A 277266-nucleotide genomic window follows, 5' to 3' on the forward strand; every position below is an offset into this window, starting at 1 on the left:
TCTATCCCTCCTCCCTCCACAGGGACTCTGACCCCTCCAGGTGAACTCAGGCCTGAGCCAAGATTCCCTCCCTCTTCTCCCCCTGCCATGGGCTGACAGGCTGAGCAGCTGGACTGTGACTGCCCTGCTGGGGCCTTCTTTTCTGTTTCCGTGGTGGAGGTCCCTCCCCCAGTTTGGTACCCTTCCCACCACCCCCTGACCCCACTCCCGCCCCCACCCTGGCCTTGAGGCTGTCCAGCGCCTGGAGCAGGAGAGTTCGATCTGGAGCTGGTTTACATTTGGAAAAAACCACCATGTAGAAATACCACCCACCCACTTCCCAAAGTTGAGCAGAATGAACAGTTAGTGGGAGGCTGGGCCTCTCCCATCCCCCTCCCCCACCCACCCAGGGCTCTCCACTCTGCCTAAAACCACTGTGGTGGTCTCTCTGATTGTAACAGCAATTTTGGAAGCTCAAAAAAATTGTTTAAATTATATTCCACCCAGCCGGGTGCAGTGGCTCACGCCTGTAATCCCAGCACTTTGGGAGGCCGAGGCGGGCAGATCACAAGGTCAGGAGATTGAGACCATCCTGGCTAACACGGCGAAACCCCATCTCTACTAAAAAATATAAAAAATTAGCCGGGTGTGGTGGCAGGCGCCTGTAGGCCCAGCTACTCGGGAGGCTGAGGCAGGAGAATGGCGTGAACCCGGGAGGCGGAGCTTGCAGTGAGCCGAGATTGTGCCACTGCACTCCAGCCTGGGTGACAGAGCGAGACTCCGTCTCAAAAAAATAAAATAAAATAAAAAATAAAAAAAAATAAATAAATAATATTCCACTCAGAACAGCCCCTGCTAACATTTGGTGAACAACTTGTTCACCAGTTGGTAGGCACTTACTCAGCGCCAGGCCTGGTGCCAAGCTGTTTATCAGCTGCGAAGCATTCATCTTATTTATTGCTCACAGGGGATCCTTCTGCTAGCCCCAAATTACAGACTGGGAAAGTAAGGCCTGAACATCTGGGACGCAAACACAGTCTGCTTCACTGAGTCTCTACTACAAGCCTTCTGTGGAGGCTCCCAGGGGAATGGCTGGCCCAGTCCGAGGGGACCTCAGTGTTCTTGGCACATGGTAGGCATCTGTCTTTGTTGGGCAGTTGCATCAGAAGGGTTGAGGACAGCTGGGAACACATCCTGCCTCTAGTGAACCTCGTGGTTCTGTCGTCTGCCTGCCCCTCACCCAGCCTAACCCCTCTGAACCAGGAGCCTGAGCTGCACTTACTGCTCCCCCCTGCCCCCCGGACGGCCTGGACCAAGCAGCAGCTCCCAGAGCAGTGGCCCAGCAAACACGACTTGACTCGAGGCCAAGGCTCTTGAGGGCTGAGCAGTGTCCCCATGCACACTCCTGAAACACTTTGTCCCTTCGCCATTCAGAAGGCATCATTTTGGGGAAGGCAGCGGCCGGTTTTTCAGAGCCAGCGAGTGGCCCTGCCAGCTGCTGAGTGGGGCAAGCTGAGAAGGGTGGTGGTGTGCAAGTGTTATTCTCTCTTTTTGTTTTTGTTTTTGTTTTTTTGAAATGGAGTCTCACTCTGTCGCCCAGGCTGGAGTGAGTGCAGTGGCATGATCTCGGCTCACTGCAACCTCTGCCTCCTGGGTTCAAGCGATTCTCCTGCCTCAGCCTCCCGAGTAGCTGGGACTACGGGCACCTGCCACCATGCTCGGCTAGTTTTTGGTATTTTTATTTATTATTTATTTATTTATTTTGAGACGGAGTCTCACTCTGTCGCCCAGGCTCTAGTGCAGTGGCCCAATCTTGGCTCACTGCAAGCTCCGCCTCCCGCGTTCACACCATTCTTCTGCCTCAGCCTCGCGAGCAGCTGGGACTACAGGAGCTCGCCACCACGCCCGGCTAATTTTTTGTATTTTTAGTAGAGACGGGGTTTCACCGTGTTAGCCAGGATGGTCTCGATTTCCTGACCTCGTGATCCGCCCGCCTCTGCCTCCAAAGTGCTGGGATTACAGGCCCGAGCCGCCGCACCAGGCCTGCAGGTGTTGTTCAGACCCCAGCTCCACTGTGCCAGCCCGACTTGAGATGCCAAGTATCTTGGGCCTGAGGGTGGGTAACAGGAAGCATCTCTCCTCAGCCCCTTCCTCATACTAAGATACCCCATGTCTCCTACTTTCCTCTGAGCTGCAGACGGATGCGTTAATTCCCTTCCATAATCCTCGTAAGACCGAGAGGGTTTCAGATCGGTGCTGGGAGGGGCCCAGATAGTTCTCCCCAGGACCTCTTCCACCTTTGGAATGCCCATTACCTGGGGAAGGGGGGTGCCGCACATCAGCCAGACCAACCCTGCATCCCATTCTATCCAGATTGAGGCCTAGAGAGAGGCAGGCGTTCCTCAGAGTCACAGGGAATGGCGGCGCCTGGACTGGGACTCAGCCCAGCTGCTTGGCCTGACCCTCTCAGAGCATAATTTCCCGGCACCTGGTAAGCAGTGGTGGGGGGTGGCTTCCAGAAGAAACACAAAGGAAGCAGATAAAATCCTTGGAGATGGGAAAGGGCAAATCCTGGATTAGTTGTGGGGGTGGGGGAGATTAGCCTGGAGGTCACAGGCTGATTTGGCTGTGTCTAGGGAAGGAGGGTTGGGTGGTGGGACCGGGTTTTCTCCGGGTAGGGAAGGGTTAAGTCCTCCCAGGCTCCTAAACTTTCTCCTCCCCACCAGGAGGCCGCGCTTAGAAGCCGCCCAGTGCCCCGAGCGTCTCCATGGCCTGCCTGAGCCCCTCGCAGCTCCAGAAGGTAGGAGCCTGCAAGTCGGGGCCGGGAGGGTCATGGCGGGGGGGTACCTGCCGGACCTTCAGTAGTCCCAGTGCCCAACCCACTCCCTGCCCCATTTTACCGAGGACGAAACTGAAGCCCAAAGGAGCGGGTTCCCAACCGCAACCCCTCCTGACTTCTTCACACATAGCCCTGGGTGTCTAGATCACAGGACCCAGGGTGGGGTGGGGTGGGGTGGGGACGTGTGTGTTTGACCAAAAACGAGAATAAGGCCTCGGAACCCACCAGTTCAGCCCTGGGCGGGAGTCGGCAACGCTGTTGGGGGGCGCAGCGCCCAGGAGGGGGCGGGGCCTGCGAGGGGCCCAGGAGGGCCCATGTTCGTCCAATCACAAAAGGCTACCTCGTGGGAATTAGTGTGCAACAGCCTTTTAAAAAATCACTCATACATTCCTACGCTGAGACTTAATATTTTCGTATACAGCTCTAGAAGCTTTGTTTCAAAGTCTGTTACAACAGCTACCACGAATCAAGTGCTGGACAGGTTTTTTTGGGAGGGTAGGGAGGAGACCGGGTCTTGCCACAGGCACACGCCCCCATGCCCAGCTCTTTTTTTTTTTTTTTTTTTTTTTTTTTTGAGACGGAGTTTTGCTCTTGTTGCCCAGGCTGGAGTGCAATGGCACAATCTTGGCTCACCACAACCTCTGCCTCCCAGGTTCAAACGACTCTCCTACCTTAGCCTCCCGAATAGCTGGGATTACAGGCATGCGCCACCACACCTGGCTAATTTTGTATTTTTAGTAGAGACAGGATTTCACCATGTTGGCCAGACTGGTCTTGAACTCTTGACCTCAAGTGATCTGCCTGCCTTGGCCTCCCAAAGTGCTGGGATTACAGGCGTGAGCCACCGTGCCCGGTCCTATTTTTATTTTTGCAGAGATGGGGTCTCACTTTGTTGCCCAGGCTGGTCCAGAGCTCCTGGGCTAAAGCGATCCTCCTGCCTTGGCCTTCCAAAGTGCTGGGACAACAAGGCATGAGCCACCGCGCCCAGCCTGCCAGCTTCAATAAAGGAGGCTGTACTGCTATCCCCGTTTGGTAGCCCGAGGGCCATAGAAAGGAGGGCACTTACTTGGTCAAGTTCTCACAATGGCCAGATAATCATGTATAGCCAATCTTTGAGAGGAAATATGTTTCTACATGATTTTTATCAGCTATACTGTGTTCCAGATAGATAAACTATACTTTGTTAAACTAATCCCCTTGCGCTGAGCATTCAGATTACTCCCCACTTGGTTCTGTCATGAAACAAGGCTCAGTGAATATCCCCATATGTGTATGTATATCTTTGATCCCCTATTGCGTAATCCTCCTAAAACAATTCCTAGCTGTGGCTCACGTCTGTAATCCCAATCCACTTTGTGATGCCAAGGTGGGAGGATCGCTTGTGCCCAGGAGTTCAAGACCAGCTTGGGCAATATAGCAAGACTCCTTCTCTAAAAAAAAATAAAACTGGCCAGGCACGGTGGCTCACCTCTGTAATCCCAGCACTTTGGGAGGCCGAGGCAGGTGGATCACCTGAGGTCAGGAGTTGGAGACTAGCCTGCCCAACATGGCGGAACCCTGTCTCTACTAAAAATACAAAAATTTAGTTGGGCGTGGTGGCGCACACCTGTAATCCTAGCTACTCAGAAGGCTGAGGCTGGAGAATCACTTGAACCCGGAAGGCAGAGTTTGCAGTGAGCTGAGATCGTGCCACTGCACTCCAGCCTGGTCAACAGAACAAGACTGCGTCTCAAAAATAAAATAAACAGGCCGGGCGCAGTGGCTCATGCCTGTAATCCTATCACTTTGGGAGGCCGAAGTGGGCGGATCACGAGGTCAGGAGATCAAGACCATCCTGGCTAACATGGTGAAACCCTGTTTCTACTAAAAAACACAAAAAAATTAGCTGGGCATGGTGGCGGGCGCCTGTAGTCCAAGCTACTTGGGAGGCTGAGGCAGGAAAATGGTGTGAACCCGGGAGGCGGAGCTTGCAGTGAGCTGAGATCGCGCCACTGCACTCCAGCCTGGGCCATAGAGTGAGACTCTGTCTCAGAATAAAGTAAAATAAAATAAAATAAACAATAAAATAAATAAAATTAGCCAGGCGTGGTGGTGTGCACCTGTAGTCCCAGCTACTCGGGAGACTGAGGCAGGAGGATTGATTGAGCCCAGAAGTTCAAGGCTGCAATGAGCTATGATCACATCATTACTCTCCAGCCTGGGTGACAGAGAGAGACCCTGTCTCTTAAAAAAAAAAAAAAGAAGGAAAGAAAAGAGAAAAGGGCTGGGTGCGGTGGCCTGTAATCCCAGCATTTTGGGAGTCCGAAGTGAGTGGATCACCTGAGGTCAGGAGTTCGAGACCAGCCTGGCCAACATAGTGAAACCCCATCTCTACTAAAAATACAAAAATTAGCCAGGCATGGTGATGCATTCCTGTAATTCCAACTACTCGGGAGGCTGAGGCAGGAGAATCACTTAACTCTGAGAGGTAGAGGTTGCAATGAGCTGAGATCATGCCATTGCACTCCAGCCTGGGCAACAAGAGTGAGACTCTGTCTCAAAAAGAAAAAAAGGAAAAAAAGAATTCCTAGCTGTATTTGTGTATTTACTGGATCAAGGGTATGCTGCACAGGTTGCTGTGGTTGGCCCAATTCCCAAGGAGGCAATTTTCAGCTTGATACCGATGTGATTAATTCCTAACATGCAGAGCTGAGGGGCCCATGGTGGGTGGTCATGAGTGGTGTGTGGAAGCCAGAACTGAGCATCCCATGGTGGGGGAAGGGGTGTCCTTAACTGGAAACTAGGCTCTTTGTGGGTGTGTGCAGTAAGTGATTTTCTTTTCTTTTTCTTTCTTTTTTTTTTTTTTTTTTTTTTTTGAGATGAAGTCTTGCTTGGTCTTCCAGGCTAGAGCGCAGTGGCGTGATCTCAGCTCACTGCAACTTCTGCTTGCTGAGTTCAAATGATTCTCCTGCCTCAGCCTCCCGAGTAGCTGGGATTACAGGTGCCCGCCACCACACCTGGCTAATTTTTGTATTTTTAGTAGAGAGAGGGTTTCACCATGCTGGCCAGGCTAGTCTCCAACTCCTGACCTCAAGCAATCCACCCAGCTTGACTTCCCAAACTGTTGGGATTATAGGCGTGAGCCACCATGCCCAGCAGTAGGTGACTTTCAGTGTCCCTGTTGGGGCTAAAACTTGGTAACGCTCTGCAGGCAAATGTGCAGATATTCGTTCCCTCCCTATCTCTCTCAAGAGCCTCAGAATAAGAGGACCAGAGGCAAATCAGAAGAAGCCATCCACTTCCCCTCCCTGGCTGCCACTGCGCTCAGGATAGAATACAGCTCCCAGCCTGGCCCAGCCCCTGCCACCCTCCTGCCTCCCCTTCCACCCCTCCCCTCACTCTGCCCTATCCATTCCCAATTCCTTATGTTCCTCCCAAATTCAGGGGCTTCCCATATCCTGCTCCCTCTGTCTGGAATGCCCTTCCCTTATCCCGCTGGTCCCCTCTTGAAATGTCACTCCCTCAGCGCTGCTGCTCCCAGACCCTTTTCCTTCCCAGCCAGCTTCCGCTAGCTGCTTCTGCCTTCAGCACTCACACTCATCCTCTCTCTCCGGCACGAAGTTTGTGACACTAAATTTACCTGTGTAGTTAGTGTAATGCTGGTCTCTTTCACTAGACTGTAGGCACCATGAGGGCAGGCATCATGGCTGGCTTGCTTATAGCCATACTTTTAGCTCCTAAAACCGTGTCTCAGACACAGTAGATGCTCAATCAATATTGGTTGAATACATGAATAAGGTTGTGTTTCCAGGTGACCCAAGCCTGGAGGGGAAGGGCAGGGACAACTTCCCCTTGCCGCTCCTTTTGGAGTTTCGCTTTTGTTGCCCAGGCTGGAATGCAATGGCATGATCTCGGCTCACTGCAACCTCCACCTCCTGGGTTCAAGCTATTCTCCTGCCTCAGCCTCCCGAGGAGCTGGGATTACACAGGCATGCGCCACCACACCTGGCCAAGTTTTTGTATTTTTAGTAGAGATGGGGTTTCACCATGTTGGTCAGGCTGGTCTGGAACTCCCGACCTTAGGTGATCCTCCCAAAGTGCTGGGATTACAGGCGTGAGCCACTGTGCCCAGCTTCCTTTTTCTTTTTCTTTCTTTCTTTCTTTCTTTTTTTTTTTTTTCGAGGTGGAGTCTCATCTGTTGCTCAGGCTGGAGTGCAGTGGTGAGATCTCGGCTCACTGCAACCTCCGCCTCCTGGGTTCAAGTGATTCTCCTGCCTCAGCCTCCCAAGTAGCTGGGACTACAGGCATGCACCACCATGCCCAGCTAACCATGCCCTGGCTGGTTTGAGACCAGCCAGGATGGTCTCAAACTCATGACCTCAAGTTATTGCCCGCCTCAGCCTCTCAAAGTGCTGGGATTAGAGGCATGAGCCACTGCACCCGGCCTCACTACTTGTTCTTTCATTCAAGCAGCCAATATTGATTGCTCTTTGCTGGGTGCCAGACTCCATGCCTGGGGTTGGGGACAGGGCAGCAAACAAGATACCTGGTCCCACCTTCACACAGCTGCAGGGTTGAGGGAAGGGTCAGACAGGAGCATTTGCAGACTGGGGAAGCCTGAGTCTCAATCCTGCCTGCAGTTCCAACAGGATGGATTCCTGGTGCTGGAAGGATTCTTGTCTGCAGAAGAGTGTGTGGCCATGCAACAAAGGATTGGCGAGATAGTGGCTGAAATGGATGTTCCTCTCCACTGCCGCACAGAATTCTCCACCCAGGAAGAGGAGCAGCTTCGAGCCCAGGTAGGTGTCTGGGGCACATGAGGATGCGATGTGGCCTTTGAGGGAGGGCTTGGTCCCCGGCCAGAGCAGCATCATGGAAGGGAGGATCCCAAGGCTCCAGGGTGTCAGGCCAAGCCCCTTACACACCTTTCCCTCGCTCCTCACTGGGAAGTTATCAAGTAGGCTTTATTGTCCTTTTTTTTTTTTTCTTTTTTCTTTTAAAACAGAATCTCACTCTGTTGCTCAGGCTGGAATTCAGCGGCGTGATCTCAGCTCACTGCAACCTCCGCCTCCCAGGTTCAAGTGATTCTCCTGCCTCAGCCTCCTGAGTAGCTGCACTTACAGGCATGTGCCACCAGGCCCGGCTAATTTTTGTATTTTTAGTAGAGACAGGGTTTCATCATGTTGGTCAGGCTGGTCTTGAACTCCCGATCTCAGGTGATCCACCAGCCTCAGTCTCCCAAAGTGCTGAGATTACAGGCTATTATTATCCCCCCATTAGACAGTTGGGGAAAATTAGGTTCAGATCACTTGCCCCAAGCCACACAGTTAGTAGTGGACAGTCAGGATTTCAACCCAGATCTGTCTGATACCAAGTCCCTGCTGTTCCCAGTTTGGCTTTACTTTCTGTTTTCCGGCTGTTCTCTGGCCACCGAAGGCCACTTTGTGGCCAGCCACCTGGAATGAGCCCAGTGGTCTGGATGACCCCCACCTGTGTAACTATCCCCCATGAGACTAGGAACTCAGATTTTCTCCCCCCAGTGACCGAATAGGACCCAGTACAGTTTGCAATGGGTAAATTGAAGACTCTGGGGTCTCCCACACTGTTCTCTTGACCCTTCCTAGTCGGAGTTTATTATGAGCCTGCTTGCACCTGGGCCAGGCGAGATCCTGGCACTCACGCCGAGGAGCACCTGCCATCTGGTGGGCATTAGCAGAAATACAACAGCCGGAAGCCATCCCAGGGAATGGGGAGAATGGGGTCTTGAGAAGGAAAAAGAACCAGTTAAGGAATGACAGTTTCTTCCAAAAAGCTGGTCTCATTTGCTGCACAGCTGCCTTCCGTTCGGGGCGATACTGGGGGAAGCAGAGACAGCTCCTGCAGCCAGAGACAGGCAGGCCACTCAAGGGTTCCTAGGAGTAAGAAGGGCCAAATCCTGTGCCCTCCAAGCTGCCTTCAGAGACTAATGGGTTGTGGGGTGGGAAGAAAGTGAGAATAAAGCCAATATATTGGCCGGGCGCAGTGACTCACGCCTGTAATCCCAGCACTTTGGGAGGCCGAGGTGGGTAAATCATCTGAGGTCAGGAGTTTGAGACTAGCCTGGCCAACATGGTGAAACCCTGTTTCTACTAAAAATACAAAAATTAGCTGGGCCAGGTGATGCATACCTGTAATCCCAGCTACTTGGGAGGCTGAGACAGGAGAATCGCTGGAACCCAGGAAGTGGAGGTTGCAGTGGGCCAAGATCATGCCACTGCACTCCAGCCTGGGCAACAGAGCAAGAATCCTGTCTCAAAAACAAAACAAAACAAAAAAAAAACTGATATATCTTGGTTTATAATGCATGCAAAGAAAAGAGCTTGGCATGGTGCCCAGCACTCAGTAACATCCTCAATATTCACTCTTGATACTGTGAGAAAAAAAAAGATCAGTGGGCGTCCTGTTTCATTTTCTTGGGTTACCTCCAGCTTTCCTTGTTTGAGTTATTTTACAACACTGTAAGTTGGATAAAACTGATAATAATGCACATAATACTTGTCCAAGTAGGGGGTCAGTACCACTCTGTTCCAATCACGTTACCATGAACTGGGTCCTGGGGAATGCAATTATTGCCCTGTGGATAGAACAGTTGGGCAGCTGGGTGTGGTGGCTCATGCCTGTAATCCCAGCAGTTTGGGAGGCCAAGCAGGGAGGATCGCTTGAGCCCAGGAGTTCGCAAACAGCCTGGTCAACAAAGTGAGACCGGTCTCTACAAAAAAATTTTTTTAAATTAGCTGGGCATGGTGGTATATGCCTGTGGTCCAAGCTACATGGGAGGCTGAGGCAGAAGGATCACTTGGGGCCAGGAGGTTGAGGCTGCAGTGAGCTATGATCATGCCACTGCACTCCAGTCTGGGTGGGTGATAAAGAAAGACCCTGTCTCAAAAAAACAAAAAAAAAACAAAAAACAGTTTGCATCTATCTCTAAATTCATTTCAAGGGCCGGGAGTGGTGGCTTATACCTGTAATCCCCGCACTTTGGGAGGCTGAAACAGCCAGATCGCTGGAGGTCAAGGGTTCAAGACTAGCCTAGGGAACATGGTGAAACCCGGTCTCTACCAAAAATACAAAAATTAGCTGGGCATGGTGGCAGGCGCCGGTGGTCCCAGCTACTTGGGTGGCTGAGGCAGGAGAATCGCCTGAACCCTGAAGGGAAAGGTTGCAGTGAGCTGAGATTGTGCCACTGCACTCCAGCCTGGGTGACAGAGTGAGATTCTATCTCAAAAAAAAAAAAAAAATTCATTTCAGTATTCCTTAGTGTCTACATACATGGGTGTGTAATTCTTGGAATTCTCCTTTGAACCAGTTGTAACATCTTACTGGTTCCCTCATGAAATAACGAATTCAGTAAAATATTTGACATATGCTTAGCATCATTACCTTTAATATTTTTACCATCCAGGCATGGTGGCTCAAGCCTATAATCCTAGCACTTTGCAAGGCCAAGGCAGTGGACAAATCGCTTGAGCTCAGGAGTTCAAGACCAGCCTGGGCAACATGGTGAAACCCTGTCTCTACAAAAAATACAAAAAAAAAAAAAAATTAGTCGTGGCCGGGCATGGTGGCTCATACCCGTAATCCCAGCACTTTGGGAGGCCAAGGCAGGCAGATCATTTGAGCCCAGGAGTTCAACACCAGCCTGAGCAACATGGTGAAACCCCATCTCTACCAAAAATCCAAGAAAATTAGTTGAGAGTGGTGGTACACGTGTGTAATCCTGGCTACTTGGGAGGCTGAGACAGGAGGATAGCTTGAACCCAGGAGATGGAGGTTGCAGTGAGCCAAGATTGCACCACTGGACTCCAGCCTGGGGGACAGAGTGAAACCCTGTCTCAAAAAAAAAAAAAAAAAAAATTAGGCATGGTGGTGTGAACTTGTAGTTCTAGCTACTTGGGAAGCTGAGGTGGAAGGATCACCTGAGCTCAGGAAGTCAAGGCTACAGTGAGCCGTGATCCCATTGCACCATTCACTCCAGCCTGGCCAACAAAATGAGACACTGTCTCTCTTTAAAAAAAAAAAAAACAAACCTGGCATGGTGGCTCATGCCTGTAATCCCAGCACTTTGGGAGGCTGAGGTGGGCAGATCACCTGAGGTCGGGAGTTCAAGACCAGCCTAACCAACATGGAGGTTGCGGTGAGCCAATATCGCGCTAATGCACTCCAGCCTGGGCAAGAGTGAACCTCCGTCTCAAAAAAAAAAGAAAAAAACAAACAAAAAAAGCACCTCGGCCGGGTGCAGTGGCTTACGCCTGTAACCCCAGCACTTTGGGAGGCCGAGGCGGGGGGATCACAGGGTCAGGAGATCGAGACCATCCTGGCTAACACAGTGAAACCCCATCTCTACTAAAAATACAAAAAATTAGCTGGGTGTGGTGGCAGGCGCCTGTAGTCCCAGCTACTCGGGAGGCTGAGGCAGGAGAATGGCGTGAACCTGGGAGGCGGAGCTTGCAGTGAGCCGAGATCGGGCCACTGCACTCCAGCCTGGGCGACAGAGCGAGACTCCGTCTCAAAAAAAAAAAAAAAAGGCACCTCAATTTCTTCTTCTATAAAATGGAGATTATAGTAGACCCTACCTCTTTGGGTTTTGGGAGGCTGAGTAAGATAACACATGTACAGGCATGTCTCAGAGATATTTCAGGTTTGGTTCCAGACCACTGCAATAGAGCCAGGATTTTTTTGTTTTGTTTGAGATAGATTTTCGCTCCTGTCATGCAGGCTGGAGTGCAGTGGCATGATCTCAGCTCACTGCAATCTCCACCTCCTGGATTCAAGCGATTCTCCTTCCTCAGCCTCCAGAGTAGCTGGGATTACAGGCGTGCGCCACCACGTCCTGCTAATTTTTGGATTTTTATTAGAGACGTGGTTTCACCATGTTGGCCAGGCTGTCTCGAACTCCTGACCTTAGGTGATCCACCCACCTTGGCCTCCCAAAGTGCTAGGATTACAAGCGTGAGCTACAGCACCCATCCTAGAGCCAGGATTTAAACCCAAGGATTTCAGCTCCAGAATCTGTGTCCTAACTGCTATAAGATTCAGCCTCTGGCTGAAGCCTCCAAGAATTGAGGAGGTCAGTTTTTTGTTTTTCTTTTTTTTTTTGAGACGGAGTCTTGCTCTGTCACCCAAGCTGGAGTGCAGTGGCGCGATCTCAGCTCACTGCAAGCTCCGCCTCCTGGGCTCGTGCCATTCTCCTGCCTCAGCCTCCGGAGTAGCTGAGACTACAGGCGCCCGCCACCACACCCGGCTAAATTTTTGTATTTTGTTTAGTAGAGACAGGGTTTCACCGTGTTAGCCAAGATGGTCTCGATCTCCTGACCTCGTGATCCATCCGCCTCAGCCTCCCAAAGTGCTGGGATTACAGGCGTGAGCCACCTCGCCCGGCCTTTCTTTCTTTCTTTCTTTTTTTTTTTTGAGATGGAGTTTTGCTCTTGTTGCCCAGACTGGAGTGCAATGGTGCGATCTTGGCTCATTGCAACCTCCACCTCCTGGGTTCAAGCAATTCTCCCATCTCAGCCTCCCAAGTAGCTGGGATTACAGGTGCATGCTACCATGCCCGGCTAATTTTTGCATTTTTAGTAGAGATGGGGTCTCATCATATTGGTCAGACTGGTCTCAAACTCCTGACCTCGGGTGATCTGCCCACCTCAGCCTCCCAGAGTGCTGAGATTAAAGGCATGAGCCACCGCACCCGGCCTGGGGAAGTCGGTTCTATTATTATTATTATTATTTCTTTTTTTTTTTTTTTTTTGAGATGGAGTCTCGCACTGTCACCCGGGTTGGAGTGCAATGGCACAATCTCAGCTCACTGCAACCTCCACCTCCTGGGTTCAAGCGATTCTCCTGCCTCAGCCTCCTGAGTAGTTGGGATTACAACAGGTGCCCACCACCACACTCGGCTAATTTTTTGTACTTTTGTTTTTATTTTTATTTTTTCTTGAGATGGAATTTCGCTCTTGTTGCCCAGGGTGGAGTGCAATGGCACGATCTCGGCTCACCGCAACCTCCGCCTCCCAGGTTCAAGCAATTCTCCTACCTCAGCCTCCCAAGTAACTGGGATTACAGGCATGCGCCACCATGCCCGGCTAATTTTGTAATTTTAGTAGAAATGGGGTTTCTCCACGTAGGTCAGGCTGGTCTTGAACTCCTGACCTCAGGTGGTCTGCCCTCCTTGGCCTCCCAAAGTGCTGGGATTACAGGCGTGAGCCATTGCACCCAGCAATTTTTTGTATTTTTAGTAGAGACGGGGTTTCACTATGTTTGCCAGGTTGGTCTTGAACTCCTGATCTCGTGATCCGCCTGCCTCAGCCTCCCAAAGTGCTGGGATTACAGGTGTGAGCCACAGTGCCTGGTTGGTCAGTTCTATTATTATTCCTTATTTATTTATTTATTTATTTTTTTATTTTTTGAGACAGAGTCTTGCTCTGTTGCCCAGGCCAGAGTGCAGTGGCCCAATCTTGGCTCACTGCAAGCTCTGCCTCCTGGGTTCACGCCATTCTCCTGTCTCAGCCTCTGGAGTAGCTGGGACTACAGGTGCCTGCCACCATGCCCGGCTAATTTTTTGTATTTTTTTTAGTAGAGACGGGGATTTCACCGTGTTAGCCAGGATGGTCTCGATCTCCTGACCTTGTGATCCGCCCACCTCGGCCTCCCAAAGTGCTGGGATTACAGGCATGAGCCACTGCACCCAGCCTTCTTTTTTTTTTTTTTTTTTTTGAGACAGAGTCTCACTCTGTCGCCCAGGCTGGAGTGCATAGTGCAATCTCGGCTCACTGCAACCTCCGCCTCCCATGTTCAAGTTATTCTCCTGCCTCAGCCTCCCAAGTACCTGGGACTACAGCTGCCCACCACGCCCAGCTGATTTTTGTATTTTTAGTAGAGACGAAGTTTCACCATGTTGGCCAGGCTGGTCTCGAACTCCTGGCCTCAAGTGATCTGCCTCAATATGCTGGGATTACAGGTGTGAGTCGTTACTCCCAGCCATTATTATTCCTTTTTTTACAGATGAGAAAATCAAGTCTTGGTGACATAAAACCAGGGGCCCAAGGCTGCTAGGGAACCAGCCCTATTCGACTCTAGCATCCATGTTCTGAATCACAGTATAGTGAGGTGTCCAAGAAATTCCATGTTTGCATCTTTGGGGTGTGCTTCCAGGCACTTGAAGTTCTGGCTCACTGTCTGTGCCTCAGTGGACAAGTCTGAGAAGCCCCCAGGGTGTCTGTAACCCTGTGAGGGTGGGAAGTTTCTGAATCCGCCTCCCTCTTTGCCAGGCCCAGCTCTGACCCCAGGATGCTGTCTCAGTCCTCTGATGTCCCCTTTCCACAGGGCAGCACAGACTATTTCTTGAGCAGTGGTGACAAGATTCGATTCTTCTTTGAGAAAGGCGTTTTTGATGAGAAAGGTTTGGAGCTGGGGCCCTAGAGCTGGGGAGGAGCCATGGCGAGGGTAGGCTGGACTCGGGAATCTGCCCCCTGGGCTGGAAGCATGCTGAAGCCAGCTGCCCATGGAAGGCTGGACACCAGTTCTCTGCCTTTATCTGTTCTTTGTGCCACAGGAAATTTCCTGGTCCCTCCGGAGAAATCCATCAACAAAATTGGCCACGGTGAGCAGGGGCTTGGGGGTACAGGAAAGAAGATCGGGGAACGGGCTGGGAGTGGTGGCTTACACTTGTAATCCTAACTAACACTTTGAGAAGTCAAGGCGGGCGGATCACTTGAAGTCAGGAGTTCAAGACCAGTCTGGCCAACATGGTGAAACCCCATCTCTACTAAAAATAGAAAAAATTAGGTGAGTATAGTGGTGCACACCTGTAGTCCCAGCTACTCAGGAGGCTGAGGCAGGAGAATTGCTTGAACCTGGGAGGCGGATGTTGCAGTGAGCTGAGATCGTGCCATTGCACTCCAGCCTGCCTGGGTGACAGAGACAGAGTGAAACCCTGTTAAAAAAAAAAAAAAAAAAAAAAAAAGAAAAGGAAAAAGAATGGGGAAACTGGGGAAACTGAAGCCTGAAGAGTTTAGGAGCTTTAATGAAAGCCCATAGTGGCTGGGCGTGGTGGTTCACGTCTGTAATCCCAGGACTTTGGGAGGCCAAGGTGGGTGGATCACCTGAGGTCGGGAGTTCAAGACCAGTCTGACCAATGTGGAGAAACCCTGTCTCTACTAAAAATACAAAATTAGCTGAATATGTTTGCACATGCCTGTAATCCCAGCTACTTGGGAGGCTGAAGCGGGAGAATAGCTTGAACCCGAGAGGCTGAGGCTGCAGTGAGCCGATATCATGCCATTGCACTCCAGCCTGGGCAACAAGAGTGAAACTCCATCTCAAAAAAAAAAAAGAAAGAAAGAAAGAAAGAAAGCCCATCGTAAATTAGTGGTCAGGTAAATTAGTGGCATTTGTGGCTTCAGGCTCCCCTCTGGTCTTGGGCCCCTCTGCTAATCATGACACTGCTGCCACAGCACTGGGGATAGGGAGTCCACCTGATCCCCCCTAACAGGTGGGCATGTGCAGGCTCTCTACTGCCTGGCCTGGGGGAGCTCCTGGGTCCAGTGCTCCCTAGAGCCACCCTAAGGGGCACCTGACCTGCTGACAGGGTCCCTATTCTGACACCCCAAAGTCAAGTAAGAAAACCCTCACTTTTTTTCTTTAGGATCATACATTATAATTTGTTTTATAGGCTGTTTATTTATTTTTTTTAAATAAAATTGAGAGGAGGTCTCGTTATGTTGCCTAGGCTGATCTTCAACTACTGGGCTCAAGTGATCCTCCTGCCTTGGCCTCTCAAAATGCTGGGATTATAGGCATAAGCCACTGCACTTGGCCTAGAATGCTTATTGTTAAGCCTGAAGTTATATCATGGTAAGCTTGTAGACAAGTTGTGGTAAAATACACGTAAGATTTACCATATCATTGCCGGGCGCGGTGGCTCACGCCTGTAATCCCAGCACTTTGGGAGGCTGAGGCGGGCGGATCACGAGGTCAGGAGATCGAGACCATCCTGGCTAACACAGTGAAACCCCGTCTCTACTAAAAACACAAAAAATTAGCCGGACCTTGTTGTGGGCACCTGTAGTCCCAGCTACTGCCAGTGCACTCCAGCCTGGGCAACAGAGCGAAACTCTGTCTCAAAAAAAAAAAAAAAGAAAAGATTTACCATATCATCATAACCCTTTTAAAGTACGTAGCTTGGCCGGGCGCGGTGGTTCACGCCTGTAATCCCAGCACTTTGGGAGGCCGAGGCGGGTGGATCACGAGGTCAGGAGTTCAAGACCAGCCTGGCCAATATGGTGAAAAACCATCTCTACTAAAAATACAATAATTAGCTGGGCATGGTGGCACATGCCTGTAGTCCCAGCTGCTCAGGAGGCTGAGGCAGGAGAATCGCTTGAACCCGGGAGGTGGAGGTTGCAGTGAGCCGAGATCGTGCCACTGCACTCCAGCCTGGGCGACAGAGCGAGACTCCATCTCAAAAATAAATAAAGAAATAAAAATAAAAAGTACGTAGCTCAGTGGTATTAAATGCATTCAATCTTATGTTTATGACAATGAGGGACTATCCCATGCCAGGCCCTGGGCTGTCCCTGCACATTCATTAGCCGATCGAGTCCCACACCAGTCCTGCCTCCCAGGTTCTTCTAATCCTCATTTGACAGAAGAGGAAACTGAGGCTCACAGGAGAGAAATGGTTACCCGAGGCCACACAGAGCAAATGGTGGTACCGAGATTGCTCCACATGATTGGTGCCTTGGAGCCCTTAGTCGTCTGTGAGGGGTGGGGAGTCGGGGCTGGACTGAGCTTCCCAGAAGGTCAAGAATAAGGGCATGGGTGGCATAGGGCCTGGGGTGGGGGCAAGGCTCCTGTGGAGCCCATTACTCAGTTGTAAACAAGCAGAAGGGTTAATGCATACAAAATAGGTGAGAATGTCAAAGTAAGCCTGAGTGTGGGTGCCCAGAGCTGGGTGTGGAGGGACACGTGGGCCTGAGATGGGGCCGACAGCTTCCTTCTGTCCCATAGCTCTGCACGCCCACGACCCCGTCTTCAAGAGCATCACACACTCCTTCAAGGTGCAGGTGAGCAGAGGTGGGGGTGAGGGCCAGGAGGGTGGGCCATGTGTGGCAGGCTGGCAGCATGACCTTTGCCCCCCTCCAGACCTTGGCCAGAAGTCTGGGCCTCCAGATGCCCGTGGTGGTGCAGAGCATGTACATCTTTAAGGTGAGCTCCTTGTCCTTGCCTCAGTTTACCATCTGTAAAATGGGCAGACTGCTCATACCAAGCCCTTCCTTACAATGGGCCAAAAGTTGCTGGAATTATTATGTTGGTGGGAGAACATGGAAAATCGGTCTCCTCTGGCTAAAGCACCTGGAACTTAGTTGATCCTCAGTTAAAATTTGGTGGTAGGGGCCAGGCGTGGTGGCTCATGCCTATAATCCCAGCACTTTGGGAGGCGAAGCGGGCAGATCACCTGAAGTCAGGAGTTCAAGATCAGCCTGGCCAACATGGAGAAACCCCATCTCTACTAAAAATACAAAAATTAGCCGGGCGTGATGGCACACACCTGTAGTCCCAGCTACTCGGGAGGCTGAGGCAGGATAATTGCTTGAACCCAGGAGGTGGAGGTTACAGTGAGTGAAGATCACACCAATGGACTCTAGCCTGGGGGATAGAGCAAGGCTCCGTCTCAAAAAAAAGAAAAAGTTGGCCAGGCGCAGTGGCTCACGCTTGTAATCCCAGCTCTCAGGGAGGCAGAGGTGGGAGGGTAGCTTGAACCCAGGAGTTTGAGACCTGCCTGGGCAATATAGCGAGACCCCGTTCTCCACAAAAAGGAAGAAAAAAAAAAAGGAAAAAAAAATTTGGTGGTAGGAGGGAGGGTCATCCCCAGGCCTCCCTCGGCCTTCCTCCTCCCTTCTTTGGCAATTGAAATGCTGTGCTCCCAGCTTTCAAGGGCCAGCTCAGTGCCACCTCTTCTAAGAAGCCTTCCAGAACCCCTGAGGAAAGAAGGACCCATCTGACTCTGGGGCTGGAAGGCTCAACTGCTGGCCTGTGTCCTAGCCTCTCCCTCCAGTCCTTGCCCTGCTCTGCTCTGTGATCTTGTTAGGCATGTGTGTGCTTGCACATGCTAGGAGCTTGTTGGGCAGGGGTGGGGGTTTTCTCTTTGCATCCCTCCTGGGGCTGGCATATGGTAGGTGCTCAGTAGCTGGGTGTTGACGTGGAATCCTGAGAGGAAAATGCCTGTGGCCAGAGCAATAGCATCCTGCGAGTCTCAGCAAGCCCAGCTCCTCTCTGCTCTCCTCTGTCCTCACCAGGCTTTTCCTCTCTCTTGCAGCAACCTCACTTTGGCGGTGAAGGTGAGCTGAGAGCTGTGGGCCCCTGAAAAGGCCATGGGTGGCACATCTAAGACAGCAATGGTTCTCAGATCTTCAGAAGGAGGGAAAGCGCTTGCTCCTGTCTGTTGTAGGAGCCTGGCCAGGAGAGGAAGAGCCACCTTCCATTCCTTCCCCTGATAGTGGATTGGTAGGGAAACCTTGCATCCTTGGCATAGTGGGTCCTGAGCCTGCCAGCAACCCCAGCTGGTTAAAAATATAGATTTCCTAGGACAGACATGGTGGCTTATGCCTGTAATCCCAGCAATTTGGAAGGCAGAGGTGGGCGGATCACCTGAGGTCAGGAATTCGAGACCAGCCTGGCCAACATGCTGAAGCCCCATCTCTACTAAAAATACAAAAATTTTGGTGGGTGTAGTATCGCACACCTGTAGTCCTAGCTACTCAGGTGGCTGAGGCAGGAGAATCGCTTGAACCCAGGAGGCAGAGGTTGCAGTGAGCCAAGATCACACCACTGCACTCCAGCCTGGGTGACAGAGTGAGACTCTGTCTCAAAACCAAACAAACAAAAAAACCAAACCAAAGCAAACAAACAAAAAAACAGATTCCTGGGCCCTAGTCCCTGAGATCTTGAGCCAGTAGGGCTGCATGGGCCTGGGAATCTGTTTTTTGTTTTTTTTTTTTGAGACAGAGTTTCATTCTTGTCACCCAAGCTGGAGTGCAATGGCACAATTTCGGCTCACTACAACTTCCGCCTCTCCGGTCCAAGTGATTCTCCTGCCTCAGCTTCCCGAGTAGCTGGGATTACAGGTGCCTGCCACCACGCCCAGCTAATTTTTTGTATTTTTAGTAGAGACGGGGTTCCACCATGTTGGCCAGGCTGGTCTCAAACTCCTGACCTCAGGTGATCCACCCGCCTCAGCCTCCCAAAGTGCTGGGATTACAGGGATGAGCCACCGCGCCCGGTCCTGGAATCTGTATTTTTAACAAGTTTCCTGGAGGACAAATTCAGCATAGAAATTGCTGATCTAGTTCCACACCCTACACCATGCAGCCACCCTTTACAGCCTCCCTAGTAGGTGATTATCTACTTCTGCTCAAATACATCTGGTGACAGGGAGCTCATCCCCTCCCAGGAAGCCCTTTCCTTCCTTGCATGAGCCCAAGTCAGCCTCCTTGTGCCCACCTTCTTCCACCATTCAGCCTGTACGAAGTTCCCCAAAGGGATGACCATCCCCACCCTTAGCCTGAGTCCAGTTCTCCCAGTTCCTTCCACCATTCCTCTCCCAAATGTTTCAAAGCCCCTTCCATTTCAAATGTTCCTTTGGAGGTCTGTCTTAAAGTTCGGTATTCAGAAAACACGTAGTTGCCCGGGAAGGAAGGAGGTGAGACAGCAGCCTGTTTATTCTGTTGCTGAGGACCATGTTCCTTTGTTCGGTGGTTCCGCATCCTAACTGTGCCCCAGCATCGTGTGGGGAGGTTTTTAAAAATGTGGATGCTGGCCGGGAGCGGTGGCTCACGCTTGTAATCCCAGCACTTTGGGAGGCCGACGGGGGCAGATCACCTAAGGTCAGGAGTTTGAGACCAGCCTGGCTAACATGGTGAAACTCCATCTCTACTAAAAATACAATAATTAGCTGGGCGTGGTGTCGGGCACCTGTAATCCCAGCTACTCGGGAGGCTGAGGCAGGAGAATCACTTGAATCCGGGAGGCGGAGGTTGCAGTGAACCAAGATCGTGCCACTGCACTCCAGCCTGGGCGACAGAGCCAGACTCCGTCTCAAAAAAAAAAAAAAAAAAAAAATAATAATAATAAAGAAATGTGGATGCCTGATCATAGCATCTCCTCGCTGCGCACCCAACTTCCCAATTTTTTTTTTTTTTTTTGAGAGGGAGTCTTGCTCTGTCACCCAGACTGGAGTGAGATGGCACAGTCTCGGCTCACTGCAAGTTCTGCCTCCCGAGTTCAAGCAATTCTTCTGTCTCAGCCTCCCAAGTAGCTGGGATTACAGGCGCCTGCCACCACACATGGCTAATTTTTGTGTTTCACCATGTTGGCCAGGCTGGTCTCAAATTCCTGACCTCAGGTGATCCACCCGCCTCGGCCTCCCAAAGTGCTGAGATTATAGGTGTGAGCCACCGCGCCAAGCCCCAACCTCCCAAACTTAGGCCACTGGGTGAACCATCTGGTGGCTGGGGGCCGCTTGTCCCTGGTTAAGAAGGGTGGCTTGAGTTATCTCACTGGAATTAAACAGTAGCGCTACTTTCTATCAAGCAGTTACATTGTTGGGCCCTAAGCACTTTTCATACATCATCTCATAGAATCCTCCAGCACCCTGTGAGGTAGGTTGTTGTTGGAGCCACTTCATGGTTTAGGAAATTGAGGCTTTGAGAGGTGAAATCACTTGCCTTAGAGTCCTGGGCCAGGAAGTGATGAGATTCTAACTGATCATGGGAAGGCTGGCCCTGGGGAGCACCCAGAGGACTGAGGAATAGGTAATGAGGCCAGGGTGAGGTGGGAACAGGCAAAAGGATGAGCTCCTCACCCCCCGTGGGCCTGCTTAGTCTCCCCTCATCAGGACACCTCCTTCCTGTACACGGAGCCCCTGGGCCGGGTGCTGGGCGTGTGGATCGCAGTGGAGGATGCCACGCTGGAGAACGGCTGTCTCTGGTTCATCCCTGGCTCCCACACCAGTGAGGAACCCTGTCTCTTCTGCCCACTTGGGACTCCCCACCCCCTAGGGAGAGGGACCTTGCGAAAGGAGGAGTTTAAGGCTCTCCATCTTGGCCTGCAGGTGGCGTGTCAAGAAGGATGGTCCGGGCCCCTGTTGGCTCAGCGCCTGGTACCAGCTTCCTTGGGTCAGAGCCAGCCCGGGATAACAGCCTCTTTGTGCCCACCCCAGTGCAGAGAGGTAGGCAGATGCAGAGGGCAGAGAGGCAGGGGGCTGAGTCCGTCAGTCTGTGCTTGCTCGACTACCCAGCGTCCAAGAGGTTGCCCTCACGGTCATCTGAGGGCAGTGAAGTCACAGAAAGAGAAGGAGGGGCTGGATGGGCGCTGGGAAGTCAGGAAGCAGCATGTTTTCCTGCAGGCTGACCCAGATCACCCTGGAATCCACACTCTGCTACTTATGGGCTGCTTCTCTGGGCAAATAACTGACTCCCTGAGCCTTAATTTCCCCAAACGTAAAGTGGAAAGTCAGTAAGATGATAAATATGTTGATATAGAGTCTGCCTAGTGCATAGCCACTGCTCAACAAATGTTGGCTGTTGGGCGGGCCCTTTTTCTTATGAAAAGGGAAAACCAATGTCTAACTCAGCATCACCGGAGAGGTCCCAGTGGACTGGCACAGGACAGAGGGCTTCTGCCTGATCCTGCAAAGACCTCAGGAGGGGAGGCCCTTCCTAAGGCTTGCCAAGGCCACAGTCCACCGCAGAGGGGACTTGATCCCAGAGGAACATGCATCTCAATAGCTTAGCTTCTGACCCTGCGGGAGGCTGCAGGTGCCTGAGCTTTCAGGAAAGGGAATGGGGATGGATGGGGGCCACAGAACCACTGGAGGGAGGAGGGCCCATGTCCCTTCCTGCTCTGGGGAGGGGGGATGTGGGGCTGGTAGGTTCCTGACCTGCTTGTGTCTCTGCCAGGGGCCCTGGTCCTCATCCATGGAGAAGTGGTACACAAGAGCAAGCAGAACCTCTCTGACCGCTCGCGCCAGGCCTACACTTTCCACCTCATGGAGGCCTCTGGCACCACCTGGAGCCCGGAGAACTGGTAGGTGACAGGGTGGGTGTGTGCGCCCGACAGTCCCCTGGAGGCTGGGAGCAGTGACCCTGCACCTCAAGGTTGTTTCTCCTCTATCCTCTGCAGGCTCCAGCCAACAGCTGAACTGCCCTTTCCCCAACTGTATACCTAAAGGCTCTCGCAGGGCAGGAGCCCTCGCCCCTCCCGGGTGAAGCTGTGGGCTGTAAACACCAGTGCCTTGCTCAGCCTCCTGGTTGCAACAGGGAGGTCTTGTCTCCCCTCCTGGGCTTTCCTCCTGCCCTGTGGGCAGCAGCCTAGGCTGGGTCAGGTGCTTCCCTAAGATCTTCACCTCTCTGCCTCCCTACTGCCCCAACATAGCCTTGAGGAGGCTTCTCAGCCACCAAAGGGTTCTGGCCCCTTCTCACTCTCCTCTCCTCTCAGATGGAACTCTGGTTATTATGGTGTTAGTTATCGAATAAAAACAATTTCAGAATGCAGCTTCCCTACTGAGCCTTCTTTCCCAAGCAGCATTGCTTTCCAGAGAAGAAAATTGCTTTCCAGGCCGGGTGCAGTGGCTCACGCCTGTAATCCTAGCACTTTGGGAGGCTGAGGCGGGCGGATGACCTGAGGTCGGCAGTTCTAGACCAGTTCGACCAACATAGAGAAACCCCGTCTCTACTAAAAATACAAAAAATTAGCCGGGCGTGGTGGTGCATGCCTGTAATCCCAGCTACTTGGGAGGCTGAGGCAGGAGAATAGCTTGAACCCGGGAGGTGGAGACTGCGGTGAGTCGAGATCACGCCATTGCACTCCAGCCTGGGCAACACAAGCAAAACTCCATCTCAAAAAAAAAAAAAAAATTGCTTTCCAGACAAGATGCTAAAATGCATCCCAGGTACCCCAGCCCTGCTTGGCGTGGCTTGCATGATTTTAATAAGTAACATTTAGTGGGCAGTGACCGTGTGCCCTGCTCTGTGCTGAGACCTTCACAGGCTTTATCTCATGGAATCCTCACTCGGAGAGGTAAGTGCCGTTATTATCTGTACTTACAGAAGAAGACGCTGAGCCAAGGAGGGGGTAAATGACCTGCCCAAGTCACGTGGCTGCTCGGTTGTTCAGCAGGGTCAGCCTCATGCAGAGCCCGTGCTCCTAACCTTGACACTGCCTCGTCTTCTCTTCTTGGGGAGCAGAGATGCCCAGAGCTAGGAATCCAGAGTTCCAGGTTCTGGTCCTGGCTCTGTGAGCAACTTGCTCTCTGGTCTCAGGCCAGGGCCTTTCCTTCCTCTGGGCCTGTTTCCTCGCATGTCCAGTAAGGGGGCCAGACTAGGGCCTCCAGGGGCCCTTCCTGTTTGGGCATGCTTGGCAGGCACTCAGACCTTCAGAACAACTGCCAAATCTAAAACCTTAGCTGAGGTTTGGCCCAGAGGCTACAAACTGGGGAACACAGGCTGATTCTAGCCCACAGACGCATTTTGTCTGGGCCTCGGCATTTTTTTTTTTTTTTTTTTTGAGACAGAGTCTCGCTCTGTCACCCAGGCTGGAGTGCAGTGGCAAGATCTCAGCTCATTGCGACCTCCGCCTCCCGGGTTCAAGCAATTCTCTCCCTCAGTATCCAGAGTAGCTGGGATTACAGGCGCCTGCCACCACACCTGGCTAATTTTTGTATTTTTAGTAGAGACAGGGTTTCACCATCTTTGCCAGGCTGGTCTTGAACTCCTGACCTAGTGATCCACCCGCCTCAGCCTCCCATAGTGCTGGGATTACAGGCGTGAGCCACCGCGCCTGGCCAGGCCTCAGCATTTAAGAAAAAACTTGAAGATTCCACATAACAATCCAGGTTCCTAAGCTTCCTCGAATGAGCATGCAATTGACAACACGGGGCCTACACTCTAGCATGGTGGCTACTGGCTGGAGCTCCCTTAGAGGCTCAGTGTGGTCCCCTGTTGTCGTTCACTGCGTTACCTGATTGGCCTTGGCAGTCATTTGAGTTTGTGACCCTGATGTAGCCTATCCCCCAACCATATACATGGACAACCCAAGGCCCAGAGGATAGAGCCCTTTCCCAAGGCCACCCTGGGAGTCCGTGGGGCAAAGCTGGTGCTCTTTCACCAACATTTTGCTGCTTCCTTTTGCAAGCAATAGGAGGGAGCCTAAGAGAAGGGAAGCGTCTCCGTTGAGTCCCAAAGAAATGTCTCAATACTCTCCTCTGAGGGAAAGGACATGGCAGTAATTCTCAAGCAGAAGCTTCGCTCCCTGGAGCTCTGCTCCCGGCTTCTGGCCTTGGTGGACCAAAGCTCTCACCTCCTCTGACGTCCTCCCAAGCTTGGGGAGAAAGGGAGAACCTTGTCCGGCCTCAGGAATCTTGCTGTGCTATCTTCCTAGTGACGGAAAATGTTTATCCATTCACTATCTCTGTAGTGTACAATTCTGGGAGGGACACAGTGCAGATGGACTCCCAAATCTACTGATTTCCTGCTCCTTGTCAGTGCCCTGTGCTAGCCATGGGGGATGGGGTGGGGAATGAGACAGTGCCGGAGCCTGTCTTTCCAGAAAGCAAGGCTGCAGCGTGGGCCCCTCATACAGTCATTTTACCTCTCAGGAAACTCCCCCAGCCCCTGTGGATCTTTCCTACCTTGGGAAAAGACAAACACAGGTTTGGATAGGATTAGAACGTGGAAAGGTCTTAAGAAGGGCCCCTTGATGAGGTCCTGGTGCTGTTCAGCCCATCTTTCTCTATGGACACCACTCAGTGGGACACCAGAGGCGGGGTGGGGTTGGCTAAAACAAGATCCAGCCCAAGCAGGATCTGATCCTCCCTCAACCCCGCCAAAGTTGACCCACCTCTCCCTTCAGTAATTCCTAGCCCTCTGCTCTTTCCCTCAGGAGTTCTCCACCTCCAAGTGAAGCCAGGAGAGCAAAGGTCACTCTGGTTTCCAAGTGGTTTGCCCAACTTTTCGGCTTTTCACTAAGATGAGGACTGGTCTTTGGTAAAAATGACTCCCTTTCTGACTGCTTATCAAGGGTGGGCTCTAGGCTGGACCCTCACAACACCCCGCGAGGCGTGGGTTGTCATTACTCCCATCTGCAAGAGAATTGAGGTTCAGCCTGGCTAAGTGATTCACCCAAGGTCACAAAGTTGTTTTTTTTTTTTTTTTTTTTTTTTTTGAGACGGAGTTTCGCTCTTGTTGCCCAGACTGGAGTGCAATGGCGCGATCTCGGCTCATTTCAACCTCCGCCTCCCAGGTTCAAGTGATTCTCCTGCCTCAGCCTCTCTAGTAGGTGGGATTACAGGCATATGCCACCACGCCTGGCTAATTTTGTATTTTTAGTAGAGACAGTGTTTCTCCATGTTGGTCAGGCTGGTCTCGATCTCCCGACCTCAGGTGATCCACCTGCCTCGGCCTCCCAAAGTGCTGGGATTACAGGCATGAGCCACCACGCCTGGCCATTCAAGGTCACAAAGTTAGTAATAAGCTGTGCAGCCAAGGATTCTGACCAGATTAGTTTGACCCAGAGACTAAAGTGTTAACCATTATGCTTTACTCCCTCCAGTGTCCACTCTGGCCTCCTCTGAGGCTGCAGGGCGAAAGAGGGGGCTCTATAGCACACTCAGGTTCTTTGAGTTGCTGGACTATCCCTTAAGACTCTTTTCTTTTTAAATATCAGCAAGGCTGGGACGGTGGCTCACGCCTGTAATCTCAACACTTTGGGAGGCCAAGGTGGGCAGATCACCTGAGGTCGGGAGATCGAGACCAGCCTGACCAACATGGAGAAACCCTGTCTCTACTCAAAATACAAAATTAGCTGGGCATGGTGGCGCATGCCTGTAATCCCAGCTACTCAGGAGGCTGGGACAGGAGAATCGCTTGAACCTGGGAGGTGGAGGTTGCGGTGAGCCGAGATCGCGCCATTGCACTCCAACCTGGGCAACAAGAGCAAAACTGTCTCAAAAAAAAAAAAAAAAAAAATCAGCAAAACTAGAACTAGGAGAGCTTTGCTTTTTATTTTAAATCTGAATCAACTGAAAAATCAAATCTGCTTTTCACACCTTGGCTCTTCATGCCCAAGTAGCTGTCTGCTGTGGGGACTGTTCGCCCTCCCCATGTCTGTTTCCTCCGTCACTGCTGCTGCACTGTAACAGCTAGGCCATCAGCAATATCAGGAGGTAGAGAGGCAGAAGGAGATTGTCTATCTGTGTAGTGTATGCTTCCAGGAGGGACACAGTGCTGATGGACCCCAAAGTCCAAGCATAACTGTAGTTTAGGTCCACTCCACTGTCAAAGATTAAGATCAGAGCTACAGAAATGATCTGCGCAAATATAGATGTCATGGTCCCCTCAAAAGTCTTTTTGGTTCCAGGCCAGCGGATCTCCCCCATGGTGCTACCGAAGATGGAGGCCACAGTATCACCCACACCCACAGCCAGGACACCGGCATAGGGGACGAGGGCCCTGGCTCCTCCCAGGCTACCCTTCTGTGTGCAGGGTCTGGGGATCAGCCAGATGGGAAGAGACATGCCCAGGAGCAGGTAGATGTGTGTCAGAATGAGTGGTCCACTGTCTCGTTCATCCAGAAAAAGGGACAGGAAGCTCCGTAGAGTGTGACCCAAGGGCTTGATGCGGAAGTAGCGCACATACTCCAGGAAGATGAAGACCGCCAGGCATACAGTGGCGGCTACATAGAGCAGTGGCCGGTCAAAGATGATACCTGGGATGTAGGTGGCTACCACAATGAGGTGGAAATACTTTCGGGCGATGGTGGGGGCCTGGTGCTTCTTGGACTCGGAAGATGACCGCTTGGCATTCTGGTACAGCACCACCAGGCAGGCCAAGGTGGCCAGCAGAGACCAATAGGCTAGGAGGTAGATGCGGGTGTCTGTCTGGAAGAGAAACTGAAGAAGCCAGAGCAAGGGATTCCTGCGGATGAGCCGGTGCAGCCAGGGTAGGACCACACCAAGGCTCAGCACACAGGTCATGAGGTGGAAGAAGATGGAGGAGGCCCAGGTGCCTGAGTCCATGAAGACAAACAGAGTGCTGAAGAAGATGCCCATGAGTACCATCCCTACTACCACCACCAGCAGGAAGAAGTCCACTGGGTCCCCCTGACTTTCCACCAGTGTCAGAGAGCGCTTGATGAGCTGGTTGAGGACAAAGCTAATGCCACCCAATACCAGCAGTGCCTCACCAGGGGTGAAGCAGCGGGGCAGCAGGTACAGCAGGATCATGTTGAGATAAACGAAGATCAGAAGGACTTCCAGGACTTCGATCACCTCCCCCACGCTCAGCGAGTGCTTCATGATATAAATGATAACACCTCCAGCCAAGCCCAAGATGACACAAGTGTTGGTTGGCACTGGGCGAGTGATGCCGAGCGCCAACACTGATGAGAAGAGGGCCACTGCCATGCCAGTGGCTGCCACCACAATGCCAAAACGCTCAAAGAACGGGTTCCCAGCAGTCTGGCACCGCTCCTTCATGACTAGTCCAAGCAAAGGCATGACCATGGAGGCGGGCAACAGGCCACTGTTTGCGGACATTCGGAACTGGAAGACGGCGCTTCCCTGCTGTAGCAGCCGGTCCCACTTGTATTGGACGTAGAAGGCCTGCACTGCGAGGGCCACGGCGCACCACGAGTATCGGTCCCATACGGTTGCGTGGATGCTCAGCACCACTGCAAACACTACTGCCGCCTCTGCCAGCACCGATCCACTCAGCGGAGCCCCAGGCCCCGGGGCCGGAGATGGGCACTCTCGGGTCATATCTCTAGACCTGGGGCTTCACGGAGGCCGGGGCGACTACGGACGCCCTAGACTTCGGGCCCCTCAGCCCCGTCAAGCAGAGGGAGGCACTTTCACCCGGCCAGCAACCTTCTCCCTCCGTTCTCCAGCAGCGAGGAGGGAACTCCACCGCAGGTCACTTCTGCGGCCTGGGAGCTGGCGCCCGGCCACCCCCCACAGCCTCCAACCTACGGCGTAGACGTCGCCACTCTGCAGCCTTCCTCACAGTTACAGCCGCCCCCGCTGCCGGCTCCTCACCTCTTTGGGCCTCGCCATCTTGGCACCGCCCCGCGGCAACGTCACGTGACGAAATCCCCGCCCACGCTCCGGATCCGGGGGCGAGCGGTCACGTGGGCATGGCGTCTGGGGGCGGGGTTAGGGCGCGCGGGCGCGCGAAGATGGCGGCGGCCGCCGGCGAGCCGTGTGTGAGGTGCGGAGAGGGTCGAATGGACCGGGGTGGCTGTGAAGCGCGGTGTCAAAGCCGAGCGGAAGCGGGGCGGGAATTGGAGGCGGGATGTGGCGACGGTGGCAGGGCCAACCCCGGCTGGGTGGACGGGCACCGAGACGGGAGGCGGTTACGTCCAAACGGTCCCCGCGCGCGGGGATCTGAAGAGTCTTCTTCAGGAGGGGGGCCGGCTCTTCACCCCTTCCCTCCGCGCTCGGCCTCCCATCTCCTCACCCAGAGCCCTTTGCCTTCCTCCTCTCTCACCTCCGGCGCGTCTCTTGGCGCCCCACCCGCGCTTCCTTCTCCGGCCGTGACGCTCCCTCGAGCCACGGGGAGCTTTGCGGTCGCCTGGGGTACCCCCCACCCACGTCCCTGCTGCAGGCTCCCAGTGTCCTGCCCCGGCGTCGAGTGCGCCCTGCTGGCTCCCCGACCTCTCCCGCGATCTGTTCTTGTTAGGATTTTGTTTCGCGTTGAGCGGAGCCACGCTTGCGGCTTCTGTCCTCTCCGCGCCTCGTATCGTTCTTTTCTTGCACTGAATCAGTCAGCCAGCATGTCCAAATCCTCCAAGAGATTTCAGGGATTGAAGTAGGCTTTAGGGACAAGAAGATGAAATATTATATACGAAAGCTACAATTCTGACAAAGTGCTTTCTAGCGTCAGACCCTGGTGGAGCGCTTCCCATGAGTTACCTCATTCAATTCTCGCAACTCCGAGAGGCGCCTTCTATTTCACAGATGACTCAGAAGTCCGGCTCAGAGCTAGCCAAGTGATAAAGAGAGCATTCAGGCTGAAGTCTGCGTGCCTCCAGTGCTATAACCAGACCACCACGCCTCCCTCTGTCTTCCACATTGCAGCTCGAAGGTCTTCGTTCTTCCCACCACCCTCCCTCAAAGTTAAACATCCCCGTCTCTTATCCTTCCCTGTGCCAGCAGTGTTTTCCACACTTTTTTTTTGAGACGGAGTCTCGCTCTGTCGCCCAGGCTGGAGTGCAGTGGCACGATCTCGGCTCACTGCAACCTCCGCCTCCCGGGTTCAAGCGATTCTCCTGTCTCGGCCTCCCAAGTAGCTGGGACTACAGGCGCCCGCCACCACGCCCAGCTAATTTTTGTATTTTTAGTAGAGATGGGGTTTCACCATGTTGGTCAGGATGGTCTCAGTCTCTCGACCTCGTGATCCGCCCGCCTTGGCCTCCCAAAGTGCTGGGATTACAGGTGTGAGCCACTGCGCCCAACCGTTTTCCCCACTTTTTTGTTATGTTGTTCATCGCTGTATTCTTCCTCTCTCTCTTTTTTTTTTTTTTTTTGAGACAGAGTTTCGCTCTGTTGCCCAGGCTGGAGTGCAGTGGCGCGATCTCGGTTCACTGCAAGCTCCGCCTCCCGGGTTCACGCCATCCTCCTGCCTCAGCCTCCTGAGTAGCTGGGACTACAGGCGCACGCCCCCACGCCTGGCTAATTTTTTTTAGATGCTTTCTGGAGATGTGGGTCTAGCTATGGTGCCCAGGCTGGTTTCGAACACCTGAGCTCAAGTGATCCTGCTGGCTTCCCAAAGTGCTGATATTATAGGTGTAAGCCACTGCGCCCAGCCACCACTGTATTCTCAGCACCCAGAAGAGCATGCATGATAGGCTCTCAGTAAATACTTATTACACATATTGCCCATGCTCTCTGATACCACTTCCTTCACCTCTCAGCTGGAATTGAGACGTCTTTGCAATTTCTACCGGACAAGGAATGAACCTTGTGAGGAACAGTTTGCTTTTTCCTCCCCTGCCGTTTTGTGCCAGCAGTGTTGGGGCAGTGTTGTCACTACTGTTCCTTCTTTTTTTTTTTTTTTTTTTTTTTTTGTGCTCCTGTTGCCCAGGCTGGAGTGCAGTGGCGCGATCTCGGCTCACTGCAACCTCTGCCTCCCGGGTTCAAGAAGTGATTCTCCTGCCTCAGCCTCCCCATTAGATAAGACTACAGGTGCACACCACCATACCTGGCTAATTTTTGTATTTTAAGTGGAGACAGGGTTTCACCATTTTGGCCAGGCTGGTCTGGAACTCCTGACCAAGTGATCTGCCCTCTTCGGCCTCTTGAAGTGCTGAAGTGCTGGATTACAGGCATGAACCACCATGCCTGGCCTGAATACTGTCTTGTTATCAGAAAAATGATTAGTGATTCCAGTGTGCCATGTGGGAGTTGGTGGCTGTTCATTGAGCAGAATTGAAGTTATTTTTAAAGCATTAACGAATAGGAAAGAGATGTATAAATTTTAGGTGTGTTTAAACCTCTTTTGATGAGAAAATCCTGAAAGACTAGTTATTTATTTGAGACAGAGTCTTGCTGTTGTCGCCCAGACTGGAGTGCACTGGCCCGATTTTCGCTCAGTGCAACCTCTGCCTCCTGGATTCAAAGGATTCTCCTGCCTCAGTCTCCTGAGTAGCTGGGATTACAGGCACCCGCCACCACGCCCAGCTAATTTCTTGTATTTTTAGTAGAGACAGGGTTTCACCATGTTGGCCAGGCTGGTCTCCAACTCCTGACCCCAAGGTGATCCGCTGGCCTCGGCCTCCCAAAGTGCTGGGATTACAGGCTGACAGTTTTAAAACAGAGCTAGTGCTTTGTGTTACAGTTAGTCTTTTTTTTTTTTTTTTTTTTTTTTTGGAGAAGGGGTCTTGTTCTGTCACACAGGCTGGAGTGCAGTGGCAGGATCTTGGCTCATTGCAACCTCTGCTTCCCTGACTCAATTGATTCTCCCACCTCAGTCTCCAAAGTAGCAAGGACTATAGGCACACGCCACCATGCCTGGCTGATTTTTGTATTTTTTTTTGTAGAGACAAAGTCTCACTGTGTTGCCCAGGCTAATCTCGAACTCCTGGGCTCAGGTGATCCTCCTTGATCACTCATGATTATGACTCACTGCAGCCTCGCCCTCTGGGGCTCAGTGGAGCCTCCTACATCATCAGCCCCTCCAGGAGCTGGGAACACAAGTGCACACCACCACACTTGCTAATTTTTTTTTTTTTTTTTTTTTGAGATAGAGTCTTGCTCTGTCGCCCAGGCTGGATGCAGTGGCCCGATCTCAGCTCACTGCAACCTCCGCCTCCTGGGTGCAAGTGATTATTGTGCCTCAGCCTCCCGAGTAGCTGGGACTACGGGTGTGTGCCACCATGCCTGACTAATTTTTGTATTTTTAGTAGAGATGGGGTTTCACCGTGTTGTCCAGGCTGGTCTCAAACTCCTGACTTCAAGTGATCTGCCTGCCTCCGCCTCCCAAAGTGCTGGGATTACAGGTGTGAGCTGTTGTGCCTAGCCCATGTTAGCTAATTTTGTATTTTTTTGTACAGACAGGGATTCGCCATGTTGCCTAGGCTGGTCTCAAATTCCAGGGCTCAAGTACTCCTCCTGCCTTGGCCTTCCAAAGTGCTGAGATTACAGGTGTGAGCCACCATGCCCAGCCTGTTTTTCAGTTTTACAAAACTTGTAGTTAACATAGCTTGCATTTTTTTTTTTTTTTTTTTTGAGAAGGAGTGTCGCTCTGTCACAAGGCTATAATGCAGTGATGTGATCTTGGCTCACTGCAACCTTTGCCTCCCAGGTTCAAGCGATTATCCTGCCTCAGCCTCCCCGAGGAGGCTGGGACTACAAGCACGCACCACCATGCCCAGCTAATTTTTGTATTTTTAGTAGAGACAAGGTTTCACCTTGTTGGCCAGGATGGTCTCGATCTCTTGACCTCGTGATCCGCCCACCTCGGCCTCTCAAAGTGCTGGGATTACAGGCGTGAGCCACCACGTCCAGCCATAGCTTGCATTCTTTTTGCAAAATGTTAAGGATATTTTAGGGCCTTTTCATCCCTTCTGTCTCTGCAGATAGGCTTTCTAAGCAGTGTTGATTATTACAGATTACTATTCTAGGTGATGGTTTAGGATCCGACAAAATACAATCTCTGTCCCTTTAATAACTTTTTTTTTTTAATAACTATTTATTGAGAGAATTTCCTTTTTTGTTTGTTTGTTTGCGACAGAGACACATCATCACCCAGGCTGGAGTGCAGTGGTGTGATCTTGGCTTACTGCAACCTCCGCCTCCTGGGTTCAAGCGATTTTTGTGTCTCAGCCTCCCAAGTAGCTGGGAATACAGGAACCCGCCACCATGCCCAACTAATTTTTGTATTTTTACTAGAGATGAGGTTTTTGTTAAGTAGAGATGGGGCCATGTTGGCCACACTGGTCTCAAACTCCTGACCTCAGGTGATCCACCCACCTTAGCCTCCCAAAGTGCTGGGATTACAGGCATGAGCTACCGCGCCTGACCAGGTTAAAATCTCATGTTTTAGTTTCCTAATTTTTATTTTGAACATTAAACTTCTGAAAATTTTTTTTTATTTTATTTTTTTGAGGTAGAGTCTTGCTCTGTCGCCCAGGCTGGAGTGCAGTGGCACGATCTCGGCTCACTGCAAGCTCTGTCTCCCGGGTTCATGCCATTCTCCTGCCTCAGCCTCCCAAGTAGCTGGGGATACAGGCACCTGCCACAACGCCTGGCTAATTTTTTGTATTTTCAGTAGAGACAGGGTTTCACTGTGTTAGCCAGGATGGTCTCGATCTCCTGACCTCATGATCCGCCCGCCTCGACCTCCCAAAGTGCTGGGATTACAGGCATGAGCCACCGTGCCTGGCCCTAACAATATTATTATATAACAAGATTACTTTCCAAAAATTTAACAAATCGTTTTGTATATTGAGATTTTTTGCTTTTAGAGAGTAGACAAAATGGCTATGAGGCAGTGTACAAGTTTGTATGATCAGAAAGAGCAAAATTACCTCTGTTCTCTCATTTTGCAGGAGCAGTAGAGAACTGTGGACTATTCTGCTTGGAAGGTCAGCTCTGAGAGAGCTGGTAAGTGGTGGTGTTCTTGAGTGGGTTCTCTGGGTTCTTTGTGTAGCTTTTGTTACCAAAAAAAAACTTTTTTTTTAAATGTAGGAAGTAAACACATTTATTTATTTATTTATTTAGAGACAGAGTTTCACTCTTGTTTCCCAGGCTGGAGTGCAATGGCGTGATCTCGGCTCACCGCAACCTCCGCCTCCCAGGTTCAAGCGATTCTCCTCCCTCAGCTTCTCGAGTAGCTGGGATTACAGGCATGCACCACCACGCCAGACTAATTTTGTATTTTTAGTAGAGATGGGGTTTTTCCATTTTGGTCAGGCTGGTCTCAAACTCCCGACCTTAGGTGATCTGCCTTCCTTGGCCTCCCAAATTGCTGTGATTATAGGTGTGAGCCACCACACCTGGCCTATTTATTTATTTTGAGATGGAGTTTCACTCTTGTTACCCAGGCTGGAGTGTAATAGCATGATCCCAGCTCACTGCAACCTCCGCCTCCCGAGTTCAAGCGATTTTCCTGCCACAGCCTCCCGAGTAGCTGAGATTACAGGTGCATGCCACCACACCTGGCTAATTTTTGTATTTTTAGTGGAGACAGGGTTTCACCATGTTGGCCAGGCTGGTGTTGAACTCCTGACCTCAGGTAATCTGCTTGCCTTGGCATCTCAAAGTCCTGGGATAACAGGTGTGACGGCCACTTTTTTTTTTTTTTGAGGGGGGAGTCTTGCTCCCAGGCTGGAGTGTAAGTAGCTCGATCTTGGCTCACTTCAACCTCTGCCACCTGGGTTCAAGTGATTCTCCTGCCTCAGCCTCCCCAGTAGCTGGGATTAGAGGTGCCCACCACCACGCCCTGCTGATTTTTATATTTTTAGTAGAGACAGGGTTTTGCCATGTTGGCCAGGTCGGTCTCGAACTCCTGACCTCAGGTGATCTGCCTGCCTCAGCCTCCCAAAGTGCTGGGATTACAGGCGTGAGCCACCACACCCGGCTACGTTTTTTTGTTGTTGTTGTTGAGACAGAGTCTGGCTCTCGCCCAGGTTGGAGTGCAGTGGCACAATCTTGGCTCACCGCAACCTCTGTCTCCTGGGTTCAAGTGATTCCTGCCTTAGCCTCTCAAGGAGCTGGGGATTACAGATGCATGCCACCACGCCCGACTAATTTTTGTATTTTTAGTAGAGATGGGGTTTCATCATGTTGTCCAGGCTGGTCTTGAATTCCTGGCCTCAGGTGATCTGCCCACCTCAGTCTCCCAAAGTGCTGGGATTGCAGGCATGAGCCACTGTGCCTGGTATAAACACTTTTTTTTGTTCCTAAAACTTTAACGTGGTCAGATGCAGTGGCTCATGCCTGTAATCCCAGCACTTTGGAAGGCCAAGGCAGAAGGATCAATTGAGTGCACAAGCTCAAGGCCAGCCCTGGCAGCATAGCAAGACCCCGTCTCTACAAAAAATTTTTTAAAAAATTAGCCAGGCATGGTGGTGCATGTCTGTAATCCCAGCTACTTAGGAGTCCGAGGTGGGAGGATTGCTTGATCCTGGGAGGTTGAGGCTGCAGTGAACTCTAGCCTGGGAGACACATCGAGACCCCAGCTCAAAAAAGCAAAAAGCTTTATAAACATTACGCATTCCCTACTTCTTTGCTGAAATGAGACTTCCTAGCCTAGCTGCTGAAGTCTTTTAAATCTACCTTTGTATTTCATTGATTCCTTTTATGAAAAGATACCTGTGTTCATTGCTTGGCTGCTGAGAGTAGGGGTACAAATATCATTCTTCTACCTCAACCTAAGAAAGATTCTTGGCCAGGCATGGTTGCTCACGCCTGTAATCCCAGCACTTTGGGAGGCCGAGGCGGGCAGATCACGTGAGGTCAGGAGTTCGTGACCAGCCTCAACATGGAGAAACCCCGTCTCTACTAAAAATACAAAATTAGCCTGGTGTGGTGGTGCATGCCTGTAATCCCAGCTACTCGGGAGGCTGAGGCAGGAGATTCGCTTGAACCCAGAAGTGGAGGTTGCAGTGAGTCGAGATCGCACAACTGTACTCCAGCCTGGGTGACAAAGCGAGACTCCATCTCAAAAAAAAAAAAAGTCAGGCCTGGTGGCATATGCTTGTATTAGTAGTTCCAGCTACTCAGGAGGCTGTGGTGGAAAGATCGCTTAAGCTCAGGATATCAAGGCTGCAGTGAGCCATGATTGCATCACTGCACTCCAGCCTGGGTGACAGAACAGGACCCTGTCTCAAAAAACAACAAAGAAAACTTCACCACCACATCATTTATATTATTAAATAATTACAGTCAGCTTAAGTATATCAAACATTAGAGGAATGGTAAATGAATTATGATCTACCAACTTGATACAAGTATTATGCAGCAACTTGAAAGTATGTTTATCAAGACTTTCATAATAAGGTTAAGTCATTATGTTATAATGTTAAGCAAAGAAAAGAAGGTTACAGAATTCTGTATTCAAAATGATTTCAACTGTGGGGAAAAATGCATATTAAAAACACTCAAGGAATGTGTAATACTTAGTGTGATTCTGGAATCTGATTTTTTTTTTTTGAGACGGAGTTTTGTTCTTGTTGTCCTGGCTGGAGTGCATTGGTGCAATCTCGGCTCACCACAACCTCTGCCTCCCAGGTTCAAGTGATTCTCCTACCTCAGCCTCCCGAGTAGCTGGGATTACAGGCATACACCACCACGCCCAGCTAATTTTGTATTTTTTAGTAGAGACAGGGTTTCTCCATGTTGGTCAGGCTGGTCTCCAACTCCCAACCCTAGGGGATCCACCCGCTTCGGCCTCCCAAAGTGCTAGGATTACAGGCGTGAGCCACCATGCCTGGCCGAGTCTGATTATTAATAAAACTGCATTTGGGCCGGGTGCAGTGGCTCGCACCTGTAATCCCTGCACTTTGCTGACATGGGCAGATCAAGAGGTCAGGAGTTCAAGACCAGCTTGGCCAATATGGTGAAACCCCATCTCTAAATTTTTGTAAAAATACAAAAAAACTGACTGGCATGGTGGCGTGCGCCTGTAGTCCCATCTACTCGGAAGGCTGAGGTAGGAGAATTGCTTGAACCCAGGAGGCGGAGGTTGCAGTGAGCCAAGATTGCGCCACTGCACTCCATCCTGGGTAACAGTGAGACTCCGTCTCAAAAAAAAAAAGAAAGCACAAAAAACTGCATTTGCGGTCGGGTGCCTTGGCTCACGCCTGTAATCCCAGCACTTTGGGAGGCCAAGGCAGGCAGATCACTTGAGGTGGGGAGTTCGAGATCAGCCTAGCCAACATGGTGAAACTCCATCTCTACTAAAAATACAATAATTAGCTGAGTGTGGTGGCTGGCACCTGTAATTCCAGCTACTCGGGAGGCTGAGGCTCGAGAATCACTTGAACCTGGGAGGCGGAGGTTGCAGTCAGCCAAGTTGGTGCCACTGCACTCCAGCCTGGGTGATAGAGTGAGACTCCGTCTCAAAAAAAAAAAAAAAAAAAAAGAAAAAATACTGCATTTGTATAATTACCTTGTTCTTTTCCAGAGTCAGATTGAGGCAGAACTGAATAAACATTGGCGGCGATTGTTAGAGGGGCTTTCTTACTACAAACCTCCCAGGTATGGCAGTTCCGGGTGTCTGGTTAAAGTAATTCTCCTAAGGAAGCTGACATGGATTATACCATCCTTCTATGTGCGTTGATGATATTGTAGGGTTATGTATACCAGAGATAATACAATTTAGTTTACCAGTGGAAAACAGTAGGGTACATTTGTTTTTTTGTTGACTGAAAGAAAAGGAAATTCCTTCTAGAAATACAGTATTGTAGAATATAATTATGACCTATGTATGGGGATGAGAATTTATTAAACATTCAACGAATTTTCTAATATTTATTCAGAGTCCACAGTGTCTGTGTGAGTACTAATTGGTGGGAGATAGCAGTGAAGGATGATACTAACAACTGACACTTGTGTAGTGTTAACTATGTAACAATTAATACTCTAAGCACCTGACTTATCAAAAGTTATTTAATCCCCACAACACTCCTTTGAGATAGTTACTACTTTTATTCTTTGGGTGAATATATAGATCTTTTTATTGGGTAGTGGAAAACATAGTAATAAAATATAAAGTAGTTGCAAATAAAGAGAATGCAGCTTGTAGGGGTGGGCTTACTTGATCTTGATTCCTAGTCCAGATCTCATTCTATGATGCGTTATAGTCTAAGTCACCCTCATTTCCCTTCTACTTTTGTACTGCTTTTGAATGTATTACATCTTTACCTTCCATTTTCATTCTCTTAGGTTAACGATGAACTTTTCCTTGTTATTCATCTGTCTGTTAATACTTCCCCTGTAATTACCTTGAAGTAAATCCCAGATACCTTGTAATTTTATCTGCAAATACTTGACTATGTATCTAAAATACATGGACTTTTTAAAAAGATAATCTCTATATTATCACATTTAGGTACTCTTATCATTGTTTCCATTTTACCAATGGGGAAACTGAGGCACAAAGAGGTTAAGTAACTTGTCATGGTCACACAGCTAGTAAGTGATAGAACCAGGATTTGACCCTGGTGGTCTCATTCCAGTGTCTGTTCTTTTTTTTTTTTTGAGATGGGGTTTTGCTCTGTCGCCCAGGCTGGAGTGCAGTGTCACATCTCAGCTTACTGCAACCTCAACCTCCCGGGTTCAAGTGATTCGCTTGCCTCAGCCTCCCGAGTGGCTGGGATTACAGGTGCCCGCCACCACGCCCAGCTAATTTTTCTTTTTTTTTTTTTTAGTTTTATTTTTTATTTATTTATTTATTTTTTTAATTGATCATTCTTGGGTGTTTCTCGCAGAGGGGGATTTGGCAGGGTCATAGGACAATAGTGGAGGGAAGGTCAGCAGATAAACAAGTGAACAAAGGTCTCTGGTTTTCCTAGGCAGAGGACCCTGCGGCCTTCCGCAGTGTTTGTGTCCCTGAGTACTTGAGATTAGGGAGTGGTGATTCTTAACGAGCATGCTGCCTTCAAGCATCTGTTTAACAAAGCACATCTTGCACCGCCCTTAATCCATTTAACCCTGAGTGGACACAGCACATGTTTCAGAGAGCACAGGGTTGGGGGTAAGGTCACCGATCAACAGGATCCCAAGGCAGAAGAATTTTTCTTAGTATAGAACAAAATGAAAAGTCTCCCATGTCTACCTCTTTCTACACAGACACGGCAACCATCCAATTTCTCAATCTTTTCCCCACCTTTTCCCCCTTTCTATTCCACAAAACCGCCATTGTCATCCCGGCCCGTTCTCAATGAGCTGTTGGGTACACCTCCCAGACGGGGTGGCGGCCAGGCAGAGGGGCTCCTCACATCCCAGTAGGGGCGGCCGGGCAGAGGCGCCCCCCACCTCCCGGACGGGGCAGCTGGCTGGGCAGGGGGCTGACCCCCCCACCTCCCTCCCGGACGGGGCGGCTGGCCGGGCGGGGGGGCTGACCCCCACCTCCCTCCCGGACGAGGTGGCTGCAGGGCGGAGGCGCTCCTCACTTCCCAGGTGGGGTGGCTGCCGGGTGGAAGGGCTCCTCACTTCTCCGATGGGGCAGCCGGGCAGAGACGCTCCTCACTTCCTAGATGGGATGGCGGCCGGGAAGAGGCGCTCCTCACTTCCTAGATGGGATGGCGGCTGGGCAGAGACGCTCCTCACTTTCCAGACTGGGCAGCCAGGCAGAGGGGCTCCTCACGTCCCAGACGATGGGCGGCCAGGCAGAGACGCTCCTCACTTCCCAGACGGGGTGGCGGCCGGGCAGAGGCTGCACTCTCGGCACTTTGGGAGGCCAAGGCAGGCGGCTGGGAGGTGGAGGTTGTAGCGAGCCGAGATCACACCACTGCACTCCAGCCTGGGCACCATTGAGCACTGAGTGAACCAGACTCCGTCTGCAATCCCGGCACCTCGGGAGGCCGAGGCTGGCGGATCACTCGCGGTTAGGAGCTGGAGACCAGCCTGGCCAACACAGCGAAACCCCGTCTCCACCAAAAAAATACGAAAACCAGTTAGGCGTGGCGGCGCGCGCCTGCAATCGCAGGTACTCGGCAGGCTGAGGCAGGAGAATCAGGCAGGGAGGTTGCAGTGAGCCGAGATGGCAGCAGTACAGTCCAGCCTCGGCTCGGCATCAGAGGGAGACCGTGGAGAGGGAGACCGTGGGGAGAAGGAGAGGGAGACAGGGAGAGGGAGAGGGAGACGGGAGAGGGAGAGAATTTTTGTATTTTTAGTAGAGATGGGGTTTCACCATGTTGGCCTGGCTGGCCTTGAACTCCTGATCTCAAGTGATCTGCTCACCTTGGCCTCCCAAAGTGCTGAGATTACAGGCGTGAGCCGCCGTACCCAGCCTATTGTTTTCTTTACTATCTTTTTTCTGTTTCAGGGTCCAACCTAGTTGTCAAGTGCCTGTAGTCTCCTCTTAGCTGTGACAATGTCTTAGTCTTTTTTTTTTTTTTTTTTGAGATGGAGTCTCGCTCTGTGGCCCAGGCTGGAGTGCAGTGGCACGATCTCGGCTCACTGCAAGCTCTGCCTCCCCGGTTCACGCCATTCTCCTGCCTCAGCCTCCCGAGTAGCTGGGACTACAGGCACCCGCCACCACGCCCTGCTAATTTTTTGTATTTTTAGTAGAGACAGGGTTTCACTGTGTTCGCCAGGATGGTCTCAATCTCCTGACCTCGTGATCCGCCCACCTCGGCCTCCCAAAGTGCTGGGATTACAGGCGTGAGCCACCGCGGCCGGTGACAATGTCAACAATGTCTTAGTCTTACCTTGATTTTCATGACCTTGAACAAGTTTGAGGACTGGTCAGTTATTTTGTAGTATGCCCCCAATTTGGGTTTGTCTGATGTTTTCCTTATTATTAGACTGGGGTTGTGAGTTTTTGGGAAAAATACACAGAGGTGAGGTGCTCTTCTTTTTTTTTTTGAGATGGAGTTTTGCTCTTGTTGCCCATGCTCGCGTGCAGTGGCGTGATTTCAGCTCACCGCAACCTCTGCCTCCTGGGTTCAAGCAATTCTGTCTCAGCCTCCCGAGTAGCTGGGACTACAGGTGCATGCCACCATGCCTGGCTAATTTTTGTATTTTTAATAGAGACAGGGTTTCACCATATTGGTCAGGCTGGTCTTGAACTCCTGACCTCAGGTGATCCGCCCGCCTCAGCCTCCCAAAGTGCTGGGATTACAGGCGTGAGCCACCACGCCTGGCCAAGCTACCCTTCTTACCACATCATAGCAGAGAGTACATGCTGTCCACATGAAATCACTGGTAATGTTAATCTTGGTCACTCAGTTAAGGAGGCATTTGCCAAGTTTCTCCTCTGTAAAGTTACTTGTTTCTCTTTTCCTATTTTATTTTTTGGAAGTGAGTACTAAATATAGCCATGTCCAGCTAATTTTTTTCATTTTTGGTGGAGATGAGGGTCTCACTTTGTTGTCTAGGCTGGTCTCAAACTCCTGGCCTCAAGCTACACTCCTGCCTTGGCCTCCCAAAGTGCTGGGATTACAGGCATGAGCCATTGTTCTGGCCCCTCCCTATCCTATTTATTTATTCATTAGTTTATATCAGTATAGACTCAAATATATTTATTTTGTTTATCTTATACTTTGTTTATACCTTGCTTCAGCTTTGGCTATTGGGCATTCTTTTAGGTTGGCCTCTGTCCTTTGGGCGTGTCCTTCCTTTTTTCTTTTTTTCTTTTCTTTTTTTTCTATTACGTCATCTCCTACTGAAAGGACTTTGGTTTCTTAAGCGCTTTTGTACTTCGTTTCACTATAAGATGCTTCAAGATTTTCTTGTATTTTCCTTGTCCTGACTCTAAAATCAACCAATTCTCCAAGGAATCCTGTTATTAGAGAATGGTATTATAAAGCAGGATCTGGGTGCTGTATGTGCCTCCTGCTATTGGAGTGTTATAAATTCTAGGCCTTCTCAGTGGACAGAGCTATTACAGATAATATATTAATATATGTATGTATGCCACAGACCTGGTTTTAAATTTTAGCAACTGTTTATGAGCTGTGGGATTTTTGGTAAGTTATTTACCCTTTCTAAGTGCTGGCAATTCCATTTGTAAAAGGAGAATAGTAATATTTGCCCTTTAGGGTAGTAGTAAGGATCAAAAATAATGTAACTTAATGTGTTTACAAATAACATTGTTATAACTGTAATTTAACCACTTTTTTTTTGTTTTGTTTTGTTACTTAGGCATAACCAGTTCTGTGTTATGAAGTTTGTAGAGGTGAATGGGTGTGTGTGTGTGTGTGCGTGTGTGTGTTTGTGTGTGTGTGTATTTTATAGGCATCTGAAGGGCAGAAAATAGTCTGTAGGAAAAATATTTTAAAATATTTTTATTTTAAACTCAGTGGGCTATTGAGAATTAAGAAATGATTCACTGTTCTTTTCGTAGTCCAAGTTCAGCTGAAAAAGTGAAAGCTAATAAAGATGTAGCTTCACCATTGAAGGAACTGGGTTTAAGAATCAGCAAGTTTTTGGTGAGTAAAAATTAGCACTCGCTCAATTTATTACTTGCAGTGTGGATGTGCGTGGTTATATTGCTAGTGATAGTGAAAATTCAGTTTCTTTTTGTTTTGGGGATTAAATTGTTTTATAAATACCCAGGTTGCAACTCTTCTCCCTAAAAGTTACAAGTCAAAGTTGCCTGATCCATTCACTGCATATCATGGGGTTTTCTTCACCAGACATGTGGTGGTCTTTAAGGTGACTAAGTTTGTCATTTCGGAAGCTCACATCATGCCTACTGCTGTATTAATGTGCTTAGTGAATAAGCATCGTTGTTTCTGGCATGTACATTTAATTGTAATAAAAATTGTATGTCAGTGACTGGCTCTTGTCTTCTATTAGAGTCAGAATTGTTATGTTTTATGAATCTTTGAGAAGCATTTTTGTTTATTCAAGTCCTGTGTTCATTGTAGAAGATAAATCTTTAAATTCTCTGCATCCTGTGCGTGATTTCTGAGCTGTTCCTTACTTAAAATCTCTGTGTTTCAGGGTCTTGATGAAGAACAGAGTGTGCAGTTACTCCAGTGTTACCTGCAAGAGGACTACAGGGGTACTCGGGACTCAGTAAAGGTTTGTGGTTTATGTCAGCTCCTTTCTTCTGCCTTTATCCTTTTTCCCTGTTGGTTTTAGATAATGTAGGATTTTGGCACCAATTCTTTTATCGGTGGTAGGTGATCAGGTACCGTCATCTTCAGGAAAGACCTACTAAAGGCTTTAAAAAAAACATGACCTGAGTGCAATGGCTTGTGCCTGTACTCCCAGCTTCTTGGGAGGCTGAGGCAGGAGGATCACTTGAGTCCAGGAGTTTGAGGCTGCAGTGAACTGTGATCACACTACTGCACTCCAGCCTAGGCAAAAGAGTGAGACCCTATCTCTTTAAAAAGTAAAGAATATATATGCATATAAGCTGAGATCTGTCTTCATACTTGGAGGAGTGGAGAGGTCAAAGACTGACATGTTAATCATAGAATCTTGGGCCATTAGAGGTGATAAGGATTTGGTAGAGTTTCTTTTTTTTTTGAGATGGAGTCTCGCTCTGTCGCCCAGGCTGGAGTGCAATGGCGCGATCTTGGCTCACTGCAAGCTCTGTCTCCCGGGTTCACGCCATTCTCCTGCCTCAGCCTCCCAAGTAGCTGGGACTATAGGCGCCTGCCACCACGCCCTGCTAATTTTTTGTATTTTTAGTAGAGACAGGATTTCACCGTGTTAGCCAGGATGGTCTCGATCTCCTGACCTCGTGATCCCCCCGCCTCGGCCTCCCAAAGTACTTGGATTACAGGCGTGAGCCACCGTGCCCGGCCAGGATTTGGTAGAATTTCTAGCCTGCCCAGCCCCTCATTTTACATAAGAGGATTGAGGCCAGAGGAGAAGGGGAGGGATTTGAGCACAGGTTTGGGTACATTTGGGTAAAAAGTAAGGTGGAAAGTATATGTAGAAACAAATGTGCAATTATAATCTTGAAGGATGAAGTGAAGGTATCTATCTTTTTTTATTACTTGAGTTTTGCCTAAAAGATGTCCTCTTAACTGCTCTGTTTTTCTTTTCAGACAGTACTGCAAGATGAGAGGCAGAGCCAGGCCTTAATCCTGAAGGTCAGTAGTAGTCACCATTTCTATTCTTTGATGTAAAATTGAGTGACAGCTTCTTGACCTCATTTTCCTGAGCATTGCTGGCTTTTGACTCTTTGTTGGGTAAGCATGGAGGTCTTTATGAAGAAGCATATTAACTCATTTGTGAAAAGATGCTTTTATCCACTGGACCCAGTAGAGAAGTTTCTCCCAAGGAGATTCTTCAGCTACTGGTGGTGAGAACAAGTTCATGGATATTTTTTCTTTAGGTGTAAGTCCAACAGGATTAATTTGTATTTCTTTATTTCTTTATTCTTCAGTCCCTTTCCAGCAACCTTCTCACTTAGGATCTCGTGTTAAAATGTAATTTGTGACTTCTGAAGAAGTTTCCTATTTTATATTTAGTGAGAATAAGTACATTAGTTACAAGCAATTAGGACCTATATCAGTGGAATTTGTTTTTATGTGTTTGGCCTGCCAGTTGATAGCATTGTGTGTGACATGAATGCTCTGAGAAATCATGCTAGAAAACATTTTTGGAAACTTGTGTATATTGTTAAACAATTCCTTTCATCCTGTATATTCTGGTTTATGAATGTCTTTTGCTTTATTTTGGCCTAATTCAGTATGTTTGCATTTCTGTGATTCCTTATTTATATAAATTGAACTTTTCCATCCACATCTTTAAGTGAAATTGTCACTAAATTTAAACTTGAGTTTCCTGTGTGCAAAGGTGAGTAACTGATTTTGAATTTTGGGTTCCTCAGATTGCAGATTATTATTATGAAGAAAGAACCTGTATTCTTCGCTGTGTCTTACACCTTCTCACTTACTTCCAAGATGAAAGACACCCCTATAGGGTAAGCTTGTTTAGTCCTCTTGCTTCTCTTTATACTGTATCATCTTAATAATTTTATTAATATTTATTTGAATATTTACCTTTTATTCTAGGTATAATTTACTCTTTTGATTTTTTAAAGGTTGAATATGCAGACTGTATTGATAAATTGGAGAAGGAACTAGTTTCAAAATACAGACAGCAGTTCGAAGAGCTTTATAAAACTGAAGCACCAACTTGGGAGACACATGGAAATCTCATGGTATGTGGTTACTGTGCTCTCCTGTAACTTTTTATTTTTTAAGATGGAGTTTCCCTCTGTCACCCAGGCTGGAGTGCAGTGGCGTGATCTTGGCTCACTGCAACCTCCATCTCCTGGTTTTAAGCAATTCTCCTACCTCAGCGGATTACAGGCACCCGTCACCACGCCCAGCCAATTTTTGCATTTTTAGTAGAGACAGGGTTTCACCATGTTGGCCAGGCTGGTCTCGAACTCCTGACCTCAGGTGATCCGCCCACCTCAGCCTCCCAAAGTGCTGGGATTAAAAGTGTGAGCGACTACACCTGGCCTATAACTCTTAGGAGAATTGTATACCCTTGCTTATAGAGCTGCAAGTTAAATTATTTATTCATTCATTTAAAACATACAGATTATCTTTTTTTTTTTTTTTTTTTTTTTTTTTTTGGTGAGATGGAGTTTCCCTGTGTTGCTCAAGCTGGAGTGCAATGGCACAATCTCAGCTCACTGCAACCTCCGCCTCCCGGGTTCAAGCGATTCTACTGCCCCAGCCTTCCAAGTAGCTGGGATTACAGGCACCTGCTACCACGCCCAGCTAATTTTTTGTATTTTTAGTAGAGATAGAGATAGGGTTTCACCATGTTGGCCAGGCTGGTCTTGAACTCTCGACCTCAGGTGATCCACCTGCCTTGACCTCCTAGTGTTGGGGTTACGGGCATGAGCCACTGTGCCTGACCTAGGTTATCATTCTTGAGAAAAGTTTAAACATGTCATATAAATCAAAATATTGATGACATTAATTAATAGTACTTAATTCTGACTTTGACTTTTTTTCAATCCCATTAGTTTACTTTCATTTCTTACCTAAAATTTGTTTAGTGGTTAATAGAATTCTGAACCTAATATATTTTATTCTATTTTTTTTTTTTTTTTGAGACAGAGTCTCACTCTGTCGCCCAGGCTGGAATGCAGTGGTGAGATCCGGTCACTGCAAGCTCCACCTCCCGGGTTCACGCCATTCTCCTGCCTCAGCCTCCCGAGTAGCTGGGACTACAGGTGCCCGCCACCTCGCCCAGCTAATTTTTTGTTTTTGTTTTTGTTTTTTTTGTTTTTTGTTTTTTTTTTAGTAGAGACAGGGTTTCACCGTGTTAGCCAGGATGGTCTCGATCTCCCCACCTCAGCCTCCCAAAGTGCTGGGATTACAGGCGTGAGCCACCGCGCCTGGCTATTTTATCCTAATTTCTGAACCAATTTGCATCTATCGATTATAGCATGACCTTGTTTGTTTTAAAAATAATACATTCTTATTAAAACACATCAAAAACACAGCTACTTAAAAAATATTTAGTAGATGAAAAGGGCCTATTTATACATATGACATTTCTGTCTCAGAAAGTTTGCAGTCAGAAGCATGAAATAGCAATAAAAGCATAAAATTCCCAGGAATAAGTTTAGGACAATATAAAATTTAAATGAAGAGAACTTTAAAAATGCTATGAAAGGTGTAAAAGAAGACATAACTGAGGCTGGGCACAGTGGCTCATGCCTGTAATCCTAGCACGGTGGGAGGCCAAGGCAGGCAGATTACTTTAGGTCAGGAGTTCGAGACAAGCCTGGCCAATATGGTAAAACCCTGTTTCTACTAAAAATACAAAAATTGGTGGGGCACGGTGGCTCAGGCCTATAATCCCAGCACTTTGGGAGGCCAAGGTGGGCGGATCACTTGAGGTCAGGAGTTCAAAACCAGCCTGGCCAACATGGTGAAACCCCGTCTCTACTAAAAATACAAAAATTAGGCGAGTGTGGTGGCACCCATCTGTAGTCTCAGCTACTCAGGAGGCTGGAGTGGGAGGTTCACTTGAGCCTAGGAGGCAGAGGTTGCAGTGAGCCAAGATTGCGCCACTGTACTCCAGCCTGGGTGACACAGCAAGACTCCGTCTCAAAAAAAAAAAAAAAAACCGTAAAAAATGAAAATGCAAGTCTGGCCAATATGGTGAAGCCCTGTCTCTAGTAAAAATACAAAAACAAAATTAGCTGAGCATGGTGGTGCGTGCCTGTAATCCCAGCTACTCGGGAGGCTAAGGCAGGAGAACTGCTTGAATCCAGGAGGCAGAGGTTGCAGTGAGCCGAGATTGCACCACTGCATTCCAGCCTAGGCGACAGAGCAAGACTCAGTCTCAGAAAAATAAAAATAAAAATAAAAATACAAAAGTTAGCTGAGCGTGGTGGCACGTGCCTGTACTCCCAGCTACTCAGGAGGCTGAGGCAGGAGAATTGCTTGAATCCAGGTGGTGGAGGTTGCAGTGAGCCGAGATGATGCCAGTGCACTCTGGCCTGTGCAACAGAGCAATCTCTGTCTCAAAAATAAATAAATAAATAAATAAATAACCAAAGGGAAAGACACACACACTATATATCTATATCTATATCTATCTATCTATCTATCTATCTATCTATCTATCTATATATATATATATATATTTTTTTTTTTTTTTTTTTTTTGAGACGGAGTTTCGCTCTTGTTGCCCAGGCTGGAGTTCGATGGCGTGATCTTGGCTCACCACAACCTCCGCCTCCCAGGTTCAAGTGATTCTCCTGCCTCAGCTTCCTGAGTAGCTGGGATTACAGGCATGTGCTACCACGCCCGGCTAATTTTGTATTTTTAGTAGATACAGGGTTTCTCCATGTTGGTCAGGCTGGTCTAGAACTCCCGACCTCAGGTGATCTGCCTGCCTTGGCCTCCCAAAGTGCTGGGATTACAGGCGTGAGCCACCATGCCCGGCCTAGGACATACCATACTCTTTTTTTTTTTTTTTTTTTTTTTGGATGGAGTTTTACTCTTGTTGCCTGGGCTGGAGTGCAATGGCATGATCTTGGCTCACCACAATCTCCACCTCGTGGGTTCAAGCAATTTTCCTGCCTCAGCCTCCCGAGTAGGTGGGATTAAAGGCATGCGCCACCACGCCCGGCTAATTTTATATTTTGAGTAGAGATGGGGTTTCTCCATGTTGGTCAGGCTGGTCTCGAACTCCTGACCTCAGGTGATCTGCCTGCCTCAACCCATCAAAGTGCTGGGATTACGGTGGTGAGCCATTGCACCCGACCGACACACCATACTCTTTTTTTTTTTTTTTTGAGACGGAGTCTCGCTCTGTCGCCCAGGCTGGAGTGCAGTGGCACGATCTCGGCTCTCTGCAAGCTCCACCTCTTGGGTTCACGCCATTCTCCTGCCTCAGTCTCCCAAGTAGCTGGGACTACAGGCGCCCACGACCACGCCCAATTAATTTTTTTGTATTTTTAGTAGAGACGGGGTTTCACCGTGTTAGCCAGGATGGTCTTGATCTCCTGACCTCGTGAGCCACCCACCTCTGCCTCCCAAAGTGCTGGGATTACAGGCGTGAGCCACTGTGCCCGGCACACCATATTCTTGAGTATAAAAACTTACACCGGCCTGGGCACGGAGGTTGTGGTGAGCCAAGATCACACCACTTGCACCCCAGCCTGGGCCACAGAGCGAGACTCTGTCTCAAAAAAAATTCATATGCAAAATAAGAATAGCCGGCTGGGCTCAAGCGGTCCTCCCGCCTCAGCCTCTCAAAGTGCTGGGATGATAGGTGTGAGCCATTATTCGCAACTAAATTGATATACTTTTTAATGGGAAGCATTTTGACAATATCTAAAAATTTACAAAGTACATATTTCTTGATTCAGCAGTTTTTTGTTTAATTATGATTTTTAAAATTGTGATAAAATAGACATAGCATAAAATTTACCATTTTAACTATTTTTAAGTAACTGTGACTATACTTTTACTTTTTCTGGAATTACATATAAATAGAACCACACAATATGTAGAATTTTCTGTTTGGCTTCTTTCAGTTAATGTCATGTTTTTGAGATTCATCCATGTTATATCATGTACTAGTACTTCATTCTTATTTATGGTTGAGTAGTAAACATTCCATTGTGTGGATATACCATATTTTGTTTATCCATTTCTCAGTTGATAGCCAGCCATTTGTCATTTTTGTTTTTTGACTATTAGGAATAATGTGCTATGAACATTAGCATACGGGTTTTTTGACATAAGTTTTCATTTATCCTCGGTAAATAAATACCTGAGAGTGAGATTGCTGAGTTGTAAATGTAAATTTTTTTTTTTTTTTTTTTTTTTGAGACGGAGTCTCGCTCTGTCGCCCAGGCTGGAGTTCAGTGGCGCGATTTCGACTCACTGCAACCTCTGCCTCCTGAGTTCAAGCGATTGTCCTGCCTCAGCCTCCTGAGTAGCTGGGATTACAGGCACGCATCACCACACCTGGCTAATTTTTGTATTTTTAATACTGGGATTACAGGCATGAGCCACCATGCCCAGCCGTAAATGGAAATTTTTATAAAGAATTGATAAATTGTTTATCCATAGTGGCTATGCCATTTTGCATTCCCACCAGAAATGTATGAGAATTCTTTTTGTTTGACATTGTCACCAACACTTGGTATGGCTGTTAATTTTAAACATCCTAAATAAGTATATAGTAATATCTCATTGTGGTTTGTTTGTTTTGGGATAGGGTCTTGCTATTTTGCCCAAACTGGCCTTGAACTCCTGGATTCAAGTGATCCTTCTGCTTGGCCTCTTGAGTAGGCTGGGATTACAGGCATATGCCACCATGCCTGTCTTATTGTGGGTTTTTTTTTTTATTTTTGAGACGGAGTCTCACACTGTCGCCCAGGGTGGAGTGCAGTGGCACGATCTTGGCTCATTGCAACCTCTGCCTCCTGAGTTCAAGCGATTCTCCTGCTTCAGCCTCCCGAGTAGCTGGGACTACAGGCATGCCACCACGTCCGGCTAATTTTTTGTATTTTTAGTAGAGACAGGGTTTCACCGTGTTAGCCAGGTTGGTCTCAATCTCCTGACCTTGTGATCCACCCGCCTAGGCCTCCCAAAGTGCTGGGATTACTGGTGTGAGCCACCGCACCTGGTCTCACCGTGGTTTTAATTTGCATTTCCCTGATGACTAGTGATGTTGAACATCTTTTCACGTGCTTATTTACTTACACCTTCTTCAGTCAAGTGTCTGTTCACATTTTTATCCCATTGTTTTTTGTGGATGTTTGTCTTATCAAATTGTCAGAGTTCTGTATATACAGTATTGTAAATATAAGCTATTTACCAGATAGATGTTTTACAACTTTTTTCTTCCACCTAGTGGCTTGTCTTTTCCCCCCTTAATTCTTTTTTTTTTTTTTTTTTTTTGAGACAAGGTCTCGGTTCGTCACTCAGACTGGAATCCAGTGGTGGGAACATGGTTCACTGCAGCCTCGACCTCCCTGACTCAAGTGACCCTCCTGTCACAGCCCCACAAGTAGCTGGGACTACAAGCGGGTACCACCATACCTGGCTAATTTTTGTATTTTTTTTTTTTTTTTTTTTTTGTAGAGATGATTTTGCCATGTTGCCCAGGCTAGTCTTAAGCTCCTGAGCTCAAATGATTTATCTGCCTTGGCGCCTCCCAAAGTGCTGGGATGACAGGCATGAGCCACTGCTCCTAGACTGTATCTTTCCAAGAGCCAACATTTTAATTTTAATTTTTTTTTTTTTTTGGGGGGACGCTCTCACTCTGTCACCCAGGCTGGAGTGCAGTGGCACGATCTTGGCTAAGTGTAATCTCTGCCTCCCGGGTTCAAGGGATTCTCCTGCCTCCAGCCTCCCGAGTAGCTGGGATTACAGGCATGTGCCACCACGCCTTCCTAATTTGTGTTATTTTTAGTAGAGATGGGGTTTCGCCATGTTGGCCAGGCTAGTCTCACTCCTGACCTCAGGTCATCCACCCGTCTCGGCCTCCCAGAGTGCTAGGATTACAGGCATGAGCCTCCTCACCCGGCCAAAATTTTAAGTTTTGATAAATGTTTTTGTCAGTTTTGTCTATTATGGCTCCTGCCTTTTGGAGCTTGTCCTTAAATGTTTGATAGAATTTACCAGTGAAGCCATCTGGGTCTGGAGTTTTCTTTGTGGGAAGGTTTTCAATTCTTTTATTTATTGATTAAAATTTTTTTATCTCTTTTTAAAATTTTCATCAAGTTTCTAACAAAGTTTTAAATACTGAATTGTTTTCCTTGATTGATACAGAGCTATCCAAGTTTCCTGTTTCTATTTGGGACAGTTTTGGTAATTTGTATCTTTTAAGGAATTTGTTCATTTCATTTCACTGGTGAAATGTATTTACGTAAGGCTGTTCATATTATTTTCTTATGCTTTTACTCTCTTTAGAGTCTAGTGCTGTGCTCTTACTCATTTCTGATAATGGTAGTTTTTGTCTTCAATTTCCTTTATTAAAAAAAATTTATTTTTGAGACAGAGTCTCACTCTATAGCCCAAACTGGAGTGCAGTGGCACATTCTTGGCTCACTGCAACATCCACCTCTAGGGCTCAAGTGATTCTTGTGCCTCAGCATCCCAAGTAGATGGGAGTACAGGTGTGCACTATTAATCTCAGCTAATTTTTTGTATTTTAGTAGAGACAGGGTTTCACCATGTTGCTCAGGGTGGTCTCGAACTCCTGAGCTCAGGTGATCCGGCCCCCTCAGCCTCCCAAAGTGCTGGGATTATAGAGGTGAGCCACCACGTCTGGCCAGTTTTCTTTATTGTAATGTCTGTTTTATATTTAATTGATTTCTGTTGTGTATTTTTTTTTTTTTTTTTAATTTTCACTCTTGTTGCCCAGGCTGGAGTGCAATGGTGTGATCTTGGCTCACTGCAACCTCTGCCTCCTGGGTTCAAATGATTCTCCTGCCTCAGCCTCCCAAGTAGCTGGGATTACAGGCGCCCACCACCACGCCCAGCTTTTTTTGTATTTTTAGTAGAGATGGGGGTCTCACCATGTTGGCCAGGCTGGTCTCGAACTCCTGACCTCATGATCTGCCTGCCTCGGCCTCCTAAAGTGCTGGGATTACAGGCGTGAGCCACCGCGCCTGGACTCTCTCTCTTTTTTTAAAATTGATTTCTGCCTCCGTGTGTGTGTGTGTGTGTGTGTGTGTGTCTGTGTGTGCGCGCGTGTGTGCGTGTGTGTGTGCGCGTGCCCAGCCTTGTTCTTTATTTTTTATATATGTATATATTTTTTCTCCCTTTTTAAATGGATTTCTGTCTCTGTCTGTCTCTGTGTCTGTGTGTGTGTGTGTGTGTGTGTGTGTGTGTGCGCGTGCCCAGCGTTGTTCTTTATTTTTTATATATGTATATATTTTTTCTCCCTTTTTAAATGGATTTCTGTCTCTGTCTCTGTGTGTGTGTGTGTATGTGTTAGAAGTCTCACTGTCACGCAGAGTGAGACTCTCTGGATTTAATGTCCAAATATTGGATGTCTTTCGTAAATATCTGGGTTTTTTTTTTTTGAGACAGGTTCTTTCTCTGTTGCCCAGGCTGGAGTTTAGTGGCACAATCACGGCTCACTGCAGCCTTGACCTCCTGGGCTCAGGTAATCCTCCTACCTCAGCCTCCCAACTAGCTAGGACTACAAGATGCTGCAGGTTTTGCCATGTTGCCCAGGCTAGTCTTGGACTCCCAGGCTGAAGGGATCTGACCACCTTGGCCTCCCAAAGTGCTGGGATTACAGGTGTGAAGTACTATAGCAGACGAAACATCTTATTGTTCTCAATGTTTTTATTTGATTCTGTTATCAGAGAACACATTCTTTGTCATTTTAGTCTTCTAAAATTTACTGTCTCATGTTTTATGGCCTACCTTATGATCTTTCTTGGTGATTGTACCTGTACACCTGGAAAGAATGTCTAGTTGTTTTTTCAGTTGAATAGTATGAGTTTATTAGCAAGGGATTGGTAGTAACCTAAATGCTCATCCATCCAAGTGAGCAGGTAAAATCAATGATGGCATTTATGTGCAGTGGAATACTATGTAGTGTTAAAAATATTGAGTGTATTGGTTGAATAATCTATGGCATATCCACATAATGAATTATTATGTAAATAAAAGGATTAAAAATAAGGAGGGTTTTTTTGTGTGTGTGTGACAGAGTCTCACTGTGTCACCCAGGCTGGGGTACAGGGGCATGATCGTAGCCTACTGCAGCCTCAACCTCCCCAGCTCAAGTGACTCTCCTGCCTTAGGCTCCAGTGTAGCTGGGACTACAGGCATGCACCTCTATGCCTGGCTCATTTTTAAAAACTTTTTCTAGAGATGGAGTCTCACTGTGTTTCCCAGACTAGTCTTGAACTCCAGGCCTCAAACAGTCCTCCCACTTTGGCCTCCCAAAGTATTCAAGTATTAGGCTTATAGACGTGAGCCACCCTGCTAGTCCAGAAAATTTTTACTATACCTTTATAGGAGATAATTTTTAAGATACATTGTTGCAGCTGAGTGTATGGTGGCTCAGGCCTGTAATCCCACCACTTTGTGAGGTGAAGGTGGGAAGATTGGTTGAGCCCAGGAATTCAAGACCAGCCCTGGCAACATAGCAAGACCTTGCTTCTACAAAAAATTTAAAAAATTGGCTGGGCGCGGTGGCTCACGCCTGTAATCCCAGCACTTCGGGAGGCCAAGGTGGGCGGATCACCTGAGGTCAGGAGTTCGAAACCAGTCTGGCCAACATGGTGAAACCCTGTCTCTACTAAAAAGAAAAAAATCAGCCAGGCGTGGTGGCAGGCGCCTGTAATCCCAGCTACTCGGGAGGCTGAGGCAGGAGAATTGCTTGAACCTGGGAGGCGGAGGTTGCAGTGAGCCAAGATTGCACCATTGCACTCCAGCCTGGGGGATAAGAGTGAGACTTCGTCTCAAAAAAAAATTAAAAGAATTAGCTAGACATGGTGCTAACCTGTAGTTCCAGCTACTTGGGTGGCTGAGGCAGGAGGATTGCTTGAGCCCGGTGGGTCAAAGCTGCAGTGAGCTGTGGGTGTACTCTGGGTGACAGAGCGAGACCCTCTCTCAAAAGAAAAGATACATTGGTTGGCTGGGCACAGTGGCTTACGCCTTTAATCCCAGTGCTTTGGCCTCCCAGGAGGATCGATTGAGGCTAGGGATTCAAAACCAGCCTGTGCAACATAGCAAGACCTGTTCTCTTCCAAAAATTTAAAAAAAGAAAAAATGAGCTGGGCATGTTTGTGCTCACTTTTAGTCCTAACTACTCGAGAGGCTCAGGTGAGAGGGCAGCTGCCATAAACTATAATTGTACTGCTGCACTCCAGCCTGGGTGATAGAGTCAGACCCTGTCTCTTAAAAAAAAAGCAAAAAATCTGTCTCTTAAAAAAAAAAAATTAAATACGGACCAGGTGCAGTGGCTTGCGCCTGTAGTCTCAGCTATTTAGGAGGCTGAGGTAGGAGGATCAGTTGTGTGTAGCAGTTTGAGCAGCCATAATCTGCCACTGCACTGTATCCTGGGTGACAGATTGAGACCCTTTCTTTAAAAAATGTTTTTTAAGTACTGTTTTTAATCTCATGTTATTTCTCTCCCATTTTGTTTTTGTTGGTTGTACAGACAGAGCGCCAAGTGTCTCGCTGGTTTGTTCAGTGCCTTCGGGAACAGTCCATGCTGCTAGAAATTATTTTCCTTTATTATGCATACTTTGAGATGGCACCCAGTGACTTACTTGTGTTAACCAAGATGTTTAAAGAGCAAGGATTTGGTAGTAGGCAGACCAATAGGCACCTGGTGGATGAGACTATGGATCCTTTTGTAGATCGGATTGGGTAAGTCAGTGAATTGAACATCATGGAACTTGCAGTGTTTAGAGCATTGATACTATAGTGGTATGTAAGCAGGTGGGGGGTAGGTGTACTTTTCACTTAATGGGTGGGGAAATAGGTCTACTGCCACATTCCCTTTCATGTAGGGAGTAAAGACTGGGATTGAGAGAGGACTCTCAAAATGAGTATTGTAATCTGCTCTTTTACTTACTGTCTTCATTTAAGGGGTTCATCCATTCATTGAACAAAAATTCGTTGAACAACTATTGTAGGCCAAGCACTATGCAAATGCTAACAAGATAGTGATAAATAAGGCATATATGCTCACTCTTCTCTTTCAGGTTATAGTCTATGGACTTTAAATTTCTTGTTTTTTCTCTATTTATGACCATGGATATATCCATAACTGGGGGCCTGGTCACTCTGTGAGCAAAGATATATACCAGTTAATTTTGTGTGTGTGTGGTATAGATGGGGTGTCACTTTGTTGTCCAAGATAGTCTTGAACTCCTAGCCTCAAGTGATCCTCCCACCTCTGCCTCTCAAAGTGTTAGGATTATAGGCGTTAGCCACTATGCCTGGCCCAATAGGTTTTTTTGATATCGCAGTGTCTTATATCTCACCTTTGTCTCTAGTGAGTTTCAGAACGGGATATATAACATGGTGATACTATTTTTCTTTCTAGCTACTTCAGTGCCCTCATCCTGGTGGAGGGCATGGATATTGAGTCCTTGCATAAGTGTGCTTTGGATGACAGAAGAGAACTGCATCAGTTTGCGCAGGATGGGCTTATTTGTCAGGTGAACTTGGAATAGCCTCTTTTTTTTCAGAGGGTTTATAAGTTAGTAGTAGCTTTCAATTATTGAACTGCTGCATAAAATTTTCAGTGTTGTGGAACTCTACATTGTTCAGTGATGCAGAGGTTCTACAATGTTTTCGTTTTGTTTTGTTTTGGTTTTTTGAGACGAAGTCTAGCTCTGTCACCATGCTGGAATGCAGTGGCGCGGTCTTGGCTCATTGCAACTTCCACCTCCTGGGTTCAAGTGATTCTTCTGCCTCAGCCTCCCAAGTAGCTGGGATCACAGCTAATTTTTGTATTTTTAGTAGAGACTGGGTTTCACCATTTTGGCCAAGAGGTCTCGATCTCCTGACTTCGTGATCCTCCCGCCTAAGCCTCCCAAAGTGCTGGGACTACAGGCGTGAGCCACCATGCCCAGTCTGTTTTGTTTTTTTTGAGACAGAGTCTTGCTCTATCACCCAGGCTGGAGTGCAGTGGTGCCATCTCGGCTCACTGCAACCTCCATCCACTTCCTGGGTTCAAGCGATTCTTGTGCCTCAGCCTCTGGAATAGCTGGGATTACAGGCACACGCCACCACGCCCAGTTAATTTTTATATTTTTAATAGAGATGGGGTTTCACTATGTTGGCCAGGCTAGTCTTGAACCCCTGACCTCAAGTGATCCACCTGCCTCAGCCTCCCAAAGTGCTGGAATTACAGGCTTGAGCCACCGTGCCCGGCCTCTACAATGTTAAACAGTTGATTAGACCTGGAGGAAATCTCAGATTCGTCAGTCATCTATACCAAGGTGATAATTGAGTCTGTGAGAGTGATTCATTCATGGAGATGGTACAAGGACAAAAGAGGCCCAAGGAGAAAACCCTGGGGATTGACTGCATTTAAGGAGCCTGTGAAAGAAGAGGAAAGGGGAAAAACATTGAGATGAGATGGTTAGGAAGATAGAAAATGAAGATAGAGCGTAGAAAGTTTGAGAAGGATCAGGATAAAATTTCTAAGGAATGTCTATTTTAACATGCATTTTATAATCTTAAGACTACATAAAATTAGTAGACAAATTTTGTGGGTAAAGGAAGAGTAATTGTAATTGAGGGGTTTATTAGTGAGGTGACTGGGGGTTTGAGAAGAGTGAAATATCAGAATGAGAGAGTGAGGCCACTCTTTATGGCTTGCTTATTGAGCGTGATGAAGAATCTGGTCGAGGGATATTGACACTTTCTGTTCGGAGATGTAGATGTGTTTTCTTCTCTCACTAGGATATGGACTGTTTAATGTTGACCTTTGGGGACATTCCACATCATGCCCCAGTGCTTTTGGCCTGGGCTCTCCTCCGTCACACTCTGAACCCAGAAGAGACAAACAGTGTGGTCCGGAAGATAGGTGGCACAGCCATCCAGCTGAATGTGTTTCAGTACTTGACCCGATTGCTCCAGTCCCTTGCCAGTGGGGGAAATGATGTGAGTTTAAGGCTCTGGGTGGTGAGCATGGGAGTGAGCCGGCAGAAGCATTATAATAATGTAATAGTTATAATGGTGGTGTGGATAATGGGATCATGTTGTAACTAACTTTTTGAGAGCATTTAGACATCATCAGACATTATTTATAATGTTTATGAACATTATCTTTTTGAATCCTTGTAACACTTCTTCGTGTTAAAGATTATCATTCTGTTTTATACATTAGGAAATTGAGACTCAGAGAGATGTAATTTGCCCAAAGCAACAAAAATGCCAGTAAATGGTAGATAACGGTTTGAACTCTTTGCCAGTAAAGTATGTCTTAAGAAGATAGCTTTGGCCATATTGACTGGAGAAGTCACTTTCAGGGGACTTAATCAACTGTAACAAGATGCATTAGAAATTCTCTTGAGTCTTATGTTGGGGTTTGAGTGGCATGGTTTAGAGAGCTTGTTTGTTTGTTTGTTTGTTTTTGAGACAGAGTCTTGCTCTGTCACCCAGGCTGGAGTGCAGTGGTGCGATCTTGGCTTACTGCAACCTCTGCCTCCCAAGTTCAAGCGATTCTCCTGCCTCAGCCTCCCAAGTAGCTGGGACTATGGGTGCCTGCCACAACGCCTAGCTAATTTTTTGTATTTTTAGTAGAGACGGGGTTTTACCATCTTGGCCAAGCTAGTCTTGAACTCCTGATCTCGTGATCCACCCGCCTTGGCCTCCCAAAGTGCTGGGATTACAGGCGTGAGCCACCGTGGCCAGCTAGTGAGCTCGTTTTGACGTGGTGAAATGAAACCTCAGGTTCAGCAATTATTTTTTCTTTTCCTTTTTCTTTTTTTTGAGACTGAGTCTTGCTCTATTGCCCAGGCTGGAGTCCAGTGGATCTCAGCTCACTGCAACCTCTGCCTCCCGGGTTCAAGTGATTCTCGTGCCTCAGCCTCCCAAGTAGCTGGGATTACAAGCACCTGCCACCATGCCTGGCTATTTTTTGTATTTGTAGTAGGGACGGGGTTTCACCATGTTGGCAAGGCTGGTCTCAAACTACTGATCTCAAGTGATCTGCCCACCTCAGCCTCCCAAAGTTCTGGGATTACAGGTGTGAGCCATCATGCCCGGCCAAATCAGCAATTATACTCCTTGGTTGGTATGCATTTGCCCAAAGGAGTTGAAAACATATCCACACAAAAACATACACACAGACCTTTATAGCAGCTTTATTCGTAATTACTAAAACTCAAAAGCAACTAAAAGGTCCTTCAGTAAGTATAACTAAACTGTTGTACATCTAGATGATGGAATATTTATATACTGCTAAATGAGCCATCAAACCATGAAAAGACATGGAGAAAACATTAAATGCATATTAGTAAATGAAGCCAATCTAAAAAGGCTTCATAGTATATGATTCCAACTACGTGACATTCTGGAGAAGGCAAAACCTTGGAGACATTAAAGAGAATAGTGGGTTGCCAACGGTCTAGTGGAGCAGGAGGTCTGAATTAGGTAGAACACAGAGGATTTTTAGGGCAGTGAAGCTATTCCATATGATACTACAATGGTGGATACATGTCATACTTGTCCAAAAATCCATACAATGTACAACACAAGAGTGACCCTTAGTGTAAACTGTGGACTTTGGGTGATAATAATAATGCCAATTGAAGTTATTCAGTTGTAACAATTGTACTGTTTTGGTGGGATGCTATTTATGTGTGGAGGCAGAGGATATATGGGAAATCTTTGTACTTTTCTGCTCAGTTTTGCTATGAACCTAAAACTGCTCTACAAAACAAAGCCTATTTAAAAGGAAGAAAACTCAGCCAGCAGGCCCTACTTGTTGTCACTGGTTGGCTTATCTTGGTGGCCATTCAGGTGCTGTATCAATTCCCATTACCACATGCAGACTGTTTACTGTAGGCTGGATATGGTTTTCTTCTTCCCCACACAAACTTTGATGATTTTGGCAATAATTCCCTTCTGATTTTATTCTTGACTTTGTTGTAATATTTGTGGTTACTGCTTTCTCTTTTCTCCCTTTGTCTTCCTGATCTTGTAACTAAATTAGGAAAATTATGAAGCTTCAGATTTCCTTCCCATTTGTTTACAAAGGATATATGAATGCGATAGGATTATGCCGAACCTGGGGAAGAGTTGTATTACTCAGAATGATTCACTGACTCCTTTGTCATTCCAGTGCACCACCAGCACTGCATGCATGTGTGTCTATGGACTGCTCTCTTTCGTTCTGACCTCGTTGGAGCTGCACACACTGGGCAATCAGCAGGTCAGTGTCTGGCTTTCATGAAGCTGTCTCTACTGCCCAGCTTTGCAATCAAGTCCCAAAAATATACCCCCATTGGATCTGATATTATTTACCTCGTGTTAATTTGTTTACTGCGCTCATTTTTTTATTTACTTTTTTCTTTTTTTTTTTGAGATGGAGTCCTGCTCTGTCCCCCAGGCTGGAGTGTGGTGGCACGATCTTGGCTCACTGCAGCGTCCGCCTCCTGGGTTCAAGCGATTCTTCTGTCTCAGTCTCCTAAGTAGCTGGAATTACAGGCATCCGCCACCTCACCCAGTTAATTTCTGTATTTTTGGTAGAGACGGGCTTTCGCCATGTCGACCAGGCTGGTCTTAAACTCCTGACATCAGGCGATCCGCCTGCCTCGGCCTCCCAAAGTGCTGGGATAACAGGTGTGAGCCACTGCACCCGGCCTTGTCTTCATTTACTGTTATATAGGTGATAAATGTTAATTGTAGAAAAAACAGAAAATGCTGTAAAAAGAAAAAAGTATAGTCCTATCACATAGATAACTTGATAACATTTTGATGTATTCCCTTCCATTTTCCAAATACGTATATACATGAAATATAGTAATTCTTCTCTAGAAATGGAACAACAATAGATATACTATTTTTAAAATTTCTGTTTATTTATTTATTTATGCATTTATATTTTTTGAGGCGGAGTCTTGCTCTGTTGCCCAGGCTAGAGTGCAGTGACGCGATCTCGGCTCACTGCAACCTCTGCCTCCTGGGTTCAAGCGATTCTTCTGCCTCAGCCTCTTAAATAGCTGGGATTGGAGGTGCCTGCCACCGCGCCCGGCTAATTTTTTTATTTTTGGTAGAGACGGGGTTTCACCATCTTGGCCAGCTGGTCTCAAACTCCTGACCTCGTGATCCGCCTGCCTTGGCTTCCCAAAATGCTGGGATTACAGGTGTGAGCCACTGCGCCCGGCCCTGTTTGTTTATTTTTTAAGAGACCGGGTCTCAGTATGTTGCCCAGGCTAGTCTCAAACTCCAGGACTTCTCACCTCGGCTTCCCAAATATATACCGTTTTGTAACCTCATTTTTTTTTACTCTGTAGTACATGTGTCCCAGACATTTGTTGGTGCTAGTAAGTCTTCTGCAGCAGGTTTTTTTTTTTTTTTTTTTGAGACAAGGTCTCACTCTGTTGCCCAGGCTGGTCTTGAACTTCTGGGCTTAAGCTGTCCATCCCTGTCAGCCTCCCACAGTGCTGGGATTACAGGTGTGAGCTATAGCACCTAGCCTAAAATGTTTTTTAAGATGAAACATTTCAAACTTATACCAGAGAAGACAAAATTACATAATGAACCCCATGAGCCTATCACCAGCTTCTACCAGTTGTCATCTCATGGATAATCCTTTTTCTGCCCCTTCCCTCCTTGATTATTTCAAAGCCAATGTCAGATATTATTTAACTTAATCTACAGACATTTCAACAAAACTTAACATTACAACCGTTATCACACAAAAGCCCCCCAGAAAACATTGTCTCTTTTTTTTTTTTTGGAGACAGGCTGGAGTGCAGAATACAGTGGCACGATCTCGTCCCACTTCAACCTGCACCCCCTGGGCTTAGATGATCCATTCACCTTAGCCTCCTGAGTAGCTGGGACTACAGGCGTGTGCCACCATGCTCAGCTAATTTTTGTGTTTTTCTTGTAGAGATGGAGTTTTTCCATGTTGGCCAGGCTGGTCCCGAACTCCTGACCTCAGGTGATCCCACCACCTCCGCCTCCCAGAGTGCTGGGATTATAGGTGTGAGCCACCATGCCTGGCCGAAGTTATTTTTTTTATGCTCAGTCCCATATTTGGCCTGTAACAGCCTTCTAAATCTGTTTGACACTACCCTTATATATTTTGATAGCTCTGTTGCTTTCTTTTCTTTTTTATTTTCTCCGTTGCTTACTTTTTAAATTTAATTAATTAATTTCTTTTTCTTTTCCTTTTTTTTTTTTTTTTTTTTTTTTTTGAGACGGAGTCTCGCCCTTGTCCACGCTGGAGTGCGGTGGCATGATCTCGGCTCACTGCAAGCTCTGCCTCCTGAGTTCATGCCATTCTCCTGCCTCAGCCTCCCAAGTAGCTGGGACTACAGGCGCCTGCCACCATGCCTGGCTTTTTTTTGTATTTTTAGTAAAGATGGGGTTTCACCGTGTTAGCCAGGATGATCTCGATTTCCTGACCTCGTGATCCGCCTGCCTCAGCCTCCCAAAGTGCTAGGATTACAGGCGTGAGCCACCGTGCCTGGCCTTATTTATTTTTCTTTAAGACGGAGTCTCGCTCTGTCGCCCAGGCTGGAGAGTAAGTGGCGTGATCTCCACTCACTTCAAGTCTGCCTCCTGGGTTCAAGCAATTCTCCTGCCTCAGTCTCCTGAGTAACTGAGTTTACAGGTGTACGCCACCACATCTGGCGAATTTTTGTATTTTTAGTAGAGACGAGGTTTTGCCATGTTGGCCAGGCTGGCCTCAAACTCCTGACCTCAAGTGATCCGCCTGCCTCAGCCTCCCAAAGTGCTGGGATTACAGGCATTAGCCACTGCACCGGCCTATGTTTATTTTTTATTGTTTTGAAACGGAGTCTCACTCTGTCGTCCAGGCTGGAGTACAGTGGCGTGATTTCAGATCGCTGCAAACTCTTGTCTCCTGGGTTCAAGTGATTTTCCTGCCTCATCCCCTTGAGTAGCTGGGATTACAGGTGTGTGCCACCATGTCTGGCTAGTTTTTGTAATTTTAGTAGAGACAGTGTTTCCCCTTGTTGACCAGGCTGATCTCAAACTCCTGACCTCAAGTGATCTGCCTGCCTTGGCCTGTCAGAGTGCTTGGGTTATAGGTGTGAGCCACTGTGCCTTGCCTCTTTTCTCTGTTGCTTTCTGGTACAAGATGTTACAGGATTATCTTGTAAGATTCTTGCGTAAGACCTGGAATCTGCTTATTCTAATAGCCTTGGTTATTTTTAGTGGGAAATGATATTTGATGAGTATCCTGAAAACTAAATCACTCTGTTCATTTTTAGTGACTAGGAACTTGTTTTGTAAATTGACTAACTTGGTGAAAATTAAAATTTTTTATCATTAGAGAGAAATGAGTTTGTGTTGAATTGAAAGACTCAATTTCTAGAGGCTGGGTGTGGTGGCTTACTCCTGTAATCCCAGCACTTTGGGAGACCAAAGAGGGCAGATCATCTGAGGTCATGAGATTAGCCTGGCCAACATGGTGAAACCCCATCTTTACTAAAAATACAAAAATTAGCTGGACATGGTGGTGGGCGCCTGTAATCCCAGCTACTTGGGAGGCTGAGGCAGGAGAATTGCTTGAACCCGGGAGGCGGAGGTTGCAGTGAGCTGAGACTGTGACATTGCACTCCAGCCTGGGCAACAAGAGCAAAACTTTGTCTCCAAAAAAAAAAAAAGACTCAATTTCTAAAGGTCATGGGCATAGAACAAGGTTTGTGTACTTTGGGAGAATTCTGGTTACTTTTGACCTGACCTTACACCTGGAGGATTGGTATTAACATATTAGGGCCAAGCACTGTGGCCCACACCTGTAATCCCAGCACTTTCCGAGGCCAAGGTGGGTAGAACACCTGAGCTCAGGAGTTCAGGACCAGCGGGCAACATGATGAAGCCCTGTCTCTACCAAAAATACAAAAAGTTAACTGAGTGTGGTGGCGCGCACCTGTAGTCCCAGCTACTCAGGAGGCTGAGGTAGGATCACTTGCCTGGGAGACACAGGTTTCAGTGTGCTGAGATGGCGTCACTGCACTCCAACCTGGGAGACGGAGTGAGACCCCATCTCAGCAACAACAAAAAAAACAGAGTTGCAGGAGTCCTGGTACTTGGATTTTTTTTTTTAGATGGAGTCTCGCTCTGTCACCGAGGCTGGAGTGCAGTGGCGCGATCTCGGCTCACTGCAAGCTCTGCCTCCCGTGTTAACGCCATTCTCCTGCCTCAGCCTCCCCAGCAGCAGGGACTACAGGCGCCTGCCGCCATACCCAGCTAATTTTTTTGTATTTTTAGTAGAGACGGGGTTTCACCATGTTAGCCAGGATGGTCTCGATCTCCTGACCTTGTGATCCGCCCGCCTCGGCCTCCCAAAGTGTTGGCATTATAGGCATGAGCCACCGTGCCAGGCCAGGTACTTGGATTTTAAAGAAATCATTCAGTGAGCATTTATTAGATTCCCTGTGTATGCTAAGCTCTGTGCTAAGCGCTAAGGATAAAACAATTAAAGACATTGTTCTTGGCCAGGCACAGTGGCTCATGTCTGTAATCCCAGCACTTTGGGAGGCCAAGGCAGGCGGGCCACCTGAGGTCAGGAGTTTGAGACCAGCCCAGCCAACATAGTGAAACTAAAATGGCAGAGATGAGCTGGGCGTGGTGGTGGGCACCTATAATCCCAGTTACTCAGGATGCTGAGGCAGGAGAATTGCTTAAACCGGGGAGGCGGAGGTTGCAGTGAGCTGAGATTGTGCCATTACACTCCAGTCTGGGTGAAAGACCAAAACTTCGTCTAAAAAAAGAAAGACATTGTTTTTGCCCTCTAGGAGAGCAGTTTAGCTGAGCCTAGTAATAACTTACATTTATGTGGCATTTTTGAATTTACAGTCTACTTCCTCATACATTATCTCATTTAATCCTTATTTATGATCCTTACTTATAATCCTACTCTGAAGCAGAAATTACTGTCCCCATTTTACAGATAAAGCATTTCTGGCTCAGAGAGATGAATTTGTCTAACATCGTACAGCAGACACAACACACCCTGGACAGGATATAATCTTACTTTTTAAACCCAGAGTTCTTGGCTGGGCATGGTGGTACACTTCTGTAACCCAGTGCTTTGGGAGGCGGAGGCGAGAAGATCACTTAAACCCAGGAGTTAAAGGCTGCAGTGAGCTATGATGGTGCCACTGCACTCCAGTCTTGGCAACAGAGCAAGACCCTGTCTCTAAAAATAGATACATACCTACTTAGATACATACATACAAAAACGGTAAAAAGAGGCTGGTCTCACGCCTGTAATCCCAGCACTTTGGGAGGCTGAGGCGGGCGGATCACGAGGTCAGGAGATCGAGACCATCCTGGCTAACATGGTGAAACCCCGTCTCTACTAAAAATACAAAAAATTAGCTGGGCGTGGTGGCAGGCGCCTGTAGTCCCACCTACTCAGGAGGCTGAGGCAGGAGAATGGTATGAACCTGGGAGGCGGAGCTTGCAGTGAGCCAAGATCGCGCCACTGCACTCCAGCCTGGGTGACAGAGTGAGACTGTCTCAAAAAAAAAAAAAAAAAAAAGGTAAAAAGGAAGAAACAAACCCACTCACCCAGAATTCTTGCACTCTAGTCTAGGTGATAGAGCATGACCTTGTCTTCTCTAAACATAAATAAATAAATCAGTCAACCAACCCATCCACCCTTAAGCAGTTTTTTTGTTTGTTTGTTTTTGGAGACAGAGCCTCACTTTGTTGCCCAGGCTAGAGTACAGTGGCATGATCTCGGCTCACTGCTACCTCCATCGCCTGGGTTCAAGTGATTCTCATGCCTCAGCCACTCAAGTAGCTGGGATTATAAGGTGTGCGCCACCACGCCTGGCTAACTTTCGTATTTTTAGTAGACATGGGGTTTCACCATGTTGGCCAGGCTGGTCTCGAACTCCTGACCTCAAGTGATCTGCCGGCCTTGCCTCCCAAAGTGTTAGGATTATAGGGGTAGCTCCCGCACCCAGCCAACCAACCAATTCTTAACCAGTTTTTTCTGACTTTCTATATTAAGGTGTTTATTTTATTTTATTTATTTATTTGTTTTCAAGAAGAGGATTTACTATGTTCCCCAGGCTGCTCTGGAACTCCTGGATTGAAGTGGTCTTCCCACTTTAGTGTTTATTGGTGTTTTGGTGTTTTTATTTCAACAGAATACAATAATAAAGATAGACTGGTTCAGCTAGGGAAAATGATCCATTTTTCTTCCCTTCCTCAAACAGGATATAATTGATACAGCATGTGAAGTATTGGCCGACCCTTCTCTTCCGGAACTGTTCTGGGGAACAGTAAGTATGTCAGAGAGAGTCACTGCATAACAAAAGAATTGTTCAAACACTTGTTTTCTTACAGGTTTTGTACTAAGCATTCATGTGCATTTTCTCATTTAATCTTCATAAAAATGTATGAAGTAGATACTATTACTGTCCCTCTTTTAATGTGATGACACATGACACTTAGAAATGTGAAGTGATTTGCTCAAAGTCACACATAGAAAGAGGCAGCCACAACCCAGTTCTGTCTGACTTGAGTCTGCAGCCCACGTTATTACCAGTGTGCTGTCTCCAACCCACCAGTTTTTTTTTTTGTTTTGGTTTTGTCTTGTTTTTTGAGATGGAGTCTTGCTCTGTTGCCCAGGCTGGAGTGCAATGGCGCGATCTCGGCTCACTGCAACCTCTGCCTCCCGGGTTCAAGCAGTTCTCCTGCCTCAGCCTCCCAAGTAGCTGGGATTACAGGCGCCCGCCACCATGCCTGGCTAATTTTTTGTATTTCTAGTAGAGACGGGGTTTCACTATGTTGGCCAGGCTGGTCTCGATCTCCTGACCTCATGATCTGCCAGCCTCGGCCTCCCAAAGTGCTGGGGTTACAGGCGTGAGCCACTGAGCCCGGCCTTCCAACCCACCAGTTTTTTGTTTTTATATATGGCAGTGTTTTAGACACCAGTGTTCCTGCAGCTCTTGAAAGTGCTTTTAGGAGATTGTAACCATAGCCTGTGAGTTGTCAGGGTATTGTAACTAGAGTGAGAATTTGTCTTTGAAAAGAACAGTTTCTCCCCAGTACTTGCTCTGAGCATTGACAACAGTCTCAAACCTCAAGATCCAACTGATGATCTACCTGTGTATTTTACCCTCTTTTTTGTAAGATGCTGTCTGATGTTACAGAACCACAGTGCTCCTGGGAGAAGGAGAAGCTGGTATGAAACAGTATCTAGAGTGAGGATCTGTGGTTGCTGTGTGGTAGCCAACTGCTGACATAGTTGGGTAATTTGCACTTTAGTGGAAACGTGTAATGCACAGGTGAACAATACTGTCTTCCCATAGAAAGGATGGCTGGGAAGAGGTCACTGGATAGAATACTAATCTTTTTTTAGGTCCCTCACTAAATCAATTATTTTATATCCTTTTTCAGTGGAAATATGAAAGTCTTAAATTATTAAGGAGGGATGATACCTGTCTAAAAGGAACGATTAATTCTAAATTTTCTCATGATTGCTGGGAAATTTGGAGAGATGTTAATTTGTGGATAATGTGAAGATCAGTGATTTGTCCCCTTCCACCACAGGAGCCAACTTCTGGCCTTGGGATCATTCTGGACAGTGTGTGTGGAATGTTTCCCCACCTTCTCTCCCCACTCCTGCAACTGCTCCGAGCCCTGGTATCAGGGAAGTCCACAGCCAAAAAGGTAAGTTGCTTAGTCAGATAAGTAAAGAGAATGGGAACTTCTTTATGGAGACTTTATTAGGAATCTTTTTTGCTTTCCACATTGCAGTTCTACTGCCATGACAGGAGTTAGTCTGAAGGTGAATGAAAGATACCAAAGATAGCACCTCAATTCTAAAAAATTAAATAATCTTTTCATTAAGTACCTATTGTAGATACTGTGGGACTAAGACTAAGTATAAAGTTCCTTAATACCTAGTTGGAAGTTACTAGATATAAGAAATAAATAGCTAAGAGCCAGGTGGTACAGAGTAAATGTCATTTGAGCAATAAAGACCATACTGTTCAGGAGAGATAACTGCCCTTGTGGAGTGATGGGGACTTGAGTTGAGTGTTAAAGCCCAGTGAAGATTTGGCGAGGGGCGCAGAAGGCAGTTCCAAGAACAGTCACAGTGGTGGGCTTGCAAGAAGTTTGAGAGTCTGGTTGAAAGAGCAGACTGTGGGACCTCCCCTTGCTTATCTTGGAGGGAAATGTGTGATGGTTTTTTCTGTTTTGGCAGGTGTATAGCTTCTTGGATAAGATGTCTTTCTACAATGAACTTTATAAACACAAGCCTCATGATGTGATCTCCCATGAAGATGGAACTCTTTGGCGGAGACAAACACCCAAACTCCTTTATCCCCTTGGTGAGATAAAGAGATCCCCCTTTTATGACAGCTTTTTTTTTTTTTTTTTTTTGATGTCTTGCTCTGTCACCCAAGCTGGAGTGCAGTGGCAAGATCATAGCTCACTGCAGCCTCAAACTCCTGGGCTCAAGTGATTCTCCCACCTTAGCCTCCCAAAGCACTTGGATTATAGACGTGAGCCAATGCATCCAGGCAGTTACACTCTGAGGCTCACATCTGTTCCAGGTGCTCAAAGAGGAAAATATAGAGGGAATAGCCTCACTGTTTTAATCCTGACATCATCACCACTGACTTCTCCAGTCATCTAGGCACTAGCAGTCCTATGAGGTATTGTTGTCATCATCATTTGAATGGAAAACTGTTCTTTGCATTCAAGTGATTTTCAGACATATAGAAAGAGTCACTTGTCGGCCAGGTGTAGTGGCTCACACCTGTAATCCCAACACTGGGATTACAGGCCAAGGTGGGCAGATCACCTGAGGTCGAGAGTTCGAGACCAGCCTGACCAACATGGAGAAACCCCGTCTCTACTAAAAAGATAAAATTAGTCAGGCGTGGTGGTGCATGCCTGTAATCTCAGCTACTCGGGAGGCTGAGACAGGAGAATCGTTTGAACTTGGGAGGCAGAGGTTGCAGTGAGTTGAGATCGCGCCATTGCACTCCAGCCTGGGCAACAAGAGCAAAACTCCATCTCAAAAAAAAATAAAAAAAAGATACTTGTCTACATGACAAGAACTTTTGGGGTATTTTAGTTGAAAAAGCTGTAGGAATGTTAGCTACTAAGAAGAAAGCCTGTGAATCCCAGAACTTTGGGAGGCCAAGACAGGCAAATCACTTGAGGCCAGGAGCTCAAGACCAGCCTGGTCAACATGGTAAAACCCCATCTCTACTAAAAATACAAAAATTAGCCAGGAGTGGTGGTGCGCACCTGTAGTCCCAGCTACTTGGGAGGCTGAAGCACGAGAATCACTTGAACCCAGGAGGTGGAGGTTGCAGCGAGCCGAGATTGCGCCACTGCACTCCAGCCTGGGCAAGAGGGAGACTCTGTCTCAAAAAAAAAAAAAGTCTGTGAGTTTGTGTATCTCTGTGTGTTTAAAATATTGATGTCTGGTAGAGGAGTTACATTTTTTATTTATCCTCAGATATTAGACTAATTTATCTTTCTCTCTCAGGGGGTCAAACCAACCTTCGCATACCTCAAGGCACTGTGGGCCAAGTAATGTTGGATGATAGGGCATACCTGGTACGCTGGGAATACTCCTATAGCAGCTGGACCCTCTTTACCTGCGAGATTGAAATGTTGCTTCACGTCGTTTCAACTGCAGGTAAGGTCAGCTTTCGGAAACATCACTACGAGGAGGAAAAGTGGATGTGCTTGGAGGATTTAGAAAATAGAATATCTACATAAAATTTAGAACCATCAAGATTGTGATTTGTCTGATTTGTGTATCTGGGTCTCAGAGACTGTTCAGTGATCTTAAAGGAGTTGTTTGCCGTGAGGTCACAGGCTGTCTTTCTTCTCAGATGTGATTCAGCACTGCCAGCGAGTCAAACCCATCATTGATCTCGTCCATAAGGTCATCAGTACAGACCTGTCGATAGCAGACTGTCTCCTGCCCATCACATCTCGCATCTACATGCTGCTGCAGCGGTGAGTCTGTCTTGGCTGACCCTCAGCTGCCCAGTAGAGATCTCAGCACTTGTGCCCTCAGTTTGCGGGAACCTGGACACATACCCACTGGGTTAAAGTTCACGCATGTTCCTTGGTTTTCCTGTTTTTATATCTGTGAGGGTTTTCCTGTTTTTATATGTCTGCTGAGGGGAGAGACTGGGGAGAGAGAAGTGGAAAAATGTTTGTGAGGGAACCAGTTGTATTATTTGCTGTATTGAGTATAGTGTATTGTTCTCCAACCAGGTTAACGACAGTGATCTCCCCACCTGTGGATGTCATTGCTTCTTGTGTCAACTGCTTAACTGTTTTGGCTGCCCGCAATCCAGCAAAGGTGAGATGCCAGATCTTCCCAAGAGCCAAAAATGTAGCACTTGGCACATACCTGAAGATATGTAGGCATTTAACTCTTCCTTTTCCTTCTCAGGTCTGGACTGATCTTCGTCACACAGGTTTTTTACCATTTGTGGCCCATCCTGTCTCCAGCCTGAGTCAGATGATTAGGTGAGCCAAGTCCTAGGGTGGTGGGCCATATTCCCTAGTGAGAACCACATATGTCTCACATCTAGCCTAGGTTTATTAATTTTATTTTTATGTGTTTGTTTATTTTTTTGAGATGGAGTCTGACTCTGTTGCCCAGGCTGGAGTGCAGTGGTGCAGCCTCCACCTCCCATGTTCAAGCAGTTATTGTGTTTCAGCCTCCCGAGTAGCTGGGATTATAGGCTCGAGCCACCACGCCCAGCTAATTTTTGTATTATTTATGTATTTATTTACTTTTTATTTTTTGAGATGGAGTTTCGCTCTATTACTGAGGCTGGAGTGCAGTGGCACGATCTAAGCTCACTGCAGCCTCCGCCTCCTGGGTTCAAGCAATTCTCCCACCTCAGCCTCCCCAGTAGCCAGGATTACAGATGTGCGGCACCACGCCCGGCTAATTTTTTGTATTTTTAATAGAGACGAGGTCTCACCATGTTGGCCTGACTGGTCTGGAACTCCTGGTCTTGAGTGATCTGCCCGCCTTAGCCTCTCAAAGTGCTGGGATTATAGGGGTGAGCCACCGCGCCTGGCCTGATTTTTTTTTTTTTTTTTTCTTGAGATGGAGTTGCGCTCTTGTTGCCCCGGCTGGAGTGCAATGGCGTGATCTTGGCTCACCACAACCTCCGCCTCCCAGGTTCAAGTGATTCTCCTGCCTCAGCCTCCCAAATAGCTGGGATTACAGGCATTCACCACCACGCCCCAGTAATTTTGCATTTTTGGTAGAGATGGTGTTTCACCGTGTTGGCCAGGCTGGTCTCAAACTCCTGACCTCAACTGATCCGCCTGCCTTGGCCTCCCAAAGTGCTGGGATTACAGGCATGAGCCATGGTGCCCGGCCGAGAGCAAGAGAGATTTCTCATCCAACATCAATCACGTTAGTATGTGAGCGTTTACTTTCCAGCCCAGAAAATCCAGAGGTTTCTAGATTCAGGGACTTGATGTCCCGTTATTAAGCCACAATCACTCTGTACTTTTTCTCATTTCATGGGTTCTCGAGCTCAGCCAGTAGACCACTTACCAGTACACAGGCTCCATCTTACTACCTGAGCATTCTCACCTTGCTCTCTCTTGACAAAAATGTTTCCCTGATGTTCCTTTGATTTTTTTACTTTCAATCTCTTTAGGTTTTACATCAATAAAACATGTTCTTAATGTTTACCCTGGGTACAGAACTGTCTCGATTGGATTATTTCCATTGGAGAGCTTTTCTATTTTATATTCAAGTCATCTAGACTATAACAAGAATGCTCTATGATTAGTTTCTTGAAACCTTGAAATTTCCCTATCATTTTTTTTCCCTCTACTTCTTTTTCCAGTGCGGAAGGGATGAATGCTGGAGGGTACGGAAACCTCTTGATGAATAGTGAACAGCCTCAGGGCGAGTATGGGGTTACTATTGCCTTTCTGCGCTTGATCACCACCCTTGTCAAGGTACAGTCTGATTTTGTTCACAAAGGGCAGAAAAAGAAAAGGTCCAGTCTGGTCAGATGACTCTGAAATAGTTTCCCTGGCCCCTGGTGCTGTAATCTTCTTGTCTGTAGGCAGAATAGTCATCTTGAAGTTACAGTGACAACAGTTTCTATGTATTGAGTACCTAGTATGTGCCAGTATGTTCTCTATTAGGTGCTTAATTATGTGAATTTATTTAATGATTGGAAGGTTTATGAAGTAGAATGGAAGAGGCCAAAAGGGTATTGCAGTGACTATCAAGCTATTTTGACAGTAACCTGGGATAATATCATATCCCAGTATATATACATGTGTGTATATTCCTGAAGCAAAATTTCACAGTTTATTTCACAACATTTATTCTTACCACACAAGTTGTACCCTGATATTTTCTATTCAGTCTCCTCCCTATTTAAGTGAATTTTGACCATAGACTGATCTCATAATCTACTAATGGGTTACAACTCGGTTTGAAAAATACTGACATAGAGCATAAATAATGACATAGAGCATAAATTTTGGAGTCAGAATTAGGTTTACATTCAGGTTGACAGCTTACTAGCTGCATGACCTTGAGCAAGTAAAGAATATCTTAAGAGTCTCTAAAACAGAATGCTATATGGTCTCTACCTCATGGGATTGAGAAGAGGGTCATGCATGAAAAAAACTATACTTCCTGCCTGCAGGAATCAACGAATGCTTAAAAAGAAATGATTGTAGGCTGGGTGCAGTGATTCATGCCTGTAATCCCAGCACTTTGGGAGGCCGAGGCGGATGGATCACCTGAGGTCAGGAGTTTGAGACCAGCCTGGCCAACATGGTGAAACCTCATCTCTACTAAAAATACAAAAATTAGCTGGGCGTGGTGGCGGATGCCTGTAATCCCAGCTACTCAGTGGGCTGAGGCAGGAGAATTGCTTGAACCTGGGAGGCAGAGGTTGCAGCGAGTCGAGATCACGCCATTGCACTCCAGCCTAGGTGACAAGAGTGAAACTCCATCTTGGGGGCGAAAAAAAAGATTGCATATAGAGACAGGAATATATAGATATTTATATATAACTAAAGAGTCCCCATTTTTAATAGAAGGATGCTACAGTTAACAGATATCATTGGGTATCAGATTTTTGCATATCAGATCTCCTTTCTAGTATTTCAGTGATGGGATTGAGGTTAGGGATGGCTGGCAATCATGATAGTGAAGTGGCATTGTTCATCATCAGCAATCCTCTATCCTTCATGTTTAAGGTGCCTCCCTTCTGTCCAGATTTAGCCTGCATCCCTTTTCTTCGTGTTGGTGCCTTTTGTGACATTCTCTTTCATCACTTTTTCTATTCTAGAAAAGACCCACAACTTGGGCTCAACTATAAAGTAGGACTTTTGATGTTTCTTTTTTTTCATTGATGACCAAGGTTTGCCTAGATTTCCTTTGGACCTATCTATGGTTTTGGAATTAAATCTCTAGGTAACTAAATGACTTTTCCTTAAAAGTGCGGAAGCCCTCACTGCATGGTTTCTTGTAGGGGCAACTTGGTAGTACCCAGAGCCAAGGACTTGTACCCTGTGTAATGTTTGTGCTGAAGGAGATGCTTCCCAGCTACCATAAGTGGCGCTACACCTCTCATGGAGTGAGGGAACAGATTGGTAAGGACAGCATGGGCAGGGAAGACCTGGGGATTTCTGGCCCCCCTGGAGAGCTTTTTTCTTTCCCTTTCTTGAGATAAGGGGTCATTTCACAAAGCCACATCATTCCTCTGTCTTTTCTGGAGTCCAGGTTGCCTGATCTTGGAGCTGATTCATGCGATACTGAACCTATGCCACGAGACAGACCTGCACAGCAGGTAATGAAGGGTTGATTACTAGAGCTTGGTGCTCGCCAAGGCAAGACACAAGCTTTTGCTGTGCAAAGCCGTCTCAGTTCTTCCAGAGAATTTACCTTGCTTGAGCCCAGAACTCAGTAATCTTGAGGTTGTTAGTTGCTTTCCATTGGCCTGTTTATCATTTCTCACTGTGGACAGAGAAGTAGGAATGAGAGAGAGAGAGAGAGAGAGAGTGTGTGTGTGTGTGTGTGTGTACACATACACTAATATATTAATCATTCTTTATGATCATTACAAAAGTTCATTCCTGACAAGACACTTCATATATATCTGCATCCCAGGGCCAGTTACTATGTATTCTTGGTTTTTTCCTCTTTCTGTATTGACTGTAACTTTCTTTCCATGCCACTGCTTATAGATGTCTTATTTTAATGGTTCCGTGCATTCCATCGTATGGATTAATTACGATCCTTTTCAGTAGCTGTATATGTTACTTGATGGACATTTAGATTGCTTCTCAGGGTGATCTTTAGGTGATCAAGTCTATTTCAGGAAAGTGATCAGAGTGCCTTCAGCTTGCAGAGAGCTGGTCTCCAGTGTCCAGTAGGTTAGGTTAGCCACCCTAGCCTAATTGGACAATGCCCTTCCTTCCAAGATACACTGAGTGGCTCCCTGGTAACTCAGAATACCTCTGTCTTCCAGTCATACTCCCAGCCTGCAGTCTCTCTGCATCTGCAGCCTGGCATACACAGAAGCAGGACAGACAGTTATCAATATCATGGGCATTGGCGTGGACACCATTGACATGGTGATGGCTGCTCAGCCTCGAAGGTAGGGCTCCTTCTCCACGTTCCCTTTGTTTGTCTTTATTGTGCCTGCATGTTACTGATAACTCCAGTTTAAGTTAACTTGCAGTAGCTTTTAGAAGATGACATTGTTCTTCCTAGGACATAGCCTTTACATACCCTAGTGGCTGCTGTATAGATGGGCATATAGCAAAGGGAGTTGATTACTCCTCCTCTCTCCTAGTTTGGACTGGGGCCTCTAACAGAAGCTGTTGAACTCTGGGATTATTGTTGGAATCTAATTCATGAGAGCACATATATTGCGAATGAAGTCATACTGTCTGAATCATCTTTGGTTTCCATTTGGCACCCTAGTGATGGGGCAGAGGGCCAGGGGCAGGGCCAGCTGCTGATCAAGACAGTGAAACTGGCATTCTCCGTCACCAACAATGTTATTCGGCTGAAACCTCCTTCTAATGTGGTGTCCCCCCTGGAACAGGCTCTCTCACAACATGGTATGTATTTCTCTTCCAGTCATTTCTGCTCATAAATACGTATCTTAGGCAGTGTTTTTGGATGTCAACAGTTATTTTCTGCTTCTTGAGGAAGTTTGGGAATGATTACCAGCTCGTTTCCTGAAATTGGAAACAAAAGGACTAGATGGTACTTTATTTCTGCCTCCTATTGATGATAGAATAATAGTTAAGAATGCAGATTTGAAGTCAGACTGCCTTGGTTCAAATTTTGTATCCAATCAACTGTGTGACCTTGGGTGCGTTATTAAACAACTCTGCCTCTGATTTCTCATCTGTAAAATGGGGATAATGGTACAGGTTGAGTATCCCTTATCTGAAATGCTTGGGACCAGAAGTGTTTTGGGTTTCAGATTTTTTTTTCATATTTTGGAATAGTTGCAGTATACTTACCAGTTTAGCATAAATCCAAAATGTTCCAGTGAGCATTTCCTTTGAGCTGTAGTTAGAGATTTTGACACATTCCAGATTTTTTTTAATTTTTTAATTTTTATTTTTTTTTGAGACAGTCTAGCTCTGTTGCCCAGGCTAGAGTGCAGTGGCGCAATCTTGGTTTACTGCAGCATCTGCCTCCTGGGTTTAAGCAATCCTCCTGCCTCAGCCTCCCGAGTAGCTGGGATTACAGGCATCTGTCACCACGCCCGGCTAATTTTTGTTTTGTTTTGTTTTATTTTGTTGTTTTGTTTTGTTTGGTAGAGACGGGCTTTCGCTATGTTGGCCAGGCTGGTCTCGAACTCCTGACCTCAGGTGACTTGCCCTCTTTGGCCTCCCAAAGTGCTGGGATTACAGGCATGAGCCACCGTGCTCTAATTTCAGGTTTTCAGATTATGGATGCCTGTAGTATCTTCCTAATAAGATTATAATAAAGGGCTGGGCATGGTGGCTCACGTCTGTAATCCCAGCACTTTGGGACGGTGAGGCTGGGGAGGATACTTTGAGTCCAGGAGTTTGAGACCAGCTTGGGCAAAATAAGGAGACCCCCATCTATACCAAAACAAACAAAAAAAAGTAGCTGGGCCTGGTGGCATATGCCTGTGGTCCCAGCTACTCAGGAGGCTGAGGTGGGGGGATTGTTTGAAGCTTGGCGGGTCAAAGCTGCAGTGAGCCATGATTTTGCCACTGCACTCCAGCTTGGACAACATAGTGAAACCCTCTCTGAAAAAGAAAAAAAGATAGGCTGGGTGCAGTGGCTCACACTTGTAATCCCAGCACTTTGGGAGGCCGAGGTGGGCGGATCACGAGGTCAGGAGTTTGAGACCAGCCTGGCCAACACAGTGAAACCCCATCTCTACTAAAAATACAAAAGTTAGCTGGGTGTGGTGGTGGGTGCCTGTAATCCTAGCACTTTGGGAGGCCGAGGTGGGCGGATCACTTGAGGTCGGGTTCAAGACCAGCCTGGCCAACATGGTGAAACCCTGTCTCTATTAAAAATTTAAAAAATTAGCTGGACGTGGTGGTGCACGCCTGTAATCCCAGCTACTCGGGAGGCTGAGGCAGGAGAATTGCTTGAACCTGAGAGGTGGAGGTGCAGTGAGTCGAGATCGTGCCACTGCACTCCAGCCTGGGTGACTGAGTGAGACTCTGTCTCAAAAAAAATTAATAAATAAAAATTAATAAAATAAGCACCTATTTTATTCAAAATGTATCTTTGCTGTCGATGAATTGGGTTGAACTGTTTATCCCCAAATTCTGACTATTCTTTTGCTCCTCAATCAAGAGAAGGATACAGCCACCTAGGTTTGCTGTGGCCCTCCAAGTACTTGAGGGTAAATTCCTTCACATACACACTGTGGGTCTCTTTTGAACAGCCAGCGCTCTAAGGACTTGAATGAGGCACACTTGATATCTAAACTGTTTCCTGTGCTGCTTTAGGTGCTCATGGAAACAACCTCATTGCTGTTCTAGCCAAATACATCTACCACAAACATGACCCTGCTTTGCCACGTCTTGCCATTCAGCTGCTGAAACGTCTGGCCACGGTAGGATCGTACTTCATGCACACACACTGTTTATATGAGGGTGTTTTTTTCCTCCTGATTACAAAAGACATGCTCAGGCCACGTGCAGCGGCTTAACGCCTGTATGTAATTCCAGCACTTTGGGAGGCCAAGGTGGGAGGATCATTGGAGCCCAGGAGTTTAAGACCAGCCTGGGCCACATAGTGAGACCCCATCTCTAATACAGAAAAAAGGAGAAAAGGCTGCGTGCGGTGGCTCACGCCTGTAATTCCAGCACTTTGGGAGGCTGAGGCGGGTAGATCACAAGGTCAGGAGTTCAAGACCAACCTGGTCAAGATGGTGAAACCCTATCTCTCCTAAAAATACAAAAATTAGGGGGCCGGGCATGGTGGCTCACGCCTGTAATTCCAGCACTTTGGGAGGCTGAGGCGGGTGTATCACAAAGTCAGGAGATCAAGACCATCCTGGCTAATACAGTGAAACCCCATCTCTACTGAAAAATACAAAAAATTAGCCAGGCATTATGGCGGGCGCCTGTAGTCCCAGCTAATTGGGAGTCTGAGGCAGGAGAATGGCATGCACCAGGGAGGCGGAACTTGCAGTGGGCTGAGGTCGCGCCACTGCACTCCAGCCTGGGCGACAGAGCAAGACTCCATCTCAAAAATTAGCCAGGCATGGTGGCAGGTGCCTGTGATCCCAGCTACTTGGGAGCCTGAGGCAGAGAGCTGCTTGAACCCGGGAGGCAGAAGTTGCGGTGAGCTGTGATCACGCCACTGCACACCAGCCTGGGCGACAGAGCGAGACTCCGTCTCAAGATAAAAGGAGAAAAAAGACATGCTTATTGTAAAATATTTATTTAAATGTTACAAATAGATGTAACAGAAAGTTAAGATGCCCTATGATCTCCTTATTCCAAGAATCCCTATGGGCAGGGGGATATGCTATGCTTCAGATTTCTTTTTTTTTTTTTTTTTTTTGAAACAGGGTCTGGCTATGTCTCCAAGGCTGTGCTCCACATTTCTTATCTGTGTTCTTGTATTTTAAAAAGTATCGGCTGGGCGCTGTGGCTCACACCTGTAATCCCAGTACTTTGGGAGGCTGAAGCAGGTGGATCATGAGGTCAGGGGTTCAAGACCAGCGTGGCCAAGATGGTGAAACCCCATCTCTACTAAAAATACCAAAATTAGCTGGGTGGCAGGTGCCTGTAATCCCAGCTACTCAGGAGGCTGAGGCAGGAGAATCGCTTGAAACTGGGCAACAGAGGTTGCAGTGAGCTGAGACCACATCACTGCACTCCAGCCTGGGCGATAGAGTGAGACACCGCCTCAAAAAATAAAATAATAAAGGTATTTGGGGCTGGGCGTGGTGGCTCATGCCTGTAATCCCAGGACTCTGGGAGGCCCAGGTGGGTGGATTGCCTGAGCTCAGGAGTTTGAAACCATCCTGGGCAACACGGTGAAACCCCATCTCTACTAAAATATAAAAAAATTAGCCGGGTGTGGCTGCGTGTGCCTGTAGTCCCAGGTACTCAGTAGGCTGAGGCAGGAGAATTGCTTGAACCCGGGAGGTGGAGGTTGCAGTGAGCCGAGTTCACACCACTGTGCTCCAGCCTGGGCAACAGAGTCAAAAAAAAAAAAGTATTTGAGTGTGTACTTTTCTTTATAAAAGCAGAATTCCTGGTACTGTTTTTCATTCTTTTTTTTTTTTTTTTTTTTTTTGAGACGGAGTCTCGCTCTGTTGCCTAGGCTGGAGTGCAGTGGCGCGATCTCGGCTCACTGCAAGCTCCGCCTCCCGGGTTCAGCCATTCTCCTGCCTTAGCCTCCCGAGTAGCTGGGACTACAGGCGCCTGCCACTGCGCCCGCTAATTTTTTGTATTTTTTTTAGTAGAGACGGGGTTTCACCGTGGTCTCGATTTCCTGACCTCGTGATCTGCCCGCTTGGCCTCCCAAAGTGCTGGGATTACAGGCGTGAGCCACTGTGCCTGGCCCCTGGTACTGTTTTATGACTGGCTTCCTTCACTTGATACCATATCAAGCAGTCTTGATGTGCTTCATGCCACATGGGCACATTTGGACTTCATTCTTTTTTGTCTTTTTTCCTTTTTTTAATTTGGACTTCCTTCATTCTTTTTAATGTTTGCATGTCACATCCTAGAATGGATGCATCCTGATTTATTTGCACTACTTTCTGTCTTTCACTATTACAAGCAGTGCTGCAGTGAACATTATTATCCCTACCACCCTGTAAACATTTGTTTACAGTTCCAAAGATTTATGTAGGTATAAACTAACATGATATTTTTTATTAGATATTTTCAAATTACCTTCCAAAAAACATTGTAACAGTTTATACTTATAACACCAAGTATTCTATCCTTGCTGCAAGGGCTTCATCATTGTTTAGTCTTTGCCAATCTAATAAGTAAAAAAATGTTTCACTTTTCAGTTTGTATTTATTTAACCATGAGGGAAGTTGAGCATTTCTTTGTACTGATTACTGTCTTTCCTGTGAATTTGCGGGCATCTCATGCTTGTTTGTGGTGATGTCCCTTTTAGCCCAGAGCTGTAGTCTGGATGCTTCCCTTTCTGCCAATTTTCTGGGAGCTCTTCAGTACCCTTCTGTGGGAGCCCATTGAGGTTTCTGTGGAAGCAGAGCTCTAAGCCTGTGTGTTCCGGTCTCCACCAGGTGGCCCCAATGTCAGTGTATGCTTGTCTGGGCAATGATGCGGCTGCCATTCGTGATGCCTTCCTGACCCGATTGCAGAGCAAAATTGAGGACATGCGCATCAAAGTCATGATTCTAGAGTTCCTCACGGTTGCAGTAGAGACCCAGCCAGGCCTCATCGAACTGTTTCTGAACCTGGAAGTTAAGGATGGCAGTGATGGCTCAAAGGTAAGCCTGTAACCTGGGATGACACTGGGAGTTGGCTCACTGGGAGGCAGATGCTGGGCTCTGCAAGTACAGCTGCTGGCAGTGGCTGTGGAACTGAACTCTTACCTGTCCCTTCTTGCAGGAATTCAGCCTTGGGATGTGGAGCTGTCTCCATGCAGTGCTGGAGCTGATTGATTCCCAACAGCAAGATCGATACTGGTGCCCACCCCTGCTGCATCGTGCCGCCATTGCCTTTTTGCATGCTCTGTGGCAGGATCGGAGGGACAGTGCCATGCTGGTCCTCCGAACCAAGTAAGTCTGCCTCTGGGAGTAGTTTCATTGTTCTGGTCTATAAAATGGGAGTAATAATAGCTCTTATCCCAGAGGTTTGTTGTGACAGTTCACTGGGAATAATAGTGCTTAGTCCTGGTTCAATACCTGGGAGTTTTACACTAATTCTCTTTCTAATGCTGCTGCAAGTATTAAGGATCTTTAAATATTAAGCACCTGGAAGGTTCAGTTGCTTTTGTGTTCCTGCCTTTTGCTAACTAGCTGCATAAAAACTCATTATTCTTGAGAAACAGTAGATTCAGGAGAGAGGGGCTTGCTCGAGTCACTGGATTGAATGAAACATTCCGTTCTATTGGACCTGCTGGCACAAAGGGAAGGAGTGTTAAAAGGCTAAATGTGGGAGTCTGCTGTCTTATTTCCCTCCCTCCTCTTCTGTGGGGCTTTTGGGAATCTACAGTGGAAGGAATCTTGAAGAGTTTTTATTGATCAACTCTATAATGCGTAAGTGTGATTCATAAGAGGAAAATGTAATTTTATCTATGGAAACCTTTCATTTATACAGGAACAACTGACTTATCAGACACATATTAGGCTTGAGACTGGTAAAATATGAAGTGACCACCAAAGGGAGCTTGAGAGAGGAGAAAATGACTGTGAGAGGGAAAAAGTTATGATTTCAAACATTTATTTCCTTTTTAGACCCAAGTTTTGGGAAAATTTAACCAGTCCGCTGTTTGGAACCCTTTCTCCTCCCTCTGAAACATCAGAGGTAAGCTGTGGCAGAGGGCAGAATGGTGGCTACAAGTCCCTTGGAGGAAAGGCTGTGGGCTGTGAGATGGGGCCGTAGACAATGATACCTCCCCTAATTAAACAACAGAATGTTCCCTTCACTAGAAATGTCTTTCTCAGGGAAGTGCCTGCTTTCTGTCCCTTTGATGTCTTGCTTTGGGAAGGAAAGTGGTTTGCGTTACTGTGTGTTGGTGGCTCTGTGGTCTTCTCCATTCAGTTGGAGACGTTGTGGACCTGACGCCTCTGCTCTTGCAAGTCAGGACATTCACATTCAACAGGGGTTGTACTAACTTGTTCTGCAAGTGTTGGGCCCCTGCTCTGTTCCCTGTTTGATATACTGGGGGAGATCAGTGATCAGAGATGTGATAATTGCCTGTTCTGCTGTCTCCACAGCCCAGCATCCTGGAAACCTGTGCCCTAATCATGAAGATAATTTGCTTGGAGATATACTATGTAGTTAAGTGAGTACTTTCCCCTCTTGAGATTTTAACTGAAGGTTGGGGGAGTGGGAGTTGGTGGCCTACCACTGGGTGCATGGCTGGAAGAGCCAAGGCAGAGGAGAGAACTGGTTTGGAACCATTCATGGAAGGCCAGTGAGCTGTGTTCCTGGCCAGTCCACCGATGGCATTTATGATTGTCAGAAAGAGTTATTGTGAAGCAAACTCCATGCAACTGGGATTTTATGGAGGAGGAATCCTGGAAAGGCCTCAGCCTAACCCACACGTTGGAGGTGTCCTGGAGCCATCTGCCTTTAAGCCCGTGCAAGGTTGTTTTCTCTGCCTCAACAAGGGTCTGTACCCATTATATTCCCATGTGCTTTCAAAATCTAACTGGAGGTTTTTTCTTGACACTGTAGGGGTTCATTAGACCAGTCATTAAAGGATACACTGAAGAAATTTTCCATCGAGAAACGCTTTGCCTACTGGTCAGGGTATGTCAAGTCATTGGCAGTTCATGTGGCCGAAACAGAAGGCAGCAGCTGCACCTCCTTGTTAGAGTACCAGATGCTGGTGTCCGCCTGGAGGATGCTTCTCATCATTGCCACCACTCATGTAAGACCCTTTTGTGGAGAGTTTTCACTTTGGTACCTTAGCAATGATGTGTTGACATGCCTAGCAGATACAGCTCCTTGTGCGGAAGAATTAATCAGGGTTTATCCCTGAGAGCTAAACTGTAATAGGTTCTATGCTGAGAGATTGGGACTGTGGGGTATTTGAGGGTGTTGGGTCCAGGAGACCATTAAGAGGAATGCAGAGAAGTGATTTGAAATCCTTTCAGAGTTCCTAAAGCCTCCTGTACCTCCCTTAGGCCTTGGCTGGGTCTTAGCTGCTCCCTGGCTGCATCTGCCTCTTGTGCAAAGGCATAACTGTCTTCTCGTGCTGTGTACCTCGTAGATGCTAGGTCAATAAATACTTGTTGACTAGTCAACAGGGAGCTGTGACAGCTGCAGCAGCACCCTCTCTAAAAAGCAGTTTGTCATTGGTTCTAGAAACTGCATTTCCTGGTCTTAGAAAAAGAACAGAGGCCATTGTCTCTGTACTCTGTCTACTGGGAGTTGGTTTTGAGAGAGAGAGAGAACATCTGGAAGAAATGCATTGTTCTTGGCTTTTTTGTGGTTTGACTCCGTCACGCTGTATCATAAGGACTTGGTATTGAAGTGTTCTTCCTTGGGGTATCCAGATTAATTTTTTTTTTTTTTCTTGAGACGGAGTCTTGCTCCGTCACCCAGGCTGGAATGCAGTGGTGCAATCTTGGCTTACTGCAACCTCCGCCTCCCGGGTTCAAGCAATTCTCCTGTCTCAGCCTCCCAGGTAGCTGGGATTATAGGCGCCCGCCACCACGTCCAGCTAATTTTTGTATTTTTCGTAGAGATGGGGTTTCACCTTGTTGGTCAGGCTGGTCTCGAACTCCTGACCTCAGATGATCCACCCACCACGGCCTCCCAAAGTGCTGGGATTACAGGTGTGAGCCACCATGCTTGGCCCAGATTAATCTTTTGACTTCATGAACAACTTCAGCTTGATAGATGCCTCCTTTTTCCAAGCACCTCCTACATCTGTGAAATTTGTTGCCTAGTGCCAGACTGCCCACATGCTTGGAGCTTTGAGCCTAGGAGGGGCAGGTTTGTGGCTACTCTTGCTGTGGCATAGTGGTTTTGGACCCCTAAGGCTCCAAACACACTTAAAGGCTCACCTGTCTTTGAGAATGGTTGATTCCCCAGGGTATAACCTTTATGTCACCTGCCTTTTAGGCCCTAGTTAGGCAGCAGTTCTTGAATTGTAGCTCTGAAAATCCCACCATCCTCTTTCCCCAAAGCAAACCTATCTGGCTGTCTGTCTCACCTGTCTACCTATACAAAAGAAAAGAAAAAAAAAAGAGAAAGAAACCTAAGTCCAGGATGTTGGTCACCCATTCATTCTCTTAATGGCATTAGTGGAACGCTTCCAGGCATTGGGATACAGCAGTGAATAAGGCAGATAAGATCTTTGATCACATAGAGAGTGCCCTGTGATGGAGGAGGTAAATTATAAACAAATTCACCCATAAAAAATATGGTTTCAGATAGTGATAATTTGCTGTGAAGGAAATAATTAAAGTGCTGTGGTAATGAACACATGAGATAGAAGTAGTCAGGGTGGCCTTCTCTGAGTGGTGATGTCCCAGCTGAGAGCTGAATGTGTGAAGAAGTCTTCCAGGTGGAGCCCGCGGAGGAGAGAAGTCTAGGCAGATGGACTTGGAAGTGCAAAGTTCCAGCAGTGGAAAAGAGCTTGATATGTTCACGAAAGAGGCAAGCAGGATTGGACTAGAGTGAGCACAGATGGGACTGATACTACGTCAGTTGGACCAGATCCTGTGGGGTCTTTGGACCATGTTGAAGAGCTTGGTTTGCGTTTCCCGGGCACTGGGAAGCCTTTCAAGGATTCTAAGCAGAGGGAGGACAGAGTCTCAAAGAGGAGGTGAACCTGGGCTTGATTCTGACCATATCTAAGGGTCGACAGAAGAACAGCAGGGCCTTCAAGCCCTATTTTACTTTATTCCTTAGGGAACAGGATCTCACTATGTTGATCAGGTTGGAGTGCAGTGGTGCAATCATGGCTCACTGCAGCCTCAACCTCCAGGGCTCACGTGATCTTCCCACCTCAGCCTCCCAAGTAGCTAGGACTACAGGCATGCACCACCATACCCAGCTAATTAAACATTTTTTGTTGTTGAGATAGGGTCTCATCATGTTGCCCAGACTATAAGCCCTATTTTATTTTATTTATTTATTTAAGACGGAGTCTCTCTCTGTCGCCAGGCTGGAGTGCAGTGGTGTGATCTCGGCTCACTGCAACCTCCGCTTCCTGGGTTCAAGCAATTCTCCTGCCTCAGCCTCCCGAGTAGCTGGGACTACAGGTGCGCGCCACCATGACTGGCTAATTTTTGTATTTTTAGTAGAGACGGCGTTCCACCGTGTTGGCCAGGATGGTCTTGATCTCCTGACCTCGTGATCCGCCCACCTCAGCCTCCCAAAGTGTTAGGATTACAGGCATAAGCCACCACGCCCGGCCTATATAAGCCCTATTTTAAATCAGGGAGACTGTTTTACCAATGACTAATTGCCTAGCAGAGGACCCCATGTTTCTTGGCCTCTAAAATCTGGAAAATTTTCCCAGCTGAAACCTTTTTCTGTTCCTTTGCAGGCAGATATAATGCACCTGACTGACTCTGTGGTGCGTCGCCAGCTCTTTCTTGACGTGCTTGATGGAACCAAAGCGTTAGTAAGTGTGTCTGGGAGATTTCACATTTCTCCCAGGGAGGTTGTCTTTGAAGTCAAATAGCAGAGGTCATGAGTCTGCCAGCCAGCCGCACATATAGTCAGGTCACAGGGCTCACGTTGGCCTGGGAGGCCTGAGACTGTAGTGGGTCAGCAGAGCTCTGCTGCTGCCATGCCAACCCTGGCTTCTCCCCCTCCACTCCACTCCTGTGAGCTCACTGCTGGGGAAGAAAGGCAATGAGGCCAGAGGTGCCCTGTGGATGGCATGCGAATCTTTCCACTGTCTTCTGACTGGTGTGCTGTCTCCTTTCAGCTCCTAGTTCCAGCCTCAGTGAACTGCCTTCGCCTCGGCTCCATGAAGTGCACTCTGCTGCTTATCCTCCTCCGGCAGTGGAAGAGGTGAGGCTGTGCCAGGAGAGGCAAGCCCGAGGCCAGAGCCTTCTTGTCAGTGCTTGCTTGCCTTCCTGAAAGGGAGAAATAGTGGGTGGAAGCTGGGCTGGTTTTCCATCTTGAGGAATGGGAGTGACATAGCAGATAGGAGGTGAGGCAGACTGGTGGATATCCTGAGATGGAGCAGGGGCAGTGTGTGGCCTTTTATGAGGTATTTTGTTTCACTCCCCACCCCGTATTCTTTTTTTTTTTTTTTTTTTTTTGAGACGGAGTCTCACTCTGTCGCCCAGGCTGGAGTGCAGTGGCGCGATCTCAGCTCACTGCAACCTCCGCCTCCCAGGTTCAAGTGATTCTCGTGCCTCAACCTCCCTAGTAGCTGGGATTATGGGCGCGCGCTACCATGCCTAATTTTTGTATTTTTAGTAGAGACAGGGTTTCACCATGTTGGCCAGGCTGGTCTCGAACTCCTGACCTCAGGTGATCCACCCGCCTTGGCCTCCCAAAGTGCTAGGATTACAGGCATGAGCCACCACGCCTGGCCCACCCAGTATTCTTTCTAGAGAGTTAGGTTCTGTGGATGAAATCCTTGGACCCTTGACGGAGATCCTGGAGGGAGTGCTGCAGGCCGACCAGCAACTCATGGAGAAGACCAAGGCCAAGGTGTTCTCAGCATTCATCACAGTGTTGCAAATGAAGGAGATGAAAGGTGAGGGGCAGTGGCAGGGGGAGCAGCAGCTGCAGTCTGCCCACTCCTGCCGACAGCCAGGCGGGGCTTCCTTCAGCTTAGGGCCACACTTTTCTTCTGGGACTTTTGAGTTTCCAGTCTTGGAATTCTTACCCCAAGAAAGCTATTTTTTTCCCTCATGTGTCTCTCCCTCCTCTCCCACTGGACAGATGCTGTCCCTCCTAGCGCCCTACTACATCTCCAGCCCCTTCCTAGGAAGGAGACCTTGGTGTACAGTGACAGTTGGCCTGGTGAGCATGACAGCGTCCCTCCCTGTCTATTCTGCAGTAAGTGACATCCCCCAGTACTCCCAGCTGGTGCTGAATGTCTGTGAGACCCTCCAAGAGGAAGTGATTGCACTCTTCGACCAGACCCGCCACAGTCTGGCATTAGGCAGTGCCACAGAGGACAAGGACAGCATGGAGACTGACGACTGTTCTCGGTCCCGGCACAGGGACCAGCGTGATGGGGTGAGAGAGTGCCCTAGAAGGCCATCCGTCCTTTCCACTGCCCGCCAGCTCTGTGCCTGACTCTGGGGATAACTAGTGATCAAGACAGATAGTCGCTGCACTTCTGGAGTTCACGGCCTGGTGGGAAAGGTTAATAGATCAGACACTGCAGAAAAGCAGAAGCAGCCCATTGTACTGCAGGAGAGAAGTGCAGGGAGAACTTAGTCTCACTTCTGACTTGAACTGGGACTTAGGTGCCTTTTCAGCAATGACTTAGGGATTGTAGCCGCGGGCAAATGCAGGATCCGAAGTGAAATAGGAAATGATGTAAGGCTTTTAAGCAGGGGAAAAAATTGATCTGATTTTTACTCTAGAAAGATCACTCTGGACTTAAACTCCAGGCCTCAAGCCATCCTCCCAGTTCAGCCTCCCAAAGTGTTGGGAGTAAGGCGTGCCCAAGAAAGATCACTCTGGATGCAGTATTGAATAGTATTTTTCAAATTGTGGGATCATGACCTATTAGAGAGAGTCTTGAAATTAGCACATTTTGTTACAACCAGTATTCTTTTTTTTTTTTTTTTTTTTTTTTTTTTGAGACAGAGTCTCGCTCTGTCGCCCAGGGTGGAGTGCAGTGGCGCGATCTTGGCTGACTGCAAGCTCTGCTTCCCGGATTCACGCCATTCTCCCGCCTCAGCCTCCCGAGTAGCTGGGGCTACAGGTGTCTGCCACCACGCCCGGCTAACTTTCTGTATTTTTCATAGAGACGGGGTTTCACTGTGTTAGCCAGGATGGTCTCAATCTCCTGACCTCGTAATCCGCCCGCCTTGATCTCCCAAAGCGCTGGGATTACAGGCGTGAGCCACCACGCCTGGCCACAACCAGCATTTTTTTAAAATAAAGTAGAATAAAGTGTTTAAGAAAATATCACTGTGCTTTGTGTGATGTTAGGGTAGGTATTATTAGTGAAAAACTGTAAACGTGTACATGAGGATACAGTCTAAAAAGTCTTTATGGGCCGGGCATGGTGGCTAACGCCTGTAATCCCAGCACTTTGGGAGGCCGAGGCGGGCAGATCATGAGGTCAGGAGATGGAGACCATCCTGGCTAACACGGTGAAACCCTGTCTCTATGAAAAATACAAAAAATTAGCCGGGCGTGGTGGCGGGCACCTGTAGTCCCAGCTACTTGGGAGGCTGAAGCAGGAGGATGGCGTGAACCCAGGGGCGGAGGTTGCAGTGAGCCGAGATCGCACCACTGCACTCCAGCCTGGGGGACAGAGCGAGGCTCCATCTCAAAAAAAATGTCTTTATGACTCTGGGTCATGGCCAAAAAGAAGGTTGAAAGGCCACTGGTACAAGGATAGATTAGAGAGGATGGAGCAGGACCATTTAGGAGATGGTTGCAGTAGCAGAGCAAGAGGTGGCATCGGGCAGGGTCGTAGGGGTCCCTCAGACTCCATGTGGCAGAGTTGGTTGGAGTGTCCAACATGAGACGAGGTGGCACTGACAAGGGTGGTGGCAGTGTGGGAGGTGGGAGGGAAGAGGCGGGGGTAGCTCCAGTCAGTTTAGGGTTGGTCATTAGATTGGTTGGAGTTGCTGCTGTTCATTGAGAGCTGGACATAGGAGAGGGGCAGGGTGGGAGAGAGTGTGCATTCTGTGTTACTCAAGCTCACTTAGCAATGTGCGTAACCAAGCAGGTCTTGGGCAACCAGGCCCACAGCTGCCTGTCGTCCTCTTCCTCCTCCTCTTCTTCTTCCCCCTTTTACTCATCTTTGCCTCTGGGCCCCAGCAGGTGTGTGTCCTGGGCCTGCACCTGGCCAAGGAGCTGTGTGAGGTAGACGAGGATGGTGACTCCTGGCTGCAGGTAACCCGCAGGCTCCCCATCCTACCCACCCTCCTCACCACTCTAGAGGTGAGCCTTCGCATGAAGCAGAACCTGCATTTCACTGAGGCCACATTGCATCTGCTCCTCACCCTGGCTCGCACTCAGCAGGTAGGAGGCCAGCCCGAAGGCAGGAGGGAGCGTCCTTGCTTGCCTGGGTGGGTTCTGACAATCCCAGAAGCTGTGATCTAGCCTGAGAGCCCTACCTACCCTGGGCAGGGCAGGGGCAGGCTCCATCTCATTTCCTGTCTTTCCTTCCTCCCAGGGAGCCACAGCAGTGGCTGGAGCTGGCATCACCCAGAGCATTTGTTTGCCCCTTCTGAGTGTGTACCAGCTGAGCACCAACGGCACAGCACAGGTGAGTGTCAGGAGCTTGCCAGGAGGCCCAGCCTGGCCAACCTACAGTTCCAGTTGAAAAGTGTCCTCCCCTACCTTTCCCCGGAAGTTGCTTTCCTCTAAATTGCCTAATACACTGATGGTGAGGAATCTTCCCTGCCCCCAGGCGGATCTCTAGCAAGAGAAACTCACCACTAAAAGGCACCGCATGACCTTTGTGCACTACCTCTGGGAGATGGGATGGATTCTTCCCATTGCAGGTGTGAGGAAGACTAAACCAGATTGATAACACATCCCTGGACCAGGCCTCTAGCCAAGGCAGCTGTCCTCTCCTGTCATTCCCAAAGACAGTGTGTCATTGTGACTTCTCCACCCCTGCACCACCAGACCAGGACTGGGAGAAGGGAAGTGGGTGGTCTGGGGGCTTGATGAGGCCTCAGCACCCTGCCCTCTGTGTCCCTTGGTTATTTCTAGTTTAACAGATATCTCCTAATTTCAAAAGAGTAGTCTTCACCTGAACCTCTCTCTCTCATGAGAGTCGTGAAGTATTTGGTCATCTAGCCCAGCTACCCCTTAGAGGAAGCATGTAGGGGCCAGAGCAGGGCAGTGACATGTCCAGGTTCGCATAGCTCGTCAGTGGCAGACCTGAGTCTGGAACCCTGGGTCTTGTGTCTCAGCCTGGTGCTCTTTCCTTGAATCTGCTGGTGTTGGCCCCTTTCTGGCCCTGGTGGCCAGGTAGTGGCTGTGTCTATTCTGGGAGATCTTTTCCTTTCAGCGCAGCTGGGCTGCCTTAGTTGCTGTACTACAAGGATGTCCTGCCTCTCAGCAGGGTTCCTGAGCTTGTCTGCTGTTTGTGTCTTAGACACCTAGTGCCTCTCGGAAGTCCCTGGATGCCCCGTCTTGGCCAGGAGTCTACCGCCTGTCCATGTCCTTGATGGAGCGGCTGCTCAAAACTCTGCGCTACAACTTCCTCACTGAGGCCCTGGACTTCGTGGGTGTCCACCAGGAGCGGACCTTACAGGTGAGGGGCTGCCTGCATCGCAGGGGTGGGAGTTTCAGGGTAAAAAAGGTTCTGGGCCATTCATGGGGCAGGTGGGTGTGGAGCCTGGGCCTCAGTAGCGGAGGGTTGTCGATGCCTTCATTTCTGAGATGCTCTAAGTACTCTGCTGGCTCACTGGCCAGCCAGTCTGCTGAAGGATGGGAACGGTCTCGGGTCAGAATCCTGGTTGTACCACTAAGCCATTTCTTTGCCAACTCAGCATTTGGGGGCCCGGGACGTTTCCTCTCCACAGGAGGGTAGGTGTGGGTATGTCAGGTCCCTCAGCCATCCCCATCTTTCCCTGATGTCTGCTTTCCTCCCAGTGCCTCAACGCAGTGAGGACAGTGCAGAGTCTGGCCTGCCTGGAGGAGGCGGACCACACTGTGGGTTTTATTCTGCAGCTCTCTAACTTCATGAAGGAGTGGCACTTCCACCTGCCTCAGCTCATGCGTGATATTCAGGTGGGGGCCCAAGATGGTGTCTTGGAGTCTGGGGTAATGCTTGGAGACAGGGAGGCTGTCAGGTCTCACTGGGGCACCCCTAGTGAATTGCAGGATGTTCCTGAATGGGGGCTTTTCCCTTGGGGAGCACAGGGTTTGCTGTCATGTGCTTACTCTGGCTAAATGTTTCCTTCCATAGTCAAGGGCAGCCATGTAGGTTAAGAATTTGGACTTTTATCAGTTAGATCTTGGTTCAGATCCCTTAAGAATACACCTGGGGCCGGGCATGGTGGCTCACGCCTGTAATCCTAGCACTTTGGGAGGCAGTCAGGAGTTCAAGATCAGCCTGGCCAACATGGTGAAACCCTGTCTCTACTAAAAATACAAAAATTAGCTGGGCGTGGTGGCACGTGACTGTAATCCCAGCTACTCGGGAGGCTGAGTTGGGAGAATCGCTTGAACCTGGGAGGCGGAGGTTGCAGTGAGCCAGGATCGAACCATTACACTCCAGCCTGGGTGACAGAGCGAGACTCCGCCCCAAAAAAAGAGGGGGAAAAAAAAAATGGCCGGGTGCAATAGGCTCACGCCTGTAATCCCAGCACTTTGGGAATTCAAGGTGGGCGGATCATGAGGTCAGGAGCTCGAGACCAGGCTGGCCAACATGGTGAAACCCCATCTTTACTAAAAATAACAAAAATTAGCTGGGTGTGGTGGCACGCGCCTGTAGTCCCAGCTACTCAGGATTGGGAGGCTGAGGCAGGAGAATCGCTTGAACCCAGGAGGTGGAGGTTGCAGTGAGCCGAGGTCACGCCACTGCACTCCAGCCTGGCGACAAAGTGAGACTCCGTCTCAAAAAAAAAAAAAACTAAACAAAACAAAACCAAAAACACACACACAACTGGAGCTGGGAACCAGCTGGAGAAGGGAGGGGTGAGGAAGGAACACAGGCTCCAGAGCCAGGCAGGCTTCTCTTATCTGCTGGTTGTATGACCTTGGCCAAGTCACTTCAGTTACTTGTCATATCAGCCATAATCCTCATTTTATTTATTTATTTATTTTGAGACAGAGTTTTGCTCTGTCGCCCAGGCTGGAGTGCAGGGGTGCCATCTCGGCTCACTGCAAGCTCCGCCTCCCGGGTTCACGCCATTCTCCTGCCTCAGCCTCCCGAGTAGCTGGGACTACAGGCGCCCACCACCACGCCCGGCTGATTTTTTGTATTTTTAGTAGAGACAGGGTTTCACCGTGTTAGCCAGGATGGTCTTGATCTCCTGACCTCGTGATCCGCCCGCCTCAGCCTCCCAAAGTGCTGGGATTACAGGCGTGAGCCACCGCGCCCGGCCTCATCTTCTTTACTTTAGGACCTTACAATATACCAGGCACCTAGCTGGGTCTCAGGGAGACAGTCCAGTCCTGAGCCCTGCTGGCCCCAAGTCTGTAGCCCTGAGTACTTAGTGGCTATAAGGTCTTTAAGCTGGAAAGTGGCCAGGGGAGCATGAGGGAAGGAGGGAGAGAAGAGCCGCAGCGAGTGAGAGGAGCGCGTGGGTGTTACATGGAGGGCTATTGGGTTGGTCTAGTTGGGTGACTGGGCTGCTGACAAGAGAATCCGCTCATCTCTCCTGTGTCTCTCCCAGGTCAACCTGGGTTACTTGTGCCAGGCATGTACCTCCCTCCTGCACAGTCGAAAGATGCTGCAGCATTACTTACAGGTAAGCGTCCTATGCCATGAGGGCCTGGAATACCTCACGCTAGCTTCCCGAGCTCCACCTTCATTTCTTGACTCTCCTTAGAACAAAAATGGTGATGGCCTCCCCTCAGCTGTTGCCCAGCGAGTCCAGAGGCCACCGTCTGCTGCTTCTGCTGCCCCCTCCTCCTCCAAGCAGCCCGCTGCTGACACAGAGGCATCAGAGCAGCGGGCCTTGCACACAGTCCAGTATGGCCTTCTCAAGATCCTCAGTAGGACGCTGGCAGCCCTGCGCCACTTCACCCCAGATGTCTGCCAGATCCTGCTGGATCAGGTACTGGCCATCATCTGTTCAGCACCACCTCCCCTAAAGGCTCTGCTCTGCTATGTACCGAGAGCTACCTGGGGCCTTAATTGGGTCCTGGATGGCTCTTGTCTTTTCTCGCAGTCCCTGGACCTTGCTGAATACAACTTCCTGTTTGCCCTGAGCTTTACCACTCCCACCTTTGACTCCGAAGTGGCCCCCTCCTTCGGGACCCTTCTGGCCACAGTGAATGTGGCCCTCAACATGCTTGGAGAGGTAAGTTGGTTCTGTCAGACACTGTCCTCTCCCCCCCGGCTCCTCCCCCAGCCTGCCACTTCCCAGCTGACCTTGGGCATGTTGGGCATGGTACCTAGCCTCCCAAGCCTGCTCCTCTCTGTAAACTGAACATGACAGCACCTCTGAGAATTACTGTAAGAATTAAATGAGGTAACTGATTAAATTTGCTTAGTGCAGGACATGCAAGTAGGAAGCTCTCAGTAAGTGGGAGCTGTTCCTGTTGTCTTAGTTTTTTACCCTTGCTTCTCTTCAGCTGGACAAGAAAAAGGAGCCCCTCACCCAGGCAGTGGGGCTCAGCACACAGGCAGAAGGGACCAGGACGTTAAAGTAAGTGCTCTTTCTGGGATTTGATAAGGGGCTGGGGCAGTCATGGGCCCACCGTTCTCAAGCTTGGCCAGCCTGGCCCTCTGCAGCAGTACCAAAAACCTGTGTCTCCTCCCAGGTCCCTCCTGATGTTTACCATGGAAAACTGCTTCTACCTGCTCATCTCTCAGGCGATGCGGTACCTTAGGGACCCGGCTGTGCACCCCCGGGACAAACAGCGGATGAAGCAGGAGCTCAGCTCTGAGTTGGTACGGATGGATAGGGATACCGAGGGCTGGACCGATAGGGCCAGAGCCCTGTGGGGTCCTGCCTGGCAACCCCCAAGGGTCAGACAGTGGCCAGATGTGCTAAGTACCTCACCAAGCTACTTTTTTTCTTGTAGAGCACGCTGCTCTCCAGCCTCTCGCGCTACTTCCGCCGGGGAGCCCCCAGCTCCCCTGCCACTGGTGTCCTCCCCTCGCCGCAGGGCAAGTCCACCTCTCTCTCCAAAGCCAGCCCTGAGAGTCAGGAGCCTCTGATCCAGCTGGTGCAGGCGTTTGTCCGGCATATGCAAAGATAGGGCAGTGCTGTGCTGCCCACCTACCCCTCTCCACCAGCCTACACTGCACCCTGGCTGGCAGGGGTGCTGCTGGCTGCCAGGGCCTATACAATGGAGGGCACCTCCTGTTACCCCCCTCCCGGAGTAGCCACGACTCCAGCCACCACCCACTGACGTTATTTTTATACTAGATGAAGAGGTCAACAGCAGGCATGGGGAGCCGAGTCTTCTGTGCTCAGGTCCTCATGCCGCAGACGCCCCCTAGAGGAGCTTTCCTTCCTTTCCAGCATTCCCCACAGCACGGCCGGCCAGGGGAGAGGCGGCAGCCCAGCAGAGGGCTCTATGCACGGGTTTCAAACCTGTTTTCCACACTCTGTCCTTGCAGTTTTGGTAATTCTGTGGTCTATTTATACAAATATTAAAATCTTGTTTATAGACAGCTGTGTGATGTTTAACTTCAAAGCCCAGGGATGACAACGTGGCTCTCAGAACCTAGAAAACTCCCCTGGCCAGGCGCCTGGGAGTGGGGCTGCAGCCTCGGGGGAAGGCAGGTACTGATGGATGGCCAGTTCATCAGCATCTCCTCATTCCTGTCCTTGGGCTGAGGGTTTGGCTGGGTGGGCGCTGTCAGATATTCCCTTCCTTGGCCTGCGCTGGTCCTATCCTTGACCCTGCTTTCGTTGGCCCAGTGGGCTGAGCTCATCCCTGGGTGAGCCTTTCTTGAAGCTCTGTGCCTTCCTATTTATAGCCCCATGGCCCCGTCATCTCCCAATCCCCTCTTCAGAAGCCCCAACAGTGGGGCCTACTGGCTGTTGGCCTTCTCAGGACCGAAGTCAGAATGCTAGGTCCTGCTAGGGGCCATCTAAAACACAGACACCACTTAGGGTTTCTAGAATCAGGCTGCCTGGGCTTCAGTCCCTGCTTGGCCACTTGCCAACTGTGGTCCCTTGAGGAGGTGACTGTTTTGCTGATCTCATCTGTGAAATGTGGACACTGAGGACGGCATGAGAACCCATGGCACGGGGGCACGTGCTGGGTGAAACGCCCAACCTGCAGACAGCACTGACCGCTACCCACTTGTGCTTGAACTGTCAGACGCATTCTACAGTCCGCTCCGCAATCCAAATTTAGGAAACTTTTTCTTAGGAATAAAACGTTCCTTGTGTGGCTTCATGTCCAGGAACAGCACTGCCCTCTGAGAGGCACAGGCCCCGCAGAAGACAGGGAGGGCTGCACTTCCCAACTAGAGAGCTGGGGGCCGGGGCAGCCGCAGGGCCCCTGCTCACTCTGTGGAAGAGTGGGGCAGAGGGTGAATCTACCTTTCCCTTTACCACCCTCAGGGCCAGGCCCTGACAGGAGCCCAGGTGACTCGCACACAAGGAGGGTTTATTGGCTAGAGAGCAAACGCAGGCAGAAGTAAAAACACCAGATAAAAAGTGAGTGTGGAGAGGTGAAGACTGCGGCCGCTGGACTTGGCTTGAGCTGTGAGGGGTGGGAGGGGAGGATAGCACCGGAAGATGCTGCTCCGGGCCCAACACCAGCCCTGGCCAGGCTCTCCCCTCCCAGGGGCAGCGCCCAGTCCCCAGGGGCTGCCAGAGTCCTGTGTGCCTTGCCGCATTCCCCTGATGCAGCTTTTGGCAACTGAAAGGCAGGGCTCTCGCTGAGTGCACCTGGGGCTTCCTGAGCCCATCTGCGGCGGCCCCACCCTGGCCTAGGTGCTGAGTGCAGCTGCTGCAGACAGCACCTCCCTCCTTAGCGGAGCCGGGAGGGTGGGGTGCTCGGGGATGCAGGCAGGGGCAGGGGCTCCAGAGCCACAGGTCAGAAGCAGGGCTGGGGGAGGGGTGGAGCCATTCAGCCTCAGGCAACCTCACAGCTAGGTAACTGGGGGCAGGGACAGAATGGGGTGAATTCTCCCCACTCTGAACAGCTGTGTCACCAACAAACAAGTTAAGTGGCAGGGCTGTGCCCATCCTTTCCTGCCTAGGCCAGAATGCGGGGGGATGGGGGCACCTGCCTAGCTGAGCAGTTCCAAGTAGGTGACAGGGACCTTGCCCTTCTTGTTGCCTCTCTCGCCAATGAGCCAGTCAGGGTCCATGCCAGGCAGGCTGTAGACAGTGATGAGCTGCAGAGATGGCAGTAGAGGACGGTCATGGCCTGGCCAAGGGTGGAACTGGCCCCAGGACTAAGTGGGGACAGAGCTGCCACCTCCCCATGGCCCGTGGCATGTGCTACACCTTCAGTGGCTGGCGCTCATCTCACTTGCTCCACAGAGACCCAGCAGAGCAAGGATCCTTTCCTCAGAGCTGGATATGCCCTCTTTAACCTGCTGGTCCCCACTTTGCCAACAGGGCCCCTCCAGGCCCCATGTGCCTGATCCCAGCGCCCAGGCTGCTCCTCACCCAGCCCATTCCTGCCCCACCTTGTGGCACCGGGCCCACCTCATCAGCCAGCAGGGCCAGCTCACTGCTGTCGGCTGCCTCGTAGTCATAGAGCACCCGAGCTTTGCGGGTCCCACTGGCAGGGGGGGCCACCTCTTCCAGGCAGAGCGAGGCCTCCCCCGGAGGGGCCAGGCTGGCCACAGAGGGCACCACAGGCATAGTGGCCGCAGCAGTGGTGGGTGAGGTGCTGCTCAGGGGTGGGGAGGCGGGCTCTGTGGTGCCCACGAAGGTGCCTGGAAATCTGGAGAGGAGGGATACATCTTAGCAGGTGGGAGTCCCAGAAGGGACCCCAGAGGCAAACTCCCCTCCCCAGCCCCAGGAGCCCCACTCCAGCCCCGGCTACTCACACGGCACCCTGGGAGCTGGCAGCACAAAGGGAAAAGCAAAGCAAGGGAAGGAAGGGTGAGATGGCCCCACCTCCTGGTCCCTGCCATCCTCCCCACCCAGGCATTCCCTAGAAACCCTCAGGGGCTCCAGGGGACTCGGCCATCAGTAAGGCCAGCCACTCCACCCTCATACACATGAGATGTCCGGGCCCAGAGTGGGTTCCGGCAGAGCCCTCCAACCCGGCTTTGTGTCACAGGACTTGCCCAGAGGAGCTCATGCTGCCCACGGACAGGGTATGGGAGCCAGGGGGCCCCAGTGGGCTCAGCAGTGCTGGCCCCGCACCTGCCCAGCTGCTTCTGCAAGTCCAGCATGTGGCGGTAGCACTGTGCGTAGTAGGTTGTCTGAGACTTGACGAACTCGTGGAGGCAGCGCAGGTGGTTCACCTGTGGGGAAGAGGCCAGAGGCTGACTTCTAACCTCCCGCCCTCAGAACAAAAAATTCCGTCCCCATCCCCGTCCTCTACCAGACCTTGCTCCGGCATTCCAGGGTGCCCTGCCCCTGCGCCCACACCCTCCCCGGTGGGACTTGCTCTGTGAGGGCCATTCGGGGGCAGCCCTGCTGACTTTGTGGTTCAGGCACACCTGGTGCCTGCTGAGGGTTGGGCTTTAGTGAGGGTGGGCAGGGGGACTCACATGAGTGCTACTGATTCCCTCCAGCAAGAGACGGGTCACTTCTGCTTGCCGGTCAAACTCTGTCTGGGCCACGCGGAGCTCCTGCTCGGCCTGGGCAGGGCAGGGCAGCCATGAGCACCCACACACCACCCACCAGCTTCCCCGCAGTCTTCTCCTGGAGCCTACCTGGGAGCCACCTGTCCCTTTCCCCTGGGAACACAGAGAGCCTTCTGGGTCTATGCCTGACTTCACACCTGGAGCCCCAACCCCAGAAAAGCTAGAGCCCCACTCAGGATCCCACAGGCAGCTGCAGTGACAGACCCTTCCTCCATCACCCATCGGAGAAATCCACCCAGCAAGTGCATCCTGAGGGCCTACTGTGTGCTACAGGGTACTGTGGAGAAAACATTTCCCCACAGAGGGGAAACTGAGGCCCAGGGAGGGAAAGCAGTAACCCCTCCCCAGTGGGTGTGGGGCAGAGTGAGAAACAGATCAGACCCCACAGCAGCAAGTGTGCCTGCACCCTGCCACCCCTTCTTCCCCGAGCCCAGCCCCCCAGGCCCCAACTTACCTTGTCCACTTCATCATTCCAGAGCTGTGAGACGGCAGCAGGAGTGGCCAGCAGGGGAGGGGAGAGGAGGACAGCTGGACCCTAGAGCCTGTGCCCTGCCCCAGCTCCCAGACTCAACTTCTGCCCCCCTGCCCCTCTGCCCCACCCTCCCAAACAGGAGCTGAGACTGGGCCGAGGCCCGGCATGGGAGCTGGGGGCTGGCGGTCCCAGTCCCTCTAACATGCCTCATGCAGGAGGGGAGCAGCCAGCAGGAGTCCTGCTTATATTTCTCCTACAGTGTCAGCCCCATTCTCTGAGTGGGGTCTCAAGAGAGACGGAGTGTCCCCACCCCATTCTGACTGCTGGCTCAGGCTGCTGGGCTGGGCGGCAGAACTGTGTGACCCTGGGCCAGTCACTGAAGCTTTCTGTCCTCTGGCAGAGAAAGGTGGCCTCGTGCCTGAGTCACACTGGGACTCAATGGCAAAAGAAAAACAGGGCAGTCTCCACCTCTAGGATGTTTCTCCTTCCACTGGGCACAGGGAAGAGGCGGGAAGTGGCATCCAGACCCTGAAGAAGAAAGACGTGGCCCGGCCACGACCAGGAGACCCAGCGCTCCTGCCGCTTCCGGAGATCTGACCCGAGACAACAGCCTGAGATAGGGAATGCGGACCCAGGACAGTGTGCGTGGCCCGCCTGTGTGGCCCCCATGCTGCTTAGGAAGTCCCCGTCCAGGAGCACTGGAAGTTGCTGTGAGAGCCAACTAGGGTTGGCAGCCTGAGGGACAGTCACCCAGCCACAGAACGACGGCATGGAAGACATGAGGCAGCATGCTCACGAGAGAGATGAGGGTCTCACCTCCAGGGGCGGGAAGGAGAGAAAGTGGGCAGACAAGGTGTAGCAGTGGTGACAAGCATGAGGGAGAGGTGTGGCCTAATCCCCAAACTACACAGGAAACACCAGACTTCCCAAGAAAGCTTAAAAACCAACAGACACCATGACATGCGAAGCCTCCACGATCCTGTCCTCCCCACCTCCTGCCCCAACTCCCCTGGGGGCCCTGCCTAAGCCTCAGGACAAGACATGCCCTGCTCCAGGACCTCTGGGCCTTAAGCACAGCCTCAGGCCCTCCCGCCCCCCAGGCGCTCTCCAGGCCTACAACGCCATCCCTGCCTCCTGTCTTTAGGGGTCTGTGAACTCCGGAAAGGCACGGCCAGGCCTCCTCCTCTATCCTCAGGGCCTCCCCAGGGCCTGGCATTCAGAGACAGCAGGAGGTGGAGGGGCCCTGGGGATGGGACAGCTGCCGCCCTGAGTTCTCCACACTACTCAGTGTGGCTGGCCCTGCCGCCAGCTCCAGCGTTTTGCAGAGGGAAACAAGTCCAGCTCCATGGCCACAGGGCACCGGGGCCAGGCCGTGGACAGAGGTAGGAGCTGCTGCCCCTCCCCAGTGTCTCAGGACTGACCTGATCACATGGCAGTGCCCCTGCCTTACCCAAGCTGGCTTCTAGCTCCTGTGCAGTCAGAGGCAGTGGCGTGGGACGTGGGGAGAGAGGAGGACGAGGGGTGGGGTGGGGGTGGGGTGCGCTTACCGCGGAGGCGCTGGCCGAGAGAATGTAATTACGAGGTCTAGTCTCCTGAAAGTCAGGCACCGTCTGGCGGGGAACAGAGTTCATGTGGGGAGGGGGTCACCCTGGGCCAGGGCCAGGGTCGAGGTCAGGAGGCTACCCCAAAGTCTTGCAGAAGGAGATGCCAAGAGGCCTGACCCCAGGGACAGGGGGATACAAACACAACACAAACCCCCTTCTCCCAACTCCAACCACCTGGAGATGAGGGGCCTAGGGACTTGGAGAGTCCAGACAAAGATCAAGTGGCTGCAGGCACTGGAGCTCAGGAGAGCACATGCGGTGAGGAGATGGCCGAGGCTGCCTGAGCAAGTCACAGGCTGGGCTCTCCCCTGCCAGGGGCCACAGCCCCCTCCTCCCCAGACCAGTGGCACTCAGATGCCCCAGGGTCCCGCAAACACAGCCCACCCCCAACTGGGATGGCTTTTTCCATCCCAGAATCCGCACACCACATCTCTCGCTCCTGCATCAAGGGCCAGGCCCCTCCTGACAATGAGGGTGGACAGATGGATGCATGGGCAGACAGAGTGACAGGCGTCCAACATTTGCAAAAAGCTGACTCACAGGCCCCAACGCCTGGCATCCCCCCTAAACCAGAGGCCCTGCACAGTAGAGGCTCTGGCAGGGAGACCAGCTGCTTGCAAAATGCCCCAAGGACGTGGGCTGGCCACGGCACCGTGGGTCCACGGGCAAGATGGGCAGACCGGAAGCAGCACAGCGCGTGGGACAGGTATACTCACATCTCCCTCACACTGAGCCAAGTTACCCAAAGCAGGACGGAAAGGAACAAAAACAAAGAGTTAGTGAGTCCACAGCGCAGGCAGGAGCAGGCCCCCCAGGCCCCAGTGGGAGGGGACACCAGGCGGTCGGGCGGAGGGAGGCACCACAGCCTGCCCTCCTGAAGAGTCCTAACGTGTGCGTGCTTATGGGGACAGGGCTGTGGAGCTTGAGTCCTCTGGAATGCTGTTCCTGGGGCTGCCCAAGTCCTAGCTCTGGAAAGGTGGCCTGGCCCAACCCCAGGATGTGACGTTGTCCAGGCCCACCAGGTGAGGGAGAGGCCACACCACTGCAATGACAGGAAAGGCTCCTCTGGCCTGGCTGATGGAGAGAGTGTGTTCTGGCTGAGTTACTCCAGAGACGTTGTCTGGCCCTAAGTGACGGGGGAGACTGTCCTGTTCAGGTGCCTTAGAAGAGGTCATCCCAATAGGCACAGGTCACCCTAGCCAACCCCAAGATTGAAACAACTACACCCCTGCCTCTGATCTAGACCCCACACACTTGAGTGACCTGAGGCGGTTCTCGCCAGAGGCAGTGCTGGCTCTGGGGCCACACTATGGGAGGGGAACGCAAGGTGCATGGGCAGCTGTGAGCCCAGGCTAGGCCTGGCCTCCCTCGGCTAATCAGCTGGCAGCCACAGGTAGCCATCTCCCTAGCAGGCCTGGGCCTGGGAGTTCCCTCTGCAAGGTGTGAGGCAGCCTTTAGGCCCGGCACCCCCGAGCAACCTCTTGTGCCAGGAGGGTGTTCACCCTTGGGCCCAGCTCCTCCAATCCTGGCCTCGCCCTGGGCACACTGTCCCAGGCTGCGTCCCATTGACCCAGCCAGGCTGAACAGGCCTCAGTGAGCTGGGAGTGAAGGGGGCGCCAGATGGCCCAGGCCCTATCCAATCTCATGGGGCCCCTCGTACACGGCCCTGAGCAAGCGGGCGGTCCAGCTCCCAGGTTTTCCACACCATCGTGGGGGCGCCTGAGCACAGGGACCCTGGGCCTGACGTTCAAACAGCAAGTAGTAGAGTTAGTAAGAAGGTGCCATGCCCGGGCAGAGCCGGGGACAGAGCCGAGCATCTAGGAGGGCAGGGCAGGGCATGCAGGAGACTCCAGCTGCCTGGTGGGGTGGTGCACCCAGCTGGGGGCACTGCTGGTCCACCCACACCGTAGATATCTCCCTGGGAACCAGAGCTCGGGGGCCACCAAGGCTCCCTTGAGGGCAGGGACAGAGAGGCTCAGCCCAGCAGCCCCCAGCCAGGCATCTCCAGCCAGGGAGAGGAGAGAGAGGTCATGCCAAATACCAGGTCCCTTCATGCCACCACCCCTTGGCTCCAGCCAGAGCCTGGGCCAGGAGGCCAGCGGGGAGCGGGGACACCTACCGTGGCTTTGGCTTCTGCAGCCTTGGCCTTCTTCAGCCTCGCTTTGCAGGCATCCAAGTCCAGACGCCGGTTTTGGAGGAGCCGCCTCTCCTTCTACAGGGCAGGGCATGGGGACAGTGAGACCCTGGGCTGCCCTGGGAGACCCTGAGCCATGCATGTCAAGATTGGTGCCGGGGACTATCAAGTCAAGACAGGGAAACTGAGGCCCAGAGATAGGAGGTCACTCAGTCCAAAGGAGCCCTCTCTGAGGAGGCCTCAGGAGTTTTGTAGCCCCAGCACTGGAAGAGAGCCTGTGCTCAAAGGCTCTGAGGAGGAAACTGCCATGGTTACCAGGAAGCGGAATAGTCCCAGGGCCCTCACCGAGATGGTCTTCCAGTCCCCCTCCAGGAAGTTGCGCAAGGGTGTGAGGAAGCTGATGGAGGCCGTGTGGATAAAATCCCTCTCTGTGGCTCCCAGTTGCTTTTCAGCTTCTGCCACCTTGATCAGTGTCTTCCCTGAAAAAACAGAGTTGAAGCGTGAGGAAGAAGGTCAGGCTCAGGCTACTCTGATCTACAGGCAGCAGGAGAGGGCTCAGGAAGAGCTTGCTGAAGAGCAAGGGCCGGGGTGCTCAGCACAGAATGCTTTGCCTGGGAAAAAGCAGAAGCAACCTACACTACACCATCAACTGGGGACTGACAAATAAACAATGGGACAGCCAAAATATGAGACACAATGCAGCCATTATAAAGATCGGGGTTAGACTTCCAGAATGTCAGAGAAAGGAGCTCAACAAATCCCCTCCCAAAAAAAGTAACAATAAAACTGGACACCACGCCAGGTGCGGTGGCTCACACCTATAATCCTAGCACTCTGGGAGGCCGAGACGGGAGGATCACTTGAGCTTGGCAGTTCCAGACCACCCTGGGCAACATAGGGAGACCTTATCTCTTTGAAAATAAAACAAATTGAAAGAAAACTGGACACAATTGTCAAAAACATCCATTTCTGGACTCTGCAAATTGACCAAGGCAAAAAACAAATTGAAAAGCATTTAATCAAGAAAAACTACTGGGCTGGATGCTGTGGCTCACATCTGTAATCTCAGCACTTTGGAAAACCAAGGTGGGCAGACTGCTTGAACCCAGCTGTTCAAGACCAGCCTGGGCAACATGGCAAAACCCTGTCTTTATAAAAAATAAATAAAAAATCATAAGAAAAATGAGCAGCGCCTCAGCACCTACGGGGCACTGTCAAGTGAACCAACATATGACTAACAAGAGTCCCAGAAGAGGAGGAGAAAATAAGGCAGAAAAAATATCTGAAGAAACAATAAGAGGCTGGGCGCGCTGGCTCCCGCCTGTAATCCCAATACTTTGGGAGGCCCAGGCGGAAGGATCATTTGAACCCAGGAGTTTGAGGCTATAGTAGTAAGCTATGATTGCACCACTGCACTCCAGTCTGGGTGACACAGCAAGATCTCGTCTTTAAAAAAAAGAAAAGAAAAGAAAAAACATGGTTTGATTCATCACATACAAGAGAGCTAAAATAAGATGAATTGTCTTCTCATTAGAAACAATAGAAGCCAGACAGCAGTAAGATAATATATTCAAAGTAAAGAAAAAGTTGTTCATCCAGGAATTCTATATATAGCAAAACAATCCTTCAAAAGTGAAGGCAAGCCGGGCGCAGTGGCTCACGCCTGTAATTCTAGCACTTTGGGAGGCTAAAGTGGGGGGGTCACTTGAGGTCAGGAGTTCGAGACCAACCTGGACAACATGGCAAAACCTCGTCTCTACTAAAAATACAAAAATTAGCTGGGTGTGGTGGTGTGCATCTGTAATTCCAGCTACTTGGGAGACTGAGGCAGGAGAATTGCTTGAACCCAGGAGGCAGAGGTTGCAATGAGCCAACGTCACACCACTGCACTCCAGCCTGGGCAACAAGAGCAAGACTGTCTTAAAAAAAAAAAAAAAAAGATACGGCCGGGTGCGGTGGCTCACACCTGTAATCCCAGCACTTTGGAAGGCTGAGGCAGGCGGATCACGAGGTCAGGAGTTCAAGACCAGCCTAACCAACTTGGTGAAACCTGTCTCTACTAAAAATACAAAAATTAGCCGAGCATGGTGGCAAGCACCTGTAATCCCAGCTACTCAGGAGGCTGAGGTAGGATAATCGCTTGAAACCAGGAGGTGGAGGTCGCAGTGAGCCAAGATCGCACCACTGCACTCCCGCCTGGGTGACAGAAAAAAAAAAAAAATCCAAAGATACGCTTTAAATTTAAAGACATGAATGGGCAGAAAAAAGTACACCATGTATGCAGTAACCACGGGAGAGTTAACGTGGCATACAACTACCAGACAAAATAGACTTTAACACAAAATAGTACTAGAGACAAAGGGTAGTATTTTATAATAAAAGAGTCAATTCATCAGGAAGATGCACAAATATAAACATACAGACCTAAGACAGTTCCAAAATACATAAGGCAAACACTGACAAAGAGAGAAATAGACAATTCAACAGTAATAGTTGGAAACTTGAATACTCTGCTCTTTTTTTTTTTTTTTGGTCTCGCTCTGTCTCCCAGGCTAGAGTGCAGTGGCGCGCTCTTGGCTCACTGCAACCTACGCCTCCCGGGTTCCAGCGATTCTCCTGCCTCAGCCTCCCAAGTAGCTGGGACTATAGGCGCGCACCAGAATGCCCAGCTAATTTTTCTGTATTTTTAGTAGAGACAGGGTTTCACCATGTTGGCCAGGCTGGTCCTGACCTCAGGTGATCCAACCACTTTGACCTCCCAAAGTGGCGGGATTACAGGTGTGAGCCACCATGCCCCGCCTCAATAGTCTACTCTTGATAATGAATAGGACAAGAGAAAATCAGCAAGGACAAGACAAAATCAGCAAGGACATACAAGCCTTGAACACTATTAACCGATGTGGCCTCGCTGACATCTATACAGCACTGCACCCTCAACAACATAATATCACATCTTCTCAAGTGAACCTAGGACATTCCCCAGATAGACCATATACTAGGTCATGAAACAAGTCTCAATAAATTTAAAAGGATTAAAACAATAAAAATATGAGGCTGGGTGTGCTGGCTCATGCCTGTAATCCCAGCACTTTGGGAGGCTAAGGCAGGCGGATTACTTGAGATCAGGAGTTTGAGACCAGCCTGGCCAACATGGTGAGACCCCCATCTCTATTAAAAATACAAAAAATACGCCGGGTGTGGTGGCTCACACCTGTAATCCCAGCACTTTGGGAGGCCAAGGCGGGTGGATCACGAGGTCAGGAGATCGACTATCCTGGCTAACACGGTGAAACCCCGTCTCCACTAAAAAAAAAAAAAAAAATTAGCCTGGCATGGTGGCAGGTGCCTGTAGTCCCAGCTACTTGGGAGGCTGAGGCAGGAGAATGGCGTGAACACGAGAGGCGGAGGTTGCAGTGAGCCGAGATCGTGCCACTGCACTCCAGCCTGGGCGACAGAGCGAGATTCCGTCTCAAACAAAAAAAAAACAAAATTTAGCTGGGTGTGATTATAGGTGCATGATGGTGCGTGCCTGCAATCTCAGCTACTCAGAAGGCTGAGAGGCTGAGGTGGGAGGATCCCTTGAACCTGGGAAGTGGAGCTTGCAGTGAGCCCAGCTGGCACCATTGCACTCCAGCCTGGGCGACAGAGCGAAACTCCATCTCAAAATAATAATAATACTAAAATAAAAATAAAAATAAAAAACATGTTCATACATTCTCTGATCACAGTGGAATTAAGTTAAAAGCAACAATAGAAGAAAACCCAGAAAATCCACAAATATCTGAAAATGAAATAACACACTACTGACAGGAAAAAAAAAATCATACAGCTACTTTGGAAAACAGTTTGGCAACTTCTTAAAAAGTTAAATTAAATTGGCTGGGCGCAGTGGCTCACGCCTGTAATCCCAGCACTTCGGGAGGCCAAGGCGGGCGGATCACAAGGTCAGGAGTTCAAGACCAGCCTGGCCAACATGGTGAGACCCCGTCTCTACTAAAAATACAAAAAATTAGCTGGGCATGGTGGCGGGTGCCTGTAATGCCAGCGACTTGGAAGGCTGAGGCAGGAGAATTGCTTGAACCCAGGAGGCGGAGGTTGCAGTGAGCCAAGATTGTGCCACTGCACTCCAGCCTGGGTGACAGAGAGAGACTCCGTCTCAAAAAAAAAAAAAAAAAGAGTTAAGTTAAATTTACCTGAGGCCAGGCACAGTGGCTATGCCTGTAATCCCAGCACTTTGGGAGGCCGAGGTGGGTGGATCATGAGGTCAGGAGTTCAAGACCAGCCTGGCCAAGATGGTGAAACCTCATCTCTACTAAAAATACAAAAAATTAGCCGGGCGTGGTGGCAGGCGCCTGTAGTCCAGCTACTCGGGAGGCTGAGGCAGGAGAATGGCATGAACCCGGGAGGAGGAGCTTGCAGTGAGTTGAGATTGCACCACTGCACTCCAGCCTGGGTGACAGAGCAAGACTCTATCTCAGAAAAAAAAAAAAATTATGTTAGGTAAAAGCAGCTAAATGCAAGAAACAACATGTCATATGATTGCATTTATACAAAATGTTCAGAAAAGATGAACTTATAGGGACCGAAAACACGTTAGTGGTTGGCTGGCTGGAGGTGAAAATGGGGCTTGACAACAGACATGAAGGACTTTTGGGGTGTGATGGAAATGTTCTTTAAATTAGACTGTGGGCCGGGCACGGTGGCACACTCCTGTAATCCCAGCACTTTGGGAGGCCAAGGTGGGAGGTCACTTCAGCTTAGGAGTTTGAGATCAGCCTGGGCAACATAGCGAGATCTCTACAGAAAAATATAAAAATTAGAAGGGCATGGTGGTGGACACCTGTAATCCCAGCTGATCAGGAGGCTGAGGTGGAAGGATGCCTTCAGCCCAGAAGGCAGAGGTTGCAGTAAGCTGAGATTGCACCACTGCAATCCAGCCTGGGGGACAGAGCCAGACCCTGTCTCGAAAAAGGTAACAGAAAATAAAAAATAAATAAGTTTGGCTGGGCGCAGTTGCTCACGCCTGTTATCCCAGCACTTTGGGAGGCTGAGGGGGGTGGATCACCGGAGGTCAGGAGATCGAGACCTGCCTGGATAACATGGTGAAACCTGGTCTCTGCTAAAAATACAAAAATTAGCTGGGAGTGGTGGCGGGCGTGTGCAATCCTAGCTCCTTGGGTAGCTGAGGGAGGACCCGGGATGCTTGAACCCAGGAGGCAGAGGTTGCAGTGAGCTGAGATTGTGCCACCGCACTCCAGCCTGGGTGACAGAGTGAGACTCTGCCTCAAAAAAAAAAAAGTTAGATTGTGTTGATGTTTGTACAACTCTGTAAATTTACTAAATCATTGAATTATACACTTAAACACATTTTATAATATATAGCTTATACTTGGATAAAATTTTAAAATGAAAAAAGAAAAAGATGGATATGGTTCTATAAATGCTTCAGTGAAAAGATACCTGTAATATGATGTCAAGTTAAAAAGTCAGGTTCCAGCCAGGTGCGGTGGCTCATGCCTGTAATCCCAGCACTTTGGGAGGCCATGGCGGGCAGATCACTTGAGGTCAGGAGTTGGAAACCAGCCTGGCCAACATGGTAAAACACCATCTCTACTAAAAATACAAAAAAAGTTAGCCAGGTGTGCTGGTGGGCACATGGAATCCCAGCTACTTGGGAGGCTGAGGCAGGAGAATTGCTTGAACCCAGGAGGCGGAGGTTGCAGTGAGCTGAGATTGCACCACTGCACTCCAGCCTGGACAACAGAGCAAAACTCCACCTCCAAAAAAAAAAAAAAAGTCAGGTTCCCAGATAGCACACAATATGATTCCATTAAAAAATACACACAAATAGGCCAGGTGCGGTGGCTCACAGCTGTAATCCCAGCACTTTGGGAGGCTGAGGCAGGCGGATCACTTGAGGTCAGGAGTTTGAGAACAGCCTGGTCAACATGGTGAAACCCTGCCTCTACTAAAAACACAAAAATTAGCTGGGTGTGGTGGCGGGCTCCTGTAGTCCCAGCTACTCGGGAGGCTGAGGCAGGAGAATCACTTGAACCTGGGAGGCAGGGGCGTTGCAGTGAGCTGAGATCGCGCTACCGCACTCCAGCCTGGGTGATGGAGTGAAACTGTGTCTCAAAAAAAAAAAAATAGGCCGGGCGCGGTGGCTCACGCCTGTAATCCCAGCAGTTTTCGAGGCATAGGAGGGCAGATCACGAGGTGAGGAGATCAAGACCATACTGGCTAACATGGTGAAACCTCGTCTCTACTAAAAAATACAAAAAAAATTAGCCAGGCGTGGTCGCGGGCGCCTGTAGTCCCAGCTACTTGGGAGGCTGAGGCAGGAGAATGGCGGGAACCCGGGAGGTGGAGCTTGCAGTGAGCCGAGATCACGCCACTGCACTCCAGCCTGGGCGACAGAGCGAGACTCCATCTCAAAAAAAAAAACAAAAACAAAAACAAAAACAAAAAACACACACACACAAACCAAAACTGGTTAAGAGAAGATTCCATTTTTCACTCTTTTTTTCTGCGTAGAGTTTTTACATTTAGAATGAATTCAGGTATTATTTGTATAATTATTTTTTTAAGTAAAAAAAAGAAAGGAAGGGAGGGAGGGAGAATCAGAGCTAAAGACCATGACCCCTAGTCCCTGGCTGTGAGGCCTGCTCACCATAGGGGGTGGTCGGCCCCAGCTCACTGGCCGCGTCTGCCATGTACTGAGCCAGCAGCTCCCCGTTGGTGACCCTTGAGGGGACCTTCCTGTCCAGCTTCTCATACAGGAACTCCTCCACTCGGGCACCTGTGGGGAGACAGCAGCCAAAGCCACAGGGCTCCTTAGTTCAAGCCCAAAAATGAAACAGAAACAGACCCAGACCCGGCCCTGCCCACAGGTGCACCTGGCCTGCTGACTTCCAGAATACTCTCTTGCTCATGCCCAACCCTGAGACTGTTGTGATTGACCCAGCACTATACAGAGGAGGAAGCCAGGGCCCGTCCACTTCTCCCTTATTAATATGATTACAGACCATAATACATGCTTGCACAATTCTCTGCTCCTGGCACCCAGAAGTTATCTGGCCCCTCAATGAGCCACAGAGCAGATTTACAGGCAGACACACAGCACGACCCGGAGCCACCCTCCTTTCCCCGGAAGTCCTGCAGGTCGCTTCTGCTTGACCTTGGGGGCCTGCCTGGGTGTGCTCCGGGCAGTCCCTTCATCTCTGGGCCTTGCTGACCTCTTGAAAGTGACCAGGTTGGGCCGGACATGGTGGCTCCTGCCTATAATCCCAGCACTTTGGGAGGCCAAGGCGGGTGGATCATTTGAGGTCAGGAGTTCAAGACCAGCCTGGCCAACATGGTGAAACCCCTTCTCTACTAAAAATACAAAAATTAGCTGGGCGTGGTGGCATGTGCCTGTAGTCCCAGCTACTCAGGAGGCTGAGGCAGGAGAATCGCTTGAACCCAGGAAGCAAGGGTTGCAGTGAGCCAAGATTGCACCATTGCACTCCAGTCTGGTGACAGAGCAAGACTCCACCTCAAAAAAAAACAAAACAAAACAAAACAGAGTGACCAACCAGGTGTGTGTTTTGCCTGCCTCTTCTCCCACGTGTGTTTTAGCTTCCAGGCATTTTAACTCTTCTGTGCAGAACTCAGTATTTCCACTGCCCTGGAGTGTCTGGCAGCCCAACACAGAGTCCCCCATTTCCTTTTAACTGTCTCTCTTCAACAGCCTTGAGCCCAAGAGTCTAGCTGGAACCCCGGCTGCAGCCCCGCCCCACCTATGCCACAACAGGGCCAGGCCTCCTACTGTATCCCTGCCCCACGACTACATCCCTCCCCGGGCCCACCAACACACACTCACTGGGGTTGGGCTGCAGCAGCACCTCTGTCTGCCTCAAGATCTTCTCTGTCCAGTTCTTGGTGCTGTCTGCCCGGGCCAGAAGGTTTTCAAAGTGGGCATCAAGCTCAGTCTTCTCAGCCTGGCCAAATTTCTCCTCCGTGAACTACGCAGAGGGGAAGGCCAAGGGGTGGGGAGGGCTCAGAAGGAGGTGGGAGAGTGGTGGGGAAAGGGAGGACTGCCCCTCCCCACCAGCAGGAACCCAGGCAGGCCCCGGTGTCAAGGAACCAGCCCTGAGGGTGATACTGTGTGACCTGGCAGGGCCTCACTGTTTTCCCCTTTGTGAAATGAGGTGGCTGGGCCAGAGTGTGGGAATCACAGCTTCTTTTGGAAATCCAGTGAAAGCTACATTCTCTCCCCACAAAAATGCACCTTCATACACAATCTGGCACACAGCTTAGTGCGGTAAGGAACCCTGGGGAGGCCAGCCCTAGGGTCCTTTGAGCCTGACTCTGAAGGAGAGGACTTGGTAGAAAGTACTCGGGACAACCAGGGCAGGGAGTAGGGTCTAGAGTTATCAGGGGGCTCCATGGGCAGCTGGGAGCTGCTAGGGAGAGGGTGCCAGAGGAGGGAGGGGAAGAACCCAGGGTCGGGGTTCAGAAGGACCTGATTCAAGTCTTAGTTCTGCCACTGTCAAGATGTGTGACTTTGGGCAAGGGGCTCTGCCTCTCTGAGCATTGGTTTCCTGAGCTGAAAAAAGGAAATAATAGCACCTCCCCCATAGGTTATGAGGATGAAAGAGGAAAGATGTGGGTTAGACATAAAGGCTGGGTCGGCTACAGTGCTGCTGCCCCACGTAAGGCACCGGTGCTATGAGCTGATGGGTGCAGAGATGTCTGGGAAGGAACGGGAATGCAGGGAGGGAGGATGGCCAAACGGTTGGCTTTGGCCACCTGGTAGGGTAGATGGAAACACTGCCAGCCTATCAGAGCCAGCGGCTGGGCACACCCAGGGCCCGGATGTCGCATGGGTCCCCATCAAAGCTGGCAGAAGCCATGGGGGCTACCTAGGAACAACCAGAAACTGGTCCAAGTCCTGGCCCCTCTGATCTAAGAGGGCCCTGGAACACATGTCCCCATTTTCCAAACAGGGACACCAAGGCCTTCTCTAGCTAAGGGAAAGGGCTTGCCCAAGGTCACAGCCAGGGTGAAGACCTGCAGGAGTAAGATAAGGAACAACAAACACTGTTGGCCAGCCCTGTCCTAAGGGTTTCCTCATGACCTCATCAACCTCTAATGCAAGGAGGGCTGTTTCCCATTTCACAGATGCTGCCACTGAGGCTGAGCAAGGGGCAGGGCCATGCAGGAGTCGGTCAGCCATGAATCATCCCTGGCTGCAGTTGGCTCCAGCTGCGGCGGGGGGTGGCGGGCTGGGCAGCCACCAGGAGCTCAGCAGCCATCAATTATGTAGCAGAGCTTGGGTTTCTCCCTGCAGGGCTGGGAGGGCCCAGCTGCCAGGGGTATGGCCTCAGCTCCTGCCTGGGGCCAGCTGCTCCTGGCCTCCCTCCCCCACCCTGGCTGGCTCTGCCTCCTCTTCCTCGTCACACTCCCCAAAATGAGACCTTCCAGAGCAGAGGCTCAGATTTCCTCGTGGCTCTATCACCTCACCCAGTCCTTTGAGGGGGGTGGCGTTCACCCCATTTCCCAAATGAGGAAACCAAGGCTCGAAGAGGCAAAGTCTCCCTTCTGGACCTGAGAGCCCCTGCCTGGAGAATGCAGATAACAGGATCTAGCTCACTGGCTATTTGGCCAGCACACAGTATGGGGCTGATACATGTTAGCTAGTATTATTATCACCATCATTAATGGAAAGCCTTGGCTAGGTGCAGTGGCTCATGCCTATAATCCCAGCACTTTGGAAGGCCGATGTAGGCGGATGGATTGAGCCCAGGAGTTCAAGACCAGCCTGGGCAACATTGAGACCTCATCTCTACAAAAAAAAAAAAAAAAAAAAAGCCCGGCACGGTGGCTTATGCCTATAATCCCAGCACTTTGGGAGGCTAAGGCAGGCGGATCACGAGGTCAGGAGATCGAGACCATCCTGGCTAGCAAGGTGAAACCCCTTCTCTACTAAAAATACAAAAAATTAGTCGGGCGTGGTGGCGGGCACGTGTAGACCCAGTAACTCGGAAGGCTGAGGCAGGAGAATGGCATGAACCTGGGAGGTGGAGCTTGCAGTGAGCCAAGATCGCACCACTGCACTCCAGCCTGGGCCACAGAGCGCGACTCAGTTTCAAAAAAAAAAAAAATTAGCTGGGCGTGGTGGCACCCACCTGTAGTCCCAGCTACTCAAGGGGCTGAGGTGGGAGCCCAGGAGGCAGAGGTTGCAATGAGCCAAGATCACGTCACTGCACTCCAGCCTGGGTGACAGACCAAGAACCTGCCTTAAAAAAAGAAAGACTTTGGGAGGCCGAGGCGGGCGGATCACGAGGTCATCAAGACCATCCTGGCTAACACGGTGAAACCCCATCTCTACTAAAAATACAAAAAATTAGCCAGGCGTGGTGGCAGGCGCCTGTAGTCCCAGCTACTCGGGAGGCTGAGCCAGGAGTGGCATCAACCTGGGAGGTGGAGCTTGCAGTGAGCCGAGATCACGCCACTGCACCCCAGCCTGGGTGACAGAGCTAGACTCCATCTCAAAAAAAAAAAAGACAGCAAGGAAGCCGGGCATGGTGGCTCACGCCTGTAATCCCAGCACTTTGGGAGGCCAAGGCAGGTGAATCACGTGAGGTCAGGAGTTCGAGACCAGCCTGGCTAACATGGTAAAACCCCATCTCTACTAAAAATACAAGAATTAGCATGACGTGGTGGTGGGCGCCTGTAATCCCACCTACTCGGGAGGCTGAGGCAGGAGAATTGCTTGAGCCGGGGAGGCGGAGGCTGCAGTGAGCTGAGACTGCGCCAGCCTGCGTGACAGAGTGACTCTGTCTCAAAAAAAAAAAAAAAAGGCCAGGCATGGTGGCTCATGCCTATAATATCAGCACTTTGCGAGGCCGAGGCAGGAGGATCACTTGAGCCCAGGAGTTTGAGACCAGCCTGGCCAACGTGGTGAAACCCTGTCTCTACTAAGTACAAAAAAAAAATTAGCCAGGAGCAGTGGCAGGTGCCTATAATCCCAGTTACTCGGGAGGCTGAGGCAGGAGAATCACTTGAACCCGAAAGGTGGAGGCTGCAGTGAGCCGAGATTGTGCCACTGCACTCCAGCCTCGGCGACAGGATGGGACCCTGTCTCAAAAAAAAAAAAGGAAGGAAAGAAGAAAGGAGAGAGGGAGGAAGGGAGGAAGGGAGGAAGGGAGGAAGGGAGGAAGGGAGGAAGGAAGGAAGGAAGGAAGGAAGGCAGGAAGGCAGGAAGGCAGGCAGGCAGGCAGGCTGGCCGGCCTCCCTCACATCCCTCCTCAGCTCTCAGGAGCTACCCTGATGGTACCAAGCGCATCACCCTAAATGTGCACCTCAACACCTCCCCTCCTTACCAAGGTTCAGAGCAGCACTCCCCACCCCGCCCTCCCTTACAGGCCACATCTGCCCAGGTGAGAAGTTCTACCAGGCTTTCCCAAACTAGAGGGCATCCATCCCATGTCCACTGCAGTCTGCCTAGCTCCATGATGACGATGCCACCACCTCTCTGGACTTTATAAGTATTACTTCTACCACTACTATTACTATTACTGCAATTACTACTAATAGTATTAGTACTATCACTCCTCCTGCCCTCTCCCACCCCCACTGGCATCTTGTCCAAATCTGCCTTAGGTTTTCTTGCCTCGGTGCCCTTATCTGGGCTGCTCCTGCCATTTGGACCAACGTCACGAGCCCCTCCCTACTTTCTGAGCACAGTTCAGGGGCCCTCCATGCAGGAGACCATCCCAGAATGACCCATACAAAAGGGATCCTGCCCTCTGGATCCTCATCTCAGGGCCAAGGCCTTGTTCCTTGCTGGATCGGGGAGGCTCTTAAAGTTGTTTCTTGTACCTGCAGGGACTGGGAGGTTCCTGAGTCCATCACATGTATTGATCATAAAGAACCCCTCTCCCATCCCTCCTGACTGTCTCCCATCCAGGCCAGCTTGGTCTCAGGCGGAGCCCCTCTGTTGCCTCTCCTGCCAGGTCACATTTCAGGCCTCTCTATCCCCTGGCCTGCCACTCTGCCCCAATCCTGCCAAGAGGAAGGGGTTTGGTGCTGGAGTCCGAGGCTGCTCCCGGGAAAATGGCAGCAGTGGGGTGGGCGTGCAGAGCAGAGAAAGCCTCTATTTATAAAGCTCTCAGCTCCCTCCCTCCCACCCCGAGGCTAGGGCCTGACTGCTGGCTCCCACTCCAGTAACAGTGACCCTGTGGGGCAGCTCCCACCAAGCGGAGCCACACCTAGGCCCTGCTCTGCCTGGGTCCTGAGAGCCCTGGCCAGGTCAGGCAGCAGGGCCCCAGCCCTAGCAGGGAACTGGCAGATCAGGTTCTTCCCAGATGTGGGAGATAGTGTGGTTGCCATATCAACAGCAGAGTGGGTTCCCCCCTCCCAGATGGACTGGGGCCGTCCAATCCGAGGGGCTCTGGGATCCTGGCATCTCCACTAGGGCTGGGGCTGCCCACCAGACTCGGAACACATTAAGCAGTGAATTCTCGCTGGGATGCTAATCCTCAGCGGGACACAGCATCTTCTAGTAAACATGACTACATGGGTTGCTGGCTGGGTGTGGGCTCCTGGGGAGGGGAGTGCCCGGGTTGGGGGTGGGGAGAGAACTGTACTCAACAGAAACAACAACGATGACAACGACAAAGACAAGACTACAGGACCTGCTCCCAGAACCCTGGGATGGGCCAGCCCCGGGCCTGCGGAATCCCATTGAATCCCATAACCACGGTGTTACACCAGATTTACAGAAGGGGAGGGCGGGGCTCTGAGAGAAGTGACTTGTCCAAGGTCACATGCTGCACAGGTGCAATATTAACCACGTTGACACCAATAATGAGCTTGCCTTTGGTGAGCACACATATGCAGAGTCCCACAGAATCCTCGCATCTGTCCTGGGAGGCAGGAATACTGATCCCATTTTTCAGACTGAGAAACTGAGGCCCAGTGAGATGAAGGCCCCTCCCCCAAGGTCACAGGAGGGCACATTCCCACCCACACCTGACCCTAGGTCTTCCCATGATGTTGAGTTGCCTGTTTCTCTCTGCCCCTAAACGGATAGGACTTCTTCCAATCTCAGCATCGTGGGCCTGGACAGCTTCCCAGCCAAACCCCAGCCCTCTCCCCATCCCCCAGGCCTAGGGACGAAGGAAACAGACCTCCCGTGGAGCAGAAAAGAAACAACTCCTGGTTTCCGGCCTGACTATCCAAACGTGTGAAATGGCCATGAGGGACTCATGGCACCAGCCGCCCATTGCACAGGTGCGGAGACTGAGGCTCGGAGAAGGGGTTGTGGTGGACGCATGAGTCCCTGGGCCTGGGACCCAGGTGGCTAAATGCCCCGCCAGGCGCCAGTCACTGCTGGACAAGGGCAGGGAGGTAGCACCCAGCCGGTGCCTCCTCCCCTCCTCAGCCAGGCAGGCGCCAGGGAAGCAGGGTAACCCAACCAGCCCAAAGGGTGGGCACCGGTGCCTCGCCCCAGGCAGCAGGGCCAAGGCCCGGCTCGGGCCGCTCGGGCTCTTTCCCTCTTCCGGTCAGCAAGGGCTCAGGGGGGCAGAGGTGTGCCCGCGGCGGGGACGAGGGCAGCAGCCCGGGAGGGCTTTCCCGCGTCCCCAGGCGTCTGCCGCAGGGTGCTCCCCGCCCGCCGCACATCCGGGCCCCCGGCGCACGGCGCGACGCCAGGCCTCACCTGCACGGCCCGGGTGAAGAAGATGCCCGCGTCCGACGCCAGCTTCTTCATGTTGAAGTCCATGGCGCGCCCGCACGGCCGCCGCGCACGGCCCGAGCGCAGCCGGCAGCCCCCGGCCCAGCCGCCGCCGCCAACCGCACCCCGCCCACCTGCTGCGGGGCACCGGCCCTCCGCGCACCCGCCTGCCCGCCCGCAGCAGCCGCCGAGCCAGCCCGAGCGCGCAGGGCGGGGCGCGGAGGCCGCGGGGCGGAGCTAGAGGGGCGGGGGCGGAGCTGGCGGTGCCGGGGCGGGGCGGGACGGCAGTGGGGCGGAGCTAGAGGGGCGGGGGCCGGGCGGAGGCCGGGCTGGTTGGCGGAAGCCGGGCGGAGTCGGAGGGGGCGGGACTGGCGGGACAGGGGCGGAGCGAGAGGGCAGTGGGGCGGAGCTACATGGGTAGGGGCGAGGCCTTGGCGCGGCCAGAGCGGGGGTTGGTCGGGGGAGCAGGTTGTGCTGGGCAGGGCTCGCTTCTGGACAGTGCTCGCCGCTGCCCCGTGCGCCTGCCGCCGCCGCTTGGGCCGGCGTCTTTTTTTCCTTTTACTAAAATTATTAAAACTGGAACACATGTGCTCTTAGATGATTGCAGGTACACACCATAATTACATATTATTTGCCATCTTACCAATGCTTTTCAAAAGTTTTAATTGATAAATATATATTTACGGCCTACAAGGTGATGAAATTGTGGAATGATGAAATCAAGTTAATTGACATATCCATCACCTCACCTACTTTTTTTTGTGGTTAGAACATTTCAAATGTACTCTTTTAGCAATTTTGAAATATGCAATACTTTTTTTTTTTTTTTTTTTTTTTTGTAGACAGAGTCTTGCTCTGTCTCCCAGGCTGGAGTGCAGTGGCGCGATCTCGGCTCACTGCAGCCTCCACCTCCCGGGCTCAAGCGATTCTCCTGCTTCATTCAGCCTCCCGAGTAGCTGGGACTACAGGCGCCCACCAACATGCCCCGCTAATTTTTTGTACTTTAGGAGAGACAAGGTTTTGCCATGTTGCCCAGGGTGGTCTTGAACTCCTGATCTCAGGCAATCTGCCTGCCTCAGTCTCCCAAAGTCACTAAGTGACTGAGTAGTCACCAATATGTGCAACAGATCTCTAAAATGGGCCTCTCTTGCTTTCTCCTCCCGCCACCCAGGCCTGCTGCCTCTCCCCTGTTTGTGCCTCTTCATCTCTGCTCTTTATTCACACCCCCTCCCTCCCATTCCCATTTCTTCCACTCTGTTTCGCTTGGGTTTCCTCCCATTACTCCTCCTCTCTGACCTCTCCTCCTCTCTTCTGCCCTGACCTTGGTGACTGAGCCGGAGTCAGGCTTGGGACTTGCCCTCCACCGCTGGAACAACTGTTTGTCAGCCTGGGAGGCCCTGTGGCTTCCCCAAATTGGAGGAGGGTTGGGGTGGCGGTCACGGGAAGGGAGGGGGTTCTGGGGCTGGGGCTTGGAGCCCCCTGTGTGGTGAGAGGAGGAGATCAAAGGTTGGGTGATTGTCAGGGTGGAGAGAATGAGCTGCCCTGGGATCACAGATGTGTGATAACCTTGAAACCAGCTCCTCACAGCCCCAGGCAAGGAGATGACCTACAGGTGCTCCTGACCCCAAATGCCTTCCCTTGGGGCTCAGATAGAGGCTTTGTACTGGTCTTCACCTCTCCTTGCTGTCTACCTCTAGGTTTCCTCTTTTTTTTTTTTTCTTTTTGAGATGGAGTCTCGCTCTTTCACCCAGGCTGGAATGCAGTGGCACCCTCTCAGCTCACTGCAGTCACTGCCTCCTGGGGTCTAAGCGATTCTCCTGCCTCACCCTCCAGAGTAGCTGAGATTACAGGCATGTGCCACCACGCCTGGCTGATTTTTGTATTTTTAGTAGAGACGGGGTTTCACCATGTTGGTCAGGCTGGTCTTGAACTCCTGACCTCGTGATCCACCTGCCTCCGCCTCCCAAAGTGCTGGGATTACAGGTGTAAGCCACCGCGCCCGGCCTAGGTTTCACCTTTGAACCCAGTGGAGAGCTCTGTTCCCAAGCTGTACCCTCTTCTATCTGGCTTTGTTCATCTTTCTATACTTACCCCAGTTTCTATCACCTATCCCAGCATGGCTCTGCAGGGTGAGCCTCAAGTCACCTGGGGGCTTGTTCAAAATCCAGACCCTGTTCCCTCTCCCAGCCCTGGTTCTGGGTCAACAAGTCAATGGCTCTAACATTAAATCACCTGGGAGCTTTCAAAACTCCACCTACCTGGGCCATCCTGTCATGTACTTGGGCCAGTAGGTACATGTTGCCTTCATCAACTTTCATGTCATTCACACATCTGCAATCCTTCAACTCTGATTCTCTGTGTTTCTGTTTTTGTGTTCACTATGTGTTTGTTTCTATTTGTCTGTATTGATCATGGACTTATTTACTATTATCTGTTTATAGCTGACTATATCATTCATTTAGCCAGTGTTAACTTTAAAAAAATCTAGTCAGGCATGGTGGCTCATACATGTAATCCCAGCACTTTGGGAGGCCAAGGCGGGCGAATCACCTGAGATCGGGAGTTCAAGACCAGCTGACCAAGATAGAGAAACTCTGTCTCCACTAAAAATACAAAATTAGCCAGGCGTGGTGGCGCATGCCTATAATCCCAGCTACTTGGGAGGCTGAGGCAGGAGAATCGCTTGAACCTGGGAGGCAGAGGTTGCAGTCAGCTGAGATAGTGCCATTGCACTCCAGCCTGGGCAACAAGAGAGAAACTCCATCTCAAAAAAAAAAAAAAGAAATCAAGATGTAGGCCAGGCGCGGTGGCAAACGCCTGTAATCCCAGCACTCTGGGAGGCCGAGGCAGGCGGATCACCTGAGGTCAGGAGTTCGAGACCAGCCTGGACAACATGGTGAAACCCCTTCTCTACTAAAAAATACCAAAAATTAGCTGGGCATGGTGGTGTAGGCCTGTAGTTCCAGCTACTAGGGAGGATGAGGCAGGAGAATAGCTTGGACCGGGGAGGCAGAGGTTGCAGTGAGACGAGGTCACGCCATTGCACTCCAGCCTGGGCAACAGGAACGAAACTCCGGCCAGGCATGGTGGCCCACACGTGTAATCCCAGCACTTTGGGAGGCCAAAGCAGGTGGATCACGAGGTCAGGAGTTCAAGACCAGCCTGGCCAAGATGGTGAAACTCCTTCTCTACTGAAAATCCAAAAATTAGCCAGGTGAGGTGGTGTGCATCTGTAGCCCCAGCTACAAGGGAGGCTGAGGCAGGAGAATAGCTTGAATCCAGGAGGCAGAGGTTGCAGTGAGCCGAGATCATGCCACTGCACTCCAGCCTAGGCTACAGAGCGAGACTCCTCCTCAAAAAAAACGAAAAAAAAAAAGCAAAACTCGATCTCAAAAAAAAAAAAAAAATCAAGATGTATACATTTAGAGAAGGAAAGAAGATTTTATTTCTTATAAAAGGGTACAGACTGCAAGGTGACCATCCCACAAATTGGGAAGCATGCCTCTGACAGAGGCAGGAGGCAGAGAAATACTAGGCAGACGGGGCGGGTCCCTGGCAAAACCCTACCTTCCAGCTGAAAAGCCTGAATCCTGTGGCCCAAAGTGAGAACTTCTATCCATCCGTTTGCCTGCTCTCTCCTGATTGGTTCTTTCTGAATAGCGCCTTTTTACCAATCAAATGTTGCCTTTTCCAAAACTACCTACAGCCCACCCCACCTTCCATCCTGTACCTATAAAGACCCCCCGCCCCAGACCCCAGACTCAGTTGGTAGGGAGAGAGAAGTGGCTTGACTAGAGAGAGGCGACTTTACTTCAGAGTGAAGAAGCTAGACTTCAGAGGAGAAATGGCTTAACTTCAGGGAGATGGCCTGACTACAGGGAAGAGCCATCCGGAGCGGCCAGGCTTCAGGGGAAGATTACCTGCCCGTCCCATCTCCTCTCCAGTTCACCTCTCTGCTGAGAGTCATTTCTACTTCTTAATAAAATTCTCGCCTGGCGCGGTGGCTCACACCTGTAATCCCAGCACTTTGGGAGGCCGAGGCGGGCAGATCATGAGGTCAGGAGATGGAGACCATCCTGGCTAACACAGTGAAACCCCGTCTCAACTAAAGATACAAAAAATTAGCTGGGCGTGGTTGTGGTGGGTGCCTGTATTCCCAGTTACTTGGGAAGCTGAGGCAGGAGAATCACTTGAACCTGGGAGGCAGAGGTTGCAGTGAGCCAAGATCGGGCCACTGCACTCCAGCCTGGGCGACAGAGCAAGACTCTGTCTCAAAATAAATAAATAAATAAAAATAAAACAAAATAAAATAAAATAAAATTCTCCTCCTTTGCTATCCTTCAAGTGTCCAGCCGACCTCATTCTTCTTGGACACTAGACGAGAGCTCGGGACACACCAAGTGTGGGTACCCGAAAAAGGTCATCATACTGGCCCTCTGCCCTCACTGGCAGAGAGCAGCCACCCCATGTGGCAAAGCAAGGAGCCTACCGAGCTGATAACACACTGCTGTCCATGGACAGCAGAGCTAAGAGAGCACTGTAACATGTCCTCTGGGGCTTCAGGGTTTGCAGGCACCCCGACCTGGGCACCGCCACGGGGCCTGCATGGAGCCTCCTTCTGCCCACGCCCAGAGCAGCCAGCTGGATCCTGCACTTGCTCGCCCACATGCTCCCTCCCGCAAGGGTTGAGCATGGCGGGCCGGCCTAGACAGGGCACCCCCATCGCAAGTCCAACAAAGAAGTCAAGAAAAATCCTGCATCGCCTCCAGGAAGGAGGAGAACTTGTGGTAGGAGCTTTATGCTGAATAGGTTGACTAAACATACATATTCAACAGGTTGCAGGAGGTGCTGTGAATATTTATCAAGGTGGTCCCATGTTCACTTTGTGGTGAATTAATATTTAGATGTATTACAATTAGGCCCTATATGTCAAGAGGATTGTTTAGGGACATGAAGGCACACAACTGGCAATCTCTGCAAACTGGACCAGTTGGTCCATGGCCAGTGGTCTAATTCTTTTTTTTTTTTTTGAGACAGGGTCTCGCTCTGCCACCCAGCTGGAGTGCAATGGTACAATCATGGCTCACTGCAGCCTCAACCTCCTGGGCTCAAGCGATTGATCATCCTGCCTCAGCCTCCCAAGGAACTGGGACCACAAGTTATAGAGACGGCGTTTTGCTGTGTATTGACCAGGCTGATCTCCAACTCCTGGAGTCCAGTGATCTTCCTGCCTCAGCCTCCCAAAGTGTTGGGGTTATAACCATTAGCTACCGCACCCAGCTGTTGGTCTTATCAGAAGAGTAACTGAAATTAGTCTTTTGTCCAATGAAAGCTATAGTTAGGCTAGTAGAACAGGAGTTCAGTTAGTCAGCGTCTGGGAGCTGAAGGAGCTGCAGTTGTTTGAGTGTTGCTTATCTCCAGGCCAATGCTTGCTTTTATTTATTTATTTATTTATTTAATACATCCTTCATTGGAAGCCACTGCTTATTTGGCTGCTAGAGAAAAAAAAAACACCTTTTGCCAGTTAGATAGAGGACAGTTATTTTATTTTATTTTATTTATTTTTTTGAGATGGAGTCTCACTCTGTCACCAGGCTGGAGTACAGTGGCATGATCTCGGCTCACTGCAACCTCCGCCTCCTGGGTTCAAGCGATTCTCCTGCCTCAGCCTTCTGCGTAGCTGGGATTACAGGCACCTGCCGCCATGCCCAGCTAATTTTTTTGTATTTTTAGTAGAGACAGGGTTTCTCCATGTTGGTCAGGCTGGTCTCCGACTCCCAACCTCAGGTGATCCGCCTGCCTCGGCCTCCTAAAGTGCTGGGATTACAGGCGTGAGCCACTGCTCCCGGGCTTTTTTTAATTTTATTTTATTTTACTTTTTTTTGAGATGGAGTCTGGCTCTGTTGCCTAGGCTGGAGTGCAGTGGCGTGATCTTGGTTAACTGCAATCTCCTCCTCCCGGCTCAAGCAATTCTCCTGCCTCAGCCTCCCAACTAGCTGGGATTATAGGTGTGTGCCACCACGCCCAGCTAGCTTTTGTATTTTTAGTAGAGACCGGTTTTCACCATTTTGGCCAGGCTGGTCTCGAACTCCTGACCTCATGTGATCCACTCACCTCAGCCTCCCAAAGTGCTGGGAATAGAGGCATGAGCCACTGCTACCGGCCGACAATTACAATTTTAAAACGTAGTTGTGCCCAGCTCTTAGCAGTTATGGAAGGGCTGATACACCGTCCTCTTTCCATCCTCACCAAAGCCCTGTGATTTGGGAAAGGGAAGATTTTATCCCTATTTCTTTTTTTCTTTTTGAGACGGAGTCTCACCCTTTGGCCCAGGTTGGAGTGCAATGGTTGGATCTCAGCTCACTGCAACCTCTGCCTCCCGGGTTCAAGAGATTCTCATGCCTCAGCCTCCTGGGTAGCTGGGATTACAGGTGTGTGCTACCACGTTTGGCTAATTTTTTTTTTTAATCTTTAGTGGAGACAGGGTTTCACCAGGTTGGCCAGGCTGGTCTCGAACTCCTGACCTCGTGATCCACCCACCTCGGCCTCCCAAACTGCTAGGATTACAGGCGTGAGCCACCGCGCCCGGCCTCATCCCTATTTCATAGAGGGGTAAGCTCTAGAGAGCTGAAGTGGCAACACTTGATTCTATCTCAGGTCGGCCTGATCTCAATCCTGGTATTTAGTGTAAGACCCAGATAGGTGGCCAGAACTGAAGACCCATTGACTCCAGCTCTCAGAGAGACACTGTCTAGCGGCGAGACCTGGCACTTTTGCAAACAACTCCAGAACAAGGGGGAGAGTGGCGACAGTATAAGAGCATGCTGCAGGAAGTCAGGGGCGGTAGTATTTGAAAATGGGCGCTTGGAGAGTGGGAAGGATTTGTCCTTGTGTGGAACGACAAGAGTAGAGGATCCTAATACGAGGGCTCAGCCTGCTTTGGCGTCCTCCAAGAAAGCCCCTTGGAGGTCTGACTGCTCCGCTTCAGCCCCTTTAAGAGTGGCCCCGCCCCACCCAGCCGCCCATGTCGATCTAATCTGAACGACCAATAGTAGAAGAGAAGAGACCACTTTCGCGCTTCAACCGCACTAGGAGGCGGGGAAGAGGGCGGGAGAGGCGGAATATAAACTTGGTCACATGACCCGCCTAATTGGCCAGAGGCTGCGGCGGCCCTGAGAGACTCAGCGATGCTCATTGGCCAGAAGAGGGTGGGGGCCTGGCGCTAGGCCACGCCCCCGGCGGCCGGTTTGGTTGCGCAGCCGCGGGGGAAGGAGACGCTGCCCTTCCGCAGCGATGGCATCCCGGGTGAGTATCGGCTCTGGCCGAGCCCCCAAGGCGGGCGGGCAGCGCGGCAGGGCCGGGACTTGAGCGGAGGACCGAGTAGGCGCAGGTGTCCGCGCCCAACAGGACCAGGAAGGTGTCGGGGTTGGAATGAGTGGGTACCCGGGCCGGGGACGGTGCGAGAGGGTGCCTTGCTTGGGAGTGGAACGAGAAGGTACTTGGGTCAGGGAGGTGATGCCCGGGCCTGGAACGTGGCGGGGATTGGAGCAGGCGCGCAGGTACCCGATCCGAGGCGGGGAGAGCACCCGGGATGGAAGGAGCAGGTGTGCGGGCCGTGAGCGGCGCCAGAGGGTACCTGGGTGAGTTTCAAGGATATTCCGGGGTGGGGGCAAGAGAAGAAGGGGCTGCCCAAGATGCCTGGGGTGGAGTGAGCAATTTCTGAAGACGGGGATATTGCTGAGGTCCAACGCGGGGATGCCCGGTGCCCGGCATGGTGGGACTGTTGAGGGGTCCGGCATGGGGTGAATAGGAGACTGGGCAGAGTGGCTCAAGGGAGTCGGGGACGTTGTTGGGGTCCAGGCGGAATGAGTGAGTGCACAGGCCAGAGTCATTAGCGGGGTTGTCTAGCGCAGGGGAGGAGGCGCGTAGGATGATGTGCTTAGGCACCTAGGCTGAGGGTGCTGTAAGTGCTGTGGTGACGGTGGAATGAGGAGGTGTCCGCCTAAGATTGTAGGGCACGAGAGATGGCTGCCCAAGTGGGGCCAGGCCCTGCACAGCAGTAGAAGTGTCCATTTGGTAGGGGACCTTGCCGTGGACTTTTCATTGTGGAGAGGAGGTGGAGGGGTCTCAGCTTAGGCCCTGGGGGACGGACAGGGTGCCAGGGGGACGGACACAGTGTGGGTTGACTGGATTTGGATCCATCCCTGGAGTGAAGCAGGCTTGGGGGCTGGCGATGTTACCTCGCACCTGCAGGCTCTGCCTCCCAGTGGGGACAGCAGGGGCTGCTCTGGACTCTCCCGCAAACAGTGGGCCTCAGTCACCCCTGTAGCATTTATTTGTTCAGGCTCATCTTTAACACTATGTGGGCTTCTCACTTGGGGGCCCAGAAATCCTACAGTTGTGGCCTGGAAGGAGCAGTGGCAGTTGTAGCAGGCAGCAGCTGGGAAACCCTGCCACAGCCTTGAGATCCCCCAGAGCTTGGCCGCTTAGTACTCGGTGACCTCAGGCAGGCTGCCTCATCTCAGAGCCTCCGCGTTTCCCCATCCTTGAGATAAACATTGGCCATTGCGAGGGTTCTGAGAGGACTGGACCTAAAGCCTGTCGTGGAGAGCCTGTTGTGGGTCTGGCCTGGAATAAGAGCTTGGGAAATAGTAGCTGCTGGCCCTCTGATGTTCTTGTCTTCCCTCTTTTTGAGACCTGAGCCAGCCTGGGGTTGGGGTGAAGGGTAGGGGGACGTGGCTTACAGTATTAACCTAGGTCCTGACCACTGCAGCTCATGTAGCTCAGTTAACAGCCTCCTGGGCAGATGTCTCTACCCCTGACAACCTGGAAGCTTCCTTAGCCCGCCCTGCCCTCTCACACACACCCCCCAGCCCTAGAGTGAGACTGACAGGCTCCTCAGTCCTTCCCACTCACTGGGGAGAAACTGTTTCTTCTGCTGGCCCAGTGACTTTGGCGGCCATCCCAGGGAGACAGGGTCTGTCCTGGCCTGTGTGTTCCTTCCGCTTGAGGTCCCGGGAGACCTTGAAGGCATCCTTGGGCTTGGAGCTGGAAGTGGGGGAGGACCCTGCCGGGTCTTGGGGTCCAGGCTAGGTGTGATCAAGCCACTTATTTCCTGGCCTTGGGAAGGGGCAATGGGGTACCCTGGCAGGGAGGGGAGTATCTCCCAAGGTCCAGGGGAAAGCTGCCCAGTACTCTGTGGTCTGCTGGGGCTTGCTACTTCCTGCTGCATGTCAAATTTTCTTAATTTAGCAAAAGCATTGTACTGAGCACAAAGTCTGTCTCTACCAAGTACCAGCTGTGTGACTTTGGACTCCTGATTTAGCTTGTCTGAGATTCAGTTTCCTCATTGGAAACCAGAGGTGAGGCTGGGGGGAAGGTGGGTGGCATCAACTTCACAAAATCCTTTTTTTTGTTTGTCTTTTTTTTTTTTTTTTTTTTGAGGCAGAGTCTCGCTCTGTCACCCAGGCTGGAGTGCAGTGGCGCGATCTAGGCTCACTGCAACCTCTGCCTCCTGGATTCAGGCGATTCTCCTGCCTCAGCCTCCCAAGTAGCTGGGATTACAGGCACGTGCCACCACACTGGCTAATTTTTGTATTTTTAGTAGAGACGGGGTTTCACCATGTTGACCAGGCCAGTCTGGAAGTCCTGACTTCAGGTGATCCGCCCGCCTCAGCCTTCCAAAGTGCTGGGATTACAGGCATAAGCCACCCCAGCCAACCTCACAAAATTCTAATGATTCAGTGAGATGATGGATGCAAAGAATGCAGCACAAAATACGTAGCGTGGAGTAGCTCTTTGTTTGTGTGTGTGTGTGTGTGTGTGTGTGTTTTATTTTATTTTATTTTTATTTTTTGTTTTTTATTTATTTATTTTTTGAGATGGAGTCTCACTCTATTGCCCAGGCTGGAGTGCAATGGCGCGATCTTGGCTCCCTGCAAGCTCCGCCTCCTGGGTTCATGCCATTCTCCTGCCTCAGCCTTCCGCGTAGCTGTGATTACAGGTGCCCGCTACAACACCCGGCTAATTTTTTGTATGTTTAGTAGAGATGGGGTTTCACTGTGTTAGCCAGGATGATCTTGATCTCCTGACCTTGTGATCCTCCCTCCTCGGCCTCCCAAAGTGCTGGGATTATAGGCGTAAGCCACCGTGCCCAGCTTCTTTATTTTATTATTATTATTATTTTTTTTTTTTGAGACAGAGTTTCGCTCTGTAGCCCAGGCTGGAGTGCAGTGTTGTGATCTCAGCTCACTGCAACCTCTGCTTCCCGGGTTCAAGCGATTCTTCTGCCTCAGCCTCCTGAGTAGCTGGGGTTACAGGTGTGCACCACCACGCCCAGCTAGTTTTTTGTTTGTTTGTTTGTTTGAGACTGAGTTTTGCTCTTCTTGCCCAGGCTGGAGCGCAGTGGCCCCATCTTGGCTCACTGCAACCTCCACCTCCCAGGTTCAAGCCGGTTCTCCTGCTTCAGCCTCTTGAGTAGCTGGGATTACAGGTGCGTGCCACCACACCCGGCTGATTTTTGTGTTTTTTAGTAGAGATGGGGTTTCACCATATTGGCCAGGCTGGTCTCAAACTCCCGACCTCAGGTGATCCACCCATCTCGGCCTTCCAAAGTGCTGGGATTACAGGCGTGAGCCACTGTGCCCAGCAAGAAAACATTCTTAGCTTTGTGTGAGGTAAAAAGATGCAATGATTCTCAGTCTGGGGTCTAAGATTTTTGCTTAGCAAATGGTCCATGGGTTGAAAAAGGTAGAAAAAATGTGGCTTAAAGCCCTAAGTCTGAGAGTGACCTGTCCACCTCCCAGGTTTTGGGTCCTCTCCTGGGCTGGCTGGCCAGAGATGTTTCCGCTGGCAGAGCCCCTGGTAGGCAGAGGGTCTGTGGGTGTGGGGCTGCCTGCTGGCGGGCAGATGCAGAGGCCTGGGGCCTGATTCCAGGCCTGGGGTTCCAGAGGCAAGCTTTGCTCCCGCCTCCTCCCCCATGGACGCTCTTCTTGAGTGCATTTCTGCATGTTCCCGTGTGCATGTTCTCTTGTCTGACTTGGTCATCTGTCTCTTAGCTCTGTGGAGGGGCCCTCTGGTATGTTTGTCCCTGTCCTTCTGGGGCTTGGATGGTGCCTGGGACCCAGCTGGCAACCAGTTGAAGACGTTCTCCTTGGAAGCTCTTGGCCCTGAGGACTTTGCCTGGGGCATTGGCCCTGCCATGGCGTTCCGGAGGGCCGAGGGCACATCTATGATCCAGGCCCTGGCCATGACGGTGGCCGAGATCCCCGTGTTCCTGTACACAACGTTTGGGCAGGTAAGGATCAGGGTGGGTTGTACCTCTGGTCTGTGAAACACTTCCATGCTCAGCCAAGGGCTCCTCCGTGTCCAGGAACGCTGAGCCCTCGTTCTTGCTTTGCCAGACCTCTGGTGTCTCCTCTTTGGACTGGGTTTGTTGTCTGAGGCTTCAGGCCTGTTCTTTAGCCTGAGACTATATGAACTCTTTTTTTTTTTTTAATTAATTAAAAAAATTGTTTTGGCCGGATGTGATGGCTCACGCCTGTAATCCCAGCACTTTGGGAGGCCGAGACGGGCGGATCACCTGAGGTCAGGAGTTCAAGACCAGCCTGGCCAACATGGTGAAACCCTGTCTCTACTAAAAATACAAAAATTAGGCGGGCGGGCTGGGCACAGTGGCTCATGCCTGTAATCCCAGCACTCTGGGAAGCTGAAGCAGGTGGATCACCTGAAGTCAGGAGTTCAAGACCAGCCTGACCAATATGGTGAAAACCTATCTCTACCAAAAGTACAAAAATTAGCCAAGCATGGTGGTGTGCATCTGTAGTCCCAGCTACTTGGGAGGCTGAGACAGAATTGCTTGAACCCAGGAGGTGGAGGTTGCAATGAGCTGAGATCATGCCACTACACTCCAGCCTGGGCGACAGAGTGAGACTCCGCCTCAAAAAAAAAAAAATTACCTGGGCATGGTGGCAGGTGCCTGTAATCCCAGCTACTTGGGAGGCTGAGGTGGGAGGATCACTTGAACCCAGGAGGCAGAGGTTGCAGTGAGTCGAGATCGCACCACTGCACTCCAGCCTGGGCAACAGGGTAAGACTCCGTCTCAAAAAAAAAAAGTTTTTTGTAATAGAAATAGGGCCTTGCCATTTTGCCCAGGCTGGTCTTGAACTCTTGGGCTCAAGCCATCCACCTACGCTGGCCTCCTAAAGTGCTGGGTTTATAGGCATGAGCCACTGCACCTGGTCCTATATGAACTCTTGACCTCAGTTACTCAGTCTGTAAAAGGGGTCAGTGCCCTCCCTGACAACTCACATGTTTGTGGCTGACTGGGATCTTGACCGAAGATCTGCCCTGTGGGGTACAGTCCCATCTGAGGGGCTCCAAGGCCCGGGGGGCAGAGGGTGAGGTGCAGCAGTAGGAAGTGTTCAGATGGGGTGGCAGGTGAGTGAGTGTCATCATCTTTCAGGCATCACTGAGAAACGGGGGTCAGCAGATCTGGGTTTCATGTCTGCCTCTGTCGCCTTGAGCATATGTCTTCAGGTGGGTGAACCTCAGGTTCCTCGTCTGGAAATGACAGGGACTCAGATGGGTACCCCAGGCTAGGTCCTAGTGCAGTGCCGGGCACAGCTGGTGCTCGTTCACTGCGGCTTGTGTGCTCATGACTGAGGGTGCTGGCCCCTAGACCTCACCTTCTTGGCACTGGCATCTTGCCATCTTTATGTTTTTGTGGCCTGTGTTTCAGGGAGGCTGGTCAAGTTCCCCGTCTAGGGTGGCTGCCTCTCAGTCTCTCGTCTGGTCGGCAGATGTGCCAGAGAGCCGGTGTGTGTCCCGCCCCTGAGGTGCTCTGGGGCGGTCCTGCTGCCTTGGACCTTCCCCAGGGAGGTGTAACTGGCAGCGTCTCCTCTTCCCTGCAGTCTGCATTCTCCCAGCTACGGTTGACGCCAGGCCTGCGGAAAGTCCTCTTTGCCACGGCCCTGGGGACTGTGGCCCTGGCCCTGGCTGCCCACCAGCTGAAGAGGCGACGGAGGAGGAAGAAGCAGGTTGGTCCCGAGATGGGAGGGGAGCAGCTGGGCACGGTGCCCCTCCCTATCCTCTTGGCCAGGAAGGTCCCTTCAGTGAAGAAAGGTAGGTGTGAGGTGGTGGGCATAGGCCTGACCTGAGGTCACATCCTGGGGTCATATCCCAGCTGGGTCACTCTCTACTTGGGGATATTGGGCCAGTGTCTTCCGGTCTCAGAGCCAAGGTCTCCTGATCTGTGAGCGGGATGACAGTAGCGTCCCTCCCTCCAGTCACTGTACTGGAGGGTGATGCGGTTGGATGCGCATGCTCCATTGGTGGAGGTGGTTTTGGTTGTTCTCATTAGCTGAGGACGCTTTGGGAGCACCTTGGTCAGCGGGGGTCGGGGATGTGGCTCCTGGGTCCAGAGAGGGACGTTCCCCAGGCTGAGGAGCAGGAAGAGCCATGTGGTTCTTGAACGACGCAGTATTCCTCCCATCCCCTTCTCTCTTAAAAATTGAGGTTTAGGCCGGGCACGGTGGCTCACGCCTGTAATCCCAGCTCCTTGGGAGGCCGAGGCGGGCAGATCACGAGGTTAGGAGATCGAGGCCATCCTGAATAACACGGTGAAACCCCGTCTCTACTAAAAATACAAAAAATTAGCCGGGCATGGTGACGGGCACCTGTAATCCCAGCTACTCATGAGGCTGAGGCAGGAGAATGGCGTGAACCCAGGAGGCGGAGCTTGCAGTGAGCCGAGATTGCGCCACTGCACTCCAGCCTGGGTGACAGAGCGAGACTCCGTCTCAAAAAAAAAAAAAAAAAAAATTGAGGGTTAATTTGCATGCAGTAAGATTCGTACTTTTTAGCATACTATTCTGTGGTCTTTGACACATACAGTCATCCGACCACCACCATAGTTAGGAATCATTCAGCTGGTTGGAAGGTAGTGAGTTCACTCAGTCGGTTGCTCACAGTCACAGATCACACTCCTTCTTCTGTTCTCTTTTTTTTTTTTTTTTTTGAGACGGAGTCTTGCTCTGTCACCCAGTCTGCAGGACAGTGGCACAATCTCGGTTCATTGCAGCCTCGCCCTCCTAGGTTCAAGAGATTCTCCTGCTTCAGCCTCTCGAAAAGCTGGGACTACAGGCACGTGCCACCATGCCTGGCTAATTTTTGTATTTTTAGTAGAGACGGGATTTCGCCACGTTGGCCAGGCTGCTCTCGAACTCCTGAGCTCAAGTGATCCGCCCACCTCAGCCTCCCAAAGTCCTGGGATTACAGGTGTGAGCCACCGCACCCGGCCCCGGCCATCTTTCTACTCTTTTTTTTTTTGAGACGGAGTCTCACTCTCTGTCACCTGGGCTGGAGTGCTGTGGCATGATCTTGGCTCACTGCAACCTCTGCATCCCGGGTTCAAGCGATTCTCCTGCCTCAGCCTCCGGAGTAGCTGGGACAACAGGTGTGTGCCACCAAGCCCAGCTAATTTTTTGTATTTTTAGTAGAGACGGGGTTTCACTGTATTAGCCAGGATGGCCTTGATCTCCTGAACTCGTGATCCGCCTGCCTCGGCCTCCCAAAGTGCTGGGATTACAGGCATGAGCCAACCTGCCCGGCTTTTTTTTTTTTTGAGACAGAGTTTCGCTTGTGTTTCCCAGGCTGGAGTGCGGTGGCCTGGTCTCTGCTCACTGTAGCCTCTGCCTTCTGGTTTCAAGCAATTCTCCTGCCTGAGCCTCCCGAGTAGCTGGGATTACAGGTGCATGAAACCACGCCCGGCTAATTTTTGTATTTTGAGTAGAGTTGGGGTTTCGCCATGTTAGCCAGGCTGGTCTCGAACTCCTGACCTCGTGATCCACCCGCCTTGGCCTCCCAAAGTGCTGGGAGCCAGGCGTGAGCCACCGTGCCTGGCCCCTTCTTCTACTCTTTTTCCCTGCTTCTCACTACTACACTTAACTGGTCTTAAAAAAAAAAAAAAAGAACTGTTCTATCGTTCTATCACTCTCTAAATGCCCTGTGTCCTTCTGTGTCAGCTCTGGTAGCCACTGCTCTGTTTTGTGGCTGCTGCTGTGGTTGTAAAAACTCTTAAGGCTCCTGTTAATCTTGTAATACAGAGACCCGGTGTTTGCTGCATTGGAGTGTTGTCTTGATCTCTTTCCAAGGCAAGGAGTTCTCATCTTGGGAGACTTGTTTTTTTTTGAAACACAGTCTCACTCTGTCACCCAGGCTGGAGTGCAATGGCACAGTCTCGGCTCACTGCAACCTCCACCCCCTGGGTTTAAGCGATTCTCCTGCCTCAGCCTCCCGAGTAGCTGGAATTACAGGCACGAGCCACCACACCCAGCTAATTTCTGTATTTTTGGTAGGGATGGGGTTTCACCATGTAGGCCAGGTTGTTCTACGTTGGCCAGGCTGGTCTCAAACTCCTGGCCTCAAGAGATCTTCCCGCCTTGGCCTCCCAAAGTGCTGGGGTTATGGGTGTGAGCCGCCGTGCCCAGCTGAAACTTGTTTTAAGAAGCAAAAGTAAGGCCAGGTGCGGTGGCTCATGCTTATAATCCCAGCACTTTGGGAGGCTAAGGCAGGCGGATCCCGAGGTCAGGAGTTTGAGACCAGCCTGGCCAACACGGTGAAACCCCGTCTCTACTAAAATACAAAAATTAGTCGGGTGTGGTGGCAGGCACCTATGGAGGTGGAGCTTGCAGTGAGCCGAGATTGTGCCACTGCACTCCAACCTGGGCGACAGAGCGAGACTCTATCTCAAAAAAAAAAAAAAAAAAAACGAAGCAAAAGTAGCCTGTGATCTCAGCACTTTGAGAGGCTGAGGTGGGCGGGTCACCTGAGGACAGCAGTTCCAGACCAGCCTGGCAAACATGGTGAAACCCCCTCTCTACTAAAAATACAAAAATTAGCCAAGCATGAGGGTGCATGCCTGTAATCCCAGCTATTTAGGAGGCTGAGGCAGAAGGATCGCTTGAACCCGGGAGGCAGAGGTTGCAGTGAGCCGAGATCACACCACTGCACTCCAGCCTGGGCTATGGAGTAAGACTCTGTCTCAAAAAAAAAAAAAAAAAGCAAAAGTAGACCGGGTGTGGTGGCTCACACCTGTAATCCCAGCACTTTGGGAAGCCAAGTCGGGAGAATCATTGAGTCCAGGAGTTTGAGACCAGCCTGAGCAGCATAGAGAGACCCTGTCTCTATAAATAATTTTTTTAAAAAAAGAGAAAGAACATAAGTTAGCTGAGTGTGGTGGCTCATACCTGTAATCCCAGCAATTTGGGAGGCAGGAGGATTGTTTGAGGCCAGGAGTTCAAGACCAGCCTGGGCAACATAGTCCCTGTCTCTGTTAAAAAAAATAAGAAGCAAAAGTCTCCTGTGAAAATAAATTTTAATTGTGTATTATTGTTGCAAAAGGAAAGTATTATCTTTAGAATTGGAAAAATAAGTGTTTTTTTTGTTTGTTTTTTGCTTTTTTTTTTTAGACGGAGTCTTGCTCTGTCGCCAGGCTGGAGTGCAGTGGCGCCATCTTGGCTCACTGCAACCTCCGCCTCCCAGGTTCAAGCAATTCTCCTGCCTCAGCCTCCCGAGTAGCTGGGACTACAGGTGCGTGCCACCATGCCCAGCTAATTTTTTTGTATTTTTAGTAGAGACAGGGTTTCACCATTATTGGCCAGGATGGTCTCCATCTCTTGACCTCCTGATTTGCCCGCCTCAGCCTCCCAAACTGCTGGGGTTACAGGTGTGAGCCACCGCGCCAGGCCTAGAATTGGAAAAAGAAGTCTTGAGACTAATATGGAAGAGGACCCTGAGAGACACTCAGGCAGCCGAATTTTGTGTCTGTCCTGGGAAACCTGGAGTCATCTGCACAGCGTTTAGCTTCTGTGCCCTGTCCCACTCTGCCTGCTCTTATTTCACCTTATTTTCCCTTCCCTACTTTTCTCACTTCTAACAAAGTATTGGCCATGTACAGTGGCTTGTACCTGTAATCCCAGTACTTTGGGGCAGGTAGATCACTTGAGCCCAGGAGTTTTAGACCAGCCTGGGTGGTATGTGGAGGCCCTGTCTCTGTTTTTTTTTTTGGAGACACAGTCTCGCCCTGTCGCCTAGGCCGGAGTGCAGTGGTGCAATCTTGGCTCACTGCAACCTCCGCCTTCCAGATTCAAGCAGTTCTCATGCCTCAGCCTCCTGAGTAGTTGGGAGTGCTACCACGCCTGGCTAATTTTGTGTTTTTACTAGAGACAGGGTTTCACCATTTTGGCCAGGCTGGTCTCGAACTCCTGACCTCAGGTGATCTGCCCACCTCGTTCTCCCAAAAGTTGGGATTACAGGTGCGTGCCACCACGCCCGGCTTTGTTTGTTTTATTTTATTATTATTTTTTAATTTTTATTTACTTTTTTTTTTTGAGACAGAGTCTCACTCTGTTGCCCAGGTTGGAATGCAGTGGCACAATTTCAGCTCATTGCAACGTCCACCTCCCAGGATCAAGTGATTCTCCTGCCTCATCCTACCAAGTAGCTGGGATTACAGGCATGTGCCACCACACCTGGCTAATTTTTGTATTTTTAGTAGCGACGGGGTTTCTCCATGTTGGCCAGGCTGGTCTTGAACCCCTGACCTCAGGTGATCCACCCACCTTGGCCTCCCAAAGTACTAGGATTACAGGCGTGAGCCACCGTGCCCAGGCTATTTTGTTTTGTTTTTTTTGAGACAGAGTCTCACTCTGTCGCCCAGGCTGGAGTGGAATGGCGCAATCTTGGCTCACTGCAACCTCTGCCTCCCGGGTTCAAGGATTCTCCTCCTCAGCCTACCAAGTAGCTGGGATTACAAACAGGTGCCACCATACCTGGCTAATTTTTTGTGTTTTTAGTAGAGACAGGCTTTCACCACGTGGGCCAGGCTGGTCTCGAACTCCTAATCTCATGTGATCTGCTGACCTCGGCCTCCCAAAGTGCTGGGATTACAGGTGTGAGCCACTGTGCCCAGCCCTGTCTCTATTTTAAAAAATAACCTTTTGTGTATTTCATTAAATTTTTTTTTGGAGACATTCTTGCTCTGTTGCCCAGGCTGGAGTGCAGTGGCACGGTCTTGGCTCACTGCAACCTCCGTGTCCCAGGTTCAAGCGATTCTCCTGCCTCAGCCTCCCGAGTAGCTGGGATTACAGGCGTGCGCCACCCCATCTGGCTAATTTGTGTATTTTTATTATAGATGGGGTTTTACCTTGTTGGCCAGGCTGATCTCGAACTCCTGACCTCAAGTGATCCACCCACCTTGGCCTCCCAAAGTGCTAGGATTACAGACATGATCCACCCAGCCCATCCTAAAAAAATTTATATATATATGTATATATATTTGAGACAGGGTCTCACTCTGCTTCCCAGGCTGGAATGAAGTATTGCGATCATGGCTCACTGCAGCCTTGACCTCCCAGGCTCAAGTGATCCCCCACCCTCAGCCTCCCAAGTAGCTGGGGCTGCAGGCCGCGCCACCACACTTGGCTAATTTTTGTATTTTTTGTTGAGACAGGGTTTCACCATGTTGCCCAGGCTGGTCTTGAACTCCTGGGCTCAAGCAGTCCTCCCCCATCTCGGCCTCCCAAAGTGCTGGGATTATAGGTGTGAGCCACTGTGCCCGGCCTTTTGTATATTTTTAAAAGTTGTTGTCTCACATCTCTTTTGGAAGGAGGAGAATTCTAAACCATTCTCTCAATCAGCAGCCCAGAGAAGGCTAAGCAAGGAGGCGGGAAAGCAGATGGACCTCATTCTCGGCTTATCTGGCAGATCGGGACTCCTCCCCTCGGCCTGGCCCTGTGCCCTGTGGCAGGGATATGGCAGGGATGTGGTCATGAGCAGGACATGGAGGGCCCCGCACTCTTCTCCTGAGTGCACGCCCTCGGGGCCCCTCTGTTCCCCTGACTTAGAAGGTCAGGACCGATTCCCAGATGAGGAAGAAGGGGAAGGTGGTCCAGAGTGGGGGCAGCCCGTGTAAAGGCCACATGGGATGCCTGTGTGACGCCTGCCCTTCTGCTCCTCACAGGATACTCCGGCCGGAGAGTCCAGAGCCCCAGCAGCAAGAGCAATGACACCCTGAGTGGCATCTCTTCCATTGAGCCCAGCAAGCACTCGGGCTCCTCCCACAGTGTGGCCTCGGTGAGCAGCAGGTGCCAGGGCTCCAGGGCTCCAGGGCTCCAGGTCCGGGCTTACCCCTGCTGAGGACTCTGCCCTCAGCAAGCTTATGGACTGGTAGAGTCCATTCATTCATTCTCTCTCTCACTCCTCCACCCACGCGGGCTTTCAGGGATTGTCCCTAATCACTCACTGTGCCAGGTGTTGGTGGGAGAAAGGTGGGCTGGTGCAGAGGAGAGAAACTGATGGTCTCCTGGGGAGACCCGTACCTGTGAAAGTGCAGGTTATTCATCAGCCACTGACAAGCACCTGCGTTATACCAGGGACTCTGTCAGGCGCTGGAGGTGTAGAGATAAACAAGGCAGAAGCTTGGCTTCTGGGGTGTGGCTTTTGGTTCATTCACTCGTCCAGCAAGCAGAGTCCCAGCTCTGAGCCAGGCTGGCACAGGGGCAAGCAAGAGCTGGTTCTTGTCCTGGGGTGGCCAGCCACTCGTGTGGATGAGAGGCAGGACCCTGGCACAGAATGGGTACTCTCTGTCTTCTTGTTCAAGTGGTAGAGGAGCCCCGGCGTAGGGGATGGATACAGCAGTCAGGAGCAGGGCTCAGAGGGATTCCCAGGTTCCTGGGCTGGGCGTTGGTCTCAGGATTCCTTCCTGCTTTGGTGGCTTCTATGAAGCACCATCAGGCAGTTTGTGGGTCCAGGCCATTCTGAGGGTGTGGACGCTGTGGCTAGGAACAAGCTCAGGGATGGCATTTGGAGGGGGCGTGTGGCACATGGTCAGGCAGTGGGGGAGGGCTCAGGGGGGCCCTGCAGAGAGCCCAGGAAGGCTTCACTCTTTCTTCTTGCACTGATTGGCGCCCAGATGATGGCAGTGAACTCATCCAGCCCCACAGCCGCGTGCTCGGGACCATGGGATGCCAGAGGGATGGAGGAGTCTCTGACCACCAGTGACGGCAATGCAGAGAGCCTGTACATGCAAGGTGTGGCCAGGAGGTGCCTCAGCTTCGAGGGCAGGGTGGGTGGCAGGAACAGTCCCTTCCTAGGAGCTTGGCCAGTCTTGGGTCACTTTGCCCCTCACTACCCTGCCCCAAATCCCAACTGGGTGATTTCCAGCCATTTCTGAACAAGGGACGGTGTCTAGGAACAAACCTGGTCTGAAAGAAGGCCTGGAACCTGAGCAGCCCAGGCCAGACGGTCCCACCCAGTTCTTGCCCTTCAAGGCCCTCCTGCCTCCTTGATGTTCTGAGCCCCCTCTTGGGTGAGACTGTGGAGGTGCTGACCCACGCTTTTCGCCTCACCTGTGCTCAGGCATGGAGCTGTTTGAGGAAGCTCTGCAAAAGTGGGAGCAGGCACTAAGCGTGGGCCAGCGGGGGGACAGCGGCAGCACCCCCATGCCCAGGGACGGCCTCCGGAACCCAGAGACTGCATCAGAGCCACTGTCTGAGGTAGGTGGTCTTCTGCATCCCCCTGCGCCCATGGGAGAAGGTTGGCAGCACAGGAGAGGGGCGGCCACACCTTGGGAGGCAGGCAGTCTCCTGTCCTCTGAGACTGCTGATTTCCCTCTATGAGGGTGTCATGACGTGAAACAAAACAATTCGTGTCACGTGCTCAGCACAATGCCCGGCGCTCGGTAAAAACAGCTGTACTGAGACTCACACCCGCCTCGACCCTGTGAAGGGCAACGTGTGGTCCTGAAAGGCTGGAAGGGAAGGCGCCTCTGTTGAGGGTTGGCTGCATTGCCCAGCCTTTGTTTTGTTTTGTTTTGTTTTTGAGATGGAGTCTCCCTCTGTTGCCAGGCTGGAGTGCAGTGGCGCAATCTTGGCTCACTGCAACCTTCACCTGCCAGGTTCAAGCGATTCTCCTGCCTCAGCCTCCTGCGTAGCTGGGATTATAGGCGCCCACCACCACATTCGGGTAATTTTTGTATTTTTAGTAGAGACAGGGTTTCACCATGTTGGCCAGGCTGGTCTTGAACTCTTGACCTCATGATCCACCCTCCCTGGCCTCCCAAAGTGCTGGGATTACAGGCGTGAGCCATCGTACCCAGCTGTTTTTTTTTTTTTTTTTTGAAATGGAGTCTTGCACTGTCACTCTGGCTGGAGTGCAGTGGCGCAATCTTGGCTCTCTGCAACCTCCGCCTCCCGGGTTCAAGTGATTCTCCTGCCTCAGCCTCCTGAGTAGCTGGGATTACAGGTGCCTGCCACCACACCCAGCTAATTTTTTGTGTTTTTAGTAGAGACGGGGTTTCACCACATTGGCCAGGCTGGTCTTGAACTCTTGACCTCGTGATCCGTCTGTCTTGGCTTCCCAAAGTGGTGAGATTACAGGTGTGAGCCACTGCACCCTTTTTTTCTTTTTTTTTTTTCTTTGAGACAGAGTTTCACTCTTGTTGCCCAGGCTGGAGTGCAATGGTGCGATCTTGGCTCGCTGCAACCTCCGCCTCCCGGGTTTAAGCGATTCTTCTGTCTCAGTCTCCCGAGTAGCTGGGATTATAGGCGCATGCCACCACATGTGGCTAATTTTTGTGTTTTTAGTAGAGATGGGGTTTCATCATATTGGTCAGGCTGGTCTCGAACTCCTGACCTCAGGTGATCTGCCTGCCTCGGCCTCCCAAAGTGCTGGGATTACAGGCGTGAGCTACCGCGCCTGGGCTTTTTTTTCTTTAATACACTTTTTTGGGGACTTTTTGGGCACCATCCAAGTTTTCTACAATTAATTATTTATTTATTCTTTTTTTTTTTTTTTTTTTTTTTTTTTTTGGAGACGGAGTCTCACTCTGTTGCCAGGCTGGAGTGCAGTGGCGCGATCTTCGCTCAGTGCAACCTCCGCTTCCTGGGTTCAAGAGATTCTCCTGCCTCAGCCTCCCAAGTAGCTGGGATTACAGGTGTGCACCACCACGCCCAGCTAATTTTTGTATTTTTAGTAGAGACGGGGTTTCACCGTGTTGGCCAGAATGATCTCGATCTCTTGACCTCGTGATCCACCCGCCTTGGCCTCCCAAAGTGCTGGGATTACAGGCGTGAGCCACCGTGCCCGGCTTATTTATTTATTTACTTATTATTTTATTTTATTTTTTTAAGACGGAGTCTGGCTCTGCCGCCCAGGCTGGAGGTGCAGTGGCATGATCTCGGCTCACTGCAAGCTCTGCCTCCCAGGTTCATGCCATTCTCTTGCCTCAGCCTCCCCAGTAGCTGGGACTACAGGTGCCTGCCACCATGCCCGGCTAATTTTTTGTATTTTTTAGTAGAGACGGGGTTTCACCATGTTAGCCAGGATGTAATTAATTAATTAATTAATTAATTAATTTGAGACGGAGTCTCACTCTGTCGCCCAGGCTGGAGTCCAGTGGTGCGATCTCGACTCACTGCAAGCTCTGCCTCCTGGGTTCACGCCATTCTCCTGCCTCAGCCTCTGGAGTAGCTGGGACTACAGGTGCCCACCACCACGCCCAGCTAATTTTTTTGTATTTTTAGCAGAGACAGGGTTTCACTGTGTTAGCCAGGATGGTCTTGATCTCCTGACCTCGTGATCCGCCTGCCTCGGCCTCCCAAAGTGCTGGGATTATAGGCGTGAGCCACCGCGCCCGGCCTGTAATTTATTTATTTTTAAGATGTGGCCTCACTCTGTTTTCCAGGCTGGAGTGCAGTGGCGCGATCTTGGCTCACTGCAGCCTCCACCTCCTGGGTTCAAGCGATTCTGTCTCAGCCTCCTGAGAAGCCAGAGTCAGAGGTGTCTGCCACCACGCCCGGCTAATTTTTGTATTTTTAGTAGAGATGGGATTTTACCATGTTGGCCAGGGTGGTCTCGAACTCCTAACTTCAAGTGATCCACCCGCCTCGGCCTCCCAAAGTGCTGGGATTACAGGCTTGAGCCACCACACCCAGCCTACAGTGAATATTTATTATTGCAATATCAGGAAAGGAAAATGAAGTTAAAAGGCTAAAATTTAAATTGTTGTGGCCAGGCACGGTCCCTCACACCTGTAGTCCCAGCACTTTGGGAGGCTGAGGCAGGAGGACCAGTTGAGCCCAGGAATTTGAGGGGATGGGGCCACTTTTGGCAGCGGAGGTAGAAGGAGGAGGGAGGATTTCTCTGCCTATTCCTCCCTCACCCTTGCCTTCATTCCTCCACCCGTGTCTCCCATTGGCCGAGAGCCAGCTGGCAGGGGGACCTGGGAAACAGGTTGCAGAACAAGGGGAGGGCTGTGTCTGGCACAGCTGGTAACAAGTTGAAGGTGTCCATGCTCTCTGTCCCTGCTGGGGCGTGAGCTCAGGATGTGAAGGTCAGGGAAATACCTGAGGTTTGAAGTGACTCAAACCCTTGAGTGCCTGCAGTTGCAGCTGCGTCAGGTCCTGTCTGCGAGTCGGCAGGGAACGGGCATCTGTAGGAGTGTGTTGGTGAGGGGGACTCAAGGGAGGTAGCTTTATTTCCCAAATTGTATTTCTTGCTAAAAACTATATCTGAAAATGATAGAACTTGCATTGTTTTCCTTGTTGTGAAAGCAATTACATATTCCTTATCAAATAATGAAAAGTACAGAAATAGGAAAGAGAAGGGGGTGTAAAATAGTCTGATCCCAGACTCTGATCAGACAGCCCGTGGTTGTGTGGTGTGGGGCCCTCGGCCTCCTGGAGCACTGGCGCTCTGTGGGGGCACCAGCACCAGCTGTTCAGGCCTGGTCCATAGTAGGTGCTCAGTTAATGATCTGTGGCATGTCTACATGCCAGGACGCCTACAACCCTACAATCCTACAAGGGGTGCCTGCAGCCCTTCATCCAGGCATCACCACTTTCTATTCCTTCAGGCATTTTTTTCTATCTATTGCTATAATTTTTTTTTTTTTTTGAGACCGAGTTTCGCTTTTGTTGCCCAGGCTGGAGTGCAGTGGTGCAATCTTGGCTCACTGCAACTTCGGTCTCCCAGGTTCAAGCGATTCTCCTGCCTCAGCCTCCCGAGTAGTTTGGATTACAGGCATGTGTCACCAGGCCTGGCTAATTTTTTTTGTATTTTTAGTACAGATGGAGTTTCACCATGTTGGCCAGGCTGGTTTCTATCTCCTGACCTCAGGTGATCCGCCCGCCTCGGCCTCGCGAAGTGCTGAGATTACAGGCATGAGCCACTGCGCCTGGCCTATTGCTATAATTTTTAAACAGTTTTATTGAAATATAGGCTGGGCACAGTGGCTTACACTTGTAATTCCAATACTTTGGAAAGCTGAGGTGAGAGGATTGTTTGAGCCAGTGAGGGAGAAGTTCAAGACCAACCTGGGCAACATAGTGAGACTCTGTCTCAAAAAAATTTTTTCTTCTTGAGACAGGGTCTTACTCTGCTGCCCAGGCTGGAGTGCAGTGATGTGACCAATTAGCTGGGTGTCATGGCACATTCCTGTGGTCCCAGCTACTCGGGAGGCTGAGGTGGGAGGATCACCTGAGCCCAGGAGTTCAAGGCTGCAGTGAGCTATGATTGTGCCACTGCACTCCAACTTGGGCAACCCTGTCTCTACAAAAAGAAAAAGAAAAGATATAATTCACATAGCATTTAAACTGACAATTGAGTAGCTTTTGGTATATTCACAAAATTGTGTATCTATTATCACAATCAGTTTTGGAGCATTTTTATCCCAATAAGAAACCCCTGGTCCAGCATGGTGGCTCATACCTGTAATCCCAGTGCTTTGGAAGGCCGAGGTGGAGGAAAATTTCTTCAGCCCAGAAATTCAAGACCAGCCTGGGCAGCATAGTGAGACCCTATCTCTGCAAAAAATTAAAAAGTTAGTTGGGCATGGTGGCGCACACCATGTGGTAGTCCCAGCTACTCAGGAGGCTGAGGCAGTAGGATCCCTTGAGCCCAGAAGGCCAAGGCTGCAGTAAGCCATGATTGTGCCACTGCATTCCAGCCTCTGCAATAGAGTGAGACCCTGTCTCAACAACAACAACAAAGAAACAACAACAAAGAAACCCATGTACTTTGGCCATTCCCTTCACATTCCTTCATTTCCCCCCAGCTCTAGGCAACCACAAATCTATTTTCTCTACATCTGGATTTGCCTATCACGGACGTTTCTAGAAATGGGATCACAGAATATGTGGCCTTTTGTGACTGCCTCCTTTCACATAGCAGGGTGCTTCCAAGGTTCATCTGTGTTGCAGCATGAATCACTGTTTTGTTTCTGTTGTATAGATGGACCACATTTTGTTTATTTGTTCATCAGTTGGTAGATGTTTGGGTTGCTTCCATTTTTTGGCTCTTATGAATAATGCTGCTATGAACATTCATGTACAAGTTTTTGTGTGGACATATGTTTTCATTTCTCTTGGGTATATACCTAGGAGTGAAATTGCGGGGATCACATGATAACTCCATGTTTAACTTTTTTTTAAGACGGAGTCTCGCTCTGTCACCCTGGCTGGCGTGCAGTGGCACAATCTCGGCTCACCACAACCTCCACCTCCCAGGTTCAAACAATTCTCCTGCCTCAACCTCCTAAGTAGCTGGGATTACAGGCGCACGTCACCACGCCTGGCTAATTTTTGTATTTTTTTTTTCTTTTTTTTTTTTTGAGATGGAGTCTCGCTCTGTCACCCAGGCTGGAGTTCAGTGGCACCATCTTGGCTCACTGCAAGCTCTGCCTCCTGAGTTCATACCATTCTCCTGCCCCAGCCTCCTGAGTAGCTGGGACTACAGGCGCCCGCCACCACTCCTGGCTAATTTTTTGTATTTTTAGTAGAGACGGGGTTTCACCATGTTAGCCAGGATGGTCTCGATCTCCTGACCTTGTGATCCGCCCACCTCAGCCTCCCAAAGTGCTGGGATTACAGGCGCCCACCACCACACCCGGCCTAATTTTTGTATTTTTAGTAGAGACGGGGTTTCACTATGTTGGCCAGGCTGATCTCGAACTCCTGACCTCAGATGATCCACCCACCTCGGTCTCCCAAAGTGCTGGGATTACAGGCATGAGCCACCATGCCCGGCCTCCATGTTTAACTTTTTAAGGAACCACCAAACTGTTTTCAAAGCGACTGCACGTTTTTTGTTCTCATCAGCAGCCCGTGAGGGTTCCCATTTCTCTACATGCTCACCACCACTTGTTCCTGTCTTTCTGGTTATCCCCATCCTGGCGGGTGAAGGTGGCTTCTCATTGTTTTGATTTGCATTTCTCTGATGGCTAAGGATGTTGAGCATCTTTTCATGTACTTCTTATCCATTATTACATCTTATTTGGAGGAATGTCTATTCTGATGCCTTCTTTTGTAATTGGGTTATTTGTGTTTTTATTAAGTTCTAAGGGTTTCTCATATTCTGGAGAAAGCCCCTTATCAGATGCGGTTGCAGATATTTTCTGTATTTTCTGTCATCCTATGAGTTGTCTTTTCACTTTTATGTATTTTTATTTCGTATTTATTTATTTATTTATTTTGAAACAGAGTCTCGCTCTGTCACCTAGGCTGGAGTGCAGTGGTGCGATCTCAGCTCACTGCAGCCTCTGCCTCCCAGGTTCAAGCGATTCTCCCACCTCAGCCTCCTGATAAGCTGGGATTACAGGTGCCCGCCACCATGCCCAGCTAATTTCTATATTTTTAGTAGAGATACAGTTTCACCATGTTGGCCAGGCTGATCTCGAACTCCCAACCCCAGGTGATCTGCCTGCCTTGGCCTCCCAAAGTGCTGGGATTACAGGCGTGAGCCACCGCGCCTGGCCTCAGTTTTTGCTGGTGTCCCCTGAAGCACAAAAGTTTTTTGAGAGTCAAGGTTATCTGTTTTTTCCTTTTGTTGAGTGTGCATCTGACGTCACATCTAAGAACCATTACCTAGGCCGGGCGTGGTAGCTCACGCCTGTAATCCCAGCACTTTGGGAGGCCAAGGTGGGTGGATCATGAGGTCAGGAGATCGAGACCATACTGGCCCAGATGGTGAAACCCCGCCTCCACTAAAAATACAAAAATTAGCTGGACATGGTGGCACGTGCCTGTAATCCCAGCTACTTGGGAGGCTGAGGCAGGAGAATCACTTGAACCAGGGATTCAGAGGTTGTAGTGAGCCGAGATGGTGCCACAGCACTCCAGCCTGGCGACAGAGCAAGACTCTGTCTCAAAACAAAACAAAAAAACAAAACAAAACCGTTACCTTACTTGAGACCATTTCACAGAGACACAGATTTGTGCCAAAACTGCAAGTCTCTGCTGGCCACACAGGGTGCATCCCAGCCCTGCCGGAGAACTGAGCAAAGGGTCCTGCAGGCCTGTGGCTGCATCCCAGCTCTGCCAGGCTCTTGCTGGTCATGTGGACCACTTAACCTTGAGTTTGATCTGTGAAATGGGGTCCTAGTAATCCTGGCCTCAGAGGGACACTGTGAGGCTGAACGATGAGGCACCTGGCCCCAGGTGGCACTCAGTGCATGGCTGCCATTTCCATCATTTCCATCCCTCTCCGAGCTCTTCTGACTGTTTCTCCCCAGAGCCCGCAGCCCTCATCTTCTCCCCGCGGGTCCAGTTACAGGCAGTTGCAGGCTCTGGCAGCCTTTGTGGAAAACAGAGTGGGGCTGGCTCATGCCTCCCCTCAGCATTCAGCCTAGAAGCTTCTGGGGTGCAAGGAGGAGTGCCCCCTCTTCCCCCACCCGGCCTGGTGGCCCAAGGGTAGCGACAAGGTCATCAAGGCCACAGGATGCTGTGCACTCTTTTTTTTTGAGATGGAGTCTTGCTCTGTCACCAGGCTGGAGTGCAGTGGCACGATCTCGGCTTACTGCAACTTCCACCTCCCGGGTTCAAGAGATTCTCCTACCTCAGCCTCCCAAGTAGCTGGGATTACAGGCGTGAGCCACTGTGCCCGGCCTTTTTTTTTTTTTTTTTTTTTTTCCAAGACAGAGTTTTGATCTTGTTGCCCAGGCTGGAGGGCAATGGCACGGTCACAGCTCACTGCAGGCTCCGCCTCCTGGGTTCACGCCATTCTCCTGCCTCAGCCTCCTGAGTAGCTGGGATTACAGGTGCCAGCCACTATTCCCAGCTAATTTTTATATTTTTAGTAGAGACGGGGTTTCTGCGTGTTGGCTAGGCTGGTCTTGAACTCCTGACCTCAGGTGATCCGCCCGCCTCGGCCTCCCAAAGTGCTGGGATTACAAGTGTGAGCCGCTGTGCCCAGCCAATTTGTGTATATTTTATGGTAGTAAATGATAAAGACTAGTATCTACATATATTTTATGTATTTGTGATGTATCTTTTTCATAATTTTTTCAGTATCTCTAGGCTAAGTGGGTTCATCTCTGAGGTTTTTCAAATTGTCATAAATTTCCAAAAAATTCTTCTATATATTTATTGAAAAATATCTGGCTAGGGGCCTCGCGCGGTGGCTCACGCATGTAATCCCAGCACTTTGGGAGAATGAGGTGGGCAATCACGAGGTCAGGAGATCAAGACCATCCTGGCTAACACAGTGAAACCCCGTCTCTACTAAAAATACAAAAAATTAGCCGGGCGTAGTGGCGGGCACCTACAGTCCCAGCTACTCAGGAGGCTGAGGCAGGAGAATGGCATGAACCTGGGAGGCGGAGCCTGCAGTGAGCCGAGATTGCACCACTGCACTCCAGCCTGGGCGACAGAGCCAGACTCCATCTGAAAAAAAAAAAAAAAAATTGGCCGGGTGCAGTAGCTCACACCTGTAGTCCCAACACTTAGGAGACCAAGGTGGGAGGATCACTTGAGTCTAGGAATTCAAGACCAGCCTGGGCAACATGGTGAGATCCTGTCTCTACAATAAATACAAAAATATTTGCCGAGCGTGGTGGTGGGCACCTGTAGCCCCAGCTACTCAGGAGGCTGAGTTGGGAGGATTGCCTGAGCCCATGATCTCATCACTGCACTGTAGCGTGGGCAACAGAGCAAGACCCTGTCTCAAGAAAAAAAAAAAAAAAAAAACATGTTGTTCAAGGGTCACATGTGTGTTATTAAAATTAATTTTGCCCATTACTTTGTGCTATTTATTGTGGTCTGTAGCGAACATTAAATGTTGCACGTGGCTTTCCACTGGACAGCACTGCTCTAGAGCCACAGACACCTGGATTCAGTTTGTGGCACCACTAGTTCTACACTGTGACCTCAGGGAAATAATTCCCCCTTCCGAGCCTTGTCTTAGTTTCTCTGTCAAGGGAAATAAGAGTGTCTTTCTCCTAAGATCTCAGGGATAACTTAAAGAACTACAGTAGGCAATGCACGTCACACAAGACTGGCCCACGGTGGCCACCAGTAAGTGTAGCTTTTAGAATAAATACTGTAATAATGACTTTTTTTTTTTTAAGACGGACTCTTGCTCTGTTGCCCAGGCTGAAGTGCAGTGGCACAATCTCGGCTCACTGCTACCTCCACTTCCTGGGTTCAAGCGATTCTCCTGCCTCAGTCTCCCAAGTCGCTGGAATTACAGGCGCACACCACCAAGCCCAGCTAATTTTTGTGTTTTTAGTAGAGACGGGGTTTCACCAAGTAGACCAGGCTGGTCTCGAACTCCTGACCTCAAGTGATCTGCCTGCCTCGACCCCCCAAAGTGCTGGGATTACAGGTGTGAGCCACTGCACCCAGCCGAGCTCAGGAGTTCAAGACCAGCCTGGGCAACATGGTGAAACCCCATCTTTACTAAAAATACAAAAATTAGCCGGGTGTGGCGGTACGTGCCTATGGTCCCAAGTACTCAGGAGGGTGAGGTGGGAGAATTGCTTGAACCTGGGAGTTGGAAGTTGCAGTGAACCGAGATCACGCCACTACATTCCAGACTGGGCAACAGAACGAGACCCCATCTCAAAAAAGAAAAAAAGAAAGGACAGTCCTGATGAAAATCCTGACTGCATTTGCAAAAAACAGTAGAGTTAGTCTATACCTTCCTGCCTTAAATCTAGTGCTCACTTCTCTTCCATAATAATAAATGTCCTTTGTGGCATTTTTTTTCCAGAACAGGGCACTTTCATTTGCATTAGAAACCTATTCAGGCAGATAGCCTTTCTCCTCAATGATTTTCTTTTTTAAAATTAAATATATATGTGTATTTTATATATATACATTTTGTTGTTGTTGTTGTTGAGATGGAGTCTCGCTCCGTCGCCCAGGCTGGAGTGCAGTGGCTCTTGATCTCGGCTCACTGCAAGCTCCCCGTCCCGGGTTCACGCCATTCTCCTGCCTCAGCCTCCCACGTAGCTGGGACTACAGGCGCCCGCCACCACGCCCGGCTGATTTTTTGTATTTTTAGTAGAGACGGGGTTTCACCATGTTAGCCAGGATGGTCTCGATCTCCTGACCTCGTGATCCGCCTGATTCGGACTCCCAAAGTGCTGGGATTACAGGCGTGAGCCACCGCGCCTGGCCTATATTTTCTTTCTTTTTTTTTTTTTTTTTTTGAGACGGAGTCTCGCTCTGTTGCCCAGGCTGGAGGGCAGTGACGCGATCTCGGCTCACTGCAAGCTCCGTCTCCTGGGTTCACGCCATTCTCCTGCCTCAGCCTCCCGTATATTTTCTTTTTGAGACAGAGTTTCACTCTTGTTGCCCAGGCTGGAGTACAATGGCGCGATCTCGGCTGACTGCAGCCTCCACCTCCCGGGTTCAAACAATTCTCCTGCCTCTGCCTCCCCAGTAGCTGGGATTATAGGCATGCGCCACCACACTGAGCTAATTTTTGTATTTTTAGTAGAGATGGGCTTTCGCCATGTTGACCAGGCTGGTCTTGAGACTCCTGATCTCAGGTGATCCGCCTGCCACAGCCTCCCAAAGTGCTGGAATTACAGGTGTAAGCCACCACGCCTGGCCTTTAGTTGTATTTTTAAATTTTAATCTCTTATTTATTTATTTTGAGACCACATTATGAAACTGGCTAATTTTTATATATTTGGTTTTACTATGTTGCCAACGCCGGTCTCAGACTCCTGGGCCCAAGTGATTCACCTGTCGTGGTCTCCCAAAGTGCTGGGATTACTGGTGTGAGCCATTGTGCCTGGCCCAATGATTTCCTTTCATTTATTTATTTATTTTGAGACAGTCTCTCGCTCTGTCACCAAGGCTGGAGTGCAGTGGCACCATTATGGCTCACTGCAACCTCAACCTCCCTGGGCTCACGTGATCCTCCTATCTCAGCCTCCTGAGTAGCTGGGACTACAGGCACACGCCACCAAGCCCGCCTAATTTTTGTATTTTTTGTAGAGATAGGGTATTTCCATGTTGCCTAGGCTGGTCTCAAACTTCTGGGCTCAAGGGATCCTCCTGCCTCTGCCTTCCAAAGTGCTGGGATTATAGGTGTGAGCCACCTCACCCGGTCCATTTTTCTTCTTTGTGATTTCGTTAATAACATTTTCTTTTCTCTGGCTTAGTTTGGTATAAGGATACAGAATATAATACATAGAACGTACAAAATATGTGTTAATCGACTACATTCTCATTAAGACTTCTGGTCAACAATAGGTTATTAGTAGTTAATAACCTACTAATAACTCCCCCTACTTTTAGAGGAGTCAAAAGTTATATGTGGGCCGGGCACGGTGGCTCACACCTCTAATCCTAGCACTTTGGGAGGCTGAGGCAGGAGGATTGCTTGAACCCATACGTTTGAAACCAGCCTGGGCAATGTGGCAAAACCCTGTATCTACCAAAAATATATACAGAAGTTAGCCAGGTATGGTGATGTATGCCTGTAGTGTCCTAGCTACTAGGGAAGCAGAGACGGGAGGATCACTTGAACTCAGGAGGTTGAGATTGTGGTTAGATGTGATTGCGCCACTGCACTGCGGGCTGGGTGACAGAACGAGACCCTGTCTCAAAAAAAAAAAAAAAGTTTTTTATGTAGATTTTCAACTATGTGGGCACAGGGGTGAGTCAGTTACCATAAGTCCACAATTTTATTTCTTTCTTTTTTCTTTTTTTTGAGACGGAGTCCTGTTCTGTCGCCCAGGCTAGAGTGCAATGGCGCGATCTCAGCTCACTGCAACCTCTGCCTCCCAGGTTCAAGCAATTCTCCTGCCTCAGCCTCCTGAGTAGCTGGGACTATAGGCGCCCGCCACCACACCCGGCTAATTTTTGTATTTTTAGTAGAGACGTGGTTTCATCATGTTGGGCAGGCTGGTCTCGAACTCCTGACCTTGTGATCTGCCCACCTCGGCCACCCAAAATGCTGGGATTACAGGCATGAGCCACTGTGCCTGGCAACCTAAGTCCACAGTTTTCAAGGGTCAGCTGTACTTCATGTAACCTGGTATGTCCAGTATGTGATCATTTCAGCATGTAATCAACAGAAAAGATTCCTGAGACAGTCTATGCTTTTTGGTGCCGTGTTTGAAATCTGGTGTGTGTTTACACTCTGGGACTGTCCAGGTTTCCAGTGCTCAGCTGCCAGAAGTGGCTGGTGGCTCCTCTATCGAGCAGTGAAGTTTTGGAGTTTATGTGCTTAGCTGCTGGGTCCTAGAGCTCCTCCCCTTTCCCCAGGGACCTGGGGGTGAGGGAAGGGGCCATTTTCATCGGGAGCTTTGAGGGTCTGGGTTGAGGGTCCTTGCTTTTATGGCAGCCAGAGTCACAGCGGAAGGAGTTTGCAGAGAAGCTGGAGTCCCTGCTGCACCGTGCCTACCACCTGCAGGAGGAGTTCGGTTCCACCTTCCCTGCAGACAGCATGCTGCTAGACCTCGGTGAGCTGGGCCCAGCGCAGGTGGGGTGGGCGTGGAGGGTGGCAGGGATGGAGGTGAGGAGAAGGTGCGAGAACCGGGGCGTGGTTCTCTCAGTGCGTGCAATGAATCAGAATCCCCAGGGCTCTCCGACCTCGCGTGATCCAGCACCTTATGGCACAGATGGGGAAACTGAGGTGTTCCCTTCTCCATGGCAGGCTGGAGCAGAGCTGAGGTGAGGCCCCAGAGTCCCCAGCAAGTGCACCTGGCTCCATCCTCTTGGGTGCAGCCTTGGGGTTCGTGTGGCAGCATCTCCCTGATGGCTCTCCCAGGCCTTCGCTTCGAGTCCTTTCCTGTGGCTCAAACTGGGTGGGTGGATGGAGTGACTCATGGGAGGTTCACTCAGAGCAGGCCAAAGGCCAAGAACAGAAGTTCTGTTGTTGGGTGTGCTGAGGTGAAATGATGTGACATACTGAGGGGGAACCAAGTTATTCTGCCAAACAGCCACTGTCCTCTTCGGACCCCTGCAGTGAATGACACCCTGGCCCCTCCCTGTGCACTCAGCCCTGTGGGACCCTCAGACTCCTGAGGGTCCAGCTGCCTGGCTCTGCCAGTGGGGACACAGAACCGGAGTGGGTCGGCCGAGCCACGCACCCTGCCCTGGCTTCTCCCCACGTGCTCTGGGTGTGGCTTCTCTGTTGGAGGAATCTGCCTCCCGTGGCCTCCCTACATGGCAGAAAGGGCTGGGGGGACCTTTAGGGTGGCCCGCCGCAGGTCTGTGGCCTTTGCTTATTTGCTCGACAATCCTTTCCTGAGCACCCTTGGAGGTCCACGCCCCTCAGCCCTTGGGCGAGCACGGAGGGGAACTCCAGGTTAGTGGCTGTGTACTCTTTCGAGCCCTTGGTATCAATGGCTGAGTTTCAGCTTGTCAGAGGAGAGAGGCGATTTCCCCAGGGCCACACAGTTCAAGGTCCTCCCCCTGCAGAGCTTGGGCCTTCAGGCCTCAGGTCCAGCGGTGCAACCTGTGAGCCTGGCAGAGCCGCTCACCAGCCGAGGGCTCACACCTGAGGCTGACGACCTCCGAGGATGTCGTGGGTGTTGAAGGAGGTCACTCACTGAGGCGAGGAGTCCAGTGTCCTCACACAGAAGCGCTTGGCATGTCAGAGCTTTGCCATTGAGTGTGGGAATCACAGGCTCGGGATGAAGCCTCCCCTGGGCCTGATGGGGGACTTCGTGTACCGGGATTCCAGCTGACCACTGTGTGGGGAGTCTCAGCCCCGCTCTCTCTCACTGCTCTTCCCAGAGAGGACCCTCATGCTGCCCCTGACCGAGGGCTCGCTGCAGCTGCGGGCGGACGATGAGGACAGCCTGACCTCAGAGGATTCCTTCTTCTCCGCCACCGAGGTGACTCGGGGTGGGGACCAAGCCTGGGGTGGGGTGAAGGCTGGGCCTCCTCTGCAGGTCCATGGGGCCAGCACTGGGTCATGGGAAAGTGGAGGCATTTCCTCCGATGGGAGAATTTGGATGCTCCCACGGGCCTCCTCGAAGCTGTTGGGGATGGGGGGTGCTGAGAAATCGGGGGCCGTTGTCCTGTGGGTGAGAGCAGGGGTTCTGCCCCGAAGGGCTCCAGCCCGTGCTGGCCTCTCCCTTCTCCAGACCGCTGTGCCCATTGTTTGGCCTCAGTCTCCTGCCATGGGCACATGGATCAGGCACTGTGTCCTTCCTTGGGATGGGAGGACATGCACATGTGTCCTTTAGATGGCCTTTTTGGGAGGGACCCCTGGAGATGGGGATGCTGAGGGCCAGAGCTGGGCTCGAACTAGGGCCTCCTGGCCAGTGTTCCCTCTGACATCCCCTTAGAGACGTTGGCAGTGGGCAGGCACCTGGGGTGGCCACTGTGGCCGACCAACGGACAGGTGCCCTTGCGCCGTGGCGTGCTGCTCACACGGGCTTCCCTGGTCTCTTCCTCTGCACCCTCTCCCAGCTCTTTGAGTCCCTGCAGACCGGAGATTACCCGATCCCACTCTCCAGACCCGCCGCTGCCTATGAGGAGGCCCTGCAGCTGGTGAAGGAGGGGAGAGTGCCCTGCCGGACCCTCAGGTGAGCAGGTGTGGAGGGAGGGAGGGACCAGGAGGCGATGGGTGATTCTGGCCCTTGCGGGAGGCGGAGAAGCCAGCGGTGCTTGGCGAGGACTTAGCCTGAGTGAGTCCAGGCTGCCTGAGGGCCGTGGTGAGCTGGTGACAGCTCCTCCCCCAGCTGCAGAGGGCCTGGATGGACCCATACTGGCAGGTCTGATACCAATAATGACAGTAACAAATGAACATAATTAATAAAGAACAATAGTTACTACCAGTTCTAAATTCTGAGAGAGTGTTTGCTTCTACAGCACATACACTGAAAAAAAAAAAATTGGAATGATACAGAGAAGATGAACGTGGTCCCGGCATAAGGATAAGACGCAGATTTACTAAGCATTCCATATGGAAACAAAAGTAAATTCTCAGCAGGTACAGCCACAGCCACACAGGGGGCACTGGCCCTAAGCGCAGTGTCTGGACACAGCTTCTCTGTAGGAGAGGTCAGGTACCCAGGCTGTGGGGACAGACAGGCCCGGACTCCAAGTTCTGCCACCCTGAACAAGTCGCTTAACTTCTCTTAGCCTCAGTTTCTTTGTCTGTGGTTATGTTTAGGCCTCTTCACTATCTTATATTAACTTTATTATTAACTTTTTTGTATTATTTTTATGTATTATGTATTATTATCTTATTATGATAAGAGACTGAGAACTTGACTTTTTTTTTTTTTTTTTTTTTTTTGTATTTTTAGTAGAGATGGGGTTTCACTGTGTTGGCCAGGCTGGTCTCAAACTCCTCACCTCAAGTGATCCACCTGCCTTGGCCTCCCAAAGTGCTGGGACTACAGGTGTGAGCCACCACACCCAGCCTGAGAACTTGGCTTTTCGATCATGGCTTGCAGATTTCAGTATGTATGTTTAAAAGTTAATCTGGAGCTGGGCAGGGTGGCTCATGCCTATAATTCCAGCACTTTGGGAGGCCAAGGCGGGCAGATCACCTGAGGTCAGGAGTTCAAGACCAACCTGGCCAATATGGTGTAAACCCCATCTCTACTAAAAATATAAAAATTAGCTGGGCATGGTGGCACATACCTGTAGTCCCAGCTACTTGGGAGGCTGAGACAGGAGGATCGCTTGAACCTGGGAGGCAGAGGTTGCAGTGAGTGGAGATCGTGCCACTGCACTCTGGCCTGGGCAACAAAGCGAGACTCCATCTCAAAAAAAAAAAAAAAAAAAGCAAAAAAACTGGGCCAGGCGCCATGACTCACACCTGTAATCCCAGCACTTTGCGAGGCCAAAGCAGGCAGATCACTTGAGGTCAGGAGTTCAAGACCAACCTGGCTAACATGGTGAAACCCCGTCTCTACTAAAAATACAAAAATTAGCCGGGCGTGGTGGTGCGTGGCTGTGGTCCCAGCTACTTGGGAGGCTGAGGCAGGAGAATCACTTGAACCTGGGAGGCGGAGGTTGCAGTGAGCTGAGATTGTACCACTGCACTCCAACCTGAGTGACAGAACGAGACTCCGTCTAAAAAAATAAAAAAGTTCACTGACCAGAAATGAATCAGACACTGGCTGAAGTGATCAGGGTGATCCGCCACATCTGCTCTCAGGAGGCAGTTTGGCCATTTCAGTCCTTTGCCAGTGAAGTGTGGGGCTGGTTGTGGCCTAAGGAGGCCTCGGTCATCTCTGTACCCAGCACCTGAGAGGCTGACACGTCCTTAGAGATCATCCAGGCAGCCTCGTCCTTTGGCCTGGGAAGACCAAGGCCTCAAGGGAGGCAGACGCCAGCCAGAGGCCACACTGCCAGGCTGAGGCGGGGCCAGGGCTGGAGCCAGAGCCTCCCTCCTCCCCACCCAGGTGCCACCTGACCCCCCAGGGCATCGCTGGGCAGGGACCAGGTTGTGTGACGCCGTCTGTCCTCCCCTCAGGACGGAGCTGCTGGGCTGCTACAGTGACCAGGACTTTCTGGCCAAGCTGCACTGTGTGCGGCAGGCCTTCGAGGTGGGTGTGGCCTGGGGGTTCCTCGGGGGTGGGAGGCAAGGGGTAGTCAGGCTGGCCATGTCTGTGTGGCATGTACGTGGCCTCCTGGTCCCTGGCCAGGCCTGCTCCCGCACTGGGCTCCTCTGTGGCAGGTGGGCCACCTACCTGGCTTCTTACGTGGCCCTCTCCGTGGGCTTTGAGGGACTGCCGTGCCCGGCAGCTCACTCCCCTCCCTTCCTCCTTCCCTAGGGGCTTCTGGAAGACAAGAGTAACCAGCTTTTCTTCGGGAAAGTGGGCCGACAGATGGTGACAGGCCTGATGACCAAGGCTGAGAAGGTAGCAGGGGGTGGGGTAGGGGGGCAAATTATAAAATGCAAACCACAGAGGGTCCCCCTGAACCCCACCTGCCAGAGGGAACCCCTGTGCACAGGCTGATACACGTTCCTCCTACTCCGTTCTGTAGACTCTGCAACCGTGGATATTGTTATTCCATTTCTAAGCCTTTGTGCCCTACTTACCATCCCGCAGTTTACTCTGGAGTGTGGCGCCATGTGGCGTCCGTCTCTCCATGCCAGCACTGGGAGGGGTTTTCCCCAGCTGCGGAGGGTCCCATTGCATGGAGAGCGCCACACGAGGCCTCCATTCCCTGATGGAGGAACACCTGGGCTGTCTGAGGTTCACCATCACAGAGAACACTATATAATCTTCCTTCTACTGCTCTCTTGTGAGGTTTTCTGTGGGGCAGAGCCCTGGATATGACATTTCTGGGTCCTGGACATTTAGAAGCCCGGCAGATATTGCTAGTTTGCCCTCCAAAAGGCCTTCACAACTTACATCACTGCCAGCAATATAAGGGTGTTTCCTTGCATCTCTGATTATTGATGAGGTTGCATAATTTTTTTGATGATTTGTTCCTCGTCTTTTTTTTTTTTTTTTGAGACAGAGTCTCGCTCTCTCGCCCAGGCTGGAGTGCAGTGGCGTGATCTCGGCTCACTGCAAGCTCCGCCTCCCGGGTTCACGCCATTCTCCTGCCTCAGCCTCCCAAGTAGCTGGGACTACAGGCGCTCGCCACCGTGCCCGGCTAGTTTTTTTGTATTTTTAGTAGAGACAGGGTTTCACCGTGTTAGCCAGGATGGTCTCGATCTCCTGACCTCGTGATCCGCCCGCCTCGGCCTCCCAAAGTGCTGAGATTACAGGCGTGAGCCACCACGCCTGGCCTTTTTTTTTTTTTTTTCTTTAATGGGTTTGAGCAAAGCTTTTGAACAGGTCGGACAGATGATTCTAAAACACACATCTGACCTCACTAGCCAGCTGCCTACAACCCTCACTTGCGCCTGCTGCCCTTGGGGTGAAGGCCAAGCTCTGTTTGGTGGTTTGCTGCCCTGTGAGCTTTGTCCTGTCTGGCTGAAGGGCCTGCTTCTAGTGCACCAGACTTGCTGCCTGATCTGGGCTTTACATATGCTGGTCTCTGCTCCAGGAACACTGTTGCTCAATCTTGTTTTTTTTTTTTTTTGAGACAGGGTTTCACTCCTGCCACCCAGTCTGGAGTGCAATGTCACGATCTCAGCTCACCGCAACCTCCACCTCCCGGGCTCAAGCAATCCTCCCACCTCAACCTCCTGAGTAGCTGGGATTACAGGCATGCGTCACCACGCCTGGCTAATTTTTGTATTTTTCATAGAGACAGGGTTTTGCTATGTTGCCCAGGCAGATCTCAAACTCCTGACCTCAGGTGATCCACCCTCCTTGGCCTCCCAAAGTGCCGGGATTATAGATGTGAGCCACCACACCTGTCCTCAATCTTTTTTTTTTTAAAACTTTATTATGAAATACACATAGGAGAGAGTGTAAAAAATATAGGATTTGGCCGGGCATGGTGGCTTGCGCTTGTAATCCCAGCACTTGAGAGGCTGAGATGGGAGGATTGCTTGAGGCCAGGAGTTCAAGGCTGCAGTGAGCCATGATTGCACCACTGCTCTCCAGCCTGGCCAACAGAGTGAGACCCTGTCTCAAAAAAAAACAAAAAACAAAAAACCACCCAAAAAGTATCTATAGGATTTTTTTTTTTTTTTGAGACAGAGACTTGCCATGTTGTCCGGGCTGGAGTACAGTGGTGCGATCTTGACTCACTGCAATCTCTGCCTCCCAGGTTCAAGTGATTCTTCTGCCTTAGTCTCCCTCCCAAGTAGCTGGGATTACAGGTGTGCGCCACCACACCCAGCTAATTTTTGTATTTTTAGTAGAGACAGGGTTTCACCATGTTTGCCAGGCTGGTCTCGAACTCCTGATCTTAGGTGATCCACCCGCCTCAGCCTCCCAAAGTGCTGGGATTACGGGTGTGAGCCACCACGCCCAGCCTCTGTATAGGATTTAATGAAAGACAACGCCTGTATAACCAGCACCCAGGTTAGGAAGTGGGACATATACCAGTAACTGGAAGCCCCCTACACCACTTTTTCCTCTGTCCTCCTCCCTCCCCCTTCCTTGGTCACTTGTCATCTGAGTACCCTTCTCTGTCCCCAGGAGGTCATCACCTGACTCATCCCCTGAGGCCCGAGAGAACCCTTGGGCTCACCGTGGCGGTGTGGCCTCACTACCCTGCCTCCTGCTCATGGGCTGCCTTGTCCTTCCTCCCCCGTTATTCAGTTAGCTCCATGAGGGCCAGTGTCAGAACTCTCCTGGCACAGATGTGTGCCCCATCCAGGGCCTGGCACAGGGCGGGTACTGCATCAGCACTCCTCAGATATTCTCCCGGCAGTGACCGTTTACCTGGCAGTGAGCTCAGTGTATACTCAATGGTTCTTCACTGCAGGGAGTTCATTCGAGCCTCACTGCAATTTCTGCTTGGTGGATGAGGACACTGAGCCCAGGAAGGGAAGGCGGCTTGTCCAGGGTACTGAGCATGTGAAGGGTAGACTGGATTTGAAGCTAGGTGGCCCGGACCCAGCCTGAGCCCTTGACTTGGTGTCTGTGGGCCTCCCCAGGAAGCTGGGTGAGTGAACAAGTGAAGGAGGGTTAAGGTGGGTGCCAGGGCCCCACCCTTTGGGGAGCTCCTCTTTGTAACCTTCCCATTATGAGACTTTGGTTTTATTAAGAAATGAGGCCGGGCTCAGTGGCTCACGCCTGTAATCCCAGCACTTTGGGAGGCCAAGGCGGGAGGATCATGAGGTCAGGAGATCAAGACCATCCTGGCTAGCACAGTGAAACCCCGTCTCTACTAAAAATACAAAAAATTAGCCGGGCATGGTGGTGGGCGCCTGTAGTCCCAGCTACTTGGGAGGCTGAGGCAGGAGAATGGCATGAACCCGGGAGGCAGAGCTTGCAGTGAGCCAAGATCACGCCACTGCACTCCAGCCTGGGCGACCAAAAAAAAAAAAAAAAAAAAAATGAAAGGCTGGGCGTAGTGGCTCATGCTTGTAATCCCAGCACTTTGGGAGGCCAAGGCAGGCGGATCACAAGGTCAGGAGTTCGAGACCATCCTGGCTAACACGGTGAAACCCCGTCTCTACTAAAAATGCAAAAAAAATTAGCCGGGCATGGTGGCGGGCCCCTGTAGTCCCAGCTACTCGGTAGGCTAAGGCAGGAGAATGGCGTGAACCCAGGAGGCGGGGCTTGCAGTGAGCTGAGATCGCGCCACTGCACTCCAGCCTAGGTGACAGAGTGAGACTCCATCTCAAAAAAAAAAAAAAAAAAAAAATCACAAGTTAATCCACACTGAGAACCGACCCTAACACTTAGTGTTTTTCTACATCCGTAAATGCAGACCCACATCTGAAAAGAGCGTCCCAAACCCCAGCTAACCCCCAGGGTCCCAGAGAGTGAAGGATGTGTGCTGAGAGCCTCCGTGCCGTGCAGCGGCACTTTAAACGCTGTGGCACTTTAAACGCTGTTTGTTGAATGCTTTGGCGCTGGACTGACTGCGTCACACACGAGCTCGGCAACTGCCCTAGAAGAGCCTCATCAGGGTAGGGCTGTAGCTTCTCCCCTTTCCTGTTGAGGTCCAAGGTCACGGAGATTTGAACCTTCAGCTGCCTGACTCTAACCCTCACATTCTGTGTCCCTCCAAAGTGAGATCACATTGTCACACTGGGCACTCCTGGAAGTTAGCAGGTGCTCAGCAGAGGAGCTGGCTTGAGACCTGACTGGGTGCCCTGGTTCTCTGGAGAAGCATGCTGTGCTGAGTAGGAGACACTTCTCTGCCACGTTTTCTCTGTGCCTGCTGCGTGGGGATGGGCCCCAGCCGTGCCTTGGCATGTCCCCCATCCACAGGCCAGCCTGTCCGTGTGGGTCTTGTCCAGTGACCAGGATGGGCCGTGCTTCTCTCCACAGAGCCCCAAAGGCTTCCTGGAGAGCTACGAGGAGATGCTGAGCTATGCCCTGCGGCCCGAGACCTGGGCCACGACACGGCTGGAGCTGGAGGGCCGAGGGGTGAGTTGCTTTGTGCTGAACCCCGACATCCCGGGCTCCCCTGCATCTGAGCAGCAAGGGGGTTCCTGTGCCGAGCTCCACCTCAGTTCCAAGCGGCTGAGACGGTTCCATCACTGCTCATAGTCCCCGGTTCCTGCCCTGCCCCAGGCCAAGGCAGAGGGAGGAATGGCCTCAGCTACACCCGTTGCACAGCAGAGCGGGGAAGACGTGTCCCCCCAACGTGTGCTCATGCCCTGGACCCCAGCCTCAGTCTCCCCATCTGGAAAGTGGCCCCGAGGCTCCGGCGGTGCCCCCATGCATGAGCCTCCCGGGGGCACCCTCTGTAGGTGGTATGCATGAGCTTCTTTGACATCGTGCTGGACTTCATCCTCATGGACGCCTTCGAGGACCTGGAGAACCCTCCGGCCTCGGTGCTCGCCGTCCTGCGGAACCGCTGGCTGTCAGACAGCTTCAAGGAGACGGTGGGTCACTGCCCTGCTCTCAGACCCACACTTGCTCACATCAGCCCGTGTGGTTGCCTGGCTCCGTCCCCTCTGTCCCTAGCACTGGCACCAGGGCTGGGCCCCCACCCCCTAGATCCGCGGCTGCCAGGCCTGGGAGACCAGAGTCTGCTCTGGAGAAGCCTCCAGGGTGCTCCGTTGCTGCCTGGTGCCCCAGTTTAGAACCAGCGTGGTGTCCGTTTTCTTCCTATTGTGTGGTTTCACTTCTGTGCTGGTATGAATTCGATTCCATTTTAATGCATCCTGTTAAATCAAGTTAAAAGAGGGGAAAGCAAAACCAAAAGGGAAAAAAGGCACAGAGTGAGAGACAACCCAGCACAGGACCCTAGCAAGGCAAGCAGTGACGCTCCAGCAGCCGGGCTGTGCTGCCTGGGCCCAGGCTTCTGCGAGGTGGTTTACAGGCGGGAACCATTGCTCCCACAACCACCAAAGGAGGTGGGAGTGCTGTGTTGTGCCCCTTTACAGAAGAGGAGACTGAGGCTCAGAGAAGATCCAGCAGTAAGATTAGAGTCAAGATTCAAGTTTAGGTATGTCTGAGTCCAAAATCAGAGGAGGAAGCAGCAGAGCTTAGGCACCTGGCCCCATCTTCCTGCTTGGAGTGGGGTGAGCTGGGTTTAAGGGCTTGGTGCTGGGCTGGCAGAGGGTGAGGGGCTGTGGGCTAGGCCCATTTTGACACCCGGGGGACATCCTATTTTTGATGTAGGCCTTGGCCACTGCTTGCTGGTCGGTCCTGAAAGCCAAGAGGAGGCTGCTGATGGTGAGTGACTGGCAGGCCCAGGGGAGCACGAGCTGGGCTCTGAGGCAGCGTGGTGGGGAGCGGAGCAGGTGCAGGGTGGCTCGCTGGGCCACTTGGCCTTCACCGCTCACAGTCCTGGCCCCCTTATTCCGCCGTTACCTCTCCCTGTGCCAGGAGCTCCCTGGAGGCTCGTGTAGACCCACTTCCTCTCCTCCCCAGGCCCAGCACAGAGCAGGCCACTGGGGAGGAGAACGGATACCCTAGGGTAGTGGCCACAGGGCTGGCAGCTGGCCTGGTGCAGGCATCTCGGTGGGGACAGGATACCCAGGAGCAAGCAGAGCCCTGTCCCTCCTGCCCTTTCCCCACCCCAGTCAGGCCCCTGTAATCTCCGCTCCCAGGCAGCAACTGGCTGTGCTATCTGGCCTGTGGTTTGTCGTTCCCCTCTGCGGGCCAGGCTCTGTTGCCTAGCTGATACCAGCTGCCGTGGCCACGTGCCCCAGGCACTTCCCGCGGAGCCACCATGGCCCCACCTCTTGCAGTTCTCACAGCGGCCCATGGTTACCCTGTCTGCAGAAGTTAAAATGGGCTTTGAAAGCTCAAGTCACTGCCCAGGGTCATCTAGCAGGAAAGTACATGAGCTGGGGCGACCTCTAAAGCCCAGCCCTTTCTGCGACACCTGGGCCTGGTGCCCTCATCCTACCTGGGCCCCGCCTGGCCCCTCAGCCTTGTGCCCACTGCAGGTGCCTGACGGCTTCATCTCCCATTTCTACTCCGTATCGGAGCATGTGAGCCCTGTCCTAGCCTTCGGCTTCCTTGGACCCAAGCCTCAGCTTGCTGAAGTCTGTGCTTTCTTCAAGGTAAACAGAGAGCAGTTCTCGTTCTTTCCTGACCCTTGCCCTGGGCACAGGTGCCCTGGGAGGTGCCAGGAATGGGATGAGGGCCTGGGCCTGGGCCTGCTCCCAGAGAGAGGGCAGAGCCAGACCCACATGGGTCCAGAGGAAGCAGTGGGAGGGAGGAGCCTAGGGATGGAAAGGACGGGCTGGGGCTCTGGTGGTGGACAAGGGGACTTCAGGTGACCTGGGGGGCATCATGGTGGGCAGTGGCTGGGCCAGGCCTGACACCAGCCCTGCTCCCCCAGCACCAGATTGTGCAGTACCTGAGGGACATGTTCGACCTGGACAATGTGCGCTACACGTCACTGCCCGCGCTGGCAGACGACATCCTGCAGCTGTCCCGGCGCCGCAGCGAGATATTGCTGGGGTACCTGGGGGTGCCTGCAGCCAGCAGCGCAGGCGTGAATGGGGCACTGCCCCGAGAGAATGGGCCCCTGGGGGAGCTGCAGTAGAGGCGGCACGGGCTGGGGGGCGGCAGAGAGAAGGCTCCTCCTCCCTTCCCTGGGTTGGTATCTGACAGCTGTGGTGGCTGAGGGCCGTTGCCCCTGACTTTGCCCCACCCCCATCATCTGGGAGTCCCCAAGGCCCAGAGGGGACATTTCCATGGAGAAGAACGGTTCCTGGGGGAAGCAGAGGCCAGGACCAGTGGGGCCTGTGGGAGAGAAAGGCTGTGAGAGAGGGGGGTGTTGTGGAGAATTGGGACAGGCAGAGCCAGGATGCCCCAGGTGGGAGACCCCAAAACATCCCATCACCCCAGGGCTGCTGACAAGGGTGCTGGGAGGGTGGAGGTGAAGGATGGGGCCTAGAGCCCTGTGGTGAAGGTCACAGTGTCCTGAGCCAGAAGCCACCTGTGGCTGTATGGTCTCAGCATCCAGGCATCCAGCTGGCCTGTCCTGATGCCCTCCCCAGCTCAACCGCCTTCTCAGAGAGTTTGCAACTCCAGAGAAGGAGAGTGGGGCCACCTTAGTGGGCAGCAGGCCCGAGCCATCCAGAGGTGGGCCTCCCACTCCTGTGCTCTCTTCGGAGCAGGGACTGGGCCCTTGACAAACCCAAGCACCAAACCAGGACACTGTCCTTTGACATTCCCTCGCCCTACCAAAGATCGTCTTTTCTCCTCCCACCTCTGTCACCACCAAAGACGGGCAGAGGTGGGGCTGGGCCCTCCTGCCCCCGCCCATCCCCCTTCCATGAGCCCGGACCTCCCTGGGTGGTGCTAGGCTCTGAGCTGGGGGCTCAGACCAGGGATCGCTCAGGCCCCTGTCACCTGTGGGCCCGGGGACCACTTGGGGGAGGTCAGAGGAGGTATGTGGCCGGACCAGCTTCCCCACCTTCATTAGGACAAGAAACTGCCCAGCACTTTGCCTTCAGTTCAACGCACAAACGCTCCTGGGGCCTCATGGGGGCAGAACCTCCCCTGGGCCTACAGAGAGTCCTGTTAGCAGCGATGTCCCCCCGCCGTGGGGTCCTATCAGCCTGGCAGTGTCTTCTCAGTGTCTTCACCTGAGCAAGTGTCTGTGGCCGCAACGCGTTCTGCTGTGGCTCTGCCCTTTCCAGGTTGAGAGGCCTGCAGGAGAAACAGACTCCCCTCCTGGGTTTCCACACTCAGGAGTCAGAGGACTGGCTCCTGTGACCAGGGCCCCTCTCCCCTGAATGGGAAAGGGGTCTGGGGATGGGAGGGCGCACCACAGAGAGGAGATGATGCTGGGTGTGGCCCATCTTCTGTGGGCCCCTTCCCAGACACCGGATCCATGGGCACTAACCCGCCTCCCAGGCTGATGCCCGGAGGCAGCTTCCTGGGCAGGAGGGTTCCATGGGCACTAACCCACCTCCCAAGCTGATGCCCGGAGGCAGCCTCCAGGGCAGGAAGGACCCTGTGCTCCCCGCCCCCCATCCTGACATCCTGTTCTTTTGCACTTACCCTGTGCTGTGAATGTAACAGTGGGCCTTGGCCCCGCCCACTCTGATTTGCATTTTCATTTGTCTTTGTTTACACATCCGTGCACTGCCTGTAGCAGTCGATTGTCAGCTTCGACTTTTGGATGGTAGAGTGTGTGCACTGACTGTGAGTCGAATAAACAATTGAGACGATTTCCTTCCACTTTGCCATGTTGTTGGTTATGTGCATGGCTGTTTGCTTCTTGGGGCAGAGCAGGGCACCTGCTTTTTGGGGTGCCGTGGGTGAAGGTTCCAGGAGGACAAAGGTCAGGAGAAGCCTGGTGGGGGCTGTGATCCTACTTGGGGCAACTTGGCTGCCTGACAGGGTCCAGCCATCCCTAGGCAGGGAGGGCCCCGGTGGTCCGCGGGGAAGGGTGGGGAGCGGCCAGTGCCATGCTCAAGGCCATGGATGCGAGGTGGGCAGCCTGGCTGTGGACCCCGGTCAGGCATCATCTTAGGGAAGTCGATTCTCACTGGCCCTTAGTTTCCACGTCTGTAAAATGCAGGCACTGGACCGGGCCAAGGTGCAGACTCACAGGCTTAAAGGTTGTTACCCCCCAAGCTGTGAGAGCCAGGGGGAGGGGCTGGAACACTGGGAACAGGTCCAAGCCTGCCGGATCGTTACAAGTTTTCACGGGCAGCTGGAAATCACAAGTTTTATTTTAAAGGTTTTTAAAAAAGAAACTTTAAAAAAAAATTTCAAATGTATGGAAAAATTGAAAAAACCATATAAAACCAACACCTCTGGTCATGTAATTAACATTTTGACTTCTTTTTTTTTTTTTTTTGAGACAGAGTCTCGATCTGTCACTCAGGCTGGAGTGCAGTGGCACGATCTCAGCTCACTGCAAGCTCTGCCTCCCAGGTTCACGCCATTCTCCTGCCTCAGCCTCCCGAGTAGCTGGGATTACAGGCGCATGCCACCATGCCCAGCTAATTTTTTGTATTTTTAGTAGAGACGAGGTTTTACTGTGTTAGCCAGGATGGTCTCGATCTCCTGACCTCGTGATCCGCCCGCCTCAGTCTCCCAAAGTGCTGGGATTACAGGTGTGAGCCACCGCTCCCGGCAACATTTTGCCATGTTTATTTCATGTATTTCCAAAATACTTTAGCCTAAGTTTCAGACATGTACTTTACTCTTAAACCTTTAAGCAGAGCTTAAAAACAAGGTAGTCACATTCTTGTAAGTGGGAGTTGAATGATGAGAACACATGGACACACTGCAGGGAACAACACACACTGGGGCCTGTCGGAGGGCAGGGTGTGGGAGAAGGGAGAGCATCAGGAAGAATAGCTAGTGGATGCTGGGCTTAATACCTAGATGATAGGACTGCTGGGCACAGTGGCTCACGCCTGTAATCCCAGCACTTTGGGAGGCCGAGGCAGGTGGATCACTTGAGGCCAGGAGTTTGAGACCAGCCTGGCCAACATGGTGAAACCCGTCTCTACTAAAAATACAAAAACTTGGCCAGGCATGGTGGCGGGTGCCTATAGTCTCAGCTGCTTGGGAGGCTGAGGGATGAGAAGTGCTTGAACCCGGTGGGCAGAGGTTGCAGTGAACTGAGATCACACCACTTCACTCCATCCTGAGTGACAGAGCGAAACTCCATCTCGAAAAAAAAAAAGAGAAAAAAAACCTAGGCGACAGGATGATGTGTGCAGCAAACCACCGTGGCACATATTTACCTATGTAACAAACCTGCACATCCTGCACATGCACCCCTGAACTTAAAAAACAAAAAAACAAGGTCATTCTCCAGAATAACCACAATACCATGATCACACCTAAAAAAAAAAAATAATTCTCGGGGCCAGGCACGGTGTAATCCCAGCAGTTTGGGAGGCCGAGGTGGGTGGATCACCTGAGGCCAGGAGTTTGAGATCAGCCTGGCCAACATGGTGAAACCCCATCTCTACTAAAAAAATACAAAAATTAGCCAGGCATGGTGGTGCATGCTTGTAATCCCAGCTACTTGGGAGTCTGAGGCAGGAAAATCATCCGAACCCGGGAGGCGGAGGTTGCAGTGAGCCGAGATCACACCACTGCACTCCAGCTTGGGCGACAGAGCAAGACTATGTCTCAAAACAAACAAACAAACAAAAATAATTTTCTAATGCCTTTGCTGAAAATAAGAGCTTTTCCCAATCAACTGGGGATAAACTCCATCTCAAAGAAGGATAAATGCTTGAATCTTAGAGATTTTAGAGACATGAGCTGATACAGTAGCCACCTCCAATGCTGGCAAATGTTTGTTTTGGTCTTTTTTTTTGGGAGACAAGGTCTCACTCTGTCACCCAGGCTGGAGTACAGTGGTGTGTGATCTCAGCTCACTGCAGCCTTGACCTCACAAAACTAAGCAATCCTCCCGCCTCAGCCTCCCAAGTAGCTCACCGCCACTCCTGGCTAAGTTTTGTATTTTTTGTAGAGATGGGGTCTTCCTGTGTTGCCCGGGCTGGCCTTGAACTTCTGAGCTTAACCAATTCCCCCTCCTTGGCCTCCCAAAATAGGAGGCATGAGCCATTGTGCCCAACTTGTTTTGGTTTGTTTTAAACAGTTTTAATAAGGTATAATTCATACATCATAGATTCACGTGCTTTAATGCTGTTTTAAATAAATTTACAGAGGTGTGTACCAATTACCTCAGTATGGTTTGAGAACATTTCCATCACCCTGTGATGCCCACTTATAGTAAATTCCCCAGTCCCAGGCCAGCATCAAGCTACTCTCTGTGTAGACTTGCCTTTTCTGGGCATTTGCTGTAAATGGAATCATCCAATAGGCGGCCTTTGTGCTGGGCTTCTTCAGGTGGAAGCATGTTTTGGAGGTTTATCCATCTGTGGTACGTTTCAGTATTTTATTTCCTTGTTGCTGCACAGTATTCTGCAAATGACCTTTTCCTCTTTTTCTTTTTTTTTTTTTTTTTGAGGAGTCTTGCACTGTCACCCAGGCTGGAGTGCAGTGGTGTGATGTTGGCTCACTGCAACCTCTGCCTCCTGGGTTCAAGCGATTCTCCTGCCTCAGCCTCCCGAGTAGCTGGGACTACAGGTGCCCACCACCATGCCTGGCTAATTTTTGTATTTTTTTTTTTTTTTTGAGACAGAGTTTTGCTCTTGTTGCCCAGGCTTGAGTGCAACGGCACCATCTGGGCTCACCGCAACCTCCGCCTCCCGGGTTCAAGCGATTCTCCTGCCTCAGCCTCCCGAGTAGCTGGGATTACAGGCATGCGCCACCACCCTGGCTAATTTTGTATTTTTAGTAGAGACGGTGTTTCTCCATGTTGGTCAGGCTGGTCTTGAACTCCCGACCTCAGGTGATCCACCCGCCTTGGCCTCCCAAAGTGCTGGGATTACAGGCGTGAGCCAACGTGCCTGGCGATTTTTGTATTTTTAGTAGAGGCAGGGTTTTACCATATTGGTCAGGCTGGTCTTGAACTCCTGACCTCATGATCCGCCCACCTCGGCCTCCCAAAGTGCTGGGATTACAGGTGGGAGACACCACGCCTGGCCATCTCTCAGAGGTTTCTACAACCGAAACTGTCACTTCTAGTTTGACATCACAGGGATCCAGGGCTTCCACAGCCTCCACTGAAATGGCAGTTTCCCGAGGGTGGCACCCAGCTGGCTATGTTCACTCTTCATCCCTGATGCCCACACGTGGTCTGGCATGACTGAGGAACTCAAATATTTCCTGAAGTCAATAAATGAACCTCCAACCCAGAAGGCAGCATCACCATGTTTGGGGAAAGAGGCTGTATTACTCTGTTTTCATGTTGCTGATAAAGACATATCCAAGACTGGGTAATTTATAAAGAAAAAGATGTTAATAGACTCATAGTTCCATGTGGCTGGGGAGGCCTCACGATCATGGTGGAAGGCAAAAGGCATGTCCTGCATGGCAGCAGGCAAGAGGGAATGAGAGCCAAGCGGAAGGGGGAACCCCTTATAAAACCATCAGATCTCATGAGACTTATTCACTACCATAGGAACAGTATGGGGGTAACCACCTCCATGATTCAATTACCTCCCACCGGGTCCCTCCCACAACACGTGGGAATTATGGGAGCGATAATTCAAGACGAGATTTGGGTGGGGACACAGTCAAACCATATCGGAGGCCAAGAGAGGGAGAGAGCCTTGTTTCCTAAGGGCTTGCTGGGACTCTGAGCACAGACCAGCGTGGCTGGGGTGTGGTGCAATTAGACTCTGTACCTCTAATCTCAGGGCCACCTTGTCTGTGAACTCCCTGCCAGAGGAAAGTCCAGAGGTAAAAGGCCAGACCCTGCCCTGGGACAGCTCTGGAAAAGCCTGGGTTTCAGAGCTTGTCTGATAACCTATGGAGCAGTGGGAGGAGGTGGCCAGCAGTTTGGTTCATGAGACGCAGGAGGTTCTGAACCTGGGCCAGGAGGCCGTGGCAAACAGTGTGCCACTCTGAGCCTCGCCGTCCTCAGCTACAAGCTGGGCGCACTTAGGGCTGCCTTGCAGGGCTGTTGTGAAGGTAACAAGAAGAACACAGCACCTCTCAGGATGCAGAGCCGGCGTCGAGAACATCACTGGTCAAACCCTCAGCTCAGAGAGAGGAGGCAGGCAGCTCGGGCAGCCTCCCCTGGGGCTCCTGGCCATATTCATGCCTGCACCGCCCAGCCCCTGTCCAACAGCTGGGTCCGACTGTGTCACCTCATCCATCTCATGGGACCCTGCAAGGGCTCCTAGGCACGTCTCCCTCAGAAATGAATCCACAGCTATGATTCCACAGGTACGAATCCATAGCCATGCACAGGTTCACAGCAGCAATACTTCTAACACCCCAAACTTAGAAACACCCAAATGTCCATCAAGACTAGAATGGGGGCTGGGCGCAGTGGCTCACATCTGTAATCCCAGCACTTTGGGAGGCTACGGCGGGAGGACTGTTTGAGGTCATGAGTTCGAGACCAGCCTGGGCAACACAGCGAGACCCTGTCTCTACAAAAAATAAAAAAAGACTAGAATGGGAAATAAACTGTGGAATGTTCACACCATGGAATACCGCACAGCAACGAGAGGAAGCAAATTTCCACTGGAGGCCGCAACACGGCTAACGCTCACAACCATAATGTGAGTGAAGAAGCCACATACTCAAAACGTGCAGACTGTAGGCTTCCGTTGACAGAAATTCCACAATCCAGGCCAGGCTCCGTGGCTCACGCCTGTAATCCCAGCACTTTCAGAGGCCGAGGCAGGTAGATCACGAGGTGAAGAGATCGAGACCATCCTGGCCAACATGGTGAAACCCTGTCTCTATTAAAACTACAAAAAATTAGTTGGGCGTGCTGGTACGCACCTGTAGTCTCAGCTACTCGTGAGGCCGAGGCATGAGAATCGCTTGAACCCAGGAAGCGGAGGTTGCAGTGAGCTGAGATCACGGCACTACACTCCAGCCTGGGCGACAGAGTGAGACTCCGCCTCAAAAACAAAACAAAACAAAACAAAACAAAAATGAAATTACACAATCCAGCCAAACTGAAGGTGTGGTGTCGGAAGTTGGAAGTCACCTGGGGTGACTGGAGGGGTGCCAGGGTCCCTAAGTTCCTGGTTCCTGATGTGGGGGCTGCTTATACAAGTGTGCTTAGTTTATGAAACCACATCAAGCTGTATACATTCGATTTCTGAAATTTTCTGTATGAAATATTTACATATACATATATGTGTGTGTATATATATATATATATATATTTTTTTTAGACAGTCTTGCTCTGTCACCCAGGCTGGAGTGTAGTGGCACGATCTCGGTTCACTGCAACCTCCATCTCCCAGGTTCAAGCGATTCTCCTGCTTCAGCCTCCTGAGTAGCTGGGACTACAGGTGCATGCCACCACACCCAGCTAATTTTTGTATTTTTAGTAGAGATGGAGTTTTGCCGTATTGGCCAGGTTGGTCTTAAACTGCTGACCTCAAGTAATCCGCCTGCCTTGGCCTCCCAAAGAGCTGGGATTACAGGAGTGAGCCACTGCACCCAGCCATGTATATATATATATATATTTTTTTTTTTTGAGACAGAGTTTCACTCTTGTTGCCCAGGCTGGTGTGATGTCTGCTCACTGCAACCTCCACCTCCACATTCAAGCGATTCTCCTCCCTCAACCTCCCAAGTAGCTGTGATTATAGGCGTGTGCCACCACGCCTAGCTAATTTTTGTATTTTTAGTAGAGACGGGGTTTCACCATGTTGGCCAGGCTGGGCTTGAACTCCTGACCTCGGGTGATCCACCTGCCTCGGCCTCCCAAAGTGCTGGGATTACAACCCAGCCATATTTTTGAGACAGGGTCTTGCTTTGCTGCCCAGGCTGAAGTGTAGCGGCAGGATCACAGCTCACTGTAGCCTTTACCTCCCCAGCTCATGTGATCCTCCCATCTCAGCCTCCCGAGTAACTGGGACCATAGGTGTGCACCACCATGCCTGGCTAATTTTTAAAAATTTGTTTGTAGAGATGAAGTCTTGCTGTATTGCCCAGCTAGTCTTGAACTCCTGGGCTCAAGCGATCCTCCCGCCTCGGCCTCTCAAAGTGCTGGGACTACAGGTTTAGTCACCGTGCCTGCCCTGAATGTTCTATTTTAAACAAGAAAACCAAACCAAACCCAACAACAAACCCATCCTTCAGAGCTCCCCTCTGTCCCCACCACTAACAGTGCCCTCAAAGTTTTGGGTGGTCAGGCCCCTGTGGACCTCCTCCCCACCACCTTACCCCTTCTTTCCCTCTTGCCCACTTCATCCAGCCACACGCGGGCCCCAGGACACTGGCTTACACTGTTCTCTCTGCCAGGAAAACCCTCCCTGGGTAACTCCCTCTCATTTCGTAGTTCCTCATCCTCATCCTCCCTCGGGAGGCTCCCAGCACTGACAGGCCTGCATTTCATGGACTTTGCTCCCAAGGCCTATTTGGGAGCGGCAATGTGGCCCAGATCATGGATGGCTGCCCTGTCCCAGGGAACTATTCTGGGAAGCTCCTGGCCCGCTCCTCACACCTCCTGCTTCTCAGAGGCTAATAATGGCAGTGCCTGAGGAAACCGAGGCCAGCTGACCCCGACAAGCCCAGGCTGGGAGTGCTCACAGCAGGGCAGTGGGCCTTCTGGGCTCTTTGGTGGGTTCTGAGTCGCCATCATCTCCGGCCACACAGGCCAGCTCGGTCCCCGCTCTACTGGCCTGGCGACTCGCAGACAGAGCCACTCTCAGTGGGATTTCCTGGGTAATTCTCAACTCACCTCAGGGGCGCTCATGTCACTTATCAGACACTTGCTCTAGGTCTGGTCTGGACCAGGCTCAGGATGTACCAGGCCCTGTCCTCATGTTGCCCAGAGTTTCTCCAGTGGTGGCTGTAACCACCTGTATCAGAACCACCGGAGCACATAAGAATGCAGACACCTAGGCTCCAACTCAGACCTGCTGGACCAACCCAGGCCCCATTGTGACCCAGGAATCTGTTTTCTACAGGCTGATCTCGGCACTCTATGAAGTCTGAGAGCCGCCGCTGACTGGGAGGGATAAGGAGCCGATTACAGTCCAGTGAGGTCAGGGCTGAGAAAGGACAGGAAATGCAACCGTGAGAGCCCAGTACTGGCCCCTCACTTGGCTGTGGAAACCTGTAAGTCGAGGAGACACCTGAGCCAGATTGGGCTGGGCAAAGTAGGGCAGGAGAGGCAGTACATCCCATGCAGCAAAACAGCACATGGTGGCCAGGGGCGGTGGCTCACACCTGTAATCCCAGCACCTTGGGAGGCCGAGGTGGGCGGATCACGAGGTCAGGAGATCAAGACCATCCTGAAAACACGGTGAAACCCCGTCTCTACGAAAAATACGAAAATTAGCCGGGCGTGCCACTGCACTCCAGCCTAGGCAACAGAGCGAGACTCCGTCTCAAAAAAAAAAAAAAAAAATTAGCTGGGCATGGCGGCTCACGCTTGTAATCTCAGCATTTTGGGAGCCGAGGCAGGTGGATCACCTGAGGCCAGGAGTTCGAGACCAGCCTGGCCAACATGGTAAGACCCGGTCTCTACTAAAAATGCAAAAATTAGCCGGATGCGGTGGTGCGCGCCTGTAGTCACAGCTACTCGGGAGGCTGAGACAGGAGAATCACTTGGACCCAAGAGGCTGAGCGAGATCGTTCCACTGCACTCCAGCCTGGGCCTCAGAGCAAGACCCTGTCTCAAAAAACAAACAAACAGACAAAAACAGCACATGCTAGCGGCAGGAGACAAGAGGCTGAGCCCTCCCAGCCCACCTTACCTGCACTGTAATCCAATCCAGCCAGAGACAGAGTCGGGTAGGAGAGGTGAAGGCGGGTGGGAAGGTGTGGCTGTTCACGCAGGAATGTCTTGGGAAAACTGAGGGGTAGGTGGAAAACCGACTTCTTGTTTGAAATGCTCCCAAGACGCCTCATTAAGTAGCATAGACGTGACTGAATCAATAAATATTTGTTAAATGAATGAAAGGAGGAAGGAGTCCTTAACTGTAGCTAAGCTTCCACTCTTAAGTATCAATTAAGCTTCTCTGTTCAGTCCAGCGTTTAGGGCGCCTAGTGCGCGCCCCGCCCCACACACTTTTGACAAAAAGGTCGCCTGCTCTGTGTGACTTGCCCTTTCGCCGGCCAGTATGGGGCAGAGGGAAATAAGCCCCCTCTGCTCTCTGGTCTCAGTTTACTCGTAACTGAAAGTGGGTCGGTTCAAACCCCCTGGAGCTGAGGTTGCCTCTCCTCTTCGAGCACGCGCTGTCGGACGCGCAGGTCCCCAAGACCGCGGATCGGCAGGGGGTACCAGGGAAGCCTTCATTCAGGGCGCAGGTCCCAGCCGAACCAAAGCTCCCACCAAAGTTCAACACGCCCCCAAAGCCAGCGCCTGATTGGCCCGCCCTGACCACAAGCTGAGGCAGCCTCACCTTCTGATTGGCTGTTATGCTCCCTGTTCTGTGCTGGAACCCTCCCCTTCTCTGATTGGCCAGATGCCTACCTGCGCTCGCCCCAGATTGGGCGCCAGCTGGGGCGGCTCGTTGGCTCCCAGGGGCCCCGCTCTCTGATTCGCCGCTCGGGCCAGCCCCCACGGCCTGCACGCTGAATGGCTGCGCCGCTACCTATATTGGCCTCCGATTGGGTGCACGGCGCCTCTCCGGCGTGATAGGGCAGGACCACCGCCCCCCTGGCTCCCCATTGGCTGCTCGAAGAAGCCCGGTCTCCGGGTAAGATGGCAGCGGACGGACAGTGCTCGCTCTCCGCTTCATGGCGGCCGGTGACCCTCACCCACGTCGAATATCCTGCAGGTAAAAGGCGGTCCCGGCTCCAAGGACGCCTTCCCAGGGACGGCCTCTCAGTCCCGGGCGCTCCGGCCTGCGCGAGCCCGCGGAGGGGGCGCCGGGGAACCGGGGTGGGAACTGTCAGATAGTGAACCACGGAGGGGCTCGGCCGGCGCTCGCGCCGCGCAGGCGCAGTGGTGCGGGGATGAGCTGGGCGAAATTGTGAGGCGCTCGCTCGCGCACTGTGCGGCTGCGCGGCCAGGGCGCTCCCCCGGGTCCCGGGGCGCCGGTGGGCTGAAATGGGGTGGGGATCTGTGTGAGGCGAGAAAAGATCCCTGGCCTGGACCTTGGCCCTTCTTCCCCGCCCTCCCCTGTCCCAGAGAGGCCGCACTCCTGCTCCAGCGTGCAGGGAGTGTCTTGTTTCCTTCGAACAGTGCTTTGGGCTGCTTGTAAGAGAAAGAGCTCCCCGTTGCTGGGAGTGTGCAAGCCGAAGCCAGGCTTTTGAGTACTTGTGGTGCCACGCCCTGAGCGGGGCACGATTCCACAAGAGAGAGGACCCGATGAGGGGGCGGGCAGCCTCCGGGAACTTGACTTCTGGAGCTTCCCATCAGACACACCTCTCGAAGCGCAGGGCTTTCCAGTTGAGAGGTCCATTAGCGGCGTTCTGGAGGCTGTCTAGTAAGAGTGGCGCAGAGCCTGGGCGTGGGGGTCAGACCCATCTGGGCTCCAGTTGAGGCTGAGGCCTTGTGCAGGTGCCTGCCTCTGCTTAAGTTAATTCATCTCTAAAGTGGGACTGATTACAGTGCTTACCTTCTGGTGATGGTATGAGCATCAAATAGCAGGAGGCACAAGAAGGGCCGAGCACAGTGCCCGGCATGCAGTAAGCGTTCGGTAAATACCTGCAGTTAATGTTATCCCACCTTCCAGGACCCTCCCTGGGTAAGATGGTTGAGTGCCAGGGAAGGCTGGAGCCCCTCATTGAGCCCTGGTTGCCTGGGAAGGGCCTGCTCCTGCTGCTGTCTTGCGAGATGTGAGAACCTGGCTCCGCTGAGGGCACCAGGACTGAATGCCAAAGAACTCTGACCCTGGTGTTCTGGGTTGTACTGGGGGTGGTATGGCCCTGCCAGGTGCTGGGCCCTGCCTGCCTGCCTGTCTACCATTCATCCATCCATTCATTCATTCAGTCAATATCCACTGAACACTTCTGAGTGCTAGGCCCTCGGCTAGCTCTGGTTTTTAGAATGCTTAACAGGCCTGAAATATCCCTGCATTCCTGCACTATGAAAACCAGCTGCTTTATAAGAGGAAAGCCAAAGCCTGGAGGTGGGGAAAGACTTGCTAAGGCCTCTGCACCTTCACAGCTTCCCCTCCTGGCCTCAGAGTAGCTTCTTGGAGTGCTCACAATCCAACAAGCCAGAAGGAACCTGGCAGGCAGTTGTGTGCAGCATGATACAGGCTGTGATGGACCTGGCTGAGCCTGGAGCATCTGGTGAGGTCTAGTCCCCTATTAATGCTTCCATGGTTCCCTGCACTTCTCCGTCACACCCCTCTTCACACCGTCACTTGCTTACTTCATTCATTCAACAGTTTTTGAGCCCAGTTAAGAGCCAGGCCCTGTGCTGGGCTTGGGGGATAGAGTGGGGTATAAAGAGACCCCGTCTCTACTCCCAGATGCTGTCCTGATATCTACATTAGTGGATCATGAACTGAGTCTGGATGGCAGATTCTCCCGTCAGACTGCAAGCTCTGCACTAGCAGGGACATATGTGTCTTTTTTTTGCCACTGTGGTGGGTTCTTAGTTTTTTGTTGAGTTCACCCAGAGAGCGTCCCAGGTGGGGGGAAACTGTGTGCAAAGGTCCAGAAGTAGGACAGGGCACGGTGCGCTCAGGGAACTCGAATTTGGTCCTTGGAACTGGAGCAGAGGGTGAGAGGGAAGCAGGGCCAGGACTGTGCAGGGCCAGATGAGCTGGGCTGAGGGGGAACTTGTCCTAAGGGCAGTGGGAGGCCTGAGGGGACTTGGATCAGAGAGTAGAGAGGCCAGAGTCCCTGGTAGCATCTTCAGGAAAACCCCAGGGTAGTGCTGGCTCTGGGACAGGCTATGGAGATGGCTAAAGCTTTGGGGGTACCAGTCACTCACTATCTTCATAGCCCAGTGCTGTGAGGGTGAGCTTCATAGTGGAGAGGCCCAGGAAAGAGAAGGGACTCACCCACTGTCACCCAGTGGGACTGTGGCAGCACCAGCACTTGAACCCAGGCACTTAGCTGGGCTTCTCTGCTCTCCCAGACCAACTCCAGGCCAGTCTGATCCTGGGTAGGATGGGCTGGGTAGGATCCTGTGTGTGGATGAGACCGGGCATGTGTGTGTCTATGTCTTCAGCCCTGGAATCTGGGCTCAGCCCTCTGTGGACACCTTCCCTGCTGCTTGTGTGAGGCTGGTGGCGTGGACCATTTCCCACACTGGGTTCTCTCCACCTCTGCCCCAACATGGAAGTGTCCTGGTTGCCAGGGACCAAGCTGGGTGTCTCACAGGTCCCATCTCATTGAGTCTCATGCAGCTGTAGGAGGTAGGCATTGATATCCCTATTCCACAAGTGGGTGAGCTGAGGCTTGAATCCTTGCCTCAGTTCATGCAGCCAGCGAGTGTGGGCATAGGAGCTGAACCATGCCCTCAGACCCCAGAGTGGCTACATAGCTGCCTGTCTCAAGTGGTGAGGGTGGCCTTCAGACTCAGCCTCCCCTGCCCTTGGATTCTCAGCTTGAGTGTCCCCATCTCCTAAAAGGGGCCAGTGTTCCTCTGCTGCCTCCATCCCAGGAGTGATGGGAGTGTCAGAAGCTGGTAATCAATAGGTAGGCAGTTTCCTGCCAGAGAAGCGGCGCGCAGCTATTACCGTCGCCCTATTGGGCTTGGTTTCTGTCCGAGTCTTCAGTGTGGACCCAAGTCTGTGTGGTGTCCAGAGAACGTCGGATTTCCCTGGAGGCCCAGGGCTCAGCCAGGGCAGCCCCAGCACAACAGTGTGTGGCTGTCATGTGCCTGCCAGGCTGCCTCCCAGGTCCCAGGCTCCACCTCTGGAGTCACCAGGCCAGGTTCACCTTCCTGCTTTGACAGGAAGGATTGGTCTAGTGTCTGGAACAGGTCAGAGACTTGGACTTTAGTCCTGGTCCCACCTCCTTCTGGCTGTGTGACCTTGGGCGAGTCCAGTCACACTGGAATTCAGTTTCTTCATCTATAGAATGGGAACAGTGAAGGCACCTGCTTTAAACGCATGCTGTGTGCACTTTAGTGCTAAGTAGTAGACAGCATCACGTATGGCTGTGACTGAGTTGGCACAATTGGCTGGTAAACAGGTGTCCGTGGCTGCCTGGCCTCCATTCTCCAGGCCCTGCCGGGACCTCCTTTCCCGATCAGGCCTTACTTGTAGGGGGCTGGTCCCTCTTCTGATGCCTGTGCCCTGTCCTCCTGATTCTGTTCTCTGTCTTGCCAGGTGATCTCTCTGGCCACCTCCTTGCCTACCTGAGCCTCAGCCCTGTATTTGTCATCGTCGGTTTCGTGACCCTCATCATATTTAAGCGGGAGCTGCACACGGTGAGTCTGTCTTGCCCACACCCTCCCCACCCCACCCCCAGTGCCCCCACCCTGCTTTGGGAAGCCTGTCTGCCCCTCAGTCCAGGGTTTGCCTTCTCATCCCTGCGTCCACCTGTCTTCAGGTGTGTGGAGCCTCCTGGCTGGTTCTAGGTTACTCACCTGTTGGGCTGGGAGGTTCAGTCAGAGGCCATGGTCTTTGGGACTAGGTAGCAGCCAACAGGTGCACAGAGGCCCAGCTGACCATGCATCTTCCCCAGCAGATCTCCTTCCTTGGGGGCCTGGCACTGAACGAGGGGGTCAACTGGCTGATCAAAAACGTCATCCAGGAGCCACGGCCCTGTGGAGGTAGGGCCTCAGCTGCGAGGGCTTGAGGTTCCCCCAGGTTGGGGCGTTACTGGGAGGTCTGCATCCTCCCGTGATGCCCTGGTCTCCTCTCTCTCCCAGGCCCCCACACAGCAGTGGGCACCAAGTACGGGATGCCCTCCAGCCATTCCCAGTTTATGTGGTTCTTCTCCGTCTATTCCTTCCTTTTCCTGTATTTAAGGTGAGTTTCCACCCCGGTCAGGATGGCCCTGAACTGGCTCAGGCCGAGTTCTGCTAGGGACTCACTGCTAGCCCTTCGGATGCCCCTGGGGTGGGAGGGGCTGCAGCGGAGGCAGAAGGTACCCAGGGAGCATTTGGATGGGGCCAGGGACTGTTTGGGAGGCCTGGGCTGGGCTGTGGGCTGAGGTCATCTGGTGGACCTGTTTTCGCAGAATGCACCAAACAAACAACGCCAGGTTCCTGGACTTGCTGTGGAGGCACGTGCTCTCCCTGGGACTCCTCGCTGTGGCCTTCCTAGTCTCCTACAGCAGGTATGGAGGAGGGAGAGCCCCTGCCTGCACCCTGCCCATGTGGTGTCCTGCTGGTTCCTGGTCCCTGTCGGACCCCACCATGGACCCTAGTCCCAGAACCTGTAGTGCAGGACTGGAAAAGGGGTCCCAGACCTCTAGTTTTAAAAGGACAGGGCTCCAGCTGCCCCTTCTAGCCCAGTCCGCACTGAGCCCAAGATTCTGGGACCAACTCCACGTATCAGCCATCTCTTCCCAGTGTTCCGGAGGAGCCCACTGTAGACAAATTCAGAGGTCAAGGGCTAGATGGGAGGCAGGCAGATCCCAGCTGGCCCTTCACTGCTACAGATGGGAGAGCTGTGTTTGGGGTCCAGCGCCCTCCCACTTGGAAGTGGATCTGAGGCCGTGCCCCGTGGAGTCAGTGTCCTGTCTGTGTGTCTCCACATGTGCGGGCACAGGTCCCTGGGAAGCTGGCACATGGGCAGTGGGGATTGTGCGGGCCTGTGTCTGACTGGCTCTCACATACTTCGCTTCTGGCCTTGGCCCAGGGTCTACCTGCTGTACCACACCTGGAGCCAGGTGCTCTATGGAGGCATCGCTGGAGGCCTCATGGCCATCGCCTGGTTCATCTTCACCCAGGAGGTCCTCACCCCGCTGTTCCCCAGGATAGCAGCCTGGTAACTGCCTCCTGCCTTCCTGGGCACTGTGGGCCCTGTCCCCTCCTGTGGGTGGGGCCATCAGTGGGCGGACCTAGGAGTCTTGACCCCAGCCCCTGTCTCCCTGGGAAGGCCCCAGTGCCCCAGGGTTTGTGGCAGAGACACAGGGGGTTTCCTCAGGCCCGGAAGCCAGAGTGCCATCCTCTGTCCTTGCCTAGGTTCTCAGGGACTTAGAAGCCTGAGTCCTGCTGGGCTGTGTGTGCCGTGGGACAGTGCCCCTGCCTGAGGTGACACAGGTGACATAGCTGGGTCTCTCAGTGGCTCTGGGGTCTCAGGCCAGGCAAAGACTCTAGGCAGTTGGGGCGGGTGCCGTGCCAGCCCTGGGCAATGGTGGGGATGGCTGGCATGGTAACAGACTCATGCCCTGATGTGCCCCTGGCTCTCTGATGTCTGTCTCTCCAGGCCTGTCTCCGAGTTCTTCCTAATCCGAGACACAAGCCTCATTCCCAACGTACTCTGGTTTGAGTACACGGTAACCCGGGCAGAAGCCAGGTGAGTTCAGGGGACAGCAGTGCTCACTGGGCCAGCCATAGGCAGCCTCTGCATCCATGTTTGGAGGGCTCTCCGGGAGCCTCGCGCCTGCCTAAGCACTTCTCTTGCATTAACTCATTGAATCCTGCTGTGACCCCCATTTTGCAGATGATGAAACTGAAGCTTGGAGGAGAGAAGTCACTTGCTCGAGATCTTGCAGATAGTGGGTGGGGGAGCAGGGTGGTGAACCCAGGCTGTCTGGCCCAGGGCCCATGCTTTTAACCTCTGCAGCCCAGAACCAGAGAGCTGGGCAGCTGAGGTTCTCAGGGCTCCTGTGTGTGGACATCCCTAGGGATTAGTCCAGATGCTTTCTTAGGCCTGGGTAAACTGAGGCACATTGAGTTAGGAGGCCAGCCTGTAGTTGTGCAGCAAGTCAGGACAGAGCTGAGCTTTGGAGACTCCTGACTCATGCTGTTTCATTCACCCCAAATCCTGGGTGGGGTTCCTAGGGGAGTGGGAAGGCTGGCTTTTCTTTTCTTTCTTTTTTTTTTTTTTTTTGAGACGGAGTCTCGCTCTGTCGCCCAGGCTGGAGTGCAGTGGCGCGATCTCGGCTCACTGCAACCTCTGCCTCCCTTGTTCACACCATTCTCCTGCCTCAGCCTCCCGAGTAGCTGGGACTACAGGCGCCCGCCACCACGCCCGGCTAATTTTTTGTATTTTGTAGTAGAGACGGGGTTTCACCGTGTTAGCCAGGATGGTCTCAATCTCCTGACTTCGTGATCCACCCGCCTCGGCCTCCCAAAGTGCTGGGATTACAGGTGTGAGCCACCTCGCCCGGCCGAAGGCTGGCCCTTCTCTGGATTCAGAGGGGAGCTGAGGCTCCAGAGGAAGCCTGGGAGGTTTCTAGGCAGGCTGAGAGGGACTGTGGGGCGGGGTAGGGTGGGGCGTCCTAGCAGCCAGGAAACGTGTTTAGTGCATCAAGGTCCAAATTATCCTAAAGAGCTTAAGAGCAAAGCCAGGGATCCATGAGGAAAGGGGATTGGAGGGGGTTAGGGCAGGCAATCCCATTAGAGGCAGAAAGGTCCCAGCTGGCCCCGCTGATCTCTCACTGGCCTGCCCTGCCTCACTCTGCCCTGCCCCGCCTGGCCGGCCTCCACCTGCCTTCATTTACCAAAATCTCAGGGCACACCTGTTCGTGCCAGGCTGTGTGCTGGGGGCAAGCACAGTGACAGCCATGGTTCCCTGCTCACTGTGTTCACGGCAGGCAGGGAAGAGCTGCGACGCACCTGCCTATGTGATCAGTGCTGTGGCCTAACAGCTTGTGTCGGGAGCCTATGTGGGGACGTGGGAGCTGGGGGTGGGGGGAGGTGGGGGGGATAGAGGGATGGGGAGGGTAGGGGGTGGGGAGGGTGTTGGGGGGGGGGGTTGGGGGGAACGTTCTCAGCAGAGGGAAGGGCATGCACAACTCCTGAAGCTGACAAAGCTTGGTGACTGCACCAGACGGAGGCTGCCGGGGCTGGAGCCCAGGGAGCAAGGGGTGTGTTGTGGGATGAGGCTGGGGACAGATCACACAGGACCAGTCAGGTTTCTAGATTTTAACTGGGACCCTAGACAAACCCCATTCTCCTCTACTGAGTCTCTGTCAGCCCCTCTAGAAAATGGGGGTGATTGGCCCTGGTTCCCTCAGGTTCCTGGGCCCACTGTGGATATAGCCACAGCCCAAGTTGGGTGCTCAAATCCTCTCAGTAACCTCCATCAGTAGTTCTCCTGCTTTCGCTTGCATACCTCCCGGATGGGGAGCTCACTACATTTCTGTACTTCTGTTTTGATCAATAACAACTGAGCCCACTTGTGCTGCCTCGTCTATAAAGCGAAACTCCCCATAACTAATTGGAACCCAGCCAGGTCCCTCTTGCCTCTGTAGTCTCATCCTGGTCCCTACCCCTGCCCCAATCCCCTGACTCCACTTCTGGGATTGCAGAGCTGAGATAACTGAGGTACAGGCCTCGCCGGGGAGATCAGCCCTGTCTAGGTGCCATTCCCAGGGCAGGTGCTCTGATTGGCCCAGTTCAGGTCAATCGCTGGCTACTGGGTGTGGGCATTTGCCTACTTAGTTGGGACTACGGGTGGGGTGGGGACAGCTGTAGGTCACTGAACACCAGGTGTCTCCACATCTGACCCCCATCCCGTTTTGCAGGAACAGACAACGCAAGCTGGGGACGAAACTACAGTGACCAGTGGTTGTGGCTGGGTCCAGCCTCCAGATCTGGCCCGCACGATGCCTTGCAGGATGGACAGGATGACAGACAGGGACGAAGCAGAGACCTCTACAGACCCAAGTCACCAAGTGGAGCCTTTTTTTTTCTTATTTTAATTTTAATGAACAAGGTGGACCAAAGGGCTGAACCAGCCCCTCAACCAGGACCCTGGGGGGCCTGCTGCCTGGGGGCCGTGGCCAGAGACCCTCGCTGTGCTGCTGCCAGCCCCTGGCTGGGCAGGAAGTGCCCTCGGCATGGGCACCTGGGTGTGGGGTGGAGGAGGAGGGCTCGCGCCTCTGGTCTCGGGGCCAGGAATTCCAGGTGGCGTGAGAAGTACACACTATTTATTTTTTGGTTTTGTCAGAGGCAGGCAGGATTTTGGAGCTGGAAGAATCTGCTCTCCGGTGGCTGCCCTGTGAACAGAGGGCTCCCGGTCAGCTTCCCAGGCCCTTCGCCCTATGCCCAGAGGGCAGACTGCCTCTCCCTGGGCCGGGGTGGCCTGGGTGCCGGGAGGAGGGGAGCATACCCCACACCCTCCCTGCCACCGTTGCCGTTCCAGAACCTCGGTCAGTGTTTCCCTGTCTGGGGGCAGGGCCCAGAGCGAGCACGCGTCTGGCGGCTGCTGTCGTTGTGTTCTACCCCGTACTGACCCAACACCACAAGGGCTTTCTCTGGTCCCCTGTCCCTAAGACAATAATCGCTTTCTGACAAAGGAGCCTGCACATTTGGGTGAGCAGACCCAAGCTGTTTACAGCTCTTTCTTGTCCTGCCATCCAGTAGCAGTTACTCTTCATCCCCACGTGAACAAAATGGGAAGGAGCCGTGAGGAGAGGAGTGAGGCAGCGGGCACCCGAAGTCCCTCGTCCTTCCCTCTGTGTGCTCTGAATATGTCCTTGTCCTTCCTGACCCATCTCTGACCAGCTGGGAACCTGCTTGGGGTCTCCCTCAAACCTGTGTCTGGGGTGTGGGCTCACAGATCCCTATCAGCCTGGTTCGTGGGAGGGCTCTTCTTAAAGGGACCCCCATCTCTAAGTCACTCTGAAAGGGAGTTGTGGAGAGGAGACGCCTCCAGACTCTCAGAAGTTTTGAGGACTGAGCTGGGTCACTCGGGATCTGTGTTCGAATCCTCCCCACCCCTTTCTTTGTGGAGTTTCCTAACCTGCTGCTGAAGCACAATGTTTTGGTGCTTTCTTTTCTCATTTGTTAAAGGCAGTGTCCAAAAGCCATTCCAGATGCCAGGACCAGGGGCTTATTTCTAGGGAAGGTAGGTCGGTTTCCATGTTTCCCTCCCGTTATTTTTATTTTTTACTTTTTGCCTGAGACAAGCTGAGTATGAGGTGGTTTGATTTAATTGTTTACTATTGTTTTAAAATAAAACCGTAAACTCTGGCAGCTTGAGCACTTGCTGACTGAGCTCAGGAGAGGAGATTGGGGCAGCTGTGGGGACACATGACCCTTAGGGGCAAGGATACGGTGAAGACCATAAAACCAGAAGTGATCTAGTCCCTTTTAGCCCACAGTAGGGGTCTGAATGACCTCTGCGGCATTTCCTGTCAGGGTCTGTCCAGCTTCTGATTACATCCCTCCAGGGGACCTCACTGAGGGCCACCATACCAAACCTGGACACTCTCAGCCTTAGGAAGTTTTCCTCTTTTCACTATCAGTCTCCCTCCCTGTGTGGCGCTGGCCCTCCTCTCACTGAACCTCGTTCCTCCTCTGTGGGACAGCCTTGAGGACTCAGGGGCAGCCAGTGTGCCCTTCAGAATGTGCCAGGATAAACATCTACACTTGGTCTGACACAGTGGCTCACGCCTGTAATTTCAGCACTTTGGGAGGCCAAAGGAGGAGGATCATTTGAGCCCAGGAGTTTGAGACCAGCCTGGGCAACGTAGCAAGACCCTGTCTCTACAAAATATTTTTTTTAAAATGAGCTAGGCGTGGTGGTGCACACCTGTGGTCCTAGCTACTCGAGGGGCTGAGGTGGGACGATTGCTTGAGCCCGGGAGTCAAGGCTGCAGCCAACTGTGATCACGCCACTGCACTCCAGCCTGAGAAAAACCCCATCTCAAAAACAAATATATGTGGACAAAGATGATCAAATATAAAAGGAAAAAAGACACCATGATGGAGAAGCAGCAGAAAACAGATAATAGAAACAAACCCACAAATTCTTCAAATACTGGAATGATTAAGCAGACTGCTTTACTATTTTTTTTTTGAGATGGAGTCTTGCTCTGTCGCCCAGGCTGGAGTGCAGTGGCGCGATCTCAGCTCGCTGCAACCTCCGCCTCCTGGGTTCAAGCAACTCTCCTGCCTCAGCCTCCCCTGGCTAATTTTTTTTGTATTTTTAATAGAGATGGGGTTTCGTCGTGTAGGCCAGGCTGATCTCTAACTCCTGATCTCAAGTGATCCACCCATCTCGGCCTCCCAAAGTGCTGGGATTATGGCATGAGCCACCACGCCCAGCCTGTTTTACTATTTTTAAAGAGAACACCAGGCACGGTGGCTCACGCCCATAATCCAGAGATGGGCAGATCACTTAGGGTCAGGAGTTCGAGACCAGCCTGGCCAACATGGTGAAATACTATCTCTACTAAAAATACAAACATTAGCTGGGCATGGTGGCACGCGCCTGTAGTCTCAGCTACTCTGGAGGCTGAGGCAGGAGAATCGCTTGAACTCGGGAGGCAGAGGTTGCAGTGAGCCGAGATCGCGCCACTGTGCTCCAGTTTGGGTGATAGAGTGAGACTCCATCTCAAAAAAAATAAATAAATGGCAATATCTGCAGGGAACAGGAAACTATAAAGCGAGCCCTGGCCTGGAATCATAGCTAAAAAACAAGGATCCGAGAGGTAGATTTAACAGCAGATGAGAGAGAGTTAAAAAGGAAAAGCAAACTGGGGGGTGTGTCAGAAGACATCCCGGCTGCAGTGTGGAGTGGGAAAGCTACCGGGAGCAGCTTCAGGCACACCTGCCCCTGCTAACTCATCGCCTTCACTTCATCCACATTCACCTGCTTACCCTGACCCTGCTCCAACCTGCCCAAGGTGCGGTGCTGGGCAGAAGCCCAACTCTTCAAGCCCTCAGAAGCCTCTTTGAAATATCCACTTTTCGAGGCTGGGCGCGGTGGCTCACGCCTGTAATCCCAGCACTTTGGGAGGCCGAGACGGGCGGATCACGAGGTCAGGAGATTGAGACAGTCCTGGCTAACACGGTGAAACCCCATCTCTACTAAACAAAATACAAAAAATTAGCCGGGCGTGGTGGTGGGTGCCTGTAGTCCCAGCTACTCGGGCGGCTGAGGCAGGAGAATGGCATGAACCCAGGAGGCAGAGCTTGCAGTGAACTGAGATTGCACCACTGCACTCCAGCGTGGGCGACAGAGCGAGACTCCGTCTCAGAAAAAAAAAAAAAAAAAGTTCATGCCCGCTGGATGTACAGACTTTCCGTAAAGCCACACGTCTATTTCTCTTGAATTCATTAATCTTATTAGGCTGGGCGTGGTGACTCACGCCTGTAATCCCAGCACTTTGGGAGGCTGAGGCAGGCCTGAGGTCAGGAGTTTGAGACTAGCCTGGCCAACGTGGTGAAACCCTGTCTCTACTAAAAGTACAAAAATACCAGGTGTGGTGGCACAGGCCTGTAATCCCAACTATTTGGGAGACTGAGACAGGAGAATTGCCTGAACCTGGGAGGCAGAGGTTGCGGTAAGCTGAGATCGCACCACTGCACTTCAGCCTGGGTGACAAGAGTGAAATTGTCTCAAAAAAAAAAAAAATTTATTACTCATTCAAATGTCAAATGATGTATTGCTCAAGATGTACCAATTCAGAACAGCTTTTTTTCACTCATTTTGCAAAAACGAATCACGTTTTTCGTCTGCATCACTGGCGCCAGAGTTTGATCACCCCTGGAGCCCCCTCTGGGTCAGCTGAGCCTGCTCTCCTGGGGCCGCTGTCTTGGCTATGCTAGCCTTTAAGCAGCGCCTGTAGGATTTCATGCACAGCACTAGCTCTAGAAATTTCATTCCAAGCCACAAGTGCCCCCTGGCACAACGTGAAGCGCTGGTTTATCCCGACATCCAACACTTGAAAGTGTGAGGTCTCAGGAATTACCCCGAAGGAAGAACGGCGAAATCTTGTTTCTTTGCCTTTTTCCCCCACAAAGGACCTCTAGGGATTCCCTCTCACCATGACTGAGGTTGCTCAGATGCTGAATGCGCCCTCCCTGAACAATACTTGGTGGCTCCAAGGAATTGAGGGGGCTTCCATGTGATGGGGCCTGTAATGCCACCACCCTAAGGGGATGCTTCTCAATTCAGAAGGATAATTCTGGGGGAAAAAAATCCAACCTTATATTCAGACCTGTAGAGTTCTTAGGCGAGTTTTGGGAATCCAGGGTGTCTGTCTGGCAGCCTCTTGACTGTTCGCTCTCCCCTCCCTGTCCTGCCTGGGCTGGCTGCAGGCCCACCCCTGGCTGCTCATGCAGCACTCTGCCCTGCTGTGTACCCTGTTTCCTAGCGGTTCTAGTCACCCCCAGAGGGAGCACCCTGTTGTGTAGCGAGGAGCAGAGTCCGGGTGCTGGTCCAGGTGACATTCTCTTCCAGGCCTGCGTGTTCCCCCCAGAGGCATCCCTTTCTCTGCCTCCATCCATTTCCCCCATTGTCTGGGCTACACCTCCTGTCCCCTTGGGGCAGTGGGCAAGTGGCTGCCCTCTCCTGCTGAGTACACCACCAATGGTCAGGCCTGGCAGGTCCCTGCGCCTGATTAGAGCTCAGGCTCAGCCCAGCCTCCCTCTTTACCCGCTTCCTTGTGGTCCTGAGGCTGGGCCGGTTTCCACCCATAGCGTCCCTTTCTCCACCCCCTGCTGCGGGACACCTAGGTGGATGTGGCCTGGGGCTGGGGACCTGGCTCTAGGGAGGGGCTTCTTGGAGCCCTGGCCTAGAGGAGACAAGTGTGGCCTCTGTGAATCCTGCTCTGCCATTTAGCGTCCCGGTGACCTTAACCTCGCTAAGCCTGCTTCCTCATCTGACAAACGGAGAAAACCAAAGGCCCCACTCTCGGATGACTGTCCCAGCTTAGTCAGGTCACACAGCCCTTCACTCACAGGCCAGCCAACCTCCCCCAGCCCACCCCGGCATCCACCCTTGTGGTTTCACACAGGCCTTCCTCACAGGCCAGTGTCCTAGTGGGAGACTCCCCTCTCCACAAACTGCACGCTTGGTTTTGCCAGGATGCCCTGCCTCAGCCATGGACACGGGGCTATGGGCAGGTATGTGGTTCTGCTCTGATGGCACCTGCCCACCCCCGAAGGTGTCTGTCCTGGCAGTGGCTGGGCCTGGGGCAAGCTGAGCCTGCTGCTGTACTCCTTCTTTTGCTGGGCTCAGTTGGGGGAAGTAGAATGACACCCTGGGCCCCTGGGTATCAGCCACATTCATCAGCCCACCAGACCCGGGCCTGCTGGGCCCCACAGTCCCCTGGGAGAGTTGCCCCTACCCACAACCCATGGGACTTGGGAAGGCCCAAGCCAGAGGTAGGTGGGAAGCTGCTGGTGAAGGACGCAGCCCTGGCTCTGGTATGGTTCTGGGCCCAGTGCCCCAAGGTCACAGCTGGACCTTGGCTCCTGGGCCAAAGCCCTCAGGCCCACCGGCTGCTTGGACACCAGCTCCCAGGCCCAGGGAAAGCTGAAGAGGGCAAGGCCAGGTGCCTGCCCCCACCCTGCCTGCCTCTCAGCTGAAACACCTCTTCACCAACACAATTCCCCTTTATTGATGACCTTGCACGTTAATATCATACAGCAGGGCGGGGTCAGGAACCAAGCTGAGTGGAACCAGAGGCGGCTCGCTAGCAATGTTATCCACAGGAGCACAGCCGCCGCGGAGGTGAAACCTCACACCCTGGCCCCTCGGCCCCAGACAATCCTGTCTCCAGGTCCTGGGAGTTTGGGAAGCAGGGTACAGATGGTGGCCTGGTCATGGAGTTGGCAGGGAGTGGCCAGGGCTGAGCTGGTGAGACAAAGAGCTCTTGCCAGTCTCCTGCTCTGGAGGGCTGGTTCCCTTCCCCAGAGGATGCACCGGTGGAGGACGTGCCAGGGGCCCGGGCCTAACGTCCTGCTCAGCCTCTGCACTCAGCCCCAGGTCGGGCCCTGGCAGGTGCTGGGATGACCCACGGAAGGCACTTGGCTGGGGCCTGCAGGCCCCCTGGAGGATGCGGTCCGTGGCTCAGTAGATTTGGGGGGACCAGGGAAGAGGGAACCAAGGAAGAGGGAACCAAGGAGCTGAGCCCTGGTGGGTGGCCCATCCCAGGGTGGGCTTGGCTGTGGCATTGGCAGGCCTGAGTCCTAGGGGCTCAGAGCTTGGCCCGGGGGTGGCTCTGCAGCAGGGCACGCATGTCCAGGAGCGCCTTCTCCAGGTAATGTGCCAGGCGGGCGGCGTTGGTCTCCGCGCAGCTGTTGTAGGCCGACAGGGAGAAGTTGATGTGGGCCTCCATGGGGTTATAGCAGACACCGTAGCCGTCAGGGACCACGGGCCCGAAGAACATGACACAGTCTGTCTTGGCAGGGACCTGGGGACGGCAGGATGAAAGCTCTCAGCTCCCCTACCTTGACGCCCCCAGCACTTCCCAGGCTGCCTGTGCTTCCGCCAAGACTGCAGGCCCCTTGCGGGCAGGGATCATGGTCTGTCCCCTGCTATATCCCAGCAACCAGTACAGGCTGGCACGAATCAAATGTTCCTTTATACCTGACCAGTGAGTCAGCGAAGCTGATTCTCCCATGAGGAGCACTGACCCCTTCTCAGCCTGCCTGGGCTGCAGAGAGGCCCCTGCCCCCAGCTCATCCTCTGGAACTCAGCTGTGTTGGCAATGGGTCAGTGGGGCCTGTGTAGGCCACATCAAACTACCAGTGGGTTCTCTGCCTCCAGCCCCCGGGGCACCTGGGGCAGTGGCCCACCTGGCTGGTGGAGAGGTGGAAGTGCATGGCAATGGCGTAGGAGGTGTCCATGAAGATGTCGGGCATGCTCACCAGGTCCTCGATGGCCTGCAGCTTCAGGCCCAGCAGGTGTCGATCAAAGGCCTCCCCGCGGATGGCCTGTTGGGGTGGGAGAGCTGTCAGGAGCAGGGGCTGTGGACCCCTGGGGTATCCCTGCCCTCTTCAGCCTGTGGCAGCGCCACCCTTCGCAGGCACTGGCCACTCAGAACCACAAGACCAGAGTATTCTGGCCAGAGAGAGCCTTCGTTTCACAGATGGGGAAACCAAGGCTCAGGGAGGGGCGGGGATTTGCCCAGGGAGGCAGGAGAGTGCAGGGTTGTAGAGCAGGGCCCTGGAGCTGGGTGACCTAGCCCCATCCTGGCTGCAGGGCCTTGGCAGGTTGCTTAGGTTCTGGAACTGTAGTGTCTTCATCTGTAAAGAGGGGTGAGTCCTACACTCCCCTCGCAGGGTGGCGGTGAGCTCTAAATGGACGTGTGCATGTAGCACGGTCAGAGCCTGGACACACAGGTGCTCAGAGACAGAGCCAGGACACGCATCCAGACAGCCACCTCCCTGACTGCAGCCCAAGCTGCTGGAGGGCAGGAAACTGGCTGTCTGCTGGACCACGTATACCTAGCGTCAGGGAGAGATACCTAGCATCAGGGAGAGAGTGTGACCCAACATCTAGGGCCCAGGCCAGCCCTGGAACCTGGAACCAAGGCAGTTACTGGGCCCAGGCTGGGTTTCTCCAACTTTAAAATGGGGATATTTGGCTGGGCACGGTGGCTCACGCCTGTAATCCCAGCACTTTGGGAGCCTGAGGTGGGTGGATCACCTGAGGTCAGGAGTTTGAGACCAGCCTGTCAACATGGTGAAACCCTGTTTCTACTAAAAATGGAAAAATTAGCCAGGTGTGGTGGTGGGTGCCTGTAATCCCAGCTACTCGGGAGGCTGAGGCAGGAGAATTGCTTGAACCTGGGAGGCGGAGGTTGCAGTGAGCCTAAATCACACCACTGCACTCCAGCCTGGGCGACAGAGCAAGACTCCATCTCAAAAAAAAAAAAAGAAAAAGTTGGGGGCTATTCAGCCTGGCTCCAGGTGCTCCCAGGTTGGGGGAGGTGTGGTCCTAGCAAAGGGTTGGCAGCCATTGGCTGCCAGAGGGACAGACAGATGGCTGACACTAAGGGACAAGTGAGTAGGCACAAGCGGGCTCACTTACCCGGTCGGTGTAGCCTCGGTGGGCCTGCACGGCCTTCCGCAGCAGCTCCACCTTCTGGTGCTCCTGGAGTGGTGAGGGTCGGAGGGAGCTGAAGCACTGTCCCTTCTCTTCTGGCCCACCTCAGTAGCCCACCCCCACCCAGCACTAGATTCTGAGCTCTTTAAGAGGAAATATTGGGGCTGGGAGCGGTGGCTCATGCCTGTAATCCCAGCACTTTGGGAGGCCGAGGCAGGTGGATCCCTTGAGGTCAGGAGTTTGAGACCAGCCTGGCCAACATGGTGAAACCCCGTTTCTACTAAAAATACAAAAATTAGCCGGGCATGGTGGCAGGCACCTGTAGTCCCAGCTACTTGGGAGGCTGAGGCAGGAGGATTGCTTGAACCCGGGAGGTGGAGGTTGCAGTGAGTCGAGATCACACCACTGCACTCCAGCTTGGGCAACAGAGTGAGACTCTTTCTAAAAAAAACAAGAAAAAAAAAGAGCGAGTATTGCAACTACCAACTCCTTGGTCCTCAGCCAGGGCCTGACATAGGGCAGTTGCTTACTGCCAATGAATAAATGAATGAACAAATGAATGACTCCCTTTTCTTCTTTGGTCCCCAGGAAGCTCAGAGCTAGATTCACGGCTCCAGCTTCTGTTAGATTCCCCATGCCCACCATGGGGCTGGAATCCTGTAGGTGCTCAATTATTGTGTGTTGACTGAGTGAGCAGGAGGGCGGGGCTCAGGCCCAGCTCACCCACCCTCGCCCCAGACCTCTCACCGTGACGCTGGAGTCATCCATGGCCTTGACAAAGGCGAGTGAGTCCATGGAAGCCGAGCGGATGGTGTCGGTGCGGCCCAGGTGAAACATGCGCAGGGAGGCACTTTCATAGGTGGCACATGCCTGCCCGTAGATCCTGGTGGGAAATGGGGCTAAGCACGCCCCTTGGAGGCGGGCACCCCCTCCCCTGCCCCCAGGTCTTCTCCCTCCTCCGTGGGTGGGCCACAGAGGCGCACCTGTAGTAGGCCAGCTGCAAAGCCATCTGGATGAAGGCATCTGGGCTTAGCTTCTCAGACTTGGGGAAGTCTTTTCCAAAATGGTGGAACACCATCACGGTGATATCCAGGTCCTGGATCATGCTGGGGGTGTGGGAAGAGCAGGTGAGGAGCAGGCCCCGGCAGCCCCTGCCAACCCCACGGAGGGTCTGGGTGTCATGACAGAGCTGGCACAGGAGCCTCTCAAGCTCAAGGGCCTGGCCTCACCCATCCAGCACAGGGATGGCGGGGGCAGGCACTTACATGCTGAGGTTCTGCTTGGCCTTCTCGATGTCGCTCTTGATCTCGGGGGTGATGTTGAACCGCAGCTTCTTGGGCATGGGCAGGGGCACCATGGGAGACCGCACAAGCTCGGGTTTCTTCCTGCACAGTAAACGGGGCCTCAGGCTCATGCTGGCGCCTCTAGAGCCTGGGTCCATTCTGGGACCAGGGTGGGGAGGATGGGTACCTGAAGCTGGAGGGGGCCAGCCCAGGGAGGTGTGAGTTTGTTCTGAAAACCACCCTCACTTCAGCTTTTTTTTCTTTTTTCTTTTTTTTAGTTGGAGTCTTGCTCTGTTGCCCAGGCTGGAGTGCAGTGATGCGATCTCAGCTCACTGCAACCTTGGCCTCCCTGGTTCAAGCAATTCTCCTGCCTCAGCCTCCTGAGTAGCTGGGATTACAGATGCCCGCCACCTTGGCTAATTTTTTTCTTTTTCTTTTGAGACGGAGTCTTGCTCTGTCGCCCCGGCTGGAGCAATGGAATGATCTCGGCTCACTGCAACCTCCACCTCCTGGGTTCAAGTGATTCTTGTGCCTCAGCCTCTTGAGTAGCTGGGATTACAGGCACCTACCACCACGCGTGGCTAACTTTTTTTTTTGAAACAGAGTCTCATTCTGTCGCCCAGGCTAGAGTGCAATAGTGTGATCTCAGCTCACTGCAACCTCTGCCTCCCAGGTTCAAGCGATTCTCCTGCCTCAGCCTCCCAAGTAGCTGGGATTACAGGCACCCGCCATCACGCCTGGCTAATTTTTGTAGAGACAGGGTTTCACCATGTTGGCCAGGCTGGTCTTGAACTCCTGACCTCAGGTGATCCGCCTCCCAAAGTGCTGGGATTACAGGCATGAGCCACTGCACCTGGCCTAATTTTTTTTTTTTTTTTTTTTTTGAGACAGAGTCTTGCTCTGTCACCCAGGCTGGAGTGCAGTGGCACAGTCTCCGCTCAACGCAACCTCTGCCTCCTGGGTTCAAGCAATTCTCCTGCCTCAGCCTCCTGAGTAACTGGGATTATAGGCATGTGATACCACACCTGGCTAATATTTTTTTTTTTTTTTGTATTTTTAGTAGAGATGGCATTTCACCATGTTGGCCAGGCTGATCTCAAACTCCTGACCTCAATTGATCCTCCCACCTCAGCCTCCCAAAGTGTCAGGATTACAGGCGTGAGCCACCATATCTGGCTGGCTTCCTTGGAAAAAACAGATTCCCAGGCACAAAGGAGAGTGATATTTCTCTATAAGCTGGTCTATCACCTGTGTGTCACCTGTCACTAGAAGCTGGGGAACTAGGCGAGAGATGTGACTGTACTCACGTGTACTCGATGACATAGTCCAGAAGGGTGACAATAGGGGGCCCCTCTGCTGCAGCATGCTCGTACACAAGCCCACAGGAGCCATCTTCTGCCACGATGAACTGTGGAAGGGAAGGGAGACCCCAGTCATCCCCAGGGCCCTGGGGGGTGGCCCCTCACCCAACCACTCTTTGGTTGAGGCAAGGGCCTCTCTGAAGCCATCTCAAGGGGCTATGATGACTTATTACTGTTATTAACAATAGCTGACACTCACCAGGTACCCTGGTGTGCTAAGCACATCCCACGCTCAGCGTGCCTGACTGAGTCCTTCAAACTACTCTACCGGTGAGGTTGACCATCACCCCATTTTACAGGTGTGGAGAGGGATTGTTGTGCCAGGATTGCACTGGTGACCCCGGATCCCAGGTTCTCTGTGAGGCGCTGAGGGGGTGTGCTGGGGGTGACAGCGGTTTCCAGGCCAGAGGCAGGACTGGTGATGACAGGCTGGCTGCCTGGTAATTACGGCAGCGTCCAGCCTGCTGGCTTCCTGCCTGCTTTACAAGCTAGGAGGCTGGGGACGCAGGGCCGGGGAGGGGCAGGAAGTCCCGAGGTCGCAGAGGTCCTGTTCAGGTGTGCGTGAGCGGGCAAAGCCCTACCGGGCCTCACCTGCAGCGTCTTGTCGAACCAGCGGTTGCCGCTGTTGAGCCTGCTGCCGCCTCCATGCAGCATCTGGCCTGCCACGTGGCTGCGGTACACGTCTTCCGAGACCCTGGGCATGGGTGCATCTAGGCACACGGTGAAGATGCTCTTCTGGATGGAGCGCACGGAATCCCGGTTCACCTTGTCTGCAGGTGGCATGGGGCGGGGAGATGCAAAATGGGGTCTCATGGTGTGGGAGAGATGGACTAGCCCCTCCGCAGCCTCCTGCCCTGGGCTCTTCTGACCCATTTGTACCCCTCTGGGATGAGGAGACCCCCCACTTCGCCGGCCCTCCAGGGCATTCACCAAGTGCAGGGTGTGGGTTCAGAGCTTCGAACTCAACAGGACCCTGCAGGCCCACAGCACTCCTCGACGCAGGGCCCAATACCTGGCCCACTATAGACACAGGAAACCGAAGCCCAGGGGTCACACGGGAGCTGGTGTGGCAGCCGGGGAACCCACACAGGTGGTCTGACTTTGGGGTCAATGCCCCTGAGCAAGACATGCTTTGGAGGACTGCTGGTACTTGGGGGCACAGGGGGCGTGGAGGCGGGTGGGCTTCTCAGCCAGAGGACTTGGACTCTAATCCTAACTTGCTATTTAGCTGAGAGAAACTACCCTAACCATGAGGTGTCCTCAACTAGGACATGGGGCCCACATTGCCTGCTCCACGTTGAGAGGATGCAGCGGGAAACATGGCTGCCCATGGCTGTGGGGGCCCAGCATGCCGGGGGAATGTTGGGAAAAGGGCTTGTGGGGTGCCTGTATAAATTGGCCATAAAAATAGGGGACAATAAGTTGTGGAAAGCCAGAAGAGGCCACGGAGGAGGAAGGCCTACTAATTGCCATCATGTTCCCATGCTCAGAGCGAGACCCGCTCTCCTATCTGTAAACACTGTGTTCAAGGAGAAAGACACTCCTTTGAAACACTGGGAAGTGGACAGACGTGCAGGCTCCTAGTTAAGCCCGCTCCCACCAGCTACTCTCCGATAAGTTAAAGACACGCTGTTTGAGCACAAAGGAGATTCATTTAAACCGCTATTGCTATAGATTATGCCTCCTATGAGGCACTGCCTCCCTTTCACTGTTTCGCCCTGAACATCTGCTTCTTAGAGCTAAGTGACTGCACTCAATAGTGTGGAGACCAGAACTCTGCGCCTTTTGCAGCCTCCATTTTGCAACTGGCCCCTGGCTCCCACCTTTATGAACTCTTAACCTGTCTCTTCTCATTCCTTTGTTGCCAGCAGACTTCGGGTACCCTACAGGTGGAGTTGAGGCTGGTCCCCAACAGGGGAAGAGGCCTGGGTGTGCAGCCCCAGCACGGCCCCCAAGAGGCACCTTTGATGAGGGTGTTGTATGCCTTGGCCCAGGAGTTGCGGTGGTTGGAGGTGAGGATGCCCACAGGCTCCTTGTTGGTCTGTAGGGATGAGTTCCAGATCTTCTCCAGCTGCACAAAGATCTGATCTGCAGTGAGGGGTGTCCCGTCACTGTGGTACACATCCAGCTCAAAAAACTGTTGGGGCACAGGCAGGTAAGAGGAGGGAGCTGACTGGGGACCTCAGGCTGAGAGCAGCCACCTCCCCACACCTGCCTCCTCCTGGCCTAGGCCTTGGAGGGGATGGAGTCAGGCCAAGGGTGAGAGGGGGAGGAGGTCCTTGGATCACCCTTCTGGGCTGGGCAGGCCCATGGCCCCTCCTGGCCTCCCTGGGCCCCCAATGGAGAAGCCAGGGGCGCCCATTCCTGGGGCACGTGGGCACGTGTGCTGGGGAACCCCAGTGGGGAAGCCGACTGCGGCCGTCCGGCTGTACTCCTGCAGCAGGGCCGGGGCTTGTAGGTGTGGGTGGGGGCCACTCACCTGGTAGTTGTGTACCACGGTGATGTGCGTGGGAGGCTTCTTGGTCTTGCTGAAATTGCTGACCGTGTCCTGCTTGGGGCCCGGCACTCGGCAGGAGGACAAGATCTGATAGTACTGGTTCATGCACAGTGGCTTCCCCCCCAGGTACTCCACGGGCAGGGTCTCGCTATGGGGTAGAGGGGCAGTGAGGCCGCCACTGGGCAAGTGAACGGGGAGGAGGGCAGGGTAGACAGGGACCTGCTAGGTACTGCTGGGGGCTCACACAGTGTCCCTGCTCCCACTCCCAGATGAGCAGGACACCTCAGGGCTGTGCTGTGGGCAGGGGGCTCACTTTCTGCCCCAGACGGGCCCTGTTCAGAAGTCACCTAGAAACTCCCTCCCTTCCCCTCTCTGGGCTTCAGTTTGTCACAGGGGAGATGAAGCAGCGAATAAAACTCTGGGGTCCTCTTTAGTTGGGATGGGACAGGGTCACCCACCAAGAGGAGATTCCAGCAGCTGGAGCAGGGCCCAGGGCCCAAGCTGGCATGCCGGGCCAGGGCTGGGGTCAGAGGTGGCTGTGGTAATTAAGCAGGCCTGGGCAGGTGTGGGGCTGGGCAGGGGTGGGGATGCTCACTTGTCAATCATGACCTTGAAATCCAACACACCCTCAATGAGTTTGGCAGCAAATCTGGAAAGATTGATTAGAGATTAGAAGCTGTGTGGACACCCTGAGGGAGGCCCTGGGCTAGGGACACCTGCTTGGGGAGCGGGAGGCCTAGTCTTCCAGCCTCTCTCACCGCTTTCAGAAAGCCCGGGAGTGCAAGGGAGGGGCCTGCGAGTCCCAGCTTGCCAGCCTGTGTGTGCTTCTTCATAACCTCTAGAGGGAGCATGGTCGGGAGGGCTCGGGGAAGTGCTGGTGGCCAAGGGCCTAGTAGGACTTGGGTGCTGGTCCCCTGCAGCTGGAGTGTGGCTTGGTTAGGGGTCAGTGGGCTGGGTCTACCCACAAAGGGCCTGAGCTCCTGAACCACAGCCTAGAATCTGGAGGGGGTGTCATCTGCTCTGAAGCATTAGTTCTGGAGGCCCCGGGCCCCTGGGGTGGTGTGATGGGAGAGCAGTGGCTCCGGTGTTCCCTCCACTAGGTCCCTTCCCCACTCTGGGCCTCTGTGTCCCCCAGGTCGCCTTCCTCCCAGGGCTGTCTGGCCCATGGCAACCACCCTCAATGCTTGGGGCCGCCCCTGGATCCCACCATGGGGACCAGTGGCTGGAGTTCCTGGGCCTGAACCCCGGCCCTTCCCAGGGTGCCCTGGTCCCTTTAAGAGAAGCAGGTGGCGGCAGCCAGTGGCTGGTCCTTGGGCAGGAGATCCTTGTCACTGGTATTTTTATCTCTGGTAGGACTGGAATAGCGGCTGGGGCAGGTGACCTGGCTGAATGTGGAAAAGAGGACTGTGTACAGAGGTCACCCCTGTGGCTAGCTGAGAAGAGTGGAAAGGAGAGGTGAAGTGCTAAAACTGGGGTCGGGGAGAAGCCTCAGGTATGGAGGAGGATGGGGCCTCTGCGAAGATGTGGTGGTTAACAGCCATGAGGCTTTAGAGCTGGAGAGACCCTGCTTCCTGAATGGGGTCTTGGGCAGCTCCCTTCCCTGCTCCGAGCCTCAATTTCCCCATTTGTAAAATAGGGAGGATGCTCCCTACTTCATAAGGCTGCTTGTGGGGCAGAAAGATAAACAGGGTCGGGGCCCCTCCAAGCGGCTGGGGGAAGTGAACTCGAGGGGCCCGGCTGCCTCCTGGCCCCCAAACCCCAGCCACTCACCGGAGCTGACCCTGCAGGTCCACGAAGTCCTGCTTGGGAAGCATCACGCCTGGGCTTGAGTAGATGACCACAGGCTGGCGGTACTGGAGGTAGGCGGTCTTGAGCCACCACTCAGACAGCTGGGAAAAGTGCCAGAGCCTGTCAGGAGGGGTGCATGGGCCCTGGTGCCCCCTGTTCCCCAGGGCTAGGGGAGCTGGCTGGCCCCCATGCCCTCTACCTGGCTATGGAGATTCTCAAAGTAAATGCCTAGATCCAGAACCCACCCTCCCTGCCCCACACCTTAAACCCACCAGCCTCTTCCCTTTAGCCCGAGTGATCAGTATTAGCCAGATCAATCAGATGCTGCTGCTAAGAAAGGATGTGAAAGAAAGATCGGGAGGAAACCTGGGGTGTGGGGAGGGGCAGCAAGGTGAACGAATTCTCTTTTTTTTTTTTTTTGAGACAGGGTCTTGCTGTGTCACTCAGGCTGGAGTGCAGTGGTGCAATCTCGGCTCACTGCAAGCTCCGTCTCCTGGGTTCACGCCATTCTCCTGCCTCAGCCTCCCGAGTAAGTGGGACTACAGGCGCTGGCCACCACACCTGGCTATTTTTTTGTAGTTTTAGTAGAGATGGGGTTTCACTGTGTTAGCCAGGATGGTCTCGATTTCCTGACCTCATGATCCGCCCGCCTTGGCCTCCCAAAGTGCTGGGATTACAGGCGTGAGCCACTGTGCCCGGCCTTTTTTTTTTTTTTTTTGAGACGGAGTCTCGCTCTGTCCCCAACGCTGGAGTGCAGTGGCATGATCTCGGCTCACTGCAAGCTCCACCTCCCGGGTTCATGCCATTCTCCTGCCTCAGCCTCCTGAGTAGCTGGGACCACAGGCGCCCGCCACTGTGCCCAGCTAATTTTTTTTTTTTTGTAGTTTTAGTAGAGACGGGGTTTCACCGTGTTAGCCAGGATGGTCTCGATCTCCTGACCTCGTGATCCTCCCGCCTCGGCCTCCCAAAGTGCTGGGATTACAGGCGTGAGCCACTGCGCCCGGCAAGGTGAACAAATTCTCATCTTACACATTCTCTGTCAATGACTGTCATATGTTAAATTAAAATGTATGCCTGAATAGATAGAAAGGAAAAAAGGGAAGGGTCTACAAAAACAAAGTCCAATGAGTGACTTTTTTTTTGAGACAGGGTCTCACTGTCACCCAGGCTAAAGTGCCACGGTGCTATCTCGGCTCACTGCAACCTCCACCTCCTGCATTCAAGCGATTCTCTTGCCTCAGCCTCCTGAGTAGCTGGGACTATAGGTGCGCACCACCATGCCTGGCTCATTTTTGTATTTTTTGGTGCAGACAGGTTTTCACCATGTTGGCCAGGCTGGTCTTGAACTCCTGACCTCAAATGATCCACCTGCCTCAGCTTCCCAAAGTGCTGGGATTACAGGCGTGAGCCACCGCGTCTGGCCCAATAAGTGAGTTTTTGACCATCCCCAGCAGAGAATTGTCCAAGGAGGCAGGAGACTGGGGTATCAGAGCAGCCTGAGGAACCTGTGGCCTCGGGGAGTAGATACCCAACTTTGATCTCAAGGTCAGGGCAATCTTGAGGGAGTGCTCCCTGCCAGGATGAATCCTTATGCTAGTGACAAGATGTGGGTGACACATCCTTACTCTCTGCCCTGACGGTCTGTCCTCTCTCTGGGGGGTGGGGGGTCTCTGGGCACCAGCCAGGGATGTGGTATTAAAGGCTCCATGTCTGGCGCTGTGCACACTCCCAGGTGACTGTCACCCTGTGTCCTCTATGCTGACTGCAACACCCACCCTTCCTGCACACAGCCAGTACAGCTTTCTCTGGCCTTCCACCCCCAGAGACCTGGGCCCACCTGCGCCCCCTCAACCCGTGGTGAACAGCAGCAGGATGCGCCTCTTCATCACACGCACTCCCCTGCAGCACTGGGCCACTAGCCTTGGGCAAGGGGTGAGGGGGAGGCAACTTGGCAAGGGGTGAGGGGGAGGCAACTTGTCCCCAAGTTGTACAACAGGTGACTGGTAGCCCCTAAGAACTGGGTCCCTGAGTCAGTCAGACCTTCCTGTGTGGCCGAGGGCTTCCTTGAGAGCTGCTGTGTGGCTCTGGGCTTTTGGGCCACCTCTCTGGGCCTCAGTTTTCCTCATCTGTAGATCAGTGAAGGGCAGACAGGAGCTCCCTTCCCTTGGGGAAACAGCCAGGGGCCTGTACTCCACTAGGGATCCCAGAGCCTCTGGCCAAAGCTTGGGAGACCAGAGGAGACCCCGCAGGTATGGGTACTACCCCAGCGAGAATCTGCCAGGTGGTGGCGGAGACCCTTCGGTGGCCCCGTGAGTGGAAGGAGGGGTGCCCCCACCCCTTTAACCAGGAGCTTCTGTTTGAAGGAGTCCCAGGCTAAATGAAGTCAGAAAACCACCAGCCCCCAGACAGTCTAAGGACCTTTCGGGGGAAGCATCTTGGTTCTGGAGTCCAAAGTCCTGACCTGACGCGTCTCAGCAAATGTCGACAACTCCCACCTCCTGTGTGCAGCCCCCCAGCCTCCGCCAAGCCCCAGGGCTAGAGCTCTACCTCCCCTCCCCATGGCACCCCCTATAACACAGCATTTCCCAGGGCCAGACCCGCTCTGGCTCTCCCACAGGCAGCTTCTCTCTCAGGCAATCCCGACTTGGCAAATTCCACCCGTGCCCCCACCTCATTGGCAAGTGACACTGGCACTGCCTCCAAAACAGTCCTGGACCTAATGACTCTCCCTCTCTCCCATCCGGTGTCAGACCCAGGCTGCCACAGCTCCCTGGGGGTGATGTCACCCCTCCCCCTCGCCTCTGGCTTCCACTCTGCCTCCCTCCCAGCAGCTGGGCCACCTTTTTTTTTTTTTTCCCCCAAGACAGAGTCTTGCTCTGTCGCCCAGGCTGGAGTGCAGTGGCACAATCTTGGCTCACTGCAACCTCCACCTCCCAGGTTCAAGCAATTCTCCTGCCTCAGTCTCCCGAGTATCTGGGATTACAGGTGCCTGCCACCACGCCCGGCTAATTTTTGTATTTTTAGTAGAGACGGGGTTTCATCATGTTGGCCAGGCTGGTCCCGAACTCCTGACCTTGTGATCTGCCCGCCTTGGACTCCCAAAGTGCTGGGATTATAGGTGTAAGTCACTGCATCCAGCTGCCAGTTTTTTAATCTGTGTATTGAAGTATGAGATGCAAATAGAAAAGCACACCAAACATTGGTGTAGACATATTTGCCAAACTGGGTACACCTGTGTCATAGATCAGACACAGAACCTGGGCGATCGGTCACTGAGTGACACATATCCCCTGCCTGAGGCTGTCCCACCAAGCACAAGGGCATCTTCTATCTGGTTGTACCTGCCGTGCACCCCACTCCTGCCTCTGTCCTGGAACATGAAACCTTGTCCACAACCTGTATCCTGTTCATTACCTTTCTCTCCTCCCTACTTGAATGTCAGCTCCAAGGAGCTGGTGACTGTGTCCTTCTTGATCACCCAGCACCCTGCCAAGTGCCAGACACAGAGTATGTGCTCACGAAACTCTGGGCAGCAAACGAACGGCCGTGCCAGGGCGGTGGGCACTGGAGAACTGTGCATGTGCAGCCAGCAGCAGGTCACAGTGAGGATGCCCTCACTCACCCAGTTCTCCGTCTTCCTGGCCCGACGCTCCAGCCCCTTCTGCAGGCGCTCCCCTACACCTCCTGAGGCCTGAAACTCATCCACCAGCTGCTTGGTGTGGGCCCACTCCTCCTCACTCACGATGGGCTGCAGCGCCTTCAGGTAGTGGTCCAGAGACTGCTGGAGAGGGGGCACGGGCAGCCGTGGCAGTGCATCCTGGTGTGCCTTGAAGCGGCCGGAAGCCTTCATCAAGGAGAAGGGCTTCAGGAAGCCCAGAGGCTTCACCTGCAGGTAGCAGAACATCCTGTTCATTCCCTCCCCGGCTCTGGAGCCCTGGCAGCCCCAAAGCTGTAGTCCTGGGCACTTAAGTGCCCATCCCTGGGGGCAGAGACGGCCTCTTGGGTGGGGCTGGCCCTGGCCTCCCAGCCCTAGAGCTCTAGGTGTCCCCGCCTCTCTGGGGCCTGGAGATGCAGGTAGGGATGGGGGAGGGTGGGGTGTGGCCATGGTTCTTAGCAAGGCTCAGGGGAACCAAGTCAGGATGAACGGCACCTTTGGGGTGGCAGAGGTGAGGGGGACCACCCACCTGTTGGGTTGCACAGGCCCCTCCTTTCTCACCCTGGAAGAGGAGCCAGCCAGCAGAGTGGTGACTGTCCCTCTTGGAGGTCCCCACCTCCTTTTCTCCCACCCTTTCCAGGTTGAGAAACAGAAGGGAAGAAGAGAGAATCACAGAGAGCCAGACAATGGCAGCACCTTCGGGTGAGGGGCCTTGGGCTTCCTCCTGCCTTTGAGATGGGGCAGGGGTGGGGTGAGGGCAGTGCTGTGGCGAGAGAGCCGGGTGGCCTGGCATGGAGGGTGAGAGGCGGCAGAGAGAGAAAGAGAAAGTCTGGGAGGCCCTGGAGTGGGCAGAAAGAGACAGGAGGGCCCGAGGCTGCTCTTGCAGTGGGCAGGCGAGTGGCAGGAGCTCTGTTCCATACCTTCTCTCTCTGCTGCCCGCCCTCCTCCATGGCAGGACTGAGGTTCTGGGCCCTGTCTGTCTGCCTTGGCTGGATCTCTAAGCCTAACTGTGCTACAAAGTGGGTGAGCAGAACCTAGCCAGAGGCAGCCACTTGCCTGGGCTGGAAAGAGAAGACAAGAGCCAAGATTCAGCGGGAGGCAGGTGGCAGTGGCGATGGCTGTGGTGGCATCGGGGGTTGTGGCAGTGGCAGGGGAAGCTCCTGGACTCTAGAAGCTGCTCCACCCTCCCGAGCTCCCAGAAGTAGAGGAATGGGGAGCAGGTGAGAGGGCTAGTGGGGGGGCATTCCAGTAGAAGGGAACCTGGAAAGTTCTTTCCTTTCTTCTCTGCATGGGCTCAGTGCCAGGGAGTCAGGCCAAAAGGTAATAAAAAATCCACCTGTCAGAATCTGCGAAGATCGTTTTGATGAGGGAAAACTTGGCTGGAGGACAGAGACTGCCTGGCTGCTGAGGTTACACCACAGCCCTGGGATCGGTCCTGAAATTAGGGTTGGTGCAAGGGAGCAGACACCAGGAAAAGGCCATCAGTGGATGGGACAGCCAGAAGCCCTGCCTATTTCCTGTTTCTCTCCAGGACTCCTGGGACCCATCTGAGCCATCCCTCTACGAACACTCATTTTTTCCTGAGCTGTGGCTCATTCAGCTAGGGTCCAAGAGTGGAGGACTTTTGGTATGAAAAATAAACCAAAGGACACTGGGATTGGGCTGGATTTGAATGAGCAGGTCCAGGGGACTCTGGGCAAGTCCCTCCTTGCCTCAGTTTCCCTGCAGGAAAGTAACCAGGCCAGTCGGATGGTCCTGGAGGATGATCTAGAGGCTGTTTGTGGGATGGATGCAGCTTGGGAGACAGTGACAAGGGTGCGGTGGAGGCTCAGGGTGTTGCAACACCTAAAAGAGCTTCTAGGCCTGAGCCTGGATGCACCCTCCGCCCTCTGGCCCCGTAGTGTGTGTCTGAGACAGAGTGAGACACCAGCAACATATGCTTGGATCAGGGACGGAAGGGACTGAAATTAGGCTAGCATCCGGGCTGCTCTCCGGGGAGGACTGAGGGGTAGATATAGCCAGGGTGGGGAAGGGGGCTAGAGGGGAGGATATAGCCAGGGTGGGGAAGGGGGCTGGAGGGGAGGGAGACCATGGGGCTGCCACCTGCCAGTTCTGAGGCCTTTCTAGCTTGATGCCTCCGCGTGTTTCTCTGGCCACACAGAATTCCCCAGGGACCGTCTGATAAACCAAAGGAGTGTGACCAACTGGACAGGGTCGGAGAAGTGGCTCTGGCCTAAGCGTGCGACGGGTGTGTGAATCGGAGAATAACTGGGAGAGTGAGCTAGGGTCTGGACGCTCCTGGTCTCTCTCCCCTACCGGCCTGTCTCTGGGTCTAAGGGTGGGGGTGCTAACTGAAGCCGGGGTCCCCCTTGTCTTTCCGGGGTCGTTGGAATTGAATGATCCAGGACGTGGGTTTAATCCCGCTTCTGACCTTGCGCCCCAATCTCCTGCTCTGCCAAACCTGGGACGCCCGCCTGACCCCACCCCATCAGCTGGAGGCCGGGTCGGACAGCGGCCGCAGGACGCGGTCTCCGTTCCCGGACGCAACCACACGGCCCGCCCACGCCGTCCAGGGCCCTCAGGCCCGGGCTCCGCCGCACTCACCACGGTCCTGGCAGCGAAGGCTAACATCTTCGCTGCCCGTCCGCGGACACGCAGTCCGCTCCGCCCCACACACCGGGCAAAGTCCGCGCCGCCGCCGCCGCGGCTGGGGTCGGTGGGTCCTTGCTAGAGCCTTCGGGCCAAGGTCGCTGAGTTACCGCCGCCAGCCGGTAGAGGCAGCCCCGCGCCCACCCTCTGGGCCGGGCGGGCTGCGGGCAGGCACCCGGGGAGGAGGGCTCGCGAGGCGGGGCCTGGGCCGGTAGCGCGCCCCGGGCGGGCAACGGTGCCCGGGAGGTTGGCTGTGGGGCGGGGCGGGACATCGATGGGGCGGAGTCTCCTTGAGGAGGGACAGGAGGGGCGGGGCGTCGCCCGGTAGCGGGTCGCAGTAGGCTGGCTGCGAGTCGGGGGCGGGACCACGGCTGGGGGGGGGGGGGGGCGGCGACAGAGGGGCAGGGCCGAGGGCGAGTCATTGGTTGGGAGGTACCGCGAGGCATTGAGACCTGTGGAGGAGGAAGGAGGAGGTCACCGTCCAGCTGTCTCTCCCCTGTCCCCACATGTCTTCTAAGCTGTTGGAGGTAGTGGTGTGCACCTTTCCAACTCCGTCTGGTGTCCTTGAGCGTAACTCTTAGAGTGATAGGAAAACACAACCATGTTGACCGGGGAATGTCCTCTAATATTCCTTGGGTTAGGGTCAGTACCACCCACAAAGATGACAGGTGGTACTCCGGGACAGGAGACTGTCCCGGAAAAACATGGCTGAGCACAACCCAAACTTGACGCCCCGCACAATCGTGGCAGTCGCGGCGCCCGACGTTCGGGCGGCCGTGAGCGGTCCTGGTGCTTGGCGGCCGTTGGCGCGCATGCGCCCCGCGCGCCCCGCACTGACATGGCCGTCGCCCGGGTCCTTGCGTCCGCCGCGCGCCGGCCGTTAATAGGCATGCTCCCTGAGCGCCCCGCACCGACATGGCGGCCGTCTTCGCTGGGGTGACTTTAACTCTCGGTTTTCGGTTATAGCCGGCCGGCGCTCACTTGTCTTCAGGAAGCTCGGAGCCTTTGGTGGAGCCGGGGAGAGGAAGGGTGGGTGCAAGAGTGAAAGGCGAGAGGGGACTGCAGGCATCCGGGTCGGCTCCTGGCCAGAGCAAGATGGCTGAGGGCGAGCGGCAGCCGCCGCCAGGTAAGGCCGGCGGGGCCAGGCCGGGCCGGGGTCGGGTATGGTGGGGGCGGTGCCAGGTGTGGAAGGCTCAGGAGGGCGAGAGTCATGACACGGAGGAACTGGAGGGGCAAAAGCTGAGGGGCCCCGAGGACGGACTGAGTTGAATGGCCTTAGGGGAGAGGTGGGTGGTGGGGCGCCGCTGGGGAGGGAACCAGGGGCTGCAAAGGGGTGGTGATTGGGGCGCAACTCTGGGTTTTGTGGGAGTCCAGGCTGCCCGAATGCTGGGTGGGCAGCGCCGTGGTCATAAGGGGGCCTTTTGCATCTCTGGGCAGCGCGTGCTTAAGTAAGCTGTTGACTCGGTGGGAAAGCTGCCAGGGAAGGGGGCGAAAGTGATTCCGGAGGCTGCCGTCTTTATTAGTCGCTGCTTAGGGGATGGGGTGGTGCTCGGTGGGCCTGCGCCTGCCTCGCCTCCAGTTTCGGCCTCCGCGTCCTGCTCACCCCTCATCCTCCTACTCTCTGGTTCCAGTGCCTGAGAATTTATTGAGGGAAACTGCCCGTGGTGTCTAAATCCCTAATTTTAAAAGGCTGGTTGTGCAAGGAGGTTAGTCTCTCTGGCATCTCCTTCGGTAACTCTTATTTACCCTGTAGCCTCTTTTTAGTTCATCTTAAATAACTGGGATGGAGGTGCTACGGAAGGATCTTAGAGACCCCTTTTTTGAAGAAGGAGAAGGCTGTTTGCCGACCTACCTTGAACTAAGAAGGACTGGCCATAGATAACTTTTACATTCCCGACAGAGGCAAATAGGTTGGCCGACCAAACACAGCTAATGTTTTGAAAGCATTTGATATTCTTGCTATCCTGTCTCCAATTTTGTGGTCCCTGGGAAGGTCTCAGGAGGGAGAAATGTTGAAAATCAGAAAAGGCATCCCCTCCATGCCCCACAAAAGAGATGAACAAAGAGCTGGGTTCCGTTTCTTACGACATTCAAAACCAGACATTTATTTTGTACAAAACCTCTGTGTGTGTGCCCTTAGAACAAGGATGTCCAGGCCAGGCGCGGTGGCTCATGCCCGTAATCCCAGCACTTTGGGAGGCCGAGGCGGGCTGATCACCTGAGGTCGGGAGTTCGAGACCAGCCTGACCAACATGGAGAAACTCCGTCTCTTCTAAAAATACAAAATTAGCCGGGCGTGGTGACACACGCCCGTAATCCCAACTACTAGGGAGGATGAGGCAGGAGAATCGCTTGAACCTGGGAGGCAGAGGTTGCGGTGAGCTGAGATCGCGCCATTGCACTCCAGCCTGGACAACAAGAGTGAAACTCCGTCCCCTCCCCCCGCAAAAAAAAAACAGGGGTGTCCACTCTTTTGGCTTCTCTAAGCCACATTGGAAGCAGAATTGTCTTGGGTCACACATAAAATACACTAACACTAACGATGGCTGATGAGCTAAAAAAAAAGTCGCAAAAAAAAAAAAATCTCATAATGGTTTTGTGTTTCTTTTTTTTGAGACAGTGTCTCACTCTGTCCCCCAGGCTGAAGTGCAGTGGCGTGAGCTCGGCTCACTGCACCCTCTGCCTCCCGGGTTCAAGCGATTCTCCTGCCTCAGCCTCCTGAGTAGCTGGGACTACAGGTGCGCCACCATGCCTGGCTAATTTTTGTATTTTTAATAGAGACAGGGTTTCACCATATTGGCCAGGCTGGTCTCGAACTCCTGACCTCGTGATCCGCCTGCCTCGGCCTTCCAAAGTGCTGGGATTACAGGCATGAGCCACCGTGCCTGGCCTATGTTTTAAGAAAGTTTACAAATTTGTGTCCGGCTACATTCAAAGCTGTCCTGGGCTGTGGGTTGGACAAGCTAGCCTTAGAAGTTCTGGTGATGACTCCGGGCACAGTGGCTCACACCTGTAATCCCAGCACTTTGGGAGGCCGACACGGGCGGATCACTTGAGGTCAGGAGTTCGAGACCAGCCATGGCCAACATGGCAAAACCCCGTCTGTATTCAAAATACAAAAATTAGCTGGGTGTGGTGGCACACGTCTGTAATCGCAGCTACTCGGGAGGCTGAGGCAGGAGAATCACTTGAACCCAGGAGGCGGAGGTTGCAGTGAGCCGAGATTGCTCCACTGCACTCCAGCCACTGCACCCCAGCCTGGGCGAGAGAGCTAGACTCCATCTCAAAAAAGAAAAAGTTCTGGTAAGGACATCAGGAGATAGGAGATATAAGGCAACCACTGTTATCAGTGAGATGAATGTGTCCCTGAAGATGAGTGGGGGTGGGGAGTGGGAGGAGAGAGAACCTGTGCCCTGAAAGAGAGGAAGGCTCAGGGAGGTTATCCATGGCTGGAAACAGCCAGGTCCCTGGTTGTGGTCCTTTTTTGAGATTTGAAACAGAACTTTTGGGAACAGCTGGAAATAACTTCTTCTTTTTAGTTTTTTTTTGAGACAGAGTTTCACTTTGTCACCCAGGCCAGGGTGCAGTGGCGCAATCTCAGCTCACTGCAACCTCCGCCTCCTGAGTTCATGCGATTCTCGTGCCTCAGCCTCCCGAGTTGCTGAGGCGCCCACCACTGTGCCGGGCTAATTTTTTGTATTTTTAGTAGAGATGGGATTTCGCGGTGTTGGCCAGGCTGGTCTCGAACTCCTGGCCTCAAGTAATTCACCCGCCTTGGCCACCCAGAGTGCTGGGATTACAGGCGTGAGCCACTGCGCCCGGCCGAGAAGTTCTTAATGTAATGATGAAAACTTTGGATTTTGGAGTCATACATATCTGGCTCTGCCTGGCAAGTCACAGCTCTGTGAGCCTCAGTTACTTTTCTCTTTTTTAAAATTTCTTTTTTTTTTCCCTAAGAAAAAGCCTCAGTTATTTCTTAAAATAACTATAGGCTACTATACTTTCTTCATAGAATTATAGTATGTGTTTTATAAGAAGATGTGTGCAAAGCATGGGACATAGTAGGCGATCAGTAAATGCTGATTGCCCTTATCTTTTTCAAAGTTTCAAAGTTGTACAGGTTGAACATGTAGACGAGTTTCAAATGGCCGATGATAATGCTGTATATTATAGTCTTCGTTGGGGGGCTTAGGAAGGAACATTTCTAAAATTCTGAATGTTGATTTTATACTGTGAGGTTGTTGGGAATCCACTGTCCCTTGGAACCTATGTCTCTATAACCTGAGGCTGGAGAGACTGTGGGCGTGACCTCATTTATCACCATCCTGCCTTTGAAGGCTTGTTTCTTTGATTTGGGATTGTGTGTTCTGGCAACTTGTGTGTGTTTCATCAGTAATTTGTTATAGTGCTTCCTGGTAAGGTAGCCTTTTCCCAAACATGGACTGGCCTGAAGGCTCTCTTCCTGTGAAATATCCCAGTTAAATAATGTCAGGAGTGCCATCCCTTTTTTAATTTTTATTTTTTGAGACAGAGTCTCACTCTGTCACCCAGGCTGGAGTGCAGTAGCATGATCTTGGCTCAGTGCAACCTCCGAGGAGAGCTGTCCCTTTGCAGAGAATGGTGATCTCACACGTATAAAAGGGCTGTATGTTCCCAAAGATTATTTCCAAGTTGATTATTTGGAATGTGGGACACATTTTCCCATAAAAGCAATGTGGTTGGGTTACTAGTCTGACCTACAAAGCTTTTTATTTGGCATCTTAGTTGAAGTGCCAATTTACTAATAGCAGGGGGCCTCAGTTTTGGGTTCTGGGAACAGAGCTTGCAGGACAGGTGGGAGGAGGAAGAGAGCTTCTGATCTCTTTCTGGGGCCTTGGTTTGAGTTAGGCAGAGATTTGTCTTTCTCTAAACTCAGGTTCTCTATCCTTCGCCTTAGGTCTCCAAGTCCCCTGGCACTTTTCTTTTCTTCAGTTCCTCTCCAGACAGTCTCTATTTCTCCAAATGTTATATGTTCCAGAAACTTCTTAGGTCCCTGTCCCTTTTTCTCCATGTGGCTGATATCAGCCAGGTTTTAGGAGGAAGGCAGGGGGACAAATTTATACCAGATTGTGAGTGATTGATAGTCCTTTACTCTTCCACTTTAGGGAGAGTTTGCATTTTTTTTTTTGAGATGGAGTTTCACTCTTGTTGCCCAGGCTGTAGTACAGTGGCGTGATCTTGGCTCACTGTAACCTCTGCCTCCTGGGTTCAAGTGATTCTCCTGCCTCAGCCTCCCGAGTAGCTGGGATTACAGGTGCCCACTACTACGCCCGGCTAATTTTTTTGTATTTTTAGTAGATATGGGGCTTCATCATGTTGGCCAGGCTTGGTCTCAAACTCCCGACCTCAGGTGATCCACCAGCCTCCGTCTCCCAAAGTGCTGCGATTACAGGCCTGAGCCACTGCGCCTGGCCAGCTGCCTCCTGGGTTCAAGTGATTCTTCTGCCTCAGCTTCGCGAGTAGCTGGGACCACAGGTGTGTGCTACCATGCCCGGCTAATTTTTTTTTTTGAGACGAGTCTCGCTCTGTCGCCTGGTCTGGAGTGCAGTGGCGCGACCTCGGCTCACTGCAACCTCTGCCTCCTGGGTTCAAGCGATTCTGCCTGCCTCAGCCTCCTGAGTAACTGGGATTACAGGCACTCGCCACCACGCCTGGCTAATTTATTTTTTATTTGAGGCGGAGTCTCGCTCTGTTGCCCAGGCTGGAGTGCAGTGGCACGATCTCGGCTCACTGCAAGCTCCGCCTCCTGGGTTCACGCCATTCTCTCACCTCAGCCTCCCAAGTAGCTGGGATTACAGGCATGCACCACCTCGCCCAGCTAATTTTTTTTGTATTTTTAGTAGAGACAGGGTTTCTTTTTTTTTTTTTTTGAGACGGAGTCTTGCTCTGTTGCCCAGGCTGGAGTGCAGTGGCGCGATCTTGGCTCACTGCAAGCTCCGAGTTCCATGTTCTCGCCATTCTCCTGCCTCAGCCTCCCTAGTAGCTGGGACTACAAGCACCCGCCACCACGCCCGGCTAATTTTTTGTATTTTTAGTAGAGACGGGGTTTCACCGTGTTAGCCAGGATGGTCTCGATCTCCTGACCTTGTGATCCGCCCGCCTCGGCCTCCCAAAGTGCTGGGATTACAGGCGTGAGCCACTGCGCCCGGCCACACCCGGCTAATTTTTGTTATTTTTAGTAGAGACAGGGTTTCGCCATGTTGACCAGGCTGGTCTTGAACTCCTGAGCCCAGGTGATCTGCCCACCTCTGCCTCCCAAAGTGCTGGGATTACGGACATGAGCCACCTCACCTGGCTAATTTTTAAATTATTTGTAGAGATGGGGGTCTCCCTGTGTTGCCTGGGCTGGTCTTGAATTCCTGGGCTCAAGCGATCCTGCCGCCTGGGCCTCCCAAAGTGCTGGGATTACAAGTGTGAGCCACTGTGCCTGGTCTAGATTTTATTCTTTCTACAAGTTATAAAAATTTCCATTATGTGGGCATATAATTAATTACACATCATCTTATCAACTGATATTTGGGTTGTTTCTAATTTTTTTTTGTTTTCAAGACAGGGTCTTGCTCTGTCACCCAGGCTGGAGTGCAGCTCACTTCAGCCTCAGCCTCCTGGGCTCAAGTGATCCTCCCGCCTCAGCCCCCGAGTAGATAGGACTACAGGTGTGCACCACTACACCTGGCTAATTTTTGTATTTTTTGTAGAGATGGGGTTTGGCCATGTGGTCCAGGCTGGTTTCAAACTCCTGGACTCAAGCAATCTGCCTGCCTCGGCCTCCCGAAGTTTTGGGATTACAGGCGGGAGGCACTGTGCCTGGCCTAGATTTTATTCATTTTATAAGCTATGAAAATTTTTATTTTGTGGGCATATCTTTTTTTTTCTCTTTTTTTAATTTGAGACGGAGTCTTGCTGTGTTGCCCAGGCTGGAGTGCAGTGGCGTGATCTCAGCTCACTGCAACCTCTGCCTCCTGGGTTCAAGCGGTCCTTCTGCCTCAGCCTCCCGAGTAGCTGGGATTACAGGTGTGCGCCACCATGCCTGGCTAATTTTTTGTATTTTTAGTAGAGGTGGAATTTCGCTATGTTGGCCAGGCTGGTCTCAAACTCCTGGCCTCAAGTGATCCACCCGCCTAGGATTCCAAAAGCGTTGGGATTACAGGTGTGAGCCACCACACCTGGCCTCTTTTTTTTTTTTTTAAGACAGTCTCACTCTGTCACCCAGGCTGGAGTGCAGTGGAACAGTCCAGCTCACTGCAAGCTCTGCCTCCCCAGTTCAAGCGATTCTCCTGCTTCAGCCTCCCAAGTAGCTGGGATTACAGGTGTGTGCCATCATGCCAGGCTAATTTTTGTATTTTTTAGTAGAGATGGGGTTTCAATATGTTTCCCAGGCCTGGTCTGGAACTCCTGACCTCAAATGATCCACCTACCTCAGCCTCCCAAAGTTCTGGGATTACAGGTGTGAGTCACCATGCCGGACCTGGGCATATCGTTATTTACCCATTGTCTTATCAACTGATATTTGAGTTGTTTCTTTTTTTTTTTCCCCCCGAGATGGAGTCTTGCTCTGTCAACCAGAGCTGGAGTGCAATGGCACGATCTCAGCTCACTGTAACCTCTGCCTCCTGGGTTCAGGCAATTGTCCTGCCTCAGCCTCCTGAGTAGCTGGGATTACAGGCGTGCGCCACCACACTTGGCTAATTTTTGTATTTTTAGTAGAGATGGGGTTTCACCTTGTTGGCCAGGCTGTTCGAACTCCTGATCTCGTGATCTGCCTGTCTTGGCCTCCCAAAGTGCTGGGATTACAGGTGTGAGCCACCACGCCCAGCCTATTTGGGTTGTTTCTAATTAATAAAAAAATTTTTTTATTTGAGTCAGAGTTTCACTCTTGTTGCCTAGGCTGGAGTGCGATGGCACGATCTTGGCTCACTGCAACCTCTGCCTCCTGGTTCAAGCAATTCTCCTTCCTCAGCCTCCCAAGTAGCTGGGATTACAGGCATGCGCCACCACATCTGAATAATTTTATATTTTTAGTAGAAATGGGGTTTCACTATGTTGGTCAGGCGCATCTCCAACTCCTGACCTCAGGTGTGATCCACCCACTTTGGCCTCCCAAAGTGCTGGGATTGTAGGCATGAGCCACCGCGCCCCGCCTAAAAATTTTTTTTTTTTAAAGTAGAGATGGGGTCTTGCTGTGTTGCCCAGGTTGGTGTCAAACTCCTGGACTCAAGTGATCCTCCCACCTGGGGCTCCCAAAGTGCTGAGATTACAGGTGTGAGCCACTATGCCCAGCCTTTTTTTTTTTTTTTTTTGATGCATTAAACACCTTTGTGTATACCTTTGTGTTTCCGTGAGCACATCTGAAAGATAGATTACTGTAAGTAGACCTGTTGACTCATTGTGTATATGCAGTTTTTTACTTCAAAAGATTGTCCCCTTAGGAGGTCCTTCCCACCCACAGAGCGGGACAATTCTTGTTTCCTCTTCCTGGAATCTTGTTTTGTTTTTATTGAGACAGAGTCTCGTTCTGTTGTCCAGGCTGGAGTGCAGTGGTGTGATCTCAGCTCACTGCAACCCCCACCTCCTGGACTCAGGTGATCCTCCTGCTTCAGCCTCCGAAGTAGCTGGGACTACAGGTATGCAACCACACCCAGCTAATTTTTAAATTTTTTTTGTAAAGATGGCGTTTTGCCAAGTTGGCCAGCCTGGTCTTGAACCCCTGGCCTCAAGTGATCTGCCTGCCTTGGCCTCCCAAATTGCTGGGATTAGGTATGAGCCACCACACCTAGCCAGATGTTTTTAATTTGCCAACCTTATCCAGAAAGAGAAATCACATATAATTTACATGTCCGTGCTTATTCAGGAGGTTGGCAATTTATTCCAAATGTTTACTGCAATTAGGTTTTTTTTTTTTTTTTTGAGACGAAGTCTCGCTCTGTTGCCTGGGTTGGAGTGCAGTGGCGCAATCTCGGCTCACCACAAGCTCCGCCTCCCGGGTTCACGCCATTCTTCTGCCTCAGCCTCCCAAGTAGCTGGGACCGCAGGCGCCCGCCACCATGCCTGGCTAATTTTCTTGTACTTTTTTAGTAGAGATGGGATTTCACCATGTTAGCCAGGATGGTCTCGATCTCCTTACCTTGTGATCTGCCTGCCTTGGCCTCCCAAAGTGCTGGGATTACAGGCGTAAGCCGCCGCACCTGACCTGTTTTTTTTTTCTTCTGTGAATTGCCTGTGTATGTCTGAAACATCAACTTGGTTTTATTTTTCTAACGGTTCTGCTCTGGTGGGGAGAGGGAAGGGAGGGCATGGTTATTGAAGGGATTGTCAGTATTGCCCTTCTCTTTCCTCCCCAGAGTGAGGGAGGGCAGGAGGCTGGTGGGTTTGGCTTAACAAGCCCTTACTCTGTCCTGGAAGTATGTGTCTGGTTTATTCTAAGGCTCAGGTGTTGGAGTCCTGGTTTAAAAGTGAGAGAGAGGCCGGGCGCGGTGGCTCACACCTGTAATCCCAACACTTTGGAGGCCAAGGCGGGTGGATCACCTGAGGTCAGGAGTTTGCGATCAGCCTGGCCAACATGGTGAAACCCCGTCTCTACTAAAAATGCAAAAATTAGCTAGGCATGGTGACACACGTCTGTAATCCCAGCTACTCAGAACACTGAGGCAGGAGAATCGCTTGAACCCGGGAGGCAGAGGTTGCAGTGAGCCGAGATTGCGCCACTGCACTCCAGCCTGGGCGACAGAGCGAGACTCTGTCTCAAAAAAAAAAAAAAAATTAGCTGGGTGTGGTGGAGCGTGCCTGTAATCTCAGCTACTCAGGAGACTGAGGCAGGAGAATCGCTTGAAACCTGGAGGTGGAGGTTGCATTGAGCCAAGATCGTGTCACTGGACTCCAGCCTGGGCAACAAGAGCAAAACTCCGTCTCAAAAAAAAAAAAAAAAAAAAGGTGAAAGGGAGTGTGTGTGTTGTAGGGGAGGATTCTATTTACCTGTTTGTTTTTTCATTTTTTTTGGTCAAGATTCTTCGGAGGAGGCCCCTCCAGCCACTCAGAACTTCATCATTCCAAAAAAGGAGATCCACACAGTTCCAGACATGGGCAAATGGAAGCGTTCTCAGGTACCCATGGTGTCTGCACTTCAGGGTTGGAACTGTGGTGAGAAACTTGGGCTTTTCAAAGACAGTGGTTTTCCTAGCATGACGGGCGGTGAGTTCCTGGCCCTTCTTGCTCTTGGAGCCTGAGTTTTCAGAAGCTAGGGAGAAAGGTGACAGGGGAGCTGGCTGTCCCTTCCCTTCAGAGGCAGTACTCAGAGGTGCTTTATCAGGAAGGTTGCCTACTTTTTCAGGCTGCTGCCAGGGTAGCCCGGGAGAGTTCCGCTCCTGGTTCTCATAAGCCATTTCCCCTTGAGTGTTGCTGTATTGGCTGAACATGAGTGTTTGAAATGATGGAGCGAGTCACTTTGATTCTTGGCTGCAAGTAACAGCAAGTGTGGCAGCCAGTGCCTCAAGGGGAGAAGAGGCTATCTCATGGAAACTTTGGCCAGGGATATGGCTAAGCCTGTAAATACCTGGGAGCTGGGACCCAGAGCACTGGGCACAGACTGGCTTTCTCTGCTGCTCAGCTGAAATGATGGGCAGAAGATAACTACTTGTACCTCCCAGGCTTCTGGTACAGGCTGTGGAAAGACAGACTGAGCAAAAGAAAGCCAATTTCAATTTCTCAGGGAAGGCCTCTGGCCCAGTTCTCGTCAGGCTCCTGCTCCCGGCCTGGTGAGCTGGGCTGGAGAGTGTTGCTCATGCAGAAGGCCGGGCACAGGGGTCCTCGCATGCCGGGCAGATTCTCCAGGAGACCCACACCCTACAGCTTCTATGCCTTGTCCTCACTGGGGCTTGGGGCCATCTAAGCCTGTCTGATTCCTTTTTCACAAGCCTACCCTCTCAGTATTTGGAAATGGTTATCATGTCTTTTCTGAATCTTCACCAGGATCAACAGTCCCTTCAGCCTAGGGGGCAGCTTGGTCCCTTCAGCTGCTCAAAGGATATGGTTTCAGTCCTTTCATCATCTTGGTTGCTTCACCTCAGAGCATCTCAATGTCAGCACTATGGACATTGGGGGGCAGATAATTCTTCATTGTAGGAGGCCGTCCTGTGCCATGTAGGACGTTTAGTAATATCTCTGGCTTCTACCCACTAGATGTTGGCAGCATGCCTTTCCCCAGCTGTGACAACTAGCATTGTCTCCAGATCTTGTCAGATCTTCTCTGAGCCAGGTTGCTCTAGTTGAGAACCTGCTTCTTTGTCTGAATCCAAATGTGACACTTCCTTTGCTGCTTCTCATCCATGTGTTCCAGTGTAGCTGCAGTCAGGACAGGGGCTCAGACTTGCCCTGGTCTGGGAGAGTTGCTTTGGAGAGGCCTGGCCTGCTGGGGGTCATCCTGTGGCTGGCAGGAGGATCTTGGTATAGGAATACTTCCTTCTAGATATCAGGGCTTGTCTCAGGGCTTACTGTGGACACCCCGGCTTGGATAAGGAGAAAGGAAGAAAGAGAGAGGAAAAAGGGATGAAGAAGAAACAAAACCAATCAGGAGTCACTTATTCCCAGGAACTGCCTCTGTAGGGGCCTGCACCTCAATGCTATTTTTTTTTTTGAGACAGGGTCTCACTCTGGCCCCCAGGCTGGAGTTCAGTGATATGATCATGGCTCTCTGCAGCCTCCACCTCTTGGGCTCAAGCAGTCCTCCCACCTCGGCCACCTGAGTAGCTGGGACCACAGGCACGTACCACCACAACTGGCAAACTTTTTAATTTTTTGTAGAGCTGGGGTCTCATTATGTTGCCCAGGCTGGTCTCAAGCTCCTGGGTTCAAGTGATCCTCCTGCCTCAGCCTCCCAAAGTGCTAGGATTACAGACTTGAGCCACAATACCTGACCCTCAGTGCTTTCTTATCCCTGTGTTGGGTGTAACTGCAGCCCAGCAGGGAAGAAGAGTGTCTAGTTGAAAGCTGGGAATGGTTGTGTGGGGAGACCTGTCTGTGGCAGGCATCTGCACTCCAACTAGACAGCCTGGCCTGCCTTTGGTGGCTGATTGCTGGGGGTGAGACACTTGGTGGTACTCCTTGAATTCCTGGTGGTAGAGCATCATGGACAAGCATGTGCCCACTCAGCTTTGAAGTTAGGCTACTGGGTCCTAGCTCCATGTCTAATGATATCTTGGTCTTGGGAGACCTTGGGCGGATCACTTCTCTTGAAATCTTGGTTTTCTCATCTGTAAGATGGTGCCAGCAGTGTCTACCTTATAGGGCTATTGTGTAAAAAAACTGCTGGCAGCAATAGTGAGTACTTGGTTCACTCTGGCTGGAGATCAGCGTGTTGCTGTGGTCACTGTCTTGCCAGCTTTTCTGGAGGGTAGGGGTCGGGTATTTGGCATTACGTTTCTCCTTCTCCTGCTATTGGGTTGGGAGTCAGGGTCAGGAGAAGTAGAAAGCTCGGAGCTCTTTGGTAACCTGGTGGAGCTCGGGGCAGGTGGGGCGGGGGGGTCTGCCACCCCTCTCCCCATCCCCATTCTCCTCTCTGTTTGGTAGGCATACGCTGACTACATCGGATTCATCCTTACCCTCAACGAAGGTGTGAAGGGGAAGAAGCTGACCTTCGAGTACAGAGTCTCTGAGGTAGGCCCAGGAGGAGCTGCTGCAGCAGCCTTTCCAAAAATAGCTCCAGAGTCACTGGGTGCGGTGGCTCACGCCTGTAATCTCAGCACCTTGGGAGGCCGAGGCAGGCGGCTCACGAGGTCAGGAGATCGAGACCATCCTGGCCAACATGGTGAAACCCCATCTCTAGTAAAAATACAAAAAATTAGCCAGGTGTGGTGACGGGCGCCTGTAGTCCCAGCTACTCAGGAGGCTGAGGCAGGAGAATGGCGTGAACCCGGGAGGCAGAGCTTGCAGTGAGCTGAGATTGCGCCACTGCACTCCAGCCTGAGTGACAGAGCGAGACTCTGTCTCAAAAAAAAAAATAGCTCTAGAGTCTTCTGGGCTCACTGCCCACCACGGGGCCAGAGCAGAAAATAAGATCGCCCAAATACACGTGCACTTCACATTTTCATGTCTATATTTCTAATTTTTGAAATCTGTGAATAGATGGATATTTATAAAATTGAGATCAAGGTAAATATGCTGTTTTGTAGTTAGTATTTTTGCTAATTGGTTTTATTCTTTCTTTTTTTTTTATTTTGAGACGTAGTTTTGCTCTTGTTGCCCAGGCTGGAGTGCAGTGGCGCGATCTCGGCTCACCAAAACCTCTGCCTCCTGGGTTCAAGCGATTCTCCTGCCTCAGCCTCCTGAGTAGCTGGGATTACAGGCGTGTGCCACCACACCTGGCTAATTTTTTATTTTTAGTAGAGACGGAGTTTCTCCATGTTGGTCAGGCTGGTCTCAAACTCCTGACTTCAGGTGATCTGCCTGCCTTGGCCTCCCAAAGTGCTGGGATTACAGGCATGAGCCACTGCGCCTGGCCTGGTGTTTTTATATAACTTTTGAAATTAAAACAGATTACAAAACAGTAAATGTGCTCACTGGAGAGATCAGTAATAGACATGTGTGTGACATTCACAGCAGAGCTGATCTCTCCCTGTGTTTCTCGTACCCAGCTTCCAGGGCAGCACCTCCTGACAGTGGTCACCCAGGAAAGCAAGAGCTTCTCTTCTCCTGCAGTGAGCTGTGCCCTCATTCATTTATCTTATTTTATTTTATTTTTAAATATAGAGACAGGGTCTCACTATGTTGCCCAGGTTGGTCTTGAACTCCTGGGCTCAAGCAGTCCTCCTGCCTTGGTCTCTCGAAGTGCTGGGGTGACAGATGTGAGCCACCATGCTTGGCCCCTCATTTATTTAAACAGCCCCCTATCTTCAGACTTTTAGGTTGTCTTGGTAAACATTGCTCCTCGCATATCATTGCATCCCCGCACATAGATCTGTGGGCCTTGTTTCTGAAGGATTCATTCTTAGACGTGGAAATGTGGAGTCAAAGGGCACATGCATTTTTTTTTGTGTTTGGGTTCACACTGCCTGGTGGGTGCCTTTTGGACGTTGTTTCAGAGATAGTTTTGTTTGTGTAGAGAGGGCAAGAGCTGAGGGGAGGCAGATACTGATTGGCAGGTGTGGCCTTACTGGCTGTTTGCTTTTGCTGGATGCTGTCTCCCAGGGCTAGGACCTAGGCCTCCAGGAGCCTCTTGGGTTCATGTCCCACCTTGAGTCTCTTATCTCAGACACCAGGGCCTGAAGGGCCTCCCTTTACTTTGGCCTACCCAGCTCTCTAGCCACAGCCTTGGGCCTGTTGGGTAAGATGTAGCCCTGCCCTGGCCCAGTTTCTCCACCTGCCCCAAGATTAACACTGTGTGCCTCACCCTCATACCCGGCCCCTGGCAGAGCTGCCTATTGCTGGGCTTGTCTGGCTATTAGGTGACCTAGGTCCTGTTCTGTCCACTTCAGGAGAACCAGGCCTGTGCTTCTGGTAGACAGCCTTCCCTTGGGAGCCAGGCCCATTAGTGGCTTTTTGGGTTCCTTTTGGGCTCACTCAGTCCTCTGGGACTGAGGCTCTGGGTGCAGGATGGCTGGGGAAAGAGGGGGTTCCTCCTGGAGCCTGTGGTTAGGGATGTTCAGCTGTGCTCAGTGGGCCAGGAATGTCGTGGAGGAAGGCTAATTAAAGGGGAAGGTTGTAATTACCCCAGCAAATCCTTAGCTGCCAAGTCCCCTAATTGCCCGTGGCTTTGATGGTAGCCATCCACACCAAGCAGGTATTGTCTTTTTTTTTTTTTTTGAGTTTTTCTTGTTATCCAGGCTGGAGTGCAATGGCATGATCTTGGCTCACTGCAGCCTCCACCTCCCAGGCTCAAGCGATTCTCCTGCCTCAGCCTCCCGAGTAGCTGGGATTACAGGCGCCCACCACCACACCCGGCTAATTTTTGTATTTTTAGTAGAGATGGGGTTTCACCATGTTGGCCAGGCTGGTCTCAAACTCCTGACCTCAGGTGCCTTGGCCTCCCAAAGTGCTGGGATTGCAGGCGTGAGCTGCTGCGCCCGGCCCAGGTATTGTCTTAGCTCAAGGGCTGTACTTTGGCAGGATTGCAGTGTGGTTACATGCTTGGGTTCTGGAGTCAAGCTGGCTAGTTTCATCACTTGTGAATCATTTTTGACCCTCTGTTTCCTCATCTGTAGAGTGGTAAGAGTCAGCAGACTAGTCATGGCCCCCTGGGGAAAATTCACTGAGATCCCACGAGTAGTGGTCTTTTGCATAGCACCTAACACATACTAAATAAATACTTCGATTGTTATTAGCTATTGTTACCATTAGGCATTAGTCAGTTCTAATTTTCAATAGTGTTGTTGCATAGAAAGCTAGCTTTTGGCTGGGCGCGGTGGCTCATGCCTGTAATCCTAGCACCTTGGGAGGCCAAGGCGGGTGAATCACGAGGTCAGGAGTTCAAGACCAGCCTGGCCAACATGGTGGAACCCCGTCTCTACTAAAGATACAAAAAGTTAGCTGGGCGTGGCGGCAGGCACCTGTAGTCCCAGCTACTTGGGAGGTGGAGTCAGGAGAATCCCTTGAAACCCGGGAGGCGGAGGTTGCAGTGAGCCAAGATGGTGCCACTGCACTCCAGCCCAGGCGACAGTGCAAGACTTCGTCTCAAAAAGAAAAAAAAAACTAGCTCTTATTTTTTTATTATTTATTTATTTTTATTTTTATTTTTGTTTTTGAGATGGAGTCTTGTTCCCCAGGCTGGAGTTCAATGGTACGATCTCGGCTCACCACAACCTCCGCCTCCCGGGTTCAAACGATTCTCCTGCCTCAGCCTCCTGACTAGCATGTGCCACCATGTCCATCTAATTTTGTATTTTTAGTAGAGATGGGGTTTTTCCATGTTGGTCAGGCTGGTCTCGAACTCCCGAACTCAGGTGATCTGCCCGTCTTGGCCTCCGTAAGTGCTGGGATTACAGACGTGAGCCACCGTGCCTGGCCAGCTAGCTCTTATTTTAAATGATGCCTGTCCTCCTCTTATGGGGGTTAACATTTTCGATTTTTGCAAAATAAATGTGATAGGAGATTTATTTTTGTTGTTGTTCTGTTTGCTTTTTTAAAACTTACAAGGGGGCAAAATTCAAAAATGGTCAGTAAAATGTTAGGGAAGATTTTACTGGTCCTTGAAATCCAGAAAGGAAACACTGGCCTAGGGAGAATGGGAGAGCTGAAGTTGTTCTTTGTGCCTCAAAGGTGTTTCAGCCCCAGTTCCCTTTCAGCCCTTCTCTCCCAACACAGCAAACAATAGAGGCAGCCCCTACATTCAAAAAGCCCTCTCCTGAAGAGGAGCTGGGAGCCTTTGAATTATTCATTGGCCCAGCTGAGCTAGCAGCTGGGGCCTGGCTCCTGTGACTCCGTCTTCTCTGTCCCCTTCAGTGCCTCGCCTAAGACTGAGATCCCTGGGGAATCGGGGGCTGACTGGTGCTTCCTGGGGCCAAGATGACTGTGCCATCCATTGTAAGCCTGTTTCTGCATGGGTTAGGTCTGGCCTGTGCTTATCAGCCATTCCTGGTTTTTCACAAAGCCAGGCTCTGGCAGCGCTCTCACATTTCAGCAAGGCAGCTTTATGCCATCCTAGCCCTCTGCCTTAGCCAGGTGTAAAGGGAAATTTCTCCTCTTACAGGCTACTTTTTCTGTCCTCCCATGCCCCAAGCCTAGATAAAGGGGAGATAAGAGAGAGCAGCACTCAGGGCCGGTTTCACATATGCAGCTGGGGGCATGGCCAGCCTGTTTCGTTAGCTTAAGCCTGCCTCTCCCCAGGTACATACATAGCTCTTGGCTGAGTCTTTGCACATGGCAGGCCTGGTCTGCCTTGCCTTCCCAGGCGCAACTTCTCATGTGGGCATCACCCTGCTAGTTCCTACCCAGTGCCAGGATTTCCTGTAAGTTTCTTATACCGTTTGTTTCCATAGACACAGGCAAGATCCACTTCCTGGCAGGGACTCTTTTCTCAGGACTGAATGGCTGCAGATAGCCTCCGCATTGTATTTTCCACCAGCCCTGGTGCTGGGCTATTTCTACAAGCCAACCTGGAAGGAGCACCTTCTAACTGATCTTTGGGTTGGATAGACAGCCACCCGATTTCTTCATTGAGTAACATTTTATGTGCCAATGCTGCCCGCACCTCTGACTCCGATTCTACTTCTTGGTCCCTGTCTTCTGTGGGAAAGGTGTAGGGGGATGGGATCTCAAACTCTGCCACCCTACAAAGCATTGCACACGATGACCTGGCATTTCCACAAAGATTGAGTTGCAAGCTGATTTACCATAGCATTGTGTATGAAATAGGTAGTGAAACAGGTGGAAATAACCCAAACATTTAACAGTGAGGAATTAAATTAATTATAATACAGTGGCACGATGAAATGTTATTCACTTAGTAAAAGTTGTCAAAAGATTATGTTTATATGTAGATGTGGAATGAGGTTCATGAGGAAAAGGAGCAGGCTGCAAAGCAGAATGTGTCCTGCGATGAATGTATACCATTACCCCGCGCCGGGCACTGTGCACCTTAGGAGGTATTTATCATCAGCCCCATTTTTTAGACGAAGAAACTGAGAGGCTCAGAGTTAGTCACTTGCTCAAGGTCTCACAGCAGCTAAATGGTGTTTTAGCTGGGGTTTGAATCCAGGCCCACCATGCTAAACCATATAAAACACTATAAGAAGATAACACAGAAGGGTATGTTAAAATGTTTAGTGTAGGCCAGGCACGGTGGCTCACGCTTGTAATCCCAGAACTTTGGGAGGCCGATGCAGGTGGATCACTTGAGGTCGGGAGTTTGAGACCAGCCTGACTAACATGGAGAAACCCCATCTCTACTAGAAATACAAAAATTAGCTGGGCGTGGTGGTGTGCACCTTTAGTCCCAGCTACTTGGGAGGCTGAGGCAGGAGAATCGCTTGAACCTGGGAGGCAAAGGTTGCAGTGAGCCGAGATTGCACCACTGCACTCCAGCCTGGGCAACAAGAGCGAAACTCTGTCTCAAAAAAAAAAAAAAAAAAAAAGTTTAGTGTATTTCTGGGTGGCAGGATTACTGGTCATTTTCATTTTCTTCTGTTTATATTTCTATTTTTTATGATGAGTAGGTATTGCATACTGAACAAAAGGCTTCCATAAAGTCTTTTTAAAAAGATGTCAGGGCTGGAGTTAGCTTGTCTATAGCGGCAGCCCATGGGTAGGCTGCCTACAGAAACCAGGTGCTAAAGCCACCCAGTCCCTGTCCCATCAGCTTAGCGTGCTTCCCTCTCTGGAAAGCCCATCATGCTCTCCTGACCCTCCTTTATATTCAGGACAGTGGGGAAGAAAGAGGGATGGGGGAGAGTTGCCAGTAGGGGCCATGCCAAGGGGTCATTGTCTGGCAGCAGTGGACTTCCCTCTGTGGCTAAGCGGGAGCCACTTGCTCTGTAGCTTGGACCCCTCTATTTTGCCTCCACAGGCCATTGAGAAACTAGTCGCTCTTCTCAACACGCTGGACAGGTGGATTGATGAGACTCCTCCAGTGGACCAGCCCTCTCGGTTTGGGAATAAGGCATACAGGACCTGGTATGCCAAACTTGATGAGGTGAGGCTGCCACAGGACAGGCCAGGGACTGGGCTGGCAGTGAGGGTGGTTCTGGCACCAGTTGGGGAAGGGCCTGCATTGTATAGCACTTCTAGGCATATACAAATCTCAGTTTGTTAAAATGTCAATTTCACTTAGCAAAATTACAAATGAGTTTATACTCTGCTTGGTCATCTTCTGGGAAACACGACTGTGCATATACGGCCCTCTGCACTACAAGGCTGTTTATTAAGTCACTGTATTACAGCAAATTGGAAGTGTTCCAAGTATCCATCTGTAGGGGATTATTTAAATAAATTAGTCCATCAATATCATGGAGTACTGTGCAGCTATAAAAAGGAATTTTTTTTATTTTTTATTTTATCTTTTTTTTTTTAGACGGAGTCTCGCTGTGTTGCCCAGGCTGGAGTGCAGTGGCGCAGTCTTGGCTCACTGCAAGCTCCACCTCCCGGGTTCACGCCATTCTCCTGCCTCAGCCTCCCGAGTAGCTGGGACTACAGGCACCCACTACCACGCCCGGCTAATTTTTTGTATTTTTCGTAGAGACGGGGTTTTACCGTGTTAGCCAGGATGGTCTTGATCTCCTGACCTTGTGATCCGCCCATCTCGGCCTCCCAAAGTGCTGGGATTACAGGTGTGAGCCACCATGCTCGGCCCCAAAAAGGAATTTTTTTCATAGCTGGGCACGGTGGCTCATACATGTAATCTCAGAATTCGGGGAGGTTAAGGCAGGAGGATCACTTGAGCCCAGGAGTTTGTGAGTAGGTTGGGCAACATAGCAAGACCCCGTTTCTGCAAAAAATAAGAAATGGTGCTGCACACCTTTGGTCCCAGCTGCTTGGGTGGCTGAAGCAGGAGAATGACTTGAGCTCTGGAGTTTGAGGCTGCAGTGAGCTATGATGGAGCCATTGCACACCCACTTGGAATGCTAGCTGCATACTCCATGGTGTGGATGGACTAGTCTATTGAACTGATCCTCTACTGATGTTTTTATTTTTGAATCTTACGAAGGTGTTACCTGTTCAAAGCAAACAAAAATAAAAATGCAGGATCTCAGACCCTGTCTAGAAAAGCAGAGTCTACAGGTCTGGGTAGGGACTGGGAACCTGGATTTTTACCAGCTTTCCAGGAGATGCTCATGCCAGTTGTCTACAACTGAGCTTAAGGAAATCTGGGTCCTAATTGCTCTGGCCCAATATTTTCACATAGAGCAGAGGGGAGGACTCAGGACCCAGTGAAGTGCTGTTCCCAAGAGACGCCCGGGCCTGCCTCTGGACTCTTAAGATGGTACATGATCTTTTTTTTTTTTTTTTCCTGTTGTTCAGGCTTGAGTGCAGTGGCATGATCTCAGCTCCCTGCAGCCTTGACCTCCTGGGCTCAAGCAATCGTCCTGCCTCAGCCTCCCAAGTTGCTGGGACTATAGCATGCGCCACCATGCTTGGCTAATTTTTGTATTTTTAGTAGAGACGGGGTTTCATCATGTTGGCCAGGCTGATATCGAAATCCTGGCCTCAGGTGATCCGCCCACCTTGGCCTCCTAAAGTGTTGGAATTACAGGTGTGAGCCACTGCTCCCAGCCTTAAGTTATATCTTAAAGCTGACAAATTATAGCTTTACAGCTTGATGGATTTTTACATGTTTTTACTCATGGACTCACCACTCATGCCAAGTTTTTTACCCATGGATTCACCACTCATGTCAAGCAATAGAACATTCTAGCTGGAGTGCTCCCCTTCCCAATTGATATCGCCCAGATTATTCTGATTTCTATTCCATAAATTGATTTTTTTCCATGTTTCTGAACTTTGTATAACTCTCTGGCTTCTTTTGCTCAATGTCATGTCTGAGATTCATCCATGTTTTCATGTCTAGCTATAGGTCTTTTTCTTTGCTGTGTAGTATTCTATTGTATGAATATACCACAATTTATTCATTTCACTGTTGATGGACATTTCCATTGCATTTCCACCTTTTGGCTACTCTAAACAATGCTGTTGTGAAGATTCTTCTGCATGTCTTTTGATGGCACATGACACAAGCCCTTGCTGACCTGAGAGTGTGAAGGAAAGTGGCCTGTGTGGGAATCATAGCACTGACCTTCCAGAGTCTCTGTGGGGCTCCAGTGAGTTACCACATGGGAGGGTTGAGGCTTTTTTCCAGATTCCTCCTGTTTTGCCCCTAGACTCTTGTGCCGTGGAAAAATCAGTTGATGATAAGCCGCCTGGGTAGTCTTCTGCTGTGGAAGAATAAATGCTGTCCCTCCCCTTCCTTCTGTTGCCTGTCAGAACAGGAACCAAGCTGGCCTGGCATGGCAGTGTGGGCCCCCAGTCAGGTGCTGCCCCTGGGCACCTGCCCACTGGGATGCTGCTTAATATGCTGCCACCACTTTGTGTCTCTTGTGTTACCAGGAAGCAGAAAACTTGGTGGCCACAGTGGTCCCCACCCATCTGGCAGCTGCTGTGCCTGAGGTGGCTGTTTACCTAAAGGAGTCAGTGGGGAACTCCACGCGCATTGACTACGGCACAGGTATCTGCTGCTTGTGGGGCTCTGTACTTATCTAGCTTCACTGGTTTCTCTTTTGGGCTTCAGGTGGTCTCTGGGCCCTCTGAGCAAGAGAGAGCAATCAAGAATTCGCCAAGCACCTGCAACCTATTGGGGCCAGCTGGGGTTCAGGGTGGTTTCACCGGCAGGGAAGGCGTAGGCATGCAGGGAGGCCCGGATGCTGCAGCTCTGCTGTGGTCCACCAGGGGGAGCTGATGCCCCGTGCATGGTGCTTGCGCAGCGCTGCTTTCTGTTCTTGTGAAAATGGTCTCTGAGCTCCTCATCATCACCAAAATAATTATTAATTGAGCACTTACTGTATGTCAAGGCAGCAGCTTACTGAAGCTTTGAGAAATGGGGACGCTTCTTGGTGGCCTTTGCAGTGTCGTGGCACACCCTCTCCCTTGCACCCCTTGTCTCTTAGCCACATTCTCTGTGCTATTGGGCTGTTTGGATCTGTGGTCCATGTAAGCCAAGGGACCTGGACTTTGAGGAGAGGGAGTGTGTGGACACTTTAAAAGGGAAGTGTAGACAGGTGCAGTGGTGCGTGCCTGTAATCCTAGCACTTTTGGAGGCTGAGGGGGAGGATTGCCTGAGCTCAGGAGTTTAAGACCAGCCTAGGCAACGTAGCAAGACTCCATCTCTTTTTTAAAAATTTATTTTAAGTTATTTTTATTTATATATTTATTTTTTTGAGACAGGGTCTTGCTTTGTCACCCGGGCTGCAGTGCAGTGATGTGATCTTGGCCCACTGCAGCCTTGACCTCCCGGGCCCAAGTGATCCTCTCACCTTTGCATCTCCCCACTCCTCAGTACCTGGGACTACAGGTGTGCACCACCAGCCTGGCAATTTATTTATTTATTTGAGACAGAGTCTCACTCTGTTGCCCAGGCTGGAGTGCAGTGGCATGATCTTGGCTCACTGCAACCTCCACCTCCTGGGTTCAAGCGATTATTCTGCTGGGACTATAGGCACACACCACCATACCTGGCTAATTTTAGTGTTTTTGGTAGAGACAGGGTTTCACCATGTTGGCCAGGCTGGTCTCGAACTCCTGACCTCTGGTGAGGTCACTTCTCCACCCGCCTTGGCCTCCCAAAGTGCTGGGACTGGGATTACAGGCATGAGCCACCGCACCCAGCCGATTGTTTTGTATTTTTTATAGAGATGGGGTTTTGCCATGTTGCCCGGGCTGGTCTTGAACTCCTGAGCTCAAGCTGTTCTCCCACCTCAGCCTCCCAAAGTGCTCAGATTACAGGTGCAAGCCACCATGCTGAGACCCCATCTCTCAAAAATATAGAAGGGAGTCGTTCTCTGTGTCAGGGCACGGCCTGTCGAGCCACCATGCTGAGACCCCATCTCTCAAAAATAGAGAAGGGAGGCGTTGTCTAGGTCAGGGCCTGGCCTGTGCAGCTAAGGAGGACCTCTGCTTTGGTGAGGGCCTGCCTTCCTTCCCTCAGGCAGGCAGATGGAGCACCACTCAGCCCTCTCCTTGTCTGGGGAATGTGATCCACAGGAGGGAGCCCCAGCCACAGAGGCAGGCCCTGGAGAAGGGCCCTCTTGGACCGGGTGGGGCTTTGACTAAGACCAGCAGGAAAAGATCAAAGAGGGAAGACTGGCCAGGTCAGCAGGGGTTGGTGCCCCAGCTGCATGTGAACCCCTGAACAATGGGAGCCTGGGCCCTGTCTGGTCATAATTGGAAACTGTGGCAGGGGAAGGAAACTGAGCTCACAAGCTTCCAGGCCCTGGAGGGGTCTTCGTCCTCCAGAGACAGGACAGAAGTATTCTCTGACACATTCTCTTCTCACCTCCCTCCAGATAGGTTTTGTGTGACATTGTGAACAATGGGATTCAATCACAGTCCAGTGAGTAGTTCCTACAGTGCAGACCATTCCTGTTTGATATGACTGGGAAAGGCAGGAGGATACTTTTTCACCCTGTAATCTGATCATGTGTTCCCTGCTTAGAAGCCTGCAGTGGCTCCCTATTGCTCTTAGGGTAAAGTCTGAGCTCTTTCCTATGGCCACAAGGCCCATGTGACCTGTAGCCTCCTGTCATTACACGTTCTCCCTTGCTCTCACTGCCTTCGACATACTGGCCTCCTTAGTGTTCCTCAAACAGATCAAACTTTTTCTTGCCTCAAGGCCTGTGCACATGCTATTCCTTCTGGCTAGAATGCATTTTTTGCTTCCCTCACTCCCTTTGCCTTGCCAGCTCACATCTTTCAGATTTCAGATTAGATGTTACTTCCTTAGGGGAAACCTTGAACCCTTACGTCAGGGTCCTTCTGTGATATCCTCCAGTTAGTACCCTGTCTTTCTCCTTCAGAGCTGGAATCATAGTAGTGACTCTATATTTATAATGTCTGTTGTCCCTGATAGATCATAAACTTTCTGAGGGCAAGGACTTACTTGTCACTGTCTCCTAGTGCGTAACATGGACAGTGACTGCTTACATAGTAGGTGCTCAGTAAATATGGTGGAATTGCTGAGTGAGTTAAACCTACGTAATGAAATGTAAATGTCCAGCCCGGGTCTTTTACGAGTGGAATTATAGTACTGGTAGTTTTTTATTTTTTATTTTTTATTTTGAGACAGTCTCACTTTGTCACCCAGGCTGGAGTGCAGTGGCCTTATCATGGCTCACTGCAGCCTCAGCCTCCTGGGCTCAGGAGATCCTCCATCTCAGCCTCCAGAGTAGTTGGGACCACAGGCACATGCCACCATGTCTGGCTAATTTTTGTATTTTTTGTAGAGACAGGGTTTTGCCATGTTGGCCAGGCTGATCTCAAACTCCTGAGCTCAAGCAATCTGCCTGCCTCAGCCTCCTGAAGTGCTGGGATTACAGGCATGAGCCACCATGCACGGCCAGTACTGGTATTATAGTTCTTGAAAGGAAAGGGCCTAGCAAGTCTTTCTGAATGGGGAAGAGGTCTCATTGTCTCCATGTTGACCACCCTCCTCAGAGGGGCACTTATCAATGATTCGGATTCTGGGAGACTAAAACAATCCCAGTCCTTTACCTGGACTACTGTCAACGCTGGTTGTTTTTCTCCTCCAGGGCATGAGGCAGCCTTCGCTGCTTTCCTCTGCTGTCTCTGCAAGATTGGGGTGCTCCGGGTGGATGACCAGATAGCTATTGTCTTCAAGGTGTTCAATCGGTGAGAGAAAGGACAGGAGGGTTGGAGGAGGGGGCGTGAGGGGCCATCTGTTTCCTCCTCAGACTGGGAAATGGGGTGCTCTAGGGTTCTCCTGAGTAGCTCATGGTTCTCTTGTCCTGTCCTAATCAAGCTCTGGCTGTGGATGGAGTGTCCAAGGCTTTTTTCCAACAGGTTCAAATTAACCTCCAAGTAAAAGCAAGTGAAAGAATTGTCACGTAGGCCGGGCGCGGTGGCTCACGCCTGTAATCCCAGGACTTTGGGAGGCCCAGGCAGGCGGATCACGAGGTCAGGTGTTCGACACCAGCCTGGCCAACATGATGAAACCCCGTCTCTACTAAAAATACAAGAATTAGCTGGGCGTGGTGGCACTCGCCTGTAATTCCAGCTACTCAGGAGGCTGAGGCAGAAGAATTGCTTGAACCCAGGAGGCGGAGGTTGCAGTGAGCTGAGATCGTGCCACTGTACTCCAGCCTGGGTGACAGAGTGAGACTCTGTCTTAAAAAAAAAAGAATTGTCACATAATGTCTGCCAGTATTGACACAGTGTTGACCATATGGAGGAAGAATTCTAAGCACTTTATGTATAACTCATTAATTCTAACAACAACCCTATGAAATAGCAACTGTTATTTCCATTTTACATATGAGGAAACTGAGGCACAGGGATATCCGGTGTCTTCACTGGGTTCACGCCAGCTGAACCCAGGTAGTCAGACTCTGACCTGCTGCCCCGCACCACCCAAGCCAGTAGCTGGGCAGCACTGATGTGGATCAGTTACCCAGAGCTCTTAAAATCCCCATTGCGGGCCCCAGTCTAGCAGTGCTGCTGCAGCAGGCCTGTGACGGAGCCCAGGAGCAGTGCTCAATGCTTCACAGGTGGTTGATATGCAGCCTCTGATAATATAGAAGGTTGGAACCAGAAGAACCTAGGAGATAACCTGCTGGGACTTGTGTTAGCTTTCAGACAGGCCAACTGAGGCTGGAGAGGCTGAGGCCCTGCCCAGGGTTTTACAAGTTGTCAGGAGTTGATGGCACCAAAACCCACCTTCCTAATCAGTGATTTTTTATTTATTTATTTGTTGTTTTTTTTTTTTGAGACAGGGTCTTGCTCTGTCGCCCAGGCTGGAGTGCAGTGGAGAGATCTCGGCTCACTGCAAGCTCTGCCTCCTGGGTTCATGCCATTCTCCTGCCTCAGCCTCCAGAGTAGCTGGGACCACAGGCGCCCGCCACCACACCTGGCTGATTTTTTGGATTTTTAGTAGAGACGGGGTTTCACCGTGTTGGCCAGGATGGTCTCGATCTCCTGACCTTGTGATCCGCCTGCCTCGGCCTCCCAAAATGCTAGGATTACAGGCGTGAGCCACCGCGCCCGGGCCCTTAATCAGTGATTTTTATGCCTTTCCTGAGCCAAAAGATGGCTGAGTGTTTGTTGGGGGAAATAAAGCTACATTATTGAAATTGAGACCAGTTAACACTCTTCAGTGGTTATTTTGGGGTCTCCTTGTGCTCCCAGTGGCCGAAAGGGTGAGGCTGTCTTTTTACTTTTTGCTACCTTCCCTTTCCCTGTCCTCCTGTGCAGGTACCTTGAGGTTATGCGGAAACTCCAGAAAACATACAGGATGGAGCCAGCCGGCAGCCAGGGAGTGTGGGGTCTGGATGACTTCCAGTTTCTGCCCTTCATCTGGGGCAGTTCGCAGCTGATAGGTACTGGAGCGGGAGGTGCCTATCCCTCCACCCCCAACCAAGGCTGCGTTCTGTGGCCCTCCCCTGCCCCTCCTGCGCTCCCTCCTTCCCTTCTTCCTGCCCAGGGCAGACAGTGACAGCTTGGAAAGCAGGGCATTAGACCAGCTATTGAGGGAGGCTGTTTACTGTCGACCTTCTGCTGTGAGAGCCCGTGTGGTGGGCTGGAGGAGGCGGAGGCCAAGCGCCACCAAGATAATGGGAAGTGACATGGGCTGGAGCAAGGGCGCACGCCTGGTGCATAATGGACTGGTGCGAAATGCGCCCCAGCTCCTGGCAGCAGCTGTGGGGTTTTATGTTGAAAATGAGGGACCCTTTTGATTTGGTGACCAGTGTCATCCACTGTTATTATCGAGCTGTGTGCAAAGGGGCCCGTTAGGGAGCAGCCGCCAAGTGCTGGGCGGTGGGCCTGCTTCCTTTGGGGCTCAGAGAGGCCTGCTCTGGTGACTCCCCAACTCTTGAAGCTAGTTTTCAGGATGGGGGTGGGTGATCATCTCTATTTTGATGAAGAATGAACTGCCTACAGACTGATATTCATAAATGACCATTAGTTGTGGCCTCGGGTGCATTGCCTCCCCGAATCTTCTCAGTGACACTGCGAAGGGTCTGCCAGCATGAAGCCAGCTCTGCTGACTGGCACCTGCACCAGGCACCATACTGAGTGCTGTAGGTGTGGTAATTATTGTCATGGCCCCTAGGAGGAGGTGCTCTTCTTGTCCCCACTGTCCAGGTGAGGAAACTGAACCTTGGCAGGCTGAAGTCATGCGTCCAACGCCATGCAGCTAGAGCTTAGCTCATTAGAATACACAAACCCAGAGTCATTTATTGCTCCTTCAAGGTGAGGTGTTGAGGGCACCACGGGCAGGACTGAGGCCCCTGGGTGGGTGTGACTGCTGGGCCGGGTTGCCCAGGTAGTCGTGGGGCCTGGTTCTGAACGCTGGGGCCCATTCCTTTTCCCAGACCACCCATACCTGGAGCCCAGACACTTTGTGGATGAGAAGGCCGTGAATGAGAACCACAAGGACTACATGTTCCTGGAGTGTATCCTGTTTATTACCGAGGTGAGGAGGAGGGGTGAGAGAGAAGCCCATGGCTGCCTCCAGGCTCAGATGAACCAAGGCTGGTGGCCTTACAGTGGATCAGAAGAGCCAGAGCTGCTGCCCAAAATGGCAGGGCCTGCCGGAGCGGGTTATTGAAAAGGAAGCACCACTGGGCCTCTTCCGAAAGAGCCGCTGCTGACTGTCAGGTCCTCCGCCCGGTTCTCCTTCAGTTTCTCCTGAACACCACAGGAGTCTCGAGATGAGGGTCTAAGACTTGGTCACTAACTGGCCTTGGTGACTGCTGCAGCAGGTCTGAAAGGGTCGGGGCGGGCGGAGGTTTGTGGGGGAGGGTCAGCATCTTTCGGTGGGGCCCCACAAGGGTCTGTAGAACCATGTGCTGTGGATGTGTAAAATGAAACCACCAGAGGAGATGGAGCGAACTTCTGGTGCAGACAGCTTTTCTGTCGAAGGGACACGTCTCTGTCAGTGCCTGAGGACGTGGGCCCGAGCAAAGTGCTGGAGTGGGAGTGCGCAGGCCTGGCCTGTGGTGGCAGTCACTGGACAGCCAGCCCCACGGCTGGGTTCTGGAACTGGAAGTTATTGTCTCACCAAGGCAGGATTCCTTGCAGTGGGCCCTGGACCACTTGTGCGAGATCTCCTAGGGTGTTTGTTAAAACGCACATTCCTGGGCCCTCCATCCCAGCTTATTGCATCAGAATCTTAGGGGACAAGAGCCAGGAACCTGCATCTAAACACATGTGCCAGGCGACTGCACAGGAAAGCTGGGGACCCTCTGCTCTCTGGACCTCTCTTGAGGGAGGTGTTAGGACTTCTCATCCTCTCTGCCATCCCCATGCCCCAGTTTCCAAAGGGCGCCCTCGCTCAGCTATCTGGAGAGGGTTTGAGAGTTCTATCTCTTCTCAGTCCCTTTCCCGACACCAGCACGGATGTCTGCTGCCTCAGTGAGGTCCCTAGTAGGCCTGTGGATGCTGGCCATGGGGGCTGCTCTCCGTCCGGGCTGTGTATTCTGAGCCCCCGACGAGGTGGCGAAAGCTGGGTTATAACCAGCAGCCTTGGCTCCAGGCTCTTCCTGGTCAACATTCGGCTCAGGCTTCTGCCAAACTCCAGAGGCCAGAGGGGAATGACACATTTTTTCCAAGTCAGCAAATGGAGCCGGGACTGACGGCTGGGCGGCCACCACTTCATTCCCGGAGATCTGCTGCTCTCAGCAGTGTGGCAGGCCCAAGGTCGGGAGGACTTGGGGGCAGCCTGGCTCACTGCCTTGAAAGCCAGTCACGCGCTGCTCTCTGTGGAGTGGAATGTGGGGGTCTGCGGAGCCCTGGGGGACCTCAGGATAAGCTGGAGGAGCAGGGTGGGAAGAAGGGTGCAGATGCCACACTGAGTTCTTGGGTGTGGCTGAAAGGCTGAGCTGTTTGGGCTCCCCCGGCGGCTGGCCAGGCCTCTGGGTCCCTGTCGATATTCTAACTAGGAGGCATGCCAGGCCTGGCCTCCAGGATTTGGGGAATTGATTCCATGGTAAAATTTTGTCTTTAGTTGGTTGGTTGATTTTGTTGGTATAAACACCCCGAAAGCTTTTCCAAAGTTTGGGACCCAGTTCCTCCACTAGAGGAAATCTCAAAGTAGCCACTAGGTGGCAGGAGAGGCACACTGAACTTGGAGAGGGTTTGGTGACATTTATTTGAGGCAGCAGAAGGAACAGGGAGGGGAGGGCGTGCCTAGAGTTGTTGGCTGTTCCGCACCTTCTCCACAGGTCCGGGTTTTCACTTTGGGTCTAGGCTCTTGGGCATGGTGTTCAACAGTAGACCCTAGGAGGAGTGTGCCCAGGAGCCGGGGTGGCTGCAGCAAGGGCCCATCTTGCCACGTGGCCGCTGGTTGCAGCACACGTTGTGTTGGTTCTCCAGAGCGCCCACCCTCTTCCACCTCGGAGCAGTGAGCAGCATTTTGCAGCCCCTAGTTGGTGAGTGGCCTGGCCTAGCTCACTCGGGACCTGGAGGCTTGCATGGAGTTCTGTACGCCTTGCTTGGGAAGGAGGCAGTGTTTCCTCTGGAGACCCTGGATTCACCATGGTGCTCTTTTAACTGGGAGATTAAATAAAACACCGAGAACTTGGGAGTGGAATCAGGCAGCCCTTTCAGGGTCTCATGCCAAGACTGCCCTGATACCCGTGGGCATCCTAGGTGAGGGACCCCACCTTGCAGGGCCTCTACAGCCTCTGTAAATGCAGCCCTGGCGCCTTTAAGAGCCCAGGGCAGGCAGGAAAAGAATTTCAGTTTCAATCTGGCTTCTAAATTTGGAGTTTTGGGAAGGGAGGGATCAGATTTCAGCTGGAAGGGAAGGAGCTGACAGGAAGGCGCTGTGCAGAGCCTCCCCACCCCCGCCCATCCCCCCCAGTTACTGACAGAGGAGCCATTTACAAAAGGCCGATTCTCTGGGGAGTGGAGAGGCAGGAACGCAGCGTCTGTGAGTAATTTCCTGCTCAATATGGCTGCTCTGACTCACACGATTCCCCTGGGGTCACTGCGGGCTGCAGCTCGCTCGCTCATTCTGGTTCTTTCTCTTCTCCCTTTGTGGCTAGAATGAGCTAATTTTTTTTTGTCTTCCAGCCCCGATTCCTTTTTCCCCCACTCGTCTGTTTTCCTTTGCCAGAGTTACAGGCAAAGGACTGTAACCTCCCTGAAGGACTTAGGGAGACCCTGGGGTACTGAAGGCCTGGGGGGCAGCCTGCAGCCCCTCAAAGAAACTACCTCTCTGGCCTTTCTGTGTGTAGGGGCCCAGGGCCACTGGAGCTCCAGGACATGGGCCTAGCCCTGGCTCTGCCAGAGGCCTTTTGAGGATCTGTTCTTTGGCCCTGGTAGGCGAGGCTGGCCAGGAGGCAGGGGCTCTTGTCTTCCAGTGCCCATCTGCCTGCCTTTGCCTCGGAGCCCTTGCCGGGCAGGCCCCTGGCAGACAAAGCCGACAGGGTGCCTCCTGGTTGCTTGCTCAGAGGGCCCTGTCCAGCGAGTGAAACTGGTTACACAGCTCCATGCTCCCTGAGCTTTCCGGGCCTGGAAGTGTGCACAGGGCTGGAGCCTGCAGACTGGGGAAGGGGTGGGGTAGGGTGGGGAGGGTCTGGGGGTGGAGTGTGGTTGAGCAGGGCAGTTGAAACAAAGCTCCCCAGAGGTGAGGCCCCTGTAGGCTGGGGGTGCCTGGCTGCCCTCCTGGAGGAGAGAGCCTGGGGTGATTCTGAGTGAAGCGAGTGGTCCAAGACAAGGTCCCTGGGGACCAGAGTGGGCTTTGTCTCTGTTGGGTGCCTCGGGCTCTTGCCTGGCTGTGGTGGAGCCTGGGAGAGAAGAGGAGGGGAGGGAGGAGCCTGTTGTCCTTGCCCCTGAATGTGGGTGTTTGGATGGGCTTTTTGGGAACCTGGGCCAGGGGAGGGAAATGAGGGGGATAAAATGACAGGTTTTTGACTTAAATCTTAAAAGTTTTGTCACAGTTGCCCTTACGAGAGAAGTAAGAGGCCTGCCAGGAGTGGGTCACCAGGTGGCAGCCCATGGCTCAAGAGTGGGGACTCCTGAGGGCTCTTGTGGTGAACTGATGCCCCTTTTTGGAGAGCGTTTCTGGCTTATCTTTTCTCCTTCAAAAAATAACCCAGCCTCCCCTGACACCCGCATGTTTCTAGAACCTTCCAAGTCTCTCTTTCTTTGCCAGATTCAGCCTCTTTGCAGAGTCTTCCTTCTGCAGCATGGGTCTGGGGTGCAGAGCCCTGTTCCCCTGTAAATGCTGCCTATGAGCTGGGGGGCTGTGTCGAGGGGAATTATGAACTGCTTGGTTAATAAATACAAATGTGCTGGACTCGCGGTGTCAGGGGGATATGCTCAGGCACACAGGCGTCCCTCTGTGGTTTCTGACGTCATGGGAACTTCGTGCTGGCTGCAGAATCTTTCTCTTCCTTCCTGGAGGGTCAGACTCTTTGGCAAGAGGGAGGACCAGGAATGAAGCCGTCCTTGTGCCTGCCTCTTTCAGCTGCTGTGGCGGCCACCCCTTCCCCACCTCCTGGCCAGGCCAGGCTGGCTGCTGCTTCAGGCACCCCTGCCTCCCATCGGCCCTCTCTTCCCTGCCTGCATGGCAGGCAGAGGGCTGTCGGATACCTGGGTTTGGTCATACCCATGCAAATTGACCCTTTCCTCATCTCTTCTAGCTCTGCTGGTGGCAGGTGCAGACCACGTGTCCTGTGGGGGGGCCTGGGGGAGAGGGGCTGAGCCTGGAGGGGTGGGGCCCAGCTGCTGCTGCTGTTTATTTGAACCCAAGTGAATCCCTGTGCTGGAGAGGCGCTCTGAGGCTCCTGGGGAGTCGGTGGGAACGACACCAGAAGCTCAGGTGGAGATCTTATCTTCCTGAGGCTGCTGGATTTGGTGGGCGATAGGAATCAGGCCCCCTCTTTTTGGCTGTGGGAGAAAGAGGGGTGACTGCGGGTAGGTGGGCAAGGAATGTTATATTTTCCTAGCAGGCCTTGAGGGCCAAAGGGGAACCTTGTCTCTGGCACTTGCATGTGCCTGTTTGTATGTTTGCCCCTCAGGCAGATGCTATAGCTTGGTCCCCAAGTGTCTGCGCGTGCATTGCGTGCGTGCGCGTTTGTGTGTGTGTGTGTGTGTGCATGCATGGGTGTGACTTTGCTCCAGGGGAGGAGGGATGAGCTCCCAGCCAGAACCTGTCTCTTCAGCTTGTGGCTTCTCTTTTTCAGATGAAGACTGGCCCATTTGCAGAGCACTCCAACCAGCTGTGGAACATCAGCGCCGTCCCTTCCTGGTCCAAAGTGAACCAGGGTCTCATCCGCATGTATAAGGCCGAGGTGAGTGGGGGCTGGCCAGTGTGCCTGTCCCTGCTGCCACACATAGTCCTGGGCTGGGGACAAAGCAAAAGATGTGGAGCCTGGGGCTCCTGCTTCCTCCTACCCCACTGTTTTGCTCTGAATCTTAGGCCAGCCCCTCTGACACTTGGGGCCTCGGAATCTCCCATCTGGGGCATGGGCAGTCAGAGAAGCACCAGCCACCCCAGCCCTGAAAAGCTGCAGCCCAGCTCTGTCCTGATGAGCTTGGAGGCTGAGGCAAGGACCTGCTGCATGGGGAGTTGGGGCGATGGGGGCCTCCCTTCTCCCTTATCAAGTGGCCGAAGGCTCCTCAAGGCTCTGGCAGTCTGAGTCTGGCTCTCCCATGGCATACCTGGGAAGGGTCTTACCCTTTGGAGGCATCTCCAAAGTGCTGCCTTCAAATGTTAGTGTGTATGATCACTGAGTGGTGGGAGGTCTGAGGGTAGGCCGAGAATTGGCATTTTTATGGACCGCTTCAGGGATTTTGATGCAAATGGTTTTCCCTGCTCTCAAATCAGATGCTGAGGAGAGGAGAGCTGAGGCTTCCTGGAGCTCCCCCTGCTGGCAGGCAGCCGAGGGTGTCTCCTGCCCTCTTGGCACTGTTCTCCCAGCCAAGGAGGTGGCCTTTTCTTTCTTCCAAGTGGGGAGGAGACATTTTATTTCTACTCTGTCCCTTCTGCTAGCTCCTCCCACTTCCTGGGAAGACTAATTCTAGAACTGCTTGACCTTGGCCAGGGAAGGGCTGGATGTGAAGTTCCACACCTGGAGTGATGGGTCCTTAAAGTCCCTTCTTTCTGTCCTCAGGCTGGCCCTTGTGACTAGTTCATGGCCTCAGACACTGTACTGTGGGCACCATCTCTTGACTCCTGGCCGGCCTTCTCTTCTGGGAAGGGGCTGCTCCAGGTCTTCATTGGACCCAGAGCTTCCTGGATCCCATCAGCAGAGGCGGGATAACGGGGAAGAGCGCCAGAGGCCAGCGGGGTGGGGGAGCACAGATGCTTCCAGTTGGCTTGGCTCCCTGCACTTGGTCCTGAAGGGGTTAATGAGGCTTGAACTGAACAGACCGGGCCCTCACTCCCTTCCGCCCCCTCCCCCTTTGGTCCCCTTCCTCTGGACCTCACATCCTGTGTTTAGGTTCCAGCCCACATACCTCTCTAATCTGAGAGGCCTGAGAGCCGGTTGGCTGGAACTGCCTAGGTTCCTTCCGGCTGCAGCTGGCCACCCCCGGCTCTCCACTCCGACTCTGCCCTGGGTCACTGCCCTCTGGTGTCCTGATGTTCCTGACCCCACCCCCGCCTGTCCCACAGTGGGGGCTGCTGGGGAACTCTCACTCTGCTGTGCCCCGCCTCCAGGGTGTCTGAGCATGTGAGAGGTGCACATCGCCCACCAGCCACCTCCCAACCCCAACCCTTGTGTGCCAAAGAGAGGACTCTGGCTGCCTTCCCTGCTTGGTACCTGAAGTACTGTCTTCTCTACAAGCCTCTTAATTCAAGTGACTCTAAACTTCTCTTGACTCAGGCTCTAAGGTCCAAAGGATAGGGCAAGAGACCCTGTCCCCTTCTCTCACCTGCCCTTCCAGAGACAAAAGAACTCCAGGATGAGGGAGGAGCATATTCGGATTGAAAATGGTGATGGTGTGGCAGGAACACAGGGACTGTCCACTCTGCACAGGCTGTCGGGGTCTCCGTGGGGGCTGAGCACAGGGTGGCAAACACAAGGAGGACACTGAAAATGACCAACTCAGGATGGGGGAGCTCTCTAGTAATCTGAAAACGGGGGATTCTAGCCCTAGTTGTGGCCGGCGCTGTGTGGGGAAGGGGACAGGCTCCTGTATAGGGTGACGCTGGAACTCCCTGACTTTAAGATCACCAAGTCAGGCCGGGCGCGGTGGCTCACGCCTGTAATCCCAGCACTTTGGGAGGCCGAGGTGGGCGGATCACGAGGTTCAGGAGATTGAGACCATCCTGGCTAACACAGTGAAACCCCGTCTCTACTAAAAATATAAAAAAATTAGCTGGGCGTGGTGGCGGGTGCATGTAGTCCCAGCTACTTGGGAGGCAGAGGCAGGAGAATGGCGTGAGCCCGGGCGGTGGAGCTTGCAGCGAGCTGAGATGGTGCCACTGCACTCCAGCCTGGGCGACAGAGCGAGACTCTCTCAAAAAAAAAAAAAAAAGATCACCAAGTCTTTGCCTGTAATCCCAGCACTTTGGGAGGCTGAGGTGGGTGGATCACCTGAGGCCAGGAGTTCGAGACCAACCTGGGCAACATGAGGAAACCCCGTCTCTACTAAAAATATAAAAAATAGCTGAGTGTGGTGGCTCATGCCTGTGGTCCCAGCTACTTGGGAGGCTGAGACGGGAGAATCGCTTGAACCTGGTAGGCGGAGGTTGCAGTGAGTTGAGATCACACCACTGCACTCCAGCCTGGGCAACAGTGTGAGACTCCGTCTCAAAGAAAAAAAAAAAATTACTGGTGGGGTGCGGTGGCTCATGCCTATAATCCCAGCACTTTGGGAGGCCAAGGCAGGTAGATCACCTGAGGTCAGGAGTTCATGACCAGCCTGGCCAACATGGTGAAACACTGTGTCTACTAAAAATACAAAAATTAGCCTGGCATCATGGTGCGCACCTGTAATTCCAGCTACTCAGGAGGCTGAGGCAGGACAGTCACTTGAATTTGGGAGGTGGAGGTTGCAGTGAGCCGAGATCATGCCACTGCACTCCAGCCTGGGCAACAGAGCGAGACTCCATCTCAGGAAAAAAAAAAAAAAAAAAGATCACCAAGTCTTTGCAGTGTTCAACCCTCATTGACAACTTACTAGCAACTAGCCCTTAGTCCTTGGTCCCGAAGGGCCCATGGGCTGGCATGTTGCCTGCACAGAGGTCCAAGGAGAGGGCTTGTTTTCTCAGGCCAGTTCTTAGCCCCTATGGAGGCCCTCCAAGGCCTGCCAGTCTTGCAGTCCAGGGGTGGGTAGGAAGGCTGGGTCTCCAGTCAGAACTGGTTGATTGAGGGGAGTCAGCCTCCTGGGCTGCCACAGAAGTCTGACCAGCCTGGCAGTAGGTGGCCTCAGGATTTGGGTCTAACTCTGCTCTGTCCCAGCCTTTCTGACCGAAGAACCAAGTGCTCTCAGGGGCCTTGTGTGGTCGCGGGGGGGGGGCTGTCTTTCCTGTGGGCCATGGCTGTGCGGGTGCTGCCTTCAGAAGGACCTTGTCAGGACCCAGGGAGTCCCTTCCCCAGCTTGAATCACCTCTGGCTGGAAGGTCGGGGCAGTCTGAAGCTGCTGCTCCGCCCAGGTACATGGGAGGGCCTTGCTGGGAGAAAGGCTGGGCTGGAGGCTCCTCCTGCCCTGGAGCCTTAGGCTTCCTTGGCCCAGCTCCTGTGGCTCTGAGGGGGCTGGCTCTGGGGTCCTGTGGGCAGAATGGGAAGAACCCCTGCCTCCACCCCTTCTCGCCTTGCAACTTCTTCTATGGGAGCTAGAGGGAGGTTGACCTTTGACCCCTTCTGGAATTCCAGGGCCCTTGGGGGGTGGGGGGGCTCTTATGACCACTTCTGGGATGACATAAGCACCATGGCAGCTGCCTTGGCGTCTGGCCTGGATCTGTGGCTGCTCCCCCTCCCGCCCAGGGACCACCTCCCGCTCCCTGCTCCCGCATTCTGTGTCTCAGGCCCAGGATCCTGGCTGTGGCCAGGGCTCTCTGCTCCCCACCCCACCATGAGCTTGGTTTCCATCCTTCTTTCCCTCCCCTCCTGGCGCCTCTTTGGCCCACTCGTCACCCCGGTGCTTCTCCCTCTTAGGTTCCACAGCTGATTTTTGAGGAGAGGGAACCTGGGCCAGTCATAGCACCCGTTTGTCTCTAAGTTGGAGGTTAAGATCACAGCCACAGAGTGAGGCTCTTACTCTCTCTGAGGCCATAAGTCTTGTTCCACCCCAGCCAGGAGGTGCCTAACATACTCTGTTTTCTGTGGCCAAAGGTGTGGGAGGAGGCCCTGGTCAGTCTTGGCAGATCCAACCCTCGCATGCCCAAAACGGCTCCTGTGAGAGCTAGTGTCCAGGTGTGGCGGGCATGGGGGTGCTGTTGCAGGAGCTGCAGCTGGAAGCTGGGGTTGGCTGCCTGTGGGCCAGGCCAGCTTCTGTGATAGGCCCCGTCACTTGCTCTCCGGCTCTGCTCCTCTGCTAGGAGCCCGGGCTGGGCTGGGCTCAGGGAGTCGGGCCTCCCCCCTGCTCAGCCATTCCCCTGTTCGGTGCTCTTTTTCCCCTGCCCCCCACACAGGCTGCTGGGAATTGCCCAGGGGTGGGGGGAACTCAATGTCAGCTGGTTCTTATTGTCTCACTCTGAAGTGCCAAGATGCCTTTTTCAGTCCAGAGAACTGAAAGCTGGAGAAAACAGGCTTTGGGACCCGGCCTCAGCCTCTTAGGCTTACGTTCAAATGTCCCCACGTCTCTTCTCTAGAACTGGGACCTGGCCTGGGGGTCCCCAGTGATCAGGAGGGTTCTTTCCACCTCAGGTTCCCAACTTCCCTCTCTGGGCCAAGTGATGTCACCTGGCTGCCTCTCTTCTCGGTTTCTACCTTGTAGGTTTGGGCTGCCTTTTCTCTCTTTCTCTCTCTCGTGGGTCTCGTTGTGGAGTGGGTGTCTTTGGATAGAAGGAGTGAGGAACTGGGGGAGGAAGCCCTGGGGGATCCCCTGGCGGGGCTACTTCCTGGGCCCGGGATGGACACCTGGGAGCTGCTGCGGTTGTTGGGGTCCTCGCAGGGGTGTGGTGTGGCCCTCACCACTCTGCTCACCTGCTCCTTCCTCACAGTGCCTGGAGAAGTTCCCTGTGATCCAGCACTTCAAGTTCGGGAGCCTGCTGCCCATCCATCCTGTCACGTCGGGCTAGGAGGGGCCAAGCCGAAGAGCCACCCAGGCCACAGTTCCTGTGCCTGCCTTCCCCACCCCAGCAGTGGCCCCTCCCCATCCCCTCCCTCTGTTCGTCCCGTTTGATGAGAGGCTGTTTACTGGGGTGGGGTGGCGAGATGGGTTTGAGGGGGCTCAGAGCATAAGGCTTCAGGGCCCAAGTTGGGAGAAGTGACCAAAGTGTAGCCAGTTTTCTGAGCTCCCGTGTGCTAGACTGGCCAGAAGAGAGGGTCTGGGGCCTGGTCACTCGGCCACTCTCTCCTGTTCCTGGCCTCTTCTCCCTTCGCTCCCGTCCAGTCTGGTTTTGAGAGCAGGGGCTGTTCTGCAGCACTGCAGGGAAGGGAGGAGAGATACCTGCTGCTTCCATTGCTTTTCCCTTCCTGGAGTCGATGCCTTTCTAAGGGTTGGAGCTGCTCCTTGCAGGGGTGGGTCAGTTTCCCAGGCCATGCTGGGGTGGCCATCTATGCTAGGGCTGGAAGCTGAGGCTGGCCGCCAGCTGTGGGCTGGGGTGGGGTGGGTGGGGTCAGGTGGTGGAGAGGCCTTAGCTGTCCTGGCTGGTGCCCCTCCCAGGCTCCTTTTCACCCTGCCCCCTGGGCCTGAGGCCCCCTGTGTCCAAGCCTCCCCCTTGCTCTTCAGTTCTCTAGCCCTTGGCTTTGCTGGGTTTCCTGACTGTAGCCACATCTCTCCCGCTCCCTAAGGGTAACCTAGCCAATGGAAGCTGCCCTTTGGGTAGGTGCTGGGCTCCTGGGAGGGCCCAGCTGATGGGGTGAGGCATGTCTTTCCAGAACTTTCCCTGGCAGGGAGGGGATGGCAGAAACTCAGGGAGGGGCTTGGGGCCCATTGTATCTGGAGAGCCTGGATTCCTCTTGGCAGTCTTAGGCCCGGCCACTTCTGCTACCTTTGCGCTGCTGTGAGCTTCACCCTGGGCCCCTGGGCCCTGCTTCTCTGCTCCCCTGGGTGGTGGGTGGGCCCAGAAGGTGGCAGTCCCACACCTTGTCCTCCCACCTCCCTGAACTGTCCATTGATTTTATAGGGAGAGGTAAGTGACAGCCTCCCAAGCCCAGGCTTTGGCACTCAGAATGGGCCCAGTCGGGGCTGGGCAGGCCCATTGAGGGCCACCGCCGAGGTTTCTCCTAGGGCTGTTCCTGGGCCTGGCTCTTACAGGCTCGTTCCCCAGGCCTGCCCTTCTCCACTGCCCCCTCCTGTGTCTGGGTCCACACACCCTTCAGGAAGGGGGAGCACTGAGAAGCACAGCACAGGGGTTCAGCCTGGGATCCGGTGATGGTCTAGGCAGAGGCTGGGTCAGGAGTCCCAAAGGTCAGTGACAGTGTCTCAGAAGAGGCCCAGCGTCCACCTCTCTCCCAGGGCCAGACACCCCTTCCTGGCTCCCCCATCCCCCTATGGGCTCCCAGCCCCTTGCACCCTCATTGCTGTTCAGATTAAAGCCTCTGTTTTGCACCTGTCACTTGTGTGAGGTATGTCTTTTCATGTCACATGTTTAACCCATTTCTGCATGACTGACCTCCATCAGGTCCCCTTCTCTCAGGCCACAGTGTCTGAGACTTGAGCTGTTTCAATTTGGGTTGAGCCTTTCCTGGGTTTAAATCCTAGCTGTCTGCAGTCCCAGCTGCAAGGTTGTAAGTTACTGAAGCCCCTGAGCCACAGCTTTCTCAATTCACAAAATGGGGACAGTCACAGGGTGACTGCCAGCAGTGGACAGCAGATGTGAAGTCCTCAGCTCAGGGCCTGGCACATAGCATATCCCGGGTGGTCACTGCAGCTGTGCTTGGTGAAGGGGGCCCCTCTGGACTCCCAACTTAGCCCCAAGCTGGCCAGGGAGCCTTTGGATGGGCTTTGACAGTGGAACATGCACCTGTGGTTTGTGAGGGGGTGGCCCTCTATTCTCCCTCCTCTGCCCCTCCTGTCCCTGCTGGGCTGGAGTTGAGGGTCTCTGGGGCCGCTGTGCCCCAGACTTCCTTAAGACACTCTTGCTCAGAGAACAAGGGTCCTTGACCTTTCTCTTGGCCTTAGAGGCCTTGCATGGACTGGAAAGCCTCAGCTCCTCATCACCTTGCGCTTCCTCAGGCACACCCGAGTTCAAACTGAGCAGCTGCTGCTTACTCACCAGGAAGTAGAGGGCCCTCATGGTTGACTTCTCTCTGAGCCTCAGCTTCCTGATCTGAAAAATGGGCATAATGACGTTCCTATCATTGGTCTTGAGGATTCCTTCATTTCACAAATAGTGGCTGCATGTTCCTCATGACTACAGTGCACCCAAATATGACAGTGTTAGGTAGCCGGTGGATTATGGAGAAAATAACGTCAATTAGAGAAGGCGTTGATGGGGGCAGGGCAGGGGGTTACTTGCTCTAAAAGGTCCTGTGAGCTGAGACCCTGAGGACAAGAAAGAGCCGCTGTGGAGAGCTCAGGCCTGGGCCTGGAGGGCTAGGGTTGGGTATAGGGGCCAGACTTTTAGGCCAGGGCCTTGCGGGCTCTGCTGAGTTTGGACAGTGTTCTATGGGAAGGTGCTGGAAGGTTTTGTTGGAGAGAAGGGGAGATAGGACCATTTGGGAGGTTGTAGTTGTGATTGGGCACAGGGATAGTGGCCTGGGTGAGGGTTCAGAGTGGGATGGCGGGAAGTGGTCCAATTGAGGCTGCATTTGGTGTCGCTAACAGGAAGGGAGTTATGACAGGGAGCCGAGCAGCCAAGAACCCCAATTCTTGGCTTGTGTGGCTTGGTGCCATTTCCTGGGGTGGGGGGCCCTGAGGGAGAGGAATTGCTGTGGGGGCGCGGAACTGCCTGTTAGCTTCTAAGAGGAGGTGCTGAGGATGAGGGCGCAGGGGTGGGCTGAAGAGGATGGAGGCGGCGGGCATGGTGACGAGGCATAGTGCCAAATGGGTGGAACATGCAGATGAGGGAGAGGAGAGGGCCGGCTTCTGCACAGAGGAGGGTGGAGTGTGGGCAGGGGACCCTAAGCTGCAAATACAAGGAGCATTGGCCCTGGGTGGGCTTTCGTGGGGTGGGGGAGGGGGGAGCAGGGATGAGAACGCGGACCCCACCCTGTGAGGTCTGCTTGTCATGGCACAGGCCCCCACCCTAGGAGGAAGATGTGGAGGGATGGTCTGCTGCTTGAGGTGGATACTGACCAGACACCACTCGCTTCTCTTCTGAGTTTCACTGTGGTGGGAGTGGGGACGGGAGAGTGGGCAGGGTGGTGGCCAAGGAACTGCCTTGAAGGTGGGCTCTGGTCAGACTGGCAAGGGGCTGCCTCCTGCTGCATGCTGGGAAGGTCCAGGAGAGCGGGAGGTTGAAGGGAGCGAGGTCCTGAGAAGGTACCGGTGGCCTTCACGGGGCAGGTGGCTGAGGCAGGATGCTCGTTTCTCCCTGTGGGAGGAAGGCAGACCCTGCGCCGGTTTGGTGGCGGGTTGGGCTGGGTTTATTTTTACAGGGAAATGTAAGGCACGAGGGGCAGTGAGAGCTCCGAGGACGTGGGCGTGGGCTTCTGGGCAGGATGGGAGCCCACTCAGGCCCTGGGAGATGGGCCATGGAGGCACATGCACCTGTAGCCTGTGCTGTGCTCGGTGGAGGTTGGCCTGCTGCGGGCACCCCAGCGGCTCAACATGTCCGAAAGAAGCCCTCTGAGTGTGGGGGTGGCCGCAGAGCTGAAGGGCGGGTGTCATTTCCCAGCATTCTGGGCCACAGGAGCTCCAGGATGGACAAGCTGAACTCAGCCACTTGTGCTCCTTTTTGGTTCGCCGAGGCAGAGGCCGCTTCGTGCTTATGAGAGGTGAGAGGAAGAAGCCTTCCTGGGAGGAAAATCCCGGGCAGAGGTTGGGGTTGGAAGGAGAGCAAAGCTGAGGGTTTGGTGTGCCCAAGACTTGGGCCTAAGTCAGGTGATATGTTTTTCTTGAATCCCACAAGCGTTAAGCATGTGTTATGTATGTATGAGGTATTGGAGGAATGTGGAGATGAGAAAAAGGTAAGAATCTGCCTTCAAGAAACTTCCAGCTTACTGGGGAAACAGAGAGATGGAGAACTAGTTGCAAAGGAGGGCGGAAGGTGATGCGGCTGGGTGGACTTTAGGTAAGCTCTGGAATACTCTGTGGAGGAGGTGGCATGTGGGCATCCTCTCACCTGGGTGATGGGCGCAGACCAAGGATGTGCTCGCGGGGCCACTGTGCACATAGATGTGGAGGGGTGGCTGGCAGGGGACACAGTTGCAACAGCAGGTTGGGGCTGGCCTGCAGAGGGCTTTAACACCAGCTTGGGATCCAAGACCCCCGCCATGGATACCCGTAGCACTCCACACATGGCCTTGACACTTGCCTAGCGGCATTTAATTCTCTACAAAACGCATTGCTTAAGGTTCGTCTTCCCTGCTAGAAGATGAGCCGCAGGAGGCCAGGGACTGTCTGTCTTGCCCACTGCTGTATCCCAGTGCCCAGCACAGACTGGCACACAGCAGGCACCCGGAAGCAGGAATCAGTGCTTCGGTGGGGAGTTGGTGGGGAGCTGGGGAAGTATGTAACTGGTGCCTCTGTGGTGTGTGTGAGAGATGAGGATTGGGATTTAGGAAACTCATGGGCAGCTGGCTGGATGCTGGTGATGGGACTGTGGATGCTGGTGATGGGACTGTGGATGCTGGTGATGGGACTGGGGCCTTGGCCCAGATAAGGGATGTTGAAGGCCCCGAGCAGCACAGAGAGAGGCCCTGGGCTGGGAAGCGGAGGGTGGAGGTGGGAGCTGGTGCTGAGGAAGAGGGAGGGGTTCTTAATGACCCTAGGCACATGCCTGAGAGGAGGACTCTGGCGAAGGTAGCTCAGCCAGGGGTGCAGAGTTTGAGGAGCTCTGGTAGACATGTTGCATGGGCTGAATGGGAGGCTGGCAGGGCTGCCAGGACCCAACCCCTGGTGGAGTGGGGAATCTGGGGCCAAAGAGATTCCCAGAATCCTCTGCCGTGCCCTGCTTGTTCTCCAGCCTCAGGCCCTTGCCCACACCCTTGCTGTGTCAAGGTCCAGCCACCCTGGCTGCCTCTCTTCCTCACACTCCTGGAGCTGCTGATCAGTTTGGCCCTGTTCGAAGAACCCTTTACCCCACTGGGGAACCCCTGGTGTTTCTTTGGGACTCAGCTGAGGCTTCGCTCCCTCTGAGAGGCCTCGCCTGGCCCCCTAGATCGGGGCTGGTCTCCTGGGCCTGCTTGCCTGGGTGTCCCCACCCCACCCAGCACTCAGCCACACCCCTGCCGTAGGGACACCGGGGTCTTTGTTGGGGAGGGGCAGCCAGCTGGTTGGAATTTGGGGTGGTAGGGGGCTGTCTGCAGACACAGCTTCTCTTTACTTGGGGTTCCTTGGTGGGGGCGGATGGAGATTCACATGAGGCAGGCTAAGGCCCGCCACCTTGCACTCAGCACCTAGCTTTGCTGCTCCTGTGAGGCCAGACACCTCATCTGTCCTATTTCCTGCTAGCCCTAGGAAGGTCCTGCAGGCACTCGGTACATATCTGTGAAATGGCTGTGACAGTGGCAGGGGCCCTCGTGCAGAGCATGATACAGACACAGGAGGGGGCAGGTCAGCCCTGGAGAATCCGTGGAGAGAGGAAGCTGGTGCCCCGCCTGGCGCAGGTGAGTGGAACGGGCAGGGAGACTGGCCACTGTTGCCCTGGTGCCAGGCAGCCAGCACCGGAGGTGGGTATGGGGCCTGTGAGAGGGCAGTTCTGAGTGCTGTGGAGCCAAGCAGAGGAGCAGTGGGCTGGAGAGAAAGGAGGGTGAGGTTGGCACAGTGGGGAGGAAGAAGGAGGCAGGTGGGCATGGGGGGGGCCTGGGGTACCTGAGTGCCACTGCAGGCGGAGGGCGGAGGGCGGAGGGAGGGAGCTGAGGAGAGGACCAGAGAGGCCCAGGTCAGGGTTGAGCCGGGAGGATGACTTGCTTTCATTCACTCAGCAAACACTGCCAGAGCCCTCTCTGCTCCAGTCCGGGGACAAGTGCTGGGGCGCTGCGGTGAACAAGACAGGCAGCACCGTCCCTCCTGGAGGATTTTCCCTCTTGGACTTATTCCAGCAGAACCTGGGAAGCACCCTATATGTTCAGCAGTTGGGGATTGTTAGCGGCTGGAGGGAGCAGTCATCCTATGGGCTGTCAGATGACGCGATTATCCATTTATTTGTCCAGAAAGATGCGGATAATCTGTTATTAGTGGGGAAGGCAGCTGCAAAGACTGCAGGTGAAGGACAATGCTTTTTTGTAAAAAAGCAGAAATCTGCATTCTTGATCCGTCCGTCTGTCTGTCCATCTACATGAACACAGGCCCAGGTAGTGATGAGCTTATCTCTGGGTGGTGGGGATATGAGGGTTTTTGGAAAATTCTTAATGCTTTTCCTGCTTCCAAAGATAGTTATGAAAATGCCAACATGGCCGGGCATGGTGGCTCACGCCTGTAATCCCAGCACTTTGGGAGGCTGAGGCAGGCGGATCACGAGGTCAGGAGATTGAGACCATCCTGGCCAACATGGTGAAACCCCGTCTCTACTAAAATACAAAAAATTAGCCGGGTGTGGTGGCACACGCCTGTAATCCCAGCTACTCGGAAGGCTGAGGCAGGAGAATCGGTTGAATCTGGGAGGGGGAGGTTGCGGTGAGCCGAGATTACACTACGGCACTCCAGTCTGGGCGACAAAGCAAGACTCCGTCTCAAAAAAAAAAAAAAAAAAAAAAAAAAACCCCAACATTACTGAACCACAAAAGAAAAAGTAGTGGCGGGTCAGTTTTAACCTTGCTTTATGTTTTTCGTATTTGATTTTTAAATCTTTCTACCATATCCACATATTACTTTTGTAATAAGAAAAAAAAAGAAAGGAAACGGAATAAAAAGATCTCCCCCCTAACAAGCGCCGGAGGATGGTGCATCTTGGGCAGAGAGGAGGGGGCTTGTCCTTCTAGTCAGGAGGGAGAGGAAGGAGAGAGGCCTTGCTCACATCTGTTGGGATAAAGGAAGGGGAGGTGAGTTCTTGGTAGGTGCTTTGGCCCAGAGACCCCCTGAGAGGGAGTGGGCAGTCAGGGCTGGGGGATTCAGGGAGTGAGAGCTGTTGGGGAAAAAGTGTTTGAGAGTCCATGTGAGCTGGACCCAGGGAGAGGAGGCAGCCTAGATCCTGATTCCTCAGGGGGCCTTTGGACTGGGGAGAGTTGTGGCCAGCAGTTCCCTGGCGGGCATCTGCAGCCTTCCTGGTGACCTCTGGGACCCAGCCTCTGTTCTCAGGACCCCAACACATGTGAGTTGGATCCAGAATTCAGTCCCAAAGTTGAGGTGCTCTTTCTCCTGCCTGGGCCCTGGATGGGGGGTTTGGTGGTTACGAACCAAGGGACGAACAGTTCAATTTCTCAGTGCTTGTGATGCTGCTGGGAGTATTTTCCTGAATCCCAGTGAAGAGGCGAAGCCCCTGATGGGTCCAGCTTCATCCACCATCCTCCCCTGAGCAGGTGACATCAAGGGATACCTGGGACAACACCCAGGAGTAGACGGACCTGTGAGGATAAGGCTCAGAGCTGCGGCGATGAGACATACTCCACAGTGGCTGGGGCTCTGGGAGGCTTCCTCTCCTGGCAGGGCAACTGGCTGTATCCCCAGTTCTGGCCCCGAGGCTGGGCCTTTGCTGGCCTGTAGTGAGATCTCCCAGTCTGAGCCTGGACAGATTCCTTGACCCTTGTTATTTGCATGAGACAAAGTTGGGGCTTTTCAAAAGGGACACTGCAAAGGCAGGCCGAGTGCAGCGCCTCATCTCCAGGTAACTGGACCCAGCCCCAGGCAGGACAGGAAGGTGGGCGGGCTGCGGACGGAACAGCCTGCTCCTGCTCCCCACCTCTGCTTGGTGAGATTGGGCCTGGCCCTTGCTGGGCTGATGGACTGCACACACCCTCTAGAGCCAGCTCCTGCCCTCTGCAAGGGGTGGGGAGCGTGGTGGCCAAGGTGTGTGTGGGCTCTGGAGTGGCTCTTGCATTTCCCGCTGTGTGACCTTGAGCCATGACTAAACCCCTCTGAGCCTCAGTTTCCTTACGTATAAACAAGGTAAGTAAACATGGCCTTACAGGGTGGATGTACCAGCCACCGAACGGACACAGCCCAGGGCTTTGCTGGCACCGTCTCATTGAATCTCCGCAGGCCACCCTGCGAGGTGGGCATGTGGCAGCCGAGCCATGGGGGAATTCCTTGGTGGTAAGTGGGTTTCAAACCTGGGCCATCAGGCTCCAGCGTGGACATTTCTTTCTTCCTTTCTTTTTTTTTTTTTTCTTTGAGACAAGAGTCTTGCTGTGTCATCCAGGCTGGAGTGCAGTGGTGCCATCTCTGCTCACTGCAACCCCCACCTCCTGGGTTCAAGCGATTCTCCTGCTTTAGCCTCCCAAGTAGCCAGGATTACTGGTGTGCACCACCACACCTGGCTAATTTTGTATTTTTAGTAGAGACGGGGTTTCACCATGTTGGCCAGGCTGGTCTCGAACTCCTCACCTCAGGTGATCCACCCACCTTGGCCTCCCAAAGTGCTGGGATTACAGGCACGAGCCACTGTGCCTGGCTCAGTGTGGACATTTCTACCCACTGAGCCCAATAATGGCTGTGAATCTGTCCCACGAACGTTTACTGAGCACTTGCTCTGCCAGGCTCCAAGGAGACCCCAAGGACCATGGAGGAGGCGGATGCGGTTCCGTCCCTCATGGAGGTTTAAGGAGGACACGGGGCATGTGGGGAGCTGTGGGAATGTCATGGACAGGGTGGAGAGCCTTCCTTGAAGGCAGGATGAGGGCTCCGGCAGCAAGGCTGGGAGGTGTGCTGGGTGTCTGGAGCTGGGGCGGTTGTTCCCTTGCTGGCTACTGGCCCCAGGCCTGGCTTCTGCCCGGACTGTGGTGGCCTGGCCATTCCTTCAGGAGTGGCTCCTGCCCTACTCCATGCAAATTCCTGGTCCCCATGTTTCAGTTGCCACTGCTGCTCCAGGCCCCCAGCAGCTGTCTGCCCCCTGATGTCTGGGGGTTCCCACAGCGAGCCTGGAGCTTGTGGCTCCTGCATGCAGCCTATGTGTCTGGCCCTGAGCTAAGTGCTTCGAAGCTTCTCTTGCCTCATCCTCACAATGGGCGCCGATGTCCTCATTTCACAGAAGGGTCTGGGGTCTCTTTCCCGCCAAAGCTCGTGCTCCTGCAGCCTCTCCATGGGGCCTGACCTGAGGGCTCGGGTGGCATGGGCTGCCGTGTGCTGCCTGTCCCCACTGTGGTGGCCTGAGAGCCCTCCTCCACTCCACTTCACTCTACCCCCTCCCCCTCCCCCTCCTCCTCCTCTTCCTCCTGCTCCTGCACCCATCTCTCCAGGACTGGCCCCAGACCCTGGGCCTCTCTGAGAGGCACCTCTTCCAAGGGCCCAGTTTCTTTTTGGAGGCAGGGCCGATTTGCACAAAGATGACGAAGACGCATGACAGCAATGACTCTCTGGCTGGTAGCGTGCCTCTTGGTGTGTGTAGATTGTGCTTTATGTGTCACCTCGTGGAGTCCCCACAGTGAGCCGAGAAGGTGGCATCACATTCCCAGTCAAGGGCTTTTGGTGGTGGGGCTCAGATCTTAGTGGCGTCCCAGGGCCTCCAGCTTGTCCAAGTGGGTTCAGGGTGGTGCCCAGGTTTGTCTGACACCAGGTCCTACAAAGGCCAGCATGGTGGGGTACCCGGAGCTGGGCAAGGGAAAGATTGGCTATGGCCACATGGCTCCTTGTTCTCCCCAAGGCAGTCTGTCTCTGCGGACAGCCATCAGGCCCCAAATCCAGGCGTCATCCTTTTTATTTTTTGAGACAGGATCTTGCTCTGTCACCCAGGCTGGAGTGCAGTGGCTCGATTTCAGCTCACTGCAAACTTTGCCTCCCAGGTTCAAGTGATTCCCCTGGCTCAGCCTCCCTAGTAGCTAGGATTATAGGCCCATACCACCACGCCTGGCTAATTTTGTATTTTTAGTAGAGACGGGGGTTTCACCATGTTGGCCAGGCTGGTCTCCAACTCCTGGCCTCAAGTGATCCACCCGCCTCAGCATCCCAAAGTCCTGGGATTATAGGAGTGAGTCACCGTGCATGGCCCAGGTGTTATCTTTTTTATTTTTATTTTTTGAGACAGGGTGTTGCTCTGTCGTCCAGGCTGGTGCAGTGGCACAATCATAGTTCACTGCAGCCTTGGCCTCGTTTACCCTCTATTGCTTGAGAGTTTACTCTACTGGGTCAACACCTGGGACTACAGGTGTGCACCATTATGCCCGGCTAAATTTAAGAAACTTTTTTTCTGTAGAGACAGGGTCTCCCTGTGTTGTCCAGGCTGGTCTCAAACTCCTAAGCACAAGTGATCCTCGTGCCTCGGCCTCTCAAAGTGCTGGGATTATTACAGGTATGAGCTACCACACCTGGTGCAGGTGTTATCCTGAATTCCTTTCTTTTCCTCCACCTCCCAAATCCAACCCATGAGCAGGTCCTATTGGGTCTCCCTCCAAATTGTAACCCAAATCTGCCCGCAGCCAGGGAGCACGGTCGGCTCTCCCAGGAGCGCTGGCCAGCAGCATCTCCTCTCTGCTCTCCTGACTCCACTCTGCCACTGTCCCTGGGCTCTATCTACCCTGAGGTGCTTAAAGGTGATTCTACCCTGAGGTGCTTGAAGGTCACTCCCATCAGATCCCTACTTGAAGGGTGGCTCCTGACTGTGCACAGAAGTCCTCACGAGGTGATGAGCCACTGTGCCCCCGCCCCACTCGCCCACTCCCGTACTTCAGTCATGCTGCCCTCTCTCTGGTCCTCCAGAATGTCTTTTTTTTGTTGTTTTTGAGACAGAGTCTCGCTCTGTCACCCAGGCTGGAGTGCAGTGGCGTGATCTCGGCTCACTGCAAGCTCCGCCTCCCGGGTTCACACCATTCTCCTGCCTCAGCCTCCCGAGTAGCTGGGACTACAGGCGTCCGCCACCACACCCGGCTAATTTTTTTGTATTTTTAGTAGAGACGGGTTTTCACCGTGTTAGCCAGGATGGTCTCGATCTCCTGACCTTGTGATCTGCCCGCCTTGGCCTCTCAAAGTGCTGCGATTACAGGTGTGAGCCACCATGCCCTGCCTGGTCCTCCAAAATGTCAAACTTGTTGCTGCCCCAGGGCCTTGGCACTTGCTGTTTCCTTGGCTTGCATTGCTTGAGCCCAGGCTGAGCAGAGGCACCCTCTGGTTGTTCAGGGCCCAGTTCAGATGCCACCTCCCGAGACAGGCGTCCCAGCTTTCTTTTTTTTTTTGAGATGGAGTCTCGCTCTGTCCCCCAGGCTGGAGTGCAGTGGCGCGATCTCAGCTCACTGCAAGCTCCGCCTTCCAGGTTCACACCATTCTCCTGCCTCAGCCTCCCGAGTAGCAGGGACTACAGGCACCCACCACCAGGCCCAGTTAATTTTTTGTATTTTTAGTAGAAACGAGGTTTCACTGTGTTAGCCAGGATGGTCTTGATCTCCTGACCTCGTGATCCGCCTACCTCGGCCTCCCAAAGTGCTGGGATTACAGGCATGAGCCATCGTGCCCGGCTACACTCCAGCTTTCCCTGAGTTGCTCCTGACTTGAGCCTCCATCCGCCCTCTGTTGCAGTTGCCTTCATGAGCCCATTTTCATCTCAAGTTTTATTATCTATGAACTTGTTCACTTAGTGATCATCTCCCTCTCAGTGGATGGTAAGCCCAGTGAGGGAGGGCACAGGCTTACGTGGCCAACACTGGGCCCCCAGCACCAGGAGCAGGGGCTGGCCCAGACTAGGTGGATGACCAGTTACTACCTGCTGAACCATGAATGAATGAATGAATGAATAAAAAAGTAAGTCCTCTGTCCCTGATGTTATCCTAGAAGAAGCTGAACAACAGGTGCTGACCAGGGCCTTGGCTGCAAAGTTGCTCTCCCCTTACTCCAATGCAGGAGCTCTGGGGGTCCCGTGGAGGGCCCTGCGGGCAGGACAGCTTCCCAGTGTCCCAAACTCTGAGGGTTTGTGCTTCTGCAGCTCACTCCCAAGTTTGGGCAGCACCCTTGATGGAGACGGGCAGACTGCATGGACTTGGCCTCAGGCAGGTGAAGTCCGTGGGACATTCCCAAGGTTGGAGAGGCAGAGCAGCAAGGGAGAGGCTAAGTGGGAGTCACGCTGCTTTTGATAAACTAGTGATGCCAGCTGGGTGTGGTGGATTACACCTGTAATGCCAGCACTTTGGAAGGACAAGGGGGTCCGATCACCTGAGGTCAATAGTTCCAGACCAGCCTGGCCAACATGGCGAAACCTTGTCTCTACTAAAAATACAAAAAATTAGCTGGGTGTGTTAGTGGGCACGTGTAATTCCAGCTACTTGGGAGGCTGAGGCGGGAGAATCACTTGAACCCAGGAGGCGGAGGTTGCAGTGAGTCGAGATTATGCCACTGCACTCCAGCCTGGGCAACAGAGGGAGACTCTGTCTCAAACAAACAAAACAACAAGAACAACAACAAAAAAACTAGTGATACCACCTGCCTTGGCAGGATAAAGGTCCCAGTGCTTGTCTTGGCACCCAAGGAGCAGTCGAGCCCCCTTTGCTGGCCTCCTTGCCTTCCTCTGGAACCTCCTCTGCTTCAGTGACAGAGCCAGGGCTCATTCACAGCTATGTTCTCAGTGCCTGCCTGACCCACAGAAGTGGTTTTTTTTTTTTTTTTTTTTGAGACGGAGTCTGGCTCTGTCACCCAGGCTGGAGTGCAGTGGTGCAATCTTGGCTCACTGAAGCCTCCACCTTCTGGGTTCAAGCGATCCTCCCACCCTAGCCTCCCAAGTAGCTGGGATTACAGGCACGCACCACCATGCCCAGTTAATTTTTATATTTGTAGTAGAGACAAGGTTTCACCATGTTGGCCAGGCTGGTCTCGAGCTCCTGACCTCAGATGATCTGCCCGCCTTGGCCTCTCAAAGTGCTGGGATTACAAGCACAGTGAGCCACTGTGCCCGACCAGAAGTGGGTTCCTTCCATGCACCATTCTCTCCAGGTGCTGGGGACAGAGGGGTGAACTGGTGAATTTCCTGCCCTTGTAAAATTTACATCTAGTGAGGACGATAGACAAATAAATATACAGCAAAATACTGAGCAGCGATAAAGTCTATGAAACAAATAAGGGTAATTGTGATAGAGAAATATTATTTTGAAGAGGGTAGTGAGGGTGGCACTTGAACAGAGACCTCAGTTCGTGACAGAGATTACCCTGAAAGGAGCTGAGAGAGCATTCCCGGCAGAGGGAACAGCAAGTACCAAGGCCCTGAGGTGGGAACAGCTTTGACACTTGGGGAACAGCAAGGAGGAGGCTACAGGGCATTGAGTGATGGGGAGGGGTGGGGATGAGTGGAGAGGCAGCGGGCTGGCTCAGCAGGGCCTTGCAGAGGCCGTAGTAAGGACTCTGTTTGCCTTGCTTGCCCTTCCTGTTTTCTCTCCCTTTCTCCCTCCTTTTCTCCCTCCCTCGCTTCCTTCCTTTCTTCCCCCTCCCTCTCCCCTCCCCTTCCCTCCCCTTCTCTTCTTTCCATTCCTTCCTTCCCTTTCTACCTTCCCACTTGCCCTCCCTCCTTCTCTCTCTCTCTCTTTTTTTTTTTTTGAGACAGGGTCTCACTCTGTCGCCCAGGCTGGAGTGCAGTGGTGCAATCATGGCTTACTGCAACCTTGACCTCCCAGGTCCAAGTGATCCTCCCACCTCAGCCTCCTGAGCAGCTGGGACTACACGCATGCGCCACCACACCCAGCTAGGCTTTTATTTTTTGTAGAGACAGGGTCTCCCTATGTTGCCCAGGCTGGTCTCAAACTCCTGGGATCAAGTGATCCTCCCGCCTTTGCCTCCCAAAGTGCTGGGATGACAGGCATGAGCCGCTGCGCCCGGCCTGTGTTTTGTTCTGAGTGGAGTGGGGGCAGTGGTGTGCTCACACTGGCTTGCGAGAGCTGACTGTGCACATTCCTCTCCCTCTCCATGTTCAGCGATGTCACATTGGTAGCTAGGAATTGGCCAAAATGGGAGTGTTTACACCACAGGAATTGGCAAATTCTACAAGTGAGCTCCACCCACCAGCTGGTTTTAAACATTTACACTACTGGGAAGGTTTGAGATGGGGAGAGCTATGATTCGACTTCAACAGGTTCGCATGTACGGGAGTGGAGAGGAGGAGAACGGCCAGTAGGAGGGCAAGCGCGGACACAGGAAGACCAGGGAGATCTGCAGGGAGGTTAGTGCACTAGTCCAGGAGGGAGGTGGTGTGGCCGGGCTGGGAGAGCAACAGCAATGGTACTAAGGTAGGTTGTGAAGCTCTTCTTTTTTTTTTTTTTTTTTTTTTTTTTTTTGAGACGGAGTGTCTGTCACCAGGCTGGAGTGCAATGGCGCAATCTCGGCTCACTGCAGCCTCTGCCTCCTGGATTCAAGTGATTCTCCTCCCTCAGCCTCCCGAGGAGCTGAGATTACAGACATGCGCCACCACGCCTGGCTAATTTTTGTATTTATTAGTAGCGATGGGGGTTTCACCATGTTGGCCAGGCTGGTCATGAACTCCTGACCTCAGGTGATCCTCCTGTCTTGGCCTCCCGAAGTGCTGGAATTACAGGCGTGAGCCGCCGTGTCTGGCCTGATTGTGAATCTCTTCTGAAGGAGGATTTGCTGATGGACTGAATTTGGCTTTGTGAACAAAAAAGGAGTCACGATGCCCTGGTTTTTGGCCTGAACAACTGGCTGGATGGTGGGACGGGGCAATGGCGGCGAGAAGCGGGGGTCGTAGGTGTCTCTCCGGGGTTTGAAAGGCCCAGACAGACGAGTTCTTAGATGTCAGTATCCCAAGAGTAGAGGCCAAACATGGTGGGACCCTTGACTTGCATTCAGCACGGAGGTCCTGGCTGGAGAGAGTTGTCAGTGAGTTGAAGGGACCAGGAGAAGGTGGCAGGAAGGGAGAAGGGGCCAAGGCCTGAGCCCTGGGACTCGGCGGCGTTTAGAGGAAGGGAGACTGGGAACTATGAGCCGGAAGAGAGGAACTACATTGCTGTCTCTCCTCCAGCTGGTATCTACATTTTTTATTTTTTCACACCAAGCATGAGAGGTGTGTGTACAAGACGCATAGTGGCGGCCTGTGGCTGTGCAGCGCCCTTTCCTCTGGCAACAGAACCTTCTTCCCGATGGAGAAGCCACGAGAAAGGGTTGAGGTGGGTCCGGTCAGCCCCCTACTCAGGGGTGGACACATGCCCAGACCTGGCCAATCACAGGGGCCCTGCCTTCCTGTGCACTGTGATTGGCTCTGGGATGAGCTTGTGACCTGGCTGTGCCAATGAGGATCATCCCCAATGCCCTCTGTTAGATCAGGTGGGAAGATGCCCTGTGCCAGGGCTGCTAAGCTGGGAAGATGCCATCCTGGAGGTGCCAGTGGCAAGGCCAGGTACAGGATCTGTGGGGTGCGCTACAACATGAAAATGCAGGGCCCCTTGCTCAAAAAGCAGGAAAAAGTGCCACGAAGTGTCCATAGAACACTTCCTTCCACCATCTCTCAACTTGTCATGGCATTTTAAATTTTCTATTCAATGTCATTCTAAATACAGAAAGGTGTACTTAGAAAGGTGTAATTATTGTAAATAGCATGAATTTTACCATTCATCTTTATATTGCATAATACCAGTTTTATTTATATTTATTAATTTGTTTGTTTATTTTAAGATGGAGCCTCTCTCCCTGTCACTCAGGCTGGGGTGCAGTGGCCAATCTCGGCTCGCTGCAACCTCTGCCTCCCAAGTTCAAGCAATTCTCGTGCCTCAGCCTCCTGAGTAGGTGGGATTACAAGTGTGTGCCACCACACCTGGCTAATTTTTGTATTTTGAGTAGAGACAGGGTTTCACCACGTTGGCCAGGCTTGTATTGAACTTCTGACCTCAAGTGATCTGCCCACCTCCCAAAGTGCTGGGATTACAGGCATGAGCCACTCTGCCTGGCTGTGTAATACCAGTTATAAATATAAACACCAGAGCATTTAATTCATGTGCAGAATCGCTGAAATTGCACAATTCATATTCTGTGGCTTGTCCCTGAGTGTGCCTTGAACTGGCCAGAAAAGACAAACACGAGCCAGGCTCAGGAAGGTTATAGGGGGAGGAGAGGACCCCCTGGTTAAGGTGGTTAAGATAGTGCTTCTCCGTATGGGAGATTGCCACAAGGGTGCACACCCTCCCAGCCCCCTCCACCCCTGCTATGCCTCCGTGTGTACTCTCTCTAGATGGGGCCTGGCAGCTGCTGGATGAACCTTCCAACCAACCACTGGGCTCATGTCCTGAGTCCTGGTACCTCCCCTTCCCACAGGCCCCCACCTCAACCTACAGCAGAGGAGTGGTCTCTAAGTACCTCAGTACCCAGATCAGGGTAGGTGAAAGGTTCACCCCGCGTCTAGACCTGGTCTCTGGTTGGCTGCCAGTCAGGCTGTGGTGCTGCTAATGCACAGCAGTGGCTGCTGTCACCGTGCCCTGCAAGGTGCTGCTCACGGATGCCGGAACTCAACCCTCTCTACGCCTGTGCCCAGGTCCCTGCCGAGGATGGGAGGGAGAGGCCAGGCAGAGCCAGGGCACCAGAGTGCCAGGGGGCAGGGTAGTGGGGGGACCAAGAACCTGTCTCAGGGAGGTGGGGAGGTGGCAGGAGACAGGACTGCACCTGAGTCGAAGCTTCAAACATGCTCCACTCTCTCAGACTTCACTCAACACAAACTCAACGATAAAATGATGTTGAATTTCAGGACAGCAGAGCATTAGACTCCAAGCATGGGCTCATTTGAACATGGGGCCCTGTGTGACTGCACGATCCCTGGCCAGTGGCCTTCTTGTTCTGGCCGCAGAGAAAACCTAAGAAGAGGCCAAGGAGAGGTAGCGAATAAGCCCTGATGACATCATGTGAGCCTCTGTATCCAGCTACGCCTGAGCCGAAACACCCATGGACTTCCCTGTTTCTGTGCCAGGAAATAAATCCGCACTTTGCTTAAGCCAGCTTTAGCTGAGTTTCTGAGGCCTGAACAATATGGGACCCCGAGAGGAGAGGATCCAAGGCCCAGGAATCTCGACACCCGAATCCCTTTCTTGGCTTAAAGAATCTTGGAGCTGTCCATCAACTTGGAATGTCTGCAGGTTGCCTAGAGGTCTCACTGCCCCTCCCCACACGGATCTGTCCTGTTCTGGGGCCACGTCCTTTATCTGTCTTAGGCCTGGATTTCTTTTTATGAACAAAGGGAAGCTTTATTCCCCAGTCTTCCCAGTTCTCCCCAGGCTGTTTGATGTGGGTGTTAAAGGAGACACTGGACTTCCACACTGGGGTGTGTGTGTGTGTGTGTGTGTGTACTGGACTTCCACTCTGTGGTGTGTGTGTGTGTGTGTGTAGTGGCCTGGAGGGTGCCAGGGAGCTGGGGAGGACAGCAGGAAGGATGCATGGAATGTTTAAGAAACATCAGGAAGGCCTGGCATGGTGGCTCACACCTGTAATCCCAGCACTTTGGGAGGCCAAGATGGGCGGATTGCCTGAGGTCAGGAGTTCAAGACCAGCCTGGCCAACATGGCGAAACCCTGTCTCTACTAAAAATACAAAAATGAGCTGGGTTTGGTGGCGCAAGCCTGTAATCCCAGCTACTTGGGAGGCTGAGGCAGGAGAATCACTTGAATCTGGGAGGCAGATGTTGCGGTGAGCCAAGATTGTGCCATTGCACTCCAGCCTGGGCAATAGAGTGAGACTCTGTCTCCAAAAAAAAAAAAAAAGAAACATCAGGAAGTAACTGGATTTGGGGGGCAGAAGGGGGAGGAGTCAGAGGCCCAGAGGTAGTGGGGAAGGGTCTGATTGGAGGAGGATAGGCGGAGCAATATCTTACTGTTTCCTCTTTAAGCCACTCCCTAGAATGGAGTCCATTCATTCATTCGATCATCAAGCATCTATCCTGAGTGAATGTTGACTGTCAGGCACAGCCAGGTCCTGAAGATAATCAGACACCTTCCTGGGGACTAACCTTTCAAAAAAATTTGAGTCCCAATCTATGGAAAGACAAAAAAATCCAACAAAGTTTCTAAGGCACTTCCTCCTGTCTCTTCCCCCAACTCCAGAGTAAAAAGATCTTGATTGGGTCCCGCTGGAAAAGATGCATGTTACTTTTTTTTCTTTTGAGACAGGGTTTTGCTCTGTCTCCCAGGCTGGAGTGCAGAGGCACAATCACAGCTCACTGTAGCCTAGATCTACCAGGCTCAAGTGATCCTCCAACCTCAACCTCCCTAGTAGCTAGGACTATAGGTGTGCACCAACATGCCTGGCTAATTTTTTTTTTTTTTTTTGAGATGGAGTCTTGCACTGTCGCCTGGGTTGGAGTGCAGTGGCATGATCTCAGCTTACTGCAACCTCTGCCTCCCATGTTCAAGCGATTCTCCTGCATCAGCCTCCCAAGTAGCTGGGATTACGGGTGCCCACCACCATGCCCATCTAATTTTTTGTATTTTTAGTAGACACGGGGTTTCGCTATATTGGCCAGTCTGGTCTCAAACCCCTGACCTTGTGATCCGCCCGCCTTGGCCTCCCAAAGTGTAATTTTTGTATTTTTTGTTGAGACGGAGTTTCACTATGTTGCCCAAGCTGGTCTTAGACTTCTGGACTCAAGGGATCCTCCAGCCTCGGCCTCCCAAAGTGCTGGGATTACAGGTGTGAGCCACTACGCCTGGCCTGTTAACTTAAGTCATAATTTTGTTCAACAGGAGAGTCAGTAGGAAAACTGTCATGCATTTTGCAATGAAAAGTTATCTGGGCAGAGCTGACCAGTGCCAATATTGCAGCTCTCATTTACTGGGCACTCAATGTATGTCAGACTCTGAGCTGTAGCAGCCTTACCGCACAGGCAGGTGCCCCCATGCGTGTCTTCATTTTGCAGACAAGGGACTGGAGGCTCAGGGAGGTGAAGGAAAGAGCTTATTGTCACCTAGAAAGCAGCAGAGCTGGCCAGGCGTGGTGGCTTACCCCTGTAATCCCAGCAGTTTGGGAGGCCGAGGCGGGTGGATCACCTGAGGTCGGGAGTTTGAGACCAGCCTGACCAACATGCAGAAACCCCGTCTCTACTAAAAATACAAAATTAGCCGGGTGTGGTGGCGCATGCCTGTAATCCCAGCTACTCGGGACTCAGGAGGCTCAGGCAGTAGAACTGCTTGAACCTGGGAGGCGGAGGTTTCGGTGAGCTGAGATCCTGGGCAACAAGAGCGAAACTGTGTCTCAAAAAAAAAAAAAAAAGCAGCAGAGCCTGGTTTGTCTTGAGCTCTATGTGGCTTTGGAGGCTGAGCTTGGAACTGCCAGCCTGGGCTTTGGACGGGCACCCTGGGTAGGGGTGGTCCTGGGTAGAGATGGCCCTGGGAATCCGTCGGGTGCTTGGCCTTGTGCCTGGTGGTCCACAGTCTCAGAGTCACTCATCTGATATTTAACAACTTACAATGAGGAGTGCTCCACAAGGAACCCTCACATAGCTTGGGATGCTCTCCCATGTTCTGTCTTTGCTGAGGGTCCCTTGGATGGGTGTGTTTGTGGGGCATAGTCTCTGGGGGAAGAGGGGCAGACCCTGGATTGGTCTGGAGCCCCAGCTGGCCCCGCACAACTAGGAAAACTGGTTGGGGCGGCTGACTCAGTGTGTGTTTATACTGGCGTACTCCCCGCCCCCTCCCTCCCTCAGGCACCCTCCCCTCCCGTCCCTGACCCGGGAGAGGAAGGAAGTTCCTATAACGTTCATAGTTGCCACTAGTTCTGCGTGTTGTGCATTGGGCACGGAGCAGGAAGACCTTCACAGGTTGTAACTGGTCCCAGCTTCCTTTGAGGAGACTGAGTCTCAGAAAAGTCAGGCTGCTCCCTCGATCCTACAGGGGCAAAGCTGGGATTGGAATCCAGCTCTGACTGATGCCCCGGATGGAACTCTCATCCACTGTGATTAGAATACAATCTGAGCACCTCCTGCTTTTCTTTCTGGCCCCATCTCCTGCCTCTCCCACTTGCCCTCTCTCTCAGCCAGTTCTATGAACATACTAAATTTATTCATTTTCTTTTTTCTTTCTTTTTCTCTCTCTCCTTTCTTTTCTTCTTTTTTTCTTTTTTGCCGGAGTTTCGTTCTTCTTGCCCTGGCTAGAGTGCAATGGTGTCATCTTGGCTCACTGCAACCTCCGCCTCCCGGGTTCAAGCGATTCTCCTCTGTCAGTCCCCCAAGTGGCTGACAGGTGCACATACCAGCATGCCCAGCCAATTTTTGTATTTTTAGTAGAGACAGGGTTTCGCCATGCTGGCCAGGCTGGTCTCACCCTGACTTCAGGTGATCTGCTCGCCTTGGCCTCCCAAAGTGCTGGGATTAAGGCGTGGGCCACCGCGCCTGGCCTCATGTGTTTAGTCTTCACCCTTTCCGTTCCTTCTGCCTGGAATGCTCCTCCACCGTTGTTTGTCCAGCTGCTATGGTAGAGACTTCTAGCGCTCATCCATGTGTACTCGCCTTTCCTTCCCAGTTACCCAAGAAAACTGCTTTTCCCAGCCCCCTTGCAGTTAGATGAGGGCCTGGGACTCATTCTGGCCAACGTGCTCTGAGTGTGAGTGAGGAGAATCACTTCCAGGCTGAGGCCATGAAGAGCCCTTGCAGGACTCCCCAGCTCTCATTCTGTGCCACGGTGGAGATTCTGGAAGCCTTGTGTTGAGATAGACGCAGGCTGAATTGCTGAGTCACCGTATGGAGGGCAGCAGCCTAGGAGACCTGGCAGTCTGACTCAGACTTTGCATGGTCAAGAAACAAATCCTTTCTACCTGCTGGAGATCTTAAAAGAGAAAGAAATCCTTGTGTTAAATCTTTGAGATGTAGGGATTAATTTGTTACTGCAGCATAGCCTGTCGTATACTAATAGAGCTGATCTGTTCAGGTGTCAGTTGAAATATCACCTTCTCCGATCAAAACATCTAAACTGGTGCCACCCCCACCCCCTCCCCCTCCAACCAGTCCTTTCTTTTTTTTTTGAGACTTTTTTTTTTTTTGAGTCTCGTTCTGTCATCCAGGCTGGGGTGCAATGGTGCTGTGATCTTGGCTCACTCCAGCAGCTGCTTCCTAGGTGCAAGTGATTCTCCTGTCTCACTTTCCGAGTAGCTGGGATTACAGACACGCGCCTCCACACTAGGCTAATTTTTGTATGTTTGGTAGAGACGGGGTTTCACCATGTTGGCCAGGCCGGTCTTAAACTCCTGGCCTCAACTGATCAGCTCACCTCGGCCTCCCAAAGTGCTGGGATTACAGGCATGAGCCACGGGCCCTTACCAATTTTTCTAGCACTGTGTTTATTTTCCTGAAACACTTATCTGCTTGTTTGTTGCCTTGTGTATTGTCTGCACACCTCCTCCCACCAGTAGAATGTAAGCTCTATGAGGGGAGGGCCCTTCGTTTGTCTTGTTCATGGCTGCATCCTTGGTGCCTAGCACAGTGCCTGGCATATATAGGTACTGAATAAATATTTGAATGGGTGAATGTGTGTATATTTATTTTTTGAGACAAGGTCTCACTGTCACTGAGGCTGGAGTGCAGTGGTGCAATCATGGCTCACTGCAGCCTCGACTTCCTGGGCTCAAGCCATCCTTTTGCCTCAGCCTCCCAAGTAGCTGGGACTACAGGCAGGCACCACCATGCCTGGCTAATTTATTTTTTGTAGATGCAGGGTCTCACCATGTTGCCCAGACTGGTCTCAAACTCCTGGGCTCAAGCTAGCCTCCTGCCTCGGCTTCCCAAAGTGCTGGGATTACAGGTATAAGCCACCGGGCCTTGCCTGAGTGCATTTACTGAATGAATGAAACAGGCAGATAACCACACTCACAGGTAGACATGGAATTTGATATTGGTACCTGTGTTTTTCTTTTTTATTGGAGTAAATATATTTACTGATATCCACTTTATATCTAGTTCAGTTAAACAATCTGTAAATATAGGCGGCACAGTGGCTCACGCCTGTAATCCCAGCACTTTGGGAGGCCAAGGCTAGTGAGGTCAGGAGTTTGAGACCAGCCTAGCCAACGTGGTGAAAACCCCGTCTCTACTAATATAAAAAAATCAACAAGGCGTGGTGGCACATGCCTGTAATCGCAGCTACTCGGGAGGCTGAGGCAGGAGAATTGCTTAAACCTGGGAGGTGGAGGTTGCAGTGAGCCGAGATTGCACCACTGCACTCCAGCCTGGGTGACAAGAGCTAAACTCTGTCTCAAAAAAAAAAAAAAAAAATATATATATATATGTATATATATATATATGTATATATATATATGTGCATTTTTTCTTTTGGATATCACCATGGTCCTTCTACCTGTGTTTTTCTTTTCTTTCTTTTTTTTTTTTTGAGACGGAGTCTCACTCTGTCACCCAGGCTGGAATGCAGTGGCAAGATCTTGGCTCACTGCAACCTCCATCTCCTGGGTTCAAGCGATTATCCTGCCTCAGCCTCCCAAGTGGCTGGGATTACAGGCGCCTGCCACTACGTTCAGCTAATTTTTTGTATTTTTAGTAGAGACGGGGTTTCACCATGTTGACCAGGCTGGTCTCAAACCCCTGACCTTGTGATTCACCTGCCTCGGCCTCCCAAAGTGCTGGGATTACAGGTGTGAGCCACCGCGCCCAGCCTCTACCTGTGTTTTTGTTACTCGGATGGGACACAAAGCCTCAGATCATCAGAAAGCTGGAAGCAATGGTTTCTTTTCTGACTCTTGGAATATCAGAGCTGGCTTAGAACCTTCTCTCTTCTCACTCTGTCTTTACAGATGAGGGAATATGGGCCCCTTAGGGAAGTGACTCATCCCAGGGCCCAATTTAAGTCTGTGGCTGAGCCAGAACCTGTGTCTGGGTCTCTGGACTCCTGGTCCAGTGCTCTGTCCACTGAGCTTTGCCTCTTCCTCTTTAGTTTCAGCCCAAGTTCTGAAAATATTTCCTGAATACGTTTGCCTCTTCCTGCCCACCTTGCCACGTAATCCTGTGACTCTGAGCAAATCAGTGGCGACTGATGGCTGGGACTGGGTGGGGCTGAGACAGCGGTCAGAGATGAGAGAGGAGAAGGAACGAGACTCCCTCCGCAGTGCTCCTCAACCATGTCCTGGAGCTGAGCTTGTTGTTTTGTCTCACACCTCTTAAAAAAAAAAAACCAGAGGACAGGAGCGTGGATTCCCGTTGACCAAGGCTGTCAGGTAGAGGACTGTTTCTCAGGGGTTGAGCCTTCCCCCAGCCAGACTGGACCTAGCTGCTCCCTCCTCTCTGCTCCATAGAACACTGGACATCGATTGTAGCACCTGTCATGTCACATTTTTCTCTGGTGTACTGTTCATTTTTCTTGTAAATACAAAGGTGATACATGCTTATTGTAGAAAATTTGGAAAATATAGACATGTATGAATGATAAAATAAAGGTCTTCTGTAATTGCCCACCTAGTAATAACCATTTCAGCATTTTTGAACTTGTATTCAGTCTTTTTTCCTCTAAACGTATGAATAGCTAAGGTCACCTGTACCCAAGACATCCCTAGGCCCTACCAGCTGGGGACATCCCGGTGGCCATGTTAACGTTTCCTGCGGCCACTCCAGCCCTATCCTGCTGGCTAGCATCTTGGCCTGCCCTGAAGCCTTTGCAGTTGTATCTGGGAGTCCCTTGAGGAGCCACATGTGAGATCCCAGCCAGGTTCTGCTTCTGTCTCCCTGCAGCTATCCCTGCCCTAAGTCCCCTGAGGGTGGTCCCTGTTGCTGCCCTGGCCATGGAGCCTGCTGGAAAAATCTAGCCCCCTTGTTCGGCCTCCCCTCCCCTGGTGATTCCTGAGTGACAAAACTGGGAGGCACCAGATGGCCCTGGAGCCTCTTCATCCTGGCCAGGAGCAGGGAGGGTGTTCCCCTTCCAGTGCTGCGTTGACCGTGTTGTCGCCCAGGTTCTGAAGTAGCCATGCCTGTGCTCTGAGTTCCACTGGGAGACACCTCCCTTAGCTCGGCTTGCAGCCCCTCTCTCTGAAGGACATCTTGGGTCTGCCAGCCGGTACTGACCACCCTCCTTTTCTGAGAAGCTTCTGTGATCTTCCAGTGGGCACTAGCTACTAACCACCCCTCATGTCCTGGCTGTACACTTAGGACATTACAGCCTTTCCCTGGGATTTTCTTTTCTTTTTTTTTGAAATGGAGTGTTGCTCTGTGGCCCAGGCTAGAGTGCAGCGGCACAATCTTGGCTCACTGCAACCTCCGTCTCCTGGGGTCAAGTGATTCTCCAGCCTCAGCCTCCCGAGTAGCTGGGATTACAGGTGCACGCCATCACACCCGGCTAATTTTTGTAATTTTAGTAGAGATGAGGTTTCACCGTGTTGGCCAGGCTGGTCTCAAACTCCTGACCTCAGGTGATCCACTGCCTCAGTCTCCCAAAGTGCCGGGATTACAGGCGTGAGCCACCACGCCCTGGCCAATGCTTTTGTTTTCCCTGGGATTTTCTGAGTCGAAAATAAGAGAAGAAGGCAGTTCCTCTTGGGTGACAAAGCTTTGAGAATTGGAGGCCAGGAGCTGCCACCTGTGGCTACAGTGGGAAGCTTGAGTTCAAAGAATAAAGTCACAGGAGATGGAGAGATAGCATCTTGGAAAAGATCTGTGCCTGGATCCTGCTGTGCCTGAAGCCAGCTGTGCCCCTGCCCACTGCACAGTTCTTGCCTTGAGCCAAGAAATCCCACCTTTTGCCCAGGCTGATGCCAGTGGTTCTGCTGTCCCCTACCACAAGTGAGTCTTCAGGAAACAGGGCTCTGCCTTGGATGAGGTGGGTACAGACACCACTGTGCTGTGTGTCTCTTCATCCCTGTCCCTGGAAACTGCAGCATGAAGCATTGGGGGTGAGGTGTGTGTTCCCAACCAGCTAGTTCAGGGATGAAGAGATCCCAGAACCCAGTTTCGGTTCAGCTGGGACTTATCAATGTGACTATTTAAACAACCTCAGAATCATTTGCCAGCTCGCAATGTAATGTTACAAATTCTTACCCACTCAACTGTGAGCTCCAACAGTAGAAACTGGCCACCTCTCAGCTGTGTGACCTTGGGTGAGGTTTCTCATTTCTGAAATGAGGATGCTTACAGTCTCTACCTCAGAGGGTAGCTGGAAAAATTAAACGAGCTAATCCAGAGAGAGGGGCTTGCTGTTCTCGTCATTTGCTGCTATTGTTCACTGTGGTCAGATTAGTGCCTCACACAGGCCAAGCACCAAATGGGAGCTTCGTAAATATTGTCCAGTGATTGGAGGGAGAGCTCCTGGTGTGCATCCCCTGTGCCAGAGGGACACACAGTCACACACACTGTATCTCTTGCTGTAACACACACACACACACACACACACACACACACACACACACAGCACCCAGCACCCAGATCTCAGTGCCCTGCGCAGTGACTCTCCTGGGAGTCCGAGGCATCCCCACCCCTGGCTTCTCTGGAGGGCAGCCGGCAGCTCTAAGGCTCTGGGCTGTCATCCCAGCAGCTCCATGTTGCTGGGAGCGCAGCTTGGAGCCTGGCTCAGCCCTACACCACGTATCAAGGGCAGCCAGACCTGTGGTGTCCTAGGAGCCTGGGGGAGTGTGTTGGGGGGAGCTGCTTAACCTACGAGGACCACGGACTTGCTGGAGCTCTTGCTTCTAGAGCTGCTGCTCTCTGGAAGCTCCCCCTTGTCATCCCCCGGGCACCCAGTCTCTTCTAATTCCCCTACCTCCCTAAGCAGCACCCCTAAGTCCTGTCTGGGGGCTCCACTGGTCTTTTTACTGGAGGGAGAGAGGCTTGTCTGTGGAGCTGAAATGGACTCCTGGTTTGCCTGCCCGCCTGACCCCATCCCCCTTTCAGACGACCCCCATGGCCAGGCAACCCCATCCACCCGCCTCCCGGACCCAGCCTCTCACTTGTGCTATGCACGGGAACATCGGTCTCTCTGGATGTTCTAGGCTGGTATGTTTCCTGCTGCGCCAGTGGCCCCAGGGGTTGTGAGTGGGGTGAAGATGCAGCTTAGGATCAAGTGTTGGAGACAGTGTGTGGCTGGGTGTGGCCCTCAGTGTGGGGTGTAGTGTAGAATCAAGGCTGTGCAGCCTGTTACAGTTTTGTGTGGAATGTCTTGGTGAGACGGGTGGATTGCCAGTGGGTTGCGTTTTGGGTCAAGGAGAATTATACTCAGGGCACTAACCCTTTGTGGGGCTGCCCAGGTCCTTGGGCCCCGTGAAGATAAGGGAGGGGGAAGGGCACCTCTCTTTAGGGTGCTCCCAGAGCGCCCCATCCCATCCCTTGGCATTGCTAGATTCCAGTGTGCGGCTTAGGCTCAGATCACCCGGCAGAGGGGAGAGGAGCCCTCGTCTGGGGTCCTGCTGAGTTCCGAGATCTTATTTCGCACCCCACCATCCACTCTCCTTTACCACAGGGATCCCTGGGGCGGGTGGGGAATTCCCAAGCCCTTTGGCCGGTCCCTTCCAGTGCCCAGCTCCCAACAAAGGGGGCCGACCACGTGCCCCTCCTCGACGCGGGCCTGGAGTGGGGACGCACGCGGCCCCGGGACCCAGCTCAGGCAAGGGCGAGATGCAGACTCCACGCAGCTTCCCGGGTGGACGCGAAGCGGCCCCCGACAGCCCCGCCGCCTCCGCCGAGCCTCGCCCACTCCCAGTCCCAGCTGCTGCAGCGCGCCCGAAGCGGCGCTAGGGGGAGCTCTGGCAACTGGCTTCGTGGATTGAAGCAAAACCGTGCAGCCAACCGCGATTTCCTTGGACTTGCAGGGGAAAATGGGGAGGGAGGAGACGCACTGTTCCCCCTCCTCGGCAGCTCCAGACTCTTCCCGTGGGAGGCCGATGAAGCAGCCCTGGGGGTGAAGGTGCCTTTCCTCCCCGCGACTCACGACCCCAGAGCCTCCTTTTTCCCCACCCCCAACGCGGACCCCCGCGTTCTGGAGAGTGTCCCCGAGAACTTCGCCTCGCGCGACACCGGGATCCAGAGCGGAGCAGTCCCCGGGGACGGGCTTGCGTCCGCCTCTCAGAGTCTGGCTTGGGGGCTTCTTGGCGGCAGCCCCTCCTGTCGCCGCGGGAGGCGCGAAGGCTGGGGTGGGGGGCGCGAGCCGTCCTGCGGGGTGGCTGCGAGGCTCGCACCGGCGAGGGCAGTGTGGGGGCGAGGGAGCCAGCGAGAGCGAGGAGCTGTGGGGAGTCGGCAGCAAACAGCCAGCAGGCTGCCACTTTGCTTTCTTTTTCTCGTTCTTTCTTTCCTAACCCCTCTTTGCAAAGCTGGAACTATCCCGCGCGCCCCCGGGCCCAAGCCGCGGCTCCAGATGTGGATTTGTTTCCAGTGGGGAGAACGCGAGCTTCCCCCGGGCCTTGGCACATTCTCCCACTCTGAGGTCATTCCGTAGGTGGTCAGAGGGGAGCGCGCGCCGGGAGCCTTCCTCCCTCCATCCACTGGGGAGGGAAGAGCGGCGGGTGGGAGGGAAGGAGAGGGAGAGGGGAGGGGCGCGAGGAGGGAGGGAGACGCCGCCAGCACACCACCAAGTGGCACCGAGCAGTGATAACAAACTCAACTTAAAAAAAAAAAAGGGAAAAAGAAAAGGAAAAAACTTCCCCAAGTTGCAGCCCGAGACATGCGGACGTGCGGGCAGAGGCGCGGGGCAGGGAGTGCGGGTGGCCGGCCCTGAAGCCCCCGGCGTCCCCCGGCTGCTTTCCCCGGCCACAGAGAGCTCAGACTCGAGGCCGACCAGGCCCTGCGCCTCTGCCTGGGCAGGAAATGTGCTGGAGGCTGGCTCCGCTTCCCGCTGGAGACCCCGGGGCGGCCAGTTCCCGTGGGGGACAGGACCCCCCTGGAGCGGGGGCGGCCGAGAGACGCGCAGCACTCGCTTCATCCCCAGCCACCAACATCACCCCCCATTCTCCCACCGCCGACCTTGCGGATGTGGGTAGATCCCGCCCGCCCAGGCCCAAGAGAACTGGGGTTTACATGGGGGTGGGCGGGGTCTCTCCCCACACCTCTCTATCCTCTCTGACGCCCCCAGACATCTGAAAACAAGGCACCACCATCTTCTGTAATCGACTTTTTATTAAGATTATAAATTTAAACAATCTGAACAGTTTTACCCGGTGATATACAATTCAGTATGCACAAAAATACAGGGTAATGAGGGAAAAGGGCCGAGAAAGGAAGGATTGGCAACTCGTTTTGGAGTCCACACGGTGCTGATGGCAGAGAACCAGAGGGGCTGCAGACGAACCCCACCTTTTTACAACAAAAGGCTTTTAAATTAAACAAATCTATCGAGCTGAAGACACAGGATGGGGTTCTCACAGGCTCGAACAATGCTGGTTTCATGAAATGCAACCGAAGGCTGAACCAAGGCAGTGCAACTTAGAAGCACACACACAAACACCACAGCTGACCAGGAACTTAGTGCAAAGTCTCCAACGCGGTCGGCGGTCCCGGCCCCTCCCTCCCCCGGGGCCGCCGGGGATCCAGGTGAAGGAATTGACTTCCTTTTTTGTTTAGTGAGGACCGCAGTGCTGGGCATGATGGGAAATGTAGTCCGCCGTGCCCGCCCCCCACCCCTTACCCAAACAGTGTCCGAGAGTGTCGGGGTGTCAGGCGCCACCCCCGAGTCCGGGAGACGGGTGGAGGAGGGGAGGAGAACGGAGCCAGAGGGGCGGGGAGAAGAGGGGTTCAAGGCACCCGCCCAGGGAAGAAAAGAAAAAAAAAGTTGAAGTGTTTTCATTTCTGCCTTCTCATTTTGAGAACTTTGGAGTCCGCCCCCAGAGAGGAAATGTGACCCAAACGTCCCTTTCGGAGATAGAGTTTGCCTTTGTTTTTGCTCAGAATTTCACAAGACCCATTCCTCACCCCACAGAGGGACTCGGGAGAGCGGAACGTCGGGCTTCCCGGGTCTGACAACTGATTGGAATCGGCTTCCCAGGTCCGGCGCCCTCCTGCGCTGCGCCCCCGGCGCGCCCCGGCGGCCAGGGCGCCCTGCCTCGCCCCCGGCTGCCCGGCACCTCCTCCGGGCAGCAGCCCTCCCTCACGTGGTAGGCTCCTCGCTAAACACCACTGCAATCACTACAATAAAAAGAAAAAAGGAGTAGGAGAAACACAAAGCATACTTAAATAGGCGCTTTTTCTCTCTGCAAAAATAAAGTCCAAGATTTTAGATTTCTTTTTTTATTTTACAATTTATAAAACATCAGCCGCCTGCCCCCGCTCACCCCCAGCTCAGCCCCGAGTGGCCCGGCGCCCGCTCGTTCCCTCCTCTCGCCCCTTTGCCGAGTCTTTGTCTGGCCCCAGCCCCGCGGGGCCCCGGGTCCCTGTGCCCTCGGGGGTCCCTAGAAGGCGACAATGGCTCGAGTCCAGGCGCCGAGGCTGGCGAGCGCCTGCTTGGCGCACAGCTGCCCGTTGAGCGGCGGCGGCTGCTCCGAGGAGTCCGGCTGTCGGCTCACCAGCCCCGAGAAGCCGGAGCCAAAGATGGAGATCAAGTTTGAGATGTTGGACGCGTCCGGGGACGAGTCTGGGCAGAAGTCCTCGAAGCGGGCGCGCTTGCAGGGGGCGAACGGGGCGCCCCCGGGGGGCTCGGCCCCCAGCTCGCCCGCGTCCTCCTCGTCGTCTTCCTCCTCCTCCTGGCCAGGGTAATACTTGCGCTTGCAGCCGGCGGCGGACGCCAGGCCCGGTCCCGGAGCGCCCTGGCCACAGCAGGGGCAGTGGGCGGAGGCGCAGCAGTCCTGGTGCAAGTAGCCGTTCTCCACCGTGGTCACCACGTGAGTGTCTAGGTCCAGCACGGTGGTCTGGCTGCTGCAGTGCAAGCCGAAGTCCGAGGGGGTAGGGTATGCGCCCCGGTAGAAGCCGGGGGAGGAGGCGGGGGCCGGGGAGGCGGGCGGAGAAGCGGCGGCTGCCGGAGGGGCGGCCCCTGGGGGCGCGGAGGGCGCGGAGCAGGCGACCGGGGAGCGAGGGTCCCGCGGGCAGAGCGCAGCGGGCGCGGGCGGCGGCAGCGGCAGCGGCAGCGGCGCAGGACCCGGCTGCAGAGGCTCCAAGGGCTGCCCGCGGTGGGGCGCGCCGTGCGGCGGCTGGAGCGCGGCGCACCCGGGCAGCTCCGAGAGCGCCCCCGCGCCGCCCGCGGGCGCTCCGGCCGCCGCCGCCGCCGCGCAGCCCCTGGGCGCCGGGTGCTGGTGCTGGTGCAGCTGCTGCTGGAGGTGCAGCTGGTGGAGCTGGTGCAGCTGGTGCCGGGCGGCCGGCTCGCGCGCCTCCGCGTCCCCGCCGCCGCCAAGTTGGAGCGGGCCGAAGTCGGCCGCGCTGGCCGGCATGCCCGGCGCCGCGTACGCTAGGTGCTGGTGCTGGTGGTGGGGCGGCTGCTGCTGTTGCTGCTGCTGCTGGCGCCGGTAGAGCTCGGCGTAGCGCTCGCTCAGGTAGAGCTGGCGCGCGTTGCGGAGCACGTAGGACACCAGGAGGTTCTTGTGCAGCTTGATGCCGCCGCGCTGGGTTCGGGAGCTGTGGATCTTGCGCAGGGAGATGCTGATCAGGCTCTGGGCGTCCAGGGCGCACTCCATGCTCCCGCGGAGACGGCGGCGGAGCAGCCGCCGCTGCTGCTGCTGCTGCTGTTAACGCTTCTGCTGTTTCTGCCTCCAGCCGGCCGCCGGGCGCGCCGGGCAGGGGTAACGGAGTCCGGGTCAGAGGTTCGGCTGCGCTCCGAGAGGAGCCGCCACCATGCGCCGCGCGCCACCCGCGGGCTCGCGCTCCCCAGACGGCGCCAAAGCAATGAGTCTCGGCCGGCCCCGGCCCCAGCTATTTAGCCGGGTGCCCGGGCCCCGCCCCACATGAGAAGAGCCAATAGGAGCTCTGAGAGTCTCCTGAGTGACAGGCGCAGCCCGCCCCGCGGCTACTCGGCTGGCCAATCAGACCAAGGCGGTTCCTTTGTGCTATTCAAATGCCGAACGGACCCCGGGCCTCCAACGCCGCTGCTGCCTCGAATGTTCTCCTGGGGCTGCCGCGCCGCGCGGGACTCGGAGCCGCCGGGGCCGCAGTCTGCAGCATAGGTCGCCTGGCAGCGGCCACGTTGAAGCCCGCGGCTGCCCTCGCCTTAGGTCCCGGGAGCCGGGGGTCGGCTCACCTGAGTGCTGCGGCGACGGCTCCTCCCCTTTCCGCACGGCTGGGCCTCACCTGCGGCAGGTGCGCGCCGCTCATCGCTACCCCGGCCGCGCGGCGCCTCCACCTGCCCACCTGTCGCCTCCCCGAGTGACCCGCGGGAGTCAAGGCCTCTCTACAGGAGGCTGGTGGAGCCGCCGGCTTGACACTGGGGAACATCAAAGGAGCGAGGTTTTGGGGGTACCCTCTACCGCAGAGAATGTAGGGCCTGACTCCTTGACTTTTTGGTCGAGGGGCCTCTGGGAATGCTTGCGGAAGGGAAGTCCTCCCCATTTGTCTGACAGGAAAAACCAAAACATCGTGCATTTTGACCTTCTCTGATGGAGAGAGTTCCGAGGCCAGGCATGACCCAGGGAGTGTGTGGACCTCGCGACCAGCTGAGGCTCAAAGGCGTCCTGAGAGCCGAAACGCTGAGTGCCCTAATCACCAGCTCTGTAACCTTTCCTTTCGTGCCTAACTAATAATAATGACAATAGGGACTATTATTATGGGCCTAATATGGGGCAGGCCCTTCCCAGCAACTCCCCAATGCCTCACTCTAACGTTTGTAGAGGAGGGGCCTGAGGCTCGGAGGAGTGGAGTGACTTGGGGAACCACACAGTTCCCAGGGGGCGGAGCTAGGAGCTGGGACAGGACCCTGCGCTCCAGACGGGAGGTGGATACCAAAGGCCCGGGGACTCACCGACTTAACTTCTGTTGACACAGTTTTCCTTCTTACCCTGAACCCTTCAGGTCCCAGCTGGGGCCTGAGACAGTGGGAGAAGAGAGGGACAGGATTGCTGATTCCTGGGGGCGCTCTATCTGGACCAAGAGGCCTGAAGGGGGCTGGTAGCTGCTCCCAGGGGTTTCAAAGGTGCCTGGGGTGGGGGCTGCCCAGACAGCTCCGGAGGCTCTTGGAAGTGGTCTGGAGGTTTGCCTGAGGAGGGTCCATGAGTGGATCCCTGAAGGATGAACGAGGTCTGCAGAGTCTCCCAGAGATAGGTGGACCTTGTGGGGCTGGACTCAGGGGAGGCCCATGAGCAGACGTCCTGCTGCTTCACCGCCTCCTCAGGGGATCTTCTGAGTCTCTGCTTTTTGGGGCTTCCTTCTGAGTTCTCAGCACCTACTTCATCCCTTGGCGGGAGTGGAGAGACCCACCAGCCCACCCTGTGGTCTCTGGGTCTTTCTTTAGTCTTAAGAATTTCCAAGATTTCTGCAAAAGTTTCTTAGCATCTACTCCATGCCAGGCGTTGAGAGTGAAGACAGAGTTAGCGGGTGTTTACCTCATTTTTCCGATGAGGAAACTCGGACACTGACAGCGTGAGACTTGCCCAAGATCACATGGCCCCAGGCCTGGTGCTCTGTCCTTCCCTTGGCCCCCTTGAACAACCTCAGACTGGTTTGGGCCCCTGTGACCAATAGCACCTCTCCAGGCCTCCTCCCAGAGAAGCCAGGATTGAAATTTCAGGGGACTTCAGATAAAGGATGTCCTACCTACATTTTATTGGTGATACAGACCTACAGGGCTGTGGAACTTGCTCAGGTGATAACACGTAGAAGTAAAAATACACTGCCCTTCACTTCCCTGGTGCCTGTCTTAAAGGCACACAAAGACTTTATTTATGGCTGGGCGCGGTGGCTCACGCCTGTAATCCCAGCACTTTGGGAGGCCGAGGCGGACAGATCACGAGGTCAGGAGATCAAGACCTTCCTGGCTAACACAGTGAAACCCTGTCTCTACTAAAAATTACAAAAAATTAGCTGGGCGTGGTGGCGGGTGCCTGTAGTCCCAGCTATTTGGGAGGCTGGGACAGGAGAATGGTGTGAACCCGGGAGGTGGAGCTTGCAGTGAGCCCAGACGGCGCCGCTGCACTCCAACCTGGGCAACAGAGGGAGACTCTGTCTCAAAAAAAAAAAAAATAAGACTTTATTTATTTATGTTTGAAGTTCACCTTTGAGACATCACTAGCGTGCAGAGGGAACTGGGAGCTCTTACCGGCTTTACAGCTGTGAGGACTCTGTATGCAACAGTGAAGTCTGGGATCCACAGTGTCTGGCACATTGCAAGCCCACAGCTCCAGAGAATATTATCAGCACTGATTTTGGGTCTTCTTTCTGTCATGGCCCAGTGTTTATTGGGGGAAACTAAGAGTTTACGTACCTTGCTTGAGGTCACATACCAGCAAGGGGTGGAGTCAAGATCTGAGCCCAAACCCATCTGTTTCCAGGGTGGGAGTTCACCAGAGGTTCCTCCAAATCAGCTTCCGCTGTCAGTGGAGCCAAGGCCAGTTCTCAGGGCCCAGCTCTTGGTGAATATGATCTTGGTTTGATCGACCCCCACCGCTTTACTGCCAAGTGCTGTGGGACCAGGGCCCATAAGGAAGCAAATGTCAGTCTCAGCCTCAGCCCCTCATTCAGAGCTGTACCCCAGAACATGAATCTGGGGGCCCAGATGGGGAAACGGGAGCGATGGAGGTGGATTTCCACCTACAGGTTGGGGGCAGAAGGACCAGGCCCCTCACATGGGCAGCTCCTCGTGGCACCTCCTAGTCCCCCACAAGGTGAGTTTGGGGATCTTTGAAGTTCCTTTCATTCACTGGGGCCAGCTGAGAAGTGGTCAGCCTCTTCTGGGTGGCCCCATCCTCTGGGTCTGTTGGGGGCCCACACTCTGTCTCTCCTCTTTCTCAAGAACTGAGAAGTGGGCTAATGGGGAGGGCTCAGCAGTTGTGCAGCTTCATAAAAACCCTTGGTCTTTTTTGAGGTGGGCTGGGAAGGGGAGGCACCACAGCTGTCGTCAGAAAAACCTTGCTGAAGGAGGCAATGGAACAGCTGAACTATTTGGTGCCCGGGGGAGCGGTGTGGCTTGGGGGGCACATAGTAGGAATTCACAAAGGTTTATAGAATGGGTGGTTTGCATGCCAGGCTTCTGCTGGGATGCATAAAGGTTCAGGGCAGCGAGTGTGTGCATGTGTGTGAGAATGTATGTGCACACATGTCAGGAGAAGGTACCCTCAGATCTGCACCCCACGAAGGGGAATAGGCCCAAACGAGACAAGGATGAAGGGCTGGCCTTATTTCTCTGTACACCTGAGAAAGGTTGGGGATCTCACCTTTCCCCCTGGAGCTGGGGAGGTTACATCTGGCACTGAGTCACTGCTCCCTGGAGGAAGTTAATTAATGCCTCAATATTTACCGAGTGTCTGCTGGGGCAGCATGGAGCTAGGGCATGGAACCGCTGGGGACCTGGACTCCCATCAAACCCCAGGTGGTGTCAGCCCTCCATCAGAGCAGTTAACACTTCACAAGTGCACATATGTCTGTGGACACCTTCTGGTCACCCGGGCTTGGCGGCAGGGACGTGGTTAGGAAGGCTCCTGATCCACAGTGGGATTTGCCTTGTTGGCTCCCGGGGGTTGACTTGGGGAAGGGGTCCATAGGCAAAAAACTATTGGGGTGTTGTGTTGGAGGAAGGGGGAGAGAAACTTGGAATTCACACATTCATTCATTTTTCATTTGCCTGAGAGATACTTCGAGAATCCTTCTCTGGAGTCCCTGGGAATGGGTCAGGGAACAAGACGTGATTCTGCCTCCAGAAGGCCATGATTCAGAGGGAAGCAGACAAGCTAGATAGACCAGAAAATTCTGAGAGCTAAGTCTGTGATTGGAAGGACGGGGCTGGAGGAGGGCAGATCCAAGGTCCAAGGCTGGTCTGGGAAGTGAGAAGCTGAGACCTGGAGACCAGGAAGAGGGGGGATCTTCTAGCAGCGAGAACAGCAATGGAGGGGCCCAGCCAAGGGCCGGGTCCACAGTGGGCCCTGACCTGTGGCATGAGTGAATCAATGAACCTAAGGATGCAGACAACATTGCTAGTTTGAAGGGCTCTGGAGACCAGATTGACCCCCAGCCTCAATTTCCAGATGGGTAAACTGAGGTCTGGAGAAGAGGAGGGATGTGCTGTGTTCAAGACATAGGACCACAGCTGGGGTTGGAAAGCAGACGTCTCACCTCCGGGTCCTGCCTCTAGCTGCCCTAGTGCGCTGTGTCTGTGGCTTGGAGTGTGGCTTGTTCCAGAGGGGTGGGGACCGAAACCCAGGGCTTCGGGCAGTGGCAGGGAAGGCAGAGGGTGTGGCTGACCACAGGGGTCACTGTTGAGTCTTCTCTTTCTTAGGCTGAGGAGCCAGTGGCGCTGTAGCTGGTGGACACTGGGGAACGAGGCTAGGGCTGCGGAGCTGGGGTAGCCTCCGCTGGCCCCACAGAACTTGCACCCTGTCACTGGCCCAGGTGGAGGTTAATGACCCCCGCCCCTCGCCGTCGTCTGTGTTTTCCTAGCATAGTCCTGGGCAATAGGCCTAGTACCCAGAAAGCCACTGTGGCCCTGGCTTCAAGGACCTTAAGTGTAATGAGAAAGACTGACAGTGGTTTGGCTCTTCTTGGAGCTCTCGCTCTTACCAGGCACTGGACCAAGTCTCCCTGAATTCCCACACCAACCTTTGAGGCAGGTTCAGTTATAATTCCCATTTCATGGATGGAGCAACCGAGGCACAGAGAGCTTGGGTGAGTTGCCTGTTCACACCGAAAGGAAGGAGATGTCACAGGGCTCTGGGGGTGGGGGGTGGGGCACTAGGAACTTCGGGAGAGGAATGAGGCTCTTCCGTTTGTCGGTCCTCTGGGTGAATTCTGCACTTGTCCATGGAGTGTGCATAGGGTACAGATGTGATATCTCACATCTGGGGTCTCTGCTCCAGCATCTGGCAAAGGCTGCGTGTTCATTTGTTCATTCATTCATTCATTCATTCATTTATTCACCATGGGCTGAATGCTGGCTAACGTGTAGGGGCTGTGCTAAACTGTGAGGAGCAGGGCAGGCAGATCTCACTCCCCTGAGCCATGCTGAGGCATCCTTGATTCTTTGGAGCCAGATCTGATTGACTAGTGGTGTCTGCCTGGAGCCCTGGGTGCTCCAATTGATTAGTGATGTCTGCCAAGGGCTCAGCTGGAGCTTTTAGGGCAAGCCTGCTGGGAGGTGCTCTGGGGTGAGGATGGGGTGTCCTTCAGTGCTCTGCACATCTGGGTGGCCTAACAGATAGGGTGGAGACTGGGGGGATGGGGGCTGGAGAAATGGGTTCTAGCTTCAGATTGGCCTTGTTATCCTTAGGGAACACAGATTGCTTCTCTCGGGCCTCAGTTTCCTCATTTGTCACCTGACCCACAAGTGCTTTGAAAGTTGAGAGGCACTGTGAAGGGATTAGTACTGAGCTGAGACCGGAAACTTCCCCTGCCCTCTTTTCTCCTTTCTCAAGATCCTGCCGGGAGCTGAGCACTCTGGGCAGGCCAGAGTTAATCCTGGGCCGGGCTGGGGTGTGTGTGTGTGTGTGTGTGTGTGTGTGTGCAAGAGTGTGTGTGAGTGTGTGTGTGCATGTGAGTATAAGAGTGTGTGCATGTGTGTGCACATGTGTGAGAGCGTGTGTGTGTGTGGTGGTGGCAGCTCAGCTTTCCTGGCTGAGTTGTTTATAACTCACTCAGTACAGACCTTTGTCCCTTCCCCAGCTCAGCTGGGAGTTTCTAAGGAGTGAGAAGCTCCTTGAGTCTTAGGAATCCTGTAATTTTTTTTTTCATTTTTTTTTTCATTTGAATGGTGGGAGCTGGCGTACGTGCCTCTCTCCTCCCCACTCCCCACTCCATGAGTAATAACTGTAGACACCATCGTGTCAGGCCCAGGACAACGTGTAACATGTATTATTTGTCATTAATCCTCCAAAGGATCTCACGAGGCGATGGTACTGCAGTCCCCCTTTCCCAGACTGAGACCTGGGGAAGTCAGGTTGCACACCTGGAGCCACACCTCTCTCGCTGCTATGTGGGTCCCATCCTCTGGTCTGAGCTTCATCCATCTTTGCCAGCTGTGCTTCGCCCTGGCTCTTTCCACCATTCATTCATTTCCTCACTTGCTCAGTGGTCCTCTCACAAATATTAAGTGCCTACTGTGTGCCACAGCAGCCCCTGCCATCGTGAACCTCATGTGCACGCATTCCAGATGGAAAAACAAGCAAGCAGTAAGTAAGCAGATAAATAAACAAGCTTGCGAGGAGGGGATAAGGGAAGTCAGCCAGGCTTGGGGTGGGGCCTAGAGGGAGGGGAGAGTGTCTGGCTCCCAGGCCTCCCACCACCGCCTGGTGCTCCCTGGTGGGCCTGTTCCCCTTCTCAGCTCCCAGACTCTCCAGCCGTCGGTTCTGAAGCTCAAGCTGCACTGGTGCCCCTCCTGCTCCCCACCCTAGTGAATTCTTAATGCTACTTGCACGGAACAAAGCAGTTTTGGTTTTCGTTTTGAGAGCATTTCTCAAAAAATCATTTCTCAAGTGTGTGTGAGGAGAGAGTAGGAGAGCACAGCGAACCCCGGCTGTCTGCCCTCAATTCCTCTCCCAAGCTCCTTTTCATTCCTGTTTAATTTTTTTGAAAAAATGGGGCCAATTAGAATTTCAGTTCCTGACCTTGTGTTGGTGAAAGGGCACCAGGCAGGGCCCTTGACATCTGTGTCCTGTGTCCACCCAGCCCCTTGGGGGCTCAGGCGCTGTCATTGACTTCGTCATACAGACGAAGAAACTGAGGCATAGGAAGAAGTTTCCGGCCGGGGCCTCCCACCGAGTGGCGGACTGGAGCGGGGCATGATTCATACTCAGACCTCTCAGCCAGCGTCTTTCCGTGCTCCACACTGGCTAGCCCATCACACACACACACAGACACACACACATGCACACGCACACATCCTACACATACACAAACATGATGCATGCACACACACGCACCCAAATGTACACATGCTCACACATACACAAACACATGCACACACCACACATGCACACACAGACACACAAACACATGCACACACGTGCACACACAAACATGATGCGCACACCCACACCCACATATACACATGCTCACACGCACACACCCTGCACACACCACATATGCACACACATGCACACACAAACATGATGTGCACACAATGCACTCACATATACAAATGCCCACACACATGCACACACACACCCTGCACATACACACACAAATGCATACACACACACAGACACACAAACGTGCACACACACGCACACGCACACACCCTGCACACACACACACACACATACACACATGGTGCACACACATCGCACACACAGCACACACACGCACATGCACTCACACACACGCTTGGGGCTAAGCGAGCTGCCCACAGTCACAATGCCGGCCTCAGGAGGGTAGAAACCAGAGGGCGCCTGGCCTGTGGCCTCAAAGGGGCAGAGAAGAGGAGGGAGAGAGATGTGCGTTGGGGAGAGTGGAACCTCGTGGTTTGAGGAGGGGGCAGGGCCTTCTCCCAGAACTGACCCCAGAATGTGGCACAGTGGGTCTCTCTGTCTTGTGTCCCGGGTGATGGCCCCCAGTACCCTCTCCTTAGTTTATTTCCTGAGTACTTGCTGTGTCCTCACTACTAAGTTTTTTGCTCGATGAATCATCTCTGTGAATCCTCCTGATAGAATCTGCAGCAGAGGTACTTTCATTACCACGCCCATTTCACAGGCCGGGAGGCTGAGGCTCAGAGAGGGTAAGAGACTGCACCTTAGACTGGCTTGTCTCCACAGCCAGCTTGCTTAACCCTGACACCTGGCAGGGGAGGGGCGGGGGGCAGGCACTTAGCGGGAAGCAGAAGGTGGCTTCCAGGACTCAGAATGGAGGCGCGGGAATATCTGTGTAACCCTGACAATCCTCTACGCTGCTCTTGCTCATTCTTGCAGCCTGGTTTCATGGGTTCCTAGTGCTCTGCTCCGTGGCTGCTCCTCCAGGGACAGCTGCAATGGCCCAGCCTGGTGTCTCATCTTCCCTTCTTGCTGCCTTCATCCTTCCTCATGGCAGCGTCTCTCCTCAGTTCCTGATTTTTCTGCTTGGCAACGAGGACATCTTATTTATTTATTTTATTTATTTAAGAGGGAATCTCACTCTGTCACCCAGGCTGGAGTGCGGTGGTACGATCTTGGCTCACTGCAACCTCCACCTCCTGGGTTCGAGTGATTCTCCTGCCTCAGCCTCCTGAGTAGCTGGGATTACAGGCGCACGTCACCACATCCGGCTAACTTTAGTATTTTTAGTAGTGATGGGGTTTTGCCATGTTGGCCAGGCTGGCCTTGAACTCCTGACCTCAAGTGATCTGTCCACCTCAGCCTCCCAAAGTGCTGAGATAACAGGTGTGTGAATTACAGGCGTGTGAGCCACCACACCCGGCCCAACGAGGACATCTTTAGTCCTATTGCCTCATTCGTAAGAAAATGGAAGGGATTTTTATAAAGGGCTGTGTGAGATGAGCTATGCTTTGTTGCAGTAACAAATAATTCCTGCTGGACAGTGTGGTTCACTCAGCTACTCTGAAGGCTGAAGTGGGAGAATCTTTTGAGGGCAGGAGTTCAAGACCAGCCTGGGCAACATAGTAAGACCCCTGTCTGTAAAACAAAAACAAACTTCCTGCATCTTTGAGGCTTGATCCAATGAAAGTCTCCTTCTTTCTCTTTTTGAAGGATGTTATATGGGGAAGCCCTAATTGGCATCCCTCCCTTCCATTGGCCAGAGCTGGGTCATGTGTCATCAGCTAGCTGCAAGGGAGCCTAGGAAATTTAGTCCTCAGGTGTGCTCCAGGACTGGCAGCCCTATTTCTCCACATCCAAATGACCTGGTTCAGTGAATACACAGCGTTGCCACTGACACAGGGCCTTGAACAATGAAAAAGTGGATCTTTGACTGGTTCATTGATCACAAAAATAAGCTATGATGCTCTTAGCTGGTGGTAGGGGTGAGGGCATAGCGGGGACCTCTCATCACACAGCTACTAAGAAAATGTTTATTTTTTTAACCTGTCTGTCCATCTCCCCCATTAGACTGTAAAATCCCTGAGGACAGGTCCATAAGTCTCTGCTTGGCAGCTTCCTTAGTCCTTGACAAATAATAGATGCCCAGTTAGTATTTTCTCAACGAACAAACATTGCCTTCTTGAAAGGATTTTGGTGAACAACCTGTTTAGCTTCTCATGTATCAGATGTGCACAAAAATATATTTTCACATCACAGCAGTCTAGCATGGAAGCCTTTTTTTTTTTTTGAGACAGGGTGTCGCTCTGTTGCCCAGGCTGGAGTGCAGTGGTGTGATCGTGGTTCGCTGCAACCTCCGACTCCCGGGCTCAAGAGATTCTCCCGCCTCAGTATCCTGAGTAGCTTGGAATAAAGGTGCACGCCAGCATGCCTGGCTAATTGTTGTATTTTTTTTTTTTTTGGTAGAGGTGGGGTTTTGCCATGTTGCCCAGGCTGGTCTCAAACCCCTGGGCTCAAACGATCTGCCTCCTTAGCCTCCCAAAGTGCTGGGATTACAGGCATGAGCCACCATGCCTGGCTGAAGGCCCTCTTTTAAAAAAAGTTTTAATCAGTCTTGTCCTTCTGCTAAGGTTGAGCACTGCTGTTTAATCAACAAGCATCATTCTTTTATTTTTCTTCAGACAGAGTCTTGCTCTGTCGCTCAGGCTAAAATGCAGTGGTGAGATCCCGGCACACTGCAACCTCTGCCTCCCAAGCTCAAGTGATTCTCCTGCCTCAGCCTCCCAAGTAGCTGGGATTACAGGCGCCCACCAACATTCCGGCTAATTTTTGTATTTTCAGTAGAGACAGGTTTCACCGTATTGGCCAGGCTGGTCTTGAAGTCCTGACCTCAGGTGATCCACCCGCCTCGGTCTCTCGAAGTGTTGGGATTACAGGTTTGAGCCACTGCACCCGGCCCCGTTCACTGTTGATTCATTCACTGATTCTTTGATGACTAGAGGGATGGATCGATTCACTCCTTCAGCGGACATTTGTTGAGTATCTACTATGTCTGATGCCCTTTCCAAGACAGAAGAGAAGGGGAAGGGACAGTGGCTTGCAATATACCCACAGAGACCGGGTTTTCTAATTGTCTAATGAAATCGATAATATTTAATTGTAGAAACCACAGCTTGATTTCTCACCGTAATATCATACACTGAATTTAATCTATTCTAAGTCACCACCTTCCTCCCACATCTAACATCTCTAAAATTGAGAAGTATCTTACCATTGATAACACCTTAGATTTGGCAAAGTCAGGCCATTATACTCATTGGACTAGTTAACATTTATCTATCTATCTATCTATCTATCTATCTATCTATCTATCTATCTATCTATCTATCTGATGGAGTCTTGCTCTTGTTGCCCAGGCTGGAGTGCAGTGGCGTGATCTTAGCTCACTGCAACCTCTGCCTCCCGGATTCAAGTGATTCTCCTGCCTCAGCCTCCCGAGTAGCTGGGATTACAGGCGTGTGCCACCACACCCCGCTAATTTTTGTATTTTTAGTAGAAATGAGGTTTCACCATGTTGGTCAGGCTGGTCTGGACTCCTGACCTCAAGTGATCCTCCTATCTTGGCCTCCCAGAGTGCTGGGATTACAGGCGTGAGCCACCACGCTCGGCCTGTTCATTTACTTTTTTATAGCCTAAGTGAACACCGAGATAATGAACATTTACAAGGCAGGCATGACATACAGCATGCCCCATCATCTCACACTTAGTGACTAGTTAGTTCTGTCCCTGTGTTGGTTAGGGTGGCCTATTAGGGTCATGGAGAAGGGAAGGGAACCATTTTTTCTTTCGAACTGAGTATATATTTGGCAGTGTGCTTGTTCATGCACAAGATTTTTAAAAACACCCCACCAAGCACTTGTATCATCTCCATTTTACAGGGGATTTTAAGAGACCAGGGCTTTGCTGGAATCCCTCATTGGAAGAGCTGCGGTTCCAACCAGTGCTGCCCTATTCCAGAGCCCATGCTCTGAATCACCCTCCATTGCTGCGTGCAGATGCCCATGCTGGGAAGCAGTCGTCAGCCCCATTTCGAAAGAGGGAACTGAGGTCCACAGAGCTCACCTGCTCTTCTTAGACTCACAACGTCAGAAAGTCATAGGGCTGGGGTGTGAACCCCAGTCTCTTATTTCCCAGAACCCAAATGCTAATGGCTCTACTCTCCTGCATCTGGCTTCCCCAGGGCCTTAAAAATGAGGCTGGACTCACAGGGGGATGGTCCTGGGACCAAGCCTGGAAAGGGAGTCTCTTTGAGCCCTTCTGTCTTTAAGATTCGGGATGAGGATGCCCGGGGCATGCCCGCCATGCCCACTAGGTTAGTTTTGGGCCAGAGGGAATCAGATTCTGATGAAGCTGAAAAGGCAGCTGATAAAATGAGTGACAGCAACCTTTCTTACAGCATCAGAGGGGCCCGGTGATGGGAGGCGATCCTTGTGAACATTTTAGTGAGACTTAAGCAGTTTTGGAAACTCCATAACTAAATTTGATTGTAAACAAGCATGAGAATAGGCTGGGTGGGGTGGCTCAGGCCTGTAATCCCAGTGCTTTGGGACAGCAAGGCAGGTGGATCGCTTGAGGCCAAGAGTTTGAGAGCAGGCTGGGCAACATAGCGAGATCCCATTTCTACAGATAAAAAAGACTTAAACAAGGCCAGGCGCAGTGGCTCACGCCTGTAATCCCAGCACTTTCGGAGGCCGACGCGGGTGGATCACGAGGTCCGGAGTTTGAGACTAGTCTGACCAACATGGTGAAACCCAGTCTGTACTAAAAATGCAAAAATTAGCTGGGTGTGGTGGCAGGTGCCTGTAATCCCAGCTACTCAGGAGGCTGAGGCAGGCGAATTCCTTGAACCCGGGAGGCAGAGGTTGCAGTGAGCTGAGATTGCACCACTGGACTCCAGCCTGGGCGACAAAGCGAGACTCCATCTCAGAAAACAAACAAACAAACAAAAAACAACAACAACAAAAATCCAAAGACTTAAACAAAACTTTAAAAAATGCGTATAGCACTGACAGTAGGCTTTGTGCTGAACTCCCTGGCATGGGTTCCACCTCTTCTCTGTTGAGGAAGAGTCCTGTGGTTTAGGTGGTATTGGCCTCACTCCCCAGTTCCAGGACTGGCAGCCCCATTTCCCCACTGGGCAGGAGTGGGACAGAACCCAGGTCTAAAGACAACCAACACAGAGTTTAGGTACTATTTGATTCCTATGAGGTAGGAATTTCCATCAGCTCCATTTTACAGATAAGAAAACTGAGACTCAGGCTGGCTGCAGTGGCTCACGCCTGTAATCCCAGCACTTTGGGGGGCTGAGGTGGATGGATCATTTGAGGTCAGGAGTTTGAGACCAGCCTGGCCAACATGGTGACACCCCGTCTCTACTAAAAATACAAAAATTAGCCAGGTGTGGTGGCGCATGCCTGTAATCCCAGCTACTTGGGAGGCTGACGCGGGAGAATTGCCTGAACCAGGGAGGCAGAGGTTGCAGTAAGCCGAGGTTGCGCCCCTGCACTCCAGCCTGGGTGACAGAGTGAGACTCTGTCCCCCCTCCAAAAAAAAATGTGGAGAGGAGACACATGGAGATGACTTGAATCTAACCCACAGCTTGGAACCTGGTTTGGCTGATTCACAACTTGGAACAAAACTAC

At 52.3% G+C, this 277266-nt stretch overlaps 9 protein-coding genes and 1 non-coding gene across 43 annotated transcripts; 6 read left to right on the top strand and 4 right to left on the bottom strand.

The window, feature by feature from the left end:
• The first annotated feature begins 1101 nt into the window (after positions 1-1101).
• PHYHD1 (phytanoyl-CoA dioxygenase domain containing 1) lies at positions 1102-22379 on the top strand. Of its 6 annotated transcripts, XM_004048708.5 has the most exons (13): positions 1102-2095; positions 2353-2470; positions 2706-2779; positions 7438-7596; positions 14156-14231; positions 14385-14432; positions 16841-16896; positions 16976-17038; positions 18150-18171; positions 20713-20841; positions 20943-21059; positions 21790-21916; positions 22013-22379. In XM_004048708.5, the coding sequence occupies exons 3-13, from the start codon at positions 2747-2749 to the stop codon at positions 22056-22058; spliced, it is 876 nt and encodes a 291-aa protein (XP_004048756.4). In that variant the 5' UTR covers positions 1102-2095; positions 2353-2470; positions 2706-2746; the 3' UTR covers positions 22059-22379. The 6 variants fall into 6 exon arrangements, with proteins under 6 accessions (XP_004048756.4, XP_004048757.4, XP_055207272.2 ...); XM_004048709.5 differs by lacking the exon at positions 18150-18171 and having other exon boundaries at positions 1103-2095; XM_055351297.2 differs by lacking the exon at positions 20943-21059 and having other exon boundaries at positions 1891-2095.
• Positions 22380-25870: 3491 nt separating this feature from the next.
• On the bottom strand, positions 25871-27644 carry DOLK (dolichol kinase). The gene has a single exon (XM_004048710.4). It carries the CDS (start codon positions 27642-27644, stop codon positions 26028-26030), a length of 1617 nt encoding a protein of 538 aa, XP_004048758.3. The 3' UTR covers positions 25871-26027.
• A 314-nt stretch (positions 27645-27958) lies between these two features.
• On the top strand, positions 27959-91793 carry NUP188 (nucleoporin 188). 2 transcript variants are annotated; one of them, XM_019033188.4, is made up of 44 exons: positions 27959-28092; positions 32933-32987; positions 36511-36584; positions 41398-41482; positions 42000-42080; positions 43058-43102; positions 43846-43938; positions 44059-44178; positions 53637-53848; positions 54531-54645; positions 55898-56098; positions 58284-58373; positions 64372-64437; positions 65711-65830; positions 66369-66495; positions 67668-67820; positions 68020-68146; positions 68411-68498; positions 68592-68668; positions 70018-70132; positions 71671-71791; positions 71922-71988; positions 72670-72798; positions 73128-73267; positions 75158-75264; positions 77929-78135; positions 78257-78426; positions 79105-79174; positions 79588-79655; positions 80051-80246; positions 82878-82955; positions 83265-83350; positions 83902-84047; positions 84354-84535; positions 86306-86506; positions 86661-86753; positions 87594-87752; positions 88094-88231; positions 89842-89916; positions 89998-90225; positions 90340-90471; positions 90746-90819; positions 90935-91064; positions 91199-91793. In XM_019033188.4, the coding sequence occupies exons 1-44, from the start codon at positions 28019-28021 to the stop codon at positions 91373-91375; spliced, it is 5292 nt and encodes a 1763-aa protein (XP_018888733.3). In that variant the 5' UTR covers positions 27959-28018; the 3' UTR covers positions 91376-91793. The 2 variants fall into 2 exon arrangements, with proteins under 2 accessions (XP_018888733.3, XP_018888732.3); XM_019033187.4 differs by having other exon boundaries at positions 28019-28092; positions 86303-86506.
• Positions 91794-92723: 930 nt separating this feature from the next.
• SH3GLB2 (SH3 domain containing GRB2 like, endophilin B2) lies at positions 92724-113046 on the bottom strand. Of its 4 annotated transcripts, XM_019033190.4 has the most exons (12): positions 112823-113028; positions 106979-107120; positions 105788-105916; positions 99463-99596; positions 99103-99195; positions 96927-96989; positions 95362-95385; positions 94812-94901; positions 94462-94562; positions 94140-94154; positions 93793-94033; positions 92724-93476 (listed from the first exon to the last, which is right to left on the bottom strand). In XM_019033190.4, the coding sequence occupies exons 1-12, from the start codon at positions 112883-112885 to the stop codon at positions 93369-93371; spliced, it is 1203 nt and encodes a 400-aa protein (XP_018888735.4). In that variant the 5' UTR covers positions 112886-113028; the 3' UTR covers positions 92724-93368. The 4 variants fall into 4 exon arrangements, with proteins under 4 accessions (XP_018888735.4, XP_018888738.4, XP_018888737.4 ...); XM_019033193.4 differs by lacking the exon at positions 96927-96989 and having other exon boundaries at positions 112823-113046; XM_019033192.4 differs by lacking the exon at positions 94140-94154 and having other exon boundaries at positions 112823-113046.
• Positions 113047-120064: 7018 nt separating this feature from the next.
• Positions 120065-158279, top strand: MIGA2 (mitoguardin 2). 6 transcript variants are annotated; one of them, XR_010130370.1, is made up of 16 exons: positions 120065-120142; positions 123895-124133; positions 125749-125959; positions 131859-131971; positions 132810-132927; positions 133256-133392; positions 145475-145592; positions 146872-146972; positions 147553-147668; positions 149573-149645; positions 149874-149960; positions 153954-154052; positions 154379-154513; positions 155256-155309; positions 156012-156145; positions 156427-156451. XR_010130370.1 is itself a non-coding variant. In XM_019033194.3 (16 exons), exons 2-16 carry the CDS (start codon positions 124038-124040, stop codon positions 156631-156633), a joined length of 1782 nt encoding a protein of 593 aa, XP_018888739.1. In that variant the 5' UTR covers positions 120065-120142; positions 123895-124037; the 3' UTR covers positions 156634-158279. The 6 variants fall into 6 exon arrangements, 2 of the variants coding, with proteins under 2 accessions (XP_018888739.1, XP_063552864.1); XM_019033194.3 differs by having other exon boundaries at positions 156029-156145; positions 156427-158279; XM_063696794.1 differs by lacking the exon at positions 120065-120142 and adding an exon at positions 122687-122840 and having other exon boundaries at positions 156029-156145; positions 156427-158279.
• On the top strand, positions 147951-148054 carry LOC115935885 (U6 spliceosomal RNA). Its single transcript, XR_004071478.3, has one exon. It is a non-coding gene; the product is annotated as a U6 spliceosomal RNA (small nuclear RNA).
• Positions 158280-166912: 8633 nt separating the features above from the next.
• Positions 166913-176622, top strand: DOLPP1 (dolichyldiphosphatase 1). 4 transcript variants are annotated; one of them, XM_004048712.5, is made up of 8 exons: positions 166913-167401; positions 170858-170958; positions 171219-171303; positions 171403-171502; positions 171714-171812; positions 172337-172465; positions 172907-172996; positions 175173-176622. In XM_004048712.5, exons 1-8 carry the CDS (start codon positions 167326-167328, stop codon positions 175207-175209), a joined length of 717 nt encoding a protein of 238 aa, XP_004048760.1. In that variant the 5' UTR covers positions 166913-167325; the 3' UTR covers positions 175210-176622. The 4 variants fall into 4 exon arrangements, with proteins under 4 accessions (XP_004048760.1, XP_004048761.1, XP_063552856.1 ...); XM_063696786.1 differs by lacking the exon at positions 166913-167401 and adding an exon at positions 167439-168863; XM_004048713.5 differs by lacking the exon at positions 172337-172465 and having other exon boundaries at positions 167108-167401.
• A 4355-nt stretch (positions 176623-180977) lies between these two features.
• On the bottom strand, positions 180978-197266 carry CRAT (carnitine O-acetyltransferase). Of its 9 annotated transcripts, none has more exons than XM_055351309.2 (15): positions 197119-197266; positions 196622-196751; positions 193985-194248; positions 190345-190463; positions 189170-189223; positions 188557-188722; positions 187901-188165; positions 186669-186847; positions 186024-186124; positions 184699-184818; positions 184417-184539; positions 184181-184316; positions 183419-183481; positions 182182-182319; positions 180978-181796 (listed from the first exon to the last, which is right to left on the bottom strand). In XM_055351309.2, the coding sequence occupies exons 2-15, from the start codon at positions 196646-196648 to the stop codon at positions 181581-181583; spliced, it is 1971 nt and encodes a 656-aa protein (XP_055207284.2). In that variant the 5' UTR covers positions 196649-196751; positions 197119-197266; the 3' UTR covers positions 180978-181580. The 9 variants fall into 9 exon arrangements, with proteins under 9 accessions (XP_055207284.2, XP_055207287.2, XP_055207285.2 ...); XM_055351312.2 differs by having other exon boundaries at positions 188040-188214; XM_055351310.2 differs by lacking the exon at positions 197119-197266 and adding an exon at positions 195354-195452 and having other exon boundaries at positions 196622-196640.
• On the top strand, positions 197034-257021 carry PTPA (protein phosphatase 2 phosphatase activator). 9 transcript variants are annotated; one of them, XR_008668583.2, is made up of 12 exons: positions 197104-197193; positions 197633-197792; positions 206708-206805; positions 209267-209353; positions 215196-215321; positions 217730-217847; positions 220924-221023; positions 222602-222726; positions 223723-223823; positions 228544-228651; positions 239033-239187; positions 256507-257021. XR_008668583.2 is itself a non-coding variant. In XM_031014800.2 (11 exons), exons 1-11 carry the CDS (start codon positions 197173-197175, stop codon positions 233547-233549), a joined length of 1122 nt encoding a protein of 373 aa, XP_030870660.1. In that variant the 5' UTR covers positions 197034-197172; the 3' UTR covers positions 233550-235031. The 9 variants fall into 9 exon arrangements, 7 of the variants coding, with proteins under 7 accessions (XP_030870660.1, XP_030870659.1, XP_030870658.1 ...); XM_031014800.2 differs by lacking the exons at positions 239033-239187; positions 256507-257021 and adding an exon at positions 233472-235031 and having other exon boundaries at positions 197034-197193; XR_010130373.1 differs by lacking the exons at positions 197104-197193; positions 256507-257021 and adding an exon at positions 249905-249965 and having other exon boundaries at positions 197493-197792.
• Positions 257022-261641: 4620 nt separating this feature from the next.
• IER5L (immediate early response 5 like) lies at positions 261642-264356 on the bottom strand. Its single transcript, XM_055351316.2, has one exon. The coding sequence runs from the start codon at positions 264140-264142 to the stop codon at positions 262928-262930; it is 1215 nt and encodes a 404-aa protein (XP_055207291.2). The 5' UTR covers positions 264143-264356; the 3' UTR covers positions 261642-262927.
• Positions 264357-277266: the final 12910 nt, after the last annotated feature.

Source organism: Gorilla gorilla, chromosome 13, assembly GCF_029281585.2.
Source record: "Gorilla gorilla gorilla isolate KB3781 chromosome 13, NHGRI_mGorGor1-v2.1_pri, whole genome shotgun sequence".
Lineage (NCBI taxonomy): Eukaryota > Metazoa > Chordata > Mammalia > Primates > Hominidae > Gorilla > Gorilla gorilla.

What these genes read in the sequence shown, in the direction of transcription:
- PHYHD1 (XM_004048709.5), top strand. Translation starts at nt 2,747, where the DNA reads ATGGCCTGCCTGAGCCCCTCGCAGCTCCAGAAG. An exon ending in GCCCCTCGCAGCTCCAGAAG is followed by an intron (nt 2,780 to 7,437) that starts GTAGGAGCCTGC and finishes TCCTGCCTGCAG; the next exon opens with TTCCAACAGGATGGATTCCT. An exon ending in AGGAGCAGCTTCGAGCCCAG is followed by an intron (nt 7,597 to 14,155) that starts GTAGGTGTCTGG and finishes CCCTTTCCACAG; the next exon opens with GGCAGCACAGACTATTTCTT.
- DOLK (XM_004048710.4), bottom strand. Translation starts at nt 27,644, where the DNA reads ATGACCCGAGAGTGCCCATCTCCGGCCCCGGGGCCTGGGGCTCCGCTG.
- NUP188 (XM_019033187.4), top strand. Translation starts at nt 28,019, where the DNA reads ATGGCGTCTGGGGGCGGGGTTAGGGCGCGCGGGCGCGCGAAGATGGCG. An exon ending in ACCAGGAGCGGACCTTACAG is followed by an intron (nt 87,753 to 88,093) that starts GTGAGGGGCTGC and finishes CTTTCCTCCCAG; the next exon opens with TGCCTCAACGCAGTGAGGAC. An exon ending in GAAGGGACCAGGACGTTAAA is followed by an intron (nt 90,820 to 90,934) that starts GTAAGTGCTCTT and finishes GTCTCCTCCCAG; the next exon opens with GTCCCTCCTGATGTTTACCA.
- SH3GLB2 (XM_019033190.4), bottom strand. Translation starts at nt 112,885, where the DNA reads ATGGACTTCAACATGAAGAAGCTGGCGTCGGACGCGGGCATCTTCTTC. An exon ending in GCTGCTGCAGCCCAACCCCA is followed by an intron (nt 105,917 to 106,978) that starts GTGAGTGTGTGT and finishes GTCTCCCCACAG; the next exon opens with GTGCCCGAGTGGAGGAGTTC. An exon ending in TCTCGGCCAGCGCCTCCGCG is followed by an intron (nt 95,386 to 96,926) that starts GTAAGCGCACCC and finishes GCCGTCTCACAG; the next exon opens with CTCTGGAATGATGAAGTGGA.
- MIGA2 (XM_019033194.3), top strand. Translation starts at nt 124,038, where the DNA reads ATGGCGTTCCGGAGGGCCGAGGGCACATCTATGATCCAGGCCCTGGCC. An exon ending in GTGCCCTGCCGGACCCTCAG is followed by an intron (nt 147,669 to 149,572) that starts GTGAGCAGGTGT and finishes TCCTCCCCTCAG; the next exon opens with GACGGAGCTGCTGGGCTGCT. An exon ending in AAGTCTGTGCTTTCTTCAAG is followed by an intron (nt 156,146 to 156,426) that starts GTAAACAGAGAG and finishes CTGCTCCCCCAG; the next exon opens with CACCAGATTGTGCAGTACCT.
- DOLPP1 (XM_004048712.5), top strand. Translation starts at nt 167,326, where the DNA reads ATGGCAGCGGACGGACAGTGCTCGCTCTCCGCTTCATGGCGGCCGGTG. An exon ending in GGAGCCACGGCCCTGTGGAG is followed by an intron (nt 171,304 to 171,402) that starts GTAGGGCCTCAG and finishes TCTCTCTCCCAG; the next exon opens with GCCCCCACACAGCAGTGGGC. An exon ending in GTAACCCGGGCAGAAGCCAG is followed by an intron (nt 172,997 to 175,172) that starts GTGAGTTCAGGG and finishes CCCGTTTTGCAG; the next exon opens with GAACAGACAACGCAAGCTGG.
- CRAT (XM_055351307.2), bottom strand. Translation starts at nt 195,307, where the DNA reads ATGCAGAGAAGAAAGGAAAGAACTTTCCAG. An exon ending in CCGTGGTACACAACTACCAG is followed by an intron (nt 188,166 to 188,556) that starts GTGAGTGGCCCC and finishes CCCTCACTGCAG; the next exon opens with ATCAGATCTTTGTGCAGCTG. An exon ending in CAGGTTAAGAGTTCATAAAG is followed by an intron (nt 186,848 to 187,900) that starts GTGGGAGCCAGG and finishes TGCCACCTGCAG; the next exon opens with ACAAGGTGAACCGGGATTCC.
- PTPA (XM_031014798.3), top strand. Translation starts at nt 197,173, where the DNA reads ATGTCTTCTAAGCTGTTGGAG. An exon ending in TGTCTTCTAAGCTGTTGGAG is followed by an intron (nt 197,194 to 197,632) that starts GTAGTGGTGTGC and finishes TTTCGGTTATAG; the next exon opens with CCGGCCGGCGCTCACTTGTC. An exon ending in GTCTTCAAGGTGTTCAATCG is followed by an intron (nt 221,024 to 222,601) that starts GTGAGAGAAAGG and finishes CCTCCTGTGCAG; the next exon opens with GTACCTTGAGGTTATGCGGA.
- IER5L (XM_055351316.2), bottom strand. Translation starts at nt 264,142, where the DNA reads ATGGAGTGCGCCCTGGACGCCCAGAGCCTGATCAGCATCTCCCTGCGC.